The sequence below is a fragment of the Homo sapiens genome, chromosome 3 (assembly GCF_000001405.40).
Source record: "Homo sapiens chromosome 3, GRCh38.p14 Primary Assembly".
Classification (NCBI taxonomy): Eukaryota; Metazoa; Chordata; class Mammalia; order Primates; family Hominidae; genus Homo; species Homo sapiens.
The window spans coordinates 45,365,536-45,574,794 of NC_000003.12; the positions used below are offsets into that span (position 1 = coordinate 45,365,536).

At 42.8% G+C, this 209,259-nt stretch overlaps 1 protein-coding gene and 1 long non-coding RNA gene across 7 annotated transcripts, besides 15 other annotated features; one reads left to right on the forward strand and one right to left on the reverse strand.

Moving 5' to 3' along the window:
• Window positions 22,808–23,017: a silencer, noted in NCBI's record as "silent region_14282". NCBI's record gives its function as "represses an Ori minimal core promoter by ATAC-STARR-seq in GM12878 lymphoblastoid cells {active_cell/tissue: GM12878}" and the evidence as "EXISTENCE:reporter gene assay evidence [ECO:0000049][PMID:35858748]".
• LARS2 (leucyl-tRNA synthetase 2, mitochondrial) lies at window positions 23,041–183,872 on the forward strand. Of its 6 annotated transcripts, NM_015340.4 has the most exons (22): window positions 23,041–23,145; window positions 26,048–26,113; window positions 28,898–29,152; window positions 34,710–34,838; window positions 51,947–52,038; window positions 54,134–54,194; window positions 81,356–81,445; window positions 93,208–93,351; window positions 108,708–108,815; window positions 110,933–111,092; window positions 120,157–120,261; window positions 123,162–123,277; window positions 125,982–126,265; window positions 130,740–130,838; window positions 134,907–135,044; window positions 147,600–147,700; window positions 150,559–150,741; window positions 152,368–152,537; window positions 154,684–154,761; window positions 158,462–158,573; window positions 176,294–176,421; window positions 181,816–183,872. In NM_015340.4, the coding sequence occupies exons 3-22, from the start codon at window positions 28,919–28,921 to the stop codon at window positions 181,993–181,995; spliced, it is 2,712 nt and encodes a 903-aa protein (NP_056155.1). In that variant the 5' UTR covers window positions 23,041–23,145; window positions 26,048–26,113; window positions 28,898–28,918; the 3' UTR covers window positions 181,996–183,872. The 6 variants fall into 6 exon arrangements, with proteins under 6 accessions (NP_056155.1, XP_016861531.1, NP_001355192.1 ...); XM_017006042.2 differs by lacking the exon at window positions 176,294–176,421; NM_001368263.1 differs by lacking the exon at window positions 26,048–26,113.
• Window positions 23,868–24,443: an enhancer, noted in NCBI's record as "H3K27ac-H3K4me1 hESC enhancer chr3:45430895-45431470 (GRCh37/hg19 assembly coordinates)". NCBI's record gives its function as "activates a minimal SCP1, AML or CMV promoter by ChIP-STARR-seq in primed H9 embryonic stem cells {active_cell/tissue: H9 hESC(primed)}" and the evidence as "EXISTENCE:reporter gene assay evidence [ECO:0000049][PMID:30033119]".
• Window positions 27,262–28,461: an enhancer, noted in NCBI's record as "MED14-independent group 3 enhancer chr3:45434289-45435488 (GRCh37/hg19 assembly coordinates)". NCBI's record gives its function as "activates an origin of replication core promoter dependent on BRD2, BRD4, P300/CBP and CDK7 cofactors, and independent of MED14, by STARR-seq in HCT116 cells {active_cell/tissue: HCT116}" and the evidence as "EXISTENCE:reporter gene assay evidence [ECO:0000049][PMID:35650434]".
• Window positions 49,268–49,468: a silencer, noted in NCBI's record as "peak4627 fragment used in MPRA reporter construct". NCBI's record gives its function as "represses an SCP1 promoter by STARR-seq MPRAs in K562 erythroleukemia cells {active_cell/tissue: K562}" and the evidence as "EXISTENCE:reporter gene assay evidence [ECO:0000049][PMID:32103011]".
• Window positions 117,160–144,010, reverse strand: LARS2-AS1 (LARS2 antisense RNA 1). The gene is made up of 4 exons (NR_048543.1): window positions 143,822–144,010; window positions 141,377–141,447; window positions 129,709–129,965; window positions 117,160–118,496 (listed from the first exon to the last, which is right to left on the reverse strand). It is a non-coding gene; the product is annotated as an LARS2 antisense RNA 1 (long non-coding RNA).
• Window positions 127,604–127,800: a silencer, noted in NCBI's record as "fragment chr3:45534631-45534827 (GRCh37/hg19 assembly coordinates)". NCBI's record gives its function as "represses an EF-1alpha promoter that drives an FKBP-Casp9 reporter gene in an ReSE screen in K562 erythroleukemia cells {active_cell/tissue: K562}" and the evidence as "EXISTENCE:reporter gene assay evidence [ECO:0000049][PMID:32094911]".
• Window positions 142,389–143,255: an enhancer, noted in NCBI's record as "H3K27ac-H3K4me1 hESC enhancer chr3:45549416-45550282 (GRCh37/hg19 assembly coordinates)". NCBI's record gives its function as "activates a minimal SCP1, AML or CMV promoter by ChIP-STARR-seq in primed H9 embryonic stem cells {active_cell/tissue: H9 hESC(primed)}" and the evidence as "EXISTENCE:reporter gene assay evidence [ECO:0000049][PMID:30033119]".
• Window positions 144,082–144,376: a silencer, noted in NCBI's record as "tiled region #486; K562 Repressive non-DNase unmatched - State 15:Elon". NCBI's record gives its function as "represses a minimal TATA promoter and a strong SV40 promoter by Sharpr-MPRA in K562 cells {active_cell/tissue: K562}" and the evidence as "EXISTENCE:reporter gene assay evidence [ECO:0000049][PMID:27701403]".
• Window positions 178,446–178,672: a silencer, noted in NCBI's record as "fragment chr3:45585473-45585699 (GRCh37/hg19 assembly coordinates)". NCBI's record gives its function as "represses an EF-1alpha promoter that drives an FKBP-Casp9 reporter gene in an ReSE screen in K562 erythroleukemia cells {active_cell/tissue: K562}" and the evidence as "EXISTENCE:reporter gene assay evidence [ECO:0000049][PMID:32094911]".
• Window positions 179,465–179,675: a silencer, noted in NCBI's record as "fragment chr3:45586492-45586702 (GRCh37/hg19 assembly coordinates)". NCBI's record gives its function as "represses an EF-1alpha promoter that drives an FKBP-Casp9 reporter gene in an ReSE screen in K562 erythroleukemia cells {active_cell/tissue: K562}" and the evidence as "EXISTENCE:reporter gene assay evidence [ECO:0000049][PMID:32094911]".
• Window positions 180,062–180,356: an enhancer, noted in NCBI's record as "tiled region #4333; HepG2 Activating non-DNase unmatched - State 7:EnhWF, and K562 Activating DNase matched - State 5:Enh". NCBI's record gives its function as "activates a minimal TATA promoter and a strong SV40 promoter by Sharpr-MPRA in HepG2 and K562 cells {active_cell/tissue: HepG2 | K562}" and the evidence as "EXISTENCE:reporter gene assay evidence [ECO:0000049][PMID:27701403]".
• Window positions 185,688–186,887: an enhancer, noted in NCBI's record as "P300/CBP strongly-dependent group 1 enhancer chr3:45592715-45593914 (GRCh37/hg19 assembly coordinates)". NCBI's record gives its function as "activates an origin of replication core promoter dependent on BRD2, BRD4, P300/CBP, MED14 and CDK7 cofactors, with strong dependence on P300/CBP, by STARR-seq in HCT116 cells {active_cell/tissue: HCT116}" and the evidence as "EXISTENCE:reporter gene assay evidence [ECO:0000049][PMID:35650434]".
• Window positions 187,940–188,039: an enhancer, noted in NCBI's record as "active region_19776". NCBI's record gives its function as "activates an Ori minimal core promoter by ATAC-STARR-seq in GM12878 lymphoblastoid cells {active_cell/tissue: GM12878}" and the evidence as "EXISTENCE:reporter gene assay evidence [ECO:0000049][PMID:35858748]".
• Window positions 189,300–189,349: an enhancer, noted in NCBI's record as "active region_19777". NCBI's record gives its function as "activates an Ori minimal core promoter by ATAC-STARR-seq in GM12878 lymphoblastoid cells {active_cell/tissue: GM12878}" and the evidence as "EXISTENCE:reporter gene assay evidence [ECO:0000049][PMID:35858748]".
• Window positions 198,886–199,145: an enhancer, noted in NCBI's record as "active region_19778". NCBI's record gives its function as "activates an Ori minimal core promoter by ATAC-STARR-seq in GM12878 lymphoblastoid cells {active_cell/tissue: GM12878}" and the evidence as "EXISTENCE:reporter gene assay evidence [ECO:0000049][PMID:35858748]".
• Window positions 201,570–202,096: an enhancer, noted in NCBI's record as "H3K4me1 hESC enhancer chr3:45608597-45609123 (GRCh37/hg19 assembly coordinates)". NCBI's record gives its function as "activates a minimal SCP1, AML or CMV promoter by ChIP-STARR-seq in naive H9 embryonic stem cells {active_cell/tissue: H9 hESC(naive)}" and the evidence as "EXISTENCE:reporter gene assay evidence [ECO:0000049][PMID:30033119]".

The window sequence follows — 209,259 nt, forward strand, 5'->3', positions numbered from 1 at the left end:
ATGCCAGGCCTATCCTGCAGGTCAGCGTGAAGCAATGTGAAAAAATGGTCCATCCAATTCCTGAGTCTATTCCCAAGAAGCAAGGCTTACAGATAGTGGGAAATTGATTTATTATCAGTGCTTAAAAGAGAATAATTTAAAATTTTCTTGGGGTTCAGAAGAGTAAACACTTGAAATAAGACCTGTTTGGACATTGCATGGGTGAAGTGATGCTCTAAAGAAGTTGAGGCTCAATTTGAGGAAAACCAGGACAGATGACCTTCAGAGCAAGAAACAAAGCATGCCTTTCATCTTTACCTTTGTGCATGGAGGGGAAAGATTGACTACATGGGATGATGGCTAGTTGACAGGCCTGTTGCTTTTTACTCAACAGACATTTAACTCGTATTTATCAAGCAAGTATGTGTAGCAAGGATTGAGGGAGGCAGCCCAGCTTTAGTGGTTAAGAGCATGAGCTCTGGAGCCAGACTGCCTGGGTTCAAATCCCAGTCTAGCACTTGCTAGCTGTGTGGTGTTGAGTGGTTTTTCTTAATCTCCCTGGGTCCCAATTTCCTCATCTGCAAAACAATGATCATAGTACCTATTGAGAGGGTTTGTTATAAAGCTTAGATGGATTAATATTTATTAAGGGTTTAACACACTGCCTGATGACACATATTAAGTGCTCAACAAATATTAGTTGCTAAGGTTGATAGGTGCTGTGTCAGATGCAAAGATAAATCCAGAAGAGGGAGATAGCCAGGTACAGACTTTACACACAAATGGTGTCCACATAAGAATGTTGGGTTTAAATTGCTTTTTTCCCTATCTTGTATCTACGTTCCATTCAGAAAGTAACAGGAGTAGAGGGCTGTCCCCTGGACTGGGGCCTAAGAGAAGGTATAGGGAACTCAGGGAGAGGCTCCTCCTCAGAGAAGTCTTTTCTGCAGATTCATCCAGTTCAGCAAGCATGAGCCCTGGGGCCCCACCAATTCAAGGAGGAGCTAAATTGGCAGATGTTTATTGAGCCAGGACTATAATCAAGGAAGCTGGCTGGCTGCTGCAGGAATGGAGAAACAAACATTTACTGAAAGCCCCATGTGCCAGGCATTATATGAGGCATTTTCCATGAATTATTGTACTTACAAGTGGCACCATCCCTAAAAGGTAGGCATTCTCATTTTTACCCTATTTACAGGTGAAAAAAATCAAAGGTAGGTGATTTGTCCAAGCTCACACATCAGCAAGTGACTGAGCCTCAATTCTTCCCCAGAACGGTCTTCTTTCTGAGCTTATTCGCTTGCTATGGTATTTCCCGGGGTGTGTACAAGACTCAGTTCATGCCCTCAAAGAACTTACAGTCTGGCAGGAATATCACAGATGAAAACTCCGTACCATTTCTTCCTCCACTGAATGGTCAGTAATAGGGAGAGATTTCTTCCTTTCCTATACAATCTTAGTATTTTTTTTTTCTTTTTTTAGGTGAGGTCTCACTCTGTCACCTAGGCAGGAATGCAGTGGCACGATCTTGCCTTGCTGCAACCTCCACCTCCCGGACTCAAGCGATTCTCCCACCTCAGCCTCCCAAGTAGCTGGGACCATCGGTGCACACCACTACGCCTGGCTAATTTTTTTGTATTTTTGGTAGAGACAAGGTTTCACCATGTTGTCCAGGCTGGTCTCAAGCTCTTGAACTCAAGTGATGCACCCGCATCAGCCTTCCAAAGCACTGGGATTACAAGTGTGAGCCACAGTGCCCGGCCTCTTAGCACTTTTGAACCACTTAACAGGATGCTTGGACTGACTCTTTAAATTCAATAAAAATAACAAAAACATTAACTGCCATTATCGAGTGTCTTGAATGTGGCCAGGAACTGCATATGATAATCTCATTTAATCCTCCCAGCGCAATGATCCTGTTTACCCACAGAGCAAGTGAGGCCCAGGGAGGTTTAGTAATTTGCCCAAGACTACATCATAAAAGTGGTAGGCCTGAGCTTCAAAGCCAGGCTATTTCCACCCAGAGTATGAGCTGTTAATGACTAAGCTATGATGTCAGAAGGGCCGTGTCACTCCTGTTTGCCTTGTACATGCAGTTGTTCCTCATTGTTCACAGTAGTAGTTAGTTATGTTCTATAAAGATGTCTTGAGGACTGAATTTACAAACACCAAACCATTATTCCTAGGGAAGACAGGATTAGATTCCTGCAAGCCTCTAGTCATAACATTTTTGTCAGCTGATGAATACATACCCTTGTCTTTTGTGTGTTTCCAAATATGGTCTCTAAGCGTATTTTCTCTGTAAGGCACATCACAGCCTTCCTGCCCTTAGAAACACTAGACAGCACTTTAGCACTGTGGCTGGGACCATTTCAAACAGAGAAATCCCAATAAAATGCACAAAAATGTAAAAAGCATGACACTGAATATACTGCAAAAGGGACACTGCTTACAGGATTAGCTGAAACAAGAAGGCAGAGCATCACCTTGCTTAGCCTCAGCCAGGAATGTGCACCTAGGGGAGCTCAAATTTTTCACCCTCTCTGCATGTCTGTCAATGATCTTAAAAGTGCTGTATCGATTTTAGGGTTACACATCAATTTTAGCAAGTAAACAAATTCTCAAATATGAAATCCGTAAAAAATGGGACTCTACTATACTCCTCACCTTTTAAAAGATTACATCTAGGAGAGGCGGAGCAAGATGGTGGAATAAAAGGCTCCATGGATCCTCTCCCCAACAAGGACACCAATTTAACAACTATATACACAGAAAAAACACCTTCATAATAATCAAAAATCAGGTGAGCCCTCATAGTACCTGGTTTTAACTTCATAGTGCTGAAAGAGGCACTGAAGAGATAGAAAAAAGTCCTGAATCGCCGACGCCACCCCTTCCCCATCCCTGGCAGCTGTGACCTGGTGCAGAGAGCATCTCTGAGTGCTGGGGGAGGGAGAGGATAGCAATTGTGAGGCATTGAACCCAGGGCTGTCCTGTTAGAGCAGAAAGGAAAACCAGACCAAACCCAGCTGATGCCTGCCAAGGGAGGGAGCATTTAAAACAGCCCTACCCAGCAGTCCAAACGTGAGTGCCTGCAAACCTCGCCTCCAAGGGCCAGAGTGCTCTCAGTCTCTAAATAAACTTGAAAAGCAGTCTAGGCCATAAGGACAGCAACTCTTAGAAGAGTCCTACTCCTGAACTGGCCCAGAGACAGTAGAGTAGGGGGACAGGTGACCTACTGAGGCACCAGCTGGGGTAGCCAAGGGAGTGCTGGCATCACCCTTTTCCTAACCCCAGGCTGCACAGCTCATGGCTCCAAAAAAGACCCCTTCCTTTCGCTTGAGGAGAGGAGAGGGAAGAGTGGGGAGGACTTTGTCTTGCATCCTGGATACCAGATGAGCCACAGCAGGATAGGGTACTGGTAAGAGTTGTGAGGCCTCATTTCCAGGCCCTGGCTACCAGATGACATTTCTAGACATACCCTGGGCTAGAAGGGAACCTGATGCCTTAAAGGAAAGGCCCCAGTTCCAGCAGCATTCATCACCTGCTCACTGAAGAGCCCTTGGGCCTTGAGTAACAAGCAGCAATACCCAGGTACTGCATCGAGTCCTCGGGTGAACCTCTGAGACTTGGTGGCTTCAGGTGAGACTCAGCATATTACCAGCTGTGGTGGCTACAGGGCAAAACTCCTTCTGCTTGAGAAAAGCAGAGGGAAAAGTAAAGAGGACTTTGTCTTACACCTTAGGTACCAGCATGGCCACAGAGGGATAGAGCACCAAGCAGACTCTTGGAGTCCCTGATTCCAGAACTTAACTCTTGGATGGCATATCTGGATCTGCTCTGGGCCAAAGGGGAGCCCACTGCTCTAAAGGGTGAGTCCCAGCCCAGGCAGCATTTACCACAGCTGACTTAAGAGCCCTTGGGCCTTAAGAGAACATTGTTGGTAATCTGGCAGTTCTCTTTGTGGCTTGTAGTTATGGGGAGGCTCCTCCAACTTTGAAAGGGGAGAGAAGAGTGGGAAGGACTACATCTCATGGTTTGAGTGCCAGCTCAGCTGCAGTACAATAGAACACCAGGTAAACTTATAAGGTTTTTGACTGTAGCCCCTGACTCCCGGACAATACAACTGGACCCACTTGAGCCCTGAGGGAACTCTCTGTCCTGAAGGGAAGGACACAATCCTGGGTGATTTTTGCCACCTGCTGATTGTAGAGCCCCAGGGCCTTGAGAGAAGATAGGCAGTAGCCAGGGAGTGGTTACAGCAGGCCTTGGGTGAGACCCAGAGCTATGTTGGTTTCAGGTCTGACCCAGTACACCCATAGTGGTGGTGGCCATAGGTGTGCTTGTGTTAATCTACCCCCAGCTATAGGTGGCTCAGAACAGAGGGAGAGAGACTCCATTTGTTTGGGAGAAAGTAAGGGAAGAAAACAAGAATCTCTGCCTAGTAGTCCAGAGAATTCTCCTAGATCAGGTCTAAGACCATCAAGGTAGTACCTCTATGATTCCGCAAGAACCACAGTGTTACTGTGCTTGGGGTGCTTTCTAAAGCTGATATAGCTTAGATCACCACACCCAAGCCCTTTCAAATGTGTGGAAAGTCTTCCCAGGGAGGATGGTTACTAAAAAGCCCAGACAGTGAAGACTACAATAAATACCTAACTCTTCAATGCCCAGACACCAAAGATCTACTAGCATCAACACCATCCAAGAAAGCATGACCTTGGCTGGGCGCGGTGGCTCATGCCTGTAATCCCAGCACTTTGGGAGGCCAAGGCGGGCAGATCACGAGGTCAGGAGATCGAGACCATCCTGGCTAACACAGTGAAACCCCATCTCTACTAAAAATACAAAAATTAGCTGGGCGTGGTGGCGGGCACCTGTAGTCCCTGCTACACGGGAGACTGAGGCAGGAGAATGGTGTGAACCTGGGAGGCAGAGTTTTCAGTGAGCTGAGATCGCACAACTGCACTCCAGCCTGGGCGACTGAGTAAGACTCCATCTCAAAAAAAAAAAAAAAAAAAAAAAAGAAGGAAAGCATGACCTCACCAAATGAACTAAATAAGACACCAAGGACCAATCCTAGAGAAACAAAAATATGTGACCTTTCAGACAGAAATCAAAATAGTTGTGTTCAAGAAACTCAGAGAATTTCAAGATAACACAGGGAAGGAATTCTGAATTCTGCCAGATAAGTTTAACAAATAGGCTGGGCATGGTGGCCCATGCCTATAATACCAGCACTTTGTGAAGCCAAGGTAGGTAGGTCACTTAAGGCCAGGAGTTTGAGACCAGCCTGGCCAACATGGTGAAACCCTATTTCTACTAAAAATACAAAAAAAAAAAAATAGCCGGGCATGGTGGCACATGCCTGTAATCCCAGCTACTAGGGAGGCTGAGACAGGAGAATTACTTGAATCCAGGAGGCGGAGGTTGCAGTGAACTGAGATTGCACCACTGCAGTCCAGCCTGGGAAACAGAGTAAGACTCTGTCTCAAAAATAATAATAATAATTAACAAAGATATTGAAATAATTAAAAAGCATCAAGCAGAAATTCTGGAGCTGGAAAATGCAATTGACATACTGAAGAATACATTGGAGTCCTTTAATAGCAGAATTGATCAAGCAGAAGAAAGAATTAATGAGCTTGAAGACAGGCTATTTGAAAATACAAAGTCAGAGGAGACAAAAAAAAGAATAAGAAACAAGGAAGCACACTTACAGAATCAAGAAAATAGCCTCAAAATGGCATATTTAAGAGTTATTGGCCTTAAAGAGGAGGTAGAGAAAGAGATAGGGGTAGAAAGTTTATTAAAAGGGATATAACAAGTTTAAATACATGTGTGCCCAATACTGGAACACCCAGCAAGTATTATTAGAGCTAAAGAGAGAGATAGGCCCCAAAACAATAATAGCTGGAGACTTCAACACCCTACTTCTGCACAGTAAAGGCTACAGTCAACAAAATGAAGAGACAACCCACAGAATGGGTGAAAATATTTGCAAACTACCCATCTCACAGGGATTAATCACCAGAATATATAAGGAGCTTGAATAACTCTGTAGGAAAAAAAAAAAGTAAAAATCTGATTAAAAAATGGTCAAAAGATTTGAATAGACATTTCTCAAAACAAGAGATACAAATGGCAAACAGGGATATGAAAAGATGCTCAACATCTTTGATCTTCAGAGAAATGCAAATCAAAACTACAATGAGACATCATCAGGCAATAACAAACGCTGGCAAGGATGCGGAGAAATGGGAACCCTCACACTGTTGGTGGGAATGTAAATTAGTACAATCACTATGGAGAACAGTTTGAAGGTTCCTCAAAAAACTAAAAATAGAGTTGCCATATGATACAGCAATCCTACTGCTGGGTATATACTCAAAAGAAAGGAAATAAGTATATCAAAGAGATATCTGCACTTCCATATTTGTTGCAGCAGCGGTTCGGTTCTGGGATGGCTGCAGCAGCTCCTAAGGTTTTTATTACACACAGAAGGAAAGAGAATCTGGGATCTAGTATTCCTAGCAGAAGTCCTGTGCTTCCCCCTGATTGCTCTGGCTTAGGTCATGTTTCTGACTGAACTGTCTCTGTGTTCCTGGGATAGAATGAGCTGAGTAGTTTACACCGCACCTTAGACCTGGGGATGCAGGTCAAGTCCATAGACTAAATGGCCCAGAATTGGGTCAAGGGGTAGTTTCCTAAAGGGAATTCCAAAAGTGATGATTAGGAAAGAGGGAGGAATAGATGCTAGGAAACAATAGATGATAAGCCCATCTATACCTTAAGCGATTTGGTTATCACAGCTGGGGCAATTTTATTGAAAAGTAATTCATATAGTAGCATGTATCTTGAGGTTTGCCTTCATCTCCATACTGGGAGACTGAAAGTTGTTCCCAGAAGATCTAAATCAACATCTAAAATGTGACAGCTGCCAGGCAAGGTGGCTCACACCTCTAATCCCAACATTTTGGGAGGCCGAGGCGGGTGGATCACCTGAGGTCGGGAGTTCGAGACCAGCCTGACCAACATGGAGAAATCCTGTCTCTACTAAAAATACAAAATTATCCAGATGTGGTGGTGCATGCCTATAATCCCAGCTACTTGGGAGGCTGAGACAGGAGAATCACTTGAACCCTGGAGGCGGAGGTTTTGGTGAGCCGAGATGGCACCATTATACTCCAGCCTGGGCAATAAGAGCAAACTCCATCTCAAAATAAATAAAATAAAATAAAATGTGACAGCTCAGGTAAGAATATACCTGGTTAAAGCATGGAAATAAATACCAAGTTGGAATTATGTATTACTCTTACACTTCTAGGTCATTTCTAGTGAGTTTGCCTTACCTAGAGGGGTAAGCAAGGAGGAATAGTCTTGTTTTTACCTTAAGGGGATGAGATGGTCAAAGCAATAAAGATTCCCATTCCTGGAGATGTTTGCCACAGGCTTTTATATTAGCCAAATAGAGTGCAGAGCAAGCAGCAAGAAGTAGGGAAAATGAACAGAGGGCAGAGAAATAATGTCACACTGATTCAAGTGACACGATGTTAAGGGATTCCACAAATAACTCAGCAAATTGATCATTAAGAAATTTTAAATACTACTTAAATTAATCCAGAATGCCTAAACCCTGGCAGGTTCCAACAGAGTAGGTGAGGCAAGGTGAGGTAGGAAGGGGGTGAGGAGGTAGCATGGTGGGGACCACAAAGACCATCTGAGAGGGTGGTTGGGAAGCAACAGTAGAGAGGAGAGAAAGAGAGATAGAGAGAGAAAGAGGGAGAGAGAGAGAGAGACTTGGAGGGTCAGGTTCCAGAATATGAAAGACACACAGATGGGAAGACAGGCAGAGGCACCCAGTCATGGAGTAGAATTAGACACAAAGATTCCCTGGAGGGCAGAGAGCCTGGCCAGTTCATCGCTGTAGGCCCATTTCCTGATGCGGGGCCTGCCTGTTGCGGGGTTTGCAGCATTGGCTGAATGAAAACCAAGGCAAAGGAGACAAGCAGAGAAGGACGACAGAGCTGGAGGGGGAGACACAAGGGTGGGAGATGTGCGGTGGTTCAGGCTGAAGATCAAATGCAATAAAAGAAAACAGGTAATTACATTGGGAAGAAAGTCAATTTTGCGGGTGTCCATGTGTAAAAAGTAAAGTAGAGGTTCCTTTTCAAAGACTTTCCTCCCCATCTAATTAGGAATAAATAGTAACTTCTCTTAGAAGCAAAATTTATTGAAAGACCTGTGCTAACATTCTTAAATATCTGCTAGCCATAATAAGGAAATCAATGTACTTTATGTTCTTAGCTCCCACAATTTAGCTTAAATATTTGCCCTAGCATGCTTATACTGGTCCAAGCAAGCATTAGGTCATAGCCTGTTCCTCTTCCTTACTTGAAAGTGTTTTTACCTTTCTCAGCATTCCACAAGTTACTTCCTCCTTCCTTTGTTCCCTTCTACCTTTGCCTCTTTTAAAAAGTTCTAAGTTGCTAGCCAATCAGGACAAATACAGAATGTGAGGTCCCGCTCCAGCCAGTGGAAACCAGACACAGCAGTAGGGTGAATGTGTCAGGTTATAAATGACCCTGTTTCCTTTGTTCAGTGTACTTTTGTGGCAAAACTGCTAGCAAGTGTACCCTTTCTGCAGGAAGTAAAAATGGCCTTACTAAATAAATTAAATTTATGTTCAAGTGCTATTTCTTTATGGCACCAAGGAACAAACATTTCAAACACATTCTACAGAAGCTTCCTATGATGTGGAAAACCAAGATAGTGTAATTTTTGAAAAAGGACTAAGCTTAAAGTTAAAAACTAATAAATACTTATTTTTTAAAGCATTTATTTATTTTTATTTATTTATTTTTATTCTTCCATAGGTTATTGGGGTACAGGTGGTATTTGGTTACATGAGTAAGTTCTTTAGTGGTGATTTGTGAGATTTTGGTGCACCCATCACCTGAGCAGTATACACTGCACCATATTTGTAGTCTTTTATTCCTCACTCCCCTTCCATCCTTCCCCCTCAAGTCCCCAAAGTCCATTGTATCATTCTTTTTTTTTTTTTTTTTGAGATGGAGTCTCACTCTGTCGCCCAGGCTGGAGTGCAGTGGTGCGATCTCGGCTCACTGCAAGCTCCGCCTCCCGGGTTCAGCCATTCTCCTGCCTCAGCCTCCTGAGTAGCTGGGACTACAGGCGCCCACCACCATGCCCGGCTAATTTTTTGTATTTTTAGTAGAAACGGGGTTTCACCGTGTTAGCCAGGATGGTCTCGATCTCCTGACCTCATGATCCACCCGCCTCGGCCTCCCAAAGTGCTGGGATGACAGGCGTGAGCCACCCTTGCCTGGCCCATTGTATCATTCCTATGCCTTTGTGTCCTCTTAGCTTAGCTCCCACATATCAGTCAGAACATACGATGCTTGGTTTTCCATTCCTGAGTTACTTCACTTAGAATAATAGTCTCCAGTCTCATCTAGGTTGCTGCAAATGCCATTAACTCATTCCTTTTTATGGCTGAGCAGTATTTCATCATATGTATATATCAGTTTCTTTATTCACTCGTTGATTGATGGGCATCTGGGTTGGTTCCACGATTTTGCAGTTGTGAATTGTGCTGCTGTAAACACGCATGTGCAAGTATCTTTTTCATATAATGACTTCTTTTCCTCTGGGTAGATACCCAGTAGTGGGATTGCTGGATCAAATGGTAGTTCTACTTTTAGTTCTTTAAGGAATCTCCACACTGTTTTCCATAGTGGCTGTACTAGTTTACATTCCCACCAGCAGTGTGGAAGTGTTCCCTGATCACTGCATCCACACCAACATCTACTGTTTTTTGACTTTTTGATTATGGCCATTCTTGCAGGAGTAAGGTGGTATCACATTGTGGTTTTGACTTGAATTTTCCTGATCATTAGTGATGTTGAGCATTTTTTCATATGTTCATGGCCATTTGTATATCTTCTTTTGAGAATTGTCTATTCATGTCCTTACCCACTTTTTGATGGAATTGTTTGTTTTTTCTTACTGATGTGTTTGAGTTCATCATAGAGTCTGGATATTAGTCCTTTGTCAAATGTATAGATTGTGAAGATATTCTCCCACTCTGTGGTTGTCTGTTTACTCTGCTGATTGTTCCTTTTGCCATGCAAAAGCGCTTTAGTTTAATTAAGTCCCAAATATTTATCTTTGTTTTCATTGCATTTTCTTTTGGATTCTTGGTCATGAAATCCTTGCCTAAGCCAGTGTCTAGAAGGGTTTTTCCAATGTTATCTTCTAGAATTTTTATAGTTTCACATCTTAGGTTTAAGTCCTTAATCCATCTTGAGCTGATTTTTGTATAAGGTGAGAGATGAGGGTCCAGTTTCATTCTCCTACATGTGGCTAGCCAATTATCCCAGTGCCATTTGTTGAAAAGGGTGTCCTTTCCCCACTTTATGTTTTTGTTTGCGTTGTCAAAGATCAGTTGGCTGTAAGTATTTGGGTTTACTTCTGGTTTCTCTATTCTGTTCCATTGGTCTATGTGCCTATTTTTATACCAGTACCATGCTGTTTTGGTGACCATGGCCTTATGGTATAGTTTGAAATCAGGTAGTGTGATGCCCCCAGATTTGTTCTTTTTGCTTAGTCTTGCTTTGGCTATGCAGGCTCTTTTTTTATTCTATATGAATTTTAGAACTGTTTTTCCTAATTCTGTGAAGAATGATTGTGGTATTTTGATGAGGATTGCGTTGAATTTGCAGATTGCTTTTGGCAGTATGGTCACTTTCACAATATTGATTCTACCCATCCATGAGCATGGGATGTATTTCTGCTGAGACCAGCTCAGTTGGAGAGACCCTAACCCAGCAGCGCTAGAAGAATTAAAGACACACACACAGAAATATACAGGTGTGAAGTGGGAAATCAGGGGTCTCACAGCCTTCAGAGCTGAGAGTCTCGAACAGAGATTTATCCATGTATTTGTTAACAGCCAACCAGTCATTAGCATTGTTTCTATAGATATTAGATTAACTAAAAGTATCCCTTTTGGGAAACAAAGGGATGGGCCGAAATAAAGGGATGAGTTGGGCTAGTTATCTGCAGCAGGACCATGTCCTTAAGGCACAGATCGCTCATGCTATTGTTTGTGGTTTAAGAATGCCTTTAAGGGGTTTTCCGCCCTGGGTGGGCCAGGTGTTCCTTACCCTCATTCCAGTAAACCCACAACCTTCCAGCGTGGGCATTATGGCCATCATGAACATGTCGCAGTGCTGCAGAGATTTTGTTTATGGCCAGTTTTGGGGCCAGTTTATGGCCAGATTCTGGGGGGCCTGTTCCCAACATATTTCCATTTGTTTGTGTCATCTGTGATTTCTTACAGCAGTGTTTTGTAGTTTTCCTTACAGAGATCTTTCACCTCCTTGGTTAGGTATATTCCTAAGTATTTTATTTTATTTATTTATTTATTTTTTGGCAGCTATTGTAAAAGGGGTTGAGGTCTTGATTTGATTCTCCACTTGGTCGCTGTTGATGTATAGAAGAGCTACTGATTTGTGTACATTGACCTTGTATCTGGAAACTTTGCTAAGTTCTTTTATCAGTTCTAGGAGCTTTCTGGAGGAGTCCTTAGGGTTTTCTTTTCTTTTCTTTTCTTTTCTTTTCTTTTCTTTTCTTTTCTTTTCTTTTGAGACGGAGTTTGGCTCTGTCACCCAGGCTGGAGTGCAGTGGAGCAATCTTGGCTCACTACAACCTCCGCCTCCTGGGTTCAAGCAATTATCTCCTGCCACAGCCTCCCAAGTAGGTGGGGCTACAGGTGCCCACCATCACACCTGGCTAATTTTTGTATTTTTGGTAGAGATGGAGTTTCACTGTATTGGCCAGGCTGGTCTCAAACTCCTGACCTTGTGATTCACCCACCTCAGCCTCCCAAAGTGCTGGGATTACAGGTGTGAGCCACCATGCCCAGCCGTCTTTAGGATTTTCGGGGTAAATGATCATGTTTTCAGCAAACAGTGACAGTTTGACTTCCTCTTTACCAATTTGAATGCCCTTTATTTCTTTCTCTTGTCTGATTGCTCTGGCTAGGACTTCTAGTATTATGTTGAAGAGGAGTGGTGAGAGTGGGCATCCTTGTCTTGTTCCAGTTCTCGGAGGGAATGCTTTCAACTTTTCCCCATTCAGTATTATATTGGCTGTGGGTTTGTCATAGATGGCTTTTATTACATTGTATGTAATAGGCATGTCCCTGTATACCGATTTTGCTGAGAGTTTTAATCATAAAGGGATGCTGGATTTGGTTGAATGCTTTTTCTGCATCTATTGAGATAATCATGTGATTTTTGTTTTTAATTCTGTTTATGTGGTGTATGATATTTATTGACTTGCATATGTGAAACCATTTCTGCATCCCTGGTATGAAATCCACTTAATCATGGTGTATTATCTTTTTGATATGTTGTTAGATTTGATTTGCTAGTATTTTGGAAAGGATTTTTGTGTCTATGTTCATCAGGGATATCAAACTGTAGTTTTCTTTTTTGGTTATGGGGTGATGCTGGCTTAATAGAATGAATTAGGGAGGGTTCCCTTTTTCTTTTTCTTGTGGAATAGTGTCAAAGGGATTGGTGCCAATTCTTCTTTAAATGTCTGGTAGAATTCTGCTGTGAATCCATCTGGTCCTGGACTTTATTTTGTAGAAAAATTTTAAATTACCATTTCAATCTCGCTGCTTGTTACTGGTCTGTTCAGGCTATCTAATTCTTCCTGATTTAAAGTAGGAGGGCTGTATGTTTTCAGGAATTTATCCATCTCTTCTAGGTTTTCTAGTTTATGTGTGCAAAGGTGTTCATAGTAGCCTTGAATGATCTACTGTATTTCATTGGTGTCAGTTGTAATATCTCCCATTTCATTTTTTAATGAGGTTATTTGGATTTTCTCTCTTCTTTTCTTGGTTAATCTTGCTAATGGTCTATCAATTTTATTTATCTTTTCAAATAATCAGCTTTTAATTTCATTTATCTTTTGTATTTTTTTTGTTTCAATTTCATTTAGTTCTGCCCTGATCTTGGTTATTTCCTTTCTTCTGCTAGGTTTGAGTTTGGTTTGTTCTTGTTTCTCTAGTTCCTTGGGGTGTGTCCTTAGAATGTCAGTTTGTGGTCTTTCAGCCTTTTTGATGTAGGTGTTTAGGGCTATGAACTTTCCTCTTAGCATGGCCTTTGCTGTATCCCAGAGGTTTTGATAGGTTGTGTCATTATTGTTGTTCAGTTTGCAGAATTTTTTAATTTCCATCTTGATTTCGTTTTTGACCCAGTGCTCATTCAGGAGCAGGTTATTTCTTTTCCATGTGTTTGCATGGTGTTAAACATTCCTTTAGGAGGTGATTTCCAGGTTTGTTCCTCTGTGGTCTGAAAGTGCTTGATATAATTTCAATTTTTGTAAGTTTATTGAAGCTCGTTTTGTGGCCTATCATATGGTCTATCTTGAAGAAATTTCCATGTGCTGTTGAATAGAATGTGTATTCTGAAGTTGTTGGATGAAATGTTCTGTATATATCTGTTAATTCCATTTGTTCCAAGGTATACTTTAAATCCATTGTTTCTATGTTGACTTTCTGTCTTGATGACCTGTCTAGTGCTGTCAGTGGAGTACTGAAGTCCCCCACTATTATTGTGTTGCTGTCTATGTCATTTCTTAGGTCTATTAGTAATTGTTTTATAAATTTGGGAGCTCCAGTGTTAGGTGCAAATATGTTTAAGATTGTGATATTTTCCTGTTGGATGTGGCCTTTTACCATTATATAATGTCCCTCTTTGTCTCTTTTAACTGATGTTGCTTTAAAGTTTGTTTTGTCTGATATAAGAATAGCTAACCCTGCACACTTTTGGTGTCCATTTGCATAAAATGCCTTTTCCATCCCTTTATTTTAAGTTTATGTGAGACCTTATGTGTTAGATGAGTCTCCTGAAGGCAGCAGATAGTTTATTGGTGAGTTCTTATCCATTCTGCTGTTCTGTATCTTTTCTTTTTTCTTTATTTTTCTTTTTTTTTTTTTTGAGACGGAGTCTCACTTTGTCACCCAGGTTGGAGTGCAGTGGCACAATCTCGGCTCACTGCAGCCTCTGCCTTCCAGATTCAAGCAATTATCCTGCCTCAACCTCCCAAGTAGCTGGGATTACAGGTGCATGCCACCACACCTGGCTAACTTGTGTATTTTTAGTAGGGAAGGGGTTTCACCATGTTGGCCAGGCTGGTCTCAAACTCCTGGCCTCAAGTGACCCTGCCACCTTGGGCTCCCAAAGTGCTGGGATTACAGGCGTGAGCCACCACACCTGGCCAGGTCTGTATCTTTTAAGTGGAGCATTTAGGCCATTTACATTCAATGTTAGTATTGAAATGTGAGGTACCATTCCAGTCATTGTGCTATTTGAGGCCTGTGTAACTTGGTTTTTTTGTCTTTTATTTTTGTTTTTTAAATTCTATTTTTGTTTTATAGGTCCTGTGTGATTTATGCTTTAAAGGGGTTCTGTTTGGATGTGTTTCCAGGATTTGTTTCAAGATTTAGAGCTCCTTTTAGCAGTTCCTTTAGTGTCAGCTTGGTAGTGGTGAATTCTCTCAGCATTTGTTTGTCTGAAAAAGGTTATCTTTCCTTGATATATGATGCTTAGTTTCGCTGGATACAAAATTCTTGGCTGATAATTGTTTTGTTTGAGGAGACTGAAGATAGGGCCCCTATCCTTTCTAGCTTGTAGGGTGTCTGCTGAGAAATCTTCTGTTAATCTGATAGGTTTTCCTTTATAGGTTACTGTTGCTTTTATCTCACAGCTGTTAAGATTCTTTCCTTCATCTTAACTTTAGATAGCCTGATGACAATGTGCCTAGGCAATGATCTTTTTGCGATGAATTTCCCAGGTGTTCTTTATTCTTCTTGTATTTGGATGTCCAGATCTCTAGCAAGGCCAGGGAAGTTTTCCTCGATTATTCCCACAAATATGTTTTTCAGACTTTTAGATTTCTCTTCTTCCCCAGGAACACTGATTATTGTTAGGTTTGGTTGTTTAACACAATCCCAGACTTCTTGGAGGCTTTGTTCATATTTTCTTATTCTTTTTTTGTCTGTGTTGGATTGGGTTAATTTGAAGACCTTGTCTTCAAGCTCTGAATTTCTTTCTTCTACTTGTTAAGTTCTATTGCTGAGACTTTCCAGAGCATTTTGCATTTCTAAAAGTGTGTCCAATGTTTCCTGAAGTTTTGATTGTTTTTTCTTTATGGTATCTATTTCCTTCTTGTATTGTTTTTTGGATTTCCTTGCATTGGGCTTCGCCTTTCTCTGGTTTCTCCCTGATTAGCTTAATAACTAAGCTCCTGAATTCTTTTTCAGGTAAATCAGGGATTTCTTCTTGGTTTGGATCCATTGTTGGTGAGCTAGTGTGATTTTTTTTTGGGGGGGGAGGGGACGTGTGTTAAAGAGCCTTGTTTTGTCATATTACCAGATCCGGTTTTCTGACTCCTTCTCATTTGGGTAGGTTCTGTCAGAGGGAAGGTCTAGGGCTGAAGGCTGTCGTTTAGATTCTTTTGTCCCACAGTGTGTTCCCTTGATGTAATACTCTCCCCCTACTCCTATGGATGTGGCTTCTTGTGAGCCAAGATGCAGTGATTGTTATCTCTCTTCTGGGCCTAGCCATCCAGCAAGACTTCCTGGTTCTGGACTGGCATGGGGGGGTTGTCTGCACAGAGTCCTGTGATGTGAACCATCTATGGGTCTCTCAGCTATGGATACAGCACCTGTTCTGGTGGAGGTGGTGGGGGGGTGAAATGACTCTGTGAAAGTTGTTAGCTTTGGCGGTTTAATGTTCTATTTTTGTGCTGTGGTTGGCCTCCTGCCAGGAGGTGACACTTTCCAGAGAGCATCAGCTGTGGTAGTATGGAAAGGAACCGGCAGTGGACGGGGCCCTAGAACTCCCAAGATTATATGCCTTTTGTCTTCAGCTACCAGGGTGGATAGGGAAGGCGCATCAGCTAGGGGCAGGGCTAAGCGTGTCTGAGCTCAGAGTCTCCTTGGGTGGGTCTTGCTGCAGCTGCTGTGGGGGATGAGAGTGAGGTTCCCAGGTCAGTGGAGTTGTGTACCTAGGAGGATTATGGCTGCCTCTGCTGAGTCATGCAGGTTGTCAGGGAAGTGGGGGAAAGTCGGCAGTCATAGGCCTCACCCAGCTCCCATGCCATCTGAAGGGCCTGTCTCACTCTCACTGTGCCCCTGCTAACAGCCCTGAGTCTGTTTCCAGGTGGTGGGTGAGCAGGGCTTGAGAACTTGCGCCAGGCTACCCACCTCCCAGCTGCGAAGGAAAAGGGCTTTGGTTTTTCCCCCACCTGTGGAGTCTGCACACCAGATTCACACCCTCCCCTGAGTTCTGGCCAGAAGGCTTCTCGCCTGGTTCAAATTATTACAAAGTTAAGCTGGAGATTTCCTTCTCCCTGTGGCATTTCCCCCCGTGCCTCTGGCCACTCTCCTGAAGGATCCCTGTGGTGCTAGGCAGGAATGGCCTGCCTGGGGACCCAGTGAGCTCCCAGGGCCTTTCCTGTTGCTTCTTCTACCCCTTTATTTTGCTCGGCACTCTAAATTGACTCAGCTCCAGGTAAGGTTGGAAACTTTCCCCACAAACTAGACCTTCAGTTTCTCCAGTGGGGGTGTGTAGTAGGGAGCAGAGGATCTCCGTTTCCCACTTTAGCAGTTTGGGCACTCACAGCATTTGGGGTGTCTCCTAGGTCCTGCAGGAGCAGTCCACTTCCCTCAGAGGGTCTGTGGGTCCTCTCGGGATTCCAGGTTTGTTCTTGCAGTCGTTCTGGAGCTAAAATTCCCTATGCAAGCCTCAGCATGCTGCTCTGTCCTTCCGAGTTGGAGCTGCAATCTAGTCCTGCCTCCCACCCACCATGATGAATAGACTTATTGTTTTTTAATCACAAAAGTAATACCTGTCTGTTGTAAAAACTTCAGTACCTTAATACAAAGAATAAAATATTAAAGTCCACCTCAACGAGCTTAGCATTTTTTCAGAGATTCTTACCTTTTCGCAGACTTCTCTCCTCCAGTTACTTCCTCCCTTTCCTGCATCATCAATTTGTCCTTGTATTTGATTATCTCCACCTTCTTACAAATGTATTCATGGATTTTCTTTTTCATTTTTCTTTTCTTTTCTTTTTTTTTTGAGACTGGGCCTCACTGTAGCCCAGGCTGGAGTACAGCAGGGCAGTCATGGTTCACTGCAGCCTCAAACTCCTGGGCTTAAGCTATCCTCCCACTCCAGCCTCCCAAGTAGCTGGGACCACAGGCATGCAACACCCTCCCTGGCTAATTTTTTAAAAAGTTTTTTGTAGAGACAAGGTCTTGCTATGTTGTCCAGGCTGGTGGCAAACTCCTGGGCTCAACCAATCCTTCCATCTTGGCCTCCCAAAGTGTTGGCATTATAGGCATCAGCCACTGCACCCAGATTAATGCATTTTCTATTCCTTTTAAAGTCACCCAAGAAGGGCACTGCCTTCACTTCCATGGTATTGCTGCCAAAATACAAAACCGGAATAAAGCAGGAGGAACATTCTACAAAATACCTGATTAGTACACCTCTTCAGAAGTGTCAAGGTCATGAAAGGCAAAAAAGAGAGAGAGGCTGTCCCAGCTTGCAGGAGACAAAGGAGACATAATAATTTAATGCAAAATGTCCCTGGGCTGGATCCTAGACTAGGTAATAGAAGGAAACTTGTGATAAAGACTATTTTTTATCTGTTTCTGAGAAACAAATTATCCCCCAAACATAGCAGCTTAAAACTACAAACACAATCTCACACAGCTTCTGGGAATGGCTTAGCTGGGTGGTTCTGCCTCGGGGTCTCCAAGAGGTCTCAGTCAAACTGTCAGCTGGGGCTGCTGTCTTTGAAGACTACATGGGGTTGGAGGGTCCATTATACATGGACCTGGCTGTTGGCAGTTGGCTTCATTTCTTCAGCATATAGCCTTTTCTATAGGCTAATGATGTGGCTTACCTCCAGGGTAAGTGATGCAAGACACACACAGTGAGAATGACCTAGATAGAAGATGCAATATCTCTTATAACCTAATCTAGAAAGTGAGATACTATTACTTCTGCTGTATTGTATTGGTCAGACTAACTAATCGTGGTACAATGTGGGAAGAAACTACATGAGGGCATGAATACCAGCAGGTGAAGCTCATTGGAGGCTATCTTAGAGGTGGGATACTACAAAGAGTATTTAAGAAAAACTTAAAGCAAGCATCATATTTAAAGGTAGAACATTAGAGGCAACCCCATTCAAGTGAGGAACTAATGGAATAAGACAAGGATGCCCACTATCACAGCTATTACAACTCTTATCAAATATGAAGAAGGCTTTCTTTGAGGACTGTTTATGATCTCTAGTATTGTTTGACTCTGACTTGTCCTTCAAGTTGAGTCCTGGCCGTAGGGGACAAATAGTGTTATGGGTGTGACTCTGGAGAGCCAAGCTCCTTTAATGAGACGGTGGCAAGTAAAAATATTTCTGAAGATCCATAAGTTAGAGTGTTAATAACAAACAACACTGTGAAAGGCATAAAATTAAACAAATGGTGATGGGTAGCAGTTCCTTTATTTAACAAAGAAATCTTTACACTCTTTTTGGGATATAAAATCCCAAAACTAACACAAACTCATCCCAGAAAACTAATCCCCAGCTAATACAGAAACTGTATTAGTTTCTTATGGCTGCTATAACAAATTACCACAAACTTGGTGGCTTAAAAAAAAGAATGCATTTATTATCTTACAAGTCTGGATGTAAGAGAATCCCAAATCAGTTTCACTGGGCAGAAATCAAGGTGTTGGCAGGGACTCATTCCATGTGGAGGCTCTAGGAGAGAATCTGTTTTCTTTTTCTTTTTTTTTTTTTTTTTTTGAAATGGAGTTTCGCTCTTGTTGCCCAGGCTGGAGTGCAATGATGTGATATTGGCTCACTGCAACCTCCACCTCTCTGGTTCAAGCAATTCACCTGCCTCAGTCTCCCAAGTAGCTGGGATTACAGGTGCACACCACTACGCCTGGATACTTTTGTATTTTTAGTAGATAGGGTTTCACCTTGTTGGCCAGGCTGGTCTCAAACTCCTGACCTCAAGTGATCCACCTGCCTTGGCCTCCCAAAGTGCTGGGATTATAGGAATAAGCCACCACACCTGGCCTGTTTTCTTTTTTTTTTAAATTATGGTAAAATATATATATAATGACAATTACCATTTTAACCATTTTTAAATGTACAGTTCAGTGACATTAAGTACATTCACATTGTTGTGCAAACATCCCCACCTTCCATCTCCAGAACTCTTTTTATCTTCCCAAACTGGAACTCTGTATCCCTTAAATAATAACTTCCCACTCCCTCCCCATTACCCTATCCTCTGGCAATGGCCATTCTACTTTCCATCTTAGAATTTGATGGCTCTAAATACCTTATATGAAAGGAATCATACAATATTTGTCCTTCAGTGACCACCTTATTTCACTGAGCATTTGATTCATCCATGTGTAGTGTGTGTCAGAATTTCCTTCCTTAAGGGCTGAATAATATTCCATTGAATGTATATACCATTTTCTTTTATATACATTTAAGCCGTGGATGGACACTTCGGTTACTTGTACCTTTTTGCTGTAGTGAACAATGCTGCTATAAACATGGGTGTACAAATATCTCTTTGAGGCCCTACTTTCAAACCTTTTGGGTATCTACTCAGAAGTAGAGTTGCTGGATCACATGAGAAAAATGTGTATTCCTGCCTTTTTCATCTTCAACTGCATGAGCTGCACTCCTTACATTCTTTGGCTCATGGTCCTTTCCTTCATCTTCTAAAACAGCATTGTAGCATCTTGTTTCAGTGATCACCTTGCCTCTTCTCTCAAATTTCTCTCTGCCTCCCTCTTATAAGGACCCTTGTGATTGCATTTAGGGCCACCTGGCATTAGCCAGGATAATCTCCCTATCTCAAGATCCTTAATATAATCACATGTGCAAAGTCTCTTTTGCTATATAAGGTGACATTCGCAGGTTCCAGGGAGTAGAACCTGGATCTATCTTTGGGGGGCATTATTCAGCCCCATACAGCTAATAGAAAAAGCAAAAAGAATGCAGAAACATTGTTAATAGAAAGGTCCATAAAATCCTACTATCCCTAGAGATCATCACAGGAAATAGTTTGGGATATAGTTTTTTATATTTCTTTCTATGCATATACTAACAAATGCCTTTCTTTTATTTCCTTTCCTTTTTTAAAAAACAAACCAATGAGGTAACATTCTACACAGCCTAGCAACTTGTCTGCTTCATTTAATAATGTATTCAAGCAAGCCCTTTAAGAGTGAAAAGGATTTACTTTCATGCTACTGCCTTCTTTGAAGTAAAAATAGCAAGTTTCCAGTAAAGTAAGTGACTTTTAGAAAAATTCTATTTGAAATAATCTTCTAGAAATGTCAATGTTAAATGTAATTCACGATAGGCAAGACAGATTTTCAACCAAAATAAGGTTAGAGGCTGTATTTTGGGTAAATTAGAGAAAGGGGCACTCTAGTTATATATGGATGCACGTGACATACCTGAAGGCTAAACTGCATCAAGTGTGGCAGGTTAATATGCCAGCCAATGTTTCCATGGTATCAGTTTAAACTAAGCATCTGGTGTTCGGAGTGGGACCTGGTTGGAACCCTGTCTCCATCATCAACTACATATGTGACCTTAGGTAAGCTGTGTCCAACCTTTGGACCTCAGTGTCCTTGTCTTTGAAGAGGATTGGACTAGAAGTTCTAAGCTCTTTATGATCTTCCATTCTGCAACTTGAGAAGGGCACTATTCTGCCAGAATGGAGATCCAGTTTTGAATAACAAATCTTTGACTAATTTGCCTTATGACCTGAGCAAAACAGTCAGCTCTTTTGGGCCTCAGTTTATTTATCTGTAAAACGAGGAGATTGGACTAGAAAGGAGCTCTCACATTCTAGGACAGTGAGTCTTCAAATTGAATGTGTCTAGGATCAGTTAGGAGTCTTGTTAAAATTCAGAGTCTGATTCAGCAGGTCTAGGGCAGAGACTGAGTTTCTCATTTCCAGCAAATTCCCAGGTGAGGCTGATGCTGGAGACCACACCTTGAATAACAAGGTATTTGGATGTTGAACTATTAGGAAACCTTGTTAAAGACATGGAAATGGGCAAAAGAGAATACTGTATGTCGCTTGGGTGGAGTATTGGGGGATTATCTGATGCTATAGGAGTGCATACATTTGCCTGCCTCTCTGTTAACTAGCTATTGTTCATCTTCGTAAGAATAGAAGCTAAAATATGGAATATGAGGCCGGGTGTGGTGGCTCATGCCTGTAATCCCAGCACTTTGGGAGGCCAAGGCAGGCGGATTACTTGAGGTCAGGAGTTCAAGAGCAGCCTGGTCAACATGGGGAACTCCTTCTCTACTAAAAATACAAAAATTAGCCGGGCATGGTGGTGTGCACCTGTAGTCCCAGCTATTTAGGAGGCTGAGGCAGGAGAATTGCTTGAACCCAGGAGGTGGAGGTTGCAGTGAGCCAAGATCGTGCCACCGCACTCCAGCCTGGGTAACAGAGTGAGACCCTGTCCCAGATAAATAAATAAATAAATAAAAATGTAGAATATGGATACAGTAGTCCCCCTTATCTTCAGTTTCACTTTCTGAGGTTTCAGTTACCTGCAGTCAACCAAGGTCCAAAAATATTAAATGAAAAATTTCAGCAATAAATAATTCATAAGTTTTAAGTTGCATGCCATTCTGAGTAGAGTGATGAAATCTTGCTACCTCCTGCCTGGGATGTGAACCATTGTGAATCATCCCTTTGTCCAGCATATCCACGCTATATAGCTACCCAACTTAGTAGCCATCGTGGCTATCAGATCGACAGATCACAATAAGGGTGAGGACAGTACAATAAGCTGTTTCAAGAGAGACCACAGTCATATAACTTTTATTACAGCATATTGTTATAATTGTTCTATTTTATTATTGGGTATTGTTGTTAATATCTTACTGTGTCTAATTTACAAATTAAACCTTATCATAGGTATGTATGCATAGGCAAGAAAAACAGTATACATAGGGTTCAGTACCGCCGCAGTTTCAGGCATCCACTGAAGGTCTTGGAACATGTCTCGTGAGAATAGGAGGGACTACTGTAATCATGGGACGAATTTTGTTTGGTAGAGATACGATTTCAAGCCTGTAGGAAAGAAATGGCTCCCAAACATTACTTTTTCCTGTCCTATAGGATATTAACCAATTTTGCACAATTGGCAAATTCATTTCAGTATTCTTGACTGCCCACATATATGAGTTCTTCAAGTTCTCCTTTAAATCGGTTTTACCTTTTTGAAAATTATGCTTTAACACCACTGGTTCTTTGCAATTCTTTGATTTGTTGATTTATTACAAGCATGAAACACTTGCCGGGTGTGTGGCAGTGGGGGCATGGGATATACAAACTCCTCGAGGAAAGGGAAGGCATCATGCTTTCCTGACTCCCAGCACACTTGCCAGGTGAGAAAAGTACCTTACCCCAAACCTATTCTTGGCCAGGTAATTCCACCCCCCGCCCCAGGGCTAGAGGATTACGCAATATGGTGGAAGAAGGTGCCTCACTCATCATGCAGTCAATTAGGAATCAAGAGGTCGAGACCTGCCCAAGCCCAGGAGGCAGTTGTTGCTACGCTGGGATTCGAACCCTGGGGTCTGGGCTATATCCCAGGGCTCTTTTCACCAGCTGCCGCCTAGTTTATTCTGAGGCCACTAAATCAACGACTTTCATCCGTCTGCTATAACTGTAATAATTTGAGTCCCAGACGTCTAGAGCTTTGCCGACACCAGAGCAGTTAAAGGGCGTGCCAGAGGCCGAGAGGCGGAGCCCCGGGCCGCCGCGCAGACGCCCCGCCCCGCCCGGCGGGCTGCTGGGAGTCGAGGACTGGGTTGCTCTCCTCCCTTCCCCGGTCCCGCCCCCGTCTGTCTGTGTCGACTGCGGACGCTATCGATAAAGTTGCTGTTTTGACAACATGGCGGCGCCCATGGTCCGTGGCCCGGCAGTGCTCGCCTAAAGGTGGAGAACGAGGAGTAGAGGAGCCGCAGGCCAGAGCCTGTGAGCAGGTAAACCCCCGGACCGGGCGCAGCGAGATGAGAGACGAGGCCCAGTCTCCTCTTCCTCCGGCTCGGGAGATTCTGACTTGCTGAGGGCAGGAAGGGAAGGTGCGGGCTGGGTTAGGTGGTCCTGGAACCTTGCAGTTTCGAAACTGAAAATATCTGAGATCTAGGTCTTCAGGACCTTTGAGCCACCGACCCCATTGATAGCTCTGGACTCTTTCCCAGAAAAATGCACATATACACGTAGTTTTGTACTCAAGCTCCCCTCTCCACTACTCCCCTACCCCAGATCTTTGCTCCCCGGACTAGGGGTTTGGACCCAGTTGAAGGTCATCCCTTGCCTCTCTGGGGCCCACAGGTCGTTTTCACGTTAGGGCTCGGAGGTCCTCAGAAAGATGAGGTTCCAGACGAGAAATCCGCCTGAGGTCACAGGTAAATTAGTAGCTGCAAAATCCAAGATTTTTTTTGTTTTCACAAAACTTGGTTTCTTTAAGATGAATTTTTCCAGGTGCATTCTTGCACTTTCTTTTGAGTGTTGTACACAGATGTCCTCGTGTGCTTCTCCCCTGTGTCCTGTTTTTTTTTTTCTGCCTCCTACTCAGGAGAACAGAAAAGGAAGGTGGGTTTTGTCTCACGGGTCAAAACTTAGATCATCCCACACACGCAGGGAAATGAATGACTCCCTTCTCAAGGCATCACTGTGGGCTCTGACGGCTCCAGCATTCAGCAGCCCGTCAGCTCTGCGTCCCAGCGCCTCTTCCGTGAAAGGGAAGCCCCTGTGACTGCATGATGCACAAGAAGGAAGGCGGTCTTGGGACCACGGCCTAGAGGGCGGCCAGGGCACTCCCTCCTGCCTGTGCAGGGCCCTTCCTATTCTCAAAAACCTTCACCTTAAGCTCCAACTGAGATTGAGGTCAGGGTTGATTCTAAAGAGGGGTGGAGTAGTGGGAATTGATTCTTTGGAAGGTTGTGGAAGAAGAGAAGAGTCTTCTTATCTTAGAAGAAGATTCTGAGCATCTAAGGACGGAACTGGAGGAGCCCGAGCTAAGGAAGTAAAGGGCCAAGTTGATCATAAATATAAGACATGAGCCACACCTTTCACATCGTCTTATTCTCACAGCCGTCTAATAAAATGGCTGCTCCTCGCTGTCAATAAGAGGCAGTCCATCAGGGCTTTGGTGGAGGGGTACTTGGAGTGGCCAAGAACAAGGCCTGGGAAGTAAGGGAAAGGAATAGGGCTGAACCCTAGGAAGTTGTGTAATGAATCATAGCCATGAATACTGACTATATGTTGATTCTTATGAGTCCCCTTATGGAATTAGAACCTGAGTGGGGTCTTAGGGACTCCTAACTTCAAAGGATATGAACTATTCTTAAAAAGGTCCTAACACAGGTTATCAGATTGCCCCCCACCCCCCAAAAAAAGGTGGAATCAGTTTACATTCCCACCAGCAGTTGTTTAAAAAATGCATATTTCTTTTCATTTGCCAATCTGGAAACTAAACTTTCATTGTTTTAATTTGCATTTATTTGATTAGTTGTAAAGTTGATCTTTTTCATATTAACTATATGTCCTCTTTATTAACCATTTATATGTCATCTTTGCTGTTTTCCTTTGCCCATTTTTATTTTTATTTTTATTTATTTATTTTTTTTGAGACGGAGTCTTGCCCCGTCGCCCAGGCTGGAGTGCAGTGGTGCAGCCTCTGCTCACTGCAAGCTCCGCCTCCTGGGTTCACGCCATTCTCCTGCCTCAGCCTTCCGAGTAGCTGGGACTACAGGCGCCCGCCACCACGCCTGGCTAATTTTTTGTATATTTAGTAGAGACAGGGTTTCACCGTGTTAGCCAGGATGGTCTCAATCTCCTGACCTCGTGATCTGCCCGCCTCAGCCTCCGAAAGTGCTGGGATTACAGGCGTGAGCCACCAGACCGGGCCTTCTTTGCCCATTTTTATTTTTATTATTTATTTATTTATTTATTTATTTATTTATTTTTGAGACGGAGTCTCGCTCTGTCACCCAGGCTGGAGTGCAGTGGCGTGATCTCAGCTCACTGCAAGCTCCGCCTCCCGGGTTCACGCCTTTCTCCTGCCTCAGCCTCTCTAGTAGCTGGGACTACAGGCGCCCGCCACCACGCCCAGCTAATTTTTTGTACTTTTAGTAGAGACGTGGTTTCACCGTGGTCTCGATCTCCTGACCTTGTGATCCACCCGCCTCGGCCTCCCAAAATGCTGGGATTACAGGCGTGAGCCACCGCACCTGGCCCTTTGCCCATTTTTAAAATTCGATTTTTAGTGTTTCTTTTCACACACATGAGCTCAAGAGTAGAAACCTTTTGTTTTTGCAGTTTTGCTGAACATTTTCTCGTAGCTAATTGCTTGCTTTCCAATTCTGTTCTTAATGGTTTTGATATACAGATTTTTTAGCATCAGATTTATTAACATTTTCCTTTGTGAATTTTTTCATTGTTTTTATACTCAGGACAGAACATCCTGCACCCTCTTAAGATTTATTAAATATTCATCTGTGGTCCAGATGCGGTGGTTCACGCCTGTAATCCCAGCACTTTGGGAGGCCAAGGCAGAGTGATCACGAGGTCAGGAGTTAGAGACCAGCCTGGCCAACACAGTGAAACGCCGTCTCTACTAAAAATACAAAAAATTAGCCGGGTGTGGTGGCGGGCGCCTGTAATCCCAGCTACTCGAGAGGCTGAGGAAGGAGAATCTCTTGAACCCGGGAGGCGGAGGTTGCAGTGAGCCGAGATTGCGCCATTGCACGATCTCATTGCGACAGTGCGACACTCTGACTCAAAAAAAAAAAAAACAAAATCCATCTGTGTTTTTATTTTTTTATGACACTTTAAAAATATTCTAATTTATTTATTTTATTTTATTTTTCTGCTTTTCAGATCCAGACCTACAGATAAAAAACATTATTTAATCTATCTGGGATTTACTCCGGCTTATGATTTGAGGTGGGGCTCTAATTTTAAGTTTTTCTCTTATTTGTTGAATAATCTATTACTATCTAATCTGCTCCTGCTTTTTTAAAAAAATGAACTTTAAATGCTTTTAAATACCCAGATCTGTTTCAGGATTCTCTAGTTCACTGGTTTATTTAAGCAAAGCAGAGGTCATTAGTAAGCCAGGTATTATGTGAACATTTTTAGAAAGCTTATTCTTGTTGTGTAGACAGACAGTGTAGGCAGAGCAGTTCAAGTCACTGTATTTTATAATTTTGTTGTGCCCTTTTGTTTCTATTTGAGAGGATAGCCCAGAACACTCCTTAGGTGTTCTTTGGGGATGCTGTCTAGGAGAGAAGTGGCAAGCATCCATCTATGTGTCCTCTGCTAAACAGGCGTTCTTTGGCTTGCAAAGGTATGAAAGTATTGACTTGGCAAGAGAACCATAAAATCTGTGACTTCTATATAATTAGGGAGTTCTAATTATAGCAACCTAAGCCCTAAAAATATATGCAATTGCCTTAAGTGTACAAAGCGTATGTATATTAGGTCAGTCATATGGAATTGCTAACATTTAACCAATTTCATATAGTTCAAATGCCTGTAATCAGATCTGTGTACTTTAAAATAGCCAAGCCCAACTAATAGAGAGATTTCTTTTTTATCTTTTTTTTTTTTTTTTTGAGATGGAGTCTTGTTTTGTCGCCCAGGCTCTGGAGTGCAGTGGCGCTCACTGCAACCTCTGCCTCCCAGGTTCAAGTTATTCCTCTGCCTCAGCCACCCTAGTAGCTAGGATTACAGATGCACGTCACCATGCCCAGCTAATTTTTGTATTTTTAGTAGAGAAGGGGTTTTGCCATGTTGGCCAGATTGGTCTCGAACTCCTGACCTCAGGTGATCCGCCTGCCTCAGCCTCCCAGAATGCTGGTGTTACAGACGTGAACCATTGCCCGTGGCCTAAGAGAGATTTTTTTTTTTAAGTCTGCACTTTATTCTATCCCTGAAGAAGCAAGAGGTGTTTAATGTAGTGAGAACTGATAATGTCAATGACTTTGGCAGACCAACTTGTAAGATGCCCACATTATGTTGCTGTCTTATGTGAGTTTGAAACTCACTGTTATAAGCCTATATTGACCTTCCTGGCAACATTTGTGTTCTAGTACCTTTGTGAAACAGGCCAAATCCTGATAGAAGTGGAATTTTGAGAGAATCAAAGAACATCAGCTTAGAGTGCCGGGTTTCTTTATTTCTCTCTGGTTTTGAAAAGATCTGTTGTCATCTGTTTTTTCACTGTAGCACTTCTTGAATGCTGTTATGCCAGAAGGAGAAAGTTTAGGCTATTTAGTCTAGTATTTATATCTTAAATATTTGATAAAAATCTCACCTCAACCCTTTGAATAGCAATAAAACATGAAACTTCTTCAGTGAGGTCATTTCCAGTATTTACCTGTGGAAGAAGCCAACGAAACATTAAAATTGGATTTTGAATCACAACTGGATATCCTGGTAGGCCCCAACCTATGAGTTGTATTTCAAAAAATAGCACTCACCGTGACCACATGTTATATATTTTTGTTTCTCATCTGCCTCCCTTATTGTTTGTTTCTTATCTGCTTCCCTGCTAGTATGTAATAAGTGCTACGAAAGAAGGGACTCTGGGCCAGGTGTGGTGGCTCACGCCTATAATCCTAGCACTTTGGGAGGCCAAGGTGGGTGGATCATGAGGTCAGCAGTTCGACACCAACCTGGCCAACATGGTGAAACCCCATCTCCACTAAAAATACGAAAATTAGCCGGGCATGTTGGTGCATGCCTATAATCCCAGCTACTCAGGAGGCTGAGGCAGGAGAATTGCTTGAACCCAGGAGGTGGAGGTTGCAGTGAGCCAAGATCATGCCATTGCACTTCAGCCTGGGCAATAGAGCGAGACTCTGTCTCAAAAAAGAAAAAAAAACAGAGAAAGAAAGAAGGGACTCTGTTTGTGTTTACTGCTATATTCCCAGTACTTAGAACAACGTGTGGGCCTAGTGGTAGTCATTAAATATTTGGTGGTGGCTCACGCCTGTAATCCCAGCACTTTGGTAGGCTAAGGCAGGTAGATCGCTTGAGCCCAGGAGTCAGAGGTTACACTGAGGTATGATTATGCCACTGCACTCCAGCCTGAGTGAAAGAGCAGGACCCTGTCTCTAAAAAGTAAGTAAATAAATAAATAAATATTTGGTAAATGAAGGAGAAACTAAATGAATTAACAGTCTTCTAAATAATGGTTATTTTCTGGTTCAGCCTACAGGGTATATTTAACTCATAATATGTATAAAAATTACTAATAGTAGTTCAGAATTTCTGGCCCTCCTGGGAGGCCTGTATTTAGACCCCTTCTGATATTTGAGCCTAACGCCAACTCAGCATGTGCTTGAGCTCTTCTGAGGCTTGAAGACATAAGAAGTGAAGCCTGCTGGAGAGTCCCTGGGCTGGCCCATGGGGAGGGGAGGGAGGGCACTCCATGCCTTCCATGCAACTTGTGAGGTTGCGCAGGAGCTGGCCAGCTGATGGTCTCCATTTTTTCCTACAGGATTTTTGCATCTTTGATGTTAGGGGTTACTGACCCTTTATATTTTCTATTAAAAAGTTTGTGTTTAGCTCAATTGAATTGCTAAAGTATTCTTTTCAGGGAAAGAAATTATTAAAAGTAAGAGGAAAGCACAGGGCCAGAACACTGGACTGTGCCAAATGGAAAGATAAGCTCTGGGGAGGGTTTGAGGCAGCTCATAGTGTGCTTTCTGCCCTCTTTTTCAGGGCCTTCTCACCTTCTGAAGAATGGCTTCTGTTTGGCAGAGATTGGGTTTTTATGCCTCTCTTCTGAAAAGACAGCTAAATGGTGGGCCAGATGTCATCAAGTGGGAAAGGAGAGTAATTCCCGGATGTACCAGAAGCATCTACAGTGCCACGGGAAAGTGGACAAAAGAGTATACATTGCAGACAAGAAAGGATGTTGAGAAATGGTGGCATCAACGAATAAAAGAACAGGCCTCCAAAATTTCAGAAGCTGATGTGAGTATTCTGAGAGATTCTAAGAGGGTAGAGAAGAGGGGTTGAAGGTTTGGACCCTGGGGTTAGACTACCTGGTTCAAATAAGATATTAAATATGTGACCTTGAACCAAATTGTTGAATTTCTCTGTGCTTCAATTCTCTTATCTGAGATGGAGAGTGATCATAATAGTGCCCACCTGCACTATTGGGAGGGGTAAATGGATTGGGAGGCATAAATGAGGTGATACAAAGGTAGTGTTTACAAGAGTTTCCAATGTGGTGGATGCACACATAGTAATATTGCGCACGAGGTGTATGACAGACAGCAGCAAACCAGGTGTTCTAGAGCAACATTTACTGGGGAAGCTCATCAAAATAGGAGCTCTACCAGATGATGGGTCCTTTGTGGTCCATTGCATGGTGGGGCAGCACACAGGGATCTGGCAGGGTCATATCTGAGACTCCAGGAGAGGCACCTGGGCTCCTCGCTGGCTACATGTTCTGAGAAGTAACTGCCCCTTCCCTGGCAATCGTAGCCTCCAACTCTGTTCTGCTGCCTTAGCATCATGGTTTGGGGCACACCAGCCCTTTCACTGTTGTGAACTGGGGTAGGGTCTAACCTTGAGGTAGCAGCTACATGAGTTAGTGGACCCTTGGCTTCTGCACCAGGTACACCAGCTCGGCACTCTACCTGAATTAATGGTGGAAGCATAATACTTGGCTGCAGCCAGTTTCCACAGAGTGCTCTCTGTTCCTTTTCTGGGAGGCCAGCTTGCTGGGAATCAGTCTGGAACGTGTTAACCCTTACCTCTTGATACTGGTCAAAATGACAGCTGGGAGATGTGATTGTTACATGAAATGTTTGAATCTGATTGGAGTTTTAAATTCTGATCATCTCTTTGTAGTAGTTATAGTCAAATAATACAAACCCTCTATGTTTAATAAAGAGATTAGGCCCAAGGCAAGCAGCTGAATAAGTACAGCTGCACAAGACCACACCTCTCTAGACTTGCCTTTTCCCCATCTCCTGATTCGGTCAACACATTCATTCTTTCTGTGAGATTGGTGGTTATGAAAAATGAGTAAGGGGAGGAGAGCTATTTGTGTTAAACTGAAAGATGATTTTGGGCAATGGTTAGAAAGAAAAATTGCTATTGAAAAAGATGTAGTGTGTAACAAGTAAAATGAAATGAAAAAAAGGGAAGGTTTGAATGTAATACATAATTTTACAATGAAAGCTTGACTTCTACCTTGTTAGGAAGTGAAAAGCCCTTGTGTCAACATCATCAGACTAATGTAACTTAATAGATTTTGAAAACAAACTCTTAAGGAGCAGTTTAATTCTGAGTGAGGACAGTAAAATTAGCTTTTTTTTCCCTTTTGGTTTAGATAATCATTTATTGACTTCCAAATGTTTTGATGTTGTAGCTTACTGATTTTGTGACATCTCATTCTTCTTAAGCATACAGTTTTTTAAAATATCAAATGGATCAAAATAAATTGTTTTAGCAATTGGGGAGATAGCATAAGGGGCATTGTGTGTGATCCCCTGGCAGCCCCCTATCAGGGTTTGAATCAAGGAATGGCAAAGCAGAGTGAGCACTCAGTGAGTGAGCCAGAGCCTGGGCTGCAATGCTGGCTCTGCCCCAGGAAACCTGTGTGATCCAGGCCACATCATTTAATGTTTTGGATTCTGGGCTCCTTGCATTGTTTATCTCACAGAATTGTTTTGAAAATCAAATGAGAAAATGTGTGACAAAATGCATTTTACAAACTGAAGTGGTACATAAATAAAAGATACACAAAGATCAGAACGTGGTGTGTCTATCAGGACCTGAGACTATGACGGAATGCTCATGGATTTTGAAGCATTTATAATCGATCTCACTCTGGTATCAGATTCACTTGAAATCCACTCACATAAGTTTTTTGAAATGGAATGTCTTGAAATCACCATATTTATCATTTAAAAAATAATTTGCATTTAATGAGCATTTAACCATGTGCCAGGCACTGTCTTTCAATTGATTATCTCATTTAATCCTGAAACAACCCAGCGGGTAGGTATTATTATCCTCATTTTTGGAGTAAGAAAACTGAGGCTCAGAAAAAGGTTTAGGTAATTTGCCAAGACATGGCAGAGCCAGGATTCAAAATCAAATGTGTGTTTGATTCCTGAGCTCATGCTTTTCCACACAGAAACCTTCTTTTGTCTCACCTTTGATTTACAGTTAGCAAACTGATCCCAGAAGGCAAAAGAATTTGCCCAAGGCCTCACAGCTAGTGACAAAGCTAGGACCAGAACTGGGGCTCCGGATTCCTATTGAGGTGCTCCTTTTACTCTGTCACCCTCTAGGCTCAGCCACAGCTTCAGAGCGTGATCTATAAAGAGGCAGAAGTCATCTTTCTTCTAAAGTCAGAAGCTGACAAAAATAATAGGACCCACTTATAAAAGCCATCCTTTCCCTATCATTTAAATCTTAATCTCTTTTAAAGGCTTAAATTCTTATACTTTTATATAATTATGAAAATTTCCCTTTCAATCAGATTCTTGCTCAATTATAACAGAAACTCCCATCATTCCTTCTCTCTTTTCCACCCCCAGATGATAGAACTCATTTCATTGTCACAGAGGAAAATGACTTAATTCATGCAGAAAAGCAAAAGGCAGGGACAGGCAATAAGCTGAATACCTTTTCTGTAATAAACAGAAATCTTCATGAATATTAAAGACTTTAGAAAACAATACTTTTCTATGTATCTTTTATGAACTCAGATTTGGATTTTGGCTTAGCTAGTATATAATTATTCATTTGATTTTGCTATTAATTTAATCTTTATTGAACAAATGTAAAACAAGAGATGCTAGTAAAGAAATTACAGGTGGAAAATGTTTGGGGCAAGATTGGTAAATTAAATACATAACAAACATTAGTATAATAAAAATAATTTTATGTAAAAACTTTCAAATGAAAAACTAGAAACAGCTTAGATCAAGGATTTTACTGTTTTCCTAGCTCCCAAAGAACTCTTAACAGCTATTTTCCCATATTCCTAAAAATTTCTGAAGAATAAGCCATAAGCCTAATTCATTGTAAGGAGTAAGGCATGAATTGAGTGGATAGTTTTCTTCTGATTCTGCACTAAGTAAAAGAATGGGGTCTTGTACCTCCTTGGACGACTTGCTCATAAGCTGAGAAGGTTATCTGCCACTCACTTTCTTAAGGACAGTTATTAAGTTCCTGAGTTCCCACCAACCCCTGAATCTCAGGTCCTCTCTCAGATTTCTGTGGTTTTCCTAAGAGTTATAAATCTGCAGTTTCTAATTAAAGTGTCTGACCAATGTGTTGCTTTCCATCCTGTTTGTATAAATCCATTGTAGTTGTCATTTCAGCAGTTCCAGATGATTTTCTAATTTGTGTATGATCCAGATTTCTTAATTGTTCTCTTTTTCCCATCTCTTCCTTCAGGCAGCTTAACACTCCTTGGTAATTTCTAGAGGATGGGCAGCACAAAGAAAAGTTCTACTCTAGTTTTTGTGGGTTTCTTTTTGCCACGTGCTAATGGTTCCGTTAAAGGTTTGTTTAACTTCTTTGCTGAAAGAAGTTTACGAACTCCTTGGCAAGAATCTGATTTCTGGTTTCTTCTGCTCTACTGATTATATTTGGTTTATGTGTATTATCAGTCATGCGAACATTCAGCAAACAATATTTAAAAACCCCATCCCACATATGTACATAAAAGAAGGGTTATGAATATTCTGTTTCGTGTTTGTTTGCATTACTTCAGGGGAAGCAAATTCTTAAAGAACTGGAGTAAAGTTCTAGCAAGGGAATAAGGCCAGGAAGAAAAAACAGAAGGCAGAAATAAATAAAAGCAGAAGTTCTGACCCTTAGTGACGAAACAGAATCAGTTACCCAGTTACCTGTTGCTCTTCCTTTCTCTCCAGCCCCTCCACCCTTGACCCTGTCATGAGATGATTTAAACTTGGGTGTGGGGAACCCTCCTATTACTTGGGTAGGATTTGTGAAGTTTGCTGGGTAAAAAGTGCTCCATAGGGGCCAGTTATCAGGCTTTTGGAGCACAAAGGCCAACGAACATTTATCCAACATTTTATGAAACTCCTGCTGGCACTGGGGGCAGACGTGGAGAAAGAGGTGACTAAAGCACAGTTCTTGCCCTTGAACAGTAGGTCCCCCCATGAACAGTAGGTCCCCCCAGTAGGAGTTAATTCAAGGACTACCATCTTTGTTTGCCTTATCCATTCATGTGCACACTCATGACGACATTCATCATTTTACCAGGGGAAGAATTAAGATGCCAGAAGTCAGTGATCCAATAAGGACTCATTGGCCTGTGTTCCTTCTGTTCAGATACATGTACAGTTGTCTATGTTTCTCATGATGAAGCTGCTTCTTTGGAAGCTGGAGAGTTATATAACCCTGGTCTGAGGCTGCTTATTTATCATCCCTGGAGAACAACAACCTTCTCCCTTTTTAAAAGGATCTTCTCATTACCTTCCCATTTCAACATTTTTGTTGAAAGATAGGCTCTCAATACAATGGGGAAACTCAGGACCCAAATTGGTACTTTAGGATCCTGTTATTACTGCTAAACCTACGTCAGAATGCAGCTATAGAGAATTTAGGAAGAGACTCCATTTTTAGAGATGTTACATCTATGTGATTCAACTATTGCTTCTTTGAATTATATGGATATATGTATGTTAGAGCTTCCTTCGGAAAAACAAACAGTTCTTTAAGGACCTAGATAGAAGCTGTCTTAAAAGAGAAGTGTTTTTTTGTTTTGTTTTGTTTTGTTTTGTTTTTTTAATGGAGTAGCCATTCTTTTATCCCTTTACTTTCCTAATAATCTTGCTTTCGCTTTCTTCTACAGACTGGCGCTGAATTCTTTCTTGCGTGAGATCCAAGAACCCTCTCTTCGGGTCTGCATTGGGACCGCTTTTCTTTCTTTCTTTTTTTTTTCCATAGGTTTTTGGGGTACAGGTGGTATTTGGTTACATGAGTAAGTTATTTAGTGGTGATTTGTGAGATTTTGGTGCACCCCTCACCCGAGCAGTATAGGCTGTACTCTATTTGTAGTCTTTTATCCTTCACCCCCCTTTCCACCCTTCCCCCAAAGTCCCCAAAGTCCATTGTATCATTCTTATGCCTCATAGCTTAGCTCCCACATATCAGTGAGAACATAAGATGTTTGGTTTTCCATTCCTGAGTTACTTCATTTAGAATAATAGTCTCCAATCTCACCCAGGTCACTGCAAATACTGTTAATTCATTCCTTTCAAAAAATAAGTTTTTAAAAGAGAAAAAAAAAAGATATATGGGTACTTAACACTTAGAGGTTGTTTGGCATTATTTTGGACATTCTTTAGCTTAAACCAGGGCTTTGAATTTTGCTTTTTGACATTTTAATTGATTTACATTCTGGGAACACTCTTTTTAAAAGGAAACTTTTAAAATGTTAAATTATTACTTTGTGTAAAATGCCAAAATATTATGTATACATGCAGAGTTCCCAGAAAATGCTTAATAAATACTCATTGTCGTTCTTTCCTAGAAATCGAAGCCAAAATTTTACGTGCTTTCCATGTTCCCTTATCCTTCTGGTAAGCTGCACATGGGCCATGTGCGTGTCTACACCATCAGCGACACCATAGCACGGTTCCAGAAGATGAGAGGGATGCAGGTAAGAACAGGTGCCTGCTGGAGCAGCCCTTGTCTGCCACACGCAGGGTTGGCATGTAGTAATATGTGTTCAAGACAAATGAAGAAAACCAACTTTAGTTAAGATTAGGACAGCTTTGAAGATGGACATGAAAAGCTCAGTGTTTCCTTTTATGGATTAGATGATATTATAATAAAGCATCTAGGTTAATTGGGGGGCAGCCATGAGTTGGGTGTTGTGCTGGGGTGGAGATCAGATGGGAATGGGGTGAAAGGTAGATACAAATGTGGATAACACTGATAATCTTCCCAGGAGATACTCACCCATGAGTAGAGAATCATTGTATATAACGAACTGAGGTCAACAGTACAAATACACATCAGTGCTATGAGTGGCAGGTGAGACTGCAAGATATTTCTTTCTGTTCTATTTGATATTTTCCATATTCTTTGAGCATGTATTTCTTTTCTTTTTTTTTTGAGGCGGAGTCTTGCTCTGTCGCCCAGGCTGGAGTGCAGTGACGCAGTCTCGGCTCACTGCAACCTCCCCCTCCCGGGTTCACGCCATTCTCCTGCCTCAGCCTCCCGAGTAGCTGGGACTACAGGTGCCCACCACCACGCCTGGCTAATTTTTTGTATTTTTAGTAGAGACGGTTTCACTGTGTTAGCCAGGATGGTCTTGATTTCCTGGCCTCGTGATCCGCCCACCTTGGCCTCCCAAAGTGCTGTGATTACAGGTGTGAGCCACCATGCCCGGCAGAGCATGTATTTATTTTCTAATGGAAAAAAATAATTTTTTTAAGAAAAGATATTTGGGGAGTAACAACTCTGGGGAGTTGGGGAAAGTGCCACTAAAGAAGGAACATCTGGTCTGGGCACCTGGCTCATGCCTGTAATTCCAGTGCTTTGGGAGGCCCAGGCAGGAGGATTACTTGAGCCCAGGAGTTCGAGACCAGCCTGAGCAATGTAGCAAAACCCTGTCTCCACAAAAAATACAAAAAATTAGCTCAGTGTGGTGGCACACACCTGTAGTCCCAGCTACTCAGGAGGCTGAGGTGGGAGAATCACATGAACCTGGGAGGTCAAGGCTGCAGTGAGTTGTAATTGTGTCACTACACTCCAGCCTGGGCAACAGAGTGAGACACTATCTTAAAAAAAAAAGAATCTGATATGGGCCTTGAAGAATGAGGTGAAATTTATTGTGAGAGAGGAGGACAAACGCCCTTCCTTGGCTGATGTGGGCCATTCCTCTTTACCCCCCGCCTGCTTTTTAAAAAAATTTTTTTGAGACAGGGTCTCATTTTGTCACCCCGGCTGGAGTGCTGTGGTTGCAATCACAGTTCATTGCAGCCTCGACCTCCCAGGCTCAACTTCCGACTCTGTCTCCCAAGTAGCTGGGACTATAGGTGTGTGCCACCACGCTCAGCTAATTTTTTGTAATTTTTGTAGAGACAGGGTTTCACCATGTTGTTCAGGCATGTCTTGAACCCCTGGGCTCAAGCAATCCACCCACCTCAGCCTCCCAAGGTGCTAGGATTATAGATATGAGCTACCGCACCTAGCCCAGAGCCTAATCTTTACTAGCAATCTTTAGCAACACATCATCTTTAAGATGGGTGTTGGATAATCATAATATCTTCTTTATCCACCTACGAAATATGGCAGTATTCAAGAAGGGCTGAGAGCATGGCCCATTGAACCAAACTGCCAGGATTCAAATTCCAGCTCTTAATACTTACAAGCTGTGTGGCCTTTGAGTAGTTAATTAATTAACCTCTTCAACACCTTGTTTTCTCTCATCTATAAAATAGGGATAAAATAGTACCTGCCCCATTGGCCTGTTAAAAGGATTCAAAGAGGATGACTATGAAGCACTTAGATACCTAACACACAGTATGTAACCAATAAGTATTAGCAATTGCCAGCAGTGGACAGGAACCTGCACACACCAGCACCTGAGAGCCAACTATGTATATCTCTGCCCAATGTTGTGTTTATTAGTCACCTTGGCAGCTTGAAATCTGCCATTGAGGGAGTATTTACGTCATGGTAATCAGCAAACCTACAAATCATGGCCTTTTCCTCCAGAGAGCCAATTGTTAATTAAACATTTACTGGAACCCCAGTGGCCATTGCTACTATGAACCTGTCAGGGCCTATACAAATGATATCTGCTGCCTCTCAGTTCTTTCTATTTTATTTTAGCAAGGTAAGTACATCCATTGTCATAACTGGTTTGAAATTTTATGCTGAGCTGACATTGGCTGCAAGAAGTATTCCTAAAAGAGGGTCACGTTGTAATGTCTTTGTCACTTGAAGAGTTAAATAACTTTATACTACCAAATTCAGAGATTTGTGTTCCACTTTAAGATGGCTGAGGGTGTTTGTCTCTCTGGTTTTTGTCAGATGTTATTTTTCCCAGATAACTGTTTTTCATTATTTCTGCTATGTTTATTAGAAAGAGGTGGGACAGGCCAGGCATGGTGGCTCATGCCTGTAATCCCAGCACTTTGGGAGGCCGAAGTGGGCAGATCACCTGAGGTCGGGAGGTCAAGACCAGCCTGACCAACATGGAGAAACCCCATCTCTACTAAAAATACAAAATTAGCCAGGCATGGTGGCCCGTGCTTGTAATCTGAGCTACTCGGGAGGCTGAGGCAGGAGAATTGCTTGAACCCGGGAGGCAGAGGTTGCAGTGAGCCAAGATCATGCCATTGCACTCCAGCCTGGGCAACAAGAGCGAAACTCCGTCTCCAAAGACAAAAAAAAAAAAAAAAAAAGAAAGATGTGGGACAGAATGAATTGGCTCTTTGCCTAAAGATAAAGATAAAGACAATTCTTTATCTCACTGTGATAAAGAATCTAGTTGTGATTCTTTAATTAGATTTGTCTAAATTTTTTTTAACTTAGGCCAACTTATTTCGGACAATTAGTGAGTGCAGGCAAATTGCCTACAATTAAGCTTTTTTTTGTTTGTTTTTTGAGGCGGATCTTCGCTCTTGTTGCCCAGGCTGGAGTGCAATGGTGCGATCTCAGCTCACTGCAACCTCTGCCTCCTGGGTTCAAGCAATTCTCCTGCCTCAGCCTTCCAAGTAGCTGAGATTACAGGCACCCACCACCACACTCAGCTAATTTTTGTATTTAATTAGAGACGGGGTTTCACCATGTTGGTCAGGCTGGTCTCGAACTCCTGACCTCAGATGATCCGCCCGCCTTGGGACAGTTAAGCTTTTATAGCAACTGTACATTTATGATAGGGTGCAGGGAAGCCTGTTAGCAAAACAGGTGGTTGAGGGGCTTGTAGGTGGGATTCTAATTTCCTTGGATGGGATGAGATGTTACAGAGGAGGCTCAAGGCAGAGCTCCAGGCCCAAAGGAACTGGTACCCTTGCAGGCAGCTCAGGCCCAAAAGACAAGGAGTCCTCCTACCATATCTGAAGCCTAAGGTCAGGCTAGACCCAGAAATTGAACAACCTAGATTTGAACCTACCACTTTCTAGCCAAGCGACTCTACAGAGTCATTTAATGTCCCTGTATCCCACTTTCTTAATCTTTAACATAGGGATAACAATACTTTATTCCTCACAGGGTTATGAGGATTAGATGAGATAGTGCTTGTATCTGGCACATAATAATCCCATAATAAGTGACAGCTGTAATTATTATTTATACTGATCTTATTCCTCAGAGCTGCTTAGGAAGGTGATTCGTCACCATTTAATAAATGAATCTTGTAATTCATATTATCCATCCTGTGGCTTGATTTGCTTATGGTTGAAACCACTATTTGTTATTTGGTTGATGGTTTCTTAGTCTGTGTGATCAGCAGATACCTAAGGTTGTCTTTTTGTTTCACAGTTTCAGTTGCTGTGTTTAAGATAGCAAGCCCTCTTTTCAGGGTGTTCTCTAGGTTCTCCTGAAATTAATTTCTTATTAATTTTCATAGTTCATATTTAAGTCACAGCATCTCAGATACAACCACCAAATCTGGTGAAAACTTGTCTGGTCATTTTTAAGTGATGTGGGAAAAGAGAAACAAATCTTGGTTTCATTGTCAGTGATGTGAAAGAAAGTCTGTTGAGCTTCCTTGTCATTTTAAAATCTTTCCTGCCCAGTGTCAGGATTGGTCCCTGAGATTGAATAAACTTGGACTCAAGTTTAACGATCCTCACTCTAAGCAGGGAAGGAATATCTAATCTGGGCCTGCCAAACAGGGTCTGCCACATGTATTGATTAATTTAGTCAGTAAGTAATCATTGAGCACCAGCTCTATTCTTGAATGGAGATATATGAAATAGTTCTAAGGCACACTAAGAACAGCATTATCTCTGCCTCCCAGGTTCAAGCAGTTCTCCTGCCTCAGCCTCCCGAGTAGCTGGGATTACAAGTACACGCCACCACACCCGGCTAATTTTTGTAGAGATAGGGTTTCACCATGTTGGCCAGGCTGGTCTAGAACTCCTGATCTCAGGTGATCAGCCTGCCTCGGCCTCTCAAAGTGCTGGGATTACAGGTGTGAGCCACTGTGTCCGGCCAGTCCTTGCTATTTTTCAAAGCCCATTTAAATTCTTACTTCTACCATAAATCCATCCCTCAATTCTCCAGTTCACATTTGTTATGAAATAATTTAGCACTTATAGTCAGAACCACAAACTAGGGAGGTCTATATGTCATCCACATGTTGTTTTATCTGCCCAGTAATATAAGCTTCTCAGTGGCAGGGAAGGTCTTTCTAACTTCTTTTGTGTTAGCATGTCAAGTTTTTTTTTTTTCTTTTTCTTTATACAAGATGGGGTCTCACTATGTTGATCAGGCTGGTCTTGAACTCCTGGCCTCAAGCAATCCTCCCATCTTGGCCTCCCAAAGGGCTAGGATTACAGGCATGAGCCACCACACCCAACCATCATGTCAGGTTTTTAATGGTCAAATGTAACTAACATGTTTTTAGGTCTACAGCCTATAAGACCTAACAACTCCTTTGTTCCTAACAGCCTATAAGATAACAACTCCTTTGTTCCCAAGGAGTTTATAATCTGATAAGCCTCAACTGTTTGTGAGTTGATTGATTCAATGGATGTTTTTAAAAGCATACAACTCCTTTGTTTAAGTCTGGACTAAGTGTTCATTGTGCATATATAGCCCAGAATAATGTTTCTCAAACTTTAGAACTCACATATCTCAGTGACAAAATCCTTGGGCTCAAGTTTGGTAAATATTGAATTAAAAGTTAAACTCTGTCATTCTAGATGATTACTTGACATTTAGATGATTATAAATACAAAGGCAACCCCAGACACCCAATTCATGGGCTAGTTCTTGGTGATCAGGTTCATCAATCAGGAAAAATTAGACCATGCTGCTATAATAAACAATCCCCAAATCTCAGTGGCTTAAAACAACAAAATTTTGTTTCTTGCTTTTGCTACATGCCTAGCAGGAGGGCTCAGTTCAAGGTAGTCAGGACCTCGATGATGGCTGTTCTTACCTCAGTGAGTGCCTCCCCATCTCTGTGGCTGGGAGAAGGGGGTATAGTGAATCCCCACTGGCTCTTAAATCTTCCACTTGGACTCAAGTCACTTCCACTGACATGGCCACATCCAACCTCAAAGAGGGTAAAGAATATTCCCACCATGTGCCAGGATGGTGAGGAGGATCAAAATGTTTGTGAACAGCTCCAATGACCCCCACCTAAGGTGATCTAGTTGACCCAGAATATTCTTATCTTGGGTGATCTTTTTAAAAATTATTGATGTAAAAGTATACATTTAGAAACCATCAGGGAGACTAGCAGACCTCTCAATTGGAGCCTGTGGAATTTGAGAAACATTGCTCAGAACATGAAGTTGTTGCCGTCAAGTTTGGCATCCAACCATTTATGCTCTGTAAAAATTTCTCTGTGTGTCCATGATTCTTAAACTTTAGGGTGTGTAATGATCCCCTGAGGAGTTTGCTAAAAAGGCAGGTTGCGATATAGTCCTGCGTGAGGCTCAGGAATTGGTATTTAAATAAGCATTTCAGGTAGTTCTGATGTAAGTGCTCTCCCAGATTTGGCACTTACATGAATGGGATCGGATGCTCCACAGAGCCAAATGGACATGGTTCTCTAGGTTGGAAAATACATCCCATTGAAATGAGAAGAAAACTAAAGGTCACAAGCAGCTGAGCAGACACACACAGATTAGATGTGGACTGTGTATGTAGAGGGGCAGGTGGTTTGGGGGTGATGAATCAATTAGGAAACGGGGTTAGTCAAAGCGGTGATGGTGTCTGCCCTACCCGCATCATGGATTTGTTGTGAGGTTTGTGTATGTGAGATGATCACTGAGAAAACCCTCTAAAAACAATATGTAATTTTCAAGTGTAACCCAATTAATAGTAGCAATAAAAAGAGAGTCCTGAGGTTTGGATGTTTGAGCAGGGGCCATTTGAAGCCAGAGATAAATTATTCTCTTTCAGTAATCAGAAAAGGCTGTACTGCCAATCGGTTTCTTCTTAAACTCATAGAATGCCTGATGACATATTTAAAACTTAGCTCCATATGGTGATTTTGTTGTGTTTTCATATGTTGTATGCACAGATGGTTGGAAAATAAAATTCCCCACCTCCCACCTCGGCTGGTCTCCCCAGCACCTTCTGGTCCAGAAGCCGGGTGATAAAAGCATCAAGGTGCCAAGTCCCCCTCACAGAGTTGGGCTTGGAATAATTTGTCTCAGGCAAAAAGCCACCAGGCATTGCCCAAGTAGAAGAGTTTTCTGCTTGGGCCTTTTTGCTATTCACTGCGGAGGAGGAAGAAAATTGAGGCTATGTGTCTGGCAGCTGCATAATCATAATATAATTATCCACAAATATCAGGAAGCAAGGGAAGTTCTTAGCAAGTAAACAATAATGTACGTTCCATCAGTTTTCAGTTTGCCAGTCAGTCAACAAGTGTTTATGAAGTGCCCGGAGAGTGCATAGCATGGCATTTAGTTTTCAAATTTGCAAATCTCTGTAGCATCTGAAAGTAGATAGTGAATTTCCAGGGCATATTCTCTCAGATCTCCTTCGAAGGAGAGAACGAACTGCTGGTCCAGTGCCTTGACTGGAAACTGGCAGATTTATCTGCCTGTCACATTCCTCCACATTCCCAGAGGAGGTCTGCTGCTTTGGGCCTAGGTACTGTCATTTGGTTTTTATAATCTGAAGTATTCACTTGATTTTTATCCCCAATCTGTAATAATGGTGAGTTATTACACTTGCTAAACAAAATTAAATATTGTGTTTCTCATTTCTTGGAAATAAGAAGTGTTGAACATACTCCAAAGACACCATGACACTCTGAAAATAGCAGTTTTTGGAGAAGCAGTAACCATGGTTGCTCTCAATTAGAAGCTGAATTGGTTTCAAATATAAAATTTTGTTTTGATGAAAGGGAGAGAAAGCTGGTAATCCCTAGAGAACTGGTTGGCCCTTTCATAGTAACAGTTACGCTGCTTCCCTCTCTACTGGGAAGGCAGATGACCAGCTGCTTGGGCTTCCTTCCCTTCCATCGCCAAACTCTACTCAGTCTTACTTCTTGTGTCGGATGAACAACTATATCTTTGCCTCTTTAAAATAATTCCTTCTTTTAAAAAATATATTTTAAAATTGTACATGAATTCCCATATTCCACCTATAACAAAAAGAAATACAACATAGATAAGTCTGTAGTCCCCTTTGGGCACCCATTTCTACATAAGGCCCCCCCGTCCCCAGGCAATAACCTCTGGCATTTTCCAGGTTATATGCCTTTAGAGCCTTCTCTGTCTGTCATATGGAACTGTGTTTTCTCCTGCATCTCTTTCTTCTACTTCTTTTAGTTTGCTTGCCATCCATCCTGCCTGCCAACTCTGAGACACCAAGGCTCACCCTGGAGCAGGGCAGGGGTGGGCAGAAGGCCCCACCTGGGTGTGCCATGGCCATGTGGCTACCGGGCCTCACCCCCTGGCCAGGGCTCTGACCCCTGTGTTTTTGTCATCAGTAACTCCTGGTCTTCCATGGTAACAGCTGGCCCCCACTCCTCTCTGATCTCAAAGTAAGGCAGGTTATGCAGTCCTGCTAGCGTTCTTGTGCTGGTCCTTGACCAGCTTGCTGTTAGATCCATCCCTTGCTTTTTGTACGGCAGAAGGGCTGACTCCTGCAGGTCCGGTTCCCAAGCTGGCCCCCTCCTGGTTTTGAACAGTAGGAAATCCTGGTAACATTGGAGGACAGGAGAAAGGGAGAGGCCAGAAAATTTCTCTCTCTCTCTCTCTGCCCTGGTTTGGTCTTCACTAATCTAGTTCCATCTGGGCAGTCCAGCCTGTTTGAGCTTCTGCAGCTGAGATCAGCCTTTGGGCTTTGTTAACTCTGCTTTCTCACTTTGTCTCTGCAGTCTAGAGATTGTGGTAATGTCCTGCCCTTCCAAACTGCTAGGTAGATTCACCCATTTCCTTGGCTTCCCACTCAACTTTAAACATATAGAGTATTAGTTAAACGAACCAGGTGGAAATGATGGTTTTTCAGACTTTGGAAGTTTATTTTGTGGATTTCCAAGTTATAGCTACTGGTACTTTTTCTTGATTCCATCTCTGAGTAGTATTACATTTATTATTTCAAAATTATCATTAGTAGTCTTCTGCCACCCTCTGTGATGTCACATTCCTATCTTTCCAAATTGACATGATACATATTTCAAAGTGTATTTTCAGTAGATGTTTTTAAAAATAAAATACATGGAAAAAATGTTCTGAAGCTGCAGAATGCATTCATGTCCAAGAAGTTAACTTCTAGGAAGTTGAGAGGGTTCAGGTGGGCTCAAGCATATAAATAGAGATGCCAATAATTTATTTTTATTTTTATTTTTTTTTAGGGAAATTGCCTAGTTAGCACATGTGAGCTGTAAGTTCATTTCAGTCCAGTTACTTTTTCAACTGTGGATGGATTAAAATAAGTTATGGTGGTAGAAAGAAAGGAATTGGAATTCTAAAACCTAACAGGAGAGTTTGGAGTTCTTCCCAGTGAATGGACAATCTTGGCCATAGAGAAATCAAGGGCAAGAAAGTGTACCATGTATCTAGAGGTATTTGATCTGAACGGTGCATGAGACATGTACAAGGCTGGCAAGGGAAGCACCTAACCCAGTGTATTTCACGTAAATAGGCCATAACAACTTGACCAAAAAATAGAAGCTGCTCTCTGTGGGGGAAGGGACAAGCTTTGGTATTTTGTAATCCTGTTGTAGGTCTTCACTTTGTTTCCCCCTTGACAGTGGTGAATCATCTTATAGAACAAAAGTGAGCTTTGCGCTTGGTCACTGGGCTCTAGGAAACCCAGGGTATAGAAACAAAGAGACCCTTTCCAATTTTGTGGAAATTTGGCTCACAGAGACATTTATTCCAGTGCTCTGGCTCATGGTGGGAAGAACAATTCTGACTTCAAGATGCAAAACGGCCTTCCCACAATCTGATTCTGTTATTCTCTCTAGGGCAAACATTTGTTTTTTTGTTAATTTTTGGTAAGAATCTGAAATATTAAGAAACTTTGAGATTTTTCTAACTTTATTTTCATGGACAGCTTAGATAACATGTAAGCTAAGAATATCTTTCCATGTTAATTCTATCTGAAAACAAAAATAGAAATGAATAAGTGTATTATGTAAATCTAGGCTGGTTTTTGTGACAGTCTCTGTATTGCCTTTATTTAAAAATATGGACGGCACCTAACAGAATGTTAATAGGCAGAAACATTGAATCGGTGCCATTTTGGCAGTTCTGACAAAGAAACCAAGTGGTAATTAAGTTTCCCCCCTTTCTTGTGGAACAGTTACGCAACAGTTACGTTATTCTGCCAGTAACACAGCCCAAGGAGAATTTAAAGCACAGCTGGAAGCTGCTCAGGTGTTGTCCTTGAAGTATTGCAGAACTTTCTAGTAATACTGCCCATATCCCCAGCATTGGATTCTTTTTTTTTTTTTTTTTGCTCTTGAAATTTAAAAAGAAAAAGAGAAAGAATTGCAGAACTTAGTAGCAAATACAGAAGAATGTTTGTCATCTATGGATCAAGCAATATTCAAGTGAAAATTGTAGCCTAAACAGTGTTTGTTTTAGTCATGATTCTTGTCTACCACGGACTAAAAACCCAGCTTAGACCAGCTTAAGCAAAAAGGGAGGCTTTGTTTTTACACATCCTGAAACTCACAGAATCAAAGGAAATGTAGGAGCTGGGCCCACTGGGTATTGGTACTAGGTCCTTGAAGTACATCAATTTCCCCAGTCTCTCTCCATTTCCTATTTCTGCTTCTCTCCACATGCCAGCTTTATTTTCTCAGACATTTCTACAAGCTAGGGAGCAGAGCCACCTGAAGCCCTTATGGCTTCTGACCAAGGAGAAAAGAGAGCCCTGTCCTCCTCCAGCGTTCCGCCTTACTCTGTACAAGCCTAGAGCTGTCTGGGGAAAGATTCAGGGACTTGCCTCTCTCTCTAGCCAGGGGGATGGGTTTTTAAGATTGGCAGTTCGTACTAACACTATATTAAGTTGGACACAGAACAGTTTCCTAGAAGGGGAAGATGCTGTTTGAGAGGATGAAATGCTTTGGGTCTGCCACATTTAGTAAGAGGAAAAGAGACCTCAAGTCTCAACTGGATTGGGATATGTCCAGTCAGTTTCTTAAAACTGCATAGAATAGATATACTCAGGGAATGTTAGAATTTTTAGAAAAGACATGTATGCACTGCGGGGATCTAACTCACAGACCCTGACCCAGCAACAAATGAATAACATACACTGACACAGATAGTATGCCTGTCAGTCCAGCTGAGCATCTGCGCCACTTACAGACTCCAAGGAGAGTGCTGTAAAGAGTTGCAGCCGAGGCCCTGACTCACTGGCCCTGCCGGCATTTATTCAGCACACATTCAATGACAAAGGCTTTGAGTAAACACCACTATAGGAAAATTGACCTGGTTCCCGACACCCCTAGTAGAGAGCAGTTATGCACCCGAGGTTGATCAAAGGTTGGTCTTAGGATCACATGAGTAAACAAGCTATTTAGATAAACTGCATTCCTTTGTACCTACTTTAAGCCATTTACTCAAGGTAAGGATTAGGCAGCTTTCAGCCATAACCCTATCCTGAGACTTTTGCAAAACCTTCCAGCCTTCCAAGAAGATTTGTGTCTATATCCTATAACTTCATCTTAAAGTTTTTCCCACCAGCCTGACTGAACTCCCACAATGCACACTTACATATTTTGTGCAGAGATCCCTGATATAATGTTAAATGAAAAAAGGTCATAAAATAATGTATATAATCATTTCTATTTTCTTTCTCTTTTTAAAATAAGCTTTTTAACTTTTTTAAAAAATTTATTTTAGGTTCAGGAGTACATGTGCAGGTTATATAGCTATACTCCTGCCAGAGTTTACCTAGATTATTTTGTGACCCAGATACTAAGCCTAGTACCCAATAGTTATTTTTTCTGCTCCTCTCCCTCCTCCCACCCACCACCCTCAGGTAGGCCCCAGTGTCTGTTGTTCCCCTTTGTGTCTGTGTGTTCTTATCATTTAGCTCCCACTTATAAGTGAGAACATGTGGTATTTGTTTTTTGGCCTGCATTAGTTTGCTGAGGATATTGGCCTCCAGCTCCATCCATGTTGCTGCAGAGGACATGATCTTGTTCTTTTTTTACGGCTGCATAGTATTCTATGCTGTAAACGTACCACATTTTCTTTATCCAGTCTACCATTGATGGTCATTTAGGTTGAGTCCACGTCTTTGCTATTGTGAATAGTGCTGCAGTGAACATACATGTGGATGTGTCTGTATGACAGAACAATTTATAATCCTTTGGGTATATACCCAGTAATGGGATTGCTGGGTCAAATGGTAATTCTGTTGTCAGCTTTTTGAAGAATCCCTACACTAGCTTCCACAATGGTTGAACCAATTTACGCTCCCACCAAGAGTGTGTAAACATTCCCTTTTCTCTGCAAAGGTTCTATTTCATGAAAACAAATAAGCAGGCTCCTATATATGTGTACATATGTTTGTATGTATGTATTTGAGTGGGGAGATAGATGTGGAAGGAAACAAAGGCTGGTGTTATTGGTTACATCATTGACGAGTAGTGACCAGGAGTTAAAAATAAACTTTGCCTTTATTTATCATTGTATTATGCCATTTCATTTGTTAAATTAAGCTTGTATTACGTTTGTAATTTGAAAAAACATCAACTTATGTAAAAAGAAAAGCAGCCTATTCTGATTGACCTCAGGATGGGTGTGGATGCAGGAATTGAAGATAGTAGCTTGGGATCATCTCAGCCTGGAAATCCAAGGTGTCCCAGATTCCCAAAACTGGGAAATGCAGCATAGGATGTGGCAAGCCAGCCTCCCCTGGGGCAACAGCAAGCTTGAGAGGTCCACAGGACTGCTTGTTCAGTAAGCACATATCCCTTACAGAAAGCAGTTTTCAGTGGGTCACATCCACCACCACCTTCAATATGGCAAAGTCTACTGTAGGGCAGAGTCCTTGCCTGGGGCAATTGGAGGCAGGCCCCATCCTTCCAGTGCACAGATGGCTGCCTTCTGCTGATGGACTGCTCCTGGTCCAATCAGCTGTGGCAAGAACAGCCGGGCTGCTTTTAATCGAAGCACCTGATGTGAATCATTAACTATTCAGGAAAGAAGCACTGCTGGGCCTCTTTTACTGAAAAGGGGGCCAAGTACTTGATTGGCCCTTTGAGCCTGTGTGGTCCGTTCGGTTTGGGTAAGAACTTCCAATGCCTAGCACCAACCTTCTGCAGAGGCTTGTTAGAAGTAACCCACCCTTAGGAACGTACATGTTTGTGTGAGGATCTGTGTGAGATTCAGGTATTAATATCTTCCGTCCTCTTGTCAGAAAGCAACTATGTTAAATGTGGCCAAAGAGATGGAGGCTGAAATTGTGGTAAGGGAATCAGTGATGTGCGATGCTGTGAGATGCTAAAGATCAAGAAAGCAGACAGCTGCAGCGGCCACAGCAGCAAGTGCTGCCATTTATTGGGTGCCTGTGCTGTGCCGGGCACCATGCTAGATGTGCCACAGACATCATGAACATGTCATGCTCAATAATTCAAGGTAGCTGCTTTCAGTTACCATTTATAGTTGAGACTCAGAATTAGTAAGTAATGTGCCTCAGGCTCCACTGATAGTAAACAGGCAGAGTTAGATTTAGGACCTTTGCCCTCAACAGGCTCCTGGAGAACAAGCCTTGGTTAGCATTTCCTGTGCACTAGCCAAAGGAGTAAGAGCAGCTCTATTTTAGAGAGATGGTCTCAGTTCTTTAGATGGAATTGTTTCATCGGACTACTAAAAATCAACTTAAAAAATATTAATGTGCATAGTGGAAGTATGCCTTTAAGGTAAGTGACTCCAACCACTGGAAGGGGTATGCCTGTTCTCTTACTGCTGCCTGCTAAGACAGGGGCTTAGGAGAGAACAGATCTGGCGACTGGGATTGCAAGATGCACCTAGGTTGGGACACTTTGAAGTGTAAGTGCTTATGGGACCTGAGGCATAGGTGGCCAGTGGGTAGTACAAGTGTGCTTGTGCTGGACATAAAGATGGAGGAAAACTCCAGGTGCTCATGTGCAGGTGGAAGTGTGGTTCGCTGCAGTCTTTCTGGGGATGCCATTTGGCTGTATATGTCAAACGTCTTAAAATTTTTCATACCCTTTTACCCTGTAGTTGCACTTCTAGAAATTTTTCTAAAGGAAATGTTAAGAGTATATACAAAGATTTATGCCCAAGAATGTTCATCCTGGCCTTTTTTATAATGCTGAAAAATGGAAATAACTTTTAGGAAAACAAATATAGCTGGTCATTCAAAGCAGTCACTAACAGGCTGCATTGACAGCAGGTACAGTGAAAAACCAGAGATAAAAAATACATATATAAATAATATATTCTCAATTTTTAAACATTAGATACAAATTTACCACATGTAACTGGTACGTATGGCTGTATGGTAGAATAACAGGTGAGTCTTATTTTCTTCTATTTTTCTCTACTTACCAAATTATGGTGAATATGTAATTATGGAAGAAAACAAGACCTATTTCTTTAGTTGAAAATGTCCCATTCTGATATGCGTGTGTGGTGAGGTGGTGCCAGTAAGTGCCTCTCAGTATTCGTCATTATTTTAAGGAAATGTGTGTGAACATAAGCCTAGCTTCTCTGCATGATCAAAAAGCAAAGTAAGGGGCTGGGGGCAGTGGCTCATGCCTGTAATCCTGGCACTTTGGGAGGGAGAAGGATAGCTGGCAGCCAGGAGTTCGAGATTACGGTGAACTGATCGTGGCGCCACTGCACTTCAGCCTCGGCAACCAAACAAGACCCTGTCTCTTAAAAAAAAAAAAGGCAGCAAAATAAAACTTACCCCAGGTTGACAGCCCATGAACTTGATAGGAAATAAGAGGGTCAACTGGAATGGGCTGTTTTCTATAACAGAAATATCAGAGTCTTCTTGGTCAGTCCTTCCCCACAGGCAGGCTTCAGAAAGAAGTGGCGTCTGTGGTTTTGTGGCTGGATTCAGTTTCAGAGAATGGTAGGGGACTGAATTTTGTAAGCAGTGTGTCTTTCCTGACAGGGGCAGGGAGCCTGGCTTCCTGAGACTGTCCCCTGATGCCACAGCAGATGTGTCAAACCATTTTTCCTGCTCATGGCATGTAGTTTGAGAGAGCTTGATAGTGAAGCTGCCAGCTCAGCTGTGACTGGCCACTCATTTGCAGACAAGAATGCCTTACTGGCCTGGGCTTGCTTAAGGTAATTGCTTCTAGACTCCTCACTCCTGCTGGGCCACAGTTGCTTGAACAGTCAAATAAGGGGTTGGGGGGTAGAGGATATATCTCAAAACCTTCTTTGTGCTTGAAGATTTGTGATTCCTTGTTCTTTGGAGAATGAAAATATCTTCTAGAAGGTGATTAGAGAGCAGTACTCTTTAGAAATAATAATACTAGTGGCCAACATTATATACAGCACTTTACTGTGTGGCAGGCACTATTCTCAGCACTTTTCTTAACTCACTTAATCTTCACAGTGATCCAATGAGGTAGTTATGCTATCATCCCCATTTTACAGACGATGAAACTGAGGAGAAAAGGAACCTACACATGGAACCTTTCTTATACCAAAAGCATAGCTAGTGGTTTGCAATTAATTTAAAAATATTGGCTATTTTAGGCCAGGCTCAGTGGCTCACTCCTGTAATCCCAGCACTTTGGGAGGCCGAGGCAGGCAGATCACTTGAGGCCAGGAGTTCAAGACCAGCCTGGCCAACATAGCAAAACCCCATCTCTACTAAAAATACAAAAATTAGCCGGGTGTGGGGGTATGTGCCTGTAATCCCAGCTACTGGGGAGGCTCAGGCAGGAGGATCACTTGAACCTGGGAGGTGGAGGTTACAGTGAGCCGAGATTGCACCATTGCACTCCAGCCTGGGCAACAGAGCAAGACTCCATCTCAAAAAAAAAAAAAATATATATATATATATAGAGAGAGAGAGAGAGGGAGAGAGAGAGAGAGAGAGAGAGAGAGAGAGGCTATTTTAGAAATTAGTGTAAATGATGTATAGGGCTTAGTCCAAAGCCTTACTTTTATCCAGTCTCAAAAGTTACTCTCTGGAATACCTTTTCTGCTGTGTTCCTGTGTATTTTTCTTAGTTTTCATCTATCTGGCTGTTTGGGTAGAGGTGGGGGTTTCCCTCCCTTACTGGTAGGGAAGAAAGGGATGAACTTCAGTACTTCAGTACTTCAGTAGTTGGGCATGGTGGTGCACGCCTGTAATCCCAGCTACTCGGGAGGCTGAGGCAGGAGAATTGCTTGAACCCAGGAGACACTCCAATCTGGGCAACAGAGTGAGACATTGTCTTGGAAAAAAAAAAAAAGAAAGGGATGAACTTCAGGAAGAAATGGGGAGTGGGCCTTTCAGGAGAGTATTGCCTCAATCAGGGGAGAGAGAGAGAGATAGAAGAAAGAAGTGTGAAACTCTTGATTCTGGAGCAACCTGGAGCAGGGTGCTGAATGATGTACATTTAAGAGGGACTGTGTGCCGGATTCAGGCAAGCCGTGAGAAAGGGACAGGTCCGGGCCACTGAGTAGGGTTGGGATGAACTTTCTTAGGTCTGGGTAGAGCTGGGACTGCCTAGAGCCACCAGTGTGGTCATTATGCATGTGTTCTGCAGCACTGTCCAGTGCGGCTTTCTGCCATGATTTGAATATCCAATATCTGCACTGTCTGGTTCAGTGTCCACCAGTCACGTGTGTCTGCTGCACACTTGAAGGGTGGCTAGTGAGACTGAAGAACTGCATTTTTTATTTTATTTACTTTTAATTAAGTTTAAATGTAATAGCTATGTGTGGCTACTGGCTACCATATTGGACAGCACAGCTCCATAAATGAAAAATACTGGCCGGGCACAGTGGCTCACGCCTGTAATCCCAGCACTTTAGGAGGCCGATGCGGGCGGATCACGAGGTCAGGAGATCGAGACCATCCTGGCTGACATGGTGAAACCCTGTCTCTACTAAAAATAAAAAAAATTAGCTGGGTGTGGTGGCGTGTGCCTGTAGTCCCAGCTACTCGGGAGGCTGATGCAGGAGAATCGCTTGAACCTGGGAGGTGGAGGTTGCAGTAAGCCGAGATCACGCCACTGCACTCCAGCCTGGGTGAAAGTGCAAGACTCTGTCTCAAAAAAAAAAAAACAAAAAAAAAAACTGACATGACATGAGCATTTGGAAAGCCTATACATTATGTGTGTGTGTGTGTATATATATATGTGAAACTGAAAGAAACTCTTTATAATTTCAGAAAAACAATTTGGGTTCAATATAGAGACTATAGAAAAGAAGAAAATAAAAAGTACTCATGAAAACACCTCCTCAGAGGTAACTTATTGGTGCTTTGGCATATAACCTTCTAAGTTGTGTTCTATGGTTACGTCATAGGTAGCCAGCTGGCTGTCAGATGCATAACCTGAAAACATCCAGCAAAAGATAAGGCATGTTAGCAGGAGAGAGTGCTGAGTTTGCCCCAGAAGACAATACCAATGGAGTTATTAATGATTTGCCATGGTTGATGTTCCTCTTCTGGGTCCTAGGTCATCAACCCCATGGGATGGGATGCTTTTGGATTGCCTGCTGAAAATGCCGCAGTCGAGAGGAATCTACATCCACAAAGTTGGACACAAAGGTAAGTGTTTACAGGCATATTCAAATACTTGCATACAAAAACCTTTAAAAAATTTTTTTAACCTGTGCTTAAAAAATAGAAAGCAAAGCAAACAAAACACTGCAGCGTACCAAGAGATAAATATGATTGTGTATATTGGTGTTTGTCTTTTAACATATTGTATTCTTATCTAAGAAATATTCAGAGAGGGTTTTGGATATTTGTTCATGTGTTCATTTTGATGCTTTGTTATTTACAGTTATTTTTCCTTCGAGTATTTACATTCGGTAGGAAAAAGAAGAGGGTTAGGAAAAAGAAGAGGGTCGCATTTGTTAAATTTCTATAATGCTTCTGGTCTTCTTGACCATAGTTTTACTATATCCGAATACTACATTATAATTTTCTCTGAAAATTCAGTTTATTTTTTGCCTTCACCATTCAGAAGCAAGAGGAACTTAGGCATTCCATGTAGAAATATATGGCCACTTTATTCTGGGTGTGGTTTTCTCCAAGGCGGAACACACTCGCAATCCCACCCAAGCCTCAGGCTTCTACTACACGTGGGCCAGCGGTGCTCATTCCTCTCCCTCCTGCTAAAGTCCTGAGGGCCTCACCCTAGAACTTGGCAGAATCCTCTGGGGCCACTGCATCAGCTCATTTCACAAAGGCCTGGGACGCTTCCCCATGCCACCCCTTAGAGAGACAGAAGGGCAGTTCCAGGGCCTGTGCCCAGTGTCTCTTACCTGTCTTTGTTCTAGCTTACCCAAGGATACATTGTAAAAGCATCTACTGTGCTTCTGTCCATACTATGGCATCCAGGTCTCTTTTTTCTTCCTAACCCCTAGCTTCTACTTTTCTAGTAATGTTTAATTCTAGATTAATTAATTTTATCACTAGATTTTATCTAGTGATAAAAAGAGGAGGAAATGATGATTCAAATAAAGTGGATCAAACATGGCTTATGTTTGATATAAGGTAGACCAGGAGTTGGCAAACTACGGCCTGTGGGCTAAATCTGGCCCTACCTGTTTCTGTAAATCAAGTTTTATTGGAACACAGTCAAATCCATTTGTTTACATATTGTCCGTGTCTGCTTCCGTGAGACAGTGGCAGAGCTGAGTAGTTGTAATAGAGACTGATTGGCTCACAAAGCTGAAAGCATTCATCATCTGGCCCTTTTAGGTTTGCCAGCCTCTCTACTGGTGAATAGCAGTTAAGATGATGGCCCCTGAGCCAGGCTACCTAGGTGCAAATCCTGCCTTCCCTTCTTGCCAGCAGATCACCTTGAGCAAATTACTTAACTTCTCTTTACTTATTTGTGCTTCAGTTTATTTATCTGTAAAAGAGGGATAGTCATAGTTCCTATCTCATGTGATTGGATAAAGACTAAGCACTTCTCTGCAAAGTGCTTAGCATAGGGTCTTGCATTAAATAAGCTGCCATTAGCTAATCAGAGATTATACAGAAGATTTTTTCATGGTTTTTCATATTTTTAGTCTGCTAGAATCTAAAAGAGGATGCAGTAGAAATGAATTAGTCCTTTTTCTTTAAAAAAATGAAAGAGAAAAAGGTTTATTTCTTTATTCCATGTTATATTATAAGTTGGTTTACCTGTTTATCTCCCTGTTTCTCAATGGTGGATAGTTTTAGGTTTTAGGATTTACATTTTCATTAACAAAGCAGTGTGTGGTTTCTTTTGGATTCCCACAATTTATATATTAAGGCTTTTGTTTTCAGCCACTTTTAAGCTTATAAATGCTTGGCTTAAATAATATGGCTTAAATGCTTGCAGAATATTGACGTCTGGACGGGCCAGCAGTGCACATCTCAAAGGGGTTGCCTATTTGAATGGCCAGGGGAAGGGGCAGTTCTCAAGGCCAAAGACCATTGTGGTTTCTAGTGGATTCTGTATATGTCCAAATAATGGGTGTCTTCTAATCTGTTGGTATTTTTTGCTGATTCTTAGTGGTTGATTTTTCTGCTAGGGCAAAGCAACACTTAAAACCCATTTGAATAATTTAGACTTTTTCAGTTTCCCTTTACATTCTCAAAGTGTAGTTGTGTATGGCTTTAATCCCCTCTCTAAAAACCAAACCTTTTTCCCATTGTTTCACAGTAATATTAAACACATGAGGAAACAGCTTGATCGTCTGGGCCTGTGTTTCAGCTGGGATAGGGTAAGTCAACTCTTTTTCCTGAAAGGTCGTCATTTTAAGGAAGGACTTGATGGCAGGGAGCACTCTTCTTCCTCTTTGAGTTGGGAGAAGGCAAGGGTGGGAGGCAGGAAGCAGGAGGGAAGGATTAGCACTCTTCAAAAAGTATCCTGAGTGGATAATTTGCTTGGAAACAAGTAATTTTCTGTGGGATTAAACTGAGAGTTAACTTCCTATTTAACTTTGGAGTTGGCTATGATTTCTGTGTGGCAAAAGCTTTGCACAAGGATTTCTCTAGTTCTCAGCAATAGTTTTAAAAGACTGTTGGAATCTATATTAAAGTGATTAAATATCAATCCATCTGGTCCTTGAAGTAATTAGACATTGATTGACCATTTATTTACCTTTTGTTTTAAGTTCAGAAGTGAGGCTCATAACAGCCCATAATTATTCTGTCACATATAATCTTTTGGTGTTAGACACTTTCAAACTGTACATTAAATCAGTGGAGAATCAGTGGAGAATTCCAGACCCACGAGGAGTTCATGGAAAGCCACCTGGCTGTTTGGAACACTCGTGTTGCAAACAAATTGTGAACTGGGCCCTTCAAAGCTGTGGCCCAAGGCCCACCCTTTAGACTTTGAAGAATAGTCTGTTAGGTAAGATGGACTGTTGCTTGTCTCCTCCACGAAGGGCCCCTTCCAATGCCACAGTCCCTCTTAACATCCCATTTACTCCACAAAACGATTGGGGTTTTCATTGCTGGGCCTGTCAAGTTTATATTGTTTTCTTTACTAGAAGCACTGGAACAAATGCAAATGAGGGCTCCTCATCCCTCCCCCCAACAATTTCTTAAATGATTGAAATTTGATGAGTACAGTGAAAAAGAACAAAAGTCAAACACATTTGAATAAGCCCTGAATTATTATTTCCTCACACCAGAGTCAAGTTGTCCTGAGGTGCCAATAGGGAATCGCTCATAGAGAATGAAATACGGTCACAGGCAGAGAGAACTGAGTATTGGCCAGAGCTCTTTCAGGATGAGAGTGTTGACTCCTTGAGGGCAAAAATGGACTTAATAACCCTTTAGAGTGATAACTAGCCTAGTCCTGCACAGGAATATCAACGATAAATGACTTAAAAGTTGTTAGATTGTTTTCCTAATCATCACAGAGGATTAGAACATACAGAAAAGTATAAAGAGCATAATGTGGCTAATTTAATATTTTGGTATGGTTCCTTGCAGTCTTTTATTTTGGAATTATAAACATTTATATAATTTACAAAGTTCAAATCAATATGCATATATTTTTTGTCTTGAATATTTTTATATCTCATTAACTATTTGAAAAAGTGACTTTTATAGCTGAGCAGTTTTTTGTTTTATGAATGTATTATAATGTATTTAAGCTATCTCTTATTATACATTTAGATAGATTCTAATGTTTCTCTATTATAAATGCAGATTCTCAATCCTTCTTGTTCAAATCCGAAGTCCAGAAAGCTCTGAAAACTGAAAGTTTTTTCATAATTTATTTCACTGTAAAACCTGAATTGAACTGATATTTATCTCACTAAAAATGAGTATTCATATATTTTACTGTAAGAATAGTAAAATTACCAAGTAATATCCCAGACCTAGTTAGATAAATGCACTATTTTCTTTTAATTTCAAAAAAATCTTAATTCTGAGGCACATTTGGCTGACAGCATTTCAGATAAGGGATTTTGAACCTCTAATTCAATGATGTAGATAAATATCACCACTTCTACTACCATTGTCTATTACTGAACACTTACCATGGGCCAGGTACAGAGTAGGTATGACCTTATTATCTCTTTGGATCCCTAGAGAGCTCTAAAAGGCAGGTACTTTTATTGACGTCATTTTATTGCTGGTCACCCAAGTGGCAAGGCTGGGCTGATCCATTGGTCAAGTTATGACTGCCGTGCTCCTCCCCCAAACTTAAGGCAGAAATCTCAGTGCAGATGATCCTGGACTTACAAGGGGGTTATCCTAAATTGAATAAGACTGTCCTAAATTGAAAATATTGTAGGCATATAATACATCTAACCATCATAGCTTCACCTAAACTACCTTAAATGTGCTCAGGACACTTACATTAACGTACAGTTGGGCAAAATCATCTGACAACACAGTCTCTTGCAGAGTATCGGTTGTTTACCCTCATGACTGTGTGGCTAACTGGGAGCCGAGGCTCAGTTTTGCTGCCCAGCATCTCAAGAGTATCATACTGCTTTCTACTGAATGCATATCTCTTTCACATCATTGTACCACTGTAAAGTCGAAAAATTGTTAAGGCAAGCCGTCATAAGTTGGGAACCATCTATACACATATTTTATTATTTCCTTAAAATGAATTCTCAAAAAATCAAGAACAAATTTTGGTATTTATTGCCAAATTACCCTCCATAAAGGCTATACAAATTTCCTTTCTCAAGTTATACAGTTATTTTCATTTGTATTTCCTTTATTATTAGTGATTGTGAGGTTTTTTCATGTGTTTAATGAATGTTTGAATTTGAACAGGGTATGTATGTGAATGGTCTAATCATGTGTTTTCCCATATAGATAGGAGGTGTTTGTCCTTTTTTTAATGGTTTTTGTTACAAATAATTTTCCTCAGTCTGTCATTTGCCTTGCATTTTGTTTATAGTTGAATATTATTAGCATACAGATATGTACTTAGACCTTTGAGATAGGATAAATAACATATTTTCTTCTTGATTCTTTGTGATTTAAGTTTTACACTTCACTGGAATTATTTTAGTATATGAGATAAGACAAGGAATTACTACTTTTTCTAAATCACCAGTTGATTAAAAAAAATTTTCAAACAATCCCTTCTCTTTGTTGATTTAAAAGGCAAACTTTATAATAGACCAAGTTATTTCGTCCTATCATTATACACCAAGTTCTGTTTGTGTTCATTTGATCCATTTATTATTTCATGACTAAACTATTTTTAATTACAATTGCTTTTAATACTTGGCAACAGAAGTTTTCTCTCATTGTCTGATATTAGCAATGCCATCTCCACCTTCTGTTGTTTATTAAAAAAATAAACTTTTAGCCTTTATTTGTTGACTTCTATTGGTACATCATTTATAGATACAATTAATTGAAAAAATTAAAAGGTGGGCAAATATATGGGGGAAACCTTTGGGGCAATTTGGAGTCTTTGTGTTTAATAGGAAAGTGAAAAGCTATTTGTATTTATTTGCATAACTCGTATTTATTTTCATAACTCGTACTTATTTTCTAATTAAACTTTTTAAAACATAGCTTTAGACTTCTATTTTTAATGATGTCTTGCCTTTGGATTCTGTTTTCTTTTATCTATAGAGACTTGAAAAGTATCAATTCCATTGTTCAATCTGCTAAAAGATAGCTTTAAGAGTGTTTTTTAAAAATAATTTGTATCAACATAAAAAATAGTGTATTTCTCTTGATCCTCATGTATGATAAGAAAAGTAGCAGGTAATTAACATTTCCCATTTTCTAAATCTATTTTCCAGGGGTTTTTTGTTGTTGGTTTTTATGGGGGTATATCCTGAGATGTTAGTCCTAATTTACTGTTTCATTGTTTTTGTTTTTGTTTTTTAGACAGGGTCTTACTCTGTCACCCAGGCTGGAGTGCAGTGGTGCGATCTCAGCTCATTGTAACCTCTGCCTCCCAGGTTCAAGCGATTCTTGTGCCTCGGCCTCCTCAGTAGCTGGGATTACAGGCACGCACCACTACACCCGGCTTCTTTTTGTATTGTTGAAGAGACGGGGTTCTGCCCATGTTGTCCAGACTGGTCTCAAATTCCTGGCCTCAAGTGATCCACTGTGCCTGGCCGGTTTACTGTTATATTGCAATTTTTCTAATCATGTATCATTTCTTAACCATTATATTTGATATTCACTTCCAGTTTTACAATCATATTCATAGCAATTATTTAAATTTTAATGCTCTTTAATTTCACAGCTTATAAGAAGACCTTTTAAAGGACAACCGTTCATTTAAAATTTTTTCATTTCTGAACATTTTTAAAACTTTGTTTTAACTCTTGGTTTGGTGTGATCTTCGCCCAGGTGTCACAGGTTACTTTCATAACTAAGAATGACAGCTGCTTTCACCTACAAACAGCAACTTACTGGGATATAGAATCTTTCATTCATTATCTTTTTTCTTTCTTATCTCTGTAGTAGACCTTGATCTATTGTCTTTTTTAAAAATACTTATAGGCTTGCAGGAAGTTGCCAGGATAGTACAGAGAGATCCTGTGTGGTCTTTACCCAGCTTTGCCCAATGATAACATTTTCATAATGTAATATAATATCAAACCAGGAAGCTGCCTTCGGTACAATACTATTATTAATAAGTAGAGTGCAAGTCTTATTCAGATTTCACCAGTTTTTAGATGTAATCATTTGTGTCTATTTGTGTGTGTATAGTAGTATAGGTTCTCCTTAACTTACAGTGAGGTTACATCACAATAAACGCATTGTTAAGTTGAAAATATCATAGAGTCGAAAATACATTTAATACACATAACCTAATGAACATAATACTTTAGCCTACCTTAAATAGGCTCAGAACACCTATATTGGCCTACAGTTGGGCAAAATCATCTAACACAAAACCTATTCTGTAATAATAGTGAATATTGAATGTTGAATATCTTATGTAATTTATTGGTGTTCTATTGAATGTGTATCACTTCCACACTATTGTAAAGTCAAAATATAGGTCTAACCATTGTACATCACGGACTATCAGTAGTAGTAGTAGTGTAGCAGCAGCATCAGTAGTAGTAGTTCTATATGATTTAATTACATGTGTAGATTTGTGTAACCACCACCACCTGATCCGTTGTATTTTGATGGAGAAGTCTGAGAGCAGCCAGAATTGTCTCTGTACATATAGTAATCCTTCCATCTGTATTTTGATGCTTGTTTTTTTATTCTTTTCTTCTTTGCCCTTGCCATTTTCCATTTTTCGTCAGAGTGTATCTCAGTGTCAATTTGTTTGCTTTAATTTTGCCTGGTGCTCAGTGACCACTTTTGATTAACAGTTGTAGGTCTTTCATTGTGACAGTTTCATAGGAGCCCTTTCTCAAGAACACTGTCCGTATACTCATTTCATTGTCTTCCATTGTCATCACCATCTCTCTCATGATTTTGGTCTCCTTTTTATTCTCTACCTTCTGGAAGAACTTTTTCATGTTTGCTTTTTATACCACTGATTCTATTTCTGTACAATCAATGTGGTCTTGTATGGTTTCTAGTACAGATATTAGTTTTGTATTTTTAGATTTATTATTATTTTTCCTTATCTCATTCAGTTCCCATTTTTTTTCTGAATCCTTTTGGCCAGATGCTCTATTTTCCTTCTTGTTTTTCTATCTTATTTATCTTCATAGATCTTATATGTTCAGAAATTTTTCTAAATACTAGGAGATGCCCTTGAAGATTTATTTTTGTTTCCTGTAATAAATGTTTTTTACAACTTTCGGATGCTGTGTTCTTGTCTGTTTTGGAATCTTTTCTTAGGCACCTGTAGATTCTCCCTCATTTCCTGATTGAGGGGGACTAGTGTATCAATTTGGAGCTTTATCAGCCAGAGGGAGTGGAGTAGAAGCTGCCCTGTAAGGCTGTTGTTCACTGAAACAAACTCAGAACGTGACCTCACACTCGTCCCTGCAAGCCATGTGGGCTAAGAGAGATTTAGAGTGTGGTTATCTGCAGAGCTGCGGAAGAGTTTGTTTGTGAATGGAAGTGGTCAGCAGCACAGCCACATCAGAGCCATGCTCTATCAGAATTTTTACTGGGACAGGCTTTTGGTGACTTCAGGCCCTTCCAAGTTTTGTCCATCAGTGCCTCATAGCCTGTATAAAGTAGGGTGAACATTGAGGTGTTCATGGTGTTCCCCACCATCAGCACATATATCTTTGCTTCTATTTGTCTTTCTCTCCATCATGTAATTTTCATCTGTAAAGAATCTGTTATTGCTGAATAGACAATATATAGCAGTATGTAGCTTTTAAGATGAAGTCTCTTGTCTGTCTTGCTTGCTTGCTTTCGTGTAATCACAATTCCATCATCACACCTAAAACGCTTGATGACAATGCCTTAGCATCACGGAATCTCAGTTTGCAAATTTCTCTGGTTTTCTTATAAGCCTTTTTTTTTTTCTTTTCTTTTCTTTTCTTTTTTTTTTTAATATTGTGGGTTTGATTGGCTGCACTTCTCTTAGCCTTCTCTTCCCACTGTCATGTTGTTACAGTAGTTTAGGAGCAGTGCTCTCTTTCCATCCAAAACATATAGACTCTGAATCATTTCTGCCTCAATTTATTTTAAAAGACAGCACGATTTGTATGATTACAAAGTGAAAATTAATATTACTTCAAAGCCCGTACTACCTTGACACCTTATTTTCATAGAGAACCGGACCTCTGATAGGAGGCTTGAACTAATAACGAAGCCTCCGGAATAATAGAAAGACATTATTGTTTTTTATCTTAAAAGAATTTAAAGAATAGCTTAAAACAAAAAGAACTTAAGGGCAAGAGAATGCATGAAAACTCAGTGGGGAAGATTCCCTTTGCAAGAGCTAGCAGTGGTTGCCTTGACAACATGTCACAGGCACCTGAAGTGTTTGACCCGCCCAGTCCTCTTTCAAGTGCTCACAGAGGTGGGGCACTTTGTCTAGCAGATCTCCGGCTCTGGATTACTTGTTCTCCCTCAGAGTCAGAAATTAACCTTTTCCTGAAGGTTTTTTCTTTAGTTAGGAGGGGAAAGGCAGTACCTTTGTTTTAGCTGAAATGATTTGGCAGCTTACTTATTTTTAGGATGGTTGGTGTTGACACATAAGGGGTAGTGTAGTCTGTCACCTTGAGGCCAGGGACCACATCTCATTAATAGACGGTACACTTGCAGTTGACCTCATGAGGAGCTGTGCCCACTCTGTGCTTGCCGGTCAAAAACATATGAGGTGTGTTTTTCATCGCTTCAGCCAGGACAGTATTCTCGCAGTCTTCAGCCTTAACTAAAGAGGGATGTCTCCTGGGGCTGCCCAGCAAATGTAGCTCTTCAAGGAAGTTATTTGTTTTGTCCGCAGTTCCAGCTGGTAGTCATGAGCCCAGTCAGGTCATCCCCATCAAGGATGTACACTCTGGCTAATAGAATAGAATTTCCTGATGTAATGCTTGTTGAGTGCTTTCAGGAGACAGGATCTTGGTTCGTCTTGGAGACCTCAGTTTTGGTGATGGATCTGGCTATTAACACTTGGTGGGCATGGTCTGTCGCCCCTCGGAGCCTCAGCTTCTTGCCAAGGGAATGCTTCTTGTCATAAGATTAGGTTACTCTTTAAATGCCTTAGAAAATAAGGGTACAAAATCTCTCTCTTCCTGACTGAATCAGGCCTCCAGATCAGTCTTCTACATCAGCCAGGTACAACATTTGATAGAATGGGAGACTACAGTTATACGGATACGATGGGCATCAGGAGTAGTATTTAAAAGGTCTTGAAGATGAGATTGTTATTCCATGAAAATAACAAGGATTATTTTTACATATACTTACAGCAGTGGTTCTCAAACTTTGGCAAGCATCAGAATCACCAAGAGGGCTTGTTAAAGCACAGATCTCTGGCCCCATCCTCAGTTTCTGAATGTGTAGGTCTGTGATTTTGTTTTTCTATTCAGAAAAAGGAATCTTAGGAATGATCATGCTTCCAAACCTTATTAGGTAGGAATCAAAATACAGGCCCATCATCAATTCTTTCTGACATAAGGTAGAACATGAATGAATAATAAAAACAACTTTTGGAAAAACTAGGTAATGTTTTGCAAATACAAGACTTACTTTTAATAACTTCCTTTTACTGTGAAATACTAGACATATATAGACTAGAGCATAAAACGTGTATGTATAACTTAATACATTATAGTAATGTATAGCTACTACCTAGATTGAGAAATAAAACATCTCCTGCACCCAGAGGCTTGGCTCAACATGTGTCCTCCTCCAGTCACAACTCTGTCTCTCCTCTCTATAGGTAACCACTGTTCTGACATTGATGATCATTACTGCCTTGTTTTCCTTTTTTTTCTTTTTTTTTTTTTGAGGCGGAGTTTTGCTCTTCTTGCTCAGGCTGGAGTACAATGGCACGATCTTGGCTCACTGCAACCTCTGCCTCCCTCATTGAAGCAATTCTCCTGCCTCAGCCTCCCAAGTAGCTGGGATTACAGGTGTGTACCACCACACCCAGCTAATTTTGTATTTTTAGTACAGATGGGGTTTCACCATGTTGGCCAGGCTGGTCTCAAACTCCTGACCTCAAGTGATCCACCCGCCTCGGCCTCCCAAATTGCTGGGATTACAGGCGTGAGCCACCACGCCTGGCCACTGCCTTGTTTTCAATGTACTTTTACCACTACATATGTGTTTGGGTTTTTTGGTTCTTTTTCTAGGATTTTTAAATTATGGTAATGTTCACATAACAAAAATGTACTATCTTAACCTGTTTTTTTTTTTTTTTTTTTTTTGAGATGGATTCTTGCTCTATCACCCAGGCTGGAGTGCAGTGGCGCGATCTTGGCTCACTGCAAGCTCCACCTCCTAGGCTCACGCCATTCTCCTGCCTCAGCCGCCCGAGTAGCTGGGACTACAGATGCCTGCCACCACACCCGGATAATTTTTTTTATATTTTTAGTAGAGACAGGGTTTCACCGTGTTAGCCAGGATGGTCTCAATCTCCTGACCTCGTGATCCACCCGCCTCAGCCTCCCAAAGTGCTGGGATTACAGGCGTGAGCCACCGCGCCCAGCCTATCTTAACCATTTTTAAGTGCCAGTTCATTGCTATTAAGTACATTCATATTGTGGTGCAACCATTATCACTCTTCATCTCCAGATGAACTCCTTACCTACATACAGTTTTTAAAGTTGTATCAATGGAATAACATAGTATGTGTTCTTTGGTGTCTAGCTTTAACTCAACACTTTTTCCCCTCTATTTTTTATTATAACAATACAAATTTTCAAACACTTAGAAAGGTTGAAAGAATAGTACAATAAACATTCATATACCTTTCACCTAGATTCAATAATTATTGCTGTATTCGCTTTATCTCTTTTTATTTATACATATTATATATATATATTTCTCCCCCTGAATTATTTGAGTATGTATTGCAGACATCATGGCTCTTGACCCCAAAGTACTTCAGCATTCCTATCTGAGTAAGTAGGAGGTTTTCTGACACAGCCATAATACCATTTTGAAAACTAAGAAAATTAACAGTAATTCCATAATGTTATTTATAATCCAGTTTATATGGGAATTTCCCACTTGCCCCAAGAATGTCTTTTATAGTTGTTTTTACTCTAGATAAGTCCCCTGCATTAGTTTTCTGCTGCTACCATAACAAATTATCACAAACTTAGCATCTTAAAACAACATCAGCATATTATCTGACAGTTTCTGTAGGTCAGAAGTTTGGGTGAGCTTGATAGGGTCCTCTGCGAGCGTCTTACAAGGCCAAAATCAAGGTGTTGGTAGAGCTGTGTTCCTTACTGGGTCCTCTGGGGAAAAATCCACTTCTGAGATCATTTAGGTTGTTGGTTGAATTCACTTCCTTGGCAACTGTAGGACAGGTCCCTGTTTCCATACTGGTCATCAGCCAGGGATTGGTCTTTGCTTCTAGAGGCTGCTTGCATTTCTTCTCAAGCCTTCCACATGGCCCCCTCCAGCAATGCATTCCCTCTCATGCTTCAGATCTCTCCCATTCCAGCCAGAGGAAGATTTCTGCTTTTGCATACCCATTTGATTACATTGGGCCACCTGGATAATTTAGGATACCCTTCTTATTTTAATTACATCTGCAAAATTCCTTTTGCCATTTAACTAACATATTCACAGGTTCAAGGGATTAGGGCATGGACATCTTTGAGGTGGTAATTCAGCCTACCACATCCTTCTGCTTTTTTTTTTTTTTTTTTTTTGAGATAGGGTTTTGCTCTGTCGCCCAGGCTGGAGTGCAGTGTTGCGATCTCAGCTAACTACAACTGCTGCTTCCTGGGCTTAAGTGATTCTCCCACCTCAGCCTCCCAAGTAGCTGGGACTACAGGCACCTGCCACCACACCCAGCTGATTTTTGTATTTTTTTTGGAGATGGGGTTTTGCCATGTTTTCCAGGCTGGTCTTGAACTAGTGAGGTCAAGTGATCCACCTGCCTCAGGCTCCCAAAGTGCTGGACTTACAGGCATGAGCCACCATGCCCAGCCTCTTTTTTTTTTTTTTTTTTTTTTTTTTGAGACAGAGTCTTGCTCTGTCGCCCAGGCTGGAGTGTAGTGGCGCGATCTCGGCTCCCTGCAAGCTTGGCCTCCTGGGACTACAGGTGCCTGCCACCACGCCTGGCCAATTTTTTTTGTATTTTTAGTAGAGATGGGGTTTCACTGTGTTAGCCAGGATGGTTTCAATCTCTGACTTTGTGATCCGCCCGCCTTGGCCTCCCAAAGTTCTAGGATTACAGGCGTGAGCCACCGCACCCGGCCATTTTTTTTTTTTTTTAATTTTTTTGAGACAGAGTCTGGCTCTGTCGCCCAGGCTGGAGTACTGTGGCGTGATCACGGCTCACTGCAAGCTCAGCCTCCCAGGTTCACGCCATTCTCCTGCCTCAGCCTCCTGAGTAGCTGGGACTACAGGCGCCTGCCACCATGCCCCGCTAAATTTTTTTGTATTTTTAGTAGAGACGGGGTTTCACCGTGTTAGCCAGGATGGTTTTGATCTCCTGACCTCGTGATCTGCCCGCCTCGGCCTCCCAAAGTGCTAGGATTATAGGCGTGAGCCACTGCGCCCGGCCAATCTTTTTTTTTTTTTTTTTTTGAGTCAGAGTCTCGCCCTGTGGCCCAGGCTGGAGTGCCGTGGCGCGATCTCAGCTCACTGCGAGCTTCGCCTCCCGAGTTCACGTCATTCTCCTGCCTCAGCCTCCCGAGTAGCTGGGACTACAGGCGCCCGCCACCACGCCGGACTAATTTTTTTGTATCTTTAGTAGAGACGGGGTTTCACCGTGTTAGCCAGGATGGTCTCGATCCCCTGACCTCATGATCCGCCCATCTCGGCCTCCCAAAGTGCTGGGATTATAGGCTTGAGCCACTGCGCCCGGCCCAATTTTTATTTTTTAATGGTTGTTATGGACTGAATGTATCCCTCTAAAATTCATATATTGAATCTCTAATCCCCAATGTGATGACACTAGGAAGTAAAGCCCTTGGGAGATAATTAGGTTTAGATGAGGACATGAGGATGGGATCCTCATGATGAAATTAGTACCCTTATATGAAGAGACCAGATAGCCCTCCCGCCGAGTCCGTATCTCTCCCTGCCATGTAAGGACACAGCAATATGACAGACAAGTCAAGAAGTCAAGACAGGCAAGTCAGGAAGAGGGTCCTCACCAAGAACCCAATCAGCCAGCCCCTTGGTCTTGGTTTCCCAACCTTCAGAACTGTGAAAAATAAATGTTTGTTGTTTAAGCTACCCAGTCTGTACTATTTTGTTATAGCAGCCCAAGCTGACTAAGATAAATCGCTTGTACCTCTACTTTTTGTTTTCTATATAATTTAAGAGACTAATACATTTAAAAAAATTATTAACCTAAAAGCTATTCTTGCAACTTTGGTTTGAAACTCCACTGTTTGTTGTCTACATAATTTAAGAGAAGAATACGTTATAAAAAACAACTATTACTTTATGTTTTTTGATACACAGTGTATAAAGATGTAATTATATGACATCAATAACTGAAAAGATTAGGGACGGAGCTGTATAGAGGCAGTTCATGTATGTTACTGAAGTTGAGCTGGTATAAATTCAAATGGGAATGTTATAACTTTTGGGTGTTAAATATAATCCCCATGGTAACCACAAAGAAAATAGTTATAGAATATACACAGAAGGAAATGAGAAGGGAATCACATTTTACTACCAAAAAAAAAAAATCAGTTAAATACAAAAGACAGTAATGCAGGAAATGAGGAACAAAAAAGCTACAAGGCATATGAAAAACAAATAGCAAAATGACAGAAGTCTCTCCCTATCAGTAATTACTTTAAAAATAAATGGCTCAAAATCTTCAGTCAAAAGACAGATATTGGAAAAATGTATTAAAAAGCATGATCCATCTATATGCTGTCTCCAACAGACTCATTTTAGATCCAAAGACACAAATAAGCTGAAAGTGAAAGGCTGAAAAAAGATATTTCATGCAAATAGTAATGAAAAGAGAGCAAGGGTGGCTGTAGTGATCAGACAAAATAGACTTTAAATGAGAAAAGATTACAAAAGACAAAGAAGAGCATTATAAATAAAAGGCTTAATACAATAAGGTATAACTATTATAAATGTTTATGTACCTAATAATAGTCCATCAAAATAACTGAATCAAAAATGGACAGAATTGAAGAGAGAAATAGACAGTTCCACAGTAATAGTTGGAGACTTTTGTACCCCACTCTCAATGGATAGAACAACCAGACAGAAAATAAGTAAGGAAATAGGGGACTTGAAAAATGTAATAAACAAACTAGGTCTAACAGACACACAGAACACTCTACATGACAACAGAGTACACATTTTTGGCAAGTGCACATGGGACATTCTCCAGGATAAACCATATATTAGGCCACAAATTAAGTCTAAATAGATTTTAAAAGATATATAAAGCATCTTCTCAGACCACAATGGTATGAAGTTAGAAATCAGTAACAGGAGGAAAATTGGAAAATTTGCATATTTGTGTAATTAAACAACACGCTCTTAAACAACAAATGGATTAAAAAATCACAAGGGAAATTAAAAAATACCTAGAGATGAATGAAAATGAAAACAACATACAGTCTTATGGAATATAGCAAAAAAGAGCAAAGTGGGAAATTTATAGCTATAAATGTTTACATTAAAAAACAAAGATGTCAAATAAACAACTTTACCACTTATGGAACTACAAAGAGAAGAACAAAGTAAATGCAAAGCCAGCAGAAGAAGGAAATAAATATTAGAGTAAAGATAAGCAAAATAGACAACAGAGAATAGAGAAAATTAATGAAACTGAAAGTTGATTCTTTGAAAAAATCAACAAAATCGACAGATTTAGGATTGCTGTGTCTTCCTGGTGATTTACCCTTATATAATTGTGTAATGTCTGTCACTAGTAATTTTCTTTGGTCTGAAGTCTATTTTATGATATTTTACTATGAAGCGTATATGAAATATATTTTACTTTGAAGTGTACATTAAGTGTACTTTATAATATGTTAATATAGCCACTTCTTTTAACTTACTTCATCTTACATTAATATAGCCACTTTTTCTTTTGATTAATTTTTGCATAGTATGTCTTTTGTCATCTTTTTACTTTCAACCCACTTATTATATTTGAAGTGGGTTTTTTGTAAATTGAAAACAGTTGGGTCATTTTTAAAATACATTCTTCCAATCTCTTTTAATTGGCATGTGTAGACCATTTACATGTAATATAATTATTGATCTATTAAGACTTAAGTCTAGCATTTATTTGTTTTCTGGTATCTCCTGTTTTTGTTTCTGTTTTCTTTTTCTACATTTCTATGAGTAAATTGAACCTTTTTTAGAATTCCATTTTGATTTATCTATAGTGTGTTTTAGTATCCCATTGGGTAGCTTTTTTATTAGTTGCTTAGGTGTTATGTTATAATGTAGCACAATCTACTGGTATGGTCATTTTACCAGTTTAAATAAAGTGTAGAGGCCTTACTTCCCTTTGCATGACTTTACTTACTCTTTCCCATTTGTAACAATTGTTTTAAATGTTTCCTCTATATACATTGAAATCCACATAGACAATGATAATTTTTGCTTCAACCATCAAATACAATTCAGAAAACTCAAGAGAAAGAAAGTCTATCGTATTTACCCCTATTTTTGCATCTCTCATTGCTCTTTTTTTATTAATGTTCTAAGATTCCTTCTTTTATTATTTTTCTTCTGCATAGAGAACTTTCTTTAGCCATTCCTTTAGAGTAGACCTGCTTAATGACAAATTCCCTTTGTTTTTCTTTATCTAAGAATGCTTGATTTCCCCTTCGTTTCTGAAGGATATTTTCAAGAGATATGGAATTTTGGGTTAACAGTTCTTTTCTTTTAGTACTTGAAAAATGTGCCACTTCTTTCAGGCCTCTGTGGTTTCTGATAAATCTGCTGTCTTTGAATTTTCTTCCTGTAGGTAATGCATTATTTCTCTCTGGCTGCTTTCAATATTTTTTTCTTTAATTTTCAGAAGTTTGATTATGATGTGTTTTGGAGTAGATTTCTTTGGGTTTATCTTGTTTGGTGTTCACTTAGCTTCTTGCATCTGTATGTTTCTGTTGTTGCCAAATTTGAGAGAATTTCAGCAATTAATTTTTGGAATAGTTTTTCAACTCTATTCTTTTTACCCTTGCCTTAGGAGACTCTGATGACATGCATGTCAGATCTTTTGTTATAGTTCCACATGTCCCTAAGCTCTATTCATTTTTTTTCCAGTCTGTTTTCTCTCTGTTGTTCATTCAGATTAGGCACATTCAGTTGTTTGGTCTTCAAGTTCACTGATTCCTTTGTCCCTTCCATTCTGCTGGTGAGCCCATCTACTGAGCTTTTATTTGTGTTACTTTATTTATCAGTTCTGAAATGTTCATTTGGTGGTTCTTTATAACTTTCTTTGCTGGGACTTTCTATTTTCTCATTTGATTCAGGTGTGTTCATAATTACTTGTTGAAGCATTTTTATGCTGTCTGCATAAAATCCTTGTCAGATAGTTTTGACATTTGGGTCATCATGGTGTTGGTGTATGTTGATAATCTTTTCGCATTCAGTTTGAAATCTTCCTGGTTTTAGGTATGGCTAATGATTTTCTATTGAAACCGAGATATTTGGGGATTCTTTTAAGACTGAATTTTACTTAAACCTTATATTTTAGCAGGCCTCCTCTGATATTGCTATGGCAGGTGAAAGGGGCCACTATCTCTTTACTTCCAGGTGGATATGGAGTCCGGGATCTCCACATGTTCATCACTTATACCTGAGGGGAGAGAGGGTCTCCTTGTTACTGCTGGAAGGATGGAAGTACAAGCTCCCCACTAGCCTTCCACCAGTATCACCCTGACTGTGAGTGGAAAAGCCACCTTGTTACTGTTCCTGTGGGTACAGCTGCCCAAGCTATAATTGTTCTATTTTTCTAGAAGAAAAATAACATTAATTTTATCTGCAGCATCCTTTGAAAATGTTAGGATCAACAGGACAGAATCATCTGAAAGATGCTTTTGTGATGTCAGTTCTCTAGGTTTCCTGAATAATATAAGGGCTGTTTGTTAGATACAGGCATGTATCCCCACAGGGACTCCGCTGACACCATGGAGAGCACTGAGCAGTGTGGAATTCCTGCCTCTCCATTCGACCTCCTCTGACACTGTTTTATCAAGGAGAGGGAGGTGTACCTCATTCCTGCTAGTTGGGGGTAGGAGTCCAGACTTGTCCTGTGGGCTGCACTGATACCACCAAGAGGGGGATGGATTGTTCACTAACGCCCAATAGGGCTAGAAGTCCCAGCTTTCTCCTCAGCTTCCTGTGACACCACCCTGGTAAGGAGGTTTCAATGCCTTATTATTGCCCCTCAAGGGTATAAGTCTAGGCTCTTCGCTAAGCCTTTGCTGGTGGGACTGCAGTTTTTTCTGTGGTATTGGCTGAAGTAGAATGGTTATTGTCTAAAAGTTTTCTATCTTGGCTAGGTTAACCTTTCCTGGTACTTTATCTAGATAGAGGAGTTCAGTCTTTCTTTTCTTCTTTTTTTATTTTTTCCTTCTCTTCCCTCCCTCCCTTCCTTCCTACCTTTTCTGTTTTCCTTTCTTTCTCTCCTCTCTCTTCTTTCTTTTTCTTTTCTCTGTACTCATTGGCATTTCTGGGTTACCAGTTTTGTTAGCTGCAATTCTGGGGCTTACCGGGCATTTAAAAAGTCAACAGGACTTACCATTGTCATTCCTTAGGTACTCATGTCCCTAACCTGACTTCTCTTCTTCACTGTTTAGAGTCTTATGTTTCATTCATATATATATTCCAGAGTTTTTAGTTGTATTTAGAGAGAATCAGGAAAAGTATATTTACTCCACCTTCCCAGAAGTAGAAGATCAGCATGTGTGGTTTCAAAAATCCCTCACCTCTGGTGAGATTCTGATCTGTGCTTTCCTAACCCTTCTCTTAAAAATCACTGGACTCTCAAAATGATTTTCTATGATTTTTCCAAGTTTAGAGTTTTATTTCTTGTCCGTGTCACGTATGAAATATTTCAGGTCATGGCATGTTTCTACTACTCATTGTTTATAGAATTTGCAGGCAGCAAAACGGCTCATTTTGGGCACTGCTGTCACTGTTTGCATCCGTGGAATTGATGATTGATATTTCCTCTTCCTCTGGATCCATGCCTGTGTCTAACAAATAGTCCTTATATTATTCAGGAAACCTAGAGAACTGGCATCACAAAAACATCTTCCAGATGATTCTGTCCTGTTGATCCTGAAATTTTAAAGGATGTTGTAGATTAAATTAATGTTCTTTCTTTCAAAAAAAAAAAAACAAAAACAGGGAACATTTGTAGTTTGGGCAGCTGAAATACTGGCATCTGCCCAACTAGACTAATAACAAATTGCAACTCAAACCAATTAATCTCATCTGTAGTTTAATGGAGGGTTTTCTCTTCCCAACTGTCTAGTTAGAAAAGCCGTTTGTGGCCGGGCGCGGTGGCTCACGCCTGTAATCCCAGCACTTTGGGAGGCCGAGGCGGGTGGATCATGAGGTCAGGAGATCGAGACCATCCTGGCTAACAAGGTGAAACCCCGTCTCTACTAAAAATACAAAAAATTAGCCGGGCGCGGTGGCGGGCGCCTGTAGTCCCAGCTACTCGGGAGGCTGAGGCAAGAGAATGGCGTGAACCCGGGAAGCGGAGCTTGCAGTGAGCCGAGATTGCGCCACTGCAGTCCGCAGTCCGGCCTGGGCGACAGAGCGAGACTCGTCTCAAAAAAAAAAAAAAAAAGAAAAGCCGTTTGTATTGTTAGAATGCCTTGATGAAATTCTTGCAAGCTGGCAAAGAGCAATTTCCAAGAAATTAAGAGAATTGTTGCTTCTTGTCTGATTATGGATTATTTATAGAATCTTGTGTAGTTTGTAACAGGGAACAGTTTTCAGGTTACCATAAAAATGATAGTGCTCAAAAAATATTGGCCAAGAAAATAGAAAACAAAGGGGAGCTTATTGATCAAGCTGTTTTCGGTTAAAAAAGACAGTGTGAGATGTCTTTAAAACTGCAAAGACCATGATTTCCTTGCCATCAATACTCACTCTCTAAGTTGGCTTCAAGAGCACTTAATTAGAACATGAACATGAACCTGTCAAATGATTTAAGAATTTAGCTTTTAGCCCTAGATTTGAAAAACAAGACCTTTAAGAATAAAATGCACGCCCTGTAAAAAGTGTCTAGCATTTGTCATTTCCAATTTTCATTAAATGCTCATTTTCAGCCTAAAGTTAGTCCTAAGATAAAGGAACATATTGCATAAAAATGAGTTCTTAGACAAATGTTAGGCTCAAGATTAATTAATTACCCTGATATTAACACCTGTTCCCTCAATTCTGCAAAAAAGAGAACAGGAAAGATAAAGGAGGTTAGAGACAGAACCTTGGCAAAGATGGAATTTGACAGATGGTTGAAGAAAAAGGAATTAGGAGAAGAGGCTGAGAGGAAGCAGTCAGTGAGGCTGAGGAAGCCTGGGCAGTGGGAGTCATGAGGAATCACAGTTCAGGAAGGAGGAAGACGTGGCTATGTGGTCTAGGAGAGAGCTGCTGGCTGGGACTATAGATGACAAGAAATCATTTGTAGTGGTACAAGTACTGGGTCACTTATGCTTGGATTCTAATTTTGCCTCCTAGTGGCTGTGTGACCTTAAACAAGTTACTTTGCATCTTAATTCTCTGATCAGTAAAATGGTGACTTACTCATTCAACATTTATTAAGCATCCTTTGTACCAGGGACTGTCCTAAGTACTTGGAATACATCGGTGGGGAGAAAAAGACAAAACCCTTTCATAGGGAGACCTTACCATTTACAGTTTCAGGAGGGGATGAAGACAGACAATAAACATAATAAATAAGAAAATAATGTAGTGTATTAGGAGGCAATAAGTGGTATGGAAAGAAAAAAAGGTAGAGTAGGTTAAGGGGAGAGCAGGAGGGCCAGGGGTAAATTGCAATTTTAAATTCAGAGGTCAAGCCCACATTTGGTAATAACTACCTCCTGGGATTGTGATGAGAAGGACATGAGAGGCCCCTAAACTGCCAATGCTGGACCAAGTACTTTGTCAGCCCCTGGTAAGCATTAGCTGTTACTGTTGTTATTACTGTTGTCATTCCTAAAAGAATATTCACTGTGCAGTTCCTTTATCTAGGAGTACTCCAGTTCACTCATGTTGCTTGATTACCGGCACCTCCTTAGAGCATACATGTTTAAGCCAGTCCAGTCATAGCTGGGCTGCACTTCCCATGGTGCCATGTCACTGCTTGATGCCCCTCTAAATCCAGAGACCTGGTTACTGGTTTTGCTTCTGCCACCCAGGAGCTGGGCAGCTTTGGGTGAGTTTCCTCATGTATAAAGCAGTGCTCACCATCCCTGCCTCTCAGACCACTGCGGGAATGGTCTGAGAGGCAGGCATGGTGAGTGCTTCTTTATATGTGAGAATGTATAAAGATGAGAGGATGGGCTGGGTGTGGTGGCTCATGCCTGTAATCCCAGCACTTTGGGAGGCTGAGGCAGGCAGATCACCTGAGGTCAGGAGTTTGAGACCAGCCTGGCCAACATGGAGAAACCCCATCTCTACTAAAAATACCAAAAAAAAAAAAAAAAAAATTTTAGCCAGGCATGGTGGTGGGCTCCTGTAATCCCAGCTACTCTGGAGGCTGAGACAGGAGAATCGCTTGAACGTGGGAGGCGGAGGTTGCAGTGAGCTGAGATCGCGCCACTGCACTCCAGCCTGGGTGACAGAGTGAGACACTGTCTCAAAAAAACAAAACAAAACAAAGAAAAAACGATGAGAGGATGGAGGAAAGAGCAATTTGGGAAGCCTAGAGCTGGATCCCAATGTGTCCTATCATTTGTAAATTGCTGGGGGATTTGTTAGATACAAGAAGGGCTAATTCAGACTCAAAGTCAGGGCTGTACTGAGTGTCTGATCTTCACTCTCTGTCCCTCTCCTGCATAAGGACCATTTAGTAGCATCTAAGTGAGAAACTAGCCCTGTTCCCTACTTCCTCCTCCCTTGAAGCCCTGTTGGGGGTTGTGGGAGGGGAAGGCCATTCTCATTAGGTTTTCTGCAGCTTCCTTTTCAAGAATCATTTCTCTTCCAGCAAGAGAAATGAGCTGTCAGAAACTCTGGCTTTTTTTTTTTTTTTTTTTTTTTTTTTTTGAGACAGTGTCTCACTCCATCGCCCAGGCTGGGGTGCAGTGGCATGATCTCGGCTCACCGCAACCTCCGCCTCCTGGATTCAAGCAATTCCCTGCCTCAGCCTCCCGAGTAGCTGGGATTACAGGCGCCCACCACCATGCCTGGCTAATTTTTGTATTTTTAGTAGATACAGGGTTTCACAATGTTGGCCAGGCTGTTCTTGAACTCCTTACCTCGTGATCCGCCCACCTTGGCCTCCCAAAGTGCTGGGATTACAGGTGTGAGCCAGCGCGCCCAGCCAACTCTGGCATTTTTAAACAGCTGGCCATTGAGCACAGGTAGCTGCCTAATGAAGTTTATATATCTGTTGCCACGAAGGTGGGTTTAAAGTTGTTATTTCTAACTGTTTTTTTTTTTTTTATGTTTGTTTTGTGAAAACGGAGGATTGAATGTAAGGACTAAAGAGAATCTGTGTTGGGGTGGGGCTGAGGCATGCAGGGAGGATTTGAATCAAGAGCAGGCTTATGAGAGATCCCTCTTAGCATAGTGGTCGGAGTACCCTTATAGAAATTTCATGCGAACCAAATCATGTTCTTAGCTCCTACTGAAGTCTGTTTCATTAAGTTCTGTAAAGACATAAAGGCAGGACAGGACCCTGTCTTTCACACAGTATTTGGGAGAGAGATATATTCGGGAGGAACTTCTTTGCAGTGGTTTTCAACACTGGCCCCACATTAAATTCCTAGAGGTGGGGCCTAGGCATTAGTAACTTTTAAAGTTCAATTCCAAGGTGTAACCAAGTTTGAGAACCAGTGCTTAGTGTAGAGGACTTAGCGGAGAGTGGCCGTCAGTGTCTTGGTTCTGGCAGATTTTCTCATGAGCCTGTCTCTCCCTCTTCCAACGCCGCAGGTGTACAGAGCTGTGGACTGGAAGCTTGAACCATCATCAGTGAGAATCATCTGATGTAGCCTGGATTGTTATTTTCTCTTTTAAGCTGCACAATAGGAATGCCAAGGCTAGTTTCTCTGCCTTTGAGCTGTATTATGCTTTTAGAATCCCTCCACTTTAGAATTAAAGTACCTGGGAAGGCATAAAAGACAAAGCCATCACTAAACATGTTTCCTTTTGATCTGTTGCAAATGACAAAAGTGCACATTACAAAAGATCAAAAAGCATGTGAACAACTCTCCTCTGTTTCCAAGACTCATTGTTTTGAAGGCAGGAGGCTCACAATGAGACTTGGGGAGGTGAAGTGATGCTTTGTTGCTAGAAACTGTGATGTGCAGTGGCCGCTCACCTTTCTGACATGCTTACAGGGCCGCCGGATGATTGACTTGATAAACATGTTGCCTCGGGTTTTTTGTTTTGTTTTGTTTTATTAAATTCCTGGTAGCTAACCTAAATATCCTGAGGTTGTGATGCCACCAAAATACATGACAGCTTTGAATGAGCTGTTCTGAAATCTAGGGCCATCACTGTCAAAGTGGACCGAGAAACCAAGACTAAATCCTGCCCAAGCAGCAGTGTGGGGGTGGAGGCAACCTAGCAGGCCCTCCCAGCCAGAGCTGACTGGGAGCAGCCTAGTGTGGATTTCTCCATCTGGTCATGTGTTTTGGTCTTTCCCTCATAAACACCATCTCTTTTTAGTCGAAAAGCCAATATTTGTTAAGGAGCAGAACACTATTTTTTACCCCAGTTCTTTCTCTCCCTTGTGCCTTACCCCAGTAGGCTGATGGGTACATCAGCCCACCTCTGAGTGGTACGGTAATGAAGCCAGCCTCACTCACCCCTGCCATCACACACTCTTTTTTTTTTTTTTTTTTTTGAGACGGAGTCTTGCTCTGTCGCCCAGGCTGGAGTTCAGTGGCACAGTCTCGGCTCACTGCAACCTCCACCTCCAGGTTCAAGCAATTCTCCTGCCTCAGCCATCCAAGTAGCTGGGATTACAGGCATATGCCACCACGCCTGGCTACTTTTTGTATTTTTAGTAGAGACATGGTTTCACCATGTTGGGCAGGCTGGTCTCTAACTTCTGACCTCAGGTGATCTGACTGCCTTGGCCTCCCAAAGTGCTGGGATTATAGGCATGAGCCATTGCACCCGGCCCATCACACACTGAGTAAAGCCAAGGGGTGTACTTGTTGATTTTTCCTGCAAGCCCAGCCGTATGCTTTGCACACAATTGCCTTTTAACCTCACAGCAACCCTCTAAGATGTGTTTCATTGCTTCTGTTTTCTAGTAGGGAAATGTGGTGTGGCCACAAACTAGTGAGGATGCGAGGACTTGAACCCAAGTCAGATGGCTCCAGGGTCTTTCCTGAGACCATACTCTCCCAGGCTCTTTCCTGGAGCAAGGAGTGTGAGCCTAAGGAGGCTTCAGTGGGGCACATGGAAGGTGGCTGAGTGCTGTGATTCTTCCTTCACAGACCAAGTATTATTTTATACCAGGAACAGTAAGGTAGGCCTCCGTGCCTCAGCCTTCTTAGACTTTATCACTGATGAATCGCTGTGTCTCAGGAGCTGCTGGCCAGACTGGCTTAATTGTTAATTTGTGCAGAGTCATTGAGGTATGGGTGGCAGGTCGCAAAAGATGATGTTTTGAGCCTCACTTGTGTTCTAAGAGAGCTCAGATTGTGTGTTGGGCTCTGTGGTTGCCTGTGAATGTGCAAAATATTTTTAATGCTAAAAACCAGGTATTACAGAATGTAGAAATGCAGCTTGGAGGAACAATTCTAGTTGGAATCCCAGATTCGTAAATTTGGTCTCTTGGCAGCTAGATTGCACTTTCTAGAGCTCAGGAAGATATAAAAGTTGACACTTTTATGTAGATTTATGTGGAGTGTGGCTGAATTGCCAATGCTTTTGTAGCTATAACTTTGAATTGCCTGACTTTTGTATTGAAAACAATGGTGCATTAACGTAGGCGTTGGCTTATTTGAAAAGCAGGCCAAAGGAAAAGACTTTTTATTTGACTTCTGTGGTGGTCTCCCTAAGGAGTCTTACCCACAAGCTATCCCACAGCTTGTGGGCAGATGTGAGCAACAGGAAGCCCCACCCCACAGACACAGGGTTCCCCCTTGGAGTTGCAGGCAGGGTTCAGTCTGGAATTTGGGTGCTGTGGGGCAGATTCTCATAGATGATCTTTAAACGTTTAGTTGTTCAACAACTATTTTATGGGAAGGGATGGACTCATGTTGTATCAAGAAAAACTGTATGCAACTTCAAAATAGGAAATTTACTACACAAATTTATTATGTAGATTTTCCAAGTCAGACAACTACTTGGAGGCACATTAAATGATTTAAAATTTAGGTAGTAAAATCAACCACTTATTACCAGTGAATAGCATTATGCACACATAATAGAGTTTCAGAATTTTATCTGCCTGCAACCCCAGACTTGACATGTCTCTCCCCTGGTTGGTCTCCGAGTTGGTAGAAGGCTTGGTGGTCGCATCATGCAGCATTCCTGTGTGCGCTGCAAGTCATGCTTAACAGAGATAGGGCTACCCCCGATGGAGAAGGGCAACTCACTTAACCGCCTCCATCTTTCCACTTTTGCTCATTGATGTTTAACATGTTATCAGTATGTATAGAATGGCCCCCAGAGAGTTGTTTGATTGATGCTTCTTTAATCAGCCTGTGATTATAGACTCAAACTGAAGAAATCTGAACTCACAGATCGGGGTTTCTCCACCTTGGCGCTATTGATTGACATTTGGGACTGGGTGATTATTTTGTTCTGGGGACTGTCTTGTTCACTATAGGTTTTTAAAGCAGCATCCCTGGCCTCTATCCACTAGATGCCAGTAGCACACATACAGCATACACACCCCAGTTGTGACAAACAAAAATGTCTCCAGTATTTGCCAGATGGTCTCTGGGGAACAAAATTTTCCCGGTTGAGCACTCTTCCTTTAGAGAAGGGAAGAAAGGACTATTAACATCACCTCTGTGGGTACTGAAACCCCTAGAAGACCCTTGTCTACAGAACTGGGTTTTGAATAGGCACTTCCCAGTGAAAATATGAAAATAGACTCTTGATTTCTAGCCAGGTGACTAAAATAAAAGCTTTTCAGCAGTTTAATTTCAGAAAGATGGCTTTGATTATTTTGATTGAGATAAAGCATTAGAAGACTCAAAATAGCTGTTTTTGTTTTGCTTTGTTTTAATGAGAAAATCAGGGAAGGTTCCAGAGGGCTCTATGACTTTCAGGAGATGTATTTCTAAGTGGTGTCTGTTCCCAACTGTGTTTATGATCCTTGTGAGACTGAACTCCTGGTGAGCCTTGCGAGTGTCTGTTCTGGCATTTCTTCATGGAGTGGACATTACTGAAGGTCGGTCGGTGGCTGGGCCCTGTGTGCAGCAGATGGGAATAAAAGGGACAGGAGCACAGTGTCTTCCTCAGGGCACTCCCAGCCTCCTCTGGGCAGGTGAGTCACGCATTTCAGTACGACGGAACTTATGAGTGCTGTGAATATGCCTGGAAATGAACCCGCCAGTGATTGGAATAATGGTCCGGAAGCAGTGGTTTTCAAGCTGTACTCTTTTAGCAGTTGAGGTTGCTTTTTCTTCAAATGACATGTGCAGAAATGTAATATAAATAAAATAGATCAGATCCAAATTTGAAGCCAGGGTGAAAGCAGGGGCCTGTAATTCCCCACCCCTCCCTTTGCCTCAGAGCTGACACTTCCAAAGAGAATGCCCTTTCGTTACAGGTTTGACTGAAAGTAGGCTAACGCTTGGTTGGATGAAGATCATTGTTTTTCCTGACTAGATCTATCCTCTTTTTTTTTTTTTTTTCTGAGACAGAGTCTTGCTCTGTTGTCCAGGCTGGAGTGCACTGGCGTGATCTCAGCTCACTGCAAGCTCCGCCTCCTGGGTTCACGCCCTTCTCCTGCCTCAGCCTCCCAAGTAGCTGGGACTACAGGTGCCCACCACCATTCCTGGCTAATTTTTTTTTTTTTTTGTATTTTTAGTAGAGACAGGGTTTCACCGTGTTAGCGAGGATGGTCTCAATCTCCTGACCTTGTGATCCCCCCGCCTCAGCCTCCCAAAGTGCTGGGATTATAGGCATGAGCCACTGCGCCCAGCCCTTTTTTCACTTTAGGTAAAAGTGATTTTCAGAACCATCAACCTAGGGGAAAAAAAAAAATGCTGTTTCGGCCAGGCGCGGTGGCTCACGCCTGTAATCCCAGCACTTTGGGAGGCCGAGGTGGGCGGATCACGAGGTCAGGAGATCGAGACCATCCCGGCTAAAACGGTGAAACCCCCATCTCTACTAAAAATACAAAAAATTAGCCGGGCGTAGTGGCGGGCGCCTGTAGTCCCAGCTACTTGGTAGGCTGAGGCAGGAGAATGGCGTGAACCCGGGAGGCGGAGCTTGCAGTGAGCCGAGATCCCGCCACTGCACTCCAGCCTGGGCGACAGAGCGAGACTCCGTCTCAAAAAAAAAAAAAAAAAAAAAACAATGCTGTTTCATTGCTGTGTAATTTTTACTCTCACTCTAGGAAGCAGATTCATCGGCTTAGAGAAAAAAACACATATTTGTATATTTTATATATGTGTGTATATATAAAATATGTTGTATATGTGTTACATATATAATATATATTATGTGTTATATATTTACTAAAAGAATTTTGATATTATGAACAACTCAATAGAAAAATTGAGAAAAGAAAATATTGAACCTCTATCCCTTAGATTTAACAATTCTCATTATTTTCTCAAAATTATTTCACACACTTTTCTAAACCTCTAGTGGGTAAAGATTTTTTAAAAATAAAAAGATATATCCACAATGACCAAGTCTAGGAATATTTTTACCATACTACCTCCACCCCTTACCCACATCCCCTATCCCAGTTCATCTTGGGGACAACAGTGTAATAATTTGAATTTTGTGGTGAAACCTACATGAAGGAATCAAATTTGATTCAATGTCAGTAGTTCATATCTCTATCTAGTTTATTCTTCCTTCAACAACAATTTTGGGTGCCTCAATGTGCCAGGACCTGAGCATACTACAATGAGCAAAATGAAATAGACCAAACATAGCTCCTGCCCTGGGTTTTGTTAACAGTGGAAGTTTTTAAATTTCTTGTCTAGAAAACTGAGGAAAACAAGTTCTGTGCCATGCTAGCTGGAGGGGTAGCTGTGGAGGAAAAGATGATGGATGAGGATGAATTTGGAGGTTTTGGGGAGCAAGCCCATTGGCAGAGTGCTGGTTAGGTTCTTGAGTTGGTGAAGATCTTTGTGCACGACACCCCTGTAGACATCTGTGAAGCTGGAAGCCAGAGCAGGCTGCGTCGTATGCATGGCTCAGAAATTATGGCTCTTGTGTTGTGGAAGCTGGCCTAGGTGGACAGCTACAATGTGGGCAAAGCCCTTTGACTGGCTGGTGGTTCACTAGTTGCCTTGAAGTGGGAAGGTAGAGCCAATAGTCAGAGTTGTGTTATTTTCCTTTTAAAAGAATTGTTTTCTAATAGTTATTACTCTGCTGTTTTTATAAAACAGCACAAAAAAGGACTCAGGAGTCTTACATAAGAAAAATAGCCCACTGGGGGCACAGATGTTTACCTGACACCTTGCTTAGTTCCTACCACATACCCAAAGTCCGGGTTTGAAGCTGTCTCATTTATTCATCTTAAGGAAGACTGAATTGTTTGCACTTTTGGTAAAAGTACGCTTTCTATCAAAAGTTTATTACAAGGCGTGGTGGCACACACCTGTAGTCCCAGCTACTGGGGAGGCTGAGGAGGGAGGGTCATTTGAGCCCAGGAGTTCGAGACTACAGTGAGGCACAATCACACCACTGCACTTCAACCTTGGTGACAGAACAAGACTTCTGTCTCTTAAAAATAAAAAAGTCTGTTACAAACGGAGTCATTTGAAACATTCCCTCCCATCATTCATTTCTGCGTTAGTTTTTGAAGTTAAAGAGCACTAGAAAAGAAACGTGACAGTATAGAGGTTTTATGCTTATTTGACTTTATCAACTGTAAATTCTGTTTTTAAGAATTCTATAACAAATGTGTTTTTAGGACAGAAAGTAAATTTGGGGAACCTTTGATTTAGGCTTGGAAATATAAACCAAGTGGTTTCTTACTAAGTTTAATGTTTTTAATTGTTCTTCCTAAGTAAACAACAGCCTGATTCACATAATGGAATAAATGGAATATACGAGTCTAAAGGAGCCACTAGACCCCAGTTTTATGTGGAAACACAAGATGTATTTTCAAATGAGGATCATACTGAGGCAGGCAAATATTCCTCATGAATTTTGTGATTGCTTTCAAAATGAGCTACATTTGTGAATAAGCATCAGGCCCCCAGTGTATGTTTGTGCTGACAAAAATGTTAATACCCAATTTTGTACAATGTAATTCACTTGTTAGTGCCATAGATGAGTGGGCAGGAGGTGTGCAAAAGACTTGAAGTTGAGTTTCTCATTGAACATGCTCTCAGAAAGGTGTAGGTGGCATTTCAATAACATCTCTTTCCAGAATAAATTGTGACTCTCCTTACTTTACAAACTGGTGAAAATATTTTGAGCTGGTAAATATTTTTGTGATTTCATTACTTTTCAAAATTCAGTTGCAAGACTGAGCATGCATGGCTGGGGGGATGTTTATAATGGCCTGTACATTATTTTTCTTCTTTGTTGGCAGGAAATAACTACGTGTTTGCCAGATTACTACAAGTGGACTCAGTATCTCTTTATTAAACTGTATGAGGCTGGGCTGGCCTATCAAAAGGAGGTAAGTTAAAATTAGCTGGACTTTTAAAATTCAGTGAATCTCTTTAGGATACATCATTGTAGTAGCAGCGAAAATGAACGCTACCTCAAGTTCATAAAATCAGTCACAGCAGACCCAGAACGTAACTACTTCCTACTTAAGTTTAGTGTCATCAAGACAGGGTCTGGGCTTCTTTTACCCTTGAATTCTTACCCCATAACCTATTGTCTGGTTCCTGTAATGAGATCAAGGAGAGGGCATAAGAAGAAAGAACACAGGCTTCTCAAATCCTAGCTCAGCTCCCTCTCCCAGCTATGTGAACATCTGGGTAACTTAACCTCTAGGAAACATGGTTTTGTATCTGCTAAATGGGAATGGGGACATTTTCCTTGTGGGGTACTATGGTTTGGATGTCCCCTCCAAAACTCATGTTGAAATTTAATTGCCATTGTGATGGATTTAAGAAGAGGGACCTTTAAGAAGTGAGTGGGTCACGACAGCCCTGTCCTAATAAATGGATTAATGTTATTATTGTGGGAATGAGCTCCCAATAAAAGGATGAGTTCAGCCAAATTCTCTGTGTGTGTGTGTCATACGGTCACTTGCTGTTCTACTTACTGCCATGGGATAATGCAGCACAGAGGCCCTTGCAGATGTTGGCACCATGCTCTTGGACTTCCTGACCTCCAGAATCAGCCAAATAAACTTCTATCAATAAATTACCCAGTCTGTGGTATTCTATTACAGTAGCAGAAAATGGAGGAAGACACAGGGTTCTTGGAAAGATTAAAGGTAATAGTTAAAGAACAGCTATCACAGTGGTCTCCCGAGAAATGAAAGTGTTTGTTATGGTGGGAGCTCAATAATGATAGGTAAGACTTGGAATGGTGGGAGATGAGGCAAGAGCATCATAGTGTGGCCTAGAACTGTCCAGGATGATAGCCACTAGCCACATGTGGTTGCTTAAATTTAAAGTAATTAAAATTAAATAGTATTTAAAAAGTCAGAGCTGGGACAGTGGCTCACACCTGTAATCTCAGCACTTTGGGAGATTGATGCAGGAGGATTGCTTGATGCCAGGAGTTCAAGACTAGCCTGGGAAACACAGTGAGACCCTGTCTCTACAAAAAGTAGGAAAAAATTAGTCCCAGTTACTCAAGACGGTGAGGTAAGAGGATCCCTTGAGCCCATCAACCTACTGGGGTAAGGCAAAAGGAAGAGGAAAGAACTGAGGTAAAAAATAGTGTTCTATTCCATAACAAATATTGGCTTTTTGACTAAAACGAGATAGTGTTTATGAGGAAAAGACCAAAACACATGACCAGATGGAGAAAACCACACTAGGCTGCTCCCAGTCAGCTCTGGCTGGTAGGGCCTGCTAGGTTGCCTCCACCCCCACACTGCTGTTTGGTCAGGATTTAGTCTTGGTTTTTTTCCAGGTGGATCTCTGTCTTAGTTGGTTTGTACTGCTACAGTAGTGCCAAGACCAGCTCGGTCGGGGAGACCCTAACCCAGTAGCGCTAGAGGAATTAAACACACACACACACACAGAAATATAGAGGTGTGAAGTGGGAAATCAGGGGTCTCACAGCCTTCAGAGCTGAGAGCCCCGAACAGAGATTTACCCACATATTTATTAACAGAAAGGGAGTCATTAGCATTGCTTCTATAGATATTAAATTAACTAAAAGTATCCCTTATGGGAAAGGAAGGGATGGGCCAAATTAAAGGAATAGGTTGGGCTAGTTAACTGCAGCAGGAGCATGTTCTTAAGGCACAGATTGCTCATGCTATTGTTTGTGGCTTAAGAATGCCTTTAAGTGGTTTTCCCCCCTGGGCAGGCCAGGTGTTCCTTGCCCTCATTCTGATAAACCCACAATCTTCCAGCGTGGGCTTTATGGCCATCATGAACATGTCACAGTGTTGCAGAGATTTTGTTTATGGCCAGTTTGGGGGCCAGTTTATGGCCAGATTTTGGGGGCTTGTTCCCAACACAATAGAATACTTGAGACTGGTATTTTAACAGTTTTATGCAGCAGAAATGTATTTCCTCATAGTTCTGAAGGCTGGGAAGTCCAATATCAAGGTGCCGGCCTCTGGCAAGGGCCTTCTTGCTGCATCATCCTACGGTAGAAGGTGAGAGGGCAAGAGAGAGGGAGAGTGTGAGGGAGGGAGCAAGGGGAAGCTTAACTCACTATTTTTTTTTTTTTTTTTTTTTTTGAGACAGAGTCTTGCTCTTGTTGCCCAGGTTGGAGCGCAATGGTGTGATCTCAGCTCACTGCAACCTCCGCCTCCCGGGTTCAAGCAATTCTCCTACCTCAGCCTCCTGAGTAGCTGGGATTACAGGCATGCGCCACCACGCCCAGCTAATTTTTGTATTTTTAGTAGAGACAAGTTTCACCATGTTGGTCAGACTGGTCTTGAACTCCCAAACTCAGGTGATCTGCCCGCCTCAGCCTCCCAAAGTGCTGAGATTATAGGCATGAGCCACCATAACACAGCTGAACTCACTTTTATAACAAGCCCACTCTTGATAACTAACCCACACCCATGATAGCAACATCAATTTATTCATGAGAGCAGAGCCCTCATGACCTAATCACCTCTGAAATGTCCCACCTCTTAACATTGTTGCATTAGGGATTAAGTTTCCAACACATGAACTTTGGGGGACACATTCAGACCATAGCAATCTCTTTTTATTGGATAGCTATTTTCAAATTGGCCTTAAAACAGAAAACATTGCTATTAGCATTCTATTTCTGTGGTTTATTTCAAAATACAAATTTTTGGAATAAACTTTATAAAGTTAACTGACTTTAGAAATATACTTTGTAAAGCATATTTAACCAAAATAACTCAGGTAAATGAACATTTAGGAATAGTATTTGAGCAGAGCATTACTAAACGTAGCTGGAGTGTTTAAGTCTTTTGTTCTTAACAAGCACTGTCCACCAAATGTTCAGTTCTGTTGCAAAAAGAATCTGCTGTTGCTTTCACAAAACAAAAGTATTTTCAGCTGCAAATATGAACATAAAGACCTCTACTTGGCAGAACATTAATTTCACCTTTTGAAAAACATTTTCTTAAAACTCTTTTTTAAAAAGTTTTATTCCATGGATGTAGTTTTAGAGGGTTTTGTTGTTGTGGGGGTTTTTAAATTAATATATCATAGTTGTACATACTTTACATGTGATATTTGATACATGTATACAGTGTGTCATGATCAAATCAGGGTAATTGGGATATCCATCACCTCAAACATTTATCTTTCTTTGTGTTGGAAATAATTACATTTCTTCTAGCTATTTTGAAACATACAATAAATTATTGTTAACTATAATTTCCCTACTGTATTATCAAATGCTAGAACGTATTCCTTTTATGTAACTGTGTTTTTGTACCCATGAACCATTGTCTTTTTATCCCCCGCTCTCTCCCCTTCCTTTCCCAGCCCCAGCAGCCACCATTCTACACTCTACATCCATGAGATCCACTTTTTTAAGCTCTCACATATGAGTGAGAACATTTGGTATTGGTAATTTCTATGCCTGGCTTATGTCACATGGTAACCTCCAGTTCCATTCATTTTATTGTTTTTTATGGCTGAATAATATTCCATAGTGTGTATATACCACATTTTTTAAATCCATTAATCCACTGATGGACACTTGGGTTGATTGATATCTTGGCTATTGTGAATAGTGCCACAATAAGCATAGAAGTGCAGATATCTCTTCGGTAATCCTGATTTCAATTCCTTTGGATATATACCCAGCAGTGGGATTGCTGAATCATGTGGTAGTTTTATTTTTAATTTTACAAGGAACCACCTTACTGTTTTTCACACAGTGTATGAGGGTTCCCCTTTCTCCATATTCTCACCAGCATCTGTTACTCCATCTTTTAATAGAAGCCATTTTAACTGAGTGAAATTATGTTTCGTTGTGGTTTTGATTTGCACTTCCCTGATGATTAATGATGTTAAACATTTTTTTTCATATACCTTTTAGCCATTTGTATGTCTTCTTTTGAGAAATGTCTATATAGGTGTTTTGCCTGTTTTCTAATTGGAGTATTTGGATTTTTGTTTGTTTTTTGCTATTGAGTTGTTTGGATTCCTTATATATTCTGGTTATTAATCCCTTGTCAGATGAATAATTTGCGAATATTTTTTCCCCTTCTGTAGGCTATCTCTTTACTCTGTTCATTGTTTCCTTTGCTGTGCAGAAGCTTTTTTGCTTGATGTAATCCCATTTGTCTGTTTTTGCTTTTATTGCTTGTGCTTTTATGGTCTTACCCAAAAAAAAAATTTGTCCAAGCCAATGTCCTGTAGCATTTCCCTAATGTTTTATTCTACTAGTTTCATAGTTTTCGGTCTTACATTTAAGTCTTTAATCTATTTTGAGTTTTTTTTTTATATGGTGAAAAATGGGGATTTAGTTTCATTCCTCTGTATATGGATATCCAGTTTTCCCAGCAACATTTATTAAAGAGACTGTCTTTTCCCCAATGTATGTTTTTAGAAACTTTGTCAAAAATGAGTTGACTGTAAGTGCATGGATTTATATCTGGGTTCTCTGTTTCATTTCATTGGTCTGTTTGTCTCCTTTTATGGCAGTACCATGCTTTTTGGGTTACAATAGTTTTTTAGTATAATTTGAAATCAGGTAGTGTGATGCTTTCAGCTTTGTTCTGTTTTTGCTCAGGATTGCTTTGGCTATTCAGGGTCTTTTGTGGTTCCATACAGATTTTAGGGGTTTTTTTCTATTTCTGTAAATAATGTCATTGATATTCTGATAGGGATTGCTTTGAATCTGTAGATCACTTTGTGTAGTATGTGCATTTTAACAATATTCTTCCAATCCACGAACATAGTATATTTTTGCATTTTTTGTTTGTCCTTTTCAATTACTATCATCAATGTTTTATAGTTTTCCTTAGAGATCTTTAACCTTGCTTAAATTTACTCCTAGGTATTTTATTTGTAACTCTTATAAATGGGATTACTTGATTTCTTTTTCAGATTGATCATTGTTAACATATAGAAATGCTGCTGATTTCTGTGTGTTGATTTTGTATCCTGCAACTTTACTAAATTCATTTATCAAGTCTAAGTTTTTTGGTTGGAACCTTTAGGTTTTTCTAAATATAAAATCATGTTGTCTGCAAACAAGAATAATTTGACTTCTTCCTTTCCATTTTAGTTGCCAGTTATTTCTTTCTCTTGCCTAATTGCCCTGGTTAGGACTTCCAGTACTATGTTGAATAAAAGTGGTGAAAGTGGTAATCCTTGTCTTGTTCCAGATCTTAGTGGAAAGGCTTTCAATTTTTTCCCATTCAGTGTGGTATTAGCTATAGGCTTGTCATATATGGCCTTTATCATGTTGAGGTGTGTTCCTACTATACCCGATTTGTTGAGGTATTTTTTTTTTTTATCATGAAGGATGTTGAATTTTATTGAATGCTTTTTTAGCATCTATGGAAATTATGTGTTTTGGTCCTTGATTTTGTCGTATGACATGATATTTATTGATTTCTATATGTTGAACCATCCTTGCATCCCTGGGATGAATCCCTGTTGATCATGGTGAATGATCTTTTTAATGTGTTGTTGAATTCTGTTTACTACTATTTTGTTGAGGATTTTTGCATCTCTGTTTATTAGGGATATTGGCCTATAGTTTTCTTTTTTGTTATGTCTTTGTCTGGTTTGGATATCAGGGTAATGCTGGCTTTATAGAATGAATTTGGAAGAATTCCCTCTTTCTAGAAGAGTTTGAGAAGAATGGGTATTAGTTTTCTTTAAATGGTAGAATTCAGCAGTGAATCCATCAGGTCCTGATCTTTTCTTTGATGGAGGACTTTATATTACTGCTTTGAACTCATGACTTGTTCTATTCAGGTTTTCAATTACTTCATGGTTCGATCTTGCTAGGTTGTGTGTGTGTCCAGGAATTCATCCATTTCTTCTAGGTTTTCCCATTTGTTGATGTATAGTTGTTCATAATAGTCTCTAATGATCCTTTGTATTTCTGTGGTAAAAGTTTTAATGTTTCTTTTTCTGTCTGTGATTTTATTTATTTGGCTCTTTTCTTCTTAGTCTAGGTAAAAGTTTGTTGATTTTGTGTGAATTTTCAAAAACCAAGTTTTTTATTTTATTGGCCTTTTTCTTTCTTTTCTTTCTTTTTAGTCTCAATTTCATTTATTTCTACTCTGATCTTTATTATTTCGTTCCTTCTACTAATTTTGGGTTTGGTTTGTTCTTGCTTTTCTAGTTCCTTGTGCATTTTTTATCTGGAGTTGCTTATCTGGAGTCCTGTTGATCTCTCTTCAAAGTTCTTTTTCCTGTATGGTACTTGTTGATTATCAGTCTTGTGCTGGTATTTAGCCTTGGATGGTGGATATAGTTATTAATGGTTTATTATGCTTGGACATTCTAGGGAATGAGGGCGAGTCCCCTAATTTATGAGTCTGTCTTTAGCTGTCTACATGAATTTAGTAGCAGCTGGTGATGGTGCTAATTTACCCACTTGGTAAAGCTAAGTTTGCAGCATGGCCTTGGCTTCAGGAAGCATACTCAAAGAATTGCTACACACTGGCACCTCTTCCACTGTACCTCCTTGTGGCTTTGGAATGTTGTGACAGTAACAAACGGTAGCCTTGTGGGCTACCCCTGGACTCAGTCCAAATTCAGGCCCATTCTTGATGGAATGGAGCAAGATTGATTTTGAGAGCTAGATACTTTATAAGACCTATGTGATGTTGCTTAGTTAAGCATGCTTTGTCAAGAAAGAAGCTAATAGACCTTGAAAAAAATCAGTACCCTAAAATATATATTTTACTAGCCTTCTGGAACCTGAAGCTGACAGTATATTCAGAAAAGGTCTTTGATAGTTTAAAAAAAAAAGAAAGAAAAGAAAAGCAGAGCTTGAGGGGAGAGAGGCGGGGAAAACAATGGAGAGTAGCCAAGGGCCAGAGGAGTGATATGCTGGCCAAGAGACAAAAGCATGCTGATGGTGGGTGTGATCTAGAAGGGACAGGCACCCTGTGTGAAGGGCGAGGCAGGGAGGCAAGGCAAGGAGGATCTGAGGGAAGAGGAGGAATGGTAATGATGAGATGAGAGGCGTGAGGGTTTGGAACAGTAGGGCTGGCTGGGGCAGCAAGCACCACAGCTGCTGTGTCACAGATAGGAAAGCTGATAAACACAAAATTAGGAGAATACTGCCCACATGATCCCCAAGGGAGCCCAAAGTCACCTACACCTCCAAGAGCCTAATGGCAAAGAAGAGTAGAGAGGAGACAAAAATGCCTGCTCCCACTGATCACTGTGCAGATTTGACCCTTTATGAACATGGCTCCTTTGTGTTTGTTGTGTTATGAGGTGCATTTTTAAAATGCTTCCTAAATGCTTCCCACAGATCACTCAAGCAAAAAAATATTAGTCCTAATGTTTAACCCTTTAATAAGTGGGGAAACTAACTACCTTCTTTGGAATGTCCAATTCCGTGATATTCCCAGATAACTATTGTGAGGGAAGCAGTGGGTAAAATCGACCCAGAGCTCAGTGTGTTTGCAGGTGTTTTAATGATTTCAGTGTTAATTTAAGGTTCATTTCAATACAGGCTTGACTTTATTTTACAAATAAGGCTAGTTAACTACAAAGGAACATGGAATTGGCTTCAGTAGGTGGTAGACAGCATAAATGCCAACCAGGGAAATGAATAGAGTCAGTGAAGTTGCCCAGAAATTATATCCTATTCATAAGACTGTGCTTGCTTAAAAATCAGCATGTTCATCCAAGTAAATGTTCAAAATATGGAAATCCAGGATTGCTGGATGAGGGAAGCTATTGATAGAGACAGTTGTGTAAGAGAGGAGACCTGAGCAAAGGGATTTAGGAAGCAACTCCAGGGCTTCAAGGGGTTGCAGGTGCTGTGCTCCCTGAGCCTCAGGGCCCTGGATTTTGACGACTCCAAATTTAACCACTTTTGGAAAGTCTGAGCCTGAATCTGCAACTCTGTGGCTGAGGTGGATTGGAGTTCTGGAAAGAAATCATGTGGATTCTCACAGATGATGCATCTTTTGAGACACTATTTCTTTTGGTGTTTTCCCCCTTCCCCCCAAGTCTTTCATTAGGGGGATAAATTGCCTTTGTGTTTTGCTTTTTTTTTTTTTTTGTCTTTCATTCAATGCTTGGGTTTTATTATGATGTGCAAACCTCTTAGGAGCACACCTTCCTCATTGTATTTTGTAATCTAGAGCCTGAGAGATGCCAGGCCATGTGGGAAATGTAGATAAGAAAATACAGTCCTATTTGTTCTTGCAATCTGCAGTACCAAGTATTCACTTCTTCCAAATCCTCTGAGGTTTGCCGGGGACAAGAGACAGAGGTGGAGGGATATACGGTGCTCTTTTTCTACCTTTCTTTTATGTTTCATACAGTTTTAGTTGTGCATGGGTTGTCTGGAGTGGGGAGATGCCTCTTGAATGAACTGTCTACATTACTAAGCAGTACTTGGTCCTTTCTTTCTACCTGTTATTTTAAGTGGAACCCTTCCAGAACCTGTGTACACTGTGGGTAGAAATGTAAATTGCTATAGCCATTATGGAAAACAGTATGGAGGTTCCTCAGAAAATGAAAAATGGAACTACCATATGATCCAGCAATCCCACTTCTGGGAGTATATCCAAAGGAACTGAAATCAGTGTGTTGGAGGGATATCTGTACACCCATGTTAACTGCAGTACTATTCACAGTAGCCAAGATATGGAATCAACCTAAGTGTCCATCAACAGACGAATGAATAAAGAAAATGTGGAGTATATACACAATGGAATAGTATTCAGCTTCAAAAAACAATAAAATTCTGTCATTTGGGAATGACAGGGATGAATCTAGAAGACAGTGTGCTAAATGAAATAATCCAGGCACAGAAAGGCAAAAATCATGTGATCTCACTTACATGTGGAATCCTAAAAAACATTGAATTCATAGAAGTAGAGAGTAGAATGATGGTTACCAGAGGCTGGAGGGGTAGGGGTGGAGCAAGGGAATGGGAAGTTACTGTCAGGAGTACAAAGTTTCAGCTAGACTGCAGGAATACATTTTGAGATCTACTGCACAGGAGGGTGACTCTAGTCAGTCATAATGTTTTGTATATTTCGAGATAACTGAAAGAGTAAATTTATCACCACAAAAAATGTTAAGTAAGTGAGGTGATGGGTATTTTAATTGCTTAATTATTCTACATTGTGTACATATATCAAAATATCACACTGTATTCTATAAATACAGTTATGATTTGTCAATTAATAATTGTTTTAAAAGAAATAATTAAGACTGGGTGTGGTGACTCACGCCTGTAATCCCAGCACTTTGGGAGGCTGAAGCAGGCAGATCACCTGAGGTCAGGAGTTCGAGACCAGCCTGGCCAACACGGTGAAACCCTGTCTCTACTAAAAATACAAAAATTAGCTGGGCGTGGTGGTGGGCGCCTAGAGTCCCCGCTACTCGGGAGGCTGAGGCAGGAGAATCACTTGAACCCAGGAGGCAGAGGTTGCAGTGAGCTGAGATTGTGCCACTGCACCCCTGCCTGGGTGACAGAGTGAGACCCTGTCTCAAAAAAAAGAAGAAATAATTAAGTGGTACCCTTCTCTCCAACCCCCTAATACAGGCAGGGATAATAGATAAGGAAATGGACCTTTGGTTCATTAAAGTTTTTAGATCTAAGGTACTTTTGTCCCATATTTTGTCTCTATGTGCTTATTAAGTCAAGGCTTTTGGGAACCCTATCTTAGAAGGGAAACAAATGCATGTCTTTCCCACCCAACTCTAGACTTCACATACTTAAATTTTCCAATGGGGGTACTGCTTCTATATGTAAAATCGCAGCCCACAAATTACAACCCACAGATAGGTTAGCCTCCCCTCACCCCTACTTTTTATGTAACTTTTAGACATGTCTCTGGATCAGTCAGGGTCCCAGCAGGAAAGAGAGAGCACACCCGAAAGGAGTCATTGAAGACAATTTGATGAAGGACTATTTGTGTGGAGTTCAGGGAAACTCAGAAGGGACGGCAATGCGTTTGACCCTGGCAGCAGAAGGATGCCTTTGCTGCCTGTAGGCTGCAGGGGCAACGTCAGGGGGCAGTTAATAGAACCTGGGAGAGCAGTAGCTTTAGCAGCACGGGAGACCTGCCCAACAGAGGTGATGACCTTCACTAGAGGCACATGACCCCTGCTAGCCCATGGCCAGGAAGCAGCCAGTGTGCCTGTCATTGGTTGAACCCAACCGGAAGATAAGGGTCCAAGGGAATGCAGGTCGCAGAGGTCAACTTCTTGGGCCACAGATCAGGGCAGGAAGAGGGTCTGGAGGGGCAAATGGGTAATAGTGAACACAATCTCTTATTAGAATTGCTTATTAAAAATTTTACGGCTAGGCCTGGTGGCTCACGCCTGTAATCCCAATACTTTGGGAGGCCAAGGCGGGTGGATCACCTGAGGTCAAGAGTTCGAGACCAGCCTGACCAATATAGTGAAATCTCATCTCTACTAAAAATACAAAATTAGCTGGGCCTGGTGGCACATGCCTGTAATCCCAGCTACCCAGGAGGCTGAGGCAGGAGAATCGCTTGAACCCAGGAGGCAGAGGTTGCAGTGAGCCAAGATTGCAACCATTGCAATCCAGCCTGGGTAATAAGAGCAAAACTCTGTCTCAAAGAAAAAAAAAATTACAAAAAATGTGTATGAAGTCAGGATATTTTAAGTCCCCAACACACCCCTCTGTACTCATTCCCTTCTTTGTACCAAGTGGTACCTGAATGTCATAAAGGCGTGAATGTAGATGGCAGAGTTATTTATTTTAAATGAAGATAGACACTAACTAGAACTCTATGAGATAATGAATCTTCATAATAGTTAAGACTACATGTTTTATGTGCTCTATCAGCTGAATGAATCCATGGAGACAGAGCTCAGAAGAGCTACCATTGTGGGGGCAGGTATTGATTGGTAGAAGGCACAACAGAGTTTTCTAGGGTGCTGGAAATGTGCTTTATCTTGAAATGAGTGATGGTTACATGAGTATGTAACTGTAAAAATGTATCGAGTTGTACACTGAAGATTTATTTCCCTAAAATAATCCTATTCTGTCAAATTTTAAATAGGTACCATTTTTTCTTCTTTTATTCTGCTTGCTAAAATTTTCCATCCTATAAGTTCATCCTTTCATATAAGATACCAAAGTTGAGTTAGACACATCCTTAAAGGCTTCCTTCCCAAGCCTATTGTAATAAGATGGAAGCACAGAGGAAATTAATGTGTTCTTTGTACAACTTGCAAGTGGTTTCTTTACCAAGCAGTACTCCACGGAGCAGAGTCATTGCATTTGCAGGCCCTCTCCCATGTAAGAAACCTGAGGATGGTCTCATAAAATGAGTACTCACCTAGGTCAGGCACAGTGGCTCACGCCTGTAATCCCAGCACTTTGGGAGGCCAAAACGGGTGGATCACGAGGTCAGGCATTTGAGACCAGCCTGGCCAACATAGTGAAACCCCATCTCAACTAAAAATACAAAATTAGTCAGGTGTGGTGGTGGGCACCTGTAATCCCAGCTACTTGGGCTGAGGCAGGAGAATCACAGGAACCTAGGAGGTGGAGGTTGCAGTGAGTCGAGATCACGCCACTGCACTCTAGCCCGGGCGACAGTGCGACACTCCCTGTCAAAAAAAAAAAAGAGTACTCACCAGATTGTGCCATTTTGTTTCATGAATTATACAGGCCCTGGTTAACTGGGACCCAGTGGATCAAACAGTGCTTGCCAATGAGCAGGTGGATGAACATGGCTGTTCATGGCGTTCTGGAGCAAAGGTGGAACAGAAGTACCTCAGACAATGGTTTATTAAGACAACCGCTTATGCAAAGGTGAGTGTCAGCCTGGAGGCTCCCCACTAATGCCTTACATGCTGGCAGGCAACACCAAAGGCTTCTGGGTATGAGAGAGCCTCACTGTTGGGGTTGAGCTCTAGGAAGGGCTGGGAGCCATGGATGTACAGACAGGAAGCAGCTGAGCCTCATCACTCACTTAGCTGGTGATGGGCTGGTATCTTCAACTGTAAGTCAAGTATAGCACCTAGAGGTCATTGTAGGCCATTGTTTGCTGACGTTTCAACTTACTGCCACAGAGGTCAAAAATCATCCATAATTATATCAGTGATAAAGCTTTAAAAAAGAGAGAGGGGGGCCTTTAAAAAAAGAGAGAGAAAAGTGTCTTCAACTGTGTAGTTCTGATGAGACCTCCAGAAAGATAGAATGAAATCTCAGATAAGTAAATGGACTTTTGGTTTATTAACTTTGGTGCATGTCTTTCCCACCCAACTCTAGACTTCACATGCTTAAATTTTTCAATGGAGGTCCAGAAGAGATTATCTAAAAGAATTGAAGAGATGGCCGGCCTCCATGAGAGAAGGCCAAGTGAAAATGAACTAAGCCAGGCGCTAAAGCTTGATAAACTGGTTCTTGGGCCTTAGTTTTCTCATCAATACAATGAGCAGGTTGGACCAAGCAGTCTTTAAGGTGCCTTCTAGCTCTTTCCGTGTTCAGAGATTCAAGGCAAAACCAATCATTGAAAGCAGGGGCTTGCTTATTAAGTCACCAAGAGCCTGGACAAAAAATCGGTTCTGTAGGTACTGGAACCACTCTGTGCAATTTGCCCTTTGAGCTTACCAAGTTTCAAGGTGCTGGAGTTGAGGGGTCACTCCCTGAAACTCCAGAGAGAAATGGTTAAAGCAAATTAGGGACATTCACATGGCAATTTGGTGACCTTTGTATTCTTATGCATGCATGAGACTGGACATAAGTAGGGTCTGAAAAGGTAAGGGCATCATGAAGGACTACTTATGGCATGTCATGTTGTTCTTCCCCTGTGGTAGTCACCATAAGAAGTATAGTTGTCCCCTTCCATGGTGGCCTGTGAGTTGATTTGTGAGTATCAACTGAAATGGACTCTGGGTTAGATCCAATACTGTTGTTCTTACATACAAAGAAAGCACAAGGTTCTCAATATCCCATGGTCACTACAAAACTTTGTGAATTAGAATTGTAGGACGCCAACTCACAATACCAATGCCATACAGAAATATGACCTCTAGTTTCCTCACATAAAAGACATGTCTTAAATGAGGTTGTTTTTCCATTTTCATTTATTCTGAATGCAGCAGAGAATAGCATATGGATTTGGAGAGGTGCTCATTAGAACTTGTTAACATGGTGCCTTGCTCCTTTTAAGCACAGCAATATTGGAGACTGAATGTGAAGAACAAAGCTGAGGATGTTGCATTCTCTAACACCCCAAGCAGTGGGAGCCCCTGTCTGCTGACAGTTGGGGTCCACTACATTACTGGGAAGGATGCTTGGTTACCTCTTGGACCTGTCAGATGATTCTGTTATAGGCATTGTTGGAAAGTCCACCTAATTAGCTCTTTTGTTTTGACCTCTGCCTCTAGTTGAAAATGTAATAACCTAACTGAGGAGCATTATTCTTTAAATTGTCAGCTGTGAATTTTCAACTGTTCAGTGGAAATGGTTAGTTACCATGGTGACTCACCTGGTTCTTGCTGAACTCCTGTGCAGATGTATTGAAAAAACTGTCTTTTGAAGTCAGCACTTGGTTTACTCTGAAAATCTGGAGAAGAGGGAGAGTAAGACTCCATGAAGCCTAACAGAGAACAATGCTATGGGTCTGAGAACAGAACAGAGACACAGACATGAGGGGGCTGTGCAGTACTGGAAAACATTGGCATTATGACTCAGCCAAGGGTATATAGTTGAGACCCCCAAAAAGGCCATGTATTAGAGTAGGGATGACACCCTAAGACTAATGACAAAATCAAAATAGACTCATTTTAATAAAAAATAAAATAAGCCTGAGTGGTTCAAAAGGAACTTACAGAACAAAACTCAACATCTTTAAAGGGAGACAATGTAATCCAGACTCCCAACGTTGTATCTGCAATGTCCAACATATAATTAAAAATTACTAGACTTGAAAAGAAGCAGGAAATTATGGCCTAAAATCAAGGGGGAAAAAAAGGCATTCCAATAGAAATAGATCCTGAGATGACCCAGATGTTGGAATTAGTAAATAAAGCCAAAGACATCTATTATATAAATGGTCTGGGACTTAAAGGAAAACATGGTCATAATGAATGAACAGATGAGGAATCTCAGGAGAGAGTAGAAACTTTTTTTTTTTAAATGAACCAGTTAGAAATCTAGAATATAAAAGTTTAATATCTGAAATGAAAAATCCACTCTTTGGGGCTACAGATGGATAAGTAAGGGTTAGGTAGACATGAAACTTCAGGGAAGCTCCCCCCTCACACACCTATGTAGTGAACAGCATGTGTAGTGGCCTTAAAACAGAAAAGTATATGATGGGTTTGAAAAACTAAAAGGACACTGTAGCTTAAGTGAAAAGAGCCAAGCAGAAAGGCTCAAGATAGGGCTGGAGAGATGTTTAGGGGCTAGATCAGGCAAGGCCTTTAGGTCTTAAGGAATTTGCACTTTAACCATGGGGACCATAGGAAACCACTAAAGGATTCTAAGGAAGGGAATGGCATGGTCAGATTTATGTTTTTATAAGATCACTGTGGAAGGAAGGGCAAGTGTGGATGCAGAGAGACCAGTTAGAAAGCTATTGCAATGGTCCAGGCATGCAAAATTTAGATGTGGGTGAGAATAGTAGAGAGAAGTGAGTAGGTTAGAAAAATACTCAGGTGGCAAAATCCATAGAGCTTGGTAATAAATTGGAAGAGAGTATGTAGGAGATGGTAACATCAAGGAAGCCGTGGCTTGAATAGCACACAGGGAGTCCTGGAAGAGACATAGTCCTGACCCTTTTCAGTTTGAAATGGCCAGGAGATATTTGAGTAGAGATATGAAATAATAGGAAAATTACTATTTGGATTATTTGGGAAATTATTTGGGAAATTAGGTCCAAAACTTCAAAGATTGAGTGAGATAGGACATCTATTTTAAAACCTGGTATGATAAAAATCGTCTTGAGTTAGTGAAGAAGTCCTGCTATATATAGATAAGATTGAGATGTTGAATCAGTTAGTAATGCTTTCGGCTGCAAGCAGCTGGAAACCTGAGAAATGGTGGCTTAAACAAATGGGAAATTACTGTACCCACATAACAGGCTGCCAAGACTGAACTGGGATAGGGTTCTGGGTTGTCATCTCAGTAGTTCTCTTGGCCCTTTCTTCCTGTCACCTTAAGGCGAGATGGTTGCTGCAGCTCCAGACATCGTGTCTCCATTCAGAACAGGAAGAAAAGGGCTGGGTACCGTGGCTCATGCCTGTAATCTCAGCACTTTGGGAGGATGAAGTGGGAGGATCACTTGAGCCTAGGAGTTCAAGACCAGCTTAGGCAATATCGAGACCCCAATTTCTACCAAAAAAAAAAAAAGAAAGAAAGAAAGAAAGAAGCAGAAGGGGCAGTGCCAAAAACTGTTCCTTTTGTCTAGAAAACAAAAACTTCCTCAAAAATCCCCAGTAGAATTCCACTGATGTCCTGTTAGCCCCAAGTGTGTTTTGGCCACCTCCAGCTTCAAGGGAGACTAGGAAAGCAGGCTTGGGCTTTTTAGCTTCTGTAGTTGAGCTGGAGGGGGGAAGAGGATGGGCAGTAGGTGCTGGGATAGGCAGTAAGCTGTGCCCGCACAGTTATCTTTAGAGCTTTGTATTTGCATCTCGTTTTGCAGCTCTGTGGGCTGCCTCTGTGATGTATGACTGTGGTCTTCTTGGGCGCATGGCTGTGAAGGAGCCCTCCTTTCATTCACTTAACTTCCTAATTTTAAAGACAGTGCCTGATGTGAAAATTACAGAGAACCCAGCAAGATAAAGATGCTTTATTCAGGCTGTTCTGTGATATATTTGATTTTTCTCCTCTTACCCCCAACCCAGTCCTCCTAGGATTGTTTGCTTTGTGAAACATTAAAAGTGATTTCAGCCACTCATTCTGTGAAAAAGAAAACTTGCAGTAGGAGTATCTGAAGAACATGAATTAGTCTTGGCAGAGCTGTGTGGGCGGTGTCTTGTGGGCAGCACTGCTGAGGTGACAGCAAGGGGAGGAGGATGGATTGGAGCCTTATATACAGCAAGCGAAAGGGATTCAGAGTCTGATGGAATGCCTCAGTCCTGGCAGCAGAGTGACAACTGGAAGGAGAGGCAAATAGAGAGAAGGCCTCCCATTTGAATTTCTCTATTAGAGTTGTGATTTTGATTTCTCCTGCTGACTCCGCTGGCCCCTCTCGGCTGCATTGCAGGCTTTCAGCCCCTGGGCACCATGCACGCGCCCCTCCTTGGTGTTAAATGGACATAAGCATGCCTTCATGGTGCTTAGTCAACCCCCATACCAAATTGGTGGTTATGTTTTCAGGAGTTACTTGGCAGCTGCTGTAATACAAAGTCTGTGTTTGCCTCTCATTTCCTACCTGATTATCTCAGATCAGGGCTCAGGCCTTTCTTTGTACCATCTTACTGAACCCTCACTTTAATCTTTTGAGGGTAGGTACTCCTCTTATCTTCATTTTACTGATGAGCAGACTGAGGCTCATACTAGTAATAAGTAATAGCATGGGGATTCAAATCTGAGCAGCTGAGCTGTTAACCCGCAGTCTCTCCTCCTTCTCTGTGGTCTGAATTCATTCATTTTTTTTTTCCTGAGATGTTATTGAGTGCCTGGCCAGACCCTAGGCAGGGTGCTAAGAATACAGACAGAGCAGCTGAGGTCTCTGCTTTTAAGGAGCTTAGACTTTAGTGCCACAGACAGTGGTAGACATGAGCTGTCACATCTCCTGCAAAAGAGTGCAGGGGAGACGAGGAGGAGGAGGAGCCCCAGATCTGCCCAGCGGTCCAAGGAGGTATCACTGAGGAAGTGGTGAAAGATGGGAAGCACAGAATGTCTACAAGGGAGCATCTTCTTGCCCTCCAGATGTGCAGGAAACCTTATTCTTCATCAAGGATTTCTAAGTAGGATGAACTTCTGCTGGTGAGAAGCAGATGGGCAACAGTGAGCCATTATGAAATCAGTGGGCACTGGAGGTAATAAGCGCCCATTTCCCTGCCCTCTTTGTTCCTGTCCTCCTGATTTCACCTGTGAGCTTGTGGGTAAAGCAGAGGTACCTTTACCAGAACACACTGGTCTTGTTTTACCCTGCAGAGCATGCACACATGGGGCTGGAGGAAAGAGGAGGTGAGGGGAGAGAAGGGAAGTTTGTGCCAGGAGTTCTTTGGAGGAGGTGGCGGAGGATGTTAGAGCGAAGAGACAGCCTCAGAGAAGCAGTGAGGCAGGGTCCAGCCTCCAAGAGTCATCTGGACTCTGGAATGAAGACCGTTAGGGGGACCTTTGTTCCACCTCTGAGGCACTGGGATACTTATGAAAGCATTTGGCTGCCCTCTAGAAATTGGGCCTCTTGCCTGGCTTTCTGCTCGTAACTTCAGATCCTGTCTCAGCCCCAGAACAGAGGCTGGGTCACAGGTAGCACCAGGAAGTGCCTCTCCAGTCACATCGTCCCCTTAATCCCCTTCACCCCTGTCACTCCTGTGTTGCTCTAGAAGCTTTGCAAAGGAATTGTTAGAGAAGTTTGGTAACTTGACCCTACTCTGCCCTCTGACCTCAAGAAAGCACCTCCTCCTGTTTGTGCGTCAAAGCACTTCCTCCTCCTGTGTGTGCATACTGCGCCTTCTAAGGGGGAGGGGCGGCAGCACAAATTAGATGTTGGCAGAAGAGGCAAAATGACAGAACTGAGAGGAGCAAGTGAGAAATGTTTAGCAAACTGTCAGCTTCTCTGCAGGGCTCTGAGGACCAGGCCAGGGCTGGGATTTGGTGATGATGATGCTGCTTGGGTTTATCTACAATGAGGGCTTTTTCTTAAAAGCTCTGTGGCTTCGAAGCTCTTACTGCATTTATCCCCACCATGCCCCTCTGTGGTCAGACAGGGCTGAGGGTGGCTTTATCCCTCCTCACTTTAAAAATGATTAGATACTGTGGGGTAGGAGGCCAGAGCCCATGCCGGCTCTGGACCCCTATTCTCAGACCAGTGCTGAGCCACACCCTCAGAGCCCTCAGCCTCCCTGCCAGGATTCTCCCTCATGCTGGGGCTGTCTCTTCTCTTGGCTACAGTAGATTCTGCTCCCAGTCCCAGGGATCTGGTTTTGACTCCCTGTCTCACAAAGCTAATTAATAGTTAAATTCTGCTCCTTCTTACATAATATCTCCTGCTTCTGTTTTCTGTTTTCCCTGCCTCTCCAGCGTCTTTTCTCTCCTAAGCTATTCTAAACTGAACTCTCTGCTTTTCTATCCTCCATCCTATGCTCTCAGCCCTCCTCAGCATGATTGCTGGCCAGAGTGGCCAGTGCCACAGGGACCAGGTGGAAGTTGTTACTGGGAGAGCCAGCCCCTCAGAAGTCCTTCTAGGGATGGGACTGGGCAGGGGTAGGAAGGGCACAGAGGCCACAGAAAAGTAGACAACTTGAGGCTGGCTTTTCCCTGTCACTTCCCAGGCAAGCAAAAAGCTGCCTGAATAGAGGGAGTAAAATCTTTAATAACAGCCCGGGGCCAAGGCGAGATGCTGGGAGGAGGCACCTGGCTGGCTCTCAGCAGGCCTGAGAGGGAACTTCCTCCAGGAAAGGTCCTCCAGGGGTTGGTACAGGGCTGGGCCTTCGCTCTGGGATTCAGAAACCAGTGGTGTTTCTAAATGGTACAGAGACAGTACAGGCCATCAGGTTTCCCTCCCTGAATGCAGGGCCTTCCTGCTGACCTCCCAGATGTCCCCCACCAATGCCTAGTCACATCTGTATGTAGTCTCTATTAGGTCAATTCTCTATCATCATCTCATTTCCCTTAGCCCTGACTTCTTGCGCACACTCCACTGTCCGTCCCTGTCAGGGAAATAAAGACAGGTATGCTTGGTACATGTACTCCAGATGTATGAGAATAAAAGAAAACTTCTGCAGTCTCTGGGTCAGCAACCTGCTCTGCAAAGAGAAAGGTTTTCATGTTTTGTTTCCAAGATGGAATGACTGCAAAGGAAAAATGGAAGAAATAATTTAATAGTATACTTCTTATGGTATATGGACAATGAAATACATTGTAAATTTGATCAGGAACCATAAAGATAGAAAAGCATTTTGTGTTCCTTTTGAACCCTGAGTGGCCTTTTTGAGCTCCTGTTTCTTGGGTGTACAGGTCTTCTTGAGGTGTCAGCCTGGACTCCATGGGAAGAGATGTATTTAGCCTCTTGTTGAGGGGTCTCAGGGATCGCTGCACAGGCCTGGTGAGTGTCACCAATGAACCTCTTCAGCTTGGAGAGTTATTTGAACTTCAAAGCTAGAAGAAACTTGAGAGAGCATTTAGCTCGGGTCTCTTTTTAATCCCTGCCCTGATCTGAAAAACATAAAAGCAAATAAACAGAAAACCCCTCATGCCTGCATTTACTGCTGCTTGAAATTGCAAAATCAATATGATGTCTGGAAACAAATTAAAATAAATGAATAAGGTGTTGCGTTATTTTGAGCGGCCCACATCATGTCCTTCTCACTCCTTCCCAGGGGGCTGATTGCCATCCTGAGGTGTGTGTCCCATCCTTGAAAATTGCTGACCCAGCCCACATCTTATTATATAATTGAGGTGCCAAGAGCAGGGAAGGGCCAGAACCCAACTTGGGTCTCCTCAGTCCCAGTCCTGCCTTCTTTTTTATTATTATTATTTGAGACCGAATCTCACTCTGTCTCCCAGGCTGGAGTGCAGTGGTACAATCTCGGCTCACTGCAACCTCCACCTCCCAGATTCAAGTGATTCTCCTGCTTCAGCCTCCTGAGTAGCTGGGATTACAGGCGCCTGCCACCATGCCCGGCTAATTTTTGTATTTTTAGTAGAGACGGGGTTTCACCTGCATTGTTTACCCCTGCTCTTGGGGACAGTTCCCAAGCAACTGAGTATTTCTGAGAATCATGTGCAGACAATAGCCAGTCAGCGTGTGTTGCAGGAAGGCAGCACATTAGCGATAGGAAATGCAGTAAGTACAGAATGGGCACAAATGGCCAGGTAATGGAAAGTGTGGTGATTAGAGGTTTTCTGTTTTGTTCTTGGTGGAATTGACTCATTGTCCTCTCTGTCTTGCTTTTGTCATTATTTACTCCAGTGCTCTGTCCTTACCCTGGGTTCTTCTGAGCCCAGCTGCAGAGAGACCAGTAAAGACCGATCCAATGGCTGCTGCTATGAAGGAAGCAAATAGTCATTAACAGATACATACATGTCAATACTGTGTTTTTCAAAATAACCATTCTCTTATGCAGAGAGACACTTTTCCACAGCACCTTTCCACTTCTCTGTGTATTTGCTTACTGCTACCAGATGGCTAGCTCTAAGTGTCAGATTTGCTCAAAATAGAGACAGTAGAGCTGTAATAAGTTGAAAACTCAGGTAAAATACATTCTGTAGTTTTAAAAGAGTATATTAACAACATGCTCTTAACTATGTAAAAGCATATATATAAACACACATACAAGATTTTATCAATCCTGACATGATTAGTTTTAAATTGAATGCTCCATTAAGAAAGAAAAATGCTCTCAATATATTGTAAGATACCACTGATTGTAAGACATGTCCCAGTGTCAGAGTTTTTGGGAAAATGTATGTCTTAGAGTGAATAGAAGATGCAATATAAGTAGGATGGAAAGATATAAAACAAAATATTAATAGTCATCTCCCTGGGTATTTTGACCAATTGTGGGTAATTGTTAATTTTCTTCTCTTCCAAATTTTCCATAAAAAGATTATTGCTGGGCAAGGTGGCTCATGCCTGTAATCTCAACAAGGTAGCCAAGGTGGGTAGATCGCTTGAGCCCAGGAGTTCAAGACCAGCCTGGGCAACTGGCAAACCTCATCTCTACAAGAAATACAAAAATTAACTGCATGTGGTGGTGTTCACCTATAGTATGCACCTACAGTCCCAGCTACTCAGGAGGCTGAGGTGGGAGGATCACTTGAGCCCCAGGAGGTCGAGGCTGCAGTGAGCCGAGATCACCCCACTGCACTTCAGCCTGGGCGACAGAGTGAGACACTGTCTCAAAAAAAAAAAGATTATTATCATTTTGATAATCATAAAATAAAACAGCATGATATCCGGGTTAGATCATCATTTATTTACACATCTTCTTTAGACCTGAGTGTCTTAGAAAGGGATGGTCTTATGTTCTTGCAAATATTCAATCTATAGGGAGGCTTCCAACTTGAAGGTAAGTGAGTAGAATGTCCCCTGGGATGGCTGTTACCATTTTGTTTTTTATGATTAGACCAATAAAAGCTTTCAGCCTTGCCCTCAAGACTCCCCTTTCCTGGAATAATAAGACCACTTTTCAGGCAAGGATAGTCAATGCCACAGATTAGGCTGAGGACAATTTTCAAGTTGTAGCTATTGGACTACTCCCTCCCTCTCCTGTGGAAGCCTCTCTCTTATCTTGTAGACCCAGGGGCAGGGAGGTGACATAGGTGGCTCTGAGAATCAGAAGCAATCTCATCAGACAGGTGGCTCTGTCATTAGGAGAGTTTGGCCTTCATCGTCTGCATTCTTACCAGTGTAGTGGTGACATTTGAGAACCTGTAGTCACCTTCTCTCCAAAGTTAGTGGAATTAGAATTGTTCTGCTGCTGAAAAGGTGGGTCAGAGGGGGAAAGAAAAGATGGATAAGTGTAACCTGAGTGGATATGTGGATAAGAAGAGATTAGTCAAATTGGCTGCTGCCATACTTCCTGGTTCCCTTTACTGCATCCTTTTCCACAGATCACGTACATGGGGCTGTGTAATGAAATCCTCAGGGCATTCCCTGATGGGCATACCTAGAAAGCACATCCCTCTTTTCTAGCACCAGTGACACCATTTACATGTATAGGAGTCCTCTTATTGGAAGCTATTCTATAAAGCACTTGGTTTGTCCCTCTCTTTCCCATAGCTCTGGGCTGTGCACTTGTATGTGTGGCTGCTTGGTGCCTCTTTTCCTCTTGCCCTGAAATCCCATGAAACCACACCTTGTTGGCAAGTCATATATCATTAGCAGGATGCCTTGCTCCGAATGGATTATTTCCCTGCTGGGTTAACAGCACCTGCATTGGAATTGAGATTCTTGGATAGCACAGTGGTATTTGCAAATAAATGTTTTGCATTGTGATGCTACAACAAATGGATTTTGCTTGGAATACATATCACATTCCAATGAGAGGTTGACGCAGGGCTATCATAGGGAGGCTTTACTATATTTATGTATTTGTCATGTCTTCTCTAAAGTCAAACAAGGTAAACATCATGCCAAATGGGTTTTCTTGTTTTTTGTTTTTTTGAGACAGACTCTCACTCTGTCACCCAGGCTGGAGTACAATTGCACTATCTCGGCTCACTAGAACCTCCGCCTCCTGGGTTCAAGCGATTCTCCTGCCTCAGCCTCCCGAGCAGCTGGGATTACAGGTGCCTGCCACCATGCCCAGCTAATTTTTGTATTTTTGTTAGAGACGGGGTTTCACCATGTTGGTCAGGCTGGTCTCAAGCTCCTGACCTCGTGATCCGCCCGCCTCGGCCTCCCAAAGTGCTGGGATTACAGGGGTGAGTCACTGTGCCCGGCCGGGTTTTTTTAATGTATAAATCTTCATGCCAGAGTCAAAGCAGGACAGGGGACTAGAGTGCGAGAGAAAGGTCATTCCTCCAGCACATTCTAGAGGGAATGTCTATATTTTTAAACATCTTGCTGCCTTCATAATTGGTTTTCCTTTTTTAGAACTTAATTATATATTGTGCCTCCCCCCCCACCAAAAAAAGAAATTTTGGCAACAAGAGTAAGTTTTAGAAAAATATATATAAATCATAATTCAAAAATAATTGCAAATCAAATCATACCAATTTATAAGTATGCTAAGTGTCAAGCTTTTAAAAAGTGTACATTTTAATTAGATGTTGTTGTTCAATCTTGTGTCTTCCATTCTCTCAAATCTGTGTCCAGCTCTTAAGGTTTTTGATTATCCACCCTTCCCTTAGTAGCTAATACATCCACTTGTTTTACAGGGTCTGTACTTCTCAGTTTGCTTGCACTTTTTTTTACCTGGGTCTTCTAAAACGTATCATGTTTTAAACCCACTTTTTCTAGAATTCTCATTTGTGGTCATGTCGTACCTTGTTCTTAATGCTTCAGCTCAACTTTCTGTCTTAGGAAGTATGGATTTATTCTTAGCATTACTTCTGCTTCTTTGAAGAGAAAGTCATATTAGCCGCGTTATATTTAATCCTCTTTTTATCCCCAGCTTTTTAGTTTTAATGTTTCTCTCTCTTATTCCTGATTGTATTTTGTATTAGTAAAACCTTTTTGATTGGATGTTACTTCAGCCCATCTTTTATTGGTGCATGTTCTTAAACACTGGCTCATCTTGACTCATGAATGCCTAGTTCTGTTTCAATTTCTTCAAACATCTTCGTTCAGATGGTGTACCCTAGAGTGACAGTGGCAGTCTTTTCAGACACATCCTAGCACAAACGGATTTAAGGCCCCTTTGCAAACCACATTACTTCTATATAGGCCAAATGGCAACCACAGGGAAACTTTATAATCAGAAGATCTGGATAATTCATTATCTTGGATCTGCTGCTGATGGAGTTTAGGGAAATCACATGACCTCTCAACCCCATTTTTAAAATTTATTAAATGAGAGGCATTGAATAAGTTAATGATTTCCAAAGTGTTTCAAAGCCTTGGGAGTCGATAGGGAAGTATTGAGGAATTAGAGGAGAGAAAGGGCATTTCTTTCAACTCTTACATATTGGGTTCCCTCAGATTCGATTTGAAAAAGGTTTCATAGCACTTTTAAAAAGAATCTAAAAACCTGATATTTTCCCAGGTTTTTGGATTCTGTGAGCCAGTGGGATTTTAAGATTGGCCAGTATATGGAAGAGGTACACGTACCAGTCCTGTCTGCCAGATGTAAAGACATGAAATGAGGCGAATACCATCTATCACTGTAATTACAACACTAAAAAAAAAAAAAAAAAAAAAAAAAAAAGAAGGATATAAACTAAACAAAAACCCCAAAAAAACAAAAATAGCTCTTTAAACAGCTGTAGCACCGTAACTACTCACATCTTATTCTGGTGGAGCCCTGCTCTGGGCCAGCCCAGGATTGAAGGAAAGGTTATCAGCAGCTATTGGAAAAGGTACTTTCTGAAGCCCTGTTCATCAGAAAACAGTCATGAATCATGTGTTTATTATACAGTGGGGACCGAAAAGAGCTTGCAGAGTTGTTCGAGATGTTGATTTCATTTAGTTAATTTTAAAAATTTCTTTTGGTTTTTCACAATATTCATAGATTTGGTTAGGTTTTAAGCAGGCATTGTTCCAGAATTAGCATATGAAAACATTCACATTTCATCCTATTTGAATCTGTCATCCTCATCAAGATCTGAATATTTTAAGCAAGGTACCTCCATAAGAAGTTTCCCAGCCTTGACGATTACATCTAGAAGAAAAAGCACAATGAGAGGGTGAATACACTAGTGGCTCGGTAATGCTGGTAAAGGAATGGACGTAAAGTGCTATCAGAATTGGACTTAGTCAGGGAGATTGAGCCAATTTTCAGATCATGTAATGTGGATTTGATATGATGGAAAGACATCAGATCCCATTAGACCACATATGGATTTGCTTGGAAGTTAAATGGAGCCTCATTGGTCTTTGGAGAGGAAAAGCTATTGGTCATTTTCAAAGTTTATAATATACTTGCGTGCTCGTTGACATTTAAGACCCCCTACATTGCTCTAAAAATTGAAAAGCATTCTAGAGTACTTAATTTTATTAGAAGATTAATTGTTTATTAACATATTAGTATATAATTAACATATTCAAGATCTACTTTTGCTACAATGACATCGAGGCATTACTGTATCAGCTAATATAGATATATATGTATCAGGATGTTGAAACTTTTATAATCCATTGATGTTAGTTAGGCAACTTGGTTGCAAACAACATAAAGTTACTCTGATTAACTTAAGCCAAGGAGGAATTGATTAGAAGAGAATCAGGTTACTCACAGTTGAATGAGAATGCCGGGGATCCAAGCTCAGGCAGAAATTAGGGGAGAACAAGGGCACAGCCACAATCTTTTCCCAAAATGGTCTGGTTAAGCCATTGCTGCCATTGGTACCAGCATCTCCAGCCTCTCAATCTGGTGTGGCATTTAAGCCAGTTGATCCTGTGCCTCTGGGTCACCCTACAGTGTTCTGAAACTGTACTGAGCCTATGACTGGTTATACTCCTTAGTGTCAGTGGGGAAGGGAGTGGGATGTGGTGGCAAGTTTGTCCCCTTTCAAGCGAGTAATGAACCAAGAGACCTGAGTACAGTGGTCTCAGGCCTGGTTCCAATTAGCTGAGTGATATGGGGCAGATTGCTCTCTCCTGGGCCTGTCTGTCCTCATCTATAAAGAGAGAGGATTCTGATGACAATGTCAGCCCCATGGCTCTATGACCAGAGTCTTCCTTCTAGGAATAAAATAAAAATATAAATAAGATAATAGAAGCAGATGGATCTCTAATACATGCCTTTTAGTTAGAGTATGATAAGCTGAAGCCATCTGAAATACAGATATGGGAAAGCTGAATTTAAGAACTGTTGTTATAAAGTAGTAATTGCATAGCAGAGTATCAGACTGAATATGGACTTGGGAGTCAGCTACATCTTGCTTCAAGTGTTGCTTCCACAGCTCTATCCCATACTTGTGGAGTGACTTGGGGAAAAGTTCTGAGACTTGTTTCCTCATCTGGGATGTGGAGTATTACTACTTGACTTGTGCTGTTGATGTGAAGATTAAATGAGGCAACATACATAAAAGTGCCTGGTACTTAGGAAGTATTCTGCAAAGGTTATTACTTCCCTTCCCAGATGCCTGGGGATCTGCTTCTGTAGTACTGCTCTCTAATTCTCTCCCTTGAGTACAGGGAATTAAATGGTAATTTAATGAGCATTTGCCCAAGATAAGGCACAGTTGTAGGCTTTGGGCCAGGCCCTGTGTGGAATATAAAGAAAAATCAGAGTTTGCATTAGAGCCATAGAGATCACAGGCCAACATTTCCCTGTGCCATACTTTCTGAATTCAGATCAGGAGCACTGTGGGATTAAGAGTTGCAGCCTACACAATAACAAACTTAGCAGTTATGTTTTTGTCATTGTTGTTGCTTTTCATTTTTATTGTAAAATGAAATATGGGTGATCATATAAGTATATAGCCTATTGAATTATTTTAAAGCAATAGTTTGCATAGATAGATGACAAATATGAAAGATGCTTTGGGTGCGTGTGTGTGTGTGTTTTTGTTTTTGTTTTGTTTTTTGTTTTTTTTTTGAGACAGAGTCTTGCTCTGTCACCCAGGCTGCAGTACAGTGGTGTAATCTCGGCTCACTGCAACCTCTGCTTCAGGGTTCAAGCAATTCTCCTGCCTCAGCCTCCCAAGTACCTGGGACTACAGGCAAGCACCACCACGCCTGGCTAATTTTTGTATTTTTAGTAGAGACGGGGTTTCACCATGTTGGCCAGGCTGGTCTCAAACACCTGACCTCAGGTGATCCGCCCACCTCAGCCTGCCAAAGTGCTGATATTACAGGCGTGAGCCACTGCACCTGGCCTGTTGTTGTTTTTTTTTTTTTTTTATCACACATTAACATAGGAATCTTTGTGCTGTAGCCAAATGTTTATACAAATTAATGTCATGTTTCCCTTATATATTTATAAAATTAATACTTTTTAAATGCAAAGATAAAATTTATAATGTCCTATGTATGATATTGTTTAGTTGTGGAACACTCATGAATGACTTAGGGTTTCAAAATTCATAAACTTGAACTTAATTTTTTTAGTTCCTAGACTATGGGAGAGAATGTACTAGACACACTTGCCAAAGATGTGAATTATGACCTTTGTTTGTTAATTTTCTTCTTTCCGTGAAACCGTGACTCCCTTGGGACAGCGAAATCGGTCAAACCCATCTCACTGAACTGAGTCATAATGAATGCATCTGTTTCTAACCTTTCCTGGCTTCCTCTGACTTAGTGAACAAGGAGAGAGCTAAATCCTGGATCTTCTTTAGTGTCCCTGCTTTTCCTACCTTAACAAGCTGCAAATCATTTGCTTTTTCTTAAATAAGCCTTGTGCCTCTACTTCTTTGTTCTCCTTTCATTTGCACAGGCCATGCAGGACGCGTTGGCAGACCTTCCAGAATGGTATGGAATAAAAGGCATGCAAGCCCACTGGATTGGGGACTGTGTGGGCTGCCACCTGGACTTCACATTAAAGGTGATTAAGTAATAGCAGCTCCAGCAATTCATGATCACAAATCTCCTCTACATTTGGGACTCACTGAGTAAACCAGCAACTTGGGACTCCACAGCACCACAGTCCAAACGTGTACAATTTTAAATTTTCTAGTAGCCACATTTTTTAAAAGTGCAAAGAACAGGTGAAATGAATTTCAATAACATATTTTATTTAACCCATTACAACCAAAATGATTCCATTTAAAGATGGGCTCAATAAAAAATGATTTATTAAAGAAAGAGTTTACATTTTAGTACAGTCTTTGAAATCTGTGTTCTACATTTATAGTACACATTAGCCATATTTCAAGTGCTATGATTCATAGCCACATATTGCTACTGGCTACCATATTGGACAGCACAGACACAGAGGGTCTTCAGGGGTCCATGAACTCCCTGAAGTTTTATGTGCAAAATGTTTGGGCATTTTCCTGAGCAATGGGTCCATTACTCTCACTATAGTCTCAAAGGGGTTCATGTCACAAAGCAGATTAAAAGCCAGGGAAGCAGAAGCTAACTGTGACATCATTTCAAAACTAGATAGACTTAGAGCTTAGGGATTGTGTTTGAAACTGCTGTGGAAACAGTGCTGAAAGGTCACAACATAAGGCCCACCTATTCTAGAAGGGGTCCCTAAAACTTCTTTGTCTCTACTGACTAGAGAGTTGTTCTATTGATATTTTTTTTACCTGGGCATTCTTTTTTTATCCTTCTGATTTCTCCTTCTGTCATCAAGACTTTTCTGCTCTGTTCATTTAGCGTCAAACCTGCCCTCACTTTCGTCCCCGTCAAAACCTTTAGGAGGAGGAAGCAGCAGCTGAGACAAAGTTGGCCTTCCTTTCTAGACTCTTGCCTGCTGACAACCATACCTGGTGTCTGCAAGCACCTGCCGCTTGCCACTCAGCTTATAATTCCCTGTGCAGCCTCCTCACAAAAGTGATCCAACTTACTCCAACTGCAAACATGGAAAGCCTCCCATAAGGGAGTGTGTACTTTGGAAACATTTCAATACAAATCCTGGACTGAGCTTTTCCTCTTACCGCTTTCCCAAGAAGGTGGCGAGAGTTCTGAAATTCAGTCCTGCTGTGACTTGTGTTTAAATCTGCAAGGCCATCTCTTTCAGGGCCTTTGCATTTGCCTGAGTCTGGTCCTCATGTTGAAGGCCTTTGCTTCTTAACTAGCATTCGGTGTGGGTCTCTGGGCCTGTCAGCTACTGTGTGTGGAATATCTTCTACACTTTCTTCTTTGCCCAACATTTTACTGTGAACATGTTTTTATCTCCATTCCTGGAACCACCTGAAAATAAGATGGGGCAACATAGTGTCTCAGGAAGGAAGCATCTCAGTCCTACAGGGTAGACCACATCTATGCCTCTGTGTCCCCAATTCTGGCTCCATAGGTGACACCTAATTGGCAGTTAGGCCAAGTGGTAGACTGTCTTTTAGTTCATTATTGGCACTCTGTCAATGTGTTTGAATAAATGCATGAAGGAAGTAGCACCTGTCCACTCTGTGTCCTCCATGTCTGTCACATTATTTGGCACTCAGTGGATGGCTAATGTGTGCCTCTTCCTTAAAAGGCATTTTAACCAGCTCTAGGGACTCATAGTCATGAACTCAGCTCAGGCCATCCTTTCTCTCTTCAAAGCAGTAATAACCTTGGCACCTGTTTTTCTTGTTAGAAAAGTAGATGCCTTTTTTTTTTTTTTTTACCGTACCCTTATATCCTTGAAGAAAATATAGCTTCTTTCTCAGAACACAAACACTATAACACTAATAGTTATTTTTGATTTGTAAACAAAGGAGCCAGAAAAACCAGGAAAGTATCTTTCTGAGCATTCTTGGACCACCTTCAACTTGGGAATGCCTGCATGCCTGGTGTGGGGCAAGTGGTAGGGGGTGTTTCTGAAAGAGGAACTGTGATCCTCTTCTCAGCTTCTTCCAGGCACCATCTCAATCCCCACACCCCTGGCCCAGTGGTCAGAGCTGTGGTCACTGTTGGGGAATGAGGAGGGAAGGGGAAGGGGATACAGTTAGGGAGCAACACAGCCCAAAGGGAGGACTGAGAAATGACATCACTCTTCTTTCCTATCACCAGGTTCATGGGCAAGCCACGGGCGAAAAGCTGACTGCCTATACGGCCACCCCTGAAGCCATTTATGGCACCTCCCACGTGGCCATCTCGCCCAGCCACAGACTCCTACATGGGCACAGCTCTCTGAAGGAAGCCTTGAGGATGGCCCTTGTCCCTGGCAAAGGTGAGCTGGCAAGTTAACGGCTCAGGTGGTAGGATTGCTACCTTACATTTGGATGGCGCCTCCCAGAGTTCAAGGTCCTTTCCTCTATGTCATCTTGCGTGGGTTGTTCTTTGCCTTAGCCTGATTTTTTATGTTTTTATTTTGAAACATGAGGATAAAAAAGAGCTCTGAAAATATTTTTATTACCTCTGGTTTCTCCATGAGATACTAGTTTGTCTGTGTCTTGAGCTTCTGATTGAAAGCTCAGCTCTCTCCCTTTCAGTATAATCTAAAGTTCTTTTCTCCTAGTTATAAATTAGGAGAAGATATAGGAATCTATTCTATTAGGAATAGAATCTTCTCATAATTTATAATTTCACCATCAACTAAAACTACACTGTCAGAGACCAAAGGGAAGCCAGTAAGAATGAGAGCAAACTTTTCCAACTCAATTTTATTGTTTTAAAGAATTCATGTGGTCATCTGAGCAGTGTCCTGCTCCATACAGAGTTTTAACATACCTGCTTTATGAATGGATCAAGCTGACCTAGAATCGGCATATCAAGTTGTACTTGGTCTGTGAAGATTTGAAGATTCTGTGGTTGCAAGCAACAGATTCCATCTCTGACTAACCCAGAGGAAAAGGAGAACACATTGGAAGGCTGTGGGGAAGCCCGTTGCTAGAGGAACAGCTGAAGAGGCAGTCCGAAGGGGGACTTGGAGAGTGCAGCCCCAAGAGTTTGGAGAACAGGAACTCACAGACAGTCCCCTGAGTGCCACTGTCAGTAATTCTACTCTAACACCGCCTTCAGTGCCTGAAGCACTTGGTTCAAGACTCCTCTTGCAGGGAAAGGTGTTTGACTGCTGTAACTGGGGCCCCCAGCCTATTTCTTGGCAAAGAGAGGCCAGGCACCTTCCTTGGTAGACCACAAAGATTGTCCCCAGGGAGGGAGGGGGAGCTCTCCAAAACAAACTTGAGGGCTCTTACCAGATAAGGGGATATGAAGCCTGGGTAGACAAAAAGAAATCCATTCTAAGTTAGAAATAAGTCTCTGAAGTAATTTAAATATTTCCACAAATATCTCATCCCTATTCTCTTTCATGAACTATAAACTTCAACCCAAAGTATACAATCTGAATTATTGGGGTCTGAAATAGCATTTGACTAAAAAAATGTTTTGGATGATGATATTAAGTTGCCATCTCTGAAATGACCAGAATGAAACATTTCCTAATACTAGGTTGGAGAGATAGACAATGTCATCCCAATTTCTCTCTGCTTAAGACTTTGTTTACTTAGACCATTAAAGCCGGATTCAAATCAGTGAGCACTTTCTAAAGAGCCTGCTGCATGCACTCTTGGTGGGGCATAGATGAGCCATTCCAGTCTTAACTGGATGCCCCAGAGAGGCAGAACAGAGGACAGCCAGATGCATATGCCACTCGCCCCACACAAGGCAGATGTCACCTCTCAGTTTCACCTCTTTGCAATATGTATTGAAATAGAGAAAAGAGTCTTTTGAGTTAAAATTTCTATGCATGCTTATAAAGCCCAATATAGCTGTCTCTCTCAGGTTTATTTTCTTTCCTTGCTCAAAAGAAAAACTGGATATGTTTCAACTGTTTAGTTTAAAGGGAAATCTCATAGTTTTACTCTCATGAGCAATTTGATATTCCTTGAGGGCTATGGTGGCTGAATAATATCTAAAATTGAAAAACTAAAACATGTAAACATCTCTAGCCCTTACATTTTCTCTTATGGCTAAATTTGGGGACACAAATGAAAATAAGGTACTATTAATAGGGGAGCTATGATTTGTTAATGAGCTAACAAATTATAGAGGATGGAGTTCCTGAGATGAAAGGCACTGTATAAATTCAAAACATTTTCATATGTAGGAAATGGAGAAATTTTTTTTAGTACACGCAAACAGCACTGTTTTCATGAACACATGGATATCGACACACCTGACCTGGCCTAGTCATTTCATTTTGGCAAATTTAGTGCCAAGTGTAATGTTCCATTTGAAGGGCTCATTAGTTACTTTCTCCCCTCTTTTTAATAATCTCTGAAATTATTCCAAATGGAACATTACACTTGGCAGTAAAATTTTCCAATTCTAATTTTCAGAGTAGAAATACTCTTTTTGCAGATGTCAATATATTCAAAATCTCTAAATTAATTTGCACATCACGTCCCTGGATTTTTGACATCATAGTCACAGAAGGCCAGTACAGTGCATTGAGTGTAATACAATGTTCCCAAAAGATGAATTCAGATTACCTAGGAATGTATGATTTATGCCTCTTCTGGCCTTTGGGATTACATTTTAAACCAGGATGTTGTATCACTGCTGTCATTTACCATTGCTGACCACCTCATTTTTTTTCATTGAATGTCAGATTTTAAGGATGATTTGTGTTGAAGCAGTGACCACCGAGTGTCATGGCAGCACACAGTTGTGACTAAATTTATCACTTGCAGGAGTTTCAATTCTCAAACATGAGCTCCTGTAGTTGCTAAGTTTGTTTCTACATATCGGCTCCTGATTTGGCCTGAGATGACCAAGATTCTGGTCCTAGAGCCATCCATATGACTTAAGGAAGGTCACGTAAGCTTTGTAAGTTTAGCCTTCCTGGCAGAGCTTGTATTGGGGCTGTCAGCCAAGGTGGTCTTGGAGGACCTTGTGGGTAGAGAAGAAGCTTTGAGGGGCCCTGTGGAGGAGAGTGACACATGTGGCCAGGGTGATGCTAGAGTGGCAGGCTGGCTGACCCCATTAATTGTGGAAAGAGATGGCGAGGCCCCCAGAACAGCAGGGATCAGGATGGAGGGAGGGAACAGGTCTGAGAAGTCTGTGGAAGGCTGCGAGGGTGGAGGATCCCTGGATGATTTCTTGATTTCTAGCTGGCCAACTGGGTTGCCGATGTTATTGACTAAATGTACTGTTTTGTGCTTAGCATCCTTAATTTGGCACAGATTCCTTTAAGAGAGGAAAAAAAGCAAGGTGCTCCCCTAGAGCTCTTGAAATTTAGTTTATTTCCATAATCGTTGACGTCGCCTCCTTCTCTCAGCTGACCAAATCTGACTTAAGTCATGTTATGTAAGCTCTCACTTGATAGGAACTAGAAGCCATAAAAGGCATCAATGGGGAAATATGATCAGAATTCTAGAAGCTGTTCTGTCTTTTCCTGAAATCTTTTCTTGCATTCCTAATATTAAAATATTCAAACCCTGGGGCTTTGGAACCACACACTTCAGCTCTGAGTCACCAACTATCTACACAATGCATTTTTTGCTGAAAGGGCAGATGCGGTCTCTCCAAAGGACAACTTGGAACTCTGTTGTTATTGACACATTACAGGCACATTAGAGAGCAAGAGCCTCCCTGGAAGCCCCAGGTCATTAAATAATAATTAATTGCTCACTACTGTTTTGTCCTTGTCTCCATAGTATCCATATGGGGTGAGGACAAAGGGTGAGAGCAGATCTGTAATTCTGGGGTAATGGTTTGGTTTTCCATCAAACTGTTTCAAGTAGAATTCTTTGATGTTATGTGAAGGGAAAAGCTTCTGTGCTCAAAAAATCTGGAATAAACAAAAAAAAACAGGTATCTTTGCTTTGGACTTCTCAGAACCTTTGCTGTGCTAATGTGCACTGTGACTGTCTGAGAGAGGAAGTCATAGGCACTCTTGTCACACCCAGTTGACCACGGAGCCCTGTTTCCATGCAGTATCCCTAGAAACTAGTTATATGGACTGCCGCCTTGGTGAACACCAAATGTAAGTCATTTGTCTGTTTTTCCAGAGGGTGTGAGAGACCTGCCTTCTTTCCAGTGGGTGCCCTGAGGGCAAAGGACAGATACCTTTTTGTCTGGAATGTTTCCTTTGTAATTACTAAAGTGTTTTGCTGTTATCTAACTACTATTGTGAAATGCTTCAGTTTCTTCTGATTTCACCTTCTTAGATTCCTGCATCACATCACTAGCACAGGAGTGATTACTGAACACATTAGTAATTAGGAAGGAAGGAAGAAATATGGAGAACACTAGAGACCTATTCAGGAACTTTGGATTTTAATTGTGTTGTTTCTAGGAAATAGATTTTGACCAGGTATAGCATGCGAGCTGCTACCGTGCATTCATTGCAAATCTGCTAATATTTAAGTTCAAAGACCAATTTTTGTCCTAACTGAGAAACTGGTATAATATAACTTTTACATGTAATAAGAAGCAGTTCAACTCTTTCAAGCAGTACACTACATTTTTTTATATTACTTTCTTTTGTAACAACTGAGCATACCATATAAGAACCTACTTAATATATACAATTCCATGGTTTTTAATATATTCACAAATTTATACAACCATCCCCACAGTCAATTTTAGAACATTTTCATCATCCCAAAAAGAAATCTCAGACCCTCTGGCAGTCATCCCTCCCCAATTCTTGCCTAATCTCCAGCCCTAGGCAATCACTAATCTGCCATCTGTCTCTGTAGATCTGCCTATTCTGGACATTTCATGTAGATGGAATCAAATATAATATTTGTCATCTTATTGTCTGGCTCCTTTCACTTAGCATAATGTTTTCTTTCCTTTTTATTTCCAAATAATCCTCCATTATATGGATAGGCCACATTTTATTTATCCATTTTATTAATTGATGGACATTTGGGTTATTTCTACTTTTTTACTATAGTTATAAATAATACTTCTATGAACATTAATAAAGATTTTTGTGTGGATGTATGTTTTTATTTCTTTGGCAATATACCTAGGGGTAGAATTGCTGGGCCATGAAGTTTAAGGAACTGCCAGACTATTTTCCAAAGTGGCTTCACCATTTTACATTCCCACCAGCAGTGTATGAGAATTCCAGTTTCTCCACATCATTACCAACACTTCTTATTGTCTGTGGTCATTTTGATTATGGTCATCCTAGTGGATATGATGTGATACCTCAGTGTAGTTTTAATTTGCATTTCCCTGATACATCTTTTCATGTGTTTATTGGCCATTTATATGTCTTCTTTGGGGAAATGTCTGTTCAGTTCTCTTGCCCCTTTTAAAAAATTCATTTTCATTTTAATTTTTAATTTTAGTTTGTCTTTTTATTATTTTAACCATTTTTTATATATTCTAGATACTAGTCTCTTATCAGATACGTAATCTACTAAGTTGTTCTCAACTTCTGAGAGTTTGTCTTCATGGTGCCCTTTGAAGCACAAGTTTTTCATTTTGATGAAATTAAGTTTGTCTGTTTTTTCTTTTGTTGCTTTTGCTTTTGGTGTTATATCTAAAACGCTATTGCCTAATAAAAGGCCACAAAGATTTATACGTATTTTATTTTCTAAGAGTTTTATAGTTTTAGATCTTACAATTGGATCTTTAATCCATTTGGAGTTAATTTTTGTATATGGCATGAAGTAAGGGTCCAACTTCATTCTTTTGCACATGGTCATGTTACTTTTTAACTCACGTTCCCACATTATCTTAAAAATCAGGCTGCTTCTGCCTCTTTATTTTCTGGCCTTCACTTAATATGCTATCAGAAAACATTTCTGTGTTTTCATGCGGGCTTCACAATTGTTTTTTAATCCATACATAATGTCCTATCAACTCAATGTACCTTAATATCCTAAGTCTTTCCCATCATGTTGAACACTGGGCTTTTTTCATGTTTGGGGCTATTATGGAGATAACTGCTGTGACCATTTATGTCCACATGGCTCTTTGCTTCATAGAATTTTCCTTAGGAGATATTCCCAAGTGTGGGGTTCTTTTGGTCAAAGGTTACAAACATTTTTCTATTTTTCTATTTTCTATTTCTATTTCTACATGGTTTCTGAGAGGGCTATATAGAGTGCCATATCCAATGATGTATGCATTTCACAGCAACTTCACAAACATTAGTGTCACCTTGCTAAAACGTTTTGCTAACTTATCAGATATAAAATGATAATACTTCAAGATCACTCTAATTTTCATCTCTTTTTAAAAACTAATTTGTTTTTTAAAGTCCAAGTGATATATGTATATTATATGAAAAGTCAAAGAGTACTAATAATAACAAGAACAATAAAAGCAGCCTCCTTAACCAAACACTTTTATTTAGGTATATGTTTCTTAGGATACAAGTTCAGTGGCTATGACAGAGGCTTAAACAGGAGTTTATTCTACCTACATGAAACTCTTGAGCATGTGTGAAAAGTCTACTTTGTGAGGTGGTTAGGGCAGTTATCCTCTGTCTTGTCTTCCTGCTCTGCCCTTCTAGAGTCCTGTCCTTCTCTGTGTTTCTAAGTTGGTCTACACTTGATCTGCGTTCCAGTGAAGTAAGAAGTGGGGAAGGGTGGGGAGAAGGGCATGCTCCTTCCCTTTGAGGCCGTGACCTAGCAGTTGCTTCTGCACATCCTCCATGGCCACACCTAGCTGCAAGGGAGGCTGAACAGTGCTTTCGTTAGCTAAACACACTAGCCATGTGTCCAACTCAACATTCTATTGCTGAGTTAGAAGAGGAAGCAGGTACAGGGGTCAACTGGTAGTCTGTGCCACCTGCTGTTTCTCTGGCATAGACATCCCTATCTGTATGTCTGTCCATGTGCCGTATATGCCTATACTGCTGTCTTTTGATTCACCAGTTCTAGATATTACCTAGTGACTTTTATTCTATAACCCCTCACCTCCCAGCCTCCTGGTAACATCATATTATAATTGCAAAATTTGCAAATACACATTTCTTCTTTGAGAAAAGATAGTGTGGAGGCCAGGTGCAATGGCTCATGTTTGTAATCCCAGCACTTTGGGAGGCTGAGACAGGCAGATCATCTGAGGTCAGGAGTTCGAGACCAGCCTGGCCAACATGGTGAAACCCCATCTCTACTAAAAATACAAAAATTAGTTGGGTGTGGTGGCATGTGCCTGTAATCCCAGCTACTTGGGTGGCTGAAGCACCAGAATTGCTTGAACCTGGGAGGCAGAGGTTGCAGTGAGCTGAGATCACACCACTGTACTCTAGCCTGGGTGACAGAGTGGGACCCTGTCTCAAAAAAAAAGAAAAGAAAAGATAGTATGGAATCAGAAATATGGGTCTCTACTTTGAGAAGTGAGTCTGCACTCAGCCAGCTGCAGCAACAGGTGTCTCCCAGCTAACACATCTGTACCATGGCTGCTGGCTGGAGACCCATTGGGGCTGCATTTCACTGTTTCCCTACCATATCTCATTCTGTGCTTCCTGACACCCAAGGTGATAAAAGATAAGAGCTGGCTTAGATGCCTATAGAATCTGTCACTACTCTTTGAGATATAGACCCTGGCCAGGCACAGTGGTTCTCACCTGTAATTCCAGCACTTCGGGAGGCCAAAATGATAGGATTGTGTGAGCCCAGTAGTTCGAGACCAGCCTGGGCAACATAGGGACATCCTGGCTCTACAAAAAATTAAAAAAAAAAAAAATTAGCTGGGTTTGGTGGTACATACCTGCAGTTCCAGCTACTCAGGAAGCTGAGGTGGGAGGATCAGGGTGAAACCCTATTTCTAAATAAATAAATATCTTAAAAATAATTTAAAAAATAAATATAGATTTAATTCTTAGGCTTATTTTAATTTTGGGGTTTGCAAAGTAGATAATTACATGAAATCTTAAAACATGGCAAGTATTATAAATAGTAAGAATTCATAAGTTATAACTGTTAATTGCTTATATTGTAAATTAAGTCAAGTGAACTCACTAATTGTCTACCATCTCTCATCTCTTCTTCCACTGGGACTTTACTTAGGTCATTATGCTTCCAGCTCTCCATATAGTCACATATATGCACGTATGGCTTGTCTCCTTGTTACAGTAGTTGTAATACACTTCATTTAAGATGATACAGTGTTAGCTGGGTACAGTGGCTCCTGCCTGTAATCCCAGCGCTTTGGGAGTCTGAGGTGGGAGTATCACTTGAGACCTGGAATTTTAGACCAGCCTGGGTGACATAGCAAGACCCCTGTCTCTACAAAAAAAAAAAAAAAAAAAAAAAAAAAATATATATATATATATATTTAAAATAAGATGTTATTTTAAATAACAATACAATGTAATAGAATTATTGTATTGTAACATAATACAATAATACAATGTTAGAATAAATCCAAATTAAGTGTTTTATTAGGGCCACATAAATATTGTTCAACTGAGCCAAATACATTTTCCTTTTTATATAACTTTTTATTTTTCCTAGAGTTCATAATGTCTTCCTTTTTTTTTCATTTACTTTGTATTCTTTGAATTTCTGGCTAAGTCTTCCTGTACACCCCCCATATTTCTTTGAAACTCCTCTCAGTGCAGTTTTCTGCACGTTCCAACCTGCCAGGTAATCTATCCATTTCCTTATTTTCCCAAAGATGCTTCCCAGGGCACTGTGTACTGCTCAGATCTGACCTGGTCATTCTCCAGGCCTCTGCTGCAACCTGGCCTATTAGAACTTCCCTCTGTCTTTGTTCTGTGAGTGTCCTCATACTTTTTTCTTTGTTGGATCCCTTGTTTCCTGGATCCTATGTCTGTCTCTTTCTTGATTTACCCCTTCATTTTGCTGGAACACATTCTGTAGTATCCCCTAAGAAAAGGGTAAGTGGGTAGGAACTCTTTTGTCTTAGGATGTCTGGAAATGTCTTCCCTTCTTTCTGCTCAGTCATTTTCTACTCCCTCTCCACTTCCATCTTCAAGTGTTATGATGGTTTGGAATTTCTGATGTCCCTGGTTTCACTACAGATGGACTTTGTGTTTCTCATCTTCTGTATATTTGAGGTATTTTTCAAAAGGAAAAGACAGTGAAGGGAATGTCATTACTCCACATCTGGAAAGCAAAAATGTTTTTTCACTTTTCATGAGCATGGAAGAACATTTTTTCATGTGCGTATTTAATCTTTTGATTATTCACTGGTGTGAATTATCTATTAATACCCTTCAAAGGACAACTTATTTAACAATTAGCAGAAAGCACAGAAGTTCTAGTGCTTACTTTTCTCACTTGTTTCCTCTGAGATTCAGATGGTGTTGGTGTCTCAGTTGAGTGGCATCCACAGTTATTTGCTCTCATTTTCAGATTGCCTCACGCCTGTAATGGCTGTGAACATGCTTACCCAGCAGGAGGTCCCTGTCGTTATTTTGGCCAAAGCTGACTTGGAAGGCTCTCTGGATTCAAAAATAGGTAAGCAGCTATTAAAATGTAACCACAACGGTATATTTTGCAGATTTAGAATCAAAATACTCCCCTGTTGCTGTCATCTGGAAGAGCTGACTATAGATTCCATGGTCTGATTTGCCTCCTCATAAAAATGAATAACCCTTCATTTAATCATCCCTTGTTTCAGAACTACATTTTGAAAATATACTAGGTATATTGTACTTTGCTCGTTGCTACTGAGAATAAGAAGTATCTGACCTACAAATCTTGCCAGTAGAGTTTGTTGTTAAGACTTGTACATATGATACGAGGAACAATGCAACTCAGATGAAAATCCAATTTCAAGACTCATAGAACCATCCCAGGTATACTACCAGCTTTAAAAAAAAAAGGAAGAAAAGAAAACTCATAGAACCAACAGCAACTGCTGGGACGGGGGTTCAAATGAAGCACAAATGATAGATGTGGGCTGGGTTTTGGTGAAGGCTTTGTGGAGGAGGCGAACTCGAGCTATTCAAGAAAAGGATTGTGAAACAGCAGTAAAATTGAAGGCATATTTAGAACTGTAAATTGGATGTCCTTGGCAGCCTTACTCATTCGTGAGCATTCTAAACTATCGTCATGTAACAGGAAGTCTGAGAATGAACAAAGAGAAGGGAACCTAAAGACAGCTCTGTCCAAAATCTGCCTCCTTTAGGACAGACCTGTGCATTTTTCATTCCAACATTCCTACTGTAGATTCCAGCCAGTCCCCAGAGTCCCGAAACCTTGCAGAGAAAGTTATTTCCACACTATTTCCTAGCACACAGAAATAGCATTTCTTCTTAAATTCACATTTTTCCCCTCATAACGCTCAGATCAGTGTTTCATGAAGTTGTTTGAAGAAACGTCAAAGCAGAAAATCGATGTTACTCTCTTCTAACCATTTAAACCTAGAAAATGTGTTGTTTAAAGAAATAATTCCTTCTGTTACTTTTATGCATTTTACAATTAGTAAAATTTATTAATATAACCAGCCGGGATAAACATAAAGGCAGTTTTTATTGATGTGGCTTTTGGGGGAGTTTTTTGTTTGTTTGTTTGTTTGATATTTTGAATCATTACTGACACAATATTGAGAGTTTTGAAGGAAAAAAATCGGATTTTTTTAGGTGCATATGGAAAACTGTTTCTCCTGTTGTCTTGATTTCCCATAGTTTCTTAATTAACTTTTTCCAAATTTTTGCTTTTTGCCCTCCAAGAAGAACAAGAGCAGAAATAAACAGGAGATAAAGTGGTGTTTTTGCCTCCCACCTGCACTGTTAGAAATAGTTCACATTCAACTGAGCACAACATGACTACCACCATGGCCTGAGGCATTCTTTATACGGCCAAATACATTCTGTGGTTACAGTGTCTCCTTTTAAACATTACTCCTGGTTCTTCCAAATTCTATTTTAGAATGTAGTAAATGACTATTTTCCTTTCTTGACTATGAACACCTTTTGGTAGTATATTTATTGCTTGCCATTTGTCCTCAACCTTCAACTCCACTCAACATTTATTCAACGCATTAGATGCATTTTGTCTATAATCTCAGCTAGAACACTACAAAACTTTCCATCATGTCACAGAGCTTTTCATCATGTTTGGGACCTTTAGAACATGTCTCCCAAACATTCAACCACTGTTTTAGGGCATTGTTCCGAGATCTGACTTAAGCACCTTGTGTAATACCCTTAGCTTTATATCTCTCAGTTTTCACACAATGTGTTGTATCCATGAGTATGTCAGCAGCTTTTACAGATGACCCTATAGCAGGGGTTCTCAACCAGGGGAGATTTTGCCACCAAGAGACATTTGGCAATTTTGGAAACATTTTTGTTTGTCACAACTCAGGGAGTGCTATTGGTACAGTTCAACATCCTGCAATGCAAAAGACAGCCCCCGCAACAAAGTCCACAATGTCAGTAGTACCAAGGTTGAGAAATCCTGCCCTTACAAAACCAAAGAGCTGGGGGGAAAAGAAAAAAAAACCCATTCTTATGAATACCCGAAGCCAAAACAGCAGGCCTTGGCCCCCCTGGGTGAGTGATTTATTAATGCTCAACTTCTCCTCAAGGACATATGTGAGTTAAAGAATAAATGTCTACTTAGAATGTACTATTGCCTTTGGGAACAAAACATAGTTACCAGTTTTTGACTTCCTGACTGAGTGGATTTTTCTAGGACTGCTAGGAAATGCTGGAGGAGTCAGCCCCGCTTCTTGAGAGAACCCCACTGCCCTCTGCCACTGAGGGAATTCAAGAAAGAGGCTTCCACAAATGCTTATAATTTTTAGTGGCAAAAAAAAGCACTCAAAAATGTATATATTAGGATTGTAACTATTAAAAAAAAATAGGCTGGACACAGTGGCTCACACCTGTAATCCCAGCACTTTGGGAGGGTGAGGTGGGCGATCACTTGAGGTCAGGAGTTTGAGACCAGTCTGGTCAACATGGCGAAACCCCTTTTCTACTAAAAATACAAAAATTAGCCAGGCATGGTAGCGCACGCCTGTTATCCCAGCTACTCAGGAGGCTGAGATATGAGAATCACTTGAACCCGGGAGGCTGAAGTTGCAGTGAGCCGAGATCGTGCCACTGCACTCTAACCTGGGCAACAGAGCAAGACTCTGTCTCAAAACAAAAACAAAAACAAAAACTAAGCAGAGGAAAAAGACTTAAAGGAAGTAATACCAATATGGTAAACTAGTTGTGTTTTGGCAGTGGGTTTCTCCAAGACCGTGTTCCATTTTCCCAACTAATGTGATGTGGTTTTAAAACTTCTATAACTAAAAGAGATAGTCTCCTTTAAGAAGCTAAACCTGGGTGTCAGTACTGTCAGTTGTTTTGTGATTTGGGCACTTGTGAAGGAAATGTTTTCTTTTCTTCTCCTCTGAATAGGAATTCCCAGTACTAGCTCAGAGGACACCATCTTAGCCCAAACCCTGGGCCTGGCCTACTCTGAAGTCATTGAAACTTTGCCAGATGGCACAGAGAGACTGAGCAGCTCTGCTGAGGTTGGTGACTAAGAACTTACTTCCAGAATGATCACCTTGATACGACTTTGATAGACATTTTCCTTCAGGTGCAAATTACAACCTGTTCCTTCACTCGTCCCCATACCTAACAGCCTTGTGGCCTCATATCTATCAGAACAAAATAATATTCTTCAAGATCTAGAAGTTTGCCAATTGTAAATCAAATTCAGTCCTTGAATAGAATGGTATCGAAGTAACTAATTTTGTGTTGGTAATCTCTGCTTGAGAAAAATTATCTTTTCTAAGGAATCTCTGGTTCCTTGGGAGAGGTGACTGAAATTGTTTCTTTTTCCTAGAGGAGATATCTGTTCTCTCCAGATTACTGACATTATTTCTGCCTAAAGTGTAACTCACTTATAGAAATGAACAGGGAAGTTCAGAGTCATGTTTATTTGGTCAGGGTTATCTCTTGCTAGCATGAAACAGCAGCACTTAAAGATGGTACATCTGGCAGGATTTGAGCCCAGCCTCTATGTTGAACTAACCTGGAAAGTAGGATGGAAGAGGTAGGGTGAGGGATGGGAGCAGGTAGTGGGAGCAGTGATTCTCAAACTTGAGCACACATCAGAGTCCCCTGGTGGCCTTGTTAAATCACAGCCTGGCCCCCACCCCCACCCCAGGGATACTGATTTAGTAGTCCCAGGTGAGACCCCAAAATTTACACTTCTAACGAGTTTCCAGATACTGCTGCTAATGCTGCTGGTCCAGGGAACACATTTTGAGAATCAAGGGCTTAGAACCTTGCCACTTAATGTCTGGTCCCTGGACCAGCAGTACTGGCATCACGTGTCTTAGATCCCACCCTAGTCTAATAAGATCCCTATATGATTTGTATGCACATTAGAAGTTTGAGAATACTGGCTTAGAGCACTCTTAAACTTAACTGCACATTGGAAACACCTGAGAGTTTTAAAATAATACTGATGCCTGGGTCTCACTCCAGATACTCCGATTTGATGGTTATTGGTGGTGAGGGGGGCATGGATCAGACATCAATAGTGTTCAGAGCTCCCTAGTTGATTCTGATGTGCAGCAGAGTCTGGGAACTACTGACTTAACATAGTGATGCCACACCTGGCCATGGCTCTGAATCACCTGGGAGGTGCTTACAGGTCCCATCTTGGCTGATCTTGATTCAGTGAGACCTGAAGATCCAAGTTTTTCAGGTTTGTGACTATCTGGCTATATTTATATCTATAGAATAAAGGAATAATGGTCAGGTTTTCTCCTTTGTAAGGAGTCCATGTTTTATAACCCCATGTTTGTGGCTTTACTTCATAAACTGCATCCCCAGACATGAGTCATGCTCTAAGATATGGACCCTTAGGCCTTTTTTTAGACCTTGTTTGAGCAGGTTTCCTGGAGGTAGAGCAGAGCGAAATCACAGTGTCTGTAAGGAGCCCCAGTTAACCCTCTACAGGGCAAGAAAGGGGACACTTGTGGCCAAAATTAGGCTTCTGAAGTGCCTAGTGAAGCATCCACTCTTTAGTACAGTACTCTGAGCATTAATTATGCTTCCTGGCTTCTTTCACACAGCTTCAGATGGTCTGTTGAAGCCTCTCCTGGCTCTAGGCTGAATATCTAGAGTAAAATAATTATTTCAATAAGTAGAAGGAGAATGGCTGGGGAAAAGCCGCTTTCATCTATGAGCTTCTGGAATGGAAAGACAGTGGTGTTAGGAGAAGACTGACTTTCAGGAGAGCTTTTTATGATTTGCATCACGACTGTGATAATGGGAGTGCAGAAAGACACTTCAGACCATTCATGAAAAGGGCTGCTTTTGATAAACATAGCTGTATTTTCTTATTCTTTATGCCTCTTGACTGTAAGCTCCTTGAGGACATGGGAAGATCATATTTATCTTTGTGGCCCCAATGGCTAGCACGAGCCCAGCACGTATAGATGCCCAGTGGGTCTTCACTGAACAAATGCGAGGGTACCCGCAATCCAGGTTGTTACCAAGCCACACTGGCTCAATTCATATAATTAGTTTGGCTCTCTGAAAAGCACCAAGTGAAAAGATAATTTCTCTTTTGTACTGTTAGTGGTCTGTCCTGCTGTCTATAAAACGGGAGCATTTAAATATAAAAAGAGTGGTCTGGTTCTTCAAGCCGAAGCCTCAGAATGTTCCTCTGCTTGCCTGAATTCCTTCTGCTTTAGGATAATATTGGATTTTTCTTTTCTGAATATTTTCCCCCCAACAGGGGAGTAGTCATTAAAAATCCATATCGTGCAGTTCTGTACTGGCAGCTAAAAGCTGATATTTGATGATCTCTGTAGGTGTCACAGGGCTCTGGTGATAAAGCAAGCCACAGAACCAGGGCCAACTTAGACACATTAGACACAGTAGACACAGTGCCTAGGGCCCACAATACTTTTAGAGGCCTCTGCAAAAGTTTTAATTTCTTTTAAAATCAGAAGAAAAAAATGAACTTTTAGGGTCAAAAGTTATATTTGTCTTTATATTGATGCAGTTGTAAAATATAATTTTTAATATTATCTGAAGGAGCAAGGAGCCTACAAAGGCAGAAGCACCTAGGGCTCATGAAAGTTATGACACAGCTCTGCACAGAACTGGTCCCTTGGGAGAGCCACACATAAACATGGCAGGACTGGTGGCAGCATCAGGGTGGTGACTGGTGCTATGCGGAGAGGAGTGAGCTTTCTTTTCTTTCCCTGTCAGTTCACAGGTATGACCCGGCAGGATGCTTTTCTAGCCCTGACTCAGAAAGCCCGGGGGAAGAGAGTGGGTGGAGACGTGACAAGTGATAAACTGAAAGACTGGCTGATTTCACGGCAGCGGTACTGGGGCACACCAATCCCCATTGTCCACTGCCCAGTCTGTGGCCCCACACCTGTGCCCCTGGAGGACTTGCCTGTGACCCTGCCCAACATCGCGTCTTTCACTGGCAAGGGAGGCCCCCCACTGGCCATGGCTTCAGAGTGGGTGAACTGCTCCTGCCCAAGGTAAGGAGCCACATCCCTGCAGTGGTGACTGTGCCTATGGCCCCATACCTGCTAGGGCTTCAGACAGCCTCCTCCCTCCTGGTGCTAACTCTGCTCCCTTTTTCCCTGACTTCCATGAGGCTGGAAAGAACACTGTGGGTCTTTGGGGCCCTTTAAGAGAAGGGTCTGGAATCTGTGGCCCTGCCTCTGCAATGGGCATCCTCCCTTCTCTGAGCTGTTGGAAGCAGCAGTGTCAGTTCAGATCTATCCCAGAAACATCTGATCCAACTGATGGAAAAGCTCTAAATTTTCCTTACAGCTTTGTAAAAAACCACTTTCCTCCATTTTGATATTCCAAAGAGCCACGTGGAGAGGGGAGAAAATGTTCTCTTCTCCACCTTGCAGTTTTCCAATATAGTGACTGTAACAACAGTGGAGATTTTATCATGAGTAGCAGAGTAGTTGCTAAGAGAGCAAGTGTGCTCAGGGCTGCATTCTTTAATATGCTGAAGCACCATGGTTCCTTTCTCCTCATTTTGGAAGTGGGATTATGTTTTTCTGTCTATTCACTGGCATGTCTCAAGCATGATTTTTAATGATGCTGTCCATATCAGCTAATTAAACAAATAGCAGATACCAAGTTCCAGTATTTTCCTTCTTCTGCGGAGAAGCCATTTTTCTCTGCCTTATAGATCATGATGAGGATATTATAAAATAATTTTGTATTCTGCCAGTATAGAGCTGAGTTACTAGGTTGACAATTAGGTAACCACGTAGTGTAATTGGAAGTCTTGAGCTGGGTGTCAAATCAGTGATGGATTCAAGTCCTGGCTCTGCCTCCTAACTAACTGTCTAGCCTTGGGAAAGTCATTTACCTTCTCTGAGCGTGAAATCCCTCATCAGGAACAAAAATAACCCCATTGAAGGGCTTTTCAGAAGACTAGAATTAACACATGTGATCCTGCACAGTGATACCTTCTAGGCCTTCAATAAATAGAAACTTTATGGCCATCCAGCCAGGGACTTGCCAGCCATCCTCCCAGGTCCTCACTGAGGCAGTTTTGAAATTCAAGGTGGAACTTGGAGGGAGGTATATAGGAAGGCCCAGACCATTTTAGGGTAGAAATGTTGGCTCCAGGAGGAAAATAGCACACCCTCTTTGTTGATAAGCGCTGACAAAGGGCTTCCCTACCAGAGATGTTGGTGGCCTGCATACAGCACAGCAGTTGTGGCCTTATTGATGAGGATAAGGTTTCCTGCTTGGCTGCAGAATTACTGGAGGGCAGAACCTAGGCCTTGGTGTTGGGCAAGGCTCCCTGGATGATCTTTTTTTTTTTTGAGATGGAGTCTCGCTCTGTCGCCCAGGCTGGAGTGCGGTGGTGCAATCTCGGCTCACTGCCAGCTCCACCTCCCGCGTTCACACCATTATCCTGCCTCAGCCTCCCGAGTAGCTGGGACTACAGGTGCCCGCCACCAAGCCCGGCTAATTTTTTGTATTTTTAGTAGAGATGGGGTTTCACCGTGTTAGCCAGGATGATCTCCATCTCCTGACCTCGTGTTCTGCCCGCCTAGGCCTCCCAAAGTGCTGGGATTACAGGCGTGTGCCACCACGCCCAGCCCCTGGATGATCTTAATGAGCATCCAAGGCTGAGAGCTACTGAGCCAGTGTGGCCGAGCAAGGCAGCCCAGTGGTACAGACTACAGGCACCAGAGCCCACCAGATGTGGATTCCTTACCCTTGAACTACAAGACCTTGGACAAGGTTCTTAACCTCTCTGAATCCTAGTTACTCATCTGAAAAATGGGGATATGAGCAGTATCGGTCTCATAATCCCCAGGGCTACTGGGGATTAAATGAGATAATACTTCTGCGGTACTTGGCTCAGTTCCTACTACCCAGTATTATTATTATTACTATTGGAGCTAATCCTGATAACATTATCACCATTATCTATCACTTCTATCCCTCCTGCTTGCCACGTAGCTTCTTCCTTATCATCTAGTTTTTAGTATCAGCAATAAAACATGTTAGTTGCCTTCAAGTCCAACAAGACCATTAAAAAGGAAATCAGCATGGCAAATGTTAGCCAGCTGTTATTCCTTTTATAAATTGAGCCCGCATTTTCTCCCTCACTTGGACCTCACTTGCACAAGGTAAGTGAGGAAGATGAAGTAATCTTTATTTTCTAATTATTTCCCAAAGTAGTGTCTGTGTTCTGGTTGATTGCTCTCCAAATAAAAAGACCTGGCTTCAATTTAGAGGCGCACTGTTGAGATCAGCTTCTTAGAGCAGCCCTGGGTGGTAGGAAGCTGGGTTCCCCGAGGGCTCTCTCTGAAAAGCTTCTACTCTTAGAGACCACCACTGTTCTCATTGGGAGGTCCCCTGATTAAAATGCAGGGGGTCCCAAAGCCCTGCCAGATCTAGGGCGCCCATGCTCTCTGCTCAGCCACTGCATTTAACCAGCTGACGAGGGAGCTGGAGGACTATGTGGGGGACTGGCCATTTCCTTGGGTAATATTTGTAAAGCTGGTATGAACTACTTCACAAATGGAAGACAGAAATACAACCCTTCTTTTATTCTTAAATTAAAAATACACTCAAGCCCATACATGCTAAATTAGCAGAAGATTTATCAGTTCCTCTTGGGATTCCTCATCCCTTCTCCCCAAATTCTCCAATAACACCCAAAGACTTACACTGCCCAAAGCGCAATATTTGGAGGGGCGATGAGCTTCACATCCATGCCTTAGAAGGGAGAGCCTGCTATGGCTTCCCACTGCCACAGAAGGCCCTGTTGATAGCTGGTCCTACCCATCAGACAGAAGGTGCTGGTTCTCTGCTGATCCAGGCCTTGAGGAGTCTCCAAGGCAGCTAATCCCCGTCCTGTGCTAGGCTTGACTAAGGGCACCTTCTTTTGAGTTCCTAGGTAGTGTGGCTTTTGGCACCTGGTTCCTTCAGTCCCACAGGCCCACAACTCTAGGAATGTTCTTAAGAATGAGTGTAGCAGCTGGGCATGATGGCTCATGCCTGTGATCCCAGCACTTTGGGAGGCTGAGGCAGGCGGATCACTTGAGGTCAAGAGTTCGAGACCAGCCTGGCCAACATGGTGAAACCCTATCTCTACTAAAAATACAAAAATTAGCCGGGCATCATGGCATGCACCTGTAATCCCAGTTACTCAGGAGGCTGAGGCAGGAGAATTGCTTGAGCCTAGGAGGCAGAGGTTGCAGTGAGCTGAGATCGAGCCACTGCACTCCAGCCCAGGTGACAGAGCCAGACTCCATCTCAAAATAAAAATAATGAGTGTAACACTTGGGCCCTTGTGAGACCTTGGTCCTGCTGGACATGTCTGTCCCTAGGACAGGGATTCCTTTTTCTATGCAACCCTTCACATATCAAGGATCTCACTTTATTCTCTGTCTTGAACACCAGGGCTTTCTTCACTCTTCCATAAGGAACCTACCTTTAGGCAGTGGTCTCATGGTAGATATGTAATTAGCTTTGGAGGGGGGTCCTGATTTCTAGCATTTGCCAATTTCCGTGATGTACATACTCCCATCAGGGCCAGTTTCAAGCTACCAACTTGCCATCTTTTGTCACAGTGTTGTGAAGAGATGCCCCAATTGATTCTTACAGGCTGGCATGAGCTGGAGCAACCATTGCCTTTGGGGCTTCCAAGTTGGTTTGTCTTCCTCGAGTCATCCTGGTAGATTTCTGCACCTGTCACCCCAGAACAGAAGTAGAAGAAAAATCCAAGTTGATTTTCCACACATCTCCCTATATTTGGTTCTCATTTGTCTTCATGCATTGATTGGCTTCATAAGCATCATAAAGTAGGCATTGGCGAAGGCAATCTTGACATGCCTGGAACAGAAGTTAAGGCACAAAAGAGATACCTAATCCTGTCTTGTCCTTTTGGATGGTGAGGCTTTCTACCAGGTTAAATTCAGAGAAGTGGAAAATAAGGCTTTTAATTGTTGAAAATTGAAACTTTTATTTGTAAATAAATTTCTTTAAAACATCGCATACTATACAATATAAAAAGAGAGCTTTCCCTGAATTGTCTTTTCATATGTGGCTTTATTCTTTTTTTTTTTTGAGACAGAGTCTTGCTATGTCACCAGGGTGGAGTGCAATGGCACGATCTTGGCTCACTGCAACCTCCACCTCCCGGGTTCAAGCCATTCTCCTACCTCAGCCTCCCAAGTAGCTGGGACTACAGGCACACGCCACGACGCCCAGCTAATTGTTCGTATTTTTAGTAGAGATGGGGTTTCACCATGTTGGCCAGTATGGTCTCGATCTTTTGACCTCGTGATCCACCCACCTCAGCCTCCCAAAGTGCTGGGATTACAAGCGTGAGCCACCACACCCAGCCTGTGGCTTTATTCTTATGACATTTTAAATTCATACTTATAGCTCTCTCAAAAGCTGATGGAAAACTGCATTAAAATTTAAAAAGAAACCAATTGATGAATTTCATTTCTTTCTTAGGTGCAAGGGAGCAGCCAAGAGAGAGACAGACACGATGGATACCTTTGTTGATTCTGCTTGGTACTACTTCAGATACACTGACCCTCATAATCCACACAGGTAAAACGTCCCTGCTGATGTCTTTGAGCATTTGTCAGTGTGGCTCCTCCTAGAAGCAAAGACCAAGATGGAATTAGACATGCAAGAGATTTCTTGGGGGGAAATGCCTGTGCAGATTAAAGGGGAGAAGAGGAGGAGTGGGCAGAGAGTGCTCTTAGACCACGATGGAGCTGTGACAGGTGTGAAAGGAGAAGGGAAAGGAAGGAGGATCAGGTGGAGGAGCCTCAGCCCACAGCACAACTCTGAGAAAGCCTCGACCTGGCCAGTGGGAAGGCCCAAGCAAAGCTTGTCCATTAGAGTCTTACAGTCAGGCTAAAATGGCTCTGCTCCAGCCCCTCCCTCTACTCTCCTGGGAGCAGCCTGGGAGAGCAACATGGGCTGGCAGGAACACACCAGAGTGGGTCCACAGATGCAGCAGCTGGAAGCTGTCAGTCAACTGTGCACCTCGGAACAGGCTCTCTTAAAGGGAGAGTGCTACATCATTAAGTTAGATTATTCACAGCCAAGTAAATCCCAAGTACAACACAAATACAAAACGGAAAAAGAAGGAAATGCTACTGTGATACCCTCCTTGCAGTGAACTGCATTTGTATGATTGTAAAGATGTAATGTTATTTATTTAACTGAAAAGAATAATGTAACTCTACAGAGAAGGTAGCAGGTAGGGAGGGTGAGACCGCTAAGAAGCCTCACCTCTTACTACATAGTAGATCATTTCCTAAATTGATAAATCAATAAAGAGTATAAACATGTTTTTTTTTTTCAATAATTGCTGGGAGAAACAACCAAAAGAATTAAAAGTGGCTAAGAGACAGGCCTGAGGCAAGGAAAGAATTGGGGCTGGAGACCACTGTTTTTCATTGTAAATCTTTCAGTACCATTTTGATTTTTAAGCTGTATTCATGTGTTTATTTGAACCCCGCCCCCCCCAAAAAAAGAAACAAATTAAGGAAAAGAGAGCAGTAGGTAGCCTTATAAAGAGAGAGAATGAGAACCGAAAGAAACTCTTCCAGAGCCCAGGAAAAAACACAGCATTGTGCTTAAAAGGGCCTTGCCTAATTGCTCTTGTCCATGGCAGAAACATTCTGGAACCCTGTTGCCTACATATAAAATATGCCTCCCTATTCTTCGTGGTTCTAAAATAATATCTTTCTAGTGAGACAGATACTCCTGCCCTCACCCTGCCAGAATTTCAACCTGCAGTGTTGTGATTCTGTAATTTGAGTTCATATCAGATATAAGGGGGATCCTTGTCAGGCATGGTGGCTCACGCCTGTAATTCCAGCGCTTTGGGAGGCCGAGGCAGGCTGATCACCTGAGGTCAGGAGTTGGAGACCAGCCTGACTAACATGGCAAAACCCCAACTCTACCAAAAATACAAAAATTAGCTGGACACGGTGGCACGCACCTGTAATCCCAGCTACTCAGGAGTCTGAGACAGGAGAATCGCTTGAACCCGGGAGGCAGAGGTTGCAGTGAGCTGAGCTCGTGCCACTGCACTCCAGCCTGGGCAACAAAGTGAGACTTCCTCTCAAAAAAAAAAAAAGAAAAAAAAGAAATGAGGGGGATCCTGAGTGAAAGACACCCTGCAAAGGCAGGAAGGGTGCAAGGTGACGACTGTGGCTGGGAACCACCAGCATGGCCTTCTCTGGCCCACAGAGGGGCTCCCCTTCAGGGCCTTCCCTCTATAAGGGGCCATTGGTGCATTTCATGTAGTAACAACTGGCTTAGAATGCAAGTGAGGTCAGGCTCTTTCCTTTCTCAGAGTGCTTCAAAGGAAAGCCTTCACACAGATGAGAGAGACCTCAAGTTACCGTGGCGGGAGAGACATCCTGAGACCGTCACAGCCCCCAGTTTGTGAACAGCAGTGAGCACTTCATTTCCCTCATGACACACTGTAGTTAGCTTCAGCCCCAGCACGAGTTCTTCCTGGGGTGGTTTCCTGAGTGGATCATAAATCTGAGCTGTAGCTACTTTCAACATTTCACTCCTTAATATATCCCAAACTTGTTTTCCGGCCAAATACCATCCTTCACTTTCCTTTCTTTTCTGTCGCCTGGATTGGCAGTTGAATTTCTTTAGGGAACTGTTTTTCACGAAGAAAAAAAGTGTTTTTTAAAAATTTTATCAGAATTCTGGTACAGTGACTGGAGAACACCAAACTATATTAAGATGCAAATATGTGGTGGTAGCCAGGCTCTTTTTTCTAGCCTCAAAGCTGAAGCCAGCCAAGTCTATCCTGGGGAAAAAGGTGGCTTGAGGTGTCAGGGAACCAATTCACAAATATTCGAAGTCCTCCAAAGGCAAAGGTTTGCTTGATTGGCTGACCTCAAGGGACGGCATTACCTTGGCAACACAGAGGTCTGTCGCCAGCCAGTGCTGCCCCTCCCACCGAAGGTCCCAGCCAGAAAATGGAAATGACATTTCCTTTCCTCTCCAGTGTCCTTTAGGACCCAAGAGTATGAGAAAGCCTTTCTATTAGTATCTGTTAGGTGAGAGTTATTGGGCTATTATATGACAAGTCACCTTAAATATGTTGCATCGCATTCAGTAAGCAATATACAGTCTCTAGCTGAGTATATTTTCAGACTGCTTTAAAAAATAAAATCAAATTTCTATTTTAAAATAAACATTTACAGCTGGGGCACAGTGGCTCACATGTGTAATCCCATAACTTGGGGAGGCCGAGGCAGGAAGATGACTTGAGGCCAGGAGTTCAAGACCAGCTGGACTGAACGTAGCAAGACCTCGTCTCCATAAAAAATGTTTTAAAAAAATTAACTGATGGCCAGGTGCAGTGGCTCACACCTGTAGTCCCAGCACTTTGGGAGGCCGAGTTAGGCAGATCACCTGAGGTCAGAAGTTCAAGATCAGCCTGACCAACATGGCAAAACCCCATCTCTACTAAAAATATAAAAATTAGCCTGGTGTGGTGTCAGGCATCTGTAATCCCAGCTACTCAGGAGGCTGAGGCACAAGAATAGCTTGAACCCTGGAGGCGGAGGTTGCAGTGAGCCGAGATCACGCCCCTGCAACCGAGCCTGGGTGACAGAGCGAGACTCCGTCTCAAAAAGAAAATTAAAAAAAAAAAAGAAAAAATTAGCTGGGCAGAGTGGTGTGTGTCTGTAGTCCTAGATACTTGGGAGGTTGAGGCTGGAAGATCGCTTGAGCCCAGGAGTTGGAGGCTGCAGTGAACTATGATTGTGCCACTGCGCTCCAGCGTGGGTGACCAAGCAAGACCCAAACTTTAATAAAGAAAAAAAAATGTTTTTTAATGTGAAAATAAATTAATAAATAAACATTTAGTATCTGCATGTTAATCTTCATTGTAAATACCACATTGCCCTCTATTGGTAGGAACTCTGACATCTCAATTGTGTAATCATAATAATAAAAATTAAAGTGAATCTAGATATTCAAGGTGCATTGTAGCAAGATGCCTTTTTTTGCTGGTATGTTTTCCTTTTGTCCTCATTTTATATGCAAATTGCTTTTGTTGAAATATGTCAGTAATATCTTCTGTAACCATTTTTATAATTTCATAAATTAACACTTACCTGACTTTTTTCTTTTTTATTATATAAGCTTTTCTCATATATATATTTTTGTTTGTTTGTTTGTTTGTTTGTTTGTCTGTTTTGTTTTTGAGACAGAGTCTCACCCTGTTGCCCAGGCTGGAGTGCAATGGCACGATCTTGGCTCACTGCAACCTCTGCCTCCCGGGTTCAAGTGGTTCTCCTGCCTCAGCCTCCTGAGTAGTTGGGATTACAGGTGCCCACCACTACAACTGGCTAATTTTTGTATTTTTAGTAGAGATGGGGTTTCGCCATGTTGGGCAGGCTGGTCTCGAACTCCTGACCTCAGGTGAGCCACCTGCCTCGGCCTCCCAAACTGCTGGGATGACAGGCATGAGCCACCGCGCCCGGCCTTCTCTTATATTTTAAAAAAATCATTGTTATTCCCTGATACGGTTCATTTCAGGGCATATGCATATTACAATAGGCCTGTTTAATTTACACAATTGTGGCAAAGCAGGTTTTTAAAAATGCCTCCATCTCTTTTTTACAGCCCTTTTAACACAGCAGTGGCCGATTACTGGATGCCTGTGGATTTGTACATTGGAGGGAAAGAACATGCCGTCATGCACTTGTTCTATGCAAGATTCTTTAGTCATTTTTGCCATGATCAAAAAATGGTTAAACATAGGTAAGCACTTATACTGCTTTGCAAAATAATTGAGTTCCATGAATAGCAACTTTAAGCAGGTGTCAGTTCTTCTGAAGCAAGGTAAATGCATGTAGTAGAATACTAGTTTTCTAGTATGCTTTAGAGGTTGTCAACCTTAATCATTTGAGGTCCATTTATATTGCGTAGTCAGTTCTGGCATGTGATGTTGCATGCTTGCATAGAACCTAGCCTTCAGTGCTTCTCTGTTTAACTGAGTTAAGTAATTAAGAATTGTACCTGTGAGGCAGAGAGGAGTGGCCCATAGTGTTTTATAGCATCTCATGTGAGGTCATGCTTATCACCCAGTCCTTCCATGTCAGCTCTTGTTCCTAAGCTTGGCTGAATCCCACCTTGATGCATCCCTCTAAAAAATGTATAGAGTGGATTTGAAATAGAGAATCACATTGTAAAAACATCAGTAAATTCTTTTCCTGTTGGCCTATTGTAACCCTTTCCTCATAATGTTCAGAAAAATGTGTGTGTACTTTTCCCCATGAAACGTATCATATATAAAAATTACATATTTAATGTATTTAAAGAATGGTACAACACATTAAATATGGAATTTTTATATATGAACATACATGCCCCACTCCTCAGTTTAAGAAACAGAGTATTTCAGGTACCTTAGAATCCCCAAGGTGCCCCCTCCAATTGTGTATCGCTCTTCTACGCCCACCACCTCGCCCCTAGCTAATACCGATCCCAGATTTTTAATTCCTCACTTTCTTGCTTTTCTTTATAAATGTATCGTTTCTGCATGTATTTTTAAACTATATATTGTCTGGTTTTCCTGTGTTTGAACTTTACATAGGTAGAATTATATTTCAGGTATTCTGTCTTGCTTTCCTCACTCAACAGTTTTTTGAGATTCAGCAGTGCTGACGGATGAAGTTATATTTCATTCCTGTTTCACTGCTGCGTGATATTCCATTATATGGAATGAAACTTCCAAAATAGAACTCAGTTTATGTATCATACCACCATTAATGGTGGTTGGACTGTTTTGTGCAATTATGAACAAAACTGCTATGAACCTTCTTGCACGTGGTTCCTGACATATGCGTCACCATTTCTTTAAAATGTGTACCTAAGAGTAGAATTGCTCGATTGTAGGATACGCACGTGTTCAACTGTCTTGAGAAACACCAAACTGTTTTCCATAGTGATTACCTAAGCCTATACTCCCACTAGTAGAAATGAGGGATCCGATCACTCTACGTCGTCATCAACATTTTGTACTATCCAACTTTTAAATTTCACCAAACCAGTGGGTATATAATGGGTCACGTTGTGAGTTAAATTTGAATTTCAAGACACCGATTTTTTTTTAATTTTTTAATTTTTAATTTTTGCAGGTACATAGTAGGTGTATATTTATGGGGTACATGAGATATTTTGGTATGGGCATGCAATGCATAGTAATCACATCATGGAAAGTTGGGTATCCATTCCTTCAAGCATTTATCCTTTGTGTTACAAACAATCCAATTATACTCTTTTAGTTATTTTTAAATGTTTAATTAAGTTATTGTTGACTATAGTTGATTTCTTAATGAAGTTTATCATGTTTCATAGGTTTATGAATCTCTGTGATCAAATCCCTGTTTGTATCCTATGCTTTTATTTTTTCTAGATCGTTTCTCTTTTATTGATTTGTAAGGGGTTCTTTAAATATTCTTGATACTAATCCTTTTTCAGCTATATGTATTGCAAGTAGTTTTTTCTAGTTCTTGGCTTGTCTTGTTTTTATGGCATCTTTTGATGAACAGAAACTCTTAATGTAGTAAAAATTAATAATCTTTCCTTTATGGCTACTGCTTTCGGTGTGTCAGTACTGTTAATGGAATAGTCCATCCTTTTCCCCACTGATCTGTAGTGCCCTCTCCATCATAAATCAAGTTGTCATATATCCCAGGGCTTATTGATAGGATCTTTATTCTGGGACTACAGGCGCCCACCAGCACGCCCAGCTAATTTTTGTATTTTTAGTAGAGATGGAGTTTCACCATGATGGGCAGGCTGGTCTCAAACTTCTGACCTCAAGTAATCCGCCTGCCTCGGCCTCCCGAAGTGCTGGGATTACAGGCATGAGCCACTGTGCCCAGCCAATTTCTTTATAGCTATCTTCCAGTTTCTAATTGTCTCTCTGTCTCTATCTGCTGATTAACCCATTCTTTGAGTTTTTTTATTTTAATTATTCTTCATTTCTAGAAGTTCTAGGTTTTTAAATTTTCCTTTATGATTTTTGTAGTATTTTCATGGTATCTTTTAAGACTTTATTTTCTAAAATAGATTAAACATACTATTTTATATTATCTGATAATTCTTTATCTAATGTCATTATGGGTCTGTTTAGTCATTTGTTGTTTCTGCTGTTCTCACTCATGATGCCTAGTTCTTTGGGGGATGGGGTGCAAGGGGTGTTTTAACTGACCTTATATTTCTTGAACCCTTTTTTTTTTGTAGGAACTCTTTGGAACCTCTCTGCTAGAGGTGATTTTGTGTTAGCTTCTCCCTGTTGCCTGGAGATGCTACCAATCCAAGATCACTTTAAACTGAATTTTCTGCTTGAGGTTTTTAGGACCATATAGGTAATACGAATACAGTCCCAAACCCACATGAGGGTCAACTTCTGTCTACAGATTCTCAGGAGAAATACTTTTCTTTCCTCCTATACATCACCATGGTCAAGATAGGCAAGTTTCCTTGTTTGTCTCTTCTAACCACAGGTTTATTTCTAGTTCATTGATGATTTCTGGTTCAGTGACGATTCCTGCCTTGTTTGAGATCTTCTTCTAGACTCCCAAGGTTGCTTAGGCTTTAGGTTTGGTGTCCCATCTTTTGTGTACCATGCCATGCACAAACATTTATGATCACAGGGGTTCTATAGCTATGCCCAGGGTGGAAGCTGGCTTCAGTAACTGTGTTTTCCTAAGTTGGGTTTGGTTTGGTTTTGCCAGCTCAAATGTATTTTATACTCCAACTGACTTTTTCACTTGTTTTTCATCAGGACAATAATTCAGGCTCTCTTGTCTGCTGTATTACCAGAAGCATAATTGCTGGATTTTTTTTTTCAGTTGTTGTTATGTTGTTTTTCTGTTTGTTTGTTTACTACAACATCCTTTAGAATATTTTTTAATTACAGAGAAGGAAAGGGGGGAAATATCTGATTATTTCCCTATCCAGATAACCCATGTTGACAATTTAAAAAAAAGTAATACATGTCTAAACCATTTTGTAACTACACAGAAAGTGAACATTGTTGTCTCCCTCCCTGCACGCCACTCTTTAGCCCTTTCCTCGACTTTTAGGTTTCTTTTTATTTCTGCCAGGAAAATATTTTGCCTATCCCCACGTGTGTTTTTATTGATATAGTCATTTTAAATGTTGCTTATATTGCATACATGTCCTTTGCTTCTTTGACCTAATAATGTAGCTTGGTGGTCTTTCCATATCAGCACAAACAGATATCACATTCTTTTTAATGTAGGCATAGTATTCCCTCATATGGATATACCATAATTTATGTAAGCGGTCACCTATTCTTCCAATTACTATTTTTTTTTAAGTCCAGTGATCCTCTTTATTATACGCTTAGCAAATAATTGGGAGCATATATGTAGGCTCAAGTCCTAACACTGGGGAATTCTGGGTCAAAAAATATGTGTCTTTAAAATTTTGATAGATAGAAAAATATTACTTTTAAAACTTTTGAAATGCAGACAGAAACCCATTTTCATTACAATGAAGCACATTGAAAGCTCCTTCCCTTCACTTAACCCTCGGACCAGATGGCCGACTCTGCACATGCATGCATGGATTAAAAGAAGTCTACTGTACAGAAAATTAATTTAGGGTCTAAATTAAATGCTTAAAATAAATTTATTCTCATCAGCCCCAGAGACCTTCATGTATGAAAATAAACTGGTCTGCATCAGAAGGACACTAAAAACATTAACAGCATTACTCCTCACATAAACAAATTTGTTAAAGTGTTTGTACTTTAGGTTCTAGAATTTGCCAGTTCTGCTTTGCATTTCTTATGTCTGGAAACTAATTTACCTAACTAGATAAAGATTGTCATTGATAATGGGAATTGTGTCCTGTTACTGTCATGGTCTCACAGATACTACACATTTTTAGTGTTTTTTTTGTTTTGTTTTGTTTGTTTTTTTTTTTAAGAAATTGAGTTTAGGTTGGATGTGATGGCTCACACCTGTAATCCCAGCACTTTGGGAGGCCAAGGCGGGTGGATTGCTTGAGGTCAGGAGTTCGAGACCAGCCTGGCCAACATGGTGAAACCCCATCTCTACTAAAAATACAAGAATTAGCCGAGCATGGTGGCATGCGCCTGTAGCCCCCAGCTACTAGGGAGGCTGAGGCACGAGAATTGCTTGAACCTGGGAGGCGGAGGCTGCAGTGAGCCAAGATCGTGCCACTGCACTCCAGCTTGGGTGACAGAACAAGACTCTGTCTAAAAATTAAAAAAAAAAGCAAAGAAAAGAAAAAGAAATTGAGTTTAATCCCTTGAAACAAACAGATAAAAGTTTATATTCTTCAGAGGAAATGTTCTCCAGTTCATGCAGTTGTGCACACCTATGTTCTTAGCTACTCCAGAAGCTGAGATTGAGGCTGAGGCGGGAAGATTACTTGAGCCCAGGAGCTTGATTCCAGCCTGGGCAACATAGGAATACCCTGTTTCTAAAACAAAACAAGAAACAAAGGAAATATCCTCCATGGGCTAGAGAGAATTGATTCAAACTTAAGTTAAAAACCAAATACAACTTGAGAAACATCTCAGGCCAGGCGTGGTGGTTCATGCTTATAATCCCAGCACTTTGGGAGACCAAGGTGGAAGGATCACTTTAGGCCATGAGTTTGAGACCAGCCTAGGCAACGTAGTGAGACTCCATCTGTTAAAAAAAAAAAAAAAATTAATGAGCCAGGTGTGGTGGTGCACACTTGTAGTCCCAGCTACTTGGGAGTCTGAGGCAGCAGAATTACTTGAGTCCAGGAGTTCAAGGCTGCAGTGAGCCATGATTGCCACTGCACGCTAGCCTATGCAACAAAGTAAGACACTGCCTACAAAAAAAAGTTGGGGGAATAGCTCCTTCTTATGTAGGTCTGGAAACAAAGACCATATGTAAGTGATTTCTAGCTCCTTAACAGTAGAGCATATTTCTGCCAGTTTCTGAATGATTTTTTATGGAAGTATTCAATCAGTAAATTATTCAATGGCCAAGTATCCTAAGGTATAGGACAGGGTCTGACTATTTTTATGACTTATTTACAATAGTTTAAGACTATATTCAAGCAGGAAAAAGGGTTTGCTGCATGCTGATGTAATTTTAAAATGCAGTTTCAAATATGACTTTGTTTTCACTCAAATGCATTGCCAATTTGCAGATCCTCCAGGTAACACTTGGATTTTGCTTTACCATCAACATTAAGGAACAACTATATGGTGTAAATTGAAATAGACCTATGGAGTTTTGTTTTTTTGAATCTGTTTTTAAATTCTGTTCAAGATTCCGTTCCATGCTTTCCTCCTCCAAAAGAGACTTATTTTAATTACTGAAAAGGCTGACCTTTGAGGAAGGTACAGAAAGTCATCTTAACTGTTACTCAGTGCTGCTGTCAGCATTACTCTTGTTGGATCACATCAGGGCAGCAACAGCCTCTGAAAACTCTCCCGGTGCATTACCTCTTTCTTAGAGGTGTATTGGTAAACCAGTCAGCCACACATGAAATGAAAATCACCCACTTTCTGAGATGAGTAATTTGGAATTCTACAGTCAGAATTTTTGAGAGCCTCCAAACAACTTTATCAAGCTGGGCTGGGAGGAAAAATTGAGACCTGTCAACCACATGTGTATTTCTGAAATCTGTATAAATCAGGATTTCCTAGTCTAGTTCTGTATTCCTTTTGATTAGCATTGTAATTTCAGGAGGCTATTTGAGATGATAGTACAGCTATTCCATTTTAGTTTAACATTTCTGAGCCCCTCAGCCCTTGTCTCAAGTAGCAGCTGTGAAACAGGAATCCAAAGACCTCTGTCCATGTTCAGTGGTGCCCCTGATTAGCTGTGTGGACAAGAAGCTGAACTCCTTTGGGTCTCAGTGGCCTCATATGTTAGGAACTCAGTTATCTCTGAGCACTCTTTTCACTCTGATTCTAATTTCTTCAAATACAGACAGCAAAGGTTTATGTATATCTAATCATCTTTCCTGTTTTGTAAGAGTTGTGGACATTTTTTTTCATCACCTGCACAGTTAGGCTTGCAGTTTGTACTTTAAGGTCTCCTTACCTTACGTAAGAGGCTGGCCTCCAAGTTAAGTGTGCCACCACACAGGACAGCAGGTGCCTTAGTTGTGTGATCTGAAATACCAAGTTAATGATTAACCGGGAATTAATGTAAGCAGGAAACCCACAAAAGAAGATATCCAAATGATTAATAAACATTTTATCACACTATAAAATAATAAACATCTTACACTGTAAAATGTTTCCGTCCCAGCACGATGGCTCACACCTGTAATCCCAACACTTTGGGATTGCAAGACAGGAAGATCATTTGAGTGCAGGGGTTCGAGACCAGCCTGGGCAACACAGCAAGACCCCATTTCTATGATTTTAAAAAAAAAAATTTCCCTCACTGGCAAATATAAATTATTCAGCAGTGAGATGCCATCTTCCATGTAGTAAGGAAGCTAGCATAAGAGCAGCTCTCATATATTGCAGGAAGTAGCTTGGAACAATCTTTCTGAAAAGCAGTTTGGCAATACATAGTGAGAGCCTTAAAACTATTCATTTTTGGGTGCACTAATTGCACTGCTAAAAATCTATCCTAAGGAAATAATCAGAAATGCAAACTTATGCACCAAGATGTTCATGTAAGTGTTATTTCAAGTAGCTAAAAATTTGGATACAATCTAAATGCCCCAAAATGCTGAGACAGGGTAAATAAAGTATAATCCATCTACGTGGAGCACACTTATACAACACTTTCAATTAAATTACAAAGAATGTTTAATAACATGGAGAAATTCATCTGAAGTAATGAGAAATAGAAAAAGCAAGATACAGCTTGGTTATCTTTGTCTTTATATATACAAGCACATATATACACATACTCAAAGCAAGAGAAAAGACTTGAAAAACTCATGCCAACATGTTAACACTAGCTATCTCTGGGTGGTGAGCCCAATATACTTCTGATTTTTTCCAGATTTTTTACAATGATTGTGTAACTTTATCATTTACAGTATGGTATATATTCCAAAGAAGGAAAATATGCTGAGCCTCCTGCTGTGGTTGTGGGTGTGGGGTAGGATCAGCTTTCAGCTTCCCTCCTTCCGGTGGTTAGCACCAGGTTGAAAGAGAGGGGGCACATTAGAGCGTGGGAACATGTCATGGCCCATCTTCACTGAATGAGATCAGGAAGCCTTTTCTCTCCCTTTGTGGGAGACCGCTGTAAACATGGAATCTTGTCACTTTTTGTTGTAGCTCTGTAATGCAACTTAGACACTAAATTCCCCAAACTGAATTTCTCCCTTCAGTTTGGAATCAACAGAAAGTGGTGGCTGTCAGAAGCAAGCAGCTGCTCAGGGAGCTCCCATGAGAAGGGCAGGCCGCCTGCTGACCGTGGAGAGCACAGCAAGCCCCTATCCACAGAGCTTTCTTCTCTGTTACTCTGATCATGCCAGAAACGGGGCTACTGGGAAAAGGAACAGGAAGGGAAGAGAAGCTTTACTTGGGTCCTGCTGTATTAGTAAACCCTCCTTCTGCGCCACTAACTGGCTGCTAGGAAATGGGAATGGTGATATTTCAAGAATGAGCCATGGCTAATACTTAGAAACTAGGCTAATTATGTGACATGATGGCCCTGGGCACAGAACAAGGAAGAAGAGGAAGGTAAACTTAGTCTGATTTAATGAAAAGTCCAATTTGGAGACCATTTTCAGAGATCTATGGCCTTCAAAGATCTGCAGCCTGGCAGGCCACTCTCGCACCAGGTCAGGGGAGTGGGCAGCAGGCTCTCTGGGGCTTCATGAATAGGTAAATGTCATCTGCAGCAAGAAGGTGGGGCTCTGATACATCCTGATATTCTTTGCTCATACTGTAATTAGCACATTCCTTGTATATAGTGATTTTTTTAAGAGCACTTAACATGGCCAATCAATCAATGTTCTGAATTTCCTTGTTTATCCTAATAATTAGCAACTCCCTTCCTTCCCTCCCTTCCTCCCTCTCCTCCCTCCCTACCTTTCCTCCCCTCTTTCCCTGCCTCCCTCCCTTCCTTCTTTCCTTCTTCCAAGTGGGACAAATGTGGCCTTCAATGCCCAGCAGCTATCAGTTGTTGCAATTTCTGAGTTAGTGCAGTCTAAACTAATGAAGAAATTGTGAAGATCTCCCCCCAGTTTTCATCACTGTGCTTACATATAGCTGTGCTTCAGTGCAAGCAAGCATGATCTACCTCCAGGGATGTACCGAAGGAGTAGGAAGAAAGCTGACTCAGAAATCCAGGGCCTTCTTCAAGGCAGAGGCCCTGCCTAATACTCCCGCGTTTGATGGTCCCTGAGTCAGAACGGTTTGTTAGTGGTTTAGAGTTGCAGATTTTCCACTCACTTATAAAGGCCCCTGCTGTGCACAGTCACTATGATGAATGAATAACTCAGTTGCATACGCAAGTCTGTTCCCAAGTACCATCTGTTGAGTGAATGAATGAGTGAACAAAAGGGAAACACATTACCCCAATTGTGAATCTGAATAATGAACTTGGCAATGTGATGTGATCTCTGCTCCAGCAGGCCTGGGTTCCAAGTCCAGCAGGGCCCTTGATGTCCTTTGTCCTTCATTCCTGTGCACCTTGCGCCTCCAAATCACATTTGGTACGTCTTTCTTGTAGTGCTGATGGTTATTTATGAGCATGTCCTGGGCTGCCTGTTCTTATTGTAAGCTCTCCAATTAATTGCCTAGTGCTGTGTACCCAATTATCATGTAAATACATGTTGAATGAATAAACAAGTGTGACTCATTCAGAGCTAAACTACGCATGAGAGTAGACATGGCCAGCTTCAGCCAAGAGTGAAAACCAGATTCCCAACTCCCTATAGCCCATTCCCTGGCTCCCTGGAAAAGTGGAGGGAAAACACTTGGGAATGAGCAGGATTCTAGGAGCTGGGAAGCGCCCCTTTCCCCACTGGGAAATTCCATGTGAGCACTCATCGGGGCATTCCCCTGCTCTCATTCTCTTGCTTCAGCTGCTTGGGATCTTTCAATGCACCCCTCCCTGCAAAAAGATGGTGGCACTAGCTGGAAAGTATAGCATCCAGTGCCCCACTTCACTCATTTCTTTCTTCCCTCCTCTCTTGCCTCCACTTTGTCCTACTCACATTATCCCCCACCCCTGCTGCTGGTAGGTTTATTCATCCACTGAAACAAGCTTGATTGAGTTCAAGGCAATTAACATTACTGAGCATCTGTTAGGAACTGGAGACTGAGAGTGGCCTTTAAGGATTTTCAAGGCCAGGAGCAGTGGCTCATGCCTGTAATCCCAGCATTTTGGGAGGCCGAGGCAGGAGGATTGCTTGAGCTCAGGAGTTCAAGACCAGCCTGGGCAACATAGTGAGACTTCATCTCTACCAAAAATACAAAAAATTAGCTGGGTGTGGTAGTGCGCGCCTGTGGTCCCAGCTGCTTGCAGGGGTAAGGTGGGAATATCACTTGAGCCCAGGAGACTGAGGCTGCAGTGAGCTGTGATTGTGCCACTGCACCCCAGCCTGGGTGACAGAACAAGACCCTGTCTCAAAAAAAAATCATCCTCCTACTCCTCACAGGAGAAAGACAGGCAAGCAGCTTACCTAAATACACAATAAAATGTAATAGCTGCTAGATACAATTACAGGCACTACACAGGATGCATCAGGAAGGAAAAAACAACTAATTCTAATTCTGACCAGGAGATACCTTCTCAGTGGAGATGGCATTTGAGTTGAGCCAGGAAGGAGGACTAGAGTTTTGATAACAGTTTGGGAAATGGCGTGAGTAAAGACGTGGAAGCACATGCAGGCAACATTTGAAAGAGCAGAGGGAGTGGCAGGGGACAGGGAGAAGTCCTGGATGGCTATGCGGAGGAATTTGGACTTGATTGGGAGGAGGAGCTCTTCAAATATGACTGCACTCTTTCTTTTCCTCCCTCACAGCTCTGAGAGTTGTCAGGCATTGGTTTGGTTCAGTGATCGTAAACAGGCTGGCTCCCCAAGGGCAGAGATTGCTTTGCCCAACATTATATCCCCAGTGCCTAGCTCAGTGCCAGGCACATAGCAAGCACTCAAGAAATACCAAAGAAATAAGTGATACATTTCACATAATAACTCTGTGCTTTCTGATTATATGGTACGAAGAAGAATTCAGAGACTCGTTCTGAGCACCAGGAGTGCTGCTGTCGATGAATGGTGTCTGGGTGGTTGTAGGCAAGGGCACTGGGGATAGTTGGCTAGGTTTTGCCATCCCTGCTCTAGATGATCCATCTGAGATGGCCCCTGCTGCACTGCAACCCTCAGAGAAGACAGTCCAGAAGAGCTTCAACTGTCAAGTTTCATTGTTGGAAGCTTTCAGACATTAGGATATATTCATGTAACTAGCAGGTCTTGGTGTGGGTGCACTGCTGAGGACCTGCCTGCCAGTTCTGGGGAAAGCCTCCCATGTGGACATCCCCTGAGAGCTCTCACTAAGAAATGGCTACAAGCGGGTTAGAAACAGGCAGATGAAATAATAGTGTTAGCAGTCAGGCTATAGGGGCCCATAGTGAGGAGACAGTGCCTAGAAGCGGATGGAAGGTTGATTTCACGTTCTGCTAATTGGGCTGAATGCCAGTTACACAAGTGTGTTTTATATTGTGAAGATTCATCATTATACCGCTAGGACTTACACTTTTCAATATGTGTGCTATACCTCAACAGTTTACCTTAAAAAAAAAAAAGTTATAAAAGACGAGGCAAAAGTTGCAGCCTTAGGCTGAACAGCTGGGGTTAGTCAGTTTTTCGCAGGTTGCAATTCTGTCCGTTCTCGGAAGGTGGCAGTGTTGTGCCACTTGATAAAATACAAGACCTAAGAATAGGATTCCTTGGATTCCCAGCCCCTTCTTGAGGCTTAATGCTGCTGATTTTTTTTTTTTTTTTTTTTTTTGGAGACAGAGTCTCGCTCTGTCTCCCAGGCTGGGGTGCAGTGGCGTGATCTCGGCCCACTGCAACCTCCGCTTCCTGGGCTCAAGCAACCCCTGCCTCAGCCTCCCAAGCAGCGGGGACTACAGGTGCGCGCCCCCACACCTGGCCAACTTTTTGTATTTTAGTAGAGACGGGGTTTCACCATGTTGCCCAGGCCAGTCTCAAACTTTGAGCTCAGGCAATCCACCTGCCTCGGCCTCCCAAAGCGCTAGGATTACAAGCGTGAGCCACCGCGCCTGGCCAATGCTGCTGATTTTGATCATCCTACCTATCTTTATCTTTGAATCCAGATCATTCTCTCCTAACTTTTGCCCTAAAAACACCTTTAAAAATTTACCTTGAGCAACCAAAGCCATGTACTGGTGATGTTTGTGGGGAACATCACTGGATCTCCAGGAAATGAGTGCTCCTACCTGATACCCTGAACACGAAATACTTAACGTGTGTTATCAGCAGATATCGCCATGAATCATTCTTTGAGTTTGGAATAGGTCTTGCTGAAATGCCTCAAAATTGAATCAGGCAGATTCTTAAGAATAAACAACTGCAAATTTGCAATAATTTCAGTATGAAGGTCAACCTGTTCTTATCCTCTTATGAGAAAAAGTTTATATGTCACTATTTACCCAGTAAGGGTATAACTAAAACTACTTTTTAAAACAGGTACTATAAATAAGTTATAATCAATTCATATTTCAGAACACTAGGTAACTTTTTAAAAAGTGAGATAGATCTATATGAACTGCCATGGAGAAATCCATTCATATCATTAAGTGAAATACCATAAAGTATACATAAGGTATAATCCCACTTATATAAATCCCCAAAAATCTATAAAAACCATATGTGGATAGGTACACATTTATGTATACAAAGGCATTGAAAAATGTCTCCAGACTTTTCCAGGGATATATACCAAACTATTAATAAGAACTGCCTCCTGAAAGGGACATAGGCCTAGAAAGGAGTGGTAGTGTTTGGATTTGAACAGAAGGTTTATAGTCATATATGACTTGTATGGTTTAAAACTTTTTTTAGGCCAGGTGGGGTGGCTCACACCTGTAATCCCAGTACTTTGGGGGGCCGAGGCAGGTGGATCACGCCCAGCCTGAATTTATTTTCTTATCACTTATTTCTAAGGAGCCATTTGTTTAAGCTGGGTTTATAAGTGGCCTTGGTCAGCCCGCCTGCTTTTATGAGGGGCAGCTACTTCTGCCCATCCGAGGGAAGGTCTGCGTTGCTGTTTTCTCAATGCCTCATGTCCCACTCCTCCTGTTTTCTTTTCCTGTCATCTTTCCTCAGGGAGCCTTTTCATAAGCTGCTGGCCCAAGGCCTTATCAAGGGGCAGACATTCCGCCTACCATCTGGACAGTATCTACAGAGAGAGGAAGTGGATCTCACAGGTAAGAATGGCCCATCTGGTCCCATCCAGGTACTCCCAGAGAGCCAAGGCCAGGCCTGAGAGCTACTGAGCAAGCAGGCATCTGCCTCTAGAGTGGGGAGGATGCAGGAGAGAGACCCGCTGGCTGTGAGGTCTCTAAGCCTCAGCTCCCTCTGGGCCTGCGCCCCCTGAAGCCTGGTCCTGGACTGGCCGTCTGCTCCTCTGCTGCAGCCCCCTTCAGCCAAAGTGCCACCTCAGCTTCTGGCAGGGTTTTCATTTGTATGTAACAGAGTCAACTCAGGCATGACCTCCTATCCCAGACCATCTTTGAAAGCCCACCTCAGGGATAGAGCCCCCAGGCCCAAGACACATTCTTCCAGAACTGGGGTACTCCCAGTGTTTCTCCCAACATGTTCTAGTGGCACATTTCAGAACCTTGGGGGGCAGCACTCGGTTTACTCGTAGCACCCCAGAGCAGCCCCCTCTTAGCATTTCCCAGTAAAACACCTCCCCCTGATTCCCCGAACTTCCCTCCTGTCCCAGCTCTCCCAAGCCTTTTCCTTCCACTCTGCATTTTCACCCTTTACCCTTTACATTTCACCCTTCATTTTCACCCTGAGGATCACAAGATCTTCAGGTGCCATGGTGAGGATGTATCACGTGCACCCAGCACACACGTGGAATATATGACATGTTAGAAAATGGGTAGGGGCAAGGTGTGGTAGCTCACGCCTGTAATCCCAGCACTTTGGGAGGCCAAGGCAGGTGGATCACCTGAGGTCAGGAGTTCAAGACCATCCTGGCCAACATGGTGAAACCCCGTCTCTACTAAAAATACAAAAATGAGCCAGGCGTGGAGGCATGCACCTGTAATCCCAGCTACTCAGGAGGCTGAGGCAGGAGAATCACTTGAACCCAGGAGGTGGAGGTTGCAGTGAGCCAAGATCATGCCACTGCACTCCAGCCTGGGCAACAGAGCAAGACTCTGTCTCAAAAAAAAAAAAGAAAGAAAGAAAACAGTTGGAGACATGCAGTATACATAGGGACAGCTGTGAGAAACCCCCAGCACTGTGACCATTACATTTAGAAAAACTAGTGCATAATGGATGAGATTAGGTCACACGACAACCCTGTAAATGGTAGGCAGCCTCTCCAGCCAAACATTAGAGACAGGGTTTAGGGAAGCAGTCGATGCAATTACCTCATCAAAGCAAAATATATCAAGGTTTATAACGGTCCGTGGGAGAAAAAGAAGCTGGAGAAGCAGAACTGGCAGTGTCTCTCCAGCATGGATGACAGAGGGAAAGAGCTAAATTCAGGTGCACATAGAATTCAGCCTCACAGTTAGTGAAGTGTTCTCTGTAACAGGCAAGGCTGCCCATGTATAGCTGTGCAGTTTGTGCGCTACACAAAAGAACCAAGCCAAGGCTGTGATTTCAGTAGGGCCTGAAATGCAGCCGTTTCTCAAGCCATACATTTCAGGGCAACATCTGCCAAACGAGGGTGACTTTTTCTAACTTCTCAACTTTTCTGCCCAGAAAGATACATTTTTTCCTAATTTGCATAACAGTGTTTTAAGGTCTAGACACAGCCTGGGGCAGGGTAAAGGGGCCAGTGGTTCCCTGAGTCTCACCACAGCGTGGATAAACATCTAGGACTTCAGTCTCCCCTTCTCTGCTGTCATGGGGTCAGGCAGTATTGTGAACATCTTTTCCCTTCCCACGTAGTCTTGCCTACTGGGTGAGAATACTTTGATCAGCAAGGGCAGGTTTCTGTCTCCTTCATGGATGTAACTCTCATGAAGTATGGAGTTGGCTTTTAGGTCTGTACATCGGTCCCCTGTTAGCTTGGTTGCTGTTGGAATCAGAGATTATTTGGCTGGAAGGAAAAGAAATCCACCCAAACCCAGTTGCAGAAAATAGAGCTAGGCCCCACTGCTCATAGGAAGTCACCAGCCACTCCTTTTTTCTTCTCTCTTTCTCAGCTCTCTCGTTCTTAGTTCTTCTTCCTGCTTCTCTCTGTTCTTCTGCCCTGTTCTCCTTCATCTGCCAGACTTGGATTCTCCTCTCCCCAATTTCAATTTACCAAGTGACCTTGGGTAGCTGCAGTGGCAAGTCTTGCCCCATCTCCTTAGGACCTGATGGTCCCAGTGCTCAGCAACATGGAAACTGAGTTTCTGTATCTCTTAGCTCCAATTTGTGAGATAGAGGCTTAGCCTTGCCAGGTGCTCTTACTAGTCCTCTCCAGTAGGGCTTGGCAACAAGGTCACCTCATCCAAATGCGGCCATTTAAGACCCCTTCCATCAGCACCATCTAGACCAGTGGTATGTGAGTAGGGGAGGAGACAGTTCCAAAGAATAGGGTGTGGGTGGCTGGCACCACAAAGGGACCAACACATTTACCATGAGCCCGGTAAGTGAATTCCATGTGCCCTGAGAGTATGAGATCATGTTTTGGTGACTGCAACATGGATGGGACAGGTCAGGCTGCCAACTTCCATAAGAGACCCTTAATTCATCAAGAAAATGGCAACGTGTGCGAGTTTTTCAAAATTCTTTTTTACTTTCCTTTTTTGTGTATAAATAATTCACTTGTAAAGGGGGAAATTGTTTTGTTTTATAGAAAAAGCTGGCACAGGCCATTATAACTGTCCTGTTTATTCGCGAAGGTTTGTGGGAGGAAGGTGGGCCTCATTCATTTAAAAATAAAAATATTTTTATAACAATACAGAGGGAGAGAAAGCGGCTTGTTAAGTGAATTAGTGTGATTCTTCAAATGGACACTTTCCATCGCTCACCCAGTTTTTACTTATTGATGCTATTTCTATAGAAGCAATTCACAATGACACATACCATACCTATGGATTATTTTGGCATCTAGGTTCCGTTCCTGTTCATGCAAAAACGAAAGAGAAGTTAGAGGTGACGTGGGAGAAGATGAGTAAGTCCAAACACAACGGGGTGGACCCAGAGGAAGTTGTGGAGCAGTATGGGATCGACACGATTCGGCTCTACATCCTTTTTGCTGCCCCTCCTGAGAAGGATATCTTGTGGGATGTGAAAAGTAAGTCACCTTCCTCTTCCTGACTTGCTTCCTTTGTGATCTGCCCTGGACTTTGAAGGAGTTTGAGGAAGGAAATGTCTTTGCTGAAGACAGTGGTAGAGAATTCTAGGAATCAGTTCCATAGAGCAAGTAGCAGCTTGACCAGCATCCTGCACCACTCTTAGACGGGTGTTGACAAACATAAGCGAGCCTCAGAATCATTTGGGAAACATGTTGCAGATGCAGATTCCAGTGCTCCGCCCATGCCTGCTGACACAGCCTCCAGAATGGGGCTCAGGAGGTGGCCTTTGAACAAGCTCAGCGGTGATTCCAGTGCACACTCTACGAGGACCATGCTTTGAGAGTGGTTTCCTTGGAGACAGACTGGCTTCTGAGCTACTCCTAGGCCTGCTATAGTCCAAAGAGGCCAGTTCCCTCTTTCTTGATGTACCCTGCAAGGTTTTTTCTAGAACAGTGTCATTCTCCCTCACCAATCCAGAAAGCCCCGGGAGGGGTCTGGGCCTGTTGTTACCTATGGCCTCTTAGTCACCCACAGCACCCTTCATCTCCCCACTTAGGGGAGATTTGTCTCTCCAGAGTTGTTTAGTACTAAAATGACATGAAGTAAAATAATCTTGAGTATCTGGCTATTCTAGAATAAACCCGTCCAACAGTCATTCATTTTTACTTCATGTGATCAGCCCTAAGTGTTGTTGTGGGAAGAGGAAGTCAGATGCCTGGAAACTTGAGCCTTGTGTGAAGTATCCATGTCATTTGAGAAATCACTGTTTATTTTGATTTCCAACTAGCTGTGGCTAGTGGGAAGTGTGGTCTGGAACAGTGGTCACAGATGCCAGTCCTAGAACTAGCTGCCTCAGAATCACTGGGGGGCTTGCAAAGCACAGACAGGTGGAGGTTCTGGCTCCCACCCCTAACCCAGGGGACAGGCTCCAGGAATCTTTCTAAGAAGCCTCCCAGAAGGTTCTGCTGTGCATTCAGGCTTGAGAATGCCTAGCCTAGTGGCCAGACAGTACAAGGACCTGGACTGACCCTAATTTGGCTACTGGTATAACCCAGGGCCACCAGGTAAAGCCATTCAGCTTTACCAGAAGATCAGACCAGCAGCTGGATTGGATGAGCTTGTGTAAAATATGGAAAACACACATACCTGCAAGGACAGGGATTGTGCCAATGCACTTCACACTCTACAGCAGTGTGGCTGCAAGCACAGTCATGCTATCCACAAGGTAAGAGCTTGCACCAGCAGGAGTCAGCACTGTCTCCAAAGCACCATGTTAACTCCATGGCATTTTTGTCCCAGCAAGCTTGCTTAATCAAGGCGGCGGGGCACCAGGGCTCATCTTGACCAAGCTTCTGAGCTCATGACCGTTGGTGGGTGGCACTTTGAGTGGCCCTGCCATCCAGTGCTCTGAATCTGGGCACTAAAATGAGATAGAATTGGTCCTGGTCTGAATTCTCAGACACTGAAGGCCAGGGAGGATCCTTCAGCCTGCCCTCAGAGGAATCCATCAGGGTGCAGTGAAGTGTCACATCAATTCACAGGTGTTTTTCTCTGCTTAGTTATACCAAGTCAATCACCCTTATGTTGCACGCTCTCTCTTTCTCATTTACTGATGCTGAATTCAGCTGATGCTCTCCCTGGGGTGCTGAGATGGCAACAACGACTGTGGACCTTGACAACTCGGTTTATTGAGGCCAGGGCTTCTGGGAAGTCTCCCCAGCCTCAGCTGCTGAGTAACAAGGAGAAAGCTGAGGCCAGGAAGCTCTGGGAGTACAAGAACTCCGTCATCTCTCAGGTCAGAAACTCTCCAATTCCAGGGGTTAACTCTGTAACCAAGCACTCTTTGGGAACCTTTGCCTGTGGTCTTTGCTGCCCTCCCTGCCTTGGGTTGGGCCACTGTGGGTCTTCCTTCCTGGCAATGGCGGTCCTTCTTGCTTTGATTGATTGGCCCTACTGTTTTGGGTACTTTACCAAGGTGGATCAACAGTGCATATGTTCTAATGGAAAGAGATGCCCCCAGGAAATGGCTCTCTGATGATGTCTCACATTTGTCCATCCTGGGTCTCAGGAAGCTGCCACTTTCCATGTTTCCACATTTAACACATCCAAGCAGAGAACCAAATCCAGGATCACCCTGTCATCCAGGATGACACCGCATATGTTACATTAACAGAAATACAATTTTAGAGTTGGAAGGGGCATTAAGAAACTATCCTCTGTAGCCTCCTCATTGTACAGATGGGGACAGAGATGATGTCCAGATATCTTGCCTAACGTCACACGGCTAGTGAGGAACTGAGCAGAGATTAGAATCCCAGTCCTCCACATAGTGAGGACTTTCCCACTCAGTTACTTTGTTACACAATATCCATGTGAACTATTGTGGGTTAATTTCTGCAAATCTGAAGTCATTGTAATGGGTATCTGATATCCCAAATTCTTCTTAAGCTGATTTAAAAAAAAAAAAGTTATGCTGATTCAGACATAAAGTTAATCAGTGTCGCTCATCTGCACTCTGATAATGAACACAATGATGCATGGCAGGTTTTTGCCTCTCTGGTTTGTATAACCTGAAGTGGCCCTGGGTCCAGCATGGTCTTATTTGTTGACACTTCTTCAGCTTTATTTCTGGCCTCTGTACCCTCTCTATGTGGAGGAACAGAGCTCCCTGAATGAATGTAGGGGTCTGAGTGATGCCTGAGCGATTGAGTTCATACCACATATTTTCTCCCTGGATTTGGCAAATTCTTCTATTCTGTCAGATAAAAGAATTAGGTTATTTCAACAAGTTGGAAACTCTTGACATCCTTAAAGATGTGTTACTTTTCTGTATTCTTGCCTATAGTCAAAATGGAAAAGCACAGAAACATGAAAAAGCTGACAAGCTGTGTTAATGTTCTTATGTTGACTGTACATTTCAAAATGTAAAATTGACAAGGCGCAGTGGCTCACACCTATAATCCCAGCACTTTGGGAGGCCAAGGCGGGCAGATCACAAGATCAAGAGATTGAGACCATCCTGGCTAACATGGTGAAACCCCGTTTCTACTAAAAACACAAAAAATTAGCCTGGCGTGGTGGCACGCGCCTGTAATCCCAGCTACTCGGGAGGCTGAAGCAGGAGAATCACTTGAACCTGGGAGGCAGAGGTTGCAGTGAGCTGAGATCGCACCACTGCACTCCAACTTGGGTGACAAAGCGAGTCTCCGTCTCAAAAAAAAAAAAAAAAGTAAAATTAACCTTATCCCATATTCTAAAAACCGTCACTGTGAAGCAAAGTCACATAACCAAGCAGAAGTGGCATCCTTTATTCCTGTTTTCTGTTATGTTGAGTTTACCCATCAGTGGGTCCTGCGTCCTATTCATGTTACTAGCATTGCTTTTTTTTTTGACAAAGTCTCACTCTGTTGCCCAGGCTGGAGTGCAATGGCGCAATCTCAGCTCACTGCAGGCTCCACCTCCCAGGTTCAAGAGATTCTCCTGCCTCAGCCTCCCAAGTAGCTGGGATTACAGGTATGCGCCACCACACCCGGCTAATTTTTTGTATTTTTGTAGAAATGGGGTTTTGCCACATTGGCCAGGCTGGTCTCGAACTCTTGACCTCAAGTAATCCACCCACCTCGGCCTTCCAAAGTGCTAGGATTACAGGTGTGAGCCACTGTGCCCAGCCACTAGCACTGTTTTTCTAAGCACCTACTATGAGAACCAACAGTATCCCAGATATGTGGAAGAATAGTCTTAAACAGTGGAAACAGTGTTGACTTTGAATTTTAAAATATTTGTGTAGATGAAACATAGCGATTATTTGAGATAGTAGATATATTTATAAATATCTTTGCATCCCATTCATTTTCCTTTTTTTTTGTTTTGATAATTCAGTCTTTTTGTGGAAAGCTTAAAAGAATTTTGAAATAAGTAAATAATTGAACCTTTACTAATAGGTGACCACCCATTTCACAGAGGACTTCTCACTGAATTCTGCAATTTCTCAGCTGATGGGACTCAGCAATGCCCTCTCGGTAAGTGGCCTGTCCTCATTTGCTGGTAGCAGAGGAGGGAGGGAGAGGTGTGGCAAGGGGCCCCACAGGGTCCCAAGAGGGACAGAGAGCACCCCCACTGTGTCACCGCCTCAGTGTGGCTTGATTATCTTAAGGAAACATTTTTCCATAGTCACAACCTAGTTTTATGCTGGAATGTTCTTAAAGATTTTCTGGTCCAAACCCCCTTCTCCCCCAATATTTTACAGATGAGGACATTGAGGCCCAGGGAAGTTAGATGACATGTCTGGTTGATTAGTGACAAATCTAGGACCAGACTCAGGCCTCCCTGTCTTCTGGCTCTTTGCACCCCCGCTGTCTGATTTCATGAATGAATTGTGATACCTCCTCGGCATCATTACATTTGATATTCATTTAACCTGGATGGATCAGGATCGTTCTCACCAATGCCAAAAGTCAGCCTTTTCAGTATGGACTTCCTTCTTGCTAAGTGTGACTACCATTTTTCTTGCCAGGGAAAGGATTTGTCAACAAATGTTCTTAGCTACTGGACAACAAAAGCATTCATTAAAGCTATTAACAAATGCTTTTTAAAAATGAAGTCCTCTCCAAGCTTTTAAGATCAGTGGGGGCCAGGCACAGTGGCTCATGCCTGTAATCTCAACGCTTTGGAAGACCAAGCTGAGAGGATCACTTGAGGCCAGGAGTTCAAGACCTGCCTGGGCCGCGTAGAAAATAAAATAATTAGGCCAGGCATGGTGGCTCACACCTGTAATCCCAGCACTTTGGGAGGCTGAGGCAGGCGGATCACGAGGTCAGGAGATCAAGACCATCCTGGCTAACACAGTGAAACCCCATCTCTACTAAAAAATACAAAAAATTAGCCAGGCGTGGTGGCAGGCACCAGTAGTCCCAGCTACTCAGGAGGCTGAGGCAGGAGAATGGTGTGAACCCAGGTGGCGGAGCATGCAGTGAGCCAAGATCACGCCACTGCACTTCAGCCTGGGCGACAAAGCAAGACTCCGCCTCAAAAACAAAGTAAAAAAATAAAATAATTAGCCTGGCATGGTGGCATACAGCTGTAGCTGTAGCTACTCGGGAAGCTGAGGCGAGAGGATCGCTTGAACCCATCCTGGGCAACAGAGCAGGAGACTCTGTCTCTAAAAATAAAATTAAAAGGGTAATTTTTAAAAAGTAAAATAAAGATAAAAAAGAACAATGGAAGAAATTTCAAATTTGACTACATAAAACTTGACATTTTCAGTATGTTAAAAAAATTTATAACATGTCAGACAGAAGGTTAATATCCTTGTAAAGCACTCTTACATATTAATATGAAAATACCTAACCAAAAATGGTCAAAGCATATGAAAAGATAATAACTCATAGAAAATGTTATAGAAATAGCCAATACATTTGTGGAGAAAAAAAAGTCTGCCTCTCTAATTATCATGAAAGGCAAATTTAAAACAAGATGCTTTTGTTTTTGTTTTTGTTTTTTTTTAAATACCTGTCAAATTTGCTGAGAATACTTTAACGTAACTATTCAGGGCCAGGCACAGTGGCTCATGCCTGTAATTCCAGCACTTTGGGAGGCCGAGGCAGCAGGATCGATTGAGCTCAGGAGTTTGAGACCAGCCTGGGCAACATAACAAGACTTCATCTGTAAAAAATTTAAAAATTAGCCAAGTGTGGTGGCATGCACCTGTAGTTCTAGCTACTCAGGAGGCTGAGGCGGGAGGATCCCTTGAGCCCAGGAATTTGAGGTTGCAGTGAGCTGTTTGGTGCCACTGTACTCTAGCCTGGGTGACAAAGCGAGACTCTCTCTCAAAAAAATAAAAATAAAGGCATAATTATTCCCCATGCTATTGCAAAGATGGCAGAATAGACTTTTACACGCCAGTGATAGGTGTGGTTGGTGTAACCTTGCCAGGAAGCACTTCGGCTATCAGGTTGATTGTGTTATATCCTCTGATCCAGGAGTGTTCACTGCAGATAATTTATAATCACAGAGACTCGGAACCCCAGTGTCCTCTGATGGGGGAATTGTGAAATGACTTATGTCATATCAATAAGAAAGGAATGTGCCACCACCATTAACCTCATGTCTTGAAGAATACTTAATATCAGAAACTGTTTATGATATAATGTTAAGTAAAAACACATGACACAAGGCCAGGCACAGTGGCTCACGCCTGTAATCCCAGCACTGCGGGAGGTCAAGGCAGATAGATCGCTTGAGGTCAGGAGTTCAACACCAACCTGCTCAACATGGTGAAACCCTGTCTCTACTAAAAATACAAAAAATCAGCCAGGGTGTGGTGGTGCACACCTGTGCACCTGTAGTCCCAGGCACTCAGGAGGCTGAGGCAGGAGGATTGCTTAAACCTGTAGGCAGAGGTTGCAGTGAGCTGAGATCACACCACTGCACTCCAGCCTGGGCAACAGAGAGAGACTCTGTCTCAAAAAAAAAAGATACAAAAGTGTTCATATGAGCTGGGTGCAGTGGTTCACACATGTAATCCTAGCATTTTGGGAGGCCAGGGCAGGCAGATGGCTTGAGCCCAGGATTTCGAGACCAGCCTGAGCAATATAGTGAGATACCCCATCTCTATTTAAAAAAAAAATTAATTTTTAAAATTAAAAAAAAGGAAGTGTTCATATGGCAAGAATACCAATCCTGAAAATGTTACATGTGTAATAAGCATTTATATACACATTTTTGCATTTTTGGAGACAAGGATAAAATATACCTTTTTTTCTAGGTTGTATAATTATGAGTAGTTTTTCATTTCCTGTATATTCTGTGCTGAGTGTGTGTTAGTTTTTTAATCAGAAAAAATAAAGCAAGACACTGAAATGAAACTGTAATGAATTTCTGTCTTTCCATTCCGGAATTTGGGAAGTCCTTAATAATAACACACAGAGCTAAACACAACTATGTTTGCCGGAATTGACCAAAGGTATTTCAGAGAATAGGGGTCCCTAAGTAGGGTATAGAGGCCCCCCTGCCCTAGGTGTTTCACAGTTTAACACCTTTGAGCAGGTCTCAGTGCATTTCTCTGTGGACCTGCAGCACAGAGGAAACCTAGCAGAGTGGGTAAGAGTTTGGCTACAGTGTGCCTGGGGGCAGATTGCCCTCCCTTGCTGATCCTTAGCTGCTTCATCTGTCCAATGGGGTAAGAATACCACCCTCAAAGAGTGGTGAGGACTAAATAAGTTAACATCATGTATTTGTTGTTGCTGCTGCTGGAGCTTTTTTTTTTTTTTAAAGATAGGGTCTCACTGTTGCCCAAGCTTCAGTGCAGTGGTGCAGTCATAGCTCACTGCAGCCTTGACCTCCTGGTCTTAAGTGATCCTCCCACTTCAGCCTCCTAAGTAACTGGGACTATAGGTGTGTGCAACTGTGCCTGGCTAATTTTTTTTTATTTTTTAATTTTTCATAGAGATGAGGTCTCACTATAGTGCCCAGGCTGGTCTCAAATTCTTGGCCTCCCAAAGTAGTGGGAGTATAAGTGTCAGCTACCACACCTGGCTTGCTGTAGTTTATCTCAGTGCTATCATTAAGTAGGGGAAGTTCATTGTCCCAAGCAGAAATGGATGGCAAAGGGGGTTTCTTCCTACCAGCTTGTGTCTCTGGACTTCAGATACATTAATGGTCTTTCTTACCCGTGCTTATTTTTACACCTCAGTCTTCTTACTTTTTTTTCCTCTTCCTTAGCAAGCCTCTCAGAGCGTCATTCTCCACAGCCCCGAGTTTGAGGATGCTTTGTGTGCCCTGATGGTAATGGCTGCTCCACTGGCCCCTCATGTAACCTCAGAGATCTGGGCAGGTACGTGGCAGAGTCCTTTTTTGACCAGTTACTACTAACTAGAATTTGTCGAAGCCTCTTTTTGAACATCATTCGGGACTCAGATGTCCTCAGATATAGGGTCCAACATTTGGCATCTATACTCAGCAACCTCTCTGTCCTGTACTCTGAATGGTAGTACTTCATCCACATGGTCACCCCTACCAAAAGGAAAGACACTTCCCTGCTTTGAATAATGTGCCCAGACTAATGTGGGTGTTGATGTTACCATCTTAATCCCTTCTCGTGACTCAGCCCCCCAGTATCCACATATTATGACCTGCGTGGTCTTTTTAAGATAAAAACTCATGTTTAATACCACTGTACAGGTGGAAATTAAGTTATAGGTCTAAACTTACACTGTAATTCAGCACTCTTCACCAATTATTCCTAATCTAGGCATCAAAGCAGGCCTGACTGCCTGCTTGAATTTCAGCCCCTAGAACCCTCCACATCATTGGGACTGTTAGCCTGGACAAAACCAGGACTTCACATAATCATCGAACTGGGATTAGGCCAAGCATATAGGGAGGGGCAAAGTGACATGTAATTGAGCTCCTGAAAGATCATGCATGCATGGGAAAGTCTTCAGATGTTTCTAGAAATAGGTCATCTGAAATGCATGTGACTTGGCAGTTTCGTTGACGTAAAAGATTTCTTCTAAAAAAAAGATCTCTCCTAATTAAATTTACTGATGTGGTGTCACAGAGAAGAAATGCATGTTGTTTAGTTGAGCAAACCACGAGTCTCAGTGTAAGCTTGAGTGATAAGAAGAATTTGAGGATTATTTGAAATTCCCACCACCCAAGCAACTTTATGCCTACAGGAAATAGGTGGAAATTACAGTAGGATTTATAGTTGACAGAGTATTGCCTGTGTCTCTCACAAAGCCTTGTTTATTGCCTTCTACTTTAAAACATAGTACTCCTTGTTGATTTGAGGGACTCATTGGGAATTGGGCCCTACCATCTCCCTCAGAGTTGCTTCTTAATTCCTCAGGAGGAGCAGTGGTTCCTTTTTCTTTTTAGCTAAGATGAGACTTATTTTTCCAGGGTCCCCTTTTTTACAGTATAAGTGTCTCTGTCAAAAGGAAGTGTTTTTCATTCCTTGAGGAAAAGCGAATCTGTTTTATTTCGCTTTCATTGTAAACCCATGAGCTTAGTTTGGATTTTTATCCTTTTTGATATCTAAAGCCACTTTAAAATTAAACTTGTTCAGCCAAATATTGAAGTTCACGTAGTGGGAGGATTTGCCAGCCAGTTTTTTGTTTATGTACCATATCTACAGTTTCTGACTTTAAGCATCAACCAAAAAAGTGGAAAGGGCTTTGGAAATCAGGAACTAATCCTAAAACCTGGGTAAGGATTTGGATGGGTCTGACTCTGAAGTTTCCTTTGGTTCATTCTTTGCTGCTTGCAAGACTGAATCAAGGTCCAGTTTACTTTAGCAGGAAAGAGATGTGGTGTAGCTCCCAACAGATTCTGCCCTACTTTATATGCTTTAAGACATCCTGATTGAGTACAAGTGTATTTCATTGTGTCTTAAGTCATCTTCTGGGTCTTTCCAGTTACTCTTTTAGTTACCCTTTTTAAACCAAGCTTTTGCAACTCCTGGCCCCCTCCAACAGGTGGCTTAGTTGGAAGAAGTCAGAGAGGCCTGGGTTGAGTGTACCCAAGATAAGTCTGAATTCTATATTAATTCCTGTCTTTCCATTCTGGAATTCGGGAAGTCCTTAATAATAGCATGCAGAGCTAAACACAACCACATAGCTTAAATACTAGCTACCAGTCAGTGTCAGATGCCTCTTTCATAGGGGTTGCAATTTTAAGTGACAATGAGGTAGTGCAACTGATTTAAAGTAGGAGGGGAAAGAGAGAGGAGGAGGAGAAGGCAATTATAAGGACTTCATGAGTTGAGCAAGATTTTAAACGTAAAGACGAAGGAGGTGAGGAAAGATGGGAAAAACTGAAATGTGTTTTCAGTGGATCTACAGGGGAGACAGTTTTTAAGTTTCTCACATTTTGAATCTTTAAGGGAGACAATTTTTGAGTCCGATTTATGTTAGAAACCTCTTTATACAATTAAAGAAATCATACCATTGGATAATCAGAATTGTTTTATCCTTTTTGTTCTAAGGAACCTCTCAAATGAACAATTTTGTTCCTATCAAAAGTTCCCCAAAGGGATCACTGTCATTCCAAATTGTCTTTGGAAATTTGTGGCACTTAAAAAGATATGCACAGGAGTTAGGGCTGTAATTAGAAAACATAAAGAAAGCCTGTGCTTGTGGTGGAGGAGGCAGTTTTAGATTGAAAAGACCAAGACATGAGCCGCAACATATCCATGGGTTGCTGCTTGTGGAATTTTGCATCTTGGTGCTTGATCAAAGTCAAGTCATCATTGATCAGGAGCCAGACAAAGCCTCCTGCTTATCGGTAGACAAAACTAACATAAAAGCAGTTCTCAGGAACACAAGAACAAGACTGAGGGAGAAGTCATTATGAGATTTTGCAATGGTGACTCGGGCACAGCGTGTCTCCAAGAAGTAACTGACTGACCACTTTACCACTTCACCCTTAGGGCTAGCTCAAGGACAAATTTATGGGACCTATTCCCATCCTCTCCCAGTGGACAAACAACATTCAAGATAGTACACAAGCAGATAGATAGGGCATTAGGCCAGCAGATGTTAGTTACTAGAAAACATTTTCACCAAAGAACAATAGAATTCTGATCAAAAAACCAAATGTCCAAAATGGGACCTATTCTTAAGAAAATAAGATAAATGCAACAGTAAAATCTTCAGTGAAATCCTGGAGTTCAATTCAGCATGAACGTAGTTCCCAGCCAAGGGTGAGTGGCACCTCATCCAGGTAGAGACACAAGTGGGTCTCAGATGCATGCACTGTTTCTGAGTCAAAGGTTCCAGTCAAAGGTAGTGAGAGTCTCAGTTGAAATTCCATGAACCTGCAATTCTATCAGCATCCTCCAGCCAGAGACCACCAGGAACACACCTTCAGATAACAATTTGGGTTTATTACCGGGGGAAACACTGGGCATCTCAGAGGGTGCTAGGAAGGACCTGTTATATAATGAATTTGGGCTTTGGTAGAATAATTTGGGGAAGGGTCTCAGGAAGTGAGGATTTGCTCTGGATTGAGTGCTGTCAGTAAGTGGGGACAGTTTTGTGATTGGGTATCTTAAGAAATCTTATCTTGCCGGGCGCGGTGGCTCACGCCTGTAATCCCAACACTTTGGGAGGCCGAGGCAGGTGGATCATGAGGTCAAGAGATCGAGACCATCCTGGCCAACATGGTGAAACCCCGTCTCTACTAAATATACAAAAAATTAGCCTGGCATGGTGGCGGGCACCTGTAGTCCCAGCTACTCGAGAGGCTGAGGCAGGAGAATGGCATGAACCCAGGAGGTGGAGCTTGCAGTGAGCCGAGATCACACCACTGCACTCCAGCCTGGGCGACAGAGCGAGACTCCGTCTCAAAAAAAAAAAAAAGAAATCTTATCTTTAGGGAGATACACCTGAGCAAGGATAAAGTTGTAATTAGTAAAGAAATAGCAGTCCCTCATATCTGCCTAGAGAAGGGGATGTTTGATATTTTGTGTGTTTCACAGTGACCTTGTCTTTGTGCTTTGACAAAATTATGACATGGTCTTGTTTTGGTCTCCTTTTATGTTTTCAGTGTGACTGTCTGATGTTGGTGTTCAGTGAGATCATTTGTGTTGAACAGGAGAATAATATGGCCTAGCTATGCACAACTGGTGAATTTCTTATAACACTGAGGCCTAGCTATAATTGTCAGACCAGTTCCCAGATGATAAGGACTGAGAATAAAAATCCCCTAACCATCACCCTCTAGAAATAAACAGCCACCATCAGCATCTTAGCGCAGATCATTGCAGTGGATATGGTGGCTGGGTGCAGTGGCTCACGCTTGTAATCCCAGCACTTTGGAAGGCCCAGGCAGGAGGATCACTTGAGCCCAAGAGTTCAAGACCAGCTTGGGCAACATAGGGAGACCCCATCTCTACAAAAAATTTTAAAATTATCTGGATGTGGTGGCATGTGTCTGTAGGCTCAGCTACTCGGGAGGCTGAGGTGGGAGGATCACTTGAGCCCAGGAGTTCACGGCTGCAGTGAGCCATAATCATGCCACTGTACTCCAGCCTGGCTGACAGAGCAAGAGCCTGTCTCACAAAACATAGAAAAAGTAAAATGATTGTGTTCACTTACCTATGTGTATTGTATTTTGTGTCCACTTGTCTGTGTTGTGTTGTGTTTTGTCATGTCTCTTTATAAAATTTAAATACCCTAAAATTTACCCATTTTAAGTATATACTCAGTGTTTTAAGTAAATTTATATACTTGTGCACCCATCACCATGATCAGTTTTAGAACTGGATTTCCATTACTGAAAAAAGGTTCCCCACACCATTAGTCAATCCCACACCCACTCCAACCCCCAGCATGACTAATCTTTCTGTCTCTGTAGTTTTGCCTTTTCCAGAAATGTTATATAAATGAAATCATACAATGTGTAGTCATTTCTGTTTTATTTCATTTAGCATAATGCTTTTGAGATTAATCCATGTTCTGTTTATAGTAGTTCATTCCCTTTTATTGATGACTTGTTTTATTGTTAAGCGAGAGGTCATCTTATAACCTGATTTACTCACTTAAATATTCCATGAACATATATTTATGGGCCATTAAATACTTTTCTACAACATCTTTTTTTTTTTTTGGAGATGGAGTCTCACTCTGTTGCCTAGGCTGGAATGCAGTAGTACAATCTCCACTCACTGCAACTTCCCCTCCCAGGTTCAAGAGATTCTCCTGCCTCAGCCTCCCAAGTAGCTGGGATTACAGGCACCTGCCACCACGCCTGGCTAATTTTTGTATTTTTGGTAGAGACAGGGTTTCACCGTGTTGCCAGTCTGGTCTCAAAACTTCTGACCTCAGGGGATCTGCCTGCCTCGGCCTCCCAAAGTGCTGGGATTGCAGATGTGAGTCACCGCGCCCGGCCTACAACATCATTTTTAATGGTCATACAGTTTTCCATTGTTTGAATTTACGCACTCCCTATCATTGAACATTCAAACTGTTTATAGTTATACATTATTTTTTTAAAAGCTAAGTAGCCGCCGGGCACGGTAGCTCACACCTGTAATTTCAGCACTTTGGGAGGCTGAGGTGGGCTGATCACCTGAGGTCGGGAGTTCGAGACCAGCCGTCAGGCTCTACTAAAAATACAAAATTAGCCGGGCGTGGTGGCGCATGCCTGTAATCCCAGCTACTCAGGAGGCTGAGGCAGGAGAATCGCTTGAACCCAGGAGGCAGAGGTTGCGGTGGGCTGAGATTGCGCCATTGCACTCCATCCTGGGCAATGAGAGCGAAACTCCATCTCCAAAAAAAAAAAAAAAATGCTAAATAGCTAATGTTTACGTGCAAAATTATTTCCTAAGAACACATAACTAACTGTAATTGCTTGGTCAGAAGAGATACAAAAGATTAAGGCTTTTGATGCACACTCTCAAATCAAATTCCAGAAATTCTCTGGGTCTTCTGTGAATATGCCTGAACAGAAACATGAGCAGATATTATGATTCCAGATGTTAAATATGGACTTTTCAATCCCTTTGTGATAAACCCATTCTGCAAACTGGAGTAGCCCAACCTGGGCCCATCCCATGTCTTTGAAATCCTGAGTGATTGCTCACACCTTTGCAGCTGTGAGGATGGGTAACAGGGGCCCATACACCTGGGCCCAGAGCGAGGAGATATGTCTTAGAGGAGCTCAAGCAGCAGGCTGTGGTGGTGGTGTCAGCATCAGAGCCCTAGTGCATCCTGTCTGGACAGACTTCAGAGAGTCAGTCAAAACACGACTTCAGAGAGTCAGTCAGAACACAGAGCAACAGTTTGACCATCTTTGCTTTACACTGGGCTTAGGTCGGTTTCTCAGGTTAGCAAAAAATTAAATTCTCAGTATTTCCAGTTTAACAATATGATATTTAAGAATATGATATTTGGAGTTTTTTGTTTGTTTGCTTGTTTGTTTTTGTTTTTTTAACATATAAACTTTTAAAATAACCACATTAGGCTGGGCGCTGTGGCTCACGCCTGTAATCCCAGCACTATGGGAGGCCGAGGCGGGCGGATCATGAGGTCAAAGATCAAGACCATCTTGGCCAACATGGTGAAACCCCATCTCTATTAAAAATACAAAAATTAGCTGGGCATGGTGGCATGTGCCTGTGAAGTCACATACTCAGGAGGCTGAGGCAGGAGAGTTGCTTGAACCCGGGAGCTAGAGGTAGCAGTGAGCCAAGATCGCACCACTACGCTCCCACCTGGTGACAGAGCAAGACTCCGTCTCAAAAAAAAAACTGCATTAATTGTCCATGTGTGCCATGACTTAGTGTGTCTAACATTTCACTCCCATAAACAATCCACCATGGACAATTCTGTGCATAAATCTTGTTCTCACTTCATATTATTTCCTTGAAGTGGAAAAGATATGAATCTATTTAAGACTCTTGATATATATTAACAAATTATTTTCCTAAGAAGTTATTCCATCTTCCACTCTAGGATCTGTTTTTGAATTGTACATTGTGCTTCAATGATTTAACTATTGCATTTTTACAGACAGTTTTAACACCTGGCAGACTAGCCTTTCTTCATTTCTTTTCTTATAATTATTTTACCTCTTCTCACCTGTTTATTTTTCTCAGCAAAACTCTGCATAATTTGTTAAGTTTCCCCAAAATCACCATGACATTTCAATTGAAATGTGGTTAAACTTAGAATTAATTCAGGAAGGTTTCACATCTTTACCTCATCCAAACTTTCATCCTAGCTCATGGTCTGTCTCAAGTATTTTCTTTTCTTTTGTGTTCTTGTAGAATAGAATCTCTTTCTGCTATATTTTCTGACTGATAATGGCTGGCATATTTTTCTTCTGTAAAACCACATTGACACCAACATTTGTTTTATTTCAGTTAAGATTTATTGTGAGTTGATAGTCTTCTTAATGTTGTCAAATAAAGGTTAATACCATGGAAATCTGATCAGTTAAGAAAAATATATGTAGACTGATAAAAAACTATAAGAAAGAATTAATCTATTAATCTAATAGATTAATCCAAGTAACATGAATCCTCTGGAATATATGAGGAAAATAACTCATTATTTTCTTAGTATAATTGATTTTTTAAATCTTTTAAATTTTTTTAAATTTATTTTTATTTTTTGAGGCAGGGTCTCACTCTGTTGTCCAGGCTGGAGTACAGAGGCACAATCTGGGCTTATTGCAGCCTTGACCTCCTGGGCTCAAGCAGACCTCGTGCCTCAGCCTCCCAAGTAGCTGGGACTGTAAGCACATGCCCCTACGCCCGGCTAATTTTTGTATTTTTTCTTTTTATAGAGATGGTGTCTCACTGTGTTGCCCAGGCTAGTCCTGAGCTCCTGGGCTCAAGCAGTCCTCCCTCCTTGGCCTCCCAAAGTGCTGGGATTATAGGCATGAGCCACTGCACCCAGCCTACTGTCCTTTTAAAAAGATGTAATTGAGAAAAATTGCATATATTTATGGTGTACAATGTGTTGTTTTGATATATGTACACATTGTGGAATGATTAAACCAAGGTAATTAGCATATCCATCACCTCACACATATCATTTGTTGTGATGGGAATGTTAAAAATCTACTCTCTTAGCAATTTTCTACTAAATAATGCATTGCTATTAACTGTAGTCACCAGGATGCACAGTAGATCTCCAGAACTTATTCCAATGGCATATAATTTTTTAAATTTTTATTTGCATATTTGTTTTCTATCCTAATTCCCTACTGATCTTACTTTAACAGGTAAAATCCTCTTAGATTTTCTAGGATTCTATGATCAGCAAATAAGGATGTTTTCTTCTTCTAATAGTTATGCCATGGTGTCTGATTATTTTCTTTATTATACTTTTTAGAAAACCCTATGCAGTGTTAAAGAATGCTGGCTACAGGCAGTCAGGTCTTATTTCCAGATATAAATGCAACAAACGCTTCCCTGGTTAGATGTGATGTTGGCTGTTGGTTTGGGATGGATAGTCTCTGTCATGTTAAGGAAGCAGCCTTCTGGTTTTGTTTATCAGCACTCATATTAGGAATGGGAGTTATATTTTACTTAATGCCTATTGTCCAGTTGTTGAGGTGATGTATTATTTGCTTTTAATTTTCCCTTTTGCCCTTTAGATATGATTTATGTTCAGTTAATTGATTGCCTAATATTGAGATATCCTCAGATAAATTCATATTGACCATGTCATGGTAGACTTAATATACCATTAAATTCTGTTTGGGAAAAAAAATCTATTTGCAAAAAAATCTATTTGCTGGGGTTATATAGAATTTTGCAGTTATTTTACTAAGACTAGCTTTTTCTCAATATGCATTGTTAGGTTAGTGAAAGAGGGTTTCACTGACTTCACAGAGGGAATGAGTTGCCTCTGTCTTTTTTTATTTTTTTTGAGACAGAGTCACACTGTGTCGCCCAGGCTGGAGTGCGGTGGTGCCACCTCAGCTCACTGCAACTTCCGCCTCCCGGGTTCAAGCAGTTCTTGTGCCTTAGCCTCCTGAGCAGCTGGGATTACAGGCACGTGCCACCATGCCCGGCTAATTTTTGTGTTTTTAGTAGAGACGAGGTTTTGCCATGTTGGCCAGGCTGGTCTCAAACTCCTGACTTCAGGTGGTCCGCCCACCTCAGCCTCCCAAAGTGCTGGGATTACAGGTGTGAACCACAGCGCCCGGCCACCTCTTTTTACTGTGTTACAGCAGACTTCAGGACAAGATCTTAACTTGTTCCTTGCTGAATAGACAGACACCCTTAAGGGAGGGAGGTATTAGGCCCTGACAAGCTGCAGCCATATTATATTATATTTTGCAGACTTTTATTATCTTCTTAAGCAGGAAACATGGCTCTTTCATTTAGCTTTGGTGGTCACATTAAGTCTTTTTTTTTTTTTTTTTTTTTTTTTTTGAGATGGAGTCTTGCTCTGTCGCCCAGGCTGGAGTGCAGTGGCGCGATCTCGGCTCACTGCAAGCTCCGCCTCCCGGGTTCACACCATTTGCCTGCATCAGCCTCCTGAGTAGCTGGGACTACAGGCCCCCGCCACCATACCCAGCTAATTTTTTGTATTTTTAGTAGAGACGGGGTTTCACCATGTTGGTCAGGATGGTCTCGATCTGACTTCGTGATCCGCCCGCCTCGGCCTACCAAATTGCTGGGATTACAGGCGTGAGCCACTGCGCCGGCCCCACATTAAGTCTTTTAAGTAGCCTGCTGTTAATTCTGTCGTAGTCTTTTCTATAAAACAATACTGATCCAATTTGTGATAAACTCACCCACTCTCATCGCAGAATATATATTTCGCCCGTTCATCTTCCTTCTTTGGCCCACTTTATCTGTCTACCTCCTTCATTTTGTTTCTCCCAGGAAGGACTGATGTAAATGGGATTTTCAGAAACTCCCTCCAGCATGCCCCTCTCTGCATCTGGAATACAGGGGTCAGAGGATCTACTCTGTCTAGGGTCCTTCCTCTCCCTGGCAGGTCTTATGGTAGTGTACACTGTGGTTTGCCTCTATCAGTCTGTCCTTCATTTCTGTGACCAGATCTCCAACAGGACATGTTCTAAAGAAGTGTGGTAGAAACTAGCCCATTTCAAACTTTGCACCGTGATTTTTCTACACGTCACCCCACTGGGGCTTTTGTGATCAGTTTTATAATAAAGAGTGGATCTAGATTGAACCTTAGTTTTGCTACAGTGTTTCATTCAGTCATTCCATAAACATTTATTGAGCGTGTACTATGTGTCAGGCAGTGTTCTAGGCATTTGTAGGAAAGCGGGAGAGAGCAGTTGGAGCAGTGGACATTGTGTTCATTTCAGTTGCAGTCCTCCCTGAAGTTTTACAGATCTATAGCAACTCATTTTTTTTCAGTTCAAAGAAGCAGTGGGAAACCTATGTCTCCTGCTCTCCCCCATGAGATGTGTATTGTTTTTTCCTGAATGAGCAGCTGGGGACATAGCCCAGGCAAGTGAGGAGTCGTATGTACCAGGAATGTCCCCCTAGGTCATTACTCATGGGTATTAGGTGCCCCCAGGAGAGAATGGGGAAATGATGCCTCCTGCCTCTCCCAGCATCTGAGGAGGGTTAATGTAACAGAGTGTTGAAAGTCCTTTGCAGACAGAAGCACTATATTGTGATAGGGCCTTAATATTGTCTTCTCAGACTGTCAAGTCATTCCTGTCCCAAGGATCTGGGACAGCTTTTATGCATATTTCATTTTTTCTAAAACACTTACCTTTCATATACCTTCAGTTTTATTCCTGCATCTTAGAAAGATAACTCCAGAATGACTAAAGAAAACATGGTCCACCAAGGTGGCATGTCAGAAATGACCATTCCTAGAGTTCCCCTGAGAGGCTGATTTTCAAAGAAGTTCTCCCCAAAGAGCAACAGAATTGAGATCTATATCTTAAGGGAGATGTGAAGTCCTCTTGGCATAATGGCCATTATTGCCCTGGATAAAAAGCAAACATTTTAGAGACGCCGAAAGTACTTAGAACCTAACAGTCCTCTATCAATTGCTTAAAGAGTAAACAGAGACCTTTTATAAGAAACAGACCCAGCGTCTTGGCAGTTTGCAAACAGGATGAGGAAATCTTTTTTTCCTTCCTGAAGCTTCGGATCTGAGAAGCTAAAGACACCACATCTGAATTCACAAAGTTTCTTTTGTTTACCATAATATTGTCCTATCTAGATGAGGGTGGTAGCTGCTTGCCTAGGGAAATTTTGAGTATTTGGAGCCACTGACACTGTTTCTAGACAAAAGACTCAAGGGTTCCTTTGCTGGTCAACAGTAAAAGAGCAGAAAATCATCTAACAGGCACACTGGCTCACTCTTGTAATCCCAGCACTTTGGGAGGCCGAGGCAGACAGATCACCTGAGGTCAGGAGACCAACCTGGCCAACATGGTAAAACTCTGTCTCTACTAAAAAAATACAAAAACTTAGCCAGGCGTGGTGGCACATGCCTATAATCCCAGCTACTCAGGATGGGCTGGGGCAGAAGAATCGCTTGAACCTGGGAGGTGGAGGTTGCAGTGAGCTGAGATTGTGCCACTGCACTCCTGCCTGGGCGACAGAGTGAGAATCTGTCTCAATTAAAAAAAAAAAGAAAAGAAAAGAAAAGAAAGAAAGAAAGAAAATCACCAAACAGCGAGCTCCTTGGTGGTGCTCGTGTTGGAGACGTAATTTCACCATCCTGAAAAATGACCCAACAGGCAACAGCTTGGATGGATCTTAGGGGAATATGCTGATTGAAAGAAGCTAATCACTAAAGCAATCTACCATATTATTCCATTTATATAACAGTCCTGAGATAACACAATTGTAGAGATGGAGAACATATTCATGGTTGCCATGGGTTAGGAGTTGTGGGTGGTGGCCATAAAAGAGTGGCGCTAGGGAGCCTTGTGATGATGGAACTCTTCTGGCTCTTGGCTGTGTTAACTGATGGTGGTTACATGAAACTACACATGGTTATGCTAAGTTACACACACACACACACACACACCCCCACACCCACATACACACACATTAGTTATTAAACTGATGGAATCCAAATAAGCTCTGTGGATTGCATTCATGTCAACTTCCTGGTTTTGATATTGTGATATAATCATGCCAGCTGTGACCATTGGAGGAGGCTGGGTGAAGGGTGCACAGGACCTCACATAGGACCTCCTGAACATTTCTTTGTAACTTCCTGTGAATCTATAATTATTGCAGAATAAAGGATTTTTTAAATTGCCTTTCTAAACTCATAAGTCTTGAGTGTTGAGATTCTAATTCTGGAAAATAATATAGACTATGAGAGGAAGGAAGGGAGGAAGGAATTTATTTCCAATTGAAAGTTTTATTTTTTATTTTTATTTGTTTATTTTTTGAGACAGGGTCTCACTCTGTTGCCCAGGCCTGAGTGCAGTGGCATGATCACAGCTCACTGCAACCTCAACCTCTCAGGCTCAGGTGATCCTCCCGCCTCAGCCTCCTGAGGAGCTGGGACGTAGGCATGCACCACCACATCTGGCTAATTTTTTATTTTTTTGTAGAGACTAGGGCCTAGGCTAGTCTTGAACTCCTGGGCTTAAGTGATACCTCCACCTCAGCCTCTCAAAGTGCTAGGATTATAGGCGTGAGCCACCACACCTGGTCTGAAGAAGGTTTTAACACCTACACATACACACACACCTAACCAGATCCAACCATTCATCTTACTACTGTCTGAGGCAGGCATTCCTCCTGCTGTGTGTGGCAGAGTACGTGGAATGTGCCTGCAGGAGCACTCGGAGCCCTGGCTGGCCTGTCCTCAGGGCACTGCTCCTGGGGAGTGAACTCACTTCTGTATGTGCCCAGCTTCGGGAGAAAAGTGCCTACAACCATCTGCAGAAAATCTGTCCAGTTTCCAGTGTGCCTCTCTGGGCTTCTTGAAGCAAAGCGAAACCTAATTTTTAAATTGAAAAGCATGTCTATACGTGTTTTGTAAAGCATTCAACGTTACAAGAGAGTGTGTCCTAAGCTGTCACTCAGTTGCTTCCCAGAGAACCTTTGTCACCAATGCTATGTTTAATCTGACAGAAGCATGTGGTGGATGGATGTGACATGTCTACCTTTATAGAGATGTTAACATCCTATACAAACATTTTTTGCTCTTACTGTTCTTTAGAGTAGTTCTGTATCAACACTATTCCATTCTTTTTTTAACAGAGATAGGGTGTCCTAACCAGTGAATGTAGTGATGGGCATTTGGGTGATGGTCCTTCTTTTGCTCTGTGTGTGTGTGTGTGTGTGTGTGTGTGTGTCTTTGTCTTTGTGTGCCTCTTTGAGATTAGTCCCTTGTCCAAAATATGTTATTTAAAATAAGTAAGATCTCCTTAACATTTCTGTTTCTCTGGCCATTTTTATAGTTCTGTGTGACTTTTCCTTCTCAATATTTGCCTCTGGTGTGTGACTCGTGATCTCCAAGTAATCCATCAGCACCTTAATTTTGAGAGCACAGTGAGAGAGCCTTTACGTCCCTTAGGGATTCTGAAGGAATTCTCCCTCTTGAGGTCTCAGTCCACAAATCTATTTTTCTTCATAAAATAATTTGGGATGACTTTCTTTGTAGCTTTTTATAAAAAGTGGTTGTGAAATGTAGCTATTGTGTTTTGCTGTCTTTACACTGTACTCATTAACTTCAACAAAATTATAAACGTAAAAATCATGTAAAAGTATGTGTGATAATTACAGGGGAGAATAAGATACCCACTGATGCTCTGATAGTTTTTTATACATGAATGTGTGTGCTGTGTAGATGTTGCTGTTTCAAAATACTGTCAATGAAATTATTTCTCTGTGTAAAGGATAAAGCAAAGTGGCCTCCTTCCTATTCACTTCCTTGGAATTGCCAAGGCTACATGAGGCATAGCAGGGATCGGACGCCGCAGAGTCCCTGACTCTTCCCCCCTGGTGTGTCTATGAGTGCAGGGGTGAGGAGATGAGGTGGAGGCAGGCCTGAAGATGGCCACCAGGAGAGGACTGCCATCCACAGAAGCCATGATCACTCTGGGGTGCCATGGTGACATGGTGACCTCACCACCTCTCAGTGGGAAGAGGAGGCTTGTTTCGGTTATTCTGCAGGAAAGTCTGCAATAGTAGCTCTCTCAGAGGAGGGGAAGGAAGGGGGTGGGCTGTGGGCCATAGCCGACCTTGTCAGGTAGGCTTGTGTGCCAGGGCCTTGCCACTTCCCAGCCTGTGTTTAGACTGTGTGTCCTGAAGGCCAGCTCTCCACCTGACCTCTCCCCTTGGCATTACCACATAAAGGAATCATTGTATTTTCCACGCAAGTGTTAGGTATTCTTACTTCCCTAAAATGAGCAAGGAGGCGAAAACGCTACATAAAAACCAGGGTCCTGAGTTTCTGTTCCTCACTGCTGAACAGGATGGCCCCACTCCCATCTATATGGAAATGTTGGCAGGGGCCCAGGCTACTATAAATAAGCATCCTGACTGCTCCAGGAAGGCTGGGCTTCCTCATTTTTTTTAAAGTGGAATTTGTAACAGCTTCTGCCCAGAACATTTGTGTCCAAGGTCCTTTCATCTCCCAGGCATCCTGTACAACTGCCATACGGAGGTTTTGGAAATCTTCCCGCTGCAGCTGGGTCACAGGACAAGCCACACAGGACCAGCTCACTAAAAGAAGTGATGATCTCTCTTCTGTGACCTCCGTCTCATATTCAGATGTGAGTTTTAATAGGATTCCATCTGAGGAACAAGCAGGAATCTTCTTTCTCCTTCTGCCAAAAGGCACATCTGTTAGACACAGAATAGGTTCATTAGCAAGCGCAAAAGCCCCGGGCCACAGGAACCATCTGGGCAGCAGGAATCTGTCTTTCATACCACATGATCCTCAGCTCCTAAGGAGTCTTCACTTCCCTCAGGCTGACTGGCAACACAGGGTTACAGCAAGAGTGCCAGGTAGTAAAACATGGAAAGCTACAACAAATAAGGCTATGGCACTGGCACAAGAACCAAGACAGGTCAACAGAACAGAATGGACTGATGGACAGTGCAAGTCAGAGCGGTCGGTGGAACTCTCAGTTCCAGTCCACAACAAGATAAGGAGCTTGTGCTAGCTCCTAAGTCAGCTGTGTCACCGAGGACACCGCTGAGTTAGGCTACCATTTTTTTTCCCTCTCAATGAAGGAGGTGATGTGTTGATTTACATTCTGGCCCAAGTTATTTACCTTATGGCAAACAGGCACTTTGAGTAGCTCAGAAGTGAACAGTTTTTGAAACAGTCCCTGGTATAATACTTGAAAGAAAAATCACAAACCAATAGGGAAGGGAAGATATATTCAACAAATTGGGTTTGGAAAGTTGACCATGTTATTTTTTTTTAAATAATGTTTTTTCACAGTAAACACAAAAGAAATTACTAATAGATTTGAAAGTTAAATGGAGAAGAAAATGAAATCATGAAAAGAACCTAAAAGAAAAATCTTAAACTGATCTCACAGGACGAAAAAATGTTAAATATTTTTTCAAATTAAAAAAGTAATAAAATATCCCTTGTAGAAAATCTGTAACATAGTCTTTAAAAAAGAAAGAGAAGGCTGGGCACAGTGGCTTATGCCTGTAATCCCAGCACTTTGGGAGGCTGAGGCAGGCGGATCGCTTGAGGCCAGGAGTTTGAGACCAGCCTGGCCAACATGGTAAAACCCTGTCTCTACTAAAAATACAAAAATTAGCCAGGCGTGGTGGTGCACACCTATAGTCTCAGCTACTCAGGAGGCTGAGGCACAAGAATCGCTTGAACCTGGGAGGCAGAGGTTGCAGTGAGCCAAGATCTTACCACTGCACTCCAGCCTGGATGACAGAGTGAGACTCTGTCTCAAAAAAAGAAACAAAGAGAAATTACCCATACTTCTACTCCCCAGAGATACTACTTTGATTTATTTACTACCAATGTTATTACTATTTTATTGCAACTGATATTATTACTATTTCCTTCCAATCTGTTCATATAAAATTTTTATTAAACTAGGGTCCTATTATATATATAATTGTGTGTCATTCTTTGCCATGAAATTAAATATCATTTTAAAACATGGGAAAAAAGAACATACAAAACTGTATTTACAGCATGATCTTGTGGTGGTGGTGGTGTTTTGTAGAGTTGCTTTATATATACAAATAGTTATTAAATACATTAAATTACTATATTTTAAAATAAGTTTAAAATGCTATCTGGGGTTGGGTGCGGTGGCTCACGCCTGTAATCCCAGTGCTTCGGGTGCATCACCTGAGATCAGGAGTTCGAGACCAACCTGGCCAACATGATGAAACCCCATCTCTACTAAAAATACAAAAAATTAGCCAGGCATGGTGGCAGGCGCCTGTAACCCCAGCTACTCAGGAGGCTGAGGCAGGAGAATCGCTTGAACCTGGGAGGCAGAGGTTGCAGTGAGCCAAGATCGCGCCACTGCACTCCAGCCTGGATGACAGAGTGAGACTCTGTCTCAAAAAAAAAAGTTAAAAATGCTATCTGGCTGAACGTGACTTTTATTTTTATATTTTGGGCCTTTCCAAATTTTCTGCAAGGAGTGTGTACACTACATTTGTCATCAAGGAAGATAAAACAAAAAGTTGTCATTCACAACCCAGTGTTATTGGGGCTGGTTTTGGTGGAATTGACTCCCTCTGTCACAAACTCAGCTTCAGCCCATACCCTGAGCCATAGACCTATCCCTCTAATGCATTGTACTAGTCTCAGGGCTAATAACAAGGGAGAGGTGTCAAAGGGCCAGTTCCACCTCCACCACCAGTGGAAAAGCTATTCCCAGGTGAGGACTGCAGCTGCCAGGGCACTGCTCCAGAATGGGCATGCTGGCCATATTCACTTGCCCACTTCTGCCCAGGGATCTATTTTTCTGTGGTGTGTATTCCCTGTGCCTTTGGGGGCATCTCTTATACTCATGAAATCAACAGAGGCTTGCATGTATCTATCTGTCTATCTATCTATCTATCTATCTATCTATCTATCTATCTATCTATCTATCTATCTATGAGACAGGGTCTTGCTCTGTCACCCAGATTGGACTGCAGTGGGGGAATCATAGCTCACTACAGCCTCAAACTCCTGGGCTCAAGCAGTCCTCCTGCCTCAGCCTCCCAAGTACCTGGGATTATAGGCATGAGCCACCATGTCCGGCTAATTTTTTTTTTTAAGAGATGGGGTCTCGCTGTGTTCCCCAGCCTTGTCTTAAACTCCTGGCCTCAAGTGATCCTCCCATCTCAGCCTTCCAAAGTGCTGAGATTACAGCAGAGGCTTTTAAGTCAAAGCTTTCCCTGCTAGGACAAGCCCTAGTTAAAGTCCTGGAGCACTGGCCACTGCAGCTGCACTTGGACAGCTGGCCCTCTGCTACCCTTAGTGCCACCTCTTCTTGGGGGCTGCGGCACGAAGCACTCTGGGAAACGGGGCTTGAGAGGGTTTCATTCCTCAGTGTTTCCTCGTGTTTGGCCCACCCTGAGCCAAGGAAAGCTCCTTCCATTCCACTAAACGGAGGGCTCCTCTCCCGAGAGGAAGTTTGCAGGAAGGTTAGGATCCCCCTGCACGTGGTGAGGAGTGTCCTGCCGTTCACTGCATCCTGGCTCCAGTAATTGTGAGTAAAAGAACAGGTTGGGAGGCATTCTCAGACCATAGAATGCATAGGCAAGATAGGTAGCGAATGCTGCTCAGTACTTTGGAATCAGCTCTCAGGGTAGCACAAAGGCATTCCTTCACCAGCAGAACTTCAGAGAGATGACCCATTCAAATCAGCAGCCTTGTTTTTCCAAATGCACACTTTAGAATGGCTTATCCATCCATCTTTACAGCTCTGCGTGCCATTTGTGAAAAACAAAAGCTACCCAACAACCTGGGATTATAAACCAGGCCAAAGTGGTGAGCACCCAGCAGCCATGGTCTGGCTTCCCACCGGCTCCTCACACAGCTCCAAGCCAGGCTGTGTTGGGATGGAAGCTTTGGTCCTGCTCTCATAAGCCTCCCTGTTCTTAGAGTGACCCCACGCTTCTGTGCCTCGGCATTGCAGGCCTGGCGCTGGTGCCGAGGAAGCTCTGTGCCCACTACACTTGGGATGCCAGTGTGCTGCTCCAGGCATGGCCTGCTGTGGACCCGGAGTTCCTGCAGCAGCCTGAGGTTGTCCAGATGGCAGTTCTGGTAAGTATCTCCCCTCAACCCCAGAACCCAGCAGTCCCTGCCCTGCTGGTGGCCCCTAAATACTGTGGTGGTTTTGAGAGGTCTATTAGCAGGCCTTTCTAGCTCACTCAGCTCAGCCCTCAGCCACACCTTGTGACCGGAAGGCACAAAGGCCTGTCTTTCCTTTGCCAGTACCCTCAGTTTTGTAGGTCACCACACACCAGAAGCATGTGAGCATAAAACTCTCATGGCCCTCAAGTGCTTGGAAAGGGGAGTAATAAACCTGGCCCGCCTTACAGGTTCTCGTTATCTTCCTTTCCAACTGTGGACCGTGTTTCAGTCACTCTCAATTTCACTCGTATGCTCCTGGGGACTTTTGGGGGCTGGGGAAGGGTGACAGTGAGGTGGGTGGCTATGGAGTAATACCTGTAAAACATATTTCAGAAAGGCTCCATAATTTTTACTTGAAAATTAGGTGATTTTAAATACATAAGAGGAGTTTATCGTTTAAACCCTTTCTAAGAGCAAGTAACCCCCTTATAGTTTATCCTATATGTGATTTTTCTACATTTGTTTAATTTGTTAAATGAGACACATTTATGGTGAATATCTCTTAAATATGCTGATGTGTCTGAAGAAAAAAAGAGGACAGGGAGTAGACTTGGAACCACATGTCTCCCCGGAACCACACATGGGGCCAGGTAATTCACATTCAAAATTGTCATTTCACTCTTATCACCCTATAACGTGGGCGTTGCCATTCTCATTTTTTCAGTTGAGGAGACTCAGCCTCAGTGAAGTTGGTCCACCTTGCCCAGGTTTATTCACAAATGCTTAGCAAGTCTGACTCTACATCAGGCATAGTGCTCTGGGGATACAAAATCAAGATAGGACAGACAGGTTCCCTGCCCTCATGGAGCTTAAAGCATAGTGGAAGAGATAGGGAAGAATAAAAAGGAAAGAGTAAGATAAATAAAATGGCTGCAAATTGTGAAAAGTGCCCTGAACAAACCCACCTAGGGGCTGAGGGAGGGCATAACCCCACAGAGGTTGGCCAGCCAGGCCCTGGCCCCTCTGCACCTGTGCAGACCCAAGGCCCAGCAGGAAGCTGGAGGTTTGGAAAGACAATATTTTGCCCAGGAGACCGGGCTCCTTCACAGCCCCTTTGTCTCTGCACCAACTCCCCTGGCACTGTGTTCTCTGCCACCCCACCCCAAGGGAAGAGGATGTGAGGGTGCCCTGGCAGGCTTCTTCCAAAAATCTTCAAAACCAAAACCAACCATCCTTGTGGCATGGAGGAAATTTCTTTTCTTTCTTTATTGTTATTATTATTAAAACCATCCTTGTGGCATGGAGGAAATTTCTTTTTTTATGATTATTATTATTATTTAATAGAGACAAGGCCTCACTCTGTTGCCTGGGCTGGTCTCAAGCTCCTGGGCTCAAGCAGTCCTCTTGCCTCAGCCTCCCAAATTGCTGGGATTACAGACATGAGCCACCACACCCAACCCAGAATTTTTTTTTTTTATTTTTTTATTTTTTTTTTTGGTGAGACAGAGTCTCTCTCACTCTGTTGTCCAGGCTGGAGTGCAGTGGCACAATCTTGGCTCACTACAACCTCCACTTACAGCAATTCTCCTGCCTCAGCCTCCCAAGTAGCTGAGATTACAGGCATGTGCTACCATGCCCAGCTAATTTTTGTATTTTTAGTAGAGATGGAGTTTCACCATGTTGGCCAGGCTGGTTTCAAACTCCTGACCTCAAGTGATCTGCCCACCTCAGCCTCCCAAAGTGCTGGGATTACAGGCAGGAGCCACCGCACCCAGCCCCAGCCCAGAAATTTATTTAATTTGAGTAATGTTTATGAGAAATAAATAGCTCATGCATCCCTGAGAACTTGTCCTCAGCCCGGTTGAGAAATGCTAACTTAAGAAAAAGAGAGGGCTTTAGTCTATGAAAATATCTATCTTAAATTACCACTGCAGAAAAGAAATTGAGTTTTGATCGTTGGTAAAAATAATTTTAGATAATCATTGAAATGCAAACCTAAAATGAAAAGCATGTGTAAGACTCCCTGCAGGTACACCCAGCTTGAGAACCCAGGCTGGGTCAGCACCGTGCCAGCAGCAAGGACTTCTGTGAAGGCCTGGGTTCTCGCTCCATGTGATCTCACTTTGTGTCCTGGCCAGAAACAGGCTGCAAGCGCAGTTCGATGTCATTCAGTTCAATTGTGCCCATGTTCTTTGTGCCTGTGACATGCTGGGCTCTGCCCACACCAGGGATACAGAGACAAGAGCTACCGCCTTGTCACCTTGGAACAAAGGTCTGGGGGCACATGAGCTGTCACACACAGTTTATGTAAGGGCTCGGAAGTCAGGCCATCCTGGGTATAAGTCTCAGTTTTACAACATATTTAACACCTCTAAGCCTCAGTTTCCTGAGTTATAAAATGGAGGCACACACAGTGCCTGCCTTATCCGGCTATTGAGAGAATTAGGTAGGATAATGCCAGGAAGTGCTTAGCCTGCTTCTGGATGCACTAATGACAAAATCCTCTTAATACAGAGTGAGCGCCGACCCAGGGCCACGCTCTGCCCTAGAACTTCCCAGGTGTGAGCTTATTTACTAAGCACAGTGGCCCTGTGAGGCAGGCTTGTTGTTATCCCCATTCACAGACAGGCAGATGTGTGACTAACCCTATCTTACAGGCAAGGAAATGGTGGCAGGATGGAGCTAAATAACTCACTGAAGGTCACACAGCTAGTCCAGAATCTACTCTGAATGGTGACTGCTGCTAGCATCAGCGTTGCCACTTCTGGCAGTTGGAGAATCAGAAAATACGTTATGAGGAAAAGGACAGGCAGCTTTGGCTTTGAAAGAGGAGCAGCCTCTCCCCAGTGGAGAGAAGGGTGTCGCAATACCAGGAACAAACATAGGGGGGCAGGCCCACAGAGACCCGGGCTGAGCCAGGGAGGTACTGGAGCAGAGGGCATAGGGCAGTGCTGGAGACAAAGCTAAAGGTAGGGAGTGTCCCCTCCTCAGAGGCCAGACACCCCTCAGAGGACAGGGGGCTACCAGGGTGTGTGAGCAGGAGAGAGAGGGGCTGTGTCAGGTCATCCCGTCTCTTCCACTGCCTGGGGTGGAGCCTAGGTGGACAAGTGACTTCACTTCATGTGCCTCAGCTTCCCTATCTGTAAAATGGGATGGGATATTCATGCATCGACTCACAGGTTCATACAAGTGAATTGCATAGTTCAATGCTTGGCACAGAGTGAGAGCTCAGCAAATGGAAGCTTGTACTGTTATTAGCCATCGCAAGGCTACCCTCATGATGGGGACAGGTGATGGATTCGAGTGGGAGGAACACCTGTGGCCTGGGCCCTGTCCGGCAGGTGTCAGAAAAGTCCAGGAGAGTCATGCTTAGGCCTTCTCCAAAGATGGAGGTGCAAGAGCCCCACAGCATAGCAGCCTCTTTTTGAAGTGATGTCAATGTGCTTCTTCCTCTTTGGGCCCTTGAAGCTCAGGCTCAGTGTTGAGTCCCAACCTGACTTCTCTGCCCATCTCATTGGCGCTTTATGCCAGAGACAGGGGGAGCATGATTGGCACCTACTCACCCTGAAGGGACTGCCTTGGTAAGGCAACTCAGGGGAGGCCTGGGGAGCCAGAACCGTGTGAGGGTGCCCGAGGCAGCAAGGGAAAGACTCAGAGCACGATGGCCACATTCAGAGATCACATGCCCTGCCCCCAAAGCCCCAGCTGTGGACAAGAATGACTCAGGTCCCTTGGACAGGCTGTCACCAGTGATGACTTAGGACCAGCCTGCCCGGCTCCAGCAAAGCACAGGAAGCTCGAAGGTTTAGAAATGGGTCATTGTTGTGCTGAGGCCATGCGTCAAAGAGGACATCCCACAGCCAGCTCCTATCCTGGCCAGCACTCTTGACAAAGGCAGAGGGAGTGCAGCTTAGTGAGCTGGTCCCTTTACACAGGTTATTCACTCCAGAATCTGGAGAATTCTGTCCTTAAGGAAAAAAAAAAAAAAAACTAAGCTCAAGATCCCACAGCTTGTAAGACCAGGCCTAAGAGTCAAACCTGAATCTCCCCACATGAGAGCACCATGCTCCCCCTCACCCAGCACCCCCTCTGTAGGTGGTGGCCCAGAGGAGATGTTGCCCTGGGCTGCTCTTCCATAGGAGGAAAGACATGATTCACTAATAACTGCATGTCCTGAGAATTCCCTGTTGGGGACCCCAGGACTTCACTAGGGGCATGGCTCTTGGGTGACAGTTGGGAGGTCTCTTCCAGGGTCTCAGTCCAGCCAAGCATGTGGCCTTGCAAGAAGGCAGCTTCTAATGGCTCAGAAACACCAGGGCAGGGGGGCCACAGTCCTTCACACCACACACTTAGTTCCCCAGCTTCAGAACGCTTTAAAACGCTGCAGCATGGAGCCTCACGCTTTCAAAACAGTATTTCATAATATGCCAGGACTTTGTGTTTTATTCGTCCTCTCCCTGTGACCTAGGCTAATGCAGACAATAAAAATGCCACCAAGTTCTGCAAAACTGAAAAAATGAAGTGGGTGATTAGGGGACATTTGATAATGTGCTTTGGTTGAAACTTGAGAAATTATTCCTAGTAACTTTTCCTAAGACTGTGACTATATTTTCCAAGTGAAAAATAAGAGCTAGTGAAAGTAATGTGTGTGTAGATTTCGGAGCAATGGGATTGAGGATTTGGAAGCATGACTTCAGAAACTGAGCCACGTGGTCACCTTCCCTCATTGAATCAATATTCGGTGAATACCCACCTGTGTCTGGAACTGTACTGACCCATGTTAAGCGAGAAAGAGTGATTAATGTGACAAGATGTGGCTCCAATTTCTAAGTCCTCACACTAGAGCGCCCCCTTCTGGAGCCAGTCAGCAGAGAGAGAAGTTTGACTGTGTCCCCCTTGAAACCGTCAACTGTTTGGTCCACTTGAGACCTAGGTAAAATCTGAGGGGACAGCTCACTCTAACCTGGATCTGAACTTAAACTTGAGCCCCGATGACAGAATAATCCCTTTCTGCCTGGAAATGGCCCAAGCCATCTCATGCTGAGGCTTTTTGACATAATCTCTACCACAGCTGTGTATGGGAGCAGTGCTCAGAAAATGCAAGGCGGTCCTCACTCCACGTACGGGCACTCACATGCAGTCTCAGTGTCGGTCTCTTTCTGCAGGTCTAGGCATTAATCCTATTCAGCTGGTTGCATTTTACCCTTATGGGAAGCAGAGTGCTGACTTCCTCCTTTCTCCACCTCTATTCCTTTCCCCTAAACAAATGCAGCCATGCCCTTTACAGGCAGGAGGTTTGGTATTGGGCCGCCTGCCACTCTGAGGATGTTCCTCATTGTTTATCTTGGCTTTTCTCCTTCTCAGATCAACAATAAAGCTTGTGGCAAAATTCCTGTGCCCCAACAAGTTGCCCGGGACCAGGACAAAGTCCACGAATTTGTTCTTCAAAGCGAGCTGGGTGTCAGGCTTTTGCAAGGACGAAGCATCAAGAAGTCCTTCCTTTCCCCGAGAACTGCCCTCATCAACTTCCTGGTGCAAGATTGACAGCCAGGAGGCTGCAGCTACCACGAGGGCCTCTGAGGAACCTCCTTCCAGGCCTGGGATGAGGGGGCGATGTCTGCTGGCCCAGGGGAAGGGAAAAGACAAATGTCTTGACTGTTGACCTCGGTCCTGTGGCAGACTGCAGTCAACAGTGTGCCTCTGTAGTGTGGCCTGGTGCTGGGGTGAAGGTGAGCTGGGCAAAGGAGAAATATGAGCTACTGAGGAGGGGGTTGGACATCCTGCCCCTCACCCCCCACCCACACTGCAGGTAGAGGAGGCCATCTGATCCCATGGGAAGCCATCAGAGACACTGCTGGTGGGAGCAGGAAGGAGCAGTGCCCCTCGAGCAGCCAGGAAGCCTGCGGATCTGGGAAATGGCTCTGCCTTAGGCACTTCTCGGGAATTTGAGGCCAGCCTGAGGAACTGCAGGACTCAGGTGCAATGTGCCAGCCACTTGGAACTGCTAACTGAGCCTCCAGATGGTAGTGAATGGTCTCTTTGCCTTCAGGCTGGATGAGGAAGTCATTTAGGAAATGTTCAAATAACCAATATGTGGAAATGGACACAGGGATCTTCTGAAGTTGCTTTGAATCAAAAGGCAGGCAGTGCTGGTTCCTCTGCCTGTGTCCCCACCACTCCCCAGCTCTGTCATGCAGGCCTGTCCTCCCCAACCCCAGCTGGATGTGCCTCCCAGGCCTGCTGTGGTTCTGACACACAGGATCCCAGGCAAGGCACCACTTCCTCACATGAATGAGGAGCAGCAAGTCATAACCACTCCCTTGGGTATACAATTTGCTGTGTAGTGAAGTGGAACCAGGCTCAGGCTGCTGGTCCCAACCTCAGAGCCCCACCGCAGCCCAGTAGGGATGCAGCACGCCCCAGAGGGCTCATGTGGGCCCCAGATGGCAATGCCACCATTGTTGATGTGACTCCAGAGCCAGTTATTAGGAAGAGCAAGCTCACCACAGAGGAGTGGAACTGAGGCCCCCCAGATGTTGCCTCCGGTGTCCAAGCCACAGCGGTCTGGCTGTTGGGAAGATGGCCAGGAATGGACTCATACCATTGGCACATTAGGCTAATCCTGGTTTTATGTGAAGTCAGCAATTAAGTGTTCCCACTAGAACTGACCTAAGCCACTGATTAATATTTAATGAGGGAAGGTAGGGGAGAATCTAGCCATTTTATAATGCCAGAAATCTATATATGTTATCTGATGCCATTTTTCTGAAGTAGCCTCACATGTGGTCCCCCTGCAGTTCAGCAGTTAACAGATGACTTTTTTAGTGTAATAAAATGTTTATCATCTATGACTTCAGGACATATGTGTGATCCTGGAATACACCATATTCCAATTTCAGAGTTAATTACAAACAGATTGAGGTATTCCATCATCATCGGAAGCATTGGCTGTGTGTCTGACTCCACATGGAATGCTATAAAGTGGGATACATGTGGTTCTTCTTGTTCCAGAACTTACAGTCCATGGTAGACAACACTGATACAGGCAAACTAGCAACAGCAATTAAGTCACTGGTTCTCAGACTTAATACTCTGCCTGGTCCTCATGCCCAGATATTCCAATTTAATTGGTCCATGGTGTGGCTTGAACACCAGGAATCTTTAAAACTCCACAAGTGATTCTAATGGGCAGCAAAGTTTGAGAATCACTGGACACATTGATGCACTTGAGCCATCATTTCTATCTAGTTCTTCCTCTTCCTAATCTTCAGGTTAGCGGGGATAAGTTTGGTCCAGGACCAAGAGTTGGACCAAAAGGGAAGACAGGGGCCAGAAGTCTAGAGTGCTAGAGCCGACTTGAATGTACTCAGTCTCATTGCACATGGCAGTGAATATGGATTAAATATAAGCCCATGAAAATATTTGGTACAAGGAAGGAGTGAGTGATTTTGATTATCTTGTTATTTCCTAGTAAGCTAAGTGGTCTTGAACAAGATGAGGGAAGGGAGCCCTTTATTTGCATGTGATCTGACCAGAGCAATGGGCCAGTAAAGCCTCAAGGCTGCTAGACTGACCAGCTGGCTGACACCAGCATGGCTCTGAAGAAATTGCTCCAAGAGGATAAAGCTTTTGCAAACAAGAGCTCATCAGTACATACTAAGAGACAGTATGGGTAATGGAACAACTGGACAGAAAACTCTGACCCCTGGGAGTGAGGTGGTGGGGAATAATCTCAGCCATTTATTGACTGTCTTGTTGAGGTCAGAAACTGGACTCAGCAGGTTCACAATAATTATCTTATTTAATTCCCACAAAAACTCTAGAGGGAAGGAATTATTCTCTCATAAAAGAAGAAACCCAGGCTCTGAGGTTCAATAATTGTCTCAGTTTTCACAGCTAATAAGTAGGAGAACTGGGATCCAAGCCCACATCTTCTGTCCTCCACGTTTGCCTCCCCGCCATGTCTACCAGTCCCCTCACCTAATTGTCCATGTTACTTGGTGTACACAGTCAGGTGAGATGGCTCCCAAAACCACTGGCATTTTGAGCAGAGTGTGGCTGGGGTTTCCCTCCTGGAAAGCCTGTAAACCTGGGAAATCACAGAGGTGGTGTCCTCTCTGCAGGGGCAGTGGTGGGTGAGAGGCCAAGAGCATGTGGTTAGTTCCAGAGAGCTGGGAAAGGTCATCCAGCAAGTGGAAGACGTAGACTCGTGGGCGGGTATCAGGGTTATTTCTATTGGGGCAATAAGAGAACAGAGTTTGTGCCCAGGGAAAGTGGTGCTCCATGGCAAATGCTACCACAATAGGAGCCAGCTGTCTGCCTAAGAAAATTGATCTCTAAGACCCTAAAACAATTAGTAAGCTGGGAAACAGCACAGGCATATTTCATCCCAGCCTAAATGCACACCTTCAGGGGATTGGCTAAGAAAAGCAGGGTACATCCAGTCAATGGAAGGCGAGGCAGCCAGCAACAGATGGTTTTTCAAAAACATGTAGCTTGGAAATTTTCTCATGAATGAAGGAAGATACATGCACAATGCAATCCTGACCATTTTTTTTCAACGCTTACAAAGAAAATTGAGAGCAGGAAATTTGCTTGCATATCATAGGCTGAGACTCCTACAAGTCATTTTTTTCCTTCTGTCTACTTTTTTGCATTTTCTCATTTTTATTGGCCATGAAGTATTTCAGTAATACTTCATGAGGCAAAACATCAAAATGTACAATTTTGTGAAGCTCTAAATGAGCTAAAAACCTGTTTCCCTTGATTTTTCTTTTCTTCTCCCAGGCAGGATATCTAGCTGCCTGTGAGGATGTATCCTAGCTAGGAAAACATGCTCCTTTCCTTGTATGAAGTGGAATCCAAAGAAACAAAAAGCAGCCCCCATGAAGTTCCTGCTCACGGAGTTGCTCAGTCTGGGCAGGTGTGGGGAGCTCCCTTTCTTGTATCTCAGTCTTAGGCTCTTGCAACCTTGCAACAGAAGAACGGAAGGCAACGTTCCCCTAATGGAACTCTCCTGCTCACTTGCTGTCAGATTCAAGGTTGTGGATAAGACCGAAAAAGGAGGCATTATCACCTCCTTTTGCAGATAACGAAACTTGAGACCATGACAGTAAGTGATGATGTATCTTGACCCCCAATCTGTGCTCATTCCACTTAGAGCACCCCCTCCCCGTACTACCATCAGGCAAAGTGTAGTGCAGGAGGTAAACTTTCTTTCTTTCTTTTTTTTTTTTTTTTTCTTTGAGACAGCGTCTCACTTCATCACCCAGGCTGGAGTGCAGCGGTGCAGTCTAAGCTCACTGCAACCTCTGCCTCTGGGGTTCAAGTGATTCTCGTGCCTTAGCCACCTGAGTAGTTGGGATTACAGGCATGGACCACCACACCCAGCTAATTTAGGAGGTAAACTTTCTTAACTGGCGGGCCCAGCTGGACTGTATAAGTCAAGGAAAGGCAGAGGGGTAGATAAAAAGGAGAGTTTTCCCTCGTCTTTCTTCCTGTGAGAAGAGCAAGCAGAAAACAGCTGTTTCGTGGGCTGGGTCCCTGCCTGACACTCAGAGCGTGGGTGGCTAAAGGCTCTCATCCAAGCTGATGAGCTTGGAGAAAGGAATCTAGGGTGACCAACAACGAGCAAGTAGGGAAATCCCCCGAGGGCGGGTGGGTGGTTGGTGATGGTGCTGGTAGGGAGGGGAGAGCCTGGAGCAGCCAGGGAAAGGCCAGTCCTGTAGGCAGAGGCCTCAGATCCAAGGGTGGGCCCAATGACCTCACTCCAGGCCTCCAGTGCCCTCCCTCAGCCTGTCCACATGAGGGGCTGGAGGCAGCTGTGCAGAGATAATGAGGCCCTGGAGGGGAGGTGGTGACCAGGACTGCTGGAACCCAATGCCCCATGACTCATCTCCCTGTGCCTTAAGCCCTGAACTTGAATTTCAGTTCTTATTCAGCCTCTGGAAGAGCACACCTAAGACAGACACCCTGTATACAGGGGCCATGGGCTGCAATCTCCCGACATTACAACAATAATATCTATCATTTCTGAGGACTAATTATGGGCCAGGCCCTGTTCTAAGTGCTTTGCCACATAAGGAGCCTTGCCCAAGACCACACACAAGAAGGTGGCAGAGCCGTGATCCCACTCTGCTCCACCTCGCTGGTTCCCAAAGACCTTTATGCAAACCAGCCCTTGAACCTCCTGAATTTTCCCAGATGGTCCTTATTTATAGCTTTCTCTCCAGTTGTTCCCCAAATGCCCTAGAGCCTGCCAAAACCACACTTCCTCATGTGTATCTGTGAACGTTGGCTCGCTGTGGGCACACACCTGGTTGAATGCATCCCTGAAGTTCTGAGGCACCCAATTCAGCATGTGGGGTCGGCTCTCTCTCAGCCTGGGACTGACGGCTCCCAGGGAGCCATCACCCCTGGCAGACAGAGCCTCCTTTGGACACCATCCCTGGGACCTAGAAGCCAGGAAGCCATCCTTGCTCAACTCCACCTACTGTGAGGAAAATCCCATGGCAGAGGGGAGAGGGGAGACCTGTTCTAGACCTCCCCGATGATAAGCACTCCTTGGCATCTCAGCAGCCCCATCTGTGTCTTCCGCAGATCATCTTTTCCACAAACAATAGAAGAGCCCCATCTGGGATTAATTGAGGAGGGTTCAGCCCTGGTCCCATCCAAGGGAGGCCTCACCTACCACATCTGCTGCTGCATACTCATGGCTGCCTTCAGAACTCAGAGGAGAACTAGATCTTAGGGGAGGGGTTCCCCTTCCTCAGGCACTGTCGCGGGGGTGTAGAAAGGAATAATGTGTCCTTTACACTGTGAGATCCATAGAGGAAGCAGGCACCCAAAGATTGATGCCATTCATTGGGTCTGGTTTGTCAATCATCAAGGCCAGACTGGGCCAGAGGGGCTTTGTCAGGTGGACTCAGAGAGAGACTCACTTGTCAGTGCACAAGAGGGCAGCCACTGCACAGACATAGGCTGAGAGCTGCGAAGAGGGAACCTAAAGCAAGTGTCGCCAGATATCCCCATTATTAGTTATCAGCTAACTCTTAGTTTTCAGTTAACATCATAGTTTCCAGGAAATATTTTAGTTTTCTATTAATATTTTAATTAACTACTAGCATCAGAGTCATCAGCAAATATCTAAGTCATCAGTAAACATCTTAGGTGTCAGTTTCCTCTGAGTGAATGTAGTAGACCTCTTAGTCATCATTTACTTCATTATTACCAGTTATGCACTAATAATTAGTGGTCTGCTAATATCTCGTCTACCAATCATCTTCAGCAATAAACATGCTTTAATTATCAGCTGATAATTAATGTAGCCATAACAAATAAACCCCCAAATGTCAGTGGTCTGACCCAGCAAACTTTATTTCTCTTTCCCATGAGTCTAATCCTCTAGAGAAGGGAACAGGGGAGGAGGTTCTGTTCCGTTCAGTTCCAGCTTGACGGAGGGTTCGTGCAGACTACACAGTCTTCAGCTCTTGGCTTTCATGGTTGCCCCTGACATCAAATCCAGCCCGCAGATAAGGGGGAGAGAGGTGGAGTGTCACAGTGGCTTTGGCCAGGTCTGGAAACAGTGTACATCACTTCTGCCCACTTCCTCTTGGCCAGAATTCAGTCACGTGCCTCAGCCAATTGCTAGGGGCTGGGTAGCCACTTCCCAGCAGCAACTCTGCAGGAGGGAAGGGGGGCCTGATCTTGGAGGGCAGCTGGCTGCCTCTGCCACATGGACAATCTTTGTTTTCGAATTGTTGCTTGTCAGTGTACACCTAAGTTACCTTCTAAGTATCTCAGGTGTCTGCTAACCACCTTGTTTTGCAGCTACTCCTGAGTCACAGCTGTTTGGCTTCTAAATCTGTGACAGCTGCTGTGAGTCTAAAATAGCAGAGCAATCACAGACTCTTGTTGCCTGCCAAACTGGGATGGTGCCTGCCCCTTGCTCGAGACTTTGCATGGAGATGTGTGAAGTCACGGACGTGCTTTGTGCCATTTTATAAAATACCGGGTTTACTCCGAGGGTTTGTTTATTGGTCCCCAATTCTCCCCACCTTCCTTCTTCTGTGAGGCTAACACATTGGTTTGTGAGACAGTTTGGAGTATTTTGTTTTAGGGGGTGTCAGGACATTTTGAAAGGTAGAGAAAGTCAGGCTTCCCAGATGCCCTGCAGGAAACCTGGGAAATTCTCCAGATTCCTGCTCCTAAAAGGTCATGGCTGCTCATTCAGGGTGGAAATGTGACACTTCCCCAGAAGCCTCACTGTGCTCTGGTCTAGGAGACTCACACCTCACCCCAACACACACACACACCCCACCCCACCCCCCCCACACACTACATACACCATACACCACCTACACCACACCACACACATGCACACGTATACACCACATACCACACATTCATACACACCACACAGCTGAGGGCCTGCTTTGGGGGAAGGTAATTTATTTTTGCCTGACAGAAGAACGTGCCTCACACCATGTGGCTGTGGAGGTGGAGAGGGCAACGTAGTCTTGAGAGTTCATCAGAGTCACAGCTGTTAGGGAAGTGCCTGGGCCTGGGGCCAAGGTGGACAGTGAAACAGGAAGGCTGCCCCCATTTCCACATGTGCTCACATGGGGCTCCCCCACCTGAGGCCTCCAACTACAGGTGCACCCCTCCCCTGACAGCACCCACCTCTGGTGGGAGTCTTCTGTATGATTAATAAAAAGCGTAGTAATAATAATCATATGTAATGGCCATGGTATATTGAGTGTTACTTTTTTTTTTTTTTTAGACAAGGTCTCACTCTGTCACCCAGGCTGGAGTACAGTGTCATGACACTGCAGCCTCAACTTGCCAGGCTCAAGTCATCCTCCTGCCTCAGCCTCCCTAATAGCTGGGACCGTAGGCATGCACAAGCACACCCAGCTAATTTTTTTTGATTGTTTGTACAGACAGGGACCTACTCCCTTTGTGCCACAGATTGAGCTTGACAGATGGCCCAGAGGGTGAGGGGGCTTTCAGGAACTTGTCTGGGCTCTATTGTTTATGAACCATGAGATCTTTGCAGGCTCCTTAACCTTTCTGTGCCTCTGTTTCCTCCTCTGTGAAATGGAGAGAATGGCTCCAACCTCTGCCTTGTGAGGGTGCACTGAAGCAATGTGTGTGTAACAGGCTCCGGACAGCGCAGGGCGCACAGTGAGTGCACTACTCTTCGGTCATCCAGCACTCTTAGGAGGACGTGTTTCATCCCATGGAATCCTCACCAGCCATGTGTGAGGAGTGCTCACTTTACAGATGAGGAAACAGGCTTGGCAATATCAGGTAACCTGCCTGAGGCCACCTGGCCTCCCTTCTGCTCCGGCAGAAGCCCCACCCTGGCCTGGGTAAGCCTGGGAGCCAGTGCCACATCCTGATGGGGATGTGGACAGGGAACAGGCAGCCTCTCCGCCCTCCAGTGCCCTGAGGAGCAGCCTCCAGAGGAAGAGGAGTTGCCAGTCTCCCTGGCCTGCCAGGAAAAGGTGAGTCCTGAGGCAGTCCTGTGGGGTGCATTGGCTATCCAGGGAGGGAGAGAGGAGGAGGTCAGAGGCCTGGTCTTGATTCTCATGGGCTTCCCTTCCTGCAGCCCTTCCTTTTCCTTTGGCCACTCATGACTGCGGGTTCCAGCCTGGGCAACATAGTCAGACCCCATCTCTACAAAAATTTAAAAATTAGCCAGGTGTGGTGTGCACACCCGTGTCCCCAGCTACTCAGGAAGTTGAGGTGAGAGGATCACTTGATCCCAGGAGGTGAAGGCTGTAGTGAGCTAAGATCACGCCACTGCATTCCAGCCTGGGTGACAGAGCGAGACCCTATCTCAATAAAAATTTTAAAGACTACTGAGTGACCACAGGTGGGGTGGGTGTTCCCTGGGGGCTGCAGCGGAGATCAGGCTCAATCGAGGTCCATGCTGGGACCCGTGAGAGGTAGTGACAAACAAGGGCCTCCCAGAGGGTAGTTGAGGCTCAAGGTTGGCTTTGGGAGTCAGGGAGAGACAATGGTAGTGGGATGGAGGGGTCTTCCATCTTGTTTTTTTTTTCTAGGTGCTGATCTCTCCCTGAAACCCAAGGGTCAGTTCAAGAGATAGGAATTGTGACTGTCTGTTGCTCCCCCAGGGTGTGTGTGTGCCTGTGCCCAGGCACTGAGCAGTGGCTCAAGGGCAGAGTCCAGGGGAGGACAAAGACCACCAGGTCACCTAGAGGGTTGTGCTCACCTGCACCTGCTGCCACAACCCCACAAGCTACTACAAACCTTGGATCAGCCTCACTGCTCTGTAGTATGCTAAGCAAATTATATCTGGAGTTGAATAAGACAGTCTGTCCATTCCCCCACCTCACTCCTCACTGCTTCTTGGATAGGCAGGGTGCGCTCCTGCCTCAAGACCTCACACCTGCTGTCGCTCTACCCAGAGAGCTCCTCCCCACATGGCTCACTCTCTCCTCCTTCTGTTGTCTGCTCCCAGTGAGGTCTTCCCTGGCCATCCTACATAAAATACCACCCCACCCCAGCACTCCCTACCCCCTAGCAAATAGCAGTATATTTTGCTTAATTTCCTGTGTCTTGTTCTATCATTTGTCTTCCCTTCCAGAATATCGGCATCATGAGGGCAGGGACTTTTGCAGCTTTATTTATTTATAGCAGTTTTATCATCTATTATATCTCCAGACCTAGACTGCCATTCAGGCACACCATAGGTGCTCAATAAGTATTTGAACGAATGAATGAACCCCTGTGCACCTGGCTAGTGTATTATGGGAGTCAGACAACTCACTGCAGCCCCTAGATACTCAGGGGGATCCCAGGCCGGCACCATGGGCATCACCTTGGGTGCTTGTTAGAAATGCTTATTCTTGGACCCCACCCCAGACCTGTTGAATCAGAAACTGCATTTTACTGAGATCATTGGATGATTCCCAAATGCACATTACAGTCTGAGAAGAGCTACACTCATTCTGGAAAATGGTCCCTCTAGGGCCTTCCCTAGAATGCCCATCTCCAGTATGGCTCACAAAACCCTCATGAACAATGTGGCCCCTGCCCATCTCATGAACCTGTTCTCCAGGCCCTGGACCACCACACATTCTCCACTCCAGACACAGGAGGCCCAAGCAGGTGTCAGGGACCAGCACTCCATCTCCCCTCCGGGCCTTCGCAGGGGCTGGTCTCTCCCAGAACACCCTTCCCCGCTCTCCCTGGCTAGCTCCTTGTGTGCCTTGAACAATCACTGAAAGGGTTTAGGTTACAGAGAGGCAAGGTCAGAACCTTTTTTAAAAAAAAAACAAAAACAAAAACAGAGTCTCCCTCTTGTCACCCAGGCTGGAGTGCAATGGTATGATCTTGGCTCACTGCAACCTCCACCTCCCGGGTTCAAGCGATTCTCCTGCCTCAGCCTCCCAAGTAGCTGGGATTATAGGTGCCTGCTACCACCCCCGGCTAAGTTTTTGTATTTTCAGTAGAGATGGGGTTTCGCCATGTTGGCCAGGCTCCAGGCTGGTTTCGAACTCCTGACCTCAGGTCGTCCGCCCACCTCAGCCTCCCAAAGTGTTGGGATTACAGGCGTGAGCCACTGCGCCCAGCCAGTGCCCAGAGCAAGGTGGTGAGGAGCTCATCTGGGGCCAGCCCCCGAGCAGACAGGGAATGGCTGGGGCTCTGGGTGAGGGCAGAGCTGTGGAATGAGAGAGAAGGGGCAGATGGAGCAGTGTTGCCAGTGGACAGGCCCTGGCAGCATGCTGGAGAGGGAAAGACCAGGACTGGAACATCAGCACATTACTAGGGTAGAGGGTGCTGCCTTGTGGGGACAGCCAGGAGGGCAGGCTCATTCAGGGGTCCAGAGCCTACAGCTGAGGGGGCCTGGCTGGGAAGGGGTCACTGTGTGCCCTTGAGCCACCACGCGTGAACCTGCTTTGTATCCTCCCGAGGAAATTGAGTTAAACTCCTAAGATACTTAATACCTTGAGTTAATCTCCTAAGACAGGATCTCAAGGTAGGGCAGACTGAGAATGTGTCCATTCCAAGGAGGCATGTCCCTGGGGCCAGCCTTTGGGTTATGATGGCTGAAGTGAGTCAGCAGCGTGTGTTTCGCCCTGCATGGCCCATGGAGAGGCCTCTGGGAGGCAAGTGCCCATTTGCTTCCCTGATGGCTACCTCTCTGCCCATGTGCAGAAGGTGGTGAGAAGGCAGGAGAAGAAAGGCCACAGCTCTATATCTCTTTGTTGTAACCATCACAAGGACATGGGACTCGGGCTGCAGAGGCCCTCAGAGGTCTTCTAGCCCAGGGATGCTCAGCTGCCTCCCCAGTCCCTCTTTCAGGGAACCTGCTCACCTCATGAGAGACAAACCACCATTTTTGGAGGAGTTTGAATACAGTTTCTCAGCATCTTGTTGCAATCGCTATGCACAGGGAGGTTTAAGACTCTACAGCTGGCTTCTCAATTGTTGCCAGGGAGCCTGCAGAACCAACCTGCCCTCCCCACAGCTGGATAACCTGTCTCACCAGTGCACAGTTCTCCAGTTTAGCATCTCTGAAGTCAAGATGTGTTCTTAAAGGGAACAGTTGTGATGTCATTGCTGCAAATCTTGCACATGACCACTGGTAACTTGGAAGAAAATCCCAGAGACAAGAGTGGAGCAGCTTGTTAGGAAATGCCACATCCTCAGTGCTCGTGACGATGGGAAGGATCAGAGCATAGAAGATGTGGACATCACAACTCTTGTAAAACAGTGATTCAGAAGAGTTCTGAATGAACAAATTTCAGCCATGCCTTAACTAACTTATTTTACTTGTATTTTCCTTTTTATATATGTATCATAGTGATATATGGTAAAATTTATCTAAATAATGCCCGGGCACAGTGGCTCATGCCTGTAATCCCAGCACTTTGGGAGGCAGAGATGGGCAGATCACTTTGAGGTCAGGAGTTTGAGACCAGCCTGGCCAACAGGGCGAAACCCCGTCTCTATTAAAAATACAAACATTAGCCAGGCATGGTGGCACGTACCTATAATCCCAGCTACTTGGGAGGAGGCTCTTCGAAGCATGAGAATCTCTGGAACCTGGGAGGCAGAGGTTGCAGTGAGTGGAGATTGCGCCACTGCACTCCAACCTGGGTGACAGAGTGAGACTTTGTCTAAAAATAATAATAATCTAAATTTAAAAATAATAATCTAAATAAGTCTGAAGTATGTAGTTCAATAAGTATAGAATTAAAAATCTAAGTAATAAGAGAACACCGTGCCATAGTTTAATGTCAGCATTTTTTTGTTGTGTGTGTGTATGTGTGGTACATGCACCTTAAAATCAGTGAGATCTTTGATTTAATGAAATGTGGATAATTGTCCATTGAAGTCTACTTAATACCTTGAGTTAGACTCCTAAGATAGCATTGTACTGAAATCGTCTTGGTGTCTGTTTTCCCTGCTAGGCTGGCTACTTCCTTGAGGGCTGAGCAGCACCTTGATGATGGAGAGTCTCTAGAATCTAACACAATGTACAGTAGGGGAGCACAGTAATGTCCTGTCAACCACTGGGTTTGGGTAGTGGTGTATTCCTATATACCAGCCATAAAGGTACCTGCACTTTTTTTTTTCTGGGAGGGTGGGCAGAGTTTAGAATCCCTAAACCACTTCGTCAGCAAGGCCCCTGGTGTGGTTGTATAGATTGTGCACTGCACAGAGGCACCCAGACAAGAGACCCAGTGGGGCTGAAGTTGGTGGTTGCCCTGCTGCCCAAGCCACGTGCCGCCCAGGCTATGTGCCCGTGGGACTGACTGCCCAGTACAGGCAGCTTTTCTCATTTTTACAAACATGCGATGGAGGTGATCAGTGGATTTGTTCCTCAGGCCCTAAGTGGAATTTTCCCTGCAGTGCCTCTGACCTTAGGAGTCCTAAGCAGCTGGTCAGGATGGGCTAAAAGCCTGACCTTCAGATTGGCCCAGATGAATGTTGTTGGGGCGGGGGAAGTGGTTACAGACTTTTGGGTGAAGCTGGCGGTGCAGGAAAAACTTTAGTTCTGATTCTGACCCTACGCCGGCTCTGTGACCTCAAGTTAGTGCAACAGAAATGGGATTTTGATTTCTTTAATTCCAAAGTTGACCCGGGGGTGCCAGCTGGTGGGTAGGGTGGGAGTTCTGAGAGGAAACAGTGCTGAAAATAGTTTGGGGACATTCTGTAAGTTGAAAACTGCAGAGCAGCCCTAAATGATGCCTGGAGATTTCTCCTCATGGGGAACAAAAGGGTAACAATTGGAGGGTTTCCTGCTTGGCCCTTCAGTTAAGACTTTGGCTCTGGTCTCTCTGGCTGCCACAGAATCACTGATTGTTGAGGATCAGCCGTGGGGCATCGTCTGAACACAGTAGCCCATTGCAAAATAGTTTGCGTGTGTTTTCAAGTCTTGGTGGCCAAGAGCTGGGCTGACCCCAAAAGTGAAGAAGCCGGACGGGGAAGCAAAGACAGCTGCGAGGAGGGAGTGAGGGAGCTGCCAGAGGAAGTACTGTGGGTCTATTTTAAGACTGGAAAATTGGAAAGCTGAGGAAGTACAACGTGTTTCAGTAACGGGGCCCAGCAATCCCTGGCCTTCGCGGGGATATTTCCCCTGAGGTGAGAGTACAGAAGGACTGAACATTTCTATTCACCAAAATGCTGAGGCCAGAGCTCATGGGAACCAGGAAGGGGAGAGGAGTGGGGAGGACAACCAAGTGTTTAAACTAGATAGAAGCCACTGGGTGTGTTGGTGGTTCTGGACCTTGGCTATGGATCAGAATGGCCCTCTCTGGGCCAGAACTGAAAACCACTGGGCAGTGGAATAATGGAGAGATTGGCGGATGATGGCCTGTGGGCCAAAGCTGGCCTAGCATCTGTTTTTGTAAATGAAGTTGTACTGGAACACTGCCATGCTTAATTGTTTACATATCATCTGTGGCTGTTTTTGAACAGAGTTGAGTAGTTGCGACAGAGACTTTATGTCCTACAAAGTCTAAAATATTTATTATCTACCCCTGTACAGGGAAAATCTGTCAATGACACAAGAGTCACTGGGCTTGGGGGTCTAAAAACTTGGGTTGAGTTCTAGTGTACCTATATCCCTATCTGGTGACCTAGGGCAAAGCTTTAGCCAAGCCTCAGTTTCTTTCTCTGTAAATCAAGTAGCAATGCCCATCTTACCCAGGTGTGAATATTGAACAGATAATATATTTATTGTACTCCTCGGAGGTATTTTTAGTTATTATTTTAGATATTACAACATACAACCTTATAATAATCTTCCTTGAGTTAATATTATACCACTTTACAAACAAGGTAAAAATTGAACCATTCTTGTCCGGGCGCGATGGCTCACACCTGTAATCCCAGCACTTTGGGAGGCCGAGGTGGGCAGATCACGAGATCAGGAAATCGAGATCATCCTGGCTGACACAGTGAAACCCCGTCTCTACTAAAAATACAAAAATTAGCCAGGCGTGGTGGCAGGTGCCTGTAGTCCCAGCTACTCGGGAGGCTGAGGCAGGAGAATGGCATGAACCCGGGAGGCGGAACTTGCAGTGAGACGAGATCACACCACTGCACTCTAGCCTGGGCGACAGAGTGAGACTCCATCTCAAAAAAAAAAAAAAAAAAAAAAATTGACCCATTCTTGCAACAGTTTCCCTTCCCTGTCCTTTGAAGGTATGGGCATATACTTTTTCTACATATTTTATAAATCCCACATAAATGCATATTATTTTTGCTTCAGACAGTCAAGTCTTTAAAGAAATTTTAAAAAGAAAAAATACTTTTATATTTACCTCAATAGTTACCATTTCTGGAGTTCTTTCTTCTTCCTGTAGTTCTGGGCTTCAATCTGAGATAAATTCCCTTTAGCTTAAAGCATTTTCTTTAGTGTTTCTTATAGTGGTTCTGCTGGCAGTAAGTTCTCATAGCGTTGGCTTGAGAAACCTTTCTTTCCCTATACCATACTGGATATAGCCTTCTAGCATGGTACTTTTTTTTTTCAACATTTTAGATGTCATTCCATTGACTCCTGGATTTCATTGTTTCAGATGAAAATTAACCATCATTCTTTTTGTTGTTGTATTAAAGATAATGTTTTCTTTCCTTTGGCTACTTATAAGATTTTCTCTTTTAACTCTAAAGATTTTATCTATAGTTTGACTAGGATATGCCTAGTTGTAGTTTTTTTCTTTGTATTTATCCCTCTTGGGGTTTTTAAGATTAGGAATCTGTGGGTTGATATCTTTCATCAATTTTGGAAAATTGTCAGCCATTACATCTTCAAATATTTCTTCCCCAATTTCACCTCTCTTCTTTTTCTGGTGTATCACTTAAATTTACATTTGATCATTTGATATTGTCTCACAGTCCTCTGACAGCCTGTTCTGTACTTTTTTTTAATTTTAAAAAGAAATCATACAGTTGTGAGAAATTATTAATAGATATCCTTTGGACCCTTTACCTAGTTTCCCCCAGTGATAACATCTTGCAGAATTACAGTATATCACAACCAGGATACTGTCCTTGATAAAATCCATCAATCTTGTTCAGATGTTCCTAGTTCTACTTGTATTGATTGTATGTGTTTGTGTGTGTGTGCACGTGCACACATGTATTTAGTCTTTGCAGTTCAATCACAGATGTATGTTCATGTATGCACCATCACAGTTCAGATTCAGAGCAATTTCATCGCTACAATGTTTCCTCAAGTTACCCTTTTATAACCACCCCCATCTTCCTACTACACCCCTACCTCATCACAAACCTCTGGCAACCACTAATCTGTTCTTCATCTCTATAATTTGGATATTCAAGAATGTTAACATAAATGGTATTATATAGCATGTGGCCTCTCAGATTGCCTTTTTATACTCAGCAGAATTCCCTTGAGATTCATCCAAGTTGTTGCATTTATAAATAGTTCTTTTTTTTATCATTGAGTTGAATTCTATGGTATGAATATATCATTGTTTGTTTAACTATTCACCCATCAAAGGACATCTTGGTTATTTCAAGTTTTGGCTATTATCAATACAGCTGCTATGAACATTCATGTACAGGTTTTTGTGTAAATATAACTTCTCATTTCTCTGGGTAAATGCTGTGGTTTGAATGTCTCCTCTAAAACTCTTATTGAAACTTAATCCCCAATGGCAGTATTGAGAAGTGGGGCCTTTAAGAGGTGATTGGAAGGCCGGGCGCTGTGGCTCACGCCTGTAATCCCAACACTTTGGGAGGCTGAGGCGGGTGGATCACCTGAGGTCAGGAGTTCAAGAACAGCCTGGCCAAAATGGCGAAACCCCATCTCTACTAAAAATACAAAAATTAGCCAGGTGTGTTGGCATGTGCCTGTAATCTCAGCTACTTGGGAGGCTGAGGCAGGAGAATCGCATGAACCCAGGAAGCAGAGGTTGCAGTGAGCTTAGATCGCACCACTGCACTCAAGCCTGGGTGACAGAGCAAGACTCTGTCTCAAAAAAAAAAAAAAAAAAAAAAGGTGATTGGATTACACCATTAATGGATTAATGGATTAATAAATTAGTGGATTGATGAGTTATCATGGGAGGGGAATTGGTGACCTTATAAAAAGAAGAAAAGAGACTTAAGATGGCAAGTTAGCATGCTCAGCCCCTCACCACATGATGCCCTGCACCCCCTCAGGACACCAGAGTTCCCACCAGCAAGAAGGCTGTCACCAGATGCAGCCTCTTGACCTTGGACTTCTCAGGCTACATAACTGTAAAAAATAAATTCCCTTTCTTAATAAATTACCCAGTTTCAGGTATTCTGTTACAAGCAATAGAAAATGGACTAAAACACTGCCCAAGAATGCAATTCCTAGGTCACAGGATAATTGTATATTTACTGGCATGTGTTTTGAATTCTCTAATTCTTTCTTCTTCTGTGTGGACTCTATTATTAAATTTATAAATGAATTCTTCATTTATACTGTATATTTTAATTCAAACATTTCCTTTTTTTAAAGTTTTATTTCTCTGTCAAATACTTCATATTTTCCTATGTTTGCCTATCTTTTTACATAAATTCTTTAACATATTTAAATAGTTATCTTAAATCCTTGTTAGCTAATCCCAGCATCTGGGTTATCTGTGGGTCTGCTTTTGTTGATAATTTCTTTTTGTCTGATGAAGGATTACATTGTCTTTCACATGTCTTATCATTTTTTCAGTGTATGCCAGAGATAGATATAAAAGCACAGGAGAGAATGAGGTGCATAATATTCCCCCCAGAAAGAACTATCATCTTTCAGGAAGCTAGAGAGAGGGGCCCATCTGTTCAAGAGCTGCATTCTGTGAACACTGAGATGCAGCCTTGGTAATTTCAGTTCACTTAGTTTCAACTCTTGAGTGTGGTTTCAGGCCACCCCCTCCAGCAGAGATGGTCTCTGAACAGGTGCTAAGGAGATTTGGCAACACTGAATGGCATCCCCAAGAAGTCTGCTGGGTTTCTGCAGGACACTCTTCTTTACCAAGCCAACCACCATCATCTTATGAGGCTTCCTGGAGGGAACCTCCAGATTATGTGAGGGGTCTTTCCTTCTTCATGCTTTGGCCACATTGCTTTGGGATGGTTTGGATTCTCTCCTGCTCCCTGCCTCCCCCCACACCATGTATGCTTCTTGATAACAGGGACTGTGCCTCATCCATCTGTGTTTCCCATTGATGCATAGTGGTTATGAGTTGGGTCAAAAGCAAACACAATAAATGTTTGTTGAATGAACAAATTCCTGGAGAAGGAATATGTTAACAGAGGGGTGGCGGGTCACCAAAGCACTTAGAACAGGGTTTTGCACTGGGCCTGTAGTTGATCCCAGAGTAGAGAAGGCCCTACCAGTATGTCCAGCCCATCTGATGGTTGTGGCTCTGTTAAGCAGTTATGAAAAGGAGACAGCAAAGTGATTGAAGGCATGGGAACCAACATTAACCTTGCTCTGCAAGTTTTGAGGATGGTTGTTACGCGGGGGAGAAGCATATTTGGAGTAATCTATGCATATCTAGGTGGAACTATGGAACTCCCTTAAGGAAGAAAAGAAGCTGTAGGCATTGGCTTCCCATCATAGAGGCCTGGATAAAGGTAGAGGTGAGCAGGAGGTGACCCAGAGACAGCCTTCCTCACTGGCCAGTGGCACACTGGCACCTATCCAGTGTCACTTTGTAAGCTTGTTTCTAACATAAAATCTGTATGCATGCCAGAGTCATAAGCTGTATGTGATGAAAATGAGGGTGGATGGGCAACCCATTCTGTAGGAAAAAAAGATAGTCCTCATGTCTGAATAATGGATCCTGGGGAGTGGTTTCTCCTGGCATGGAAGACAGAAGCAGATACAGCAAGATGATGCCCATGTGAAATGGTGAGATACTGGCTTCTATGTGGGGGCAAATGATGAGGACTAAGGGGACAGATGGAAATCTTTGGCTTCAGAGGATGATGAGAGTCAGTCAACTGAAAATTAGGAGGTAGGGCAGTCCCAGCAGAAGGGGTGGCATATATGTAAATGCTAAGTGGCAGGAAAGTTCTAAGTGTCTTTGAGGAAGTGAAAGGCAAATGTGACCAGGGCACAGCAAATGAAGGTGGGGGACCATGAAGAGAAGGACCAGAGCCAGCTTAGCCACATTAAGGATTCTGGATTTATTCAAAGGTGATGCTCCATTTGCAGGTTCAAAATATTGACTGCAATGAACATGGGTTGAATAAACAGTGAGAGAGTGAATGAATGACTATTATCAAGTAAAGAGATGAGAGGCACACAAGCGTAAAAATGGAGACCCAAGTAATTCCATTTACTGAAGAAGGAATAGTGAGGCCTTATTCAAGGCCAGAGGTGCTGAGAATTTCTTTCCTGGACTGCACCATGGGAATTCAGATGTTTCTAGCTGTAGGGGAAGCCTTCACTCTCCCAGGTGTGGGTCTGTTCCTTAATATAGTGTAAGGGTAGAGGAAAAACTTCCTCTCCTCACCTAAGGTAATGAACTGACAAAAGGCAGATTAACAGGAGAGAATGGTGTGCAAAATCTGTTAACACTCATACGAACATGGGAGCTGTGCCCAAAGTTTAAGACTTGAAGAGGGGCCAGGTGGTTGAGGGTTTAATACTCTCTTCATAGGGAGAGACGTGTGGACACAGGAGGCAGACACTATTTTGTAAATGATTCTCTAGATGACCATTACACCACCTTCTTCTGCCCCACAGCCCTCCTTCCTCTCTCCTTCTCTATTCTGTAATCTCAAAACACCCAGAATCCCTGGTGAGGGCCAACAAGTGTCACATCCCCTGACAAACAGGAGGAGGAACTGTTGACCACACCCCAGTGCCCTTTACATTTTTCAGTGTGAAGTAAGATGTAGTCTGCACTTGACCGTGGGAATCACTGGCTTATGGAGACACCAGTAATGGGGACACTCAGTTACTTGAGTGGACATGGATTAAGTAAGACAGCCCCAAACATAAGCTGGGCCTCTGTGTCCGTATCCTCCAGCAGGCCACACAAGGGTACGGGGCGCAGTGCACACCTCTCAGGAGAACACAAGCTGTCCCGAATCATTTACAACCATCTCCATGAAACTATGCATAAGGCCGCCTTTGCCCTCCAGGCAGCAGACACAGGGGCTTTTTGCTGCTGTCTTCCATAAATTACTGGAAGCTCCAGGTGTGTTCATTCAGGTTCTCTGAGAAGCAGATACCAAGATGGGATATGACACGCAAGAGATGTATTGGAGAAAATGCCTGTGCAGGAGAACAGAGAGCAAGATGGGGGCATTGGGAGAACCATCAGATTTTGACGCAGTCTGACCCCTGTGAAGGAGAGAAGTAAGGGAGGTCTTAGACAGCTGTTTAAGGGAGTCCTTGGGTCAGAGTCATCTGTCAGTGGAGCCCCACATCTCTCAGGAATAGGCCTGCCCGAGTATCCCTGCCTTGCTCAGCCATAGGCTGGGAGCAGCCTGTGGGAGGCATAGCCTTGGCACAGATGGGGTGGCGGGTCCCGAGCACAGTGTCTGGGGTCTCTGGCAATCACGCTCCCACAGTGGAAGGTTGGAGGGCCTGGCAGTGGGCTAAGAGGGCTGTGGCCCAGTCCTCTCCACAGCCTGCCACCAGCTCGGCGCCTAGCCAGTCCCAGCAAAGTCAGTTCCCAAGGTGGTGAGACTGTGGGAGGGAAACAGCCATCCCCACACAGGCCTCCCTGCAGGCCTCAAGGGAAGGTCACCCAGGACAACCAGCTCCACAGCAGAGGGAGGATCTGTGAGGCACTTTCATGTCAATAGGGGTTGCATGTCCTCAGAGGAAATCAAACCGTGAAATCATTTCCAACACAAAAGCCCATTTATTTTAACAAGGGAAAAAAACAGTGGCTCCAAACAGCCCTCAGACATGATGGGTACCCTGTGGACGTCTGTGATGCCTTGTGGTCCATTCACAGTTCCTGGTAGGCACAGAGCGAATCTTTTCCATGTTTTGGGTTTTTTGTTTGTTTGTTTGTTTTTGTTTTTTAAATGGACTTAGAGGGTTGTGAGCATTTTGCAAAAGAATCAAACACCATGCCAGTTGCCAGTCTGTGCCAGCACCTTCGATTCCCAGTCTGGCCCTGCTCAGTGGCAAGATTTAGATTTAAAATCCATTTTTCCAAGAAGACAGGATGGTGAACATGTAAGTCTGATATTCAGTCTCCAGGCCTGGTGACTTGCTCCTCCGAGGCCCCAAAGCCCAGGAGAGATGCTCACTCGGTTCTCTCCATGTTCCGTCTGAACATCACCTGCTTCAGTTCCCCAGTAGATTGGTTGTGCCAATTGACCTGGTATATCACACAGCTGTGGCCTCGGGGCTGTGTTTTTATCTCCTAAGTGGTTAAGATTTAAAGATGGGGAGCAGAGTGGGCGGGAAAGGGCGGGAAGACGTCAGCAGATGTGAAATCAGGCAGACAAAAATAAACAGGGCACTCTTCCTTCCTGTCTGTAGGGCTCACCATCTCCAAGAGGTGGGTCAATTCTCCTCCCCAGGAGCAGATGGGGAACTTCACAGCCACATCCTCAGTTCAGTTTCTCTAGCCGCTTCTAGGGTTTTCCCGAGCCTGCCCTCAAGCTGTGAGGAGCCTCTTTTGTAGCTCACATCCCAACCATGTGGATTAATGAAAATGTCACAGGGGCTTTTTCTTTTTGATGTTGCCTTACACATGCACCTCAAATGTCCCCAAGTCCTCTGGCCTTCTGGAGTCACCCATTTTTTTATTTTAGATTTAGGGGTACATGTGAAGGTTTGTTACATAGGTAAGCATGTGTCACAAGGGTCTGTTGTACAGATTGTTTCATCACCCAGCTATTAAGCCCAGTACCCAATATTTTTTCTGCTCCTCTCCCTCCTCCCACCCTCCACCCTCAAGCACGCCCCAGTGTCTGTTGTTCCCTTCTTTGTGTCCATAGTCCTTTTTTTTTTTTGAGACGGAGTCTTGCTCTGTCGCCCAGGCTGGAGTGCAGTGGCGCGATCTCCGCTCACTGCAAGCTCCGCCTCCCGGGTTCACGCCATTCTCCTGCCTCAGCCTCCGGAGTAGCTGGGACTGCAGGCGCCTGACACCACGCCCGGCTAATTTTTTGTATTTTTAGTAGAGACGGGGTTTCACCGTGTTAGCCAGGATGGTCTCGATCTCCTGACCTCGTGATCTGCCCGCCTTGGCCTCCCAAAGTGCTGGGATTACAGGCATAAGCCACCGCGCCCGGCCTTCATCACGCAGCTATTAAGCCCAGTACCCAATAGTTATCTTTTCTGCTCCTCTCCCTCCTCCCTCCCTCCACCCTCAAGCAGGCCCCAGTGTCTGTTGTTGCCTTCTTTGTGTCCATAAGTTCCTACCATTTAGCTCCTATGTGTAGGTGAGAACATGCAGTATTTGGTTTTGTGTTCCTACATTAGTTTGCTAAGAATAATAGCCACCAGCTCCAATCCACTTATTTATTACTCAAAAAAAATAGATCCAACCACTAATATCATGAAACTAGGGGAAGTTGTGCCCTCTCACCACTGAAACTAGCCCATTCAAGGTCACCAACGACCTTCGTATTGCAAAGCCAATGACACTTTCAACCCTCGTCTTAATTCTACAGACACACTCTTCTTTCTCTTCTCCTGCCTCCTGGCCGCGCTGTCTCAGCCTCATTTTCTGGCTCTTTCCTCTCTTTGAATTCTTGGGGGCTTGGTCCTGGACCCTCTATTCTTCTCATTCTTCTCTATACCCTCTGCCCAGATGAGCTTACTCAGGCCCATGATATCAAACACCAATGGCACCAAATTTCACATCCACTGATGAAAATGCCTTTGTAAAAATTACAACATTGAGAAAAATCTGGCATAAGGAAATTTTGAAAGTGAAAGAAATCTGACCTGACTCTATCTTGCTTCGAACCTTCATGCTACCCTTGTTCATTCCTGGGCATAGGCCAAACTAACTTTGGGAGGAATTTAGTTTATAGTTTAACTATTTTTTTTTTTTTTAAGAGAAAAGGTCTTGCTCTGTTACCCAGGCTGGGGTGCAGTGGCACAATCATATAGCTCACTGCAGCCCTGAACTCCTGAGCTCAAGTGATCCTCCCACCTCAGCCTGCCAAGTAGCTGGAACTACAGGCATACACCACCACTCCTGGCTAATTTTTTTTTTCTTTCTTTTTTTTCAGAGGGAGTCTCGCTCTGTCACCTAGGCTGGAGTGCAGTGGTGCATTCTTGCCTCACTGCAACCTCCGCCTCCTGGGTTCAAGCAATTCTCCTGCCTCAGCCTCCCAAGTAGCTGGAATTACAGGCATGCACAACCACGCCTGGCTAATTTTTGTATTTTTAGTAGAGATGGGGTTTTGCCATGTTGGCCAGGCTGATCTCAAACTCTTGACCTCAGGTGATCCGCCCGCCTCAGCCTCCCAAACTCCTGGGGTTACAGGTGTGAGCCACTGTGCCCTGCCTTTTTTTTTTTTTTTTTTTTTTTTGAGACAGGGTCTTGCTCTGTCACCCAGGCTGGAGTGCAGTGGCATGATCTCAGCTCACTGCAACCTCTGTGTCCCGGGTTCAAGCAATTCTCATGTCTCAGCCTCCCAAGTAGCTAGGATTACAGGCGCATGCCACCACGCCTGGCTAATTTTGTATTTTTAGTAGAGACGGGGTTTCACCATGTTGGCCAGACTGGTCTTGAACTCCTGACCTCAAGTGATCTGCCCACCTCAGCCTGCCAAAGTGCTGGGATTACAGGTGTGAGCCACCATGCCTGGCCCACTCCTGGGTAATTTTTTTTTTTTTTAAATTTTGTAGAGACAAGATCTCATTACGCTGCTCAGGCTGGTCTCAAACTCCTGGCTTCAAGTGATCCTTCTGCCTCAACCTATCAAAATGTCAAGATATACAGGTGTGAGCCACCATACCGGGTCTATAGTTTAACTTTGAAACAAAAATGATAACAGCTCTCCCCGAAACAAACTCCCTCCTTGCTTGGGGACCAGACTACCTTTGTAAAAGTAACAAATTGGAGGCCGGGCATGGTGGCTCACACCTGTAATCCCAGCACTTTGGGAGGCCAAGGTGGGCAGATCACGAGGTCAGGAGATCAAGACCATCCTGGCTAACACAGTGAAACCCAGTCTCTACTAAAAATACAAAAAAATTAGCTGGGCGTGGTGGCGGGTGCCTGTAATCCCAGCTACTCAGGAGGCTGAGGCAGGAGAATTGCTTGAACCTAGGAGGCGGAGGTTGCAGTGAGCCAAGATCACACCATTGCATTCCAGCCTGGGTGATGGAGTGAGACTCCATTTCAAAAAAAAACAAACAAAACCAAATTGGCCACATTAAGGGAGGAGACCACCCCTCATATTGTCTTACGCCCAATTTCTGCCTCCAAAGAAAGAAGAAGTAAAAACTAAAAGGCAGAAATGAAATCCACAAGCAGACAGCCCAGCACCACACCCTGGGCCTAGTAGTTAAAGATTGACCCCTGACCTAGTCGGTTATGTTATCTATAGATTCCAGACATTGTATGGAAAAGCACTGTGAAAATCCCTGTCCTGTTCTGTTCCATTCTAATTAGTGGTGCATGCAGCCCCCAGTCACGTACCCCCTGCTTGCTTAATCGATCATGACCCTCTCATGTGGACCCCCTTAGAGTTGTAAGCCCTTAAGAGGAACAGGAATTGCTCACTCGGGGAGCTCGGTTGTTGGAGATTTGAGTCTTGCCAAAGCTCCTGGCCGAATAAAGCCCTTCCTTCTTTAACTTGGTGTCAGAGGGGTTTTGTCTGCAGCTTGTCCTGCTACAACATGATTAGAAAGTATGACCCAGGAGTCATGCAGCCAGAGGCCACAAGATCACTAACCTCCCCAATTGCTCCTGTAGATAATATTACTATTATCAAACCTAAGATTGATATTTGAGGTATTTTTCAGATCCTATGTTCTGATGGACCAGCTGACACCACCCAGACAGGTAATCTGGCTCAACTAGTTCTGCAATCCCACTCAGGAATAGAAGACAGCAAGAAGAGCCCATTTCAGCCCTCTATGATTTCATCCTGACCCAACCAGTCAGCATTTCTCATTCCCTAGCCCCCCACCCACCAAACTTTCTTTAAAAAGCCCTAGCCTCTGAATTTTCAGGGAGGCTGATTTGAGTAATAATAAAACTCTGGCTTCCCATTTAGCTGGCTCTATGTGTATTAAACTCTTTATCTATTACAATCTCTGTCTTGATTAATCAGTTCTACCTGGGCAGCAGGCAAGAAGAACATGTGGGGAGGTTACGCTGACTTTCAGAACACTCAGTGGATTTCTTCACCTCTCCTCTTTTTTTTTTCTCTCCAACATGTTTCTCCCCAAATCTGTCCCATTTCAATAAATGGCCAACTCTCACTCAACTCTCCCAGATGCTCAAACCAGAAACTTAGCAATTCTCCCCTTTTCTATATCATTTCCTGTATCTCTACCCACAATCTCAGTCTGTTCCACTACCCAGAGCTCTCTTGAGTTCGTCAGTCCCTCCAGTGCTTTCTGGCTCCAGTGTCACCTCCCTGACATCAGCCCCCATCACCTCACCTGTGCTATAACTGCCTTCTGAACACTTCAGGTGTGGTATAATAGCAAATATGTATTTCACCTTTGCCCCAGATTTCTGGCACACAGCTCCCAGAGCTCCAAAACCCTCTGGAATTTCCTGTGATCGTGTTAGAGTAGATAGTTAGCCAGATACGAGCAGGACAGGAGAGGGCTCCCGGGCAACAGGAATGTCAGGCAATCATCAGGTGATGGTCAGGAAGTTGTTAAACTATCTCTCTGAAATAATAATTGGTCACAGCCAGCACCAGGGAAAGGCCGTCTCCCGGTAGATAGAAAACATCTAAAGCTGGTGATCAGCAGCTTCCCAGTAAGATCTCAGGAGTTGGGTGAGTGGGCTCAAGCATGTGCACTAATAGGCAAAATGGCAGAGTTTAACTGGTATGTGACCTTCCTCTATGAACACTCGACTGGTAAGGGAAAAATGAGCATCTACACAACTTCAGTAAACACATTGCGCATGTGGCCCCTCCCAAGTGCCGCAGGCAGCTGCACACTTGGGTAGCCCACCCCAAGGGAAGAGTTGGGGGAGAAGCAATGCAACCCTGGAAGCACGCCAACCTATAAGACCCCAAGTCAAAGTTCAAACCACACACTTGACTCTCTCAAGTTGCCTGCTTGACCCTCTTACAACTGTACTTTACTTCCTTTCATTCCTATTTAAACTTTCACTCTTACTCTAAAACTTGCCTCAGTCTCTCACTCTGCCTTATGCCCCTCCATCGGATTCTTCCTTCTGAGGAGGCAAGAATTGAGGTAGCTGCTGATCTCTATGGATTCCCAGCTGCTAATAATAGGACTGTGTTTTGTTATTTATAGCAAGCCCCTTTCAACCGTACTTGAGTTTATGCTAATGAGATGACTCCTGCAGGGAAGCGGGTGCCTAGATAGCTTCAGGTTGGGGGCTGGTGCCAGAAAGACAGGAGTGATTAAAGTGTTGGAACTGTCAGCCCAGCCCCTGACCTACATGGAAGAGGTTCTGAATATTGAGTTCAATGGCCAATGGTCAGGAATTTGATCAATCATGCCTGCAATAATGAAACCTCCATAAAAAGCCCTAAAGACTGGGATTCACAGAGTTTCTAGGTTGGTGACCATGTCCATATGCTGGGAGGGCAGTGCACCTGGAGAGGGCAAGGAAGCTCCATGCTGCCCACCCCCACACCTTGTGATATGGTTTGGCTGTGTCCGCACCCAAATCTCATCTTGAATTGTAGTTCCTGTAATACCCACATGTTGTGGGAGGGACAGAATGGGAGATAATTGAATCATGGGGCAGCTTCCCCCATACTGTTCTCATGGTAGTGAATAAGTCTCAGAAGATCTGATGGTTTTATAAAGGGAAACGCCTCTTGCTTGGCTCTCATTCTCCCTTGTCTGCCGCCATGTAAGACGTGCCTTTCACCTTCCACCATGATTGAGAGGCCTCTGCAGCCATGTGGAACTGTGAGTTCATTAAACCTCTTTTTCTTTATAAATTCCCTAGTCTTGGGTATGTCTTTATCAGCAGTGTGAAAACAGACTAATACATCTTGCCCTGTGCATCTCTTCCATCTGGCTATTCCTGGTTGGATCCTTTATAATAAACCAGTCAATGTAAGTAAAGCATTTGCCTGAGTTCTGTGAGTCATTCTAGCCAAGTACTGAACCTGAGGAGGGGGTCATGGGAACCCTCAAATTGGTAGCCAAGTTGGACAGAGGTACAGGTAGACTGGGACCTGGGACTTTTTGGCTGAGTCAGAAGTGGGGCAATCTTGTGGGACTGAGCCCTTAGCCTGGCATCTGTGCTAACTCCGGTTAGTGTCAGAAGTGTTGAATTGTTTGGAGAGTGAGAACTAAAAAGAAAACCTTAAACCCCCCACCTAACTGAATGGACCTCCTCTTGGCCAAGGGGACCCCAGGGAAACCTTAAAAACTGAATTCTCAGGCATGACGGGACAGGAGGTCAAACTCGCCTCAGTATACTCCCTCCCTTTCACAGTTTAGACACAACTCACCAGCGTTAATGTGAAAACAGAGATCCTAAGACTAACAGAACGGACTCTTTGTGGCAATAAGATACCAAATTACAAACAAGACCTAACGGTGCGCCAGGCAAGGGTGAGGTCACACACCCTACACTTAAAGAATAAACTATGTTCCAACTGCCACAAGGTTTTTCTTTTTCTCTAGCCCCTAAACAAGCACTGGCCTTGAGATAAGCAATACTGAAACAATTGCGGTTCATCCCACAGACGCTGGCTGTCTGATTCCCCATTCTACAAGCCACACTACAGCCTTGATAGGACAGAAGACTGATTTCTATACAATTCTCCTGATAAGAGACCACTGACCATGGGCTAGTTCTGGCTGGGTTTGACAGAGGCTGCGCACTGGGGTGCCTTCATGTCTCTTCCTCACCTTCTGACATATAGGGCTTAATTGTAATGCATTTGAATGTTAAGTCTCCACCCCAAAGTGAACCTGGGTTATATGATACAGGCATGTTTGTTAAATAGGCATGCATCAGGACCCCCTTCATGCATATTCATAGCCCCTCCTATAACCTGTTGAATGTGTGTACTTGGCCAACCATCTGGCATAAACCCCTGTTCCAACCCGTTCTCCTTCAAAGTGCCTGCCTTTTGGGCTCTGCCGGCGGCTATGCTTCCCAGCCTGGGAATGGCCAGCCTGCAGGCTGTAACCCTCTATCAGAAATAAAGTCTCCTCTCCAA

Bases quoted from the DNA above. Each gene is read 5' to 3' on its own strand.
- LARS2 (NM_015340.4), top strand. From the start codon at position 28,919: ATGGCTTCTGTTTGGCAGAGATTGGGTTTTTATGCCTCTCTTCTGAAA. The intron at 54,195-81,355 runs GTAAGTCAACTC...CTTTGTTGGCAG, and splicing joins TGTGTTTCAGCTGGGATAGG to GAAATAACTACGTGTTTGCC. The intron at 123,278-125,981 runs GTTGGTGACTAA...TTTCCCTGTCAG, and splicing joins GACTGAGCAGCTCTGCTGAG to TTCACAGGTATGACCCGGCA.